At 33.0% G+C, this 267,669-nt stretch overlaps 1 protein-coding gene and 2 long non-coding RNA genes across 5 annotated transcripts; all 3 read left to right on the top strand.

Moving 5' to 3' along the window:
• The first annotated feature begins 64,081 nt into the window (after window positions 1–64,081).
• Window positions 64,082–68,186, top strand: LOC126892210 (uncharacterized). Of its 2 annotated transcripts, XR_007700724.1 has the most exons (4): window positions 64,205–64,550; window positions 64,609–64,890; window positions 65,262–65,462; window positions 67,251–68,186. It is a non-coding gene; the product is annotated as an uncharacterized LOC126892210 (long non-coding RNA). The 2 variants fall into 2 exon arrangements; XR_007700723.1 differs by having other exon boundaries at window positions 64,082–64,550; window positions 64,609–65,462.
• A 2,978-nt stretch (window positions 68,187–71,164) lies between these two features.
• On the top strand, window positions 71,165–203,012 carry LOC114339275 (poly(A) polymerase type 3). 2 transcript variants are annotated; one of them, XM_050661711.1, is made up of 9 exons: window positions 71,165–71,821; window positions 96,137–96,259; window positions 111,766–112,021; window positions 116,422–116,633; window positions 131,056–131,353; window positions 158,822–159,050; window positions 168,663–168,867; window positions 174,516–174,731; window positions 201,761–203,012. In XM_050661711.1, the coding sequence occupies exons 1-8, from the start codon at window positions 71,483–71,485 to the stop codon at window positions 174,672–174,674; spliced, it is 1,821 nt and encodes a 606-aa protein (XP_050517668.1). In that variant the 5' UTR covers window positions 71,165–71,482; the 3' UTR covers window positions 174,675–174,731; window positions 201,761–203,012. The 2 variants fall into 2 exon arrangements, with proteins under 2 accessions (XP_050517668.1, XP_050517666.1); XM_050661709.1 differs by having other exon boundaries at window positions 201,750–203,012.
• A 40,333-nt stretch (window positions 203,013–243,345) lies between these two features.
• Window positions 243,346–244,347, top strand: LOC126892211 (uncharacterized). The gene is made up of 2 exons (XR_007700725.1): window positions 243,346–243,702; window positions 243,759–244,347. It is a non-coding gene; the product is annotated as an uncharacterized LOC126892211 (long non-coding RNA).
• Window positions 244,348–267,669: the final 23,322 nt, after the last annotated feature.

Genomic DNA, 267,669 nt, shown 5'->3' with positions numbered 1-267,669 from the left:
TGAGAAAGGCACTTCGCCGAAACAGCTGTAGTCACTTAGTTATAATAAATTTTGTGGAAGTATAGAAAACAAACGTTTTCAGTGTTTTATTGTTAGATAAAATGAACTTCCATCAAGTAACGGTCGAATCCATCAATTATTTAAAAGTAAATCCCATTTAAAATACATTGTTACTTCACGCACACTTTAAACCCTTCACGTACTGCTATCTATAATGACAGTTTTCACAAACTAAAAACTTATACATAATATGACATAGAGTAGATAAAAGATTTTATTGTGAATTTTTGCACACTCATTTGAAAGATGAGAATACGAAGCCCAAATTTTGAAAAATAAAAGATAGTGTTTAGAAAATAAATAAATACGAAACAAAACGGAGTTTGTAGAGACACGTATCAGTATACCAGAAACATTTTTCCAACTTATTATAATAGAAACATACTTATTAGGTATTATAATAAATAATAATAATAATAAATAATTTATTTACCTTTTTTGTTAGGTATACATTTATGAAGGAAAGGCAATATATAGCATTACATAATAAGTATAAAAGTTACACAAAATCACGTTGCACACTTGAAGTACAAGAAAAAAACACAGTAATAATATAATATTCTCTTAGAGAATATGTATAGAAACTGTATAATGTGCATTTCACGTTAAGAATAGAACATTGCGGAGATAGCCTCCTGCATTTCTTGAGCCATAGAAGCGCACCGATGCCTCGCTGTACTGACTAGAATGAATCGTATATCGGAGTCGAGTATTCACCAGTGCGCGAGAGGTTTGGCAATACTGATCTCCGCAAGCGTAATGTTCTATTCTTAACGTGAAATAAACCATAGAAACATTTTCTAACTAAAGTTTTTGAAGTGAATACTTCTTATCGTTCGGTATGAAATTTTGGCGGGTGTAAAGTCGTATTGAGCGTCATTCAACATGGTAACGTGAGAGCGTCATTAAAAAAAATCGTGACGTTATAATAGAGGTTAGCTTGCGGCACAGTATGTAGCAGATGGATTTCTACTACAATATTTTATAAAAAATATCCATTAATTTTAATCCTATCCCAAGAAAAATATTAATTTTTCTAATATATTTTGCGAGTTTATATATCTTTAAAATTTCCTAAGCCGCTCCTGTTCGCATTGTAAAGGTTAGGAAATTTCCTATTTATTTGTGTAGCAATAACCAACTACGTAGATTGTTATTGAAAACATCCATTATTCGAGAATGAATCCTCTAAAAGGTTCAGTGTTTTTCCTTTAAGTTTTGAGCGCTAAAAATCCCATGTTATTATTGGTCTGCATTTTGAAAGATCCTTGAGTTGTAGTTGAGGATTGGTCAATAGTTTTGGCGGAACGATCGAGAAGAAATGCATCGTTTGGACGCGAGAGAGACGTGACGATGTAAAGCCAGTTCTAAAAGTACATCACTTCAGTAAACATCTTTTTGTTAGAACTCAACCAACAGACTCGTAGAAAGTCGCACTTTGCCGGCAAAATGGTTTTCTTCTCATAGTAAAAGAACTAATGGATTTCTAACATGTCAAGGAATATAATGACAATAGTTTCACGGCATTTTAATGGATATATTATTGTGAAATAGTTCTATTGTTATGCAGTTTGATTTGCCGGTAAAAGAAGTGCGTGGTTCCTGGTTCCTGTCCTTTATGTAGCTGTTGCTATTTTTATGATGTTTTGGATTTGTTCATGTTCCAGTAAGAAATGCCCGGATGATATTATTTGGTATCAATTTTATCCTGTTTTGTAATGATTTGGATTTGAATGTCTTCCCTCCCCCCAATCTCGAATGGAAAATTTTGAAGTTCCAAGTGTGACATGTGACAAGGATTTTATTTTAACGAGGTATGGATAATGTTTATTTTAAATAATTCACAAGTGGATATTAATGGTAAAGGTTTTACATAATTAAATATTTGTTTTCAACATGGATTCTCGGAAATTTTATTGTAAAGTAAATATAAAATGGCAGTGACTTTTGACAGCCATGTCAAAATTTTTGTTTTGGTACACTGCTAAAAATAAGGTTAAAAATTGTAAAATCATGTATTTTGTTATTATTATTCATTTCTGGTTTGAGAATGTGTTTATTCTCAAAATAAAAATAAAAAGGTATAAGGGTTTAAATAAAGATTATGAAATGTACACAATTTTTTTTTGTAACCTCTTTAATTTAAGAAAATTATTAACAGATAATCAGCTATCGCATTATTGAACAAAATCCTATGGGACCAAAGTATCTCCAAAGAAAATAAACGTAACATCTATAACAGCATTGTTAAGAGCATTATAACATACAGCAGCGAAGTTTGGCCACTTAAAGAAAAATCCGAAAATATGCTCAGAACAACTGAAATGGACTTCTGGAGAAGATCTGCTGGTATATCAAGAATACAAAAAATCAGAAATACAAGAATATTGGAGATAATGGATGTAAAGCATACAATAATGGACGATATAAAAACAAAGCAACTAAGATGGTTTGGCCACGTACAACGTATGGAAGAAGACAGATTACCCAAGCAAGTGCTACGATGGGCACCAAAAGGACGGCGGAAGAGAGGAAGACCTAGGAAAAGCTGGATAGAAGGAATCCATAGGGAAATCGGAGAAAGAGGCTTGAACGAAGACATGTGCTACGATCGAGAGCAATGGCGATTGGGAATCGGAAGACGTCGTAGAACGTTATAAACCGATTATATATATATATATTAACAGATATCTAATACAAGTGAATAAGTTTTAGAACAGAAGAAAATATTATGGCAAAGAAGCCAATAAAGATAAATGATAGCCCAGTTTAACCCCAACGAGGAATCTACGAGGAATGTCCCCCAGTTGATTTCCAGTAAGTACTCGATATGAGAATTTGAGGATTTTTCAAACGGCGTCCCAATTTGTTTAAATAGTAGGAAAGTCCTCAAGTCTGTGTAAGTATCCTTTGCTTATTTGGTTATGTAGTTAGTCTTCTTTTAAACCCTCCTACCCCTCCCAACGAATCTACGACCTGCCACCGCACAAAAAATGAGCTGCCGTTCGCATGAAGGTTTGCGTGTCTGTTCCTTCTACTAGCCCCATTTCGACCCCCCAGTATCTTAGTAGATAGTCTTTCCTTGTCCCCATAGAGCAGACAGGTAAAACGCTTCAAATGGCGCCCAACGTGGGGCTTAAAACGCTTCAAATGTCGCCCAACGTGTGAGGCCGATTCATTTTTCTGCCTCCTTCAGTATCCAGTTGTTGTCTTGTCCAGTTGAACGCTTCAACTGGCACCCAACGTGTGAGGCCGACTCATTTTTAGCCTTCTTCCGGCTCCAGTTGTACGCAAAACGCTTCAACTGGCACCCAACATGTCGAGCCCATATCTTTTTTTGCCTCCCTTAGACCCCATTTGCATGTTCCCACTACCATGTCCATTTAGCCTCCTTTCAGTCTCATTTGTACTACAACTGTTAGGCAGTGCCCGTCCCCTTGGGCAGCCGATCTCAGTTTGTGGTGCAAGTGTTTCCGATAACATGGAAGCTCGACTCTTTTTCTATTTTGTTTACCCACTGTTACAGGTCTAGCTTGTAGACATGTTCAACTAGTAGTTAGCCTATCTACTAGTCCCCAATATCTTTAGCCACCCCCCACTTAGTGTTACATTTGTAACGTACACCCTGAAGTTTGACCTGAGTAAATATCGCCCCAGTCTTCCCATGTAGTTTAGCCCAGATTCCTCTTGTCTTGCCCCCAGAAACTGTTTCATGTCTTTTAGTGCCCCCGAAACTGTTTCAGTCTTTTAGTTCCCCATAAAAGAGCCCATTTTTATAATTTTTGTTTACGAATGTTAATAATTTTTCCAAAGAGGTGTAAGTAAGTACACATTGTATTGTGGTGTTGATTTGGTCATACTGTTGTTTGTATAAGTATGTACCATTTCATACATCATAGTGTATTTACATTGTAACCCCATATTATGTAAACTGTAGTATACTGGTATTGTATTTTATGTATCATACAACAGAATAGTATGTTAAATATTGTGACGTACTTACTATATTGTATTGATATTGTACCCATGATGAAAGCATTGGTTAATATATAGACAAACAGATGAGTAAAAAGTAAAGTAAAATTTTTTTAAAAAATTTTTGGTAAAAAGTAACGTTAAAATTTTTTTGAAAATTTTGGTAAAAGTTACAATTAAAATGTTTTTAATATTGAATCCACTTATAGAGTATAACAATATGTTATATTTTTTTGCATGTATTCTTATAGATCAACAGTTTTTTACAGAATAAACGTTTTTTGTGATTATTGATTTGGTCGTTTGAGTAGATGTGTGATAATAGTTGGTATGGTCCGTGTATGAGCTAATTCGGTATGATCTGTGTGTGTAAGTCCCGTGATTTTCCAGTGAAGCCTATCTATATTTGGGTATATTATTGCCACAGGTTAGTTGGAGAAGTCATCCTTGAAGAAGTAACCCCATGAAGAAGTGAAGAGGGAAACTGAGGCGAGGCCCCTCCACTTATAAATGAAGAAGTAGACCCCTTGTTTTTTCAAGCAGCCAGGAGAAAAGCTATCACTTTTTGATTTGAAGATAGCGTACTCTGTCGACACTGTTTTGAAAATAACCCTTGATATATGGATTTGTTCATGTTAGAAGTGAAGAAAAGTAGCCCCATGAAAAAGTGAAGAGGGAAACTGTGGCGAGGCCCCTCCACTTATTAAAAAAATGATGTATGTTTTCTTGTATCTGGCATATCACAAGTGTAATACTCGTGATGAGGAAGTGTTGTTCAGTTGTCTGGGAACACTCCCATTAATAGTCAGAGCAAGAACAGTTTTATTTGTGTAAGCTCATATAAGAACCAAGTTTCAATATTTGTTTGTGTTTGTAAGCCCATGCATATGGAGTATATATAAGAACCAAGTTTCAATATTATTTGTGTTTGTAAGCCCATGTATATGAAGAATGTATAAATGCCCTATGAGTCTTTTGTTCCCTGTTTGTTTGTCTATCCCTTTTTTGTCTGGAAATTTTAGAGTCTGTTATCCCGTAATGTCTGTTAGCCCATGTCCGTGATGGAGTTTGATTTTTTTTGGCGAATAGTTCGTTGACCTCTCTTGTGTTTGTTCATTGAAAGTAGGCTAAGAGCAGAAGCTGTGACAAGGTTGGTGAGCTTAGGATCTGGCCGCGTTGAGTACAGGTGAAGCTTGCTTTCGGTGGATAAATGGAAGTGGTCGTTCGTCGGAACTGTCATTCTTTCCAATGTCCCTTAGGTCTTCCCCTTGTGTTTGCTTTCATCCCTGTTTTGAAAAAGTAGTCTAACCCCAGTTTGGAAGAGTGAAGTCTACTCATGTTTTGGAAAAATAAAGTCTACCCATTGTTTTGGAAAAGTAAGATCTACTCATGTTTTGGAAAAGTAAGATCATATCCCCGGTTTTGAAAAATAAAGAATATCCCAGTTAGTGATTTGAAAATGAGAAAGTTGTCTGGTGAACTTTCATGAAAGGTTCTTATGTCCTAGGTAGGACTGTTGATTGAAAACGTAATGATGTAGTATTTCCTATGTCATGTGTTACGTTAATTTTTTTTTGGTCTTGATTAAATATTTTGGTATTGTTGTCCTGTCACACCCAAGATGTCAATGTTGGATTTTTGTAGTTATCGAAAACTGAATTGGTAATCCAGTTTCCTCTCTTCCGAGGAGGCTATTGTAGCAGATGGATTTCTACTACAATATTTTATAAAAAATATCCATTAATTTTAATCCTATCCCAAGAAAAATATTAATTTTTCTAATATATTTTGCGAGTTTATATATCTTTAAAATTTCCTAAGCCGCTCCTCTTCGCATTGTAAAGGTTAGGAAATTTCCTATTTATTTGTGTAGCAATAACCAACTACGTAGATTGTTATTGAAAACATCCATTATTCGAGAATGAATCCTCTAAAAGGTTCAGTGTTTTTCCTTTAAGTTTTGAGCGCTAAAAATCCCATGTTATTATTGGTCTGCATTTTGAAAGATCCTTGAGTTGTAGTTGAGGATTGGTCAATAGTTTTGGCGGAACGATCGAGAAGAAATGCATCGTTTGGACGCGAGAGAGACGTGACGATGTAAAGCCAGTTCTAAAAGTACATCACTTCAGTAAACATCTTTTTGTTAGAACTCAACCAACAGACTCGTAGAAAGTCGCACTTTGCCGGCAAAATGGTTTTCTTCTCATAGTAAAAGAACTAATGGATTTCTAACATGTCAAGGAATATAATGACAATAGTTTCACGGCATTTTAATGGATATATTATTGTGAAATAGTTCTATTGTTATGCAGTTTGATTTGCCGGTAAAAGAAGTGCGTGGTTCCTGGTTCCTGTCCTTTATGTAGCTGTTGCTATTTTTATGATGTTTTGGATTTGTTCATGTTCCAGTAAGAAATGCCCGGATGATATTATTTGGTATCAATTTTATCCTGTTTTGTAATGATTTGGATTTGAATGTCTTCCCTCCCCCCAATCTCGAATGGAAAATTTTGAAGTTCCAAGTGTGACATGTGACAAGGATTTTATTTTAACGAGGTATGGATAATGTTTATTTTAAATAATTCACAAGTGGATATTAATGGTAAAGGTTTTACATAATTAAATATTTGTTTTCAACATGGATTCTCGGAAATTTTATTGTAAAGTAAATATAAAATGGCAGTGACTTTTGACAGCCATGTCAAAATTTTTGTTTTGGTACACTGCTAAAAATAAGGTTAAAAATTGTAAAATCATGTATTTTGTTATTATTATTCATTTCTGGTTTGAGAATGTGTTTATTCTCAAAATAAAAATAAAAAGGTATAAGGGTTTAAATAAACATTATGAAATGTACACAATTTTTTTTTGTAACCTCTTTAATTTAAGAAAATTATTAACAGATATCTAATACAAGTGAATAAGTTTTAGAACAGAAGAAAATATTATGGCAAAGAAGCCAATAAAGATAAATGATAGCCCAGTTTAACCCCAACGAGGAATCTACGAGGAATGTCCCCCAGTTGATTTCCAGTAAGTACTCGATATGAGAATTTGAGGATTTTTCAAACGGCGTCCCAATTTGTTTAAATAGTAGGAAAGTCCTCAAGTCTGTGTAAGTATCCTTTGCTTATTTGGTTATGTAGTTAGTCTTCTTTTAAACCCTCCTACCCCTCCCAACGAATCTACGACCTGCCACCGCACAAAAAATGAGCTGCCGTTCGCATGAAGGTTTGCGTGTCTGTTCCTTCTACTAGCCCCATTTCGACCCCCCAGTATCTTAGTAGATAGTCTTTCCTTGTCCCCATAGAGCAGACAGGTAAAACGCTTCAGGGACAGGGTAAAGAGGGACAGTAGAACCACTCTCCGAAAAATTGGAAGTAAAATCTTCAGTCGCGCATGGCGATCGCGCAAGGTTCGCAGTCGCTTTTGCCCCACTCTCGCATTGCTAGTCACATAGAAACGTACGGGTTTTAACAGGGAAAACCCGCATCCACCACTGGTGAATTACCAATTGCGTACTGCCGGTATTACTTCTTGAGATCAAAGTGCCGACGTGGAAACGGTTTTACTGTCCCTCCTTATACTGTGCTTGCGGTATATGATAATATAGGTACGTATCCATATACTTATTTAAATTGAATAAAGGAATTATATTATTTATTTATTATTTGGATTTAAACAAATTTTGTTATACAATTTATATACAATTTATAAGTGGAAGATAAACTAACTGACCCAATTGAAGCCGGCAATGGGATAAGACAGGGGGACTCCATGAGTCCTTTATTGTTCAACCTGATCATGGACGAAATAATCAGGGCCGCGCCGTCCATAAGGGCGGAGAGGGGCGGTGCCCCCCGGCGTCGGACCAAAAAGGCGCCAGTAGGTGCCGAAAAAAAAATTTGACAATACCGAAATAAAAATTACCAGAAATATTAATAATATTTTATTATCTTGTAAAATTGAAAATTTACCAATCGTAGCAGGTAGATATAAAAAGAGCAGTTATTATTACTTTGATCCCCTTAAGTGTACGAACTGTTATTTCTCTCATTAAACTGAACTATTACTCCCCTCACTCACGGTAAAATATTGCAAAACCTCTGAATTTTAAAGAACAGCTTGGATTTTGGCATGAAATTTGGCATACACATAGCCAACATGTCAAAGAAGAAAATGATTATAGTGCTTTTCATTCACAGTCATTTGTTTCGAGCTTCTGTCATGTGTCAAATAATATTAAGACATCCACGTCATACGTCTTTGGTTTGCATCATTGGTATATATCAATAACGTATAACGTAGATATATTAATATTAGACGGCACATGACAGAAGCTTGAAACAAATGACAACCGATGAAAAGCCCTATTGTGTCGACGTGTGCTTTTGCCCACAGATCACTTACCTCCTCTAGATGTTCCACGATAACGCTTTGGTTAAATATGAAAAACAGCGCTCCATGCCGCTTGTATCGGAACTAATCCAAGCAGGAATTTCAAAATGTAATTTTGGTGGGAAGAAAATTTTAGGTTAAAATATTTGTATAGTTGAAAAAAAATAATTTGTTTTAAAATATGCAAATTATTTTTAATTTCAAATATACAAAATACCATTTGGGAAAAAATAAGACATGACAACGTATTTTTATTTATTTATTTAATACCAGCAAAACCTGATTGCTAACAATCAGATAAACATTTACTGACAAACAAAGAAAGGCATACTGACAATGATGACAATTGACAAATTATAATGACACTCAGACTCAGTGATATAGAAGAAATCTTCACTCTAGGTGCATGGCGACATCTCAAAAAACGTATCATTACTAAAAATGACATTTAGTTTAGGATGACCTTGAGATACCTGCGTGAAACATCTAAAGAGAGTTAAGTGATCTGTGTTTTTGCCCTAAGGAGTACCACGTGCCCAAGTCAATATCTACTTTTCGAGTTATTTGCGAGTGAATAATGTTTATTTTTCAACAAAAAAAAAACACGTTTTTAGACGGTTTTTCGCAAATAACTCATAAAGTAAGTATTTTATCGAAAATAAACTGCGCGTCATAGAAAACGGGCACCCTAAGAAATGAGTAATTTTTGAGGTTCCGTATCTCCTAAACCTGTTGTCCGATTTAAGTGATTTTTTGAATATCTTATAGCCTTATTCTTTGTCAATATCCCTGTAATAATATTTTCGCTAAAAAGGTAAACTTTCATTGTATACCGGGTGTACGAATCAAACTGTGTTTTTTTCTCAAAGTTCGCAACACCCTGTGCATTATCCTAGCATTTATAAAATACTGAAATTAAAACCCAACTATAGCCTCAGGTTTTCTCAACATTCTGTTATTTGATTTATTCGCTTATGTTGGATACTACAAAAGTTAGGTACTTTAACAATAATTAGCCATGTTATTTTTCAGTACAGGGTGTTTCTAAACAAGTGCGACAAACTTTAAAGGGTAATTCTGCATTAAAAATAATGACAGTTTGCTTTATAATCGTATGTCCGCAAATGCTTTGTTTGCGAGATACGGGATGTTGAATTTTTTCTTACAAACTAACGATTTATTTATTGCTGTAAAACCGGTTGATATATGCAAATGAAATTTGGTGGGTTTTAACACGTGGTTATTGCACATTTTTTGACATACAATTAAGAATTTTATATTCACCCGTATGCACGCCAATAGTAAATATAAAATTCTTGATTGCAAGAGAAAAAATTCTCAATAACTGTCTCTTAGAACCTACCAAATTTCATTTGCATATCTCAACCGGTTTTAGGGCAATAAAATAAATCGTCAGTTTGTAAAAAAAATTCAACATCCCGTATCTTGTAAACGAAGCATTTGAGGACATAAGTTTATAAAGCAAACGGTCATTATTTTTTCATGCAAAATTGCCCCTTAAAGTTTGTCGCACTTATTTACAAACAACCTATACTGATGAAGAACATGACTAGTTATTAAAGTACATAACTTTTGTATTATCCACCATAAGAGAATGAATCAAAAAACAGAATATTCAGAAAACCTGAGGCTATAGTCGGGATTTAATTTCAGTATCTGATAAAGGCTAGAATATTCCACAGGGTGTTGCGAACTTTGAGAAAAAAACACAGTTTTATTCGTACACCCGGTATACAATGAAAATTTACCGGTTTAGCAAAAATGTTATTACAGTGATATTGACAAAGAATAAGGCTATACCATATTCAAAAAATCACTTAAATCGGACAACAGGTTAAGAAGATACGTGACATCAAATATGATCCATTTTTTAGGGTGCCCGTTTTCTATGACGCGCAGTGTATATTTTTGGGAAAAATTTTGAAAAAAGGCATTTCCTTCAAAATTTCAAGTTATTTTTTTTTAATTTAAAATCAATTTTTTTTTTTTCAAAAATAAGCACTTTGAAATGGTGAAACTTCCAGATCAATATAAATATACATAAGTGAAGTAAATTTTAAAGCTGTTACGATTAATTTCATTGGGGATGCTAAATAAGCGGAGATTTTTACGATGTTTTTTACCAAAAAAAAAAAGACCAACTTTATTTTCAGCGTTACTGGCTTACTTTTGCTGCTAGAAACTTTTTTAAAAAACAAAAATAAAGCTTTTTCTAAAGACTTTAAAAAAATTATAACGAGTTTTGCCCGAAAAGTGCTTCAGTTTTTGGGTATTTCACGTTGAAATGTTAGATTTGGAATTTGACGAATAAGAACCCACTTTTCTCGAGCTACAACTCTTCCTCTACTAGATCTACTGAGTTCATGCGTGCATAAGTTTTTTTAAATTTTTTTATAACCTATATTTTGCTAAGAACATTTTTTCAATAAAATATATGTACACTTTTTGTGTTATTTGCGAAAAACCGTCTAAAACCGTGGTTTTTATGTTGAAAAATGAGCATATTCACTCGCAAATAACTCGAAAAATATTGATTTAGTGAAAAAACTGTATATGGAACAAAAGTTGCTTAGAACTGGTCAGTTTATCCACTTCCGGAATTAATTTTAACGTATATTTTTTCATCCCCGACCAGGCACGTAGCCAGGAAATGTTCTTGAGGGGGGTCCAAATACAACTCAAATTTTTTGTTAGGTTAGACGGTAAGGTATTGAAAAAAATATTCGGAATAAATTTTAGATCCATATGCAAAATTTGAAAAAACTATTTTAATAATTTAAAAATTGCAATATGACGACAATCTCACCCAAGTAAAGTAAGTTGTTTTTAATAGCTAATTTCACCATTGTATCTTTAATCTCATTTTAGCTTCCCTGATGATGTTAGTGACTACTAACGAAATATAGAATTCCGTAGAAAAGAGTACACTTGGTTGTCTATTCAGCTGTCTACTCAATAATTTTGGTTATTTGATATATCATCATCATCCAGCCTTTTTATCAAAGTTGAACATAGGCCTCCCCCAATTTCTTTCAGTTCTGTCGATTTTGGGCTTCCAGCAACAAATTCCCAGCAACCCTTTTGACGTTGTCTGTCCATCTTGTAGGTCTACTTCTTCTGTCCGTTCGTGGTCTCCACACTGTAATTTTTTGGGTCCACCACCGTTCTCCATTCTGGTTACATGACCCGGCCAATTCCACCTCAGCTATGCTATTCGATCTATGACATCTGTGATGATGATTTGATATCTATATATCTGGCTTTCGACGTTAAAATGAACGGAACAAAGAGCCAATAAACTGAGTCTTTCGTTTCCCATCTTGTTTCTGGGTAAAGTTTTTACTCGCTTCATTGTTGAGAACGAAGGTTCTACACTGGCCGTTGTGACAGGTATAGTTGCCAAAATTGTAAGGAATTTGTAAATGTTTAGAGAACAAATCTTTATTACAATGTTTCATTACATGGAGAACTTCGGTATTTCGTTCCAAAGATGATATTGTATTACAGTTACACCGTAACATATATACATATTCAGCTTTTATTGCTGCAAGGGAAGTGTCACGAGAGTAACAGGCAACCAAATTTTCTAGCAATTTTGCTTTTCCTGTAGAGGCAAATGCAGGTAAAAAGAATTTGAAAAGCTGATAGAATATTTTAGTTTTTGCTAAATCTGATTTTTAAATTGGATGTAAGTTGATCCGTACACGGAATAAAAACAGAAATAATCCTAATAAAAAATAATAATAATAGTTACGTCCAATTTTTCAAAAATGTTAATGATAACTTGGGGATAAACTTGCTGCCTTGGTACAAAAGCCGATGTAGTTTTGGGAGGGGTCCGGACCCCATGGACCCCTCCCTTGGCTACGTGCCTGTCCCCGACGATGCAATATCAATTGTTTTCTTTGTTATAAATTAGCTATGCCAATCCAAGCGGTTCTATAATATACAGAGCAAAAACCATGAGCAAGTGAACTATAGTAATAATAATTATATATTTATTTGTTCTCTGATAATATATTCGTTGTTTTTTGTAAATATTTATAGTATTCATAATAACTTATTAGTATAATATTACTTTATGACAGAAATATATGCATAACATAGACATAAACGCAATTATACTTATTATTATATTCATAAATAATTATAATAATAATTATAATTGCTTTTATTACAACGCAAGAGGCCCTATGAGGTACTTTTCTGTCCCGATTAAACCCCGGTTAGCTAACCGAGGTTTAACCGGGACATAAAGTACCGGCCCTAAGAATCACAAGAAGACAGAATACCAAATAATATCAAGCAAAGGACAAATCAGTGGCGTAGCGTAGTGGGGGCGGAAGGGGCGGCCCGCCCCGGGCGGCACTTTTTAGGGGACGGCAAAATTTAACAATCAATAACAAAAATATTTTGTAAATATACCTAACAAACAAATAATGAGAACAACAAAGATAAAAGCTCTAAGATCCATAAGAGGTATCACACTCAGAGATAGAATATGAAACGAAGACACATTGAGAGAGCTAGGCGTTCAAGAGCACGACGACGCATGTGGAGAGACCACGTAGATCGGATGGACCCTGAACGTATGGCGCAATAGGCGAAGACACATAAGCCCTACACCAAGCGACCCATAGGAAGAGCCAAAAAACGATGGTACGAGAGCTGGAGCTCCAGATCGCAGCAGAGACTGTAACAGAAGAAACAGGACATAATCCTATTTCAAGAAGAAGAAGATTTTGTAAATATTTGAACCATTTTATATTTTTATCGCAACTACAAATTCGGACCGATTGAAAGGAGCACGGAATTTTGCATTACAGTAAAACCTCGATATAACGGACCTCTATTTAACGGACTTCGGATATAACGGACAAAAAATCCGATCAAATGTAAAAAAAATGAATGCAAAAAATACGAAAAATTGGATTCTGGAAGAAAAATCAGCAAGGACAGGATCTCGGTACTGCTTTGTGCTAACGCCGATGGATTGCATCGATTGACTGGTATAATTGTTGGCAAATCTCGTAAAGCTACAGTTGTTAAAGATATGTATAATGCATCATCTGCTCTTTTCATATTATAGCTCTAATAAGGCATGGCTCACCATAGATATTTTCAAAAATTGGTTTTTTAAAGAATTTGGACCCGCAGTGAGAAAACTCCAAGAGAAGAAACAGGAAATACCGCCGAAAGAGGTGAAATGTTTATTGACTTTAGACAACGCTCCTGCTTATCTTCCTGAAAATATTCGACATTCAGAAGATGGCAACTTTGATTATTTGTTTTTACCAAAAAATACATAGCTTATTCAACCCATGGATCAGTGAATAATTTTGGCAACCAAACGAGAATATTTTAGAAAGTTTTTAGATGAAGTAGAAAAGTAAAAAAGTAGCAAATAAAACTTGATACCTTTTTTAATTTACAGATGTGTGCACTGTATCTAAATACAGTGGGTACATATTATCAAAATAAAAATTTTTATTGATTTGAAACTTATTTTTATATAACGGACTTTCGGCTTTAACGGACATTCCGTTCCCCCAATTAGTCCGTTATATCGAGGTTTTACTGTACTTATTTTGTGACGAATTCCTTTTCTTTGAATGATAATATTTTGTAGCGACTGGCAACAATGTCTATACTGACTTGTAGGAATAAGGGAACAATTTACAAACAAGGGGACTTGACATAAGATTGTGCGCTCAGAAAGTAAATGCTTTGCATATGATATTGACAGAGAAAAGATAGGAATGGGCAAATGGAGCTATAGGTTATGCAAAAAAATATGTGTGAAGAACTTGGAATTTCCATAAAAACACGGAGGGGCATAACAAGAAAGCATATTTTTGATGACGAAACTAGAAATGCTAACTTGTCTTGTGAAAATGAGTTGAGACGAAAGCTGTTTTCTTCGTTAGATAGGGTTATTGTAGAAATTCGTGAGCATTTTCAACAGCTACAGAATTTAACAGATATGTAAGTTTGCTTATCTAACGCCGGCTATATTATTAGGTCCAGACAACACTGAATGTAATCTAGACTACGCATCTGATGAAATTGACGAGCAGGATTTCAAGCTGGAAAGACTTCGACTGCTGACTTTCGTTGCTGCTACATGCAACGAAAATAAATTGATTAATGCAGATTAACTTAAATTATTAAAATGTATTGTTAAATCCAAGCTGGAAGATACTCTGCCCAATATTTTAATATTATTCCGAATATTTCTCACAGTTGTTATAAGCAATATCAGCTGTTAGAGAAGTTTTTTAAAATTGAAATTTATTAAAAATTATTTAAGATGGCCACCTGAGGACAGGTGGCAACAACGCATTGTGCGAAATAAAAGTGTTAAACATTTTCACCAGAGTTTATTCCGATTTTTGAGGTAATAGTGCGAAATAAAATATTAACTATATGCGAACATTTGTATAAGGTCATAAACTATCTAAAGTGCAAAAAATAGTGGCAAAAATCGGCCTATAAGTAACTTATAGAACATTTTATGTTAATCAAAACAAACGACATTTTATAAATTCCAGTTCTTTTGACAACAGATAAGAGAACAAGTCTTGATCAAATTAAAAGCGACGTTGCCGGTTTTCCAAAAAGTTTTAAAAATCCAAGAAAGGAAATCAATCAATTAATAATAAACTAAGTAAACAAGATTTCGAAGTAAAAAGAATTTTAATATATTTAAAGTCATACTCAATTATTGCTTGAGAAGTTCTAGAGCCTTCGCCGGGTCGACTGGGGAACTAGAGCTTATCGCTTGCTTTAATATAGAGTACAAATACATAAAAAATGGTGGATAGTGATAATGATTACACCTCAGAAGACAGTAAAAAGAGAAGTCTAGAGATAGATGCAGACAATATTTTTAACAAGAGCAAGAAACTATCCAGAACACCAACCAAACAACAGAAAGATGAAAACAAAATTGATCAGCTTTTAAAAATGATGCAAAATTTAACAGATCAAACACAAAGTTTAACATCGGAGGTAAAAGGAATAAAAGAAGAACAACGAGAATATAGAAATGACCTCCGAGAATTAAGAAAAGAAATAAATGAATTCAAACAAAGTAACCAACAACTACAAAAAGAAAATGATGAAATGAAACAGGAACTAAAGATAGTGAAAATGAAGGTAGAAAAGTTCGAGAAAGAGAGAAAAGCTAACAATGTTATTGTCCAGGGTCTACCGATGGATACAAATAACCCAAATGTAGTCAATGAGGTTATGGCAGATTTCGTGGAAAGAGAATTAGGTATTAAAGTAGAAATAGAAGAAGCTTATAAAATAGGGGACAAAACATGTCTTGTAAAACTAAAAAACAAAAATGAAAAAATAAAAATTATGAAGAACAAAAACAAACTAAGGAATTCAAAGCCGGAAATATATATCAATAACGATCTAACGCAAGAAGAGATGAAAATACAACAAGAAATACGGAGAATTGCAAAATTTCAAAAAGAAAACGGTAAGAACACTAGAGTAGGTTATCAAAAATTAATTATTGACGGGACTGAATGGAAATGGAACAAAGAGAAGAATGAACTGGAAAGGGCAAAGCAGGACACGCCAAAAAACTGATAAAAAAACAAATATTGGATACAACACAAAAAACGGACACGAAAATGGCAAAGGAAAAGGACCTGAACAGATTAGATAAAATAAAACATACGAACACAAAAAAATATAATAAAAAACCGAAAAAATGTGATCAACTAAAAATAAGTACGTGGAACATCAGAACAATGCTTGAACCAGGAAAAATGCAGGATATCGTCTCAGAACTAGAAAGATACCAAATTGATATTGCAGTGATTCAAGAAATCAGATGGGCAGGTCAAGGAGAAATAAATAGAAAAAACTACACACTACAGTACTCGGGACATGAAAAACAAGGTCAATATGGAGTTGCTTTCATAATTATGGGAAAAATAAAAAATAACATTATGCAATTTAAACCAATAAATGAACGTATGGCTTACCTGAGAATTAACGCCAAACCATTTAATATATCAATCATAAACGTATATGCCCCAACTGAAAGTGCTACTGCGGAGGAAAAAGACAAATTGTATGAGGAACTCGAACGAGAAATGGAGAAGTTACCTAGAGAAGACACAATACTGGTAATGGGAGATTTTAATGCCCAAATAGGTAAGGAAGACTACATTAACCAAGTAGCAGGTAAGCACACAATACACGAAAAAACTAACGACAATGGCCAACGATTATGTAATCTAGCATCTAGTACCAATATGATTATCGTTAGTACAAAATTCGAACATCCCAAATACCATAAAGTGACGTGGATTTCCCCAGACCAAAAAACATGGTCACAAATAGACCATATTCTGATTACAAGAAGGAAGCAAACATCGGTAACAGACGTGAGGTCCTACAGAGGTGCACATGCAGACACAGACCATTTTATGGTGACTGCAAAAGTAAGACAAAAAGTCAAAAGAACACTAAAAAACACGACAACAAAAAATAAATGGCACGTAGAAAAACTGAATACTCCAGACATAAGGATTAAATATGCTGATGACATGAACAAAAAACTGAAGGAACAATCTAAACCTACAAAGGATATAGAAACAGAATGGAGAAATATAAAAAAATGTATAAATGAAACAGCGGAAGTACACGTAGGGATAAAAAGAAACAAAAAAAGACAAGAATGGTATAATGAAGAATGCCATAAAATGTTAAAAAAGAAGGTAGAAATGAGACAAATGTGGATAAGAACAAATAGACAGGATTATAGGGAAGAATACAATATAATAAGGCATGCATGTAAGAAAAAAATAAGGAAAATTAGACGTGAGTGGTTGGATGATAAGATAAAAGAAATAGAAAAAGAGAGTAAGAACAGAAACACAAAAGAATTCTATAAGAAAATTAGTGAGCAGAACAAAACGTTTAAAGGAAAGATAAAAAGCATAAAAGATAAAAATGGAAAAGTATCAGAAAACGATGAAGAGTATAAAGAAATTTGGACTAACTATTTTAAAGAATTATTAACAGAACAACAAGATCAAGACCTAAATGAAAACAGAGGAGAAGAGACAATGATGTTAGGAAACCAGCTACAAATACCAACAAAAGAGGAAGTTGAGGAAATTATTAATAGCAGCCGTAATGGTAAAGCCTCAGGATCGGACTGTATCAATATGGAGCTTATAAAATATGGTGGTGAAGAATTAAAAGATAGATTATACAATTTAATAAAAGACATATGGGACGAAGAAAAAATGCCGGAAGAATGGTACAAAGGACAAATTATCACGATTCATAAAAAAGGAGATCAACAGATGTGTAAAAACTACAGAGGACTGACGCTATTAAACACAGCATATAAAATCATGTCCGCCTTAATACAACGAAGACTGACCGAAGCTACCACGAATATCATAGGACACTATCAATGCGGATTTGTTAAGGGAAAGTCTACAACAGATGCCATACATACAGTTAAACAAATTATGGAAAAAGCTCATGGATATAAAATAGAAATTGAACTGCTTTTTATAGATTTTCGACAAGCATTTGATACAATAAATAGATCAAAACTAATGGTAGCTCTGAAAGAAATGGGAATACAACATAAATTAAGAAGATTAATACAAATGACAATGAGTAGAACTGTAGTTAGTATAAAAACTCAAGTAGGCCACACAGAAGAATTTGTCATCAATAAAGGGGTGAGACAAGGAGATTCATTATCAGCAACTCTGTTTAATCTTGCCCTAGAATACGTCGTCAGGAAGATCAACAAAGGCACCCTCCGAACGAGAGAAGGACAAATAATAGCATACGCTGATGATATTGTGCTAATAACAAAAAATAGAAAAACAATGGAACGAATGTTAAACGAAATGGTAACAGAAGGAAAAGTAATGGGATTAAAAATAAACCAAGAGAAAACCAAAATAATGAGATTTGACAAAAACTTTGAAAACAGAAAGGTTAGAGTAGGAGAATACACTTTTGAAGAAGTCGAAAAATTTAAATATTTAGGAATATTAATAACAAACAATGGAGAAAGAGAAACCGAAATCAAAGAAAGGATTATTACAGCAAATAAGAGCTTCCATGCAAATAAAAAATTACTTAAAAATAAGTTATTGAGTAAGAAATCAAAAATGAAAGTATACAAAACAATAATTCGACCGACGATGATGTATGCAGCCGAAACTCTTAGCATGACAAAAAAACAAGAGGAAAACCTTAGAATACAAGAAAGAAAAATACTAAGAGCAATATTAGGACCAATAAAAATAAATGACAATGAATTTAGACAAAGAACGAACCTTGAGTTACTGGAAGAAATTGAGGAGGATATAGTATGTAAAATAAAACAGCAAAGAGCAAAATGGCTAGGACACATATGGAGATCCGGATCAACTACGACGATATACTCAATATTGGAATGGACACCAGCTGGCAAAAGAAGACGTGGAAGACCAAGATCTACATGGTTACAAGAAGTAGTAAGTGATCTCAACAATGCGGGCATACGACATTGGAAAGGGAAAACCAGAGACAGGAAAGAGTGGAGAAAAATAACAGAGAAAATTAAATAACGAACATGAGGACTGATCTACCTCAAAACATAGATCTAGAGAGCGTAAGCGGCGTAACCCCTAAAGGGGTGTTTAGCCACTATATATATATATATATAATGGGTACTCTAAGACTAACTAATTTGGCTATTCTGTCTATTGAGCAAGAGGTATGTGATGCGATAAACATTGACGGTGCAATAAAAGACTTTTGCTCTTAAAAAAAGTAGACCTATAAATTTTGAGTTGAAGACGGAAGTTTTGTTTTTAATTCTAACAAATACGCATATTCCTTTTTAATAAAAATATAACATTATAGTATCGTTCTAGTTCTAATTAAAAATTGATTTTATTTAATGTTGTCGATCGTCAGGGTGTACCTAATCTTAAGTAATAGGTATCTAAGTTATATCAATGTATCTAATTGGTGAAAGTAAAAGAATTTTTGTATTAATAAACGTGATTGTAAAACTTAGATAAAATTTTTTATTTAAAAGTTAACCATAATGATGACTGTGCTCGCCGAAAAGTTCTCTATAATTTAATGTATTTAATGTATGCTAGGTATACATTAAATTAAAATACCTAAATAAGAGGGCGGCAAAATTGTCTTCCGCCCCGGGCAGCCGACACTCACGCTACGCCGCTGGGACAAATATCAAATACATAGTAGAAAATGTATCAAAGACGAAATGGAGATGTGCAGGTCATGTGGCAAGAACACCAAACAACAGCTAGACTAGAAGATTATTGGAATAGCGACCGCCGGCGGACAATCGGATAAACGAAGCAAAGATCGAACACCAACGCGCTGGAGTGACGATGTAAAGAGAACTGCCGGGAACTGGATTGCTGGTAGCTCAAAATTGGGAGACATGGAGAAACTTAGAGGAGGCCTATGTTCAGCAGTGGACGATAACGGTTAGATTATGATGATGATACTTTCCTAACACATAAAAAATAGTTTGTAGGTATACCGTATAACGATTCACTAAGCTACAAAAAACTACCTACAAAGGAAGGAGGAAAGGGGTGCCTAAAATTATTGACCCAGGGCGCTTGAAAGCCTTGGCGCGGCCCTGGAAATAATAAAAAAGTAAGAACTAAGAAAGGATACCAAATGGGAGAAAAACAACTTAAAATAATGTGCTATGCGGACGATGCAATACTAATCTCTCAAAGTGAAGATGATTTACAACGTATGCTGCACCAATTCAACATAATCGCCAGAAAATTTAACATGTTAATTTCCTCAAAAAAGACAAAATGCATGGTTATAACAGCAGACCCAATAAGATGTAAATTGGAGCTGGAAGGTCAGATAATAGAACAAGTGATGGAGTTTAAATATCTACCATCACACTATCTAGCTACGGAAGGCGCGAAACAGAAGTGGAAGATCAAGTGAATAGAGCAAACAGAGCCGCAGGTTGCCTGAATGACACAATATGGAGAAATAAAAATATCGGAAAAGAAATGAAAGGCAGAATTTACAAAAGAGTCATCAGACCAATAATGACATACGCGGCAGAAATACGACCCGACACAGAGAGGACAAAAAGATTGCTCGAAACAGCGGAGATGAAAACCCTTCGAAAAATCGATGGCAAGACTCTATGGGACAGAGCTAGAAGTACAGATATACGACGGAGATGCAAGGTGGATAACATTAATAACTGGGTACGAAACAGAAGAATAGAATGGAATGACCACATAAGCCGAATGACAACAAATAGGGTAGTCAGGACAGCGAGAGACGGTTCCCCAATAGGAAGACGATCAGTGGGAAGGTCACGAAAACGATGGAACGACAACTTAATAGAGGCACATTGAAAAAACAGACAGAGTCATGTCTATACAAAAAGAAGAAGAAGAAGAAGAAGAATTTATAAGACAACAGACGACAAATAAAGAAAGCGAAACGGACTCTACAATATGCAGTCATATTCCGCTTTCATTCGTCTAGGAAAAAATGGTCCGAAAAAAAGTTCCGAGTACTCAAATCTGAGTAAAGATAGAAGTGAAAAAGACAGTTTATGTCGAAAACGAAACCAAACTGTCTATTTATGTGGAATTTTAAAGATCGTTTAAAATCCACTTTTGGGACGCTGCAGCGACATCTTTTAAATAAAAGGGAAAAGTTACAGATACAGAATAAACCATTATAATAAAAGTTAAAATGGTAAATAATTATTTTATTATTTTTCATGCTTTACTCGGTTTTAGAGTACAAAATGACCAAGTGTTGTAAAGTATTCTGAGACGCATTGTTGGAGAAGCTCCTCCTAGCGGCACGGCTTGATACTATCGTATCTCGGTTAACAGAATCCTGACTCTTGGTCGAAATTTATTTTATTTATTTCGTCATTCCCCGTTAGAGGACAGTCTAACCACAATATACTGCAGATATTTTAATAGATGCAGTTCTTCTTCGTCTCGAGTTGATTCAATTCAGTCTACTTGCAATAGCCTCTTTGAAAAAGGGTAGAGACCCAGAAACACTGTGTCAGAGGATGGCAAGAGACTCGAATTGAATCAAAACGAAAACGATTATTTTCTTTTTCATGCTTTACTCGGTTTTAGAGTACAAAATGACCAAGTGTTGTAAAGTATTCTGAGACGCATTGTTGGAGAAGCTCCTCCTAGCGGCGCCGCTTGATACTATCGTATCTCGGTTAAAAAAATCCTGACTCTTGGTCGAAATTTATTTTATTTATTTAAATAATTATTTACTTATTTATTTAGTCCTAAGCCTTTCTACGTTTAGGTGTAAGGCTGGTAGAGTTGAGTTTGGCACTGTAGTCTCCATGCTTTCCGATCTTGCGTTAGGTTTCTTGCACTTTCCAATGTCAATCTCTTCTTCTCGACGTCTTTCCTGATTTCATCTACCCACATAACTCTTGGTCTTCCTCTTTTGATTTTCCCCTGCACTCTCGTTTCGAACACTCGTTGTGTTAGCCTCTCGTTCGACATTCTGCACACGTGCGCGAACCATCTAAGTTGTACCTCCACTATTTTTTCATTAATTGGTTCTAGTTTTAGGTTTTGTCTAATTGTTTCGTGTACTCAACCGGCTATAGTGTTATAATGTCCTACTAAGAAAATAAGAAAACAGTCATTACCTTATGGCTACGGCTTGCGAAGTCTCAGTAAGTACACGCATCGATTGAAGTCCCCTGCGGAGGCACCACCTCTAGCATCCGTCACTTATTGTATTCTACACTCTAGATTAGACTATTTTTTTTTATATGTTTATTAGGCAATCTGTTATAACATATAACAATAGGCACATTTTATCTGAGAAATAATGACATGAAAAGAGATTGTGACCAGCGCCACACATCTCTATAGAGATATTATTAAATTACTGTATTACATAAATATATTAACTTAGCTACTGTAACAATGTTAATGTCTGTGCGGTATATCTAATGGTGTCTGTCTCTTTAACCGTTTTGTTTCCTGACTGTTGTCTAACAAATTAATTGCAAGCACATTCGCGTGGCTTTCAAGACGTACGATGTATTTTGCACTTAACTCCACTATCACTTCACTGACGGTTTTCGTTTCCAGATCATTGTAAATATCTCTGTTAGTAACAAACCACGGAACATCGATTATTGAACGTAACACCTTGGACTGGAATCTCTCAATTATGGATACATTCGACTTGGATGCTGTTCCCCAGAGCTGCAGACCATATGCCCATACTGATTTGAATATTGTGTTGTAAACTAGCAGTTTATTTCTTGTCGTGAGCTTAGACTTACACCCTAGAAGCCAATAATGCTTACTAAATTTTATGCCCAGTTGTTTCCGTTTGTTCCATATATGGGTTCTCCAGGTTAATCGCCTGTCCAAGTGCATAGCCAGATATCTTACAGAGGTAACTGAGGGAATTACCTTATTATTTATTATAGTAGGGGAGCAAAGTATGCTAAATGTGCAGTCACTCGAGCGCTTTGGGGACCTATTGGTTTGTGAAGAGTAGGTCTTAAAATCAAAAAAAGTTAAGTAAAGTTTTCCATTTTAGTGGGCGCTTGCAATTTTTTTATTTAATTTTCCATTTCCAACAATCGTTTTTTCCGATTATAACGCCATCTATTCATAATTCGAAAAAATGTTTCGAATAAAAGTTACTTATTTTTACGTAAGGAATCCAAATCTGCAATAAAAAATAAGGGCTCCTATTTAGGATTTTAAAATAACCCCCCTCCCCATCTCCGTGGGGGGTCGTATTTGGTGCCATTCGATAGATTTTTCAAAAATATTGAATAAGTGTATTTTACAGTTTTTCGATCTGATGTTCATTTCACGAAATATCGCGGGTTTCGTATTAAAAATATTTAATTTTTCCCCCACCCCTCTCCTTGGGAAGTCGTGTTTGGTATCATTCGATAGATTTTAAAAAAATATTGAGCACATATTTTTTAGTTTTTCGATATGTCATTCATTTCGCGAAATATTCGCTTTTTTCTCGTGAAATTTTGGGACTCACCCATTTCCTTATGCCCGGTTCAAATAGTCAGATTTTTGAAATATATACTCTTTTGCATGCACTTAACTTACCTTATCTTAATCTGACAATTTCGAGTTTTTTTAAGGATAGATTTTTTTTTCGGGCCCCCCTTAACGAACTCCCCTGTGTTAAGAGCCAATATATGGTAGAGGTACATCTGCAGGGTACCAGGTTTCTCCCCATATGCTAATCTGACGCGCTCGAGTAACTGCAAAAATCCCCGCTTGGGCTCCCCTACCATTATTACTGTAGGTGATTCACCGTGACATTTTGTAAAAACAATATGGTTTGATTTTTGTTCATTCAATTTAATTCTCCAATTTTGTGCCCAAGGCCCAAGTATTTATTTGATTTAATACTCTCTGGAGTTTTGCAGCAGCTTCGACGGGATTTTTGTGTACTGCTAGGATTGCAGTATCGTCTGCAAAGGTGGTGGTAGATTAGACTATTGGTTTTAAAGTTTTTACGCACTACCGACAACTTCGGAAATTGTTAGTTAGTACGGTACTGCGCGACCCCGTATTTTCTCCCTTTTTCACTATTGAAAAATTCGCACTTTTTCCGCAAAAAATTAACCAGTTTACCTGTAACTTAAAAATTGCTCCTCGTTCGCTTGTCGATCACACTATCACGCACACGTCAAGAAAAAATTTTCAAATCGTCATTCCTCGACGGTAGTACAGCACAGACTCCCCGAAAACCAAAAAACGTTAAAATAAAATCCTCGAACCTGTTTCTATCGTCTATTAAAAGTTTCAACACCCAACAAAAAAGAAGTCATTAATCTTTTTCACTATCCTCCAAAATTTACCGAAGTGGTCCACCCTTATCGCGCCTCATAAAAATTTGATTACCAGCCCCAGACGAAAACATATCGGATTACGCGTAAAGAATTTGGGACTCCGATGAATAACATAGTAACTTCGTTGACGGCCATAAAACCATAGACGTTACATTTCGTTTCGTATTTTGTCTGTCCTCTTTCTGTTTTCTATTTTCCTCAGGAACCTCATTCCCACAGCATTAACTCTGGATTTTTGTCTCCCCGTCAATGTCCATGTCTCGCTGCTATACATGATTGTTGGTCTAACTACTGATTTAACGACTGCCGTTTTTACTTTCTCCGGTATCTCTTTTTCCCCAAAAATGTTGTTTTCATAGCGTTAAATAAGCTTCCTGTTCGGCCCATTATCTCGTTTATTTCCATGTCTTGTTCACCATTTAATTCGATTATTACTCCTAGGTATTTAAAATATTCCACTTGCTCTAGTTGATTCCCGTCTAATTCTATTGCGTGTGTCTTCCTCGTATTTGAAATTATCATTGTTTTGTTTTCTCTGTATTAATTTTCATATTTATGTTTGACAGTTCTTCTTCTAGGATTTCAAGATTGTTCTGTAAGTCTTCTCTGTTTTCTGCTATCAATACCATGTCGTCTGTAAATAGTAGCTCAGATAGTTGAGTCCGTTTCATTTGCCAGTATCCTAATGTTAGTTTTCTCATTCTTCTCTTGGCTTTCTTTATCGCTTCATCCAGTACCACTGAGAATAGCAGTGGACTCAGCACGCATCCCTGTTTGACGCCTTAAATAATGATTTAAATCTGAAAACTTTTCTTGTTGGAACTTCTTTCTGGTATATCCTTCTGTGACTTTTAAAATTTATAAGACAACAGACGACGAATAAAGAAAACGAAAAGGACTTTACAATATGCAGTCACATTCCGCTTTCATTCGTCTAGAAAAAACGGCCCGAAAGTAACTTCCTAATACTCAAATCTGAGTAAAGATAAAAGTGAAAAAGACAGTTTATATTTCCTTTCGATTCAGAGGTGATGCACTATCTCCACACAGCTGTTTCTGTCTTACGACGTCATCGGTGGAGCTGCATGCACCATGTCCATCCATTCACATTATAATGGTGAATTCTGCATCTGAGACTTTTCGCTTTTATTTAAGAGATGTCGCTGACACGTCCCTAAGGTGAATTTTAAACGATCTTTAAAATTCCACATAAATAGACAGTTTGGTTTCGTTTTGCTTCAGAGGCGTGTATGCAGCTCCACCGATGACGTCGTAAGACAGAAACAGCTCTCTGGAGATAGTGCATCGATCTGAAACGAGAGAAAACACAAACTGTATTTTTCACTTCTATCCATCAGATTTGAGTATTAGGAACCTTCTTTCGGACCGTTTTTTTATAGACAAATGAAAGCGGAATGTGACTGCATATTGTAGAGTCCTTTTCGCTTTCTTTATTCGTCGTCTGTTCTCTTATAAATTGTAAAAGTTACAGAAAGATGTACCAGAAAGAAGTTTCAACAAGAAAAGTTTTCAGATTTAAATAATTATTTACAATTTTAATTGTTACGGTAATAAAAAATTGCTGTTACGAAAGAAGAAATTTACTAGTCAAAACTGGACAATTTAAAAGTTTCGGCTATAAAACTGAAAGTTTACTGAGTACTCTTACATCTCCAAGGAGAGTATACTCTTAGGGATTGCTTCTTCCTCAAGAGGTTCAAAACAATCCATTCACCAATAAATATTCTTCAAGGGCGCCAGGTATTCAATTATTAAAAAAGATTGTACCCCGAGAATACCATCAAGGTACTTAAAATTGACTAAAGGCGGCTGCACAATTGCCCGGGAACGGGAACGAGAACGGAAACGGGAACGGGAAAAAAGTTAACCTCTACGTAAATTAATGTTGTAGATGCACAATAACCAAGAACGAGAAGCTGTCTGGTAACGGGAACGGGAAAGTTGACCATGTTTTAACTTTCTCATTCCCGTTGTATTCCCGGAACCAATCAGGAGGCAGTATTAAAAATACTGTCAAATGCCCAATAAAAATTTGTTATTAGAAGTGTGTGACCAAGTTTTAGTGACAATTTTTATACATTTTGCATTAAAATAAATGACGAACGATTGATTTCTTTATTGGAAAAATGTCCTCATCCGTATGATTGATGTAGATCATAGTACGTACTTATATGGTAATTAGATACAATAATAATATAAATATTTGAATGATATGCTTTTTATCTTTATGCTGACAAACCTTTGCGATTGCACACATATTGTGTAAATTAGTTCCAACATCATAAAAAACGAAAATATTAAAAGCTCGTCATCAAATAAATCCATATTTTTAGAGTTAACAGACATGTTCTTTTAATAAAATTAGAAAAAGATCGTTCCACAAAATTTATTTTGAGAAGAAAAATAATTAATAGCACAAGTGACAGTGACACAAAACAGCTGTTTACCATTTAATTGTGAATCTGCTGATGCTTTCAGTTTCCGTTCTCGTTCCCGTTTCCGTTCTCGTTCCCGTTCCCGGTCAATTGTGCAGCCGCCTTAAATGTCTACTCTACACCAAAACTCAAAAAGAATATTTATGGTTCCTGGATCCCTATTGAACAAATACGTCCAAGGCTAGATAAAAAAAAACAAATACCTTCATAGACAATTAACACTATATTTATTGAGAAATAAAAATATCCTTTTGACTATAAGTATATAAATTCTTGAATGGAAAACGAATGTATAAAAAGTGTTAAATAATTTAATATGAAATTGACAAAACCAATGGCAAATACTCTAACCAAAAACGTAAAAATCTTTCAATATATTAACAAGGTAATTACAAGGTTGATTGGTACAAATCTATATTGAACCTTTGAAGTGCTTATAACAACCTGGGCATTCGATAAAAATTACCTCAATAAAAAGTTACCATATGTTAACGCATACAGAATAGCTATACATAAGTATATTTAAAAAACTTATAATTAGAAACTCAGATTAAGTCCCAACATGCTCGAAAAATTAACACACTATGTTGTACTTAACTTGGATATACCTGCCATAATCCACGACACGTGAACCCAACCAAACATAAAAAAAAAATCGGGCTCAAAGCCGGGTAGAAGTCATAAAATCCATCTCCCAAACAAAACTCCTACCAAATATCCTGAAACGAAAAAGCGATGGACTACCCCAGCTAACTGAAACAATATTCGAAAATATTACCCCAATCAACTAAGATAGCCATCGTCACACCCTTAGCTTAGCTCAGTCACTCAGGTGTGTGTTCGTCTTGTCCTAACCTCAGATATGAGCTATGAAAATTGGAATGGAAGCAAACAAAACAATAATTTTAACTAATCATGTTTATTGTTCATAAAGATATAATAAATAAAATGACTTAGTAAATTGCATTAACAAATGTATTCAACTTCTTGCCAAAAACTAACAATTCTGGATTATACTTATGGCTTTTGGTAGCTGATGGTATCTTCTTGATGTCGTATGGTACTGATGTAGACTTCTTATAGGCCTGGGCGGATCTTCGGCCCTAGGCCCCTGCAGCTAGAGATGGTGGTCGTTGTAGTCTGGATGTCATTGTCTTCGCCTTCAAGTGTGCATCACCGGTGATGTGAGGCTTAGGTTCCCGAAGAGGGAAAGGTTGATCTCTTTCCAAAAACTATAAAATAGAGACACATATCAATCATCAAGAAGAAAAACCAACGTGTGCCATCTGCCGTTCTAATCGTCAGAAAGAGTAGCAGATGACAAGAATAAATCAAATGATTTTAGATGAGAATAGTTAAAATTCTGATTACTAAACGTGCATACATGTAAATTAAAAGATAATTGTATTTGAAACTAAAATATCAGAACACATGGTCTGACATTGGAAGTTAGGTTAGATAAAAAGACAATATAAAAACTGTTAGATAGAGAAATATAATTACAATATAATGTTATCCTTACCCCAAGAGGAAGATTTGTTGAAATGAAAATGATTTAATTTTGGAATTACATGCCTTTTTAGGGATTAATTTTTCCCTTCCAGTGTATGTCAGGGAGTAGGGGGTCAAGTCGATGAAGTGACACTGTCATTGAAAACGACATTTAAAATGACAACCAAGTACTATGAAGTAGCGGCATGTTCCGTATTGAAAATACAGATATTTGGAGAGTATGAATATACGAGGTATGTTCAGTATGATGATTTAAATGAAAGAGATATATTAAATAGAAGATAATAAAAGAGGGTAATAAAAGAGAGCGCCAACCGATTTTTAAAGGGGAAAATGGGTAAACCAATTAGAAGAAGATAATTATTAATGAAATATTAAAGAAAATAAGGCAAAATAATTATTTAAAAATAAAATATCAAAGATGTGACGTTTGTAACGTTAAGGCCGCGTCTCACCATCAAATAATTTGATCAAACAATCCTCAATACGGGAAGAAACCATACAAAATATCTTCAATACGGGAAGAAACCAGAAATAATATGGAGGCACTCGTCACTCCATCCAAAATATAATTCTATTACCGGTAGCAGGTAATCCTCAAAATATATGCAGAGACTGGATTAGGCTACTTAACATACTGTGACTTAACGGCCTTAACGAATATAGGGCTCACCCCCTAACCTGATTGGTGTTTTTTCTACGGGAAAAAACAAAACTCATTAGAGCAAAGAAACAAATCTAAATTTAGCATACTTACAGACACCAGGAATTGATAGAACACAACTAAATTCTTAGCAGAAGCGACCGCAGCGCCACGCGTTTAAAAAGCCAAAATCGGAACAAGTTGACAGAAAGTGGTACTGTCTACAATTAACTACAACGGATAGCAATTAATTCGAAATATTGAAAATCATTTTAAAAAATTTGAAATTAAATTTAAACAAAATTAACATGTTACATTAATTGTAATATAATTTTTATTATAATGGTGAATTTTGTATCTGAGACTTTTCGCTTTTATTTAAGAGATGTCGCTGACACGTTCCAAAAGTGGATTTTAAACGATTTTTAAAATTTCACAAAAATAGACAGTTTGGTTTCGTTTTGCTTCAGAGGCGTGCATATTAGTTAGTCAAAGCTGTGGTGTATAATTTTACCTTAAATATACTTACGTTTTAAATACTGAATTTAAGTTTTTTTAATATTTCGTAATATGTAATTAGAAATTAATCTAAGCGCCATCTACACGATAATTGTGAAAGTATCGGAAGTAAGAAAATAATATTTCATTAATAGAACGTTAAAATGATTAGCAAAATCTTTAAAAAATCGATTACGATTTAATTACTTTTTTGCGTTGTAAATATTAAGCGACATCAATTAAATAATAAATTTAAAAATTACCGGTGAAAGTCGCATTAGTAACCCGCTATAGGAGCGACACCACGGAGCGACACCAGCGAAGCTCAGAGCGTATACGACGTTTGAGTTGGACAGATACAATTTGCAAAAGTCTGTGTGTTATTGCGTTGCCGCTACTGCAATACTTAGAGCAGATGTATCGATGGATTCTTATGTAGTTTTGTCTTCTGAATCCAAATCTGAAAACGGCATTTCGATATCTCTAACCGTCTTCGAGATAATCGACCTCAAAATCTAAAATGTGACGTCACAATCCGGTTATTTCCTACCAGGCACTAAACGTCGTCAGCTGAAATCTTTGATTAAGAAGTAGGCTACTTTTCATCGAAAACTTTTCGTTTATAAATTTGCAAAAGTCTGTGTGTTATTGCGTTGCCGCTCCTGCAATACTTAGAGCAAGTGTATCGATGGATTCTTATGTAGTTTTGCCTTCTGAATCCAAATCTGAAAACGGCATTTCGATACCTCTAACCGTCTTCGAGATAATCGACCTCAAACTCTAAAATGTGACGTCACAATCCGGTTATCTCCTACCGACGCACTAAACGTCAGCTCAAATGGTTGATTAGGAAGTAGGCTACTTTTTTAAATCTCGATTTGTTAAACATAACATAGGTTATTTGTTATTTACATTTGAGTTTGACACTTCGTGAATGTCAAACTAAATTTTAAATTAAGTATTTAATAAAACATCAATGACATTTGATAGTGAATTTAATTATTATATAAAATAAATAAGATGTTCAAAAATACAATTTGAGTAAGTATAATATTTTAAAAGCAATAATTTATTAACATTAAAAAGGTTTATACCAGTATACGCCCTCCCCTTTATGATAAATGGACTGTTCCATTTGCTACGAAATATGAAATTAAAATATACCTAGTCGGTTCGCTAAACTCGACACAACTGGTTAGTGATTTTAGTAGGTAATTTTTTTGTTTTTTGAGAATTTTGCCGAAATTGGCAAAATTACTAAATATTTAGTAATTATTAACTATTTAGAAATTATTTTTTGTCGAATTGGCAAAATTATTGACTAAAATCACTAGCCAATTGTGTCTGAGTTTAGCTAACCGACAGTACCTATATGAAATAATATTGTTTGGTATAAAAAATTATGGTCTGATATGTGCAATTACATCCTTCTGATGGAAAAAAATATTTGAAGATTTTTCTCAAATTACGGATACTAACAACATTTTCATTTATAACTCTTTTATTTTTAATTTGACGAAGAAAAGTTATTCTTCATAAAAAGCTCTTCATGTTCTAAGATTTATGATGCAACCATCATATATAAAATTTTATTAATTTTATACGAGGTATATAAAAAATATGAAATTCGATCAAGAGTAAACTACCTTTATAGTTCATAACATTTAAATTATAATGATATAATTGCACATTAAAACATAATTATTAATTCTAACCTACTTTTCATAATAGCAATTTTCCATATCATGAATTAAAATACGTAAATATACAAAGTTTTCGTTATGATAATGCTCGCATTTTCAACTTTTTTTAATCTGAATTTGTTAAGCAAAGCAAATATTATTATTTACATTTGAGTTTGACACTTCGTGAATGTCAAACTAAATTTTAAATTATTTAGCTATTAATAAAATATAAATGACATTTTAAAGTGAATTTAATTATTATATAAAATAATATGTGTAATAAATGTATAAAAATACAACTTGAGTATATTTTGAAAGCAATAATACATATTATACTATATTAATAATGAATCAGTAGAAACTTGGTAGAAACGATATTATTTAAATTTGGTAAATTATAATTACACTCGACCAGCGCACGACCACACAACTCAAAATACAAGTACGCAAATACGGTTGCGTGAAGCGTGGCGCAAAGCCGTGGAATTTACGAGACTCGCTCGGTCTGTAGATCCAAGTAAAGTTCATCAGTAAAAAGTATCTTTATCATGTATGTACATATTATTTATTTTACAATATTGGAAAATTGTTATTTAAAATGTGGTTTGGAATAAAAAAGTATGTTCTGATATATGAAATTACATCCTTCTAATGGAAAAAATATTTGACGAATTTTCTCAAATTATGGATACCAACATCATTTTCATTTAAAACTCTTGTATTTTTAATTTGACGAAGAAAAGTTATTCTTCATAAAAATCTCTTCTTGGTCTAAGATTTATGATGAATCAAATTTTATTAATTTTATACGAGGTATGTAAAAAAATATGAATTTCGAGTAAAGCATCTTTATAGTTCACAACATTTAAATTAGAATGATGTACTTGCACATTAAAACATAATTTTTAATTCTAAACAGCTTTTCGTAATAACAATTTTCTATATTATGAATTTAAATACGTATATAAACAAAGTTTTCGTTATGATAATGCTCGCATTTTCAGCTTGTTGATAATGAATTTAATTATTATAAAAATAAATAATATATATAAAAATACAATTTGAGTTTGAGTATAGTTTGAAAGGAATTTATTAACTTAGGTACGTTAAAAAGGTTATTTTTATAACGGCTTCCCCTTTTAACGGGAGTAATAGACTCATCCTTGTACCTAAATACGTGTCGTTTTCATAGACATAATAAGTCATTAACAACCAAGAATCTATGTTGTTTTCACCCAATTAAAAAAATGTGAAAACTTTGAATTATCCACGTCCGTCTGTCCGTCTGTCTGTAATCACAACTCCTCCGTTAATATACCAGGTAGAATGACAAATGAGGTGTCAAATGAAAGCTTATAATCCAAGGATGCTACTAAAGGTGATAAATTTGACCTAGGCTGTCTGTCCGTCGGTCTTTCCGACCGCGAATATGACTCTTCCGTCATTATACCAGGTTGAATGACAAATGAGGTGTCAAATAAAAGCTTATAATGCAAGGATGGTACTAAAGGTGAGATATTTGACCTAGGCTGTCTGTCCGTCGGTCCGTCCGATCGCGAATATAACTCCTCCGTTATTATACCAGGAAGAATGACAAATGAGGTGTCAATTGAAAGCTTATAATGCAAGGATGGTACTAAATGTGAGAAATTTGACCTAGGCTGTCAGAAAGACTGTTTTAAAGTCGCCGGAATAGTACACGTGATATATTATTCGACGCTACTTCGCAAGAGGAGAACAAATATATACTTCCGGTTTCATGACTGTCTGTTCATCTGTCTGTCCGTCCGCGAATACAACTCCTCCATTATTAATACAGATAGAATGACAAATGAGGTGTCGAATGAAAGCTTATAACCCAAGAATGGTATTAGAGATGAGAAATTTGACATCGGACTTCCGGTTTTAGAGTTGCAACTGTATGAACTCTTCTAAAATCACCGAAATAGTATAAGCGATATATCATTCGACGTGCCTTAGCAAGATGAGGAAAAATTTTGGCTTGGGTTTTTATATCATTTCCGCTTAAAAAGTTCTAACCAGAAGTGCCGTTATAGTCGCAGAAATAGTACATGTAACACATCAATCGAAGCGTATTGAAAAGTTGAGTTTTAATCTTTAGTTCCTGTTTTGAAGTCATTTCTGTTTAAACAATGATGACCCAAAGTTTAGTCAAAATGACTCAAAATTAGTAAAATCGTATATTGATCGACGCAAAGTTACACGAAGCGTTTAAATATCGACTTCCAGTTCTACTTTGGATTACTTTAGGTGGAAGTCTAGAACTTACGAAGTCCAATTACTTGTTTTAAAATGAAATAAGCCCAAATTATTTTATTTATACTTTGTGTAATATACTTTACTTGTGTTTTTGAGCTTTGAAAATCGTCGTTCTTCGTTGAACTGTTTTGTTCCCAATGATCCAAAGAACCTAAAATAGTATAATAAACAAATTACAAAAATTAATTTTTATTTTTTGTTTTGTATTTTTTCATAAATAAATGTAGTAATATCTCCTAAATTCGGCACTTAGGTATAGGGAATATTACATGAAAAATAATCAGTATTTCTTAAGGATTTCAAAACGCAAAAAATATACAGGGTGTTATGTTTGAAATAAGAAAGTTTATTAGATTTTAAGAAAAACTTAAGATCTGATAACAATGTAAATACCATTGTAATATCGGTTGCATGAGAAGACCGAGATAATTGAGGCGTTCCATACATAAAACTCACTCTGTATATCGATGCCTCAGAAGCCAATCGGTGTAAGTCAATAAATATTTAAAATGAGATAAGAAGATGTTTGTCAAAGTAGTGGCAGAAAAATAAGGAGCCATTACAAATAAATAAATAAACCGTCTTTATTTATCATAATATAAGTATTATATTCATAAATACAAACAAGGAAATTATAATATTATTATTGTATAGTGCCTCAGATTCGTGCAAATATTATAAGAATTGTGCATTTAATGATAGAAGCATATAATTTGGACCACAATATACTACACATATAAAGGTTCAAAATTAGATATGAGGCCATCTCAGATTTTGCCTTTTACAAAAATGGCGGGGATTCAAAATGGCGACTGTACATGTGTGACTAATAGCACGATAACTTTTGAACGAGACTTCAGATTTTAACCAAATTTGGTAAATAGGTTCTTTTTTGATGAGTTATATCGAGGTCTTGAACCGGAAGAATCGGTTTACCAGAATTTGTGTTTTTACTCTTTTTTTATGTAAAAATATGTTGTTTTTTTTTTCAATTATTTCACCGTGTATGTATTAATTTTTCAAATAGTTAATACGGCCATTAAAAAGAGCGTAAAAATATTTTTTTAGAAATATTTTTAACTTTTTAGTTATGTTAATTACCATTTATTAAGTGCAAAACCTATCTTCACATGGACCTATATGCGGCAGATTCGTGCAAATATTATAAGAATCATTGTGCATTTAATGGTAGAAGCAAATAATTTGGACCACATATACTACACATATAGAGGTTCAAATTTAGATACGAGGCCATCTCAGTTTTGGTTCCTTTTACAAAAATGGCGGGCATTCAAAATCGCGACTATACATATACCTCGTCCAATTTACTTACCGTTGCACGTCATCCGCGCCATAGCCTGTGACACGATACCAACACGAAATACTTAGGCGGTGGGTGTGTTCTTTTTTGGAATCAAAGTGATTCTAAAGGGGAACGCACCTACCGCCTAGATATTTCGTGTTGGTATCGTGTCACAGGCTATGGCGCTGATGACGTGCAACGGTAAGTAAATTGGACGAGGTATATGTGACTAATAGCACGATAACTTTGAACGAGATGTCAGATTTCAACCAAATTTGGTATATAGGTTCTTTTTTTGATGAGTAATATCGAGGTCTTGAACCGGAAGAATCGGTTTACCAGAATTTGTGTTTTTACTGTTTTTTTTTTGTGTAAAAATATGTTGTTTCTTTTTCAATTCTTTCGTGATACGAGCGTTGAAAAGAGCGTAGACATATTTTTTAGGAAATATTTTGAACTCTTTAGTTATATTAATTACCATTTAATACATGCATAACCTATCTTCACATGCAGGTACCTATGTGCGGCAGATTCGTGCAAATAATAATATAAGAATTATTGTGCATTTAATGGTAGAAGCATATAATCTGGACCACACATACTACACATACAAAGATTCAAATTTAGATATGAGGCCATCTCATATTTAGTCTTTTACAAAATGGCGGGCATTCAAAATGAATCTGCCGCCCATAGGTAAATACATGTGAACATACGTTATGCATGTATTAAATGGTAATTAAAACAACTGAAAAGTTTAAAATATTTCCTAAAAAATATATTTACACTCGTTTTAATGGCGTTATTATCTTTTTGAAAAATTTATATATACAGGGTGAAAGAATTGAAACAGAGACAACATATGATTACATAAAAAACAGCAAAAACACAAATTCTGGTAAACCGATTCTTCCGGTTCAAGACCTCGATATTAATCATCAAAAAAAGAACCTATATACCAAATTTGGTTGAAATCTGACATTTCGTTCAAAAGTTATCGTGCTATACGCTCTGAGCTTCGCTGGTGGCGCTCCTAGCGGATTATTAATTCAACTTTCACCGGTAATTTTTAAATTTATTATTTAATTGTTATCGCTTAATATTTACAACGCAAAAAAGTATTTAAATTGTAATCAATTTTTTTTTAAATTTTGCTAATCATTTTGACGTTCTATTGATAAAATATGAATTTCTTACTTCGGATACTTTCACAATTATCGTGTAGATGCCGCTAAGATTAATATATTAAGTTATAATTACATATTACGGAACATTAAAAAAACTTAAATTCAGTATTTAAAACGTAAGTATATTTTAGGTAAAAATATATACCACAGCTTTGACCAACTAATATTTTTTATAATTAATGTTTTTAATTTTAATTTTAAATTAATCACTTTGACATTTATGTCAAATTTTCGGTAAACGTTTACAGACTTGCCACTACTGGCGCTCGCGAATTTGTAAATATCCCCTCTACGTACGAGCTCACAGCGTATTAGTCACATATGTATAGTCGCCATTTTGAATGCCCGCCATTTTTGTAAAAGAAACAAAAACTGAGATGGCCTCGTACCTAGATTTGGACCTTTATATGTGTAGTATATGTGTCTAACTTATATGCTTCTACCACTAAATGCACAATAACTCTTATAATATTTGCACGAGTCTGCCGCATCTAGGTATACATGTAAAGATACGTTTTGCATTTATTAAAGGGTAATTAACATACCTAAAAAGTTAAAAATATTTGCTAAAAATTATTTTTACGCTCTTTTCAATGGTGTTATTAACTTTTTGAAAAATTAATACATACAGGGTGAAAGAATTGAAAAAAAAACAGCATATTTTTACATAAAAACCAGGAAAAACACAACTTTTGGTGAATCGATTCTTTCGGTTTAATACCTCGATCTTATGCATCAAAAAAAGAACATATATACCAAATTTGGTTGAAATCTGAAGTCTCGTTCAAAAGTTATCGTGCTATCCCACATAACAATGATGTTCGCATCATGTTCAAAGCATATACTACCAACATTCGTCGGAGTACCTATAATTATTTTTAGTATATGCGTAGTACATGCATAGCATGTACCTTAAAAAACATTCTAAATTTCATGTTCTTTGCAGATACTTCAAAGAATATTCTCGTACCGAATATACTGAGCACATTCGTGTACGTAGTATCTCAGAATATTCGTAAAAGTTTATTCTTAGAATATACCTTTATCGAATATTCTTTAAAAGTATATTTGAGAATATTCTTAACACATACTTATAAGTACATACATACTTTTAAAATATCTTAAAAATATTATATATCTAATGTTAGCTTTATGGATAATTAACTTCTTTATTTATAGAATAATTAATAAACTTTATGTATGTAGTTAGTATTGGGCGAATTAATTTCTTAAAATTGTTTTAAGAGGAAACAGTAGCGATCAACAGGTAGCAAAAACGCGTTCCAAGATTGCGGCTGTAATTTTGAATATTTTTTCGAGATATTTGGCACACGTATTTGTATTATAATAAAGAATGGCGGTACAGAGCCCAATTTGAAAAATATATTAATATGTGGAAATTACTCTGTAATTAAATACAATATTAAAAAACGAGCCTGTACCGCCATTACAAAAAAATACACTTTCTTCAAATAAACTTTTTTATCCGATGCCTAGATTTTGTGTCATTTGGGAACTACTAAAATTTTTTATTTTATTAGTAGTTCCAAAATGACACAAAATCTAGGCATCGGATAAAAAAGTTTATTTGAAGAAAGTGTATTTTTTTGTTCTTCTTAATGGCGGTACAGGCTCGTTTTTTTAATATTGTATTTAATTACAGAGTAATTTCTACATATTAATATATTTTTCAAATTGGGCTCTGTACCGCCATCTTTATTATATTACGAATACGTGTCCCAAATATCACGAAAAAATATTGAAAATTACTGCCGCAATCTTGGAACGCGTTTTCGCTACCTGTTGATCGCTACTGTTTCCTCTTAATTGTATGGTAAAAAAGTTTAAACATTAATTGTATTAACGAAACAAAAATGTTCGTTTTCATAATTGAAATGAATTTACCATTTCGAGTTTACCATGAGTATTTTTACATCATTGGATTAGGTATATTCAGTTACAAAGAACTGAAAGAATACATCATCCTATCATCCACCATTTTTATCACCAGATCGTAAAAGCAAGTATTTATAATAGATCGGATCGGAATTATATCGACGTGATATGGGCCATTCCATTCCGCGGTGTGCAAGTACTTGGAAAGGGAAACGAGAAACGACCGTGCGCGAGTCGCGGAGAAATATTGCAATTATCTTAAATAATTTATATTGTCAATTGAAATTGTCAAATTGACGTATATTTCATACCTTCTGTCATTGACGCAGAAAAATTATATATTGCTCCACAATATTGATATGATATGCAATTATTATTAAAGCTAAATTTAATTAATTGTATTTTGCTTGCAGTACTGCATTTTAATAACTGATTTTATTTACTGCATACAATTGTTTACGTTTGCTAAACATAACCTGCATCTTATTTTTTCTTCTTATTATTTTTTTGGACTATGGTCTTGACAATTATCCAGCAACCAGGACTAATATAATTGGCCAATATAATTAAAAGTGCGAATAAAAGTACAGAGCGTAGAAATAGAGGTCGCTTTGCCGAACTTGCACGGTCCCAAAAATATGAAAACGAAAAAAGACATTTGTGTTGTGTCTAATTATGCAGTGTTAAGGATGAAGGCGAACGATAGAGTACTAAAAGGAGTAGGACTATTAGGAATATACATAATCTCTTTATTTTGTTTGCGGTGCTTCAAAATATGATTCATTTTGGTAACTCAATATTACTTAAATAGTAGGTAAGTACATATACTTATATATAAATTTTAGTTACTTATAGGTTAGTTTAGATAAATATTATATAATATTTATAATAAATAACTAAAATTTATACATACTTACTATTTAAGTAATATTGTAAAATGTACTAACTACATTCTCATATGCAATTAGAATATGTTAACTAGGTACTTGGTAGAACCAGTAGAACCTAAGATGAGATTAGGTGATGCTGAAAACATACTTCTGAGCAATATAGCACTTCCTTGGGATATTCTAAAAGTATATTCTTCCCAGATACTAAAAAGATGTACGGTAGTACGTTCTAAGTATATAAATAGAAGGTTTATAGCAGGTCCTTGGAATATCCTAAAAAGTATATTCTTAGTATATACTGAAAAGAAGTTCGGTAGTACATTCTAAGTATATACATAGAACGTTTAAGTACTGTAATATAGTATATACTCAGTATGTGCTCTGCACATTCCCAATGGTAATTACGCATATTCTCAGTATATACTTTTTCTGAAAAATATATTCTATGAATCTACTAAGAACATCAAATTGTTATGTGGGACTAGTCACAATGTATAGTCGCCATTTTGAATCCCCGCCATTTTTCTAAAAGGCAAAATCTGAGATGGTCTCATATCTAAATTTGAACCTTTGTATGTGCAGTATATCTATGTGGTCCAAATTATATACTTCTATCATGAAATGCACAATTGTTTCACGTATCATCGGCTGCACTAATACATAATAATATGTTTTACAAATCATGTCATTTTTAGGGAGAATGTGACACCGTTTGACTTCTGAGCATCCATTGTATAATATTATATATTAAATAAAATAAATCAAACCGGATCGAATCGATTGAAATCGAATTGAAGCGAATCGAATATAATAGAAGTACCTAAGTATTCACTTCTGTCGGCACTCCGCAAGAGCCACGCTCTTTTTTTATATGAAACATTTTTGTGAAAATGTGAAAAACCAAATAATAACAAATCGAGCACGACTTGCCTACCTACATACCAGATATCTTCTGGCACGATTCGAAATGTATGTTGCAGCAGTTGGGTTACAATTCGAACATCTAATGTAAATAATACCGCATCCGAAGTTATAAAAAAATGTACAGGGTGCTATTAAAAAATTTAAAGTTAGATATTGTACCAAGGGATAAATATGGGGGGTGATTTCTTGTAAATTTCTGACTCTACATATGTAGGAAAGCTTTGATCATAAAATTGTAAAATTTTCATTGACAATAAAACATATTTCTTTTCTATTTTATTTTTTACGGCTATCTTGATTAATTTAACATAAATAAAAAAATAAACTGGTATTTTCTTGCTTACTTGCGAACCCATTTTATTTTTAAAAAATCTGTTGAATGGACGATAGATGACTACACCCAAAACTATAAAAAAATGTACAGCGTGCTATTATAGTTATTAAGGTACCAAGGGTATTGTATGGATAATAACGCTTGAGGTATATACGTTGACCGAAAGTGTTATTATTATAATACCCGTGGTGCCTTCAACGTTTAATGTCCAACTAAATTATTCTTTATATGCAAAAATTTTAATGAATTTTTAATTAATTAGTTTTCAAATAAGTACATTTACCAGAAATAGTCGTAACGTAATTGTGGTAACCATAGTTTTACTTAGAGTTTTATTTGTCAACTTGACAGTATTTAACTCGTTCATCATCATCATCTTGGTGCTACAGCCCTTAGAGGGCATCGACCTTCTCAAGCTTTCTACGCCATTCTGTTCTGTCCCTTGCTTGCATTTTCCAGTTGCCGACTCCGATCTTCTCGGCATCTTGTGTTACCCCGTCCATCCACCTCAGCTTTGGTCTACCCCGTCTTCTCATTGCCACGGGTTGCGCTGTTAGAATATTTTTTATCATGTTCGATTCAGGGGCCCGGGCTACATGTCCTGCCCACTGCAGGCGGTTTCGCTTAATTATAGTGATAATATCTTTTCCACCAAACGTATGCTTGTAGATATTCTGCAGTTCAAAGTTATATCTACGCCTCCATATTCCGTTCTCACAGACCGCCCTGAATATCTTACGTAGCACCTTTCTTTCAAAAATCTATAGAGCGGATTCATCTGTTTTAGTTAGCGTCCATGCCTCTGATCCCTATGTGAGAACGGGGACTATCAATGTTCTATACAGCCTTATACGAGTTTTTTGAGACAGACGTTTGTTAGCTAAGTACTATACTTTGATAGACTATGATAACACCGGTTTTCAATTATTATTCGTCTTTTTATTTCCCCTGATGTGTTATTATTGGTGTCAACCGATGTCCCTAGATATATGAACTTTTTGACCGCCTCGAAGTTTTGGTCATTGATGATTAGATCTGCGTCAACATTTCCAGCTCTTGTGTTTGTGTTAGTCGCCATGAATTTGGTTTTATTTCGATTTATATGTAACCCCATTCGTTCTGCTGCTGCTACTAGCTCGGTTAGGATTTCCGCAGTTCTCGCTCTGGTTATTGCCCAAGTAGCAATTTGTCGACGCGACAACGTTGTCTACCGCGTGGCAACGTTTTGTTACAACGTTGTTATTGCCTAGAAGACGACCCAATTCTGCACTAATTTGGTGGACGATTTTTGAGTTGTCTTGACGTTGCCTAGGCAACCTTAAGCGTTGCATAAGACAACTGAAGCGACTATAAAAAGTGCCTGCGTGCAATGGTTGCTCAAAGAGTCGGACTGGTTATGTTTTTTTACCTATATAAAAAGTAAACTATTTTGACGTCATATCAGGTATTTAAATTTATATAATTACATAAATAAGGACTTATACCTGATGTGAAATTTATAAACGCATCTCAGATTACCGTCAAATATGGATATTCCACCTTTAAAAAACACACGCGCTCATTTTTTACCACCTTTTTAACAAAAAATATGTAAATTTAAAAAATCTAATTTTAATATAAAAGCCAGAATTTATGTTAAAGATGTTTTGTATAAATTTAATGTATTGATGGTGCTTTTAAAGGTATTAGAAAATGCCTGCATTTTTTATATTTTGTGTTTTTATTTTCTTTACATCCCAAAAAAACTAAAATGGTGCATTAAACAACATTACCAATATTACTTAAAATATACCTTATTACCAACCATAGACGGATGAGACAACCGAGAAGTCCAATCGCCGACCAAACACGGCCTGGACCGACTATCCCAACCACTTTAGAACGCACTCTCTTATTGGGTGACAGAGGTCATGTGACCAGTGCAATGAAGTGCATCATTCTCCTTAACAGCGTTGCCACATTTAGTAGATATCTACTGTTTTGGTATATTTTTGATATTATCTAAAAAATTCTAGTAGGCAATGTTTTTTATTAGATGTTTGGTATATTTCAATATTTTGTTATCACTAAAATAAAATTTGCTTTTTAATAGTATTCACCCCATTTCTAAATTAATTTTCAGACATTTTGTTACAATTTCCCAATGTCATTACCGAAAATAAGATTCAGGACGTAGATGATGATAATAGATAGACAGAGAATAGACAAGGCGGAAACGGCGGGTTCGTTGGGAAAATATTCCCATGAGATATTTTTGCATAATCACATTCGTGAGACATCCCAGAATAAGGTTCAAGAAGTCGCCCACGAGAAAAGTGGGCCAATTTTTTTTTAACAATTTTTTTTTAATCAAATTGAAAAAATAAATATTTTGGCCCGGGCTAATTTTTTTTAGATTTTTTGGACCATTCTGGACAAAAAAGGTCTCTTATAATTTTTCTCTAAAGTTGATCTTTTTCGAGTTAGAAGCAAGTTAAAATTTGAAAAACGCGAAAATGGCCATTTTTAAGGCTTAATAAGTCGATCAAAAATTATTATTTTGAAAGTCAGAAAGTGACTAAATCAAAGTTTAAAGTCACCGTTACATGATCCCGAAGAAATCTGTTTCATTAATTTACTACTAAGCTGTTATTTTTAATTAATAACAATGAGTGGTTGTATCGTATTGACGCTGCTGTAAATGTGAGTGCGAGGACTGCTGATAGCTTCTCTCTCGCACTCAGCATTTACAGCCCCGCACACGTGAATGGCGCTTATTATTATTACTTAAAAATAACAGCTTAGTAATAAAATAATGACGAAAATTTCTTCAGGATCTTGTAGGGGGGGCTTCAAACTTTGATTTAGTCATATATTGACTTTCATAATAATAACGTTTAACCGAGTTATTAAGCCTTGAAAATCGCCATTTTTCGTTTTTTTCAATTTTAAATTGCTTATAAGTCGAAAACGATCAACTTTAGAGAAAAATTATTAGAGACCTTTTTTGTCCAGAATGGTCCAAAAAATTAAAGAAAAAATTGTTCGGGCCAAAATATTGATTCTTGCAATTTGATTAAAAAAAAATTGTTAAAAAAAAATTGGCCCACTTTTCACTTGGGCGACTTCTTGAACCTTATTCTGGGATGTCTCACGAATGTGATCATGCAAAAAAATTTCATGGGAATATTTTTCCCTTCGAACCCGCCGTTTTCGCCTTGTCTAGAAATGAAACTGATAAATACCAGATCTAAATAGGGAAATCTTCATATAATTGGTTTGGAGAATTTTCAAAATTATTGTAACGCTCGGTTTCATAATCAGTTTTTTAAATTTTAAGTAAGTTGGTACCTCTACCTTTATCACAATTCATATATGGGTAAATGTCAACTTTAAAGTGAACTTTACTTTAAGTTGATTATGAAATCGGGCGATTTTGACAGGTAACCGTTAACACAGATTTTACTGTATTTACAGGGCCTAAAAAGAATCTACTGATTTCTATTGATTTTGTACAAAAAGTACATATTTTGTCGGAGTTTCAGCCAAATTATCTTGCAACGGATATAGTACTGAAAGAGTAAGAACTGGCCTGGCAACCCTGTCTAGCAAAGCTGATACAAAGATTAGAGCTTATCAAATCTACTGATAAAACAATGGACAATGGAGAAACCAGCTAATAAAAAACAAATAAACAGGTTGTTAAATAAATCGAAAATTTCCAGCAAAATAAAATATAAAATAATAAGAAAAAAGTAAGGTTATAAAGTAAATTCTTTTTTTGCTCCTGAAGTTGCCGTAAACGTGTCACATATCTATAGAACTACACGTAAAGGCCCTGTGGTCGTGAGAGACAACTACCTAGTCGGCCAGAAAACCCATGGGCGTAAATTAGTTTAGCATTATAACGTTTTTAAGTAGTTGCGATTGTTGAAAAAACTTGACTGTGATATGTAGTTGTCACAATAGTAATAACTTAGTTGCCCATATAACTAAAGATATTACTTAACGTTGTAACATTGTAATGTCAGTCGGGTTAGGGGTCGTTGGCCGAAACAACTGAAAATGCTCTCGGGCAACGTTATATACAGTGCATTTGTTTGTACTGACAACCAATGCGTCGAAAAATTGCTACTTGGGTGTTATAATGTCCACGTCGTCTGCATATGCTAGAATTTGGACAGATCTATTGAATATTGTTCCCCTGCTATCTATATTAGCGTCTCGTACGATGTTTTCTAATGCTACATTAAAAAGTTGATATGCCAGCGCATCTCCCTGCCTTAACCCCCTATGTATTTCAAATGGGGTTGACGAGTCGTTTTGAATTTTTACTGCTGATATCATCTCCGCCATTGTCACTTTTATCATACATATGAGTTTTTTTGGAATTCCTAACTCACTCATAGCGTTGTAGAGACTTGGTCTTAAGACACTGTCATATGCAGCTTTAAAATCGACAAAAATATGATACATATCTATGTTAAACCCTTGCGCTTTTTCCAGAATCTGTCGTAGTGTAAAGATCTGGTTAATGGTTGAACGTCCACGCCTGAATCCTGTCTGATATTCTCCTAGAAACGTTTCGGTATAAGGCTTCAATCTCTCGTGCAAAATGTTTGACAATATCTTGTATGCTGTATTTAGGATAGTTATTCCGCGATCATTATTGCATTTCAGGTGGTTTCCCTTTTTTGTAACGGGCATATTAAGCCTAAGCTCCATTCTTCAGGCATTTGCTCCTCAGACCAAATTGTACAAACAATTTCTCGCATCACCTTGGTGAGATGCTCTCCACCGTGCTTAAATAACTCTGCTGGGATGCCATCGCTGCCTGGGGATTTGTGGTTTCTTAGTTTTTCTATAGATATTTTCACTTTCTATACCCAGGGGGGTTCCACGAGTTCCTCATTTCGGTATTCCAGCTCGATATTGTTAGTAGGTTCCCCTTCCAGTAACTCTCGAAAGTGCTCTACCCATCGTAACAGGATATCATCTTTGTTGGTAAGTAAGTTACCTTATCCTTATCATTACAATAGTTGATTCTCAGTTTGAATTCTTTTCTAATAATATTTATTTGATGATAGCACTTTCTTGTTTCTCCGTGACTCATATGGCTTTCGAGCCGTTCTAATATATCATTTTCCGAGTCTCGTTTCTTTTTTCGGTGTATGCGTTTTTCCTCTCTCCTTAAGTTTTTGTATCTATCTATTGTTGTTCTAGTTTTCCATTGTTGCATGGTCCAAAATGCCTCGTTTTTCTCATCTGTTAATATTTTTGCAGTCTTGGTCGAACCATGCAGTCGTTTCTTTCTTTGGTTCGGGATATTCCTAATGTGCTTTCGGCTGCTAATTTCAGAGCCTCCTTGCAGTTGTTCCACATTTCCGTGCTTGACTGGTCGACTGCCCAGGTGTGTTCTAGGGTTTCTTTTATATGTGACTGGAACTGTTTCTCTATGTTTTAATTTTTTAGCATATGTAAATTATATTTTACTTGTCTAGTGCCCCTTTCTTTCTTGGCATTGGAAATTCTTTGTCGCAACTTGGCCCCTACCATGAAATGGTCTGAGTCAATATTTGCGCCTCTGTAACTTCTGACGTCCATTAGGTTTGTAAAGTGCCTTCTGTCAATTATAACATGGTCAATTTGATTTGTGGTGTGTCCATTTGGTGATATCCAAGTTGCTTTATGGATATTCTTGTGATTAAAACATGTACTTCCCACAATTAAGTCTTTGGAAGCTACCATACTAATAAGTCTTAAGCCATTGTCATTAGTAACGTCGTGAAGGCTGTGTTTACCAATATAATCTTGGTACCATATCTCCTTTCCTATTTGGCGTTCATGTCTCCAATGATTATTTTAATGTCGTTTTTGGCACAGTTATCATATGCTCTTTCGAGGTCTTCATAGAATAAATCTTTAATTTCTTCGTCTTTTTCCTCGGTTGGCGCGTGCACGTTGATCAGGCATATGTCACTTATTCCCCGTTAGAGGGCGTTCTAACCTTACTCCGGTATAAATAGTTTTATTGTATACCGAGAACTACGGAAGTTTTGATTTAAATTTGTCTTCTTGCATAGCCTCCTTGACAAAAGGTAGACCTAGAAATAGCGCTATCGGGGGATGGCAGGAGACAGATTTAAATCAAAACTAAACCGTCTATTTTTGTATTTTTATATGTTGAAAAATTTGCCTTTTATTCGAGGGATGCATAACCGATCATTTATGGCTTTAAAACCAATAATAATTTTTTTTATTTTCTTTGATTCGGTTCGGGTTGCAGCTGTAACAGATATCATGTTCTTTTTTTTTGCATAATGCCGGTTCCTGTCCATCTCATTTCTTGAATAGCTGCAATGTCTATTCTATATTTTAGGAGTTGATCTTGGAGCAGCTTCAGTCCCGCTGTCCTATACAGCGTTCTTACATTCCAAGTACTAATCTTTAAATCATTGTCCTTAGTTCGGTGCCTGGGTCGTCGTCTTGAATTCAGTCCGGCTTTTCTATCTCGAGATTTGGTAACAATAGGTTTTTACCGGATGAGGGTTTTATTATCCTCATGCCCAACCCCTTTTTCGGAGGACCATTTCTCCCTTCCTCGTCAGCCCTGACCCTACCTTCCACTGGGGTTGGTTACCCAGTCTCCAGTAGGGTTGCTCAGGTTTACCGGGGTTCACCCGTGTGATCAGGATCACACTTCTCGGAGATGAGGATAGGAATTGAGTAGGAGAGGCTAGAGGTGTTATCTGGAAGCAACACCTTATGATGCGCATCACTACCCCATTTAAACTCCGTTATTTAAATTTAATAAGCCCTAGGCCCTAAGGGCGTTATTTTTAAATAACACGCCCTTGGACGTTATGTCGTACTAATACTTCGAAATAATGTCATTATTTGTCAAATAATAAACCAGTCGGACATTAAAAATATTAAAGTTATGGGTTGTAACTAAGGGATGAATATTTAGGGGATTATTTCATTCATAGGAGATTCTGACCAATAGAAATAAAAATTAAACTGATTATTTTTTAATGATTTTAACTTCCAATCGTATAGTGAGATATTTGATCACGTGTTTAATTCTGTCCAATCAGATTAAAATTATACTGAGAATTATCTACTGTAGAAAATTACCGATAGAATTTTTTTAAGTAGATTGTTTCCACGGTTCTTAGACATTACTACAGTTGCCTAAATCGACTAACCAATGAACATTAAGGGTGAGATTACATCACGAGAGTTTACTGTCATTTGAATCGTAATATGATTTTTTTCGAATCCTGGGAAAACCAAGTATTTTAGAAAAATTTAAACGCAGGATGCAAGATTACATTATTACCCAGGGCGGAAAGCCCCTTAGAATAAACAAGCAGATTCTATTGAATGAAATATTTGAAATTAAATATCACACTTCTCTTTTATTTTCAGCCCTGTAATTTATTAAAATAAACATTATAGAAGTTTTCAGGGACTTTCAGCCCTCGGTAATAATGTAGTCTTTCATTCTGAGTTTAAATTTTTCAAAAATATTTATTAGTTTTCTCAGGATTCGAAAAAAATGAATACAATTAAAACACATTGAGAATTTTGACATGCGTCAAAGTTTTGCATTAACTCAATGTAAAATTCTGAACTGTTGAATTCCAGCTTCCCTAATAATTATTTTACATCAAAAGACATTAGAAACTATTTGAAGTGAATTGAAATCTGTATTGGACTGTTAAAATTGGTCTACGTAATTAAACATATTCCAAAATTTTGTAAAAATGTAATACATTTTAGCGTTGATTGATAAATACGGAAAGATACGAAAGCCTATGCATTATTTTGTTGTCTTTAAAACCGGCCCGTATAGTGGCGCGCCTAGCTTTTTTTAAAGTTGGAACTAGCCTTAGAGCGAAGTGTAAAATTCTCCCTACTCAAGGAACTAGCCAAGAACACGCGGTTATTTTACATGGCCCGTATTCAAAATTTTAACGCAGCAGTCACTATATATTAATCTGTATTAATTTTTTTTTTGTTTTTGTTTCTGCAAAAATGTTGGAATTATAAATTGACTATAGAGTTTTTTTCACTAGTCTTGACCTCACAAGTAAATACTTTTCGAGTTATTTGCGAGTGAATATATTCATTTCTCAAAAAATAGTACGTTTTTAGACGGATTTTCGCAAATAACTAAAAAAGGAAGTATTTCACCAAAAAAACATTCATAGCAAAATTACAGCTTATCAAAAAGTGAAAAAAATGTTTTATATAAATATGATATATTATCAAGTCGAAGACCCAGTAAAAGCAGAGTTGTAGCTAATGAAAAGTAGGTTCTTATTATTTGTCAAATTCAAAATTGAATATTTCTACATGAAATAACCAAAAAAATAAGAACATTTCGGGGAAAACTTATAACTTTTTTAAAAAGTTTAAAAACAGCTTTATTTTTTTTTAGTTTCTAGTATCAGAAGTAAACAAGTTGCGCACAAAATGAAGTTGATCCCTTTTTTGTAAAAAAATCTAAAAATCACCTCTTAATTAGCATCTCAAATGAAATTAATCAGTAGCGCTTCATAAGTTACTTTACGTATGTATGCTTATTATAGAGGATCTGTAAGTTTCATCGGTTCAAAGTGCTTATTTTTGAAAGGCTGTAGTTGAAAGGGCTTCAATGAGTCACTAATCACGAGTATATGCAAATTCGGAACAGCCATACCTTAACCAATTTTTGTATTACAGAAAAACAAAATATTCAGAAAACCAAAACCTTTACACTTTGGGATATTTCGTATCACTGATAATTAAAAAATTATTTAAAAAAAGGCATTTTTTTCAAAATAAAAAAAAATACTGTAAAACTAAATTTACGATGAAACTTACAGATCATATGTATTATAAACAATACATAAGTAAAGTCACTTGTGAAGCGGTAACAATAATTTGATTTTATTCGTCTTGAGGGGCCAAACGAAAAACACAAACTCCTTTTTTTCTATTTAAATCGTGTTCTGTTGTGATTTATAGCAAATTTATAGCATCTCTTTCGAAATAAAAATTTTATGCAAGTTCCCATTTAGAGGGTGATTTTCACGCTTTTTTAAAACTATTTTTACAAAAAAGGACCAACTTTATTTTCAGCGTAACGTGCTTACTTTAATGCTAGAAACTTTTTTAAAAACAAAAACAAAGCTTTTTTAAACACTTTAAAAAATTTGCGATGGGTTTTCCCAGAAATGTGCTTTATTTTTTGGTTATTTCACGTTGAAATATTCGATTTGGAATTTGACGAATAAGAACTTACTTTTTTAGCTACAACTCTGCTTCTACTGAGTATAAAGACTTTATACAGACATTTTTTTTAAATTTTTTATAAGGTAGGTAGCTATATTTTTATTGAATACTCTTTTCGATAAAATACTTACTTATTGTGTTATTTGCGTAAAACCGTCTAAAAACGTGTTTTTTTTTGTTAAAAAACGAACATATTCACTCTCAAATAACTCGAAAAGTATTAGCTTAGTGAAAAAACTCAATGGAACAAAACTTGCTACAATTAATCAGTTTATCCACTTGATAGATACTAGATAGTATTAGACTTATTGATATTATAGCTACCTAGCCTTATACAAAGTGGATTTAGAAAGTCCACATCTACATTAGACAACCTAGTGGATATTGAATCTGTAATTCATGGGTCATTTGGATGTGATAAAGTATGTTTGGCTTATGGCTATCTTTTATTATATTTTATAACGCGTGCCATTTTGGGATTAGATATAAGAATTCTATTAAGTTGGTCAATTCCAGGAAATATAAAATTTATTAATAATTTCCTATATAGACGAAACTTATTCGAATAAATAACGTTCTTTTAGACTCAAAAATCCAATTAAGCGACATTCCTCAATGGTCTACTCGTTGCACTTTTCCTTATTGCCATCAATGACATCGCTAAATCACTTAACCCACTAGTCATTTAGAAATTAGAGAATTGGTCAAACACTACTGGCCTAGAATTGTCTTCCACTAAAACGAAAACAATAATCTTCAGTAAAACTCCAAAGAAGCACATTATACTACCAAAAATCTACCTAAAGAATTTCTTCTTCTACTTTTTCTTTTATATAGGCAGTACTGCCTGTTTTTCTTCAACGGTGCCTTTCATTCTGTCCCTAAATTGTCATTCCATCTTTTCCTTGGGCGTCCTGTACTTCTTCGGCCTAACGGTGACTTGTCCCTAGCTATTCTTACTATCCTTGATTCAGACATCCTGCTTATGTGTTGATTCCACTCTTCTTTTCTATTCTTTACCCAGGTATTTATATTGTCTACCCCACATATGCATCTGATTTCCTCACTTCTTACCCTGTCCCGTAGTCCTTTTCCAGCAATCCTTCTTAAGATCTTCATTTTGTTGGTATCCAGACGTCTTTGTATTTTGCTTGCATCTGATCTTGTTTAGGCAGTGTAAGTCATAACTGGTCTAATAACTTCAGTCAAATGGCTTATACAGGGTGTCCCGAAAAGATTGGTCATAAATTATACCACACATTCCGGGGTCAAAAATAGTTCGATTGAACCTAACTTACCTTAGTACAAATGTGCTCATAAAAAAAGTTACAGCCCTTTGAAGTTACAAAATGAAAATCGATTTTTTTCAATATATCGAAAACTATTAGAGATTTATTATTGAAAATGGACATGTATCATTCTTATGGTAGGAACATCTTAAAACAAAATTATAGTGAAATTTGTCCACCCCATAAAAATTTTATGGGGGTTTGGTTCCCTTAAACCCCCCAAACTTTTGTGTACGTTCCAATTAATTCATTATTGTGGTACCATGCATTAGTTAATCACAACGTTTTTAAAACTTTTTTGCCTCTCAGTATTTTTTCGATAAGCTAGTTTTTATCGAGATGCGGCTTATTTTTTAATATATTTACATAAAAATTTTATGGGGGTTTTGTTCCTTTAAACCCCCCAAATGTTTGTGTACGTTCCAATTAACCTATTATATTGGCACCACTAGTTAAACACAGTGTTTTTAAAACTTTTTTGCCTCTTAGTGTTTCTTTGATAAGTTACCTTTCATCGAGATTTGGCTTCTTTTTCAAAATATACCTAAAAATTTAAATTATAAACAAATTTTCAGATTATTAACAGGTCTCTAGAATCGTACTTAACCATATACAAATATGTGGTGGATTCGAAAAATATTCAAAATATCTCGATAAACAATGGCTTATCGAAAAAGTACTAGGAGGTAAAAAAGTTTTAAAAACAATGTGTTTCGCTAATAGTGCCACAATAATAATTTAATTGGAACGTACACAAAAGTTTGGGGGTTTAAGGGAACAAAACCCCATAAAATTTTTATAGGGTGCACAAATTTCACTTGAATTTTTATTTAAGATGTTGCTGTCATAAGAATACCACATGTCTATTTTTAATAAAAAATCTCTAAGAGTTTTCGATATATGAAAAAAAATCGATTTTCATTTTGTAACTTCAAAGAGCTGTAACTTCTTTTGTGTGCACTATTGTATATAGGTAAGTGAGGTTCAATCAACCTATTTTTGACCCCAGAATCTGTGGTATAATTTATGACCAATCTTTTCGGGACACCCTGTATGTATATTCGGTCCTTTGTTTCCACTCTAAGGAATTTGTTTTTCCAAATTGTGTCGTTTAGGCATCCGGCCGTTCTACTGGCTTTAATTATTAGTCTTTAACCTCTTCTTCGATATTATTGTCGGCTGATAGATTAATTCCCAGGTATTTACTTTTATTGTCTAAGTCCAATTTGCATCTTATTGGTTCTTTGGATATTACTAAGCTTTTTGTTTTTTGGGCTGATATTTCTTTTGCGTTAATGTTGAATTCGTGCAGTAATCTTTGTAGGTCGTCTTCGCACTCTGCTACTAACACGGTGTCATCAGCGTAACAGAGTATTTTTATCTCTTTATCGCCCATTTTTACCCTCTTAGAGGGCTTAGTGAATCTCGTTGCTTGATTCCTGTGTTTGCTTCTATATGGGTTCTGTTATTATTCCATTGACTTTCATTTCTATTTTATTTCGTACATAAATGTTTTCTATCAGTTTTATAATATCCAGTGGTAAATTTTTGTCATAGAGTAGGTGTATCACGTCTTTTAAAATTATATTCTATCAAACGCTTTCTCTAGGTATATAAAACAGAAAAACCCTCGCTTGTTATACTCTATTGATTTCTCCGCTATTTGACTTATCACAAAAACTGTCACGCCATTATTTTCTTCATCAGTACTTTTGTTGGGAGTTTCAGTATAGTGCTCCGTAAATTTATCCCTCTATAATTACTGGGGTATGCCCTATCACTTTTCTTAATAACGCTATCATCTGAGTGGTACTCCATTCTTCTGGAATTCTTCCTGTATTTATTATTTTACTTATCAGGATATTCAGTTCTTTGTGTGACGTCTCTCTCCTCCGTATTTTAAAAGTTCATTAGCTATTCCATCTTTCCCTGGTGCTTTTCGATTTTTCATCTGTTTTAAGGCGTTCGTTATATCTTCCTCTTTAATTTCTGTTTACTCATCCGATTCTAATCCTGGTTTTCCAGTTCTTCATGATTAGCTGTTTGATACAGGTTTTCTAGGTAAGTTGTCCATGTATTTGTATCAATATGTTTTACTTCTATCAATTCCTTCATATCTGCTGTTTGACCTCTTATCATTTTCCACATTTCCTTTTGCATCCCGTATAAGTCGTGATCCATCTCTTTTGAAAATGCTTACCAATGTTCTGTTTTCTTCCTTCTTACTATTGAGTTTAACTCATTTCAAACTCTTTTAGATTCTTCACATATGTTTGTCTCGTTCTTTTGAATTTGTATTCTAGCTAGATTTTCTTTTTTCTTGGCATTTTATTTTTATTTCATCACAGATCCATGGGGTGTTCTCCTTTTCTTTCGTATATGTTTACTTATCTTAAGTTCTCCAAGTGCGTCCGTTGCTGCCATTTTGATATTATCTCTAATCTTCCTCCAAATTTCTTCTATGTCTTCATCTGGTGTTATGTAGTTTTCGTTCAGTACTTTTTGCAGTCTCTTGTCTGGTATAGATCTCGTGTTGACAAGTCTTGTAGCTGTTCTACTTTTATTCTTGTCTCACATTCAATAAGGTCTTTTTTCCTGTTTTTTTGTAGATGTGTTCTGATTTTTCCAAGTACTAGATTGTGATCACTTCCGATATTAGCTGCAATTAAACATCTTATGTCTAGTACTTGAGAATGATGGATGTTTCTGTTTGTCAATATACATATAATCAATATCGGATATGTGTGTTCTTGTATTTTTGAATGTATATTTTTCTTGATCTTTGTGTCTGAAGAACGTATTGTTTATTCGAAATTCGTTCTGAGAGCAAAAGTTAATAAGTAGTTCCTAAAGAGTTTACAATAAATTATTCAGAATTGATTAACTTCTTGGGAATAAAACTGGATAATCGTCTATCTTGGTAAGACAATATACACTCACTCCGACTGTCAGCTCAAACGGGCTTAACTTAATGAAAAATATCCTTCATAAACAATGGGATGTCGACGTCCAGACTCTTATGACTGTTCACTGAAATTTTGGTTTCAACCTGAGATACAGTCGGAAAATCAAAGAATACCCATGAACGAACATATCGCCTAGTGAGAACAATAGTGTAGGGATGCGCAAAAATGTCAAAACATCGATATTTACATCGAATGATGTATCAAACGACTAACATCGATTTTACTGAATTATCGGATTGAAAACATCGATGTTTTAATATCGAAACATCGCCCATTACCACAGCAGCCACCTACAGGTTCTTTTAATAAAGTACAAATACAGATGACATGTGACATATCGAATCTTCTATTTTGACAAATAACATTAAATATGTTTGTGCTTGTATTTGTAAAATATAAATAAAACAAATGTACGATTCTATGTTGTTACCTATTTACCTATAAATAAGATCAAACATTAAAATAAGATCAGTGAAAATGTACAAAATTTTTCCAAAAACATCGCTAAAAACATCGACATAAATATGGATGTTCGCCGATATTATCGAAACAAAAAAAATCGATGTAAAAATCGATTATCGAAAGCAGAATATCGATGTTTTTAAATCATCGATATATCGTGCGCATCCCTACAATAGTGGCGAAACTCGAAAATCAACGTTTTTGAGTTAAGTCCATCAATCGACATCTAAATATGCCCTCTTTTATGTGCAATATCGGCTAACAATTATTTAATTTCCTTATTACTAGAGGGCGCCTACAAGTCTTTATGGTATTGCGAATTTGTCAAATATTTTGATGCATTAACGACGAAAGCACACCAAACTTTATATCAACACTGGCGAATCTGTAATTACGCCGTGCCTGCATGTATTTGAAATATTAGATGATATTTTATTAAAGATAGCAGTACAATGTGCAATAGTGGCGAATGAACACTTTTGTCTGTGTGGTCGTTTTTGCTTTTCTGTTTTTTCTTTTATAAAACTTCTTACAGAGAAACTCAGTTTCAATCGTTCTTAGGTACTTAGAAATAGCAAATCAAGAAAGCGTCTATCCACTTTGGATCAGTATTGTTTAATTCCACACTATCGAGAACCAACATTCATTTCTAAAAAGAAGTCTTACAAAATAAATCAATTCCTTCTACCCACAATCAGTTCTTTATTAGTTTGAAATACGAAGTTAGTAAAATGATGAATTTAATTTTACTACATAGTTCTTTTGCTTACTTTTTATCTTTTATCATGTTTATCGTTTTCATAATTATTACTTATATTATTTTGTTATTTTTCTATTGTACTTTAGTTTCATTTTGCGAATAACTGGTGTGTACAATAAAATATTTTATTTGATGAGTTTAAATTATCTTTAAAAGTAAATTTTTTAATTATTTAAAACAGAAACCAAACTGTTGTAGTATAGTAGTAGTAAAGTATAGTGGCGAAACGTCAAATTAAACATCCTCGATAATGCAATAATGGCGTAACATAGAAAAAAAATCAAAAATAAATACAGTATCCATCTTTTTTTCAAATAAAATTACTTCTACTAATTGGTTTACACATCTAGAAAGCATATTATTAGAAAAATTCTGCAAAATGATTACCTATTAGTCAGTTATACTGTTTAGCAGTTTCATCAAAACTTCAAATACGATTATCTCTAAATGTTAATTTTGAAGTTTCGTCACTATTGTTCTCACCAGGCGATATAAAACACGCTGTATTTTCCTGTCAACATGTCGCAAAGAAAATTGCCCAGCGCAAGTACATCCCATATAGCACACAACGTCCGATGTAAGTCCATATAACGTACATTTAAAGTCCAAACGTCCATGAACCAAAACTGGACGTACTATGTACGTACATTACGGGACGTCCATTGGACGTTTGATTTCAACGTACATTGGACATCCATTTGTGGTCCATGGATATTTTACACAAAACGCGACTATTACATTAAGTCCCAATACAAACTAAATGAGAATCTTCTTGACAACGTTGTCGCTCTTCGCGCTATCGGTCGTGAAAGGTGGTATTAGGCAGGTACTTTTAGGGGATTATCGCTGTTAATTGTTGTGGAATACTGAAGGAGGGTTTATTTATGATAATTCACAGAATGGCAAACCTGCTTGTAATATACAACAACGGTACTGACTCTAAAAATAGTTTGGAACAGAAACAGAACAGAGATTAAACCTCTTTTAATGTGCATGCTTCATGCTTCCTAAGGCCGATGCCACATTATGCGTTTTGACCGGATGCGTTTCCGCCGCATCCGATGAAAACGCATAGTGTGACAGATCGGTCCGGTTGCGTTGGAAACGGATGCGTTTTGAGTCATCGGTACGCGCTTACAAACTGCACCAGACTAAACGCATAGTGTGACAGGTCGGTCCGGTTGCGTTGGAAACGGATGCGTTTTCACCGCATCCGGTCAAAACGCATAATGTGGCATCGGCCTAAGGCGTCATTATCTGAATCTCGTCTTTATGAAAATATATCCTGTGATATATTTGTGTTTTCTGTTTATCGTGCAAGTGCAGTCGTGCATTAATGAAGTTCCTATAATAAAGTATATGTTAGGTTTGTTCCAACATGAACTTTTGGACGGTCCAGAAACCGTCACGAAACTACTTGTACCGTTTGTTGTGCGCATGTTCGTAATTGTATCGCCCAGTTATCGTCCCATGACGGTAATCATATATTTGTCATTTTTGTTGGTGACAGCTTGTGTGCTTTTAGTCGATCAAAGGCTCAAAAACTTTAAAGAATTAAATCCTAGTGCACAAGTCAGTCCAACCAGCACATTATGCATTTGCCCGATTACTGAAATGATCATCACGAAACCGTCACCGAAAGATCACAATTCTTGTTGGAACAGTGGCAAGGACGATCCGATGACGATCATATTTTTGTTGGAACGGAATTTGTTTGCTGCGCAGAAGCGTTACCGTTTCGTGACGGTTCTCGGTCGTGTTGGAACAAACCTGTTATAATGAAGTTATAGTAAAGAGAAATAAAAAAGGTCTTTTGTGTAATATTTTTAAGTATACGTTTAGTATTATAAGGAACTATTTCCTATAAAGGCTTTTTGCTATGTATTCACAAAATTATGGATACTAGATTGATTTCTGAAAAGTGCCCTACAAATGTCCATAAGACGTACATTGAATGTACATAAGGTGTACACTGAAAGCTCCAATACAACGTACAATGTACGTTTGTAGCGGACGTTCTATGGACGTCCAATTTTGTGAACTCTGGACGTTCGTTGGACGTCCATCGGATGTCCATTGTACCTTAGCGGGACGTCCATTGGACGTTCCAATGTACACAGATGTACGTCCATTGGATGTCCATAAAACGTACTTGTGCTATCTGGGATGTAATAATAATTATTACATGTACCTGTGCTGGCCAATTTTTTGTGTGACACGGTGACAGGAAAATACAGCATGTTTTATAAGTTCGTTCATGGGTATTCTTTCATTTTTTCTACTGTACAATACGCTAAAGTGTTACGTTTGGCTTGTTCTCTTGTATGTAATGAAAGCATGGATAATAAAGACCAGCTCCACTAACAAACTTGAAGTCTTTGAAATAAGGTGCCTGCAACGAATGCTTAAAATATCATGGACATACTTAGGGACATATTGCGAGGAGAACGATATAGTTGTCGGCAACTGGAACTCGAAGGAAATATAAAGAGGAGGAGAGGTCTAGAAAAAGATGTCATGGCTGGGTAATATTCGCCAAATGATATTAATGAAATTACTCGTAATAGAATAATGTAATCGTGACTATCTAATATCTCACCTGACAATACAATGCACAGTGGACGCCTACGCAGAAATACACGGCACCTTTAAGAAGTAAAGTTAATAATAAATAATTCAATACTTAGTCACTATTTTCCCCCTAACACGGAAAATATCGACGGCACGAAAAAACTTGGAAGAAATTGTTGGAAATCGCGATTGCAACAATTCATGAGTCCTTACCATTTTTCTCTCGAAGAGTTTAAAGTGGCCGAGCGGGTTACTAAGTCAATTTCATTTAAGTAAATACGTTTGCAATATCTCCAAACAAAATATACAATTATCAGAAGAGACTGTAATTAACGAAAATAACTACCTATTTTTTTATCGAGATTATGAGGCAAATAAGAAATGCACAATATCTAAAATCACCCAGTGAGTATTTTTCTCGTTAAATAAATTTTTTATTAAATAAATTATATTATTATATATATTATATAAAATTATTAAATAAACTTTATAATATTTAATTATTTGTTTCAAGAATTCAAATTAGAAGACAAATTACAACTACAAAATTATTCTTGCTAATTTAAAAACGAGTTTAGAAAGTAATACATAGGTACACTCCAATAATTATTTTAAAGATTGCCATTGTTATCGTTGAATGAGAACTCAAATTTAAATATGCATCAAAAGAATTAAATAATTTTTATTATAATCCGATTGACCCTACCGACCCCAAATTCCGATAACCAAAGCTACCTGAATACGTCTCATCGTTGTCTCAGGTAAATTCAATCTCGCACCTAGAAAGCTGCTAACGCCATCTATTTCTAAAACCACTGGTGTCGTACATAAACGCTCATTTAGTTTCGTATCTTCCAGTATATTTATCAGTCAACCAGTATATACCAGATAAATATACCAGTATTCAGTATATTTATCAGTCAACGATTTTAGTTTTCAGCCCAAACTTAGGCCACACACAATGCAATAATGTTCACATTTTTGAACTGTCAATATTTTTATTTTATCATCTATAGGGCTTTTCATCGATTGTCATTTGTTTCGAGCTTCTGTCATGTGTCACATAATAATATATCTACGTCATACGTCTCTGGTTTGTATCATTTAAGGCCCCGTCTCACCATCAAATAATTGACAGTTATTTGATCAAACTTGACAGTCAAACTTGACTAGTGACACAAACTATACATACTAACTGTCACTTTGTGTCACTAACTGTCAAGTTTGATCAAATAACTGTCAATTATTTGATGGTGAGACGGGGCCTTTATATTCCAATAACGTATGACGTAGATATATTAATATTATGTGACACATGACAGAAGCTCGAAACAAATGACTGTGAATGAAAAGCTCTATTGTTTAAAAACAATACAGTTGATAAGATACCCTCAGTTGCGGAGAAAGGATTAATAATAAAGATTTTTTTATTCAGTCAATGGTGTGAGCACTGTCAGTTAAATAGTAACGTGTGGCCTTACTTTTACACGCATACCTATTGTGGCAAATGTATCATATTTTTCAAAATTTTGGAATGCATTTAAATCGTAGAACAATTTTAACTTTTGATTTTAATACAGATTTTAATTCTCTACAAGTATTCTCTCATGACTTTTGATGTAGAATAATTAGGGAAGCAGGAATTCAACAATTCAGAATTTTACATTGAGTTTCCTATGGCCCTTTTTACGATTCACCACCCGGTATAAGATAAAATGTGTACTATTTGTTTTATTATTTCATAATAACACAAATAATACACATATATACACAATAACACACATTCAATGATCGAAAATAATTTAAAAATATGGGAATGTAAACTCTTATGACGTAAAGTCAAAAATATAAGTCTCCCCCCCAAGTAGCAATTTTTCGACGCATTGGTTGTCAGTACAAACAAATGCACTGTCTACAACGTTGCCCGAGAGCATTTTCAGTTGTTTCGGCCAACGTCCCCTACCCCGACTGACATTACGATGTTACAACCTTTAGTTATACGGGCAACTAATTTATTACCATTGTGACAACTACATATCACACTTCAGTTTTTTCAACAATCGCAATGACTGAAAAATGTTATAATGCTAAACTAATTTACGTCCTGGCCGACTCTGTAGTTGTCTGTTACGTCACGACCCTGTGTTGTTCTAGAGGTATGACACGTTTGCGGCAACTTCCAGAGGAGAAAAAGAATTTACTTTATAACCTTATTTTTTATTATTATTATATATTTTATTTTGATGGAAATTTTCGATTTATTTAACAACCTGTTTATTTGTTTTTTTAATAGCTGGTTTCCATTCCATTGTTTTATCAGTAGATTTGAGTTGAGATTTGATAACCTTAATCTTTGTATCTGCTTTGGTAGACAGGGTTGCCAGGTCAGTTTTAACTCTTTCAGTAGTTTTGTTTTCACAAAATCAGTAGATTCTTTTTAGGCCATGTAAATATATAGTAATACAGTGATATGCACACCCGTCCTAAATGACCCAAGAGGAATTCCACAAAATTGGAAACCTAATTATTCCAAACCACCAACTGGTAATTACCATTTTTTAGCTAAAATCTACTAAATCAAAAACTAAAATATACTTAAGGATTTTTGGGATTTTTTATAATAAAAACCACAGCTAACTTAAGGGGATAGGCGCAAAATGTCGTCTGGTAAAATGTTCAATGTATTTTAAATGTTTTCATTTTTTGCGAATCCTTAGAAAACTAACAAGTATTTTTGAAAAATTTAAACGCACAAAGAAAGATTACGTTATTACCGAGGACCGAAAGTCCCTGAAAACTTCTATAATGTTTATTTTAATACGTTACAGGGGTGAAAAAAAGAAAAAATTTAGTGTGACTTTTAATTCCAAACATCTCGTTCAAAAGAAACGTTTTGGTTTTTCTAAATAATGCAGTCTTTCATTCTGCGTTTAAATTTTTCAAAAATACTTATTATAGTTTCCTCATGATTCGAAAAAAATGGATCAAATTCTGTTGAAATATACCAAAAATCTACTAAAAAATATTGCCTACTAGAATTTTTTAAAAAATATCAAAAATCTACCAAAAAAAGTAGAAATCTACTAAATGTGGCAACGCTGTTAATGAGAATGATACACTTTTGACACTGGTCACATGACCTCTGTCACCCAATAAGAGGGTGCGTTCTAAAATGGTTTTGATAGTCGGCGCAGCCGGGTTTGGTTGGCGATTGGACTTCTAAGTTGTCTTATCCGTCTAAGGTTGGTAATAAGGTATTTTTTTAGTAATATTGGTAATATTGTTTAATGCGCCATTTTGGTTTTACTTGAGATTTTTGGGATGTAAAGAAAATGAAAACACAGAATATAAAAAATGCAGGCATTTTCTGATACCTTTAAAAGCACCATCAATACATTACATTTATACAGAACATCTTTAACATAAATTTTGACTTTTATATTAAAATTTGATTTTTTAAATTTGCATATTTTTTGTCAAAAATATCATTAAAAAAAGGAGCGCGTGTGTTTTTTAAAGGTGAAATATCCATATTTGACAGTAATCTGAGATGCGTTTATAAATTTCACATCAGGTAATAAGTCCTTTATGTATTTATATCATATAAATTTAAATACCCAATACGATGTCAAAACAGTTTACTACTTTTTGGTTTTCGCATTCACCATACAGGTGTTAAAAATATAGGTAAAAAAACATAACTAGTCTGATTCCTTGAGCAACCATTGCACACTCAGGTGCTTTTTATAGTCGCTTAAGTTGTCTTATGCAACGGTTACGAAACGATGTTGCTTAAACAGGAGGTTGCCTAGGCAACGTCAAGACAATTCAAAAATCGTCCACCAAATCAGTGCAGAATAGGGTGGTCTTTTAGGCAATAACAACGTTGTAAGAAAACGTTGCCACGCGGTAGACAACGTTGTCGCGTCGACAAATTGCTACTTGGGCCACCACCGTCGGACAAGACAACCGTAATAAAGTCTAATAACCGTGGATTGTTTCTGTTTAATGGCAACCAGTTTCCTAGTTTTGACAACTGTCACATTTAATAAAATATCCATATACGTATTAAAAAATAATCTTACGAATATCACACGACAGTAAGAATAAATAAGAAAATAATGCTTCATTTTTACTCAACGTCCAAATTTTCGAAAAACTGTCGCATTATTTTCAATTTATTCTCACTCTCTTGTGATATTATACCCCGATAGTTTTTGATAATATCCCGTCGTCAAGTATATTTACGTCAGATGCCCTTCGTTGCTACGAAAAAATACATTCAGTGACATTATGTGGCTTATGACACTGTTTGAGCGGAAGTGCGATATACCGTTGCTACTAATGAACTAATCACAGATCACTTAACTCTCTTTAGATGTTTCACGCAGGTATCTCAAGGTCATACTAAACTAAATGTCATTTTTAGTAATGATACGTTTTTTGAGATGTCGCCATGCACCTGGAGTGAAGATTTCTTCTATATCACTGAGTCTGAGTGTCATTATAATTTGTCAATTGTCATCATTGTCAGTGTCAGTATGCCTTTATCTTTTATCTTTATGTCAGTAAAAATGTTTATCTGATTGTTAGCAATAATAAAAAATCCTGATTTAGATAAAATGGATTCAAATACAGTTTTTGAAACAAAACGAATGTGATTTGAAGATCCCTAGGAAGATCAAATTCCTAGCTTACATTTGCATGGTGAGTTGTTATTAGAGAACAAGTAACACAGTTAGTGGTGTAGGGAAGCAAACGAATGTAACACCAAGACCAAGTAAGTAACCCCTACAGAAAATATATAATTAATACAAATTATTTTACGTGAAATGAATATGGTTATTATCAAATCAATTATATTAATTTTTTGTTTTAGTTGAAAGTCCTCAACAAGTAGAGATGCACACATGTTTCAATCATTTGAGATACCCTTTTGTAGAAGTATTTGGAAGATAACTATTAATAATTTCATTTGTAAAGATACGATTTGTAAAAAAGTATATACAAAGTGGTTTTGCTGGTATGAAATAAATAAATAAAAATACGTTGTCATGTCTTATTTTTTCCCAAATGGTATTTTGTATATTTGAAATTAAAAATAATTTGCATATTTTAAAACCAAATTATTTTTTTTTTCAACTATACAAATATTTTAACCTAACATTTTCTTTCCACCAAAATTACATTTTGAAATTCCCGCTTGAAATTAGTTCCGATACAAGCGGCATGGAGCGCTGTTTTTCATATTTAACCAAAGCGTTAAGGTGGATTTTCACAGATCCGATGTCCGACGGTACGATGATACGATAGAAATTTCAGAGAATTTCATTGGCTGAAAAGTGACAGTTGGGTTTTCGTACGAAATTAAAAAGTCATCGGAAGAAGTTAAAATTATTTTAACTTTTGCACGAAAATCGGATGAATTTTGACATGACATTCTATCTTGAACGTCTTGATAACCTTACTTTTGTGAAGTGTTTATGTTTTTGATATATTGAAATGGAACAACAAAATCGTAATTATAAATGGATGTTGTTCTGAAACTATTTTCTTGTGGCATTTTTGTAATTAACTATTCTTAATGAGAAATAAGCCACAATTTTAATAAAAAAAATGATTTTATTTTTTAGTAAAATTGTATTTCCCATTAAAAACAGTTAATTATAAATGGATTACTTCTAACAATAACTCACATTTTTATCCTCTTCAAACAGATAATTTGACGAATCCATGATGATCCAAACAATAATAAGAATAAAATCGAAATAAAACTATCTGTTCCTGTTCAATATCCAACAGCAAACATTTGTATCAAATATCAATCCATGGAATAATCTGACATATTACACAAATGTCAAAAAATTTCGGATACGACAATCAAATATAATCGTACGAAAAAATTTCGTATTTCGTGTCTTCGGATATCGGATCTGTGAAAATTAGCCTGAAAATTATCGTGAAACATCTAGAGGAGGTAGGTGATCTGTGGAACTAATGAGTTTCTAAAAGTCACAAATTCTCAAATAAAAGGGAGTTTTTGTTGCTACGTAACGTAACGCATCTCCGTATACGTAAAGCCACTAACGTGTCGTAGAGGATGAACGTTAAAATAGGTAGTTTTTGTGACTGCCTTAACGTAACGTAAAGAAAATCGTAAAGTAATTTTTAAATTCCGTTGACATTAAAAAAATAAAACAATGTTCACACAATATACAATTAATATACAAATGTAAAAAAAGATAAATTAATGATGAAATTGTATGGTTTTTATTGCTTCTATTTAAATATAAAAATATTATTTTTCCTTAGGTTAAAATTTTTTTATTTTTGTTTATACCTACTTTTTAGTTGTAAATTATTGTACCTACATCAGAATTCCAGTATAATGTAAATAGTTTGTTCATATTTATTTGAAAATTTTACATAAATTAGGTCATTTATTTATCAAGTTATTAATTGTGGTGATCACTGTATTTCTTAAATTAATACAAGATTTGTTTGTTTTGCTTTATTAATAGACAACTTGAAAACAATAAAATTTTAAATCTATTATGAAGTTCCAATTTCCAATTACAAACACAGAATAATTTTACTCAAATAGAACCAATAACCAATATAACCTTAAATATTTATAAACGGGTACTACGCTGATGAAATGTTCATTTGGTAGTGGTAGCCATTGGTAGGTAATCGCCAATCGGGCAAGATCCTCGTGTGCATTCGGTGACTTTCGTCTCGATAGGGATGCGTTCTCACGACAAGAATCTACAGGTCGAGCAAGTCTCGTAAATTTCACGATTGGGAGCCACGCTTCACGCAACCGTGTTTGCGTACTTGTGTTTCGAGTTGCGTGGTCGTGGGGAGTTATATTTACCAAATTTAAATCCGTTCCAACGTTCCAACCTGCTGTCAAAATTAAATCAATATTGTCAATATGGCTACTGGGTGTAAAAGATAAATCTTATTCTATCTGTTCTTATTCTTAATGAGTTTTAGATCATTTTAGTTGTATTTCTTTGTAATTTTGTGTTGTACAAAGATTAATTTAACATTTTCTCTGGAAGTATTAATCTAGAAAGATAATATGCTTCATTGGTGTTGTGTTTTGAAGTGTGAAATGCAAAGTAATTGTGATAAAGTTCACTTTTAAACTGAACTAAATAAGGTATCTGAGAGACAACAATGGTTAAATGCAATACAATGTACAGGTTTTACTAGCGAAATGAAAATTTTCCTGTCCTGTCTGCTGTAATCATTTTATATCTGGTAAGTTACAATTACAACAGTAACGATTTTTGAAGATGTTAACATTTTAATCTTATAGGAAAACCAGCCGACTTAATCGATAATAACAATCTCCAGATTGGGTTCCTTCAATAAATATGGGCTATAAACACAATGAAATAAGTTCCCCGACTAATAAGCCGACTTAATCGATAATAACAATCTCCAGATTGGGTTCCTTCAATAAATATGGGCTATAAACACAATGAAATAAGTTCCCCAAAATCTAAAATGGAGTGGTATCAAAGGAGAATTAAAGGAAAAAATGAATGTGTGTGTACTATGTACGCACGTAAGAAGATATTCTTCTATTATATAATAGGTAATTTAAACGAAGTAAATATACTTAAAAGGTTATTTGTATTTTATTTAAAAATCAAACTAACTTTCTTATCTACCACTTTCAAAAAATTTTTATTAAAACAACCAAAAATAAAAAAAAATATGAATCACCCGGGAATTGAACCCGCAACCTTCCAATCTCAGTGCTAACGCATTTCTAATTACTCCATCGAGGCACTAGAAATAAATATGTAAGTTTCGGATATAATTACACAACACGGCGACATATAGTGTAAAAATGTTATGCTTACATAATATTTTATTAATCCAAAAGCACAAGAATTATAATAAATAATACATTTCCTAAAACCACTAATATATTCTTTTAATGACTTATTTGCACGGTTACAGATACATACATACCTATCTTGAAAGATTAGTAATGAACTACAATACTGTCAGAACTACATACTGTCAGTGTGCGCAGGCGCGCGGTAAATGTACAATTTTACCCTCAATCGATTCGTCGCTAAAGAAGAATATCTTCAAAAATATTCATATTGAAATTATTTATAAGGCACTGGACTGTCTTAAATTCTACAATAATACTAGGTGGGTAAATGATTTTAGACATTTTTCATTAAGAGTAGATTAAGATTAAGTAGATTTTCATTCAGTAGATTTAAGACTTGTTTACACAGGTAGAGTAATGATGCAAGTACTTGATAGAGTAGAGTAACTCTACCTGTAAAAATGCTCAGCACAGTAGAATAGCTGGTAGAGTGTATAGTTGGAGTTAAAGTAGAGTGACTAGCAACCTATGGCAAAGTAACTACTCTATGACCACCACTACTGCCAAAATGTCTACTTAGCTGCACACTCTACCCATGGAACACGCTCAATTATGGCAGAATAGAGTAGGTAGGAGAGTACATGGGGGCGCTGTCATTCTGGCTGGAATTGTGTTTTGTGTAAATAGTGAAAATGAAGTTCACCGAAGATGAAACTTTAAAACTTGTAGAGCTATAATACGGCGAATACCAGTGTTTATGGAATTTAGGTAGTGTATACTACAGAAATAAAAGTTTGCAGCAAGCTGCGGAGGATGAAATCGTCGAAAGAATGGCAAAGGGGGCTTTGGAGTAAACGAGCTTAAGCAAAAAATTAAGAATTTAAGGTGCACTTATAATCAAGAGTGTTTAAAAATACAAAAATCGGTTTCACTATACTAGCATCAGTACTATACTTGTACTCTCCTCATGTGAATGGTATCAAGCCATTTTTGGTAGAGTACTACCGCTACTCTACTCTCCTCAAAACTTTACCCATGTAAACAAGTCTTTAGAAACAGTGGAAAATGAGGTAGCTAGTAGAGTAGTAGTAGAGTAAAATATACTGGTTTAGCAAATTACAATGTTTTAAGGTAATACAGTAGCGATAAACAGGTAGCCAAAACGTGTTCCAAGATTGTCACTGTAATTTTGAATATTTTTTCGAGGCATTTGGCACACGTATTCGTAAAATAATAAAGAATGGCGGTACAGAGCCCAATTTGAAAAATATATTAATATGTGGAAATTACTCTGTAATTATACAATATTTAAAAAACGAGCCTGTACCGCCATTAAGAAGAACAAAAAAATACACTTTCTTCAAATAAACTTTTTTATCCGATGCCTAGATTTTGTGTAATTTTGGAACTACTAATGAAATAAAAAATTTTAGTAGTTCCAAAATAACACAAAATCGGATAAAAAAGTTGTATTTGAAGAAAGTGTATTTTTTTGTTCTTCTTAATGGCGGTACAAGCTCGTTTTTTTTTTATATTGTATTTAATTACAGAGTAATTTCCACATAATAATATATTTTTCAAATTGGGCTCTGTACCGCCATTCTTTATTATATTACGAATATGTGTGCCAAATATCTTGAAAAATATTCAAAATTACAGCTGCAATCTTGGAACACATTTTCGCTACCTGTTGATCGATACTGTTTCCTCTTAAGATAGTTTTAATAGTTATTTATGATATAAGTATTAAAAGTACAATTTTAAGACGCGCATGTGAAAGTTAACTTGAAAAAATAATTTTATTAATGTTTTGACTTCCACATCAGATGTCATTGTCAAAATACAAAGTATTTATTATTATTAGGTTTGTTCTAGCAAACAGTCAAACCAGTCAAAAACCATCAGCAAACAGTTGGTCAGTAAAAGAACATAATACAGTCACCAGTGCGATCCCCTCTACTCGCGCTGGTCCACTATTCGCTGATGGTTTCAAACTGATGCTAGAACAAACCTATTAATATTATGCATATCATTATCTGTAAATAATATTTCTTCTGATTGTTAATTGTAAAGGATAGAAAAATTACCATTTATTTCATTTTTTTTAGAATCAGCTGAGAGAAGTGGTCTACAAAAAACCAGGAAGGAAACGGAATATGTGGCTATGAAAGGCAAAAGAAAGGTTTACAAAGCAAATGGGACACATTTTTTTGAAATATTTAGGAATATCAGTAAATTGCATTAAAAAAATGTATGAAAAGATTTTGTTCAATAAAAATGTTTATATTTATCAAGGATGTATTATTTGGTATGGCCACATATCGTCAGTGATGTAATAATACATCCTATCTGTTTTTTCATGAGTTTTGTAAGAGAGACTAAAAACTTGTCTTAGAGTCACCTCCTGTTTTCATATGATATTTTTTGACTTGTTTTGTAGTAAATTAAACTATCTATGAACTACAAAACAAGTCAAAACTTACATATGAACACAGGAGGTGACCTTAAAACATGTTTTTCCATCTCTCATACAAAACTCATGAAAAAACAGATAGGAGGTATTGTCACATCAGCAAGGATGTACAGTGATAAGTGCCCTAATAACTGGCAAAATATGGGCAACATATTTAGTTGTGAGATAAAAAGAAATGAAACTAGTCGAGCTGGGAAATTTATCGAAATTAACCTTTAAATTTACGTTATATTGATCCCACCTTTACACATATCAGAGGAGTATGTCAACTAAAACTGTCACTGTGACAGTGGTAGTTTCCAAACTCGTCTGATACGTCTGAAGGTGGTACACAATCAATACAATCTAAATGTATAAGTTAATATCGCTAAATTTCCCAGCTCAACTAGTTTCATGTCTTTTTATCTCACTACTTAATACATCTTTTGTGCTTTTGCCGGTTATTAGAGCGCTCATCACTGTATTTCTGGTATATCCAGGGAATGTCTACAAAATATATTTTGAATGTCCAGAGAACATTCGTGGACATTCATGGAATGTTCCAATAAGACATTCAGGTAATGTTTAAAATGCTGACACAGGATTTTCCTGGGATGTTCAGGGAACATGTTTTCGGGGATATTCCAGGAATTTTTCAATGTCTGTGTACCTTCTATGGACCTATATGGAATATTTTGGTGTTATTACCGCCGCACTCCACTTGCGATTTGTAATCAGGAAGATTGAACACATTGTTTCAAATACAAGTCAATCCATTTGTGACTAAATAATCATGGATTGACTTCTATTTGAAAGAATGTGTTCAATCTTCACAACTACAAATCGCAAGTGGAGTCCGGCGCTTAGGGCTACTTCCTCTTCGGTATTATGTATTATACTACAGAAATCAGGAACTTTCCTTCTAAATATATGTATGCATCTTGGCCATCAAACATATTCTTCCAAACATTTTTTTAAGGGGTTACATAGGTCTTGTGGGTAAAAAAGTGACTTTTTAAAAAAATTATATCTCGAAAACTAAAATTTATTTTTATTTATAATTGGAACATGTAAAAGTATAGTACTTAAGGTAGTCTCAAAAAAAGTTTCAGCCAAAAATATTCATTTTTGTAGAGTTTAAGTTTTTTTGCGTTGGCAGCATAACTAAGTCCAGTCTCATCTGAAATCAAAAAGTTTCTTGTAGTTTATACTTCTGGCTAGAATACGAACGAAGGAATTAAAAAAAATGAAATTTGAAGATTTTATATAAGTTTAAACACATTTTTGACCCCAATTTTTCTCATTTTTAAAGTAGTTTTTTTTATAAAACAAAAATGACCTCATCTAATAAAAAATCCTTTGTTCATTCACTAGCCAGAGGTATAAACTACAAGAAACTTTGATTTCAGATGAGACTGGACTTGTTATGCTGCTCACTGCAAAAAAGGGCTGTCGTCGAAAAATTGCAGTCAACTCTACAAAAATGAATATTTTTGGCTGAAATTTTTTTGAGAGTACTATACTTTTACATGTTTCAATTATAAATAAAAATAATTTTTAGTTTCCAAGATATAATTTTTTTAAAAAGTCACTTTTTTACCTGCAAGACAACAACAAATTGTTGATTTCAAATTGTAACAATTGTTTTGCAAAGTATGCTGCCCTCTTGTATTTTCTGTGTTATCTTCATCATACAATTACTTCATCTAAAAACTTTCTGCGATATATTCGCAACAACAAAAACAAACAAAACAAAAAAAAATAAAACAAAAGTTTAACCACCTTCACACCACAGAATCAAGCAATCAAGTTACACAAATTTTCAAACTAAAACTAAACACAAACACCTCACCTGACACAGCGTCTCAAGTACGATTGCGCGAATTGGTAAATATAACTCCGCACGACCACGCAACTCGAAACACAAGTACGCAAACACGGTTGCGTGAAACGTGGCTCGCAATCGTGAAATTTACAAGACTTGCTCGACCTGTAGATTCTTGTGTTCTCACGTACGTATCAGAGCGCTACTTTAGGTAATACGCATCGAGATACGGGAGTTCAACCATTAATGCGCAAGCGTATATGTCAAAAAGATGGGTTACGTTTACGTATTTGTGTGCACAAAAACTCCCTAATAATAACATTTTGAAATTCGCTGTGTCTAGGTACACGCTAACGTGTACACAAATAAAAAAGTTAGGTACACGCTTAAACGTCATCAAGTCAGTGACGTCATTATTTAGCGTGTACTATGACTGGGTTTTTTGATACACGCTAATTTGAGCCGCGTGTTTGCTGTGGTATTAAGTATCTGTAAGTATCGCGAGTGTTAAGGCCCCGTCTCACCATCAAATAATTGACAGTTATTTGATCAAACTTGACAGTTAGTGACACAAAGTGACAGTTAGTATGTATAGTTTGTGTCACTAGTCAAGTTTGACTGTCAAGTTTGATCAAATAACTGTCAATTATTTGATGGTGAGACGGGGCCTTTAGAGTGTGGTTAGAATTTGTCTAATCGCTTTATGTTTACACTTTAGTATTGATTTGTAAAGAGTTTCCTTATTTTTTTCTTGTTTAGTGTTTTTTTTAAATTAACTATGGAGCGTGGACAATTATTTAGTTCTTTTAATGAGTTTAACAACATTCTAAAACAGTATGAAAAAGATAGAGACAAAAATTCGTGATTAGGTAGCAGAAGTAATAAGGGTAGCAGAAGTAATAAGATAAAATATACGGGGCGATTGATTAGTGTGATAAAGCTCAGTAGATCCGCTATAGTACTAGATAGCAATAAAAGTTAGTAACAAAAATTTTAGCAAACTTTGAACTTCATATTACAAAATTACTAAAATTAGTTAGAATGTTACAGGGCGTTCGATAAGTGGCAGACCAAACTTATGTTTTTTAAATGGAACAGCCTATATTTTATTTTATGTTCAAAATTTTCTTAACTTCCACATCACAAAAATATAAAGGTTTACTATGTTATACAGGGTATTTACAAAGTTATAACCAATTTTCTATAAAAATCGTAACAACTTCAACTCCCTGTATAAATAAAAATAAACACCGCAGCAAAAATTAACACCAATATAAACTGGTATAATTAATTTACGTATAAAAATTATTTTAGCAGTATTTTGTATATATCATGTTAACTAATATTTATTTTGCTAACCTGAATATATACTTTTATACTTTATATACATATTGTTTTATTACAATTAAGTTTGCTTCCCTTCCCCTTCCCTTAATAAAAATATGTTCTATCAAACAAACAACAAACACTAAACATATCAAATCAAAATAGCGTGTACCAAAATATAAAGTCACTGCGCAAGCTAAATAATGACGTCACTGGCTTGATGAAGGTTAAGTCGCGTGTACCTAACTTTTTTATTTGCGTACACGTTAGCGTGTACCTAGACACATTCAAATTCTGTATACAAATTGCCTACATTTGACAGTAGAGCATGTAAGTTTGGTGTACTGTGATCATAGATTGTGAGACAGGATATGATATGTCAATAACGTCACGCAATCGTTTGAGAACAAGGAAATGTCATTTCAGTCAGTCAATTTTGTCATAACTGTGGTTTTGTTAGACTTTATTAATCTACTTTAAAAAAATGTTCTATAAAAAATACAACTTCTAGCAGCACACTTTTTAAAAGAACTTAATGTATTCGGGATGTATATAATCGTATTTTAAACAAACCTACTGTGTAGGTTCCTTTGTTTTTGTTAATGAGAACAAGTGGTGTTGTATTGAGTGAACAAGTGAAAAATATTGAGTATAATTAATTATTCACATACAACTGGTTTTTGTTTTCACAACTGGAATACATATCTTATTCTTTAAGTTAATAATCAAGTTCAACAATGTGGCAAACGCAGGCAGTCCATATTACCACAAACAATAAGGAGAACCACTTTCAAAAAAGTGAAGATAAGTTAACTCTTGGAATGACTTCTGCTATATCAACAGCAGAACCAAAACCAGTTGATTTGGTAAAAACAAGGGAATTAATAGAGGCTCTGAAACCTTTTGATGTATTCGAAAGTGAACAAGAATTAAACAAGAGGATGCACATTTTAGGGAAACTGTTTAGTCTAGTTAAACAATGGATAAAGGAGGTTTCACTTTCAAAAAATATGCCAGAGAGTGTTGCTGAGCAAGTTGGCGGTAAAGTTTATACATTCGGAAGTTACAGATTAGGGGTAAGTTGTCTTTTTAATTATGTAATTTAACGAATGTTGTGTTTGAATCAATGTGGGAATGAATGTTTTACTTTCCTTATGAAATTTAACATACCATAAGTAATCCCTGATATACAGTGATGCTAATAACTGGCACAATAACGGAAAAGATGTAGAACATAATACATTGTGAAATAAAAAGAGATAAAACTAGCAGAGGTGGAAAATTATCGATATAAACGTATAAATTAACATTACATTATATAGTTTCTCACCTTTAGACATCTGTGACAGGAGTATATATATAGTTCAGCTCAACAGGCCTTAGGGGCCCAAGGCTTCAATTGTTTTCTTCCATTTCTTTCTGTCTTGTGCTAGGTTTTTCCAATCTTGTACCCTCAGCGACTTCAGATCTTCTTTTGCAGACTCCAACCATCTTCTTCGGGGGCGTCCTCTTTTTCTTTTTGTACCAGCCTCCGTGTTTATTAGTTGATTGGGAACTCTTCCTTCTTCCATTCTTGCTATATGCCCAAGCCATCTTAATCTTTGAATTTTGGCGAGTGTTGTTATTTTTGGTTGTCCATATATTTGCATTATTTCTTCATTCGTTCTTCTTCGCCAGATATTCCCCTCTTTTAAACCTCCATATATCCTTCTGAGGATCTTTCGTTCCCATCTATCTAATTTTACTTCCATATCTTTATTTAATGTCCAGGTCTCGCTAGCATAGAGTACCGTAGGTTGGATAACTGTTGTATATATTCGTTTTTTTGTTTTTCTGGATATTATCTTCGACCTCAGTATCTTATTTAGACTTCCAGCACTCTTACTACCTTTCGCCATTCTTTTTGCTATTTCTTGGTTCTCTTCGTTCCTATTTGTTAGTGTTACTCCCAAGTAATCGAATTGGCCGACAATTTCGAAGTTATATTCTTTACTTCGGCTTTGTATCTTAAAGGACTGTCCCAGATGATTTTCATTTCCCTTCATCACCATATATTTCGTTTTCTCTTCGTTTATTTCTAAACCATATTCCTTGGCTGTTCTTTCTAGTCTATTGAAGATTTCTCTTAATTCTGCAGGTCTCCTTGTTATTAAGGTAATATCATCTGCGTATGCTACACATTGATGCCTGTGATGATAAACTGTGCCTTTAGTATAGATATTGCATTCTCGTATAATCTTCTCTAAAATTAAATTGAAGAAATCTGTTGATAACGGGTCACCTTGTCGCAGGCCTCTATTGGTGATAAAGCTATCCGAAACCCGTCCTTCTATCATAACTTTACTTTTAGTGTCACTAAGTATGCATTTAGTCAATCTTACTATTTTTGGTGGAAATTCAAAATATTCTAGCGTTTCATATACTTTACTTCTTTTTATGGTATCGTATGCCTGTTTAAAATCAATAAATAACATATTTAATACTAGGTTGAATTCATATGAGCTAGATAAAATTTGTTTCATTGCAAAAATTTGGTCTATTACCGATCTTTGTGCTCTAAAACCCGCTTGATATTCACCTAGACAATTTTCCACTTTTGTTTTAATTTTATTTCTAATTAATATGGCCAGAATCTTATATACTGTATCTTGTAGAGCTATTCCCCTGTAATTTCTACAATCTGTAACGTCTCCTTTTTTATGTACAGGACATAGGATAGCTTCTTTCCACTGATTGGGTATATTTTCTTTGATCCACACTTCGCATATTAACTCGGTGATTTCTTTTTGAAGCCCTTCGCCACCATCTTTTAAAAACTCTGCAATGATACCGTTTTCTCCCGGTGCTTTGTTGTTTTTTAAGTTTTCTATGATATCTATAATTTCTTCCTTGGTAGGTACTTCTTCATTCACATTTGGGTCTCTTTCTTCTTCATGTGGTAGTTGCATTTGCTCTATTTCGTGTTGATCGTCTGTGCATAATATATTCTGGAAATAATTGGCCCATCTTCTTAATTTTTCATCTATTCCACCTATCAGATTTCCCTCTTCATCTTTATAATATCTTGATGCGGTTTTGTACTGGGTTCGGTCGCGTTTTATTTCTTGGTAGAAATTCCTGACTTGTTTATTTAAAAAATCTTCTTCAATTCGGTCTAATTTGAAGTGAGAACTGAAAGTCCGTGGTGTACAGACGTGTTTACAATTGCTCTCTAAAATATATAGTTTCGTGCCATTGATTGTTTTTAATTAATCAAACAGTAAGTCTTTTTTGGATCTACTACATACATTAGTTTAATTAACAACTTCAAAAAAACATAAACCTGCACCTCATTAGAAGAATGTCTTTAAAATCTCTGTGCTTATATTGCAATAATTTGTTAATGGAGATCGATAGCCAGGTCTCTTGTCTAAGTTGCAACAAATTATGCCATAAAAGATGTGCTCGATCAGAATTAAATGGTTGCAATGAAACATCCGTATCATTTGAGAACTGGCATTGTAATACCTGTAGAGCCTCTCCGAATAACATTACTCTTCAGAATGAGCCATCTATGTCTTCAGCCTCGCTACTCAGCAACCATCAGTTTGATTTACTTATGGACAAATTATCCATTCTCACAAATTCTGTGACAGAATTAAATAACAAGTTTTCTACACAATCACAAATGCTTGAAAACTGCATGAAGGATGTATCCGCTCTTCGTGATGAAAATAATCTTCTTCGTGAAAAAGTTAGTTCCTTGGAAAAACTAGTGAACTCTACAACTCCGTCACAAGATAATATATATTACGAAACTACTCAGCGTTTGAAGCGGGAAAAGAACGTCCTACTCCTAGGAATTCCTGAAAGATCACCCGAAGATGACGCTCGCATAATTAAAGAAGTAATTACGCACTTATCTCCGAATTCTGCGAATTGTATCCAGTCCGGCTATCGTCTTGGAAAAAATACTAATAATAACAAACCTCGTCTTTATCGTGTTATTTTTGGGACTCCTAAGGCTGCATTGGACGTTTTGAGAAACAAGAAGAATATTTCTCGTAATTTATATCCTTCAGTTAAGATAATCTCTGATATGACACCTAAACAGCGTCAACATCTAAATGATTTACGTGCAGAACTAGAGTTACGATTAAAAACTGAAACAAATCTCACTATTAAATATGTTTATGGAGTTCCGCAAATCGTTCAAATACTATCCAACAAAAGAGTTCGCGAGGAAGAGTCTTCACCTAATCGAGAGTCTGGCCTAAAAGTTGTAAAACCTGCCTCCTCGAAATCTGAATAGCAATCAGTACACATTGTTTTTTGGAACTCACAAGGAATTAATAGTGTTAATGACTTTTTAAGTGATTTCAATGATATACCCATTCTTTGTTTATCGGAAACATGGGTTATTACCGAAAATATAAAATTTTCAAATTATTTATCTACTTACTCATGTGCCAGTTCAGTTGCCATAAAAGAAAAATCCTTGGGTAGGGCTAGCGGTGGTCTATCAATTTTTTGTAATCCCAACCTTTCTTCTGTTTGTATTGATAAATCACCTTGGTGGATCTTTTGTTTAATATCTAGCAATAATTATAAATTTGTAGTCTGTAACGTTTATTTTAAACCTAGTCTAAGTATTGAATATTTATTGTCACTATTTCAGGAGGTGTTATCTAATATTTTAGAGAAATTTAATGATACACCTATAATTATTGGAGGAGACTTTAACTCCCGTGTTTCAGACAATGACGTATCCCCTCCTGAAATATTTGAAAACACAAATTTTTTTGACGAGAGACAAAGTTTAGATACTGTAATTAATGCAAAAGGTAGATGCCTTCTTGATTTCATGAATTTTAACGGGTTCTGTCTGTTAAATGGTAGGTGTATTTCTGATCGGCCTGCAAAATTTACTTTCGTCGGCCCTATGGGCAAGAGTACAATAGATTTAGTCTGGGTAAATAACTCACATTTGCACTTTGTTAATGATGTTTACGTAAATACAACGTGTACTTTATCAGACCACTTTCCTGTTTCATGCTTTATAACTCAAACGTATCTTTCACCTATGAAAGAAACTATAATAAAAAATAAAACTATTTTTAAGTTAAATGAATCTTTAGTTTTGTCTTATAAACTAAACATTCAAAATTCGGCGGGGGTGCACATAATTCATGATGTCGAAATGGCAAACAAAAACCTGTTGGATAATATTTATAAAACAGCTGATAATCTTGGGCTGTCAAAAAGTATAATCGCTCCTAACAGACCTAATAAACACAAACCGTGGTATGATTGTCAATGTAGAGATCTAAAGAAATCAGTTAAAAGTAAACTCAAAATTTGTCAACAAAACAATTTCTCAAATCAAACTAAAAACGAATACTTAATTATTAAAGCAGAGTATAAAAAATTATTAAAAGTAAAAAAAACTGAATTTCAACAAAATATTATTGGTAATATTTCCAACTCTACTGATTCAAAAACTTTTTGGTTTCATATTAAAAGAGCTCGAAATATTTCAAATAGTTACATATCTTTACCTGCTGCAACATGGGAAACATTCTACTCTGAAATTATGGGAGCCGGGATAGTGGACACAACCCTCTATTTCGATGCGAGGAATCCGTATTTTGATAATCCTATTACCACCAATGAAATTTACTTAGCTTTAAATTCCTGTCAAAACAACAAAGCTCCAGGATCTGATAATATTCCCTATGAGTTTTACAAATACTTACCAAATAACTGGATCTTATACCTTAACTCATTTTTCAATACTATCTTCAACACTTCCACTTTTCCTAATAGTTGGTCGAAAATTACTCTAAAAATGCTCCACAAAAAAGGTCCCTCTAACGATCCTTCCAATTACAGGGGAATTGCTTTAGTAAACTGCATTACTAAAGTATTCATGCAAATTATTTTGAACCGTTTAGTCAATTGGGTAGAATCGTTTAATATACTTCCCGAATCCCAATCTGGTTTTCGTAAAGAACGTGGTTGTTACGATAATGTCTATACTCTTACATCCATCATTCAATTTCGTCTCCGATTTAAAAAGCGCAAGCTATTTGTATTGTTTGTTGACTTTAAGCGGGCTTTTGATTGCATTAACCACGCGTTGCTCTGGTCTAAACTTTTTGCTTTAGGTATTAGCTCTAAAATTGTACTTCTACTTAAATCTTTCTATTCTAATGCTACCTTTAGGGTTAATGCTGACGAGCAATATACTAAATCGTTTAACATTTGTGAGGGCGTGTTACAGGGAGAAGTCCTCAGTCCCTTGTTATTTGCGTTATTTCTTGCAGACATCGAAGATTTTTTTAAAAGCCGCGGAGCAGAAGGCATCAATGTTAATAACGTAAATGAAATTCTTATGCTTTTATACGCTGACGATTTGGTAATATTAGGTCACTCGGAGATCGATATATCAAAAAAATTAAAAATGTTGGAGGATTACTGCAGACAAAACAAACTTACTGTCAATACTGCTAAAACTAAAATTATGTGTTTCTCTAGGGGTCCTTATAACTTAAAAAATAATATTAAATTCACTTTCAATCAATATCCCATTCTATTAACTAACACCTATAATTACCTTGGAGTGACTTTTGCCTCTTCGTCTCTATTCCGTGAAATGGCAGATGTGAGTAATGCGAAAGCTAAACAAGCAACTGGAGCACTTATACCTGTTCTAGCTAAACTTAAAATTGACTGCATGCAAACGAGGCTACAACTTTTTGATGCATTAGTAACAAGTACAATCTCCAATTGTATTTCTGTATGGGCACTCCGTTATGTAGATGTTCTCGAACAAGTTCAAGTACAATTCCTAAAACGAATTCTTATGCTTCCCATATCCACACCCGGTTACATAGTCAGAGTAGAATGCGGCAGAGTCAAACTCTTGTATAATATATTCAAGTGGACACTAAACTGGTTAAAGAAAATTTATATGATGGACGATTCCCGTTACCCCAAAATGTGCTTTTTTCGTCAACTACAACTGATGGAGACCGATAGCAGGTATAACTGGGCAGCGCAGGTAAAATCACTTTTTACTTTTATTGATGCTGAACCTATTTGGAATAATCTCTCCCTTCATTCCCTACAACTGAATAGAAAAGCCTTGTTAATCAAATTTAAAAATAAGCTCTCAGAATTAGATATTTCTCTTTGTCAGCAATCCAATTTTCTCCCCTTATATAAACACCTAGCTCTTTCCGAATTAAGTCAAAAATACTTATGCCTAAAAATGCCCATCCAGATTACAAGAACTATTGCACAGCTTCGATTATGTAATTCATTCTGCTTAACGTTCACTTATAAGGATTCTACATATAAAATTAATCCTAATGAAATCTGTACTATTTGTAACAATAAGGAGTTAGAAACAATTGAACATATACTTTTTGATTGTCCAATATATTCTTGTATGAAACAATCATCCATTAATTATATAGCCGATATTGATACTGTAACTCATACCTTAAATAACATTACAGTATATTCAGCTAAAATAATAGCTAGCTATATCTGGAATGTTCTAAAACTTAGGTCTTTCATCATAAATGAATAGTTAAATACGTAAATTATACTTTGTATCTTTAATTAATTCTTATATAACTCGTTGTTTTTTTTTTTTTTTTTTTTATTTATTTCTTTCTTTTGTTTATCCCTAAAATAAACATATTGTGTGTTTCTTGGGATGAAAAAAAGGAACGAAATATTTGTTCTCACCCTTTCCATAAAATTGTAAAATTTTAAAAGGAAATAAATGTATCTATCTATCTATCTATCTTATAATATCTTGATGCGGTTTTGTACTGGGTTCGGTCGCGTTTTATTTCTTGGTAGAAATTCCTGACTTGTTTATTTAAAAAATCTTCTTCAATTCGGTCTAATTTCTGCTCTAGATTTAACCGTTTCTTTCTTCTACAGATCTTCTTTGCTTCCTGTCTTTTTTCAGCATAGGCTTGTTTACTTTCTTTATTATTTCTCATTATGCTGTTTATTCTGGCTTTATTTCGGTCCCTAATTGCTTTCTTACAATCTTCATCGTACCAGTCTGTTTGTTTACTTTGACTTTTTCTTAGTAATACTAAGTCGGCTGCCTCTTGAATGTTTCCCCTTAGCTGTACCCATCTGCTTTCTATATCATCTACTGTTGTCTGGCTTTCTATTTTCTGTTCAATTTTATGCTTGAATTTTTTCTTAACCTCTTCATTCTGAAGTAGTGCACCGTTATATCTTTTCATTTTTGTGCAACTGGTCTTAGGGATTGTGGGAATTATTTGCTCCATTTTGACTTTGACCAAAAAGTGATCAGAATTTGCATCTGCACCTCTATAACTTCGGCTATCTTGTATGGCTCTTGCATGTTTGGCTTCTATTAGCAAATGATCTATTTGATTTACTGTTTGTCCATCTGGTGATACCCAGGTACCTTTATGGATTTCTTTGTGGTCGAAATAAGTGCTCATAATTCGCATATTGTGTTCGAAAGCAAATTCTATTACTCTTTTTCATTCAGGTTACTCTCCCTGTGTTTACTTTTCCCCCCTGTTATTTGTTTGTATACATCCTCTCTGCCAATCTTGGCATTGAAATCTCCTACAATTATTTTTGTGTCGTATGATGGTATTTGGTAGAACAGATGCTCTAACTGTTCATAAAAGCTATCTTTAACATCTTCTTCTGTATTTTCCGTTGGTGCATGTACATTTATAAGGGATATTTTTCTGTATTTTCCCCTCATTCTTATTTTGCATAATCTGCTTGTGACTGCCTCAAAATCTATCACCAGACTGGCAAATTTTTTCTTTATAAGGAATCCAACTCCAAATATATGTTCATTGTCTCCACTGTTGAAGAATACATAGCTTCCCACATCTATGCAGAAATTTTCTTTTTGTTTAGTTTCTTGTATAGCAGCAATATCTATCTCATATTTCTCCAATGTATCTGATAAATTTTTTAGTGCCCCTACTTCAAAAGTCCCTCTAACATTCCATTGTCCTATCATAATCATATTTCGTGCCTTATTCGTTTCCGTATTTATCTGTCCACTGTGTTTGTTTAGACTTAGTTTTTTTCCATTTTCTCTAATTTTTCGGTACTATGGTTCCATTTCCACCATTCATCGTTTATACATATTTTCTGATAGCCGACTTTCGTTTCATTACCTTTTCCTTTTTCTTCTCTCGCCATATCTCTTAACTCTTTCTGTAGTCTGGCTTCGGTTTGTGTTAGATCACTTTCAATGAAGTACCGCGTTCCTCTTAATTTACTCTTGTTCTTCATAATAAGTTCTTTATCCTTCATTGTATCCACTTTTACTATCGCCACTGGCAGTTTCCCTTGAGAGGTTCTTATTTTCTGCACATCTTTTATTTTAACGTTCACATTCAATTGATTTGCTATGAAGTTGGTGGCATCTTCAATTTCCTCATTTTCTTTGAAATCATGTCCTTTAATCACAATGTTTTGTTTTCGAAATTGTTTATCCATCTTTTCAATCCTGCTTTCTAGGAAATTTACCTTTCCCTTCAACTCACAATTTTCTTTTTTTAGATTGCAAATTTCCTCTTGAAAGCTCTGCTGGTCTTTTCGTATTCCCTTAACTTCGTTCATAAGAGCGATCATCATTTCTTTCAGTTCTGTATTATCACAATCTTTCTTAGCTGGAGACCTAAATAATTTTCTGCTTTTTGTGAAAGGGTTTTCATCTTGGTCGTCTTTTTTTCCATCCCTCTTTCTCTTACTATCATCAGATTCTTCACCATCCATCTGAGTCAGTTCTTTACACGTGGCCATATCGTTAAATATAATAATAAATAAAATATAATAAATCTATTACCTTTTTCCGAGCAGTGTTTTGAAGGTATAAACTCTCACTTACACGCCACTGTATTGTTTTGTAAATAAACACTAATAATTATCCTTATCGTAATGGTCCCCGCGCACCCCACTCTACTTGCCTCTTCAACCGAGCGGAGCAAATAGAACAGGTTTATTGTTTAGGTTATCCGTATGCAATCTCTAAAAATTCAATTTTATTCACAATTTTCTAAATACACTCGATTCGCACAGCCACTATTTCGTCGGAGAAGCACTTTGTTGTTAAAAGAACTCGATATTATCCGAAATTTACAAATTAAATATCGGAGCAGTTTTAAACACGTCTTTCTCGATAGCTTAACCAAAGAATCTACCTAGTATTTTATAAAATTCTCCTGTCACAGAACAGTTGTTAAACCCTACGATACGTCTAAAGGTGGTAAACTATGTAACCTAATGTTAATGTATACATTTATAAAGGGTTTGTTCTAGCAAACAGTCAAACTAGTCACAAACCGTCAGCAAACATTTGGTCAGTGAGAGAACATAATACAGTCACCACTGCTATCCCCTCTACTCGCACTGGTCGACTATTCGCTGATGGTTTCAAACCATTTGAAACTGATGCTAGAACAAACCTATTGATAATTTATCACCTCTACTAGCACGCTCATCACTGAAGATGAACACATATCCGAACATCAGTTTGAATGTACACATGTTTAACTTGTTCACTGCTACAGTCTTTTGTATGGTTGTTTACATTCAGGCCACATAGTACCTATATTCCAGATGGAAAAACTTTCATTCTTTGGATCAAGTTGCACACAGGTAGATATCCATGGATAATGAAGTCTTATGAAAGAAATTTTAAAATATAATTCATCCATATTAAGAAATTCGTGGAAATGTCTAGGTCATATTAACCCAGAGTCCCATCTATGTATTGAGTGTTTCAACAAAAAACATCTCTATAGTGTGGAGTGATATCTTACTTTAGGATTTTTATTCTTTTTTATAATTGTTCATGTTTTTCCATAATAAAAACTGCGACTTATGTATACTCCATCTAATTTACTTACTGTTGCACGTCATCTGCGCCATAGCCCGTGACATCACATGATAACAACACGAAATATTTAGGCAGTAGGTGTGTTCTTTTTTAGAATCACTTTGCTGAGTACACTGGGATTACAGCCACTAGACATATTTTATTATATACACGTAGAAATAATATTTAAAGATTTCTATTAATGTTAACTTAAAGAAATACACAATACTTAATATGTTTCATTTAATTTGTATAAATGGATTATAAAGCGTTTGTATGAAGCACATTTGTTTATATTCTTTACTATAAGTATTTGTTTCATTCTATTTACTGTTTTTATTATGTATGTTAATGTAAGATTATAACTTAATTCTTATTGTCTATTTCTAAAGTTTTTATTTATTTACATTGAATATTAATTTGTTTTGCTGTATAATCCACTTCCGCAAAAATTGTGTGACATATTTGATTTAAAATGAATTCAAGAATTTTTTGTAATTGGGCAACAATGTCAACTTAGATCTCTAACGTAGATAATGACATGCAACGGTACGTAAATTAGACAGACTGTAATATATTATAATTGTACTCTTTTATGTGATATTTCTTAGTCATTAAGTTATTCCTCAAGAAACTGGCCATGTGCAACATTTCTTCCAATCCTGCTCCAAAAACTGACTCTGTCATATTTATTGACCAAGCGTGGAAATGAAAGACAATTCGTTGGTGATGTGACAATACCTCTTATCTGCTTTTTCATGTGTTTTGTAGGAGAGACGAAAAACTCTTTTTAGGGTCACCTCTCACCTCCTGTTTTTATTTATTTATTTATTTATTATTTATTTACCGACCGAAGTCCATTAGTACATGATACAATTAAAATGTCACACAAATTAGAAAAATAAGATCTAGTAGGTACAAAATTGGTAAATACATAACAAATAATAATAAAGAATAAAATTACTTGCTCTCATTTAACAATTGAGAGCTAGAACATTTTGAAATTGACAAATACAACTTATCCTAGAACAAAGACAATAACAGTAGTTGACAAATGTCTTGAAATTAGAACATTAAGTTAAGTATAAATGTAATTGTGTGGAAAACGCAGTAAAGTCGTTCACAAAGAAATCAATTTGCGGAGATAATGTGTTTGCTAATTTAATAGTTTTAGAGAGATAGGAATATTTTCCATAATTTGTGCGGTTAATGACCTCGTGGAAGGTGGTCACAGAACGGGTGGTTCTTGAAGGTACATGTAGACCAATTTTATTTAAAAGTGGGATACAGAATTTATGACCATGAATTAAGTTATATAAGAAGCAAAGATCTTTATGTTGACGACGACTCTGTAATGAGTCAAGTCGAATAATTTGCAGTAAAGACTCATAACTTTGACCAGTGAGATGCATCTTATAAGCATAATAACGTAAGAATTTACGCTGAACTTGTTCGATTTTATTAATATGACAGTTATATTGAGGTGACCAAACACATGATGCATAATCTAAATGTGGTCTAACCAAAGAACAATAAAGAAATTTTAAAGAATGACCAGTCGTAAAGTCATAGCTGCATCTTTTAACAAAGCCAAGCATCTTTAATGACTTAGAAACCATGCTATTAATGTGTAGGTTGAAATTCAAGTTAGTATCAAGAATAACACCCAGATCTATAACTGAGTCAACTAATTGTAACCTAGTGTCCTGTATAAAGTAAGAATTATTCTCAAAGTGTCTTAGTCGAGTAAAAGTTATAGCATGGCATTTGTTTGCATTTAAGTCCATACCATTAAGTGAGCACCATTTCACAAGACCATTAAGATCTGATTGCAAATTGTAGTGATCCAAATCAGAGGTAATTATGTGAAATAATTTAAGGTCATCAGCAAATAGAAGAAATTGAGCAAAATTGAAGCTTTTATTTATGTCATTTATAAATAAATTAAAAAGGATAGGTCCTAAGTGGGAGCCTTGAGGTACACCCGATGTAACTATAATTTCATTAGAGAAATAATTCTTAATACGAACTATCTGCCTTCTATCTAATAGATAATTTCGAATCCAACTAAGCAGAGGATCAGAGAAACCCAACTGTTCGATCTTATGTAACAATAACGTATGGTTGACTCTATCGAATGCCTTGGAAAAATCTGTATAAATCGCATCTACCTGTTGTTTACTTTCCAATGGTTCATTTAAGAAGGAGGTATAATTTAACAAGTTCATTTCAGTTGATCTCCCCATAACAAAACCATACTGTTGTTCAATGATTACATTTTGTATAGTAGGCTTAATTTTGTCACATATTAAACTCTCGAATAGTTTAGGTATAGTATTAAGGATACTAATAGGTCTGTAGCTCTGTACCCCGCTTCTATCTCCATTCTTGAATATCGGTGATATAAAACTAACTTTCCAAACGGGAGGGGATTCACTCGTTTGTAATGATTTTTGAAAAATAAAGAATAAGGGACGAGCAAGATTAAAACTACAGTATTTCATTAACTTGGGTGGGATTCCATCAGGCCCTGGACCCTTATGTATGTTTAGCTGGGATAATTTGGTATATACCTCTGAAATAGATAAGTCACAACCAGTAATGTTGAAACTAGTGTTAGCCCTTGCACTATTTGGAATAGGACATTCGTCCTCACTATACTGCAGCAAAGTACTGAGCAAACATCTTGGCTATGGTAGGACCATCGGAACTGGTTTGGCCATTATGGTTTAAAGTGTTCGGAATGCTATTATTGTTCCTTTTAGAATTTACGAACCTCCAGAAGCTTTTAATGTTACTAGGAAGTGTATGTTCAACGTTTGCTACAAACTGATTGTATGCTTGACCTGATAAGGACTTGCATATCGACCTCAATCTAGAAAATTCATTATAGTCTTGAGGTAACCTGGTCACTTTAAATTTCTTATGAGCTTTCTTTTTAGCAATGATGCAGTTTCTTAACTCTCGGGTATACCATTTAGGAAAATTGCCGGTATAAAACTTTTTCATTGGTACATAAACATCAATAGCGCCATATAAGACATCATAAAGTATATTGACCATATCATCTAAACTTTTGTCTCTGAAAATTTCATCCCAGTATGTTGTGTCTAAGTAATCAGAAATACCTTGAAAATTTGCTGATTTAAAGTCGTAGAAAAAGCCTTCAGCTTTCATTTCATCAGTTAAAACATCTCCGCGGTTTAAATTAAAGCATAAAGGAGGGTGGAATTTATCGGGGTCAACTAATCCCTCATCAGCTTCTGCGACAATGCAATTTTCATCATGAACCAAAACTAGATCAAGTAATGATAAGTAATAAGAGATATATTTTTCTAAAGCAGACTTAGGAGGAAAATAAAGCGCTCCCACAATAAGCGGAAAATTAGTACTGCCAACAGCCACATATATTTGTTCTATACCTGGAAAAGATTCCAGCAGTCTACTAGAGATAGATGAGCGTACTGCAATTAGAACTCCCCCCCCCCCCTCTGCTCGCAGTACTAGTGAGGTGAGAACAATCCTTTCTATATTATATTACATAATCAGTAAGATCAACTTCTGAGTCAAATATTTGGTCATTTAACCAAGTTTCAGTAAATATAATTATATCATAACAAACTCCCTGCGAATTGTTTCTAATAACACGAAGTTTAGTGCGCAATCCACGACAATTTTGATAAAAGATAGAAAAAGGAGACTTATGAAGATGGTTAAAACTTAGTTTTTTGTAACAATTTGAGGTACACCACAAATATACTTAATTATTAAATTTTGTTCGCCCTTGGAAGTCCGGTCTTGTAGTTGCGTCTTCATATTTTTCTCATAAGCTTGCTGTTTTTGGAGTTAGATCAGGAGTTATGAATACATGCGAACCTTTTAATGCTGAACGGCCCTTTAATATAGTTTGGAAATCATAATTACTGGGTAAGACAACTTTAAGGCTTCTGTTACCAGACTTATTCTTCTTTCCTACTCTAACAACCTTTTGAATAGGTATGGGCTCATTGGTAATTTTCATAAAAACTGACTTTACTGCTTCCATATCGTTGTTGGATTCAGGCATATTAAAGATCATCAAATTATTTGAGCATTGTTGACGTTCATAAATTTCTGCAAGAGTATTTTCATCCGACGAACTATTCCCTTTTAAATTGCTTTTTAATATTTCAAGTTTATTTTTTAGTTCCTTGGTTTCCTTACCTTTTTCTTTCCTCAACTGCTTAATATCATTTTTGATGGTATTCACTTCTATGTTTAGTTTATCAATCTGTTGCAATAAAACAGGTATTTTCTTAAATGCCGATCGACATTCAAGACAAAAATATACTAGAGTCTTTTTCTGGATAACTACAGCTCTCAATTCTGATGCACATAGACCAGTGCAATTATCGGTGGCATGCATTGTTAAATGACAGCTATCGCAAGTAGCGGTTTTGTCTTCATCCTCCAAAGAATTTTTACAAGTTTATACGTAAGTTTTGTCTTATTTTGTAGTAAATAAATAGTTGAATTTACTACAAAATAAGTCAAAAAATATCATAGGAAAATAGGGGGTGACCCTAAAAAAAGTTTTTAGTCTCTCTTACAAAACTCATGAAAAAAAAAACAGATATAGTCAGTTTGCTAAACTCAGACACAACTGGCTAGTGATTTTAGTAGGTAATTTTTTTGTTTTTTGGCCAATTTTCCCAAAATTGGCAAAATTACTAATTATTTAGTAATTATTAACTATTTAGTAATTATTTTTTTTTGCCAGTTGTAAGAAATTGTCAAAATTACTTACTAAAATCACTAGACAGTTGTGTCCGAGTTTAGCGAACCGACTATAGAAGGTATTGTCAGATCACCAACGAGTTCTTGGTCGTACTGACCATGCTGGCTTGTGTGAATGCTACTTTCTCAGTCACATTGACGGAAGCAGCAGTGGACGACTAAACAATGATATGCTTCTTTTCATGAGCATTTTTCATAGCGTCACAAATGATAGAAAAAAACTAAGTCCGTGATAATGACATTTTAGTTAAATCTGACAGTTGTCACATTTTATTTGCAATTTGGCATAAAAACAAATCAATTGAGTTTATTGCATTTATAATATGGTATTTTCTTTGATTTGTATAGTCTTATAAATTGTACAGATTATATTCGTATATATATTATATAATTAGTAAATAATTTTTTTTCGAATATAGCGCCATCTATTGACAACTAGAATAAATGTTATAAATGTCACTGACGAAATGTAATCACTGATGTGCATTTTTTTCTGTCACATACAATTTAATGCCTTAGAAAGAAATCGAAAAACTGTGACACACTGAAAGATCCTCATGAAAAAAAGCATACACTTAATTACTGACATTTTGTCAGTGTTCCAAATGGAATAAAATAAAAAATAAAATCAGTAATATTCTTTCAAAAATTTGGTAAATTGTGGAGACAAATCAGTAATATTTTCAAAATATCAGTCTGAAATTCATTATGTTTTGAAATTCGTTCCTTTAATAAAAAATAAATATCACACCTTTGGTGAAATAAAGGATTTTTTTAGCATTTGTCTTTAACATCTCCTCTTAAAGCCACCTGAAAGGTGAGAAAATTAGTATATATGTCATTGTTTCTCCAAAAATTAGCAAATAGGTCACGGTTTCTCCAAAAATTTCATAATTTTATCATTGCATACTAATGTTGTATCACAGACAACTGGCAATCTGACTTTGTTGTACCAAGAGAGCAGGTAAAAACAGAAACTCAACAACGACATATATGTCATCTAGCGGAATAGGGATGAGTTAGGTACAATTCTGATTTTGTTTCCTCAGGCAAATACGAGTATTCGGAATATTGTAGTGTTGATAGCTCAATTTGTAAAAAATTAACACTTATGTCAGTCTTACCCCAAAGGTGCAATATATTCAATTAAATCTAATAAAATAAAAAATGGAGTATAGTAACATTCTGATAATGAGAACTGAGATACTGATACTAGTGATACTGAAAACGAGAAGTTGGCACTGCTGGCACAACTACAAGACTTCTTTCTGTTGCCAGATTTGCATTTAGTACCTACACATTTATTTAAGGTCTGGATTCTGGAAGTAGAAGTAGAGGACAGAACAGAAAAAATGACTTAAAAACTATGTCATGTTTATTCCACGCTAGTAAAAATTGTTAGTCTCTTATTTCTTCAGATTTAGGAAGAAGTAAAAAATTTCTACCTGAACATAAAGTTCGGTAGAATGTAAGTCTATTTCGGTAGATTCATACAAAAGCATGGGAATTGGTAGAGAGAGAGAGAGAGAGAGACATACTTTATTGATACAATGTACCAAAAGGCCATCGACTGAAGTCTTTCAGCCAATTTACACAATTAATATACATTATTACAATATATGTTTTTTGTTAATATTAATACAATACAATAATTAAAAAAAAATATTTGTATGTGGCGGTAATTACAATATCACTGACAATTAGTTACAATACAGATGATGATTTAAATAGAGTTGTTTATTGTCTTGATGTGTAGCAGATTTCTTCAAAAAGAGTTCTTCCTGGATATCTACGGGCACTGTCCTCTGGTATCTTCACAATGTGGAGCTCAATCAAATTTTTGTTATTGTCATTAATAAAGAGATATTTAAACAGCTTATTGAGTCTCTCATTAATAGGTTCAATTCCAGTTTTCTCGTACAGCATTCTGTTGGATGGATTATGAAATGGATTATCAGGATGACGCATTCTAGTAATTTGTCTAAGGCTAGTTGTTTCAGCCACTTCTATATTATTTTTGGCAGGACCTTTAGAATTATAGAAAATTGTAGAACCATACTCCAGCATGGGCCTGCAAATCATTTTATAAATATTGGCTGCTGTTTCAATCGTAATTTCCTCATTCGTGTATGTTAAACTTCTGAAGTGTTGTGCTCTAGTTATAATTTTCCTTTTTATAACTGCTGTGTGGTGGTTGAACTTCAATTTGTTATCTATTTCTATTCCCAAATACTTAACAGTTTGGGAGGGTTTAATAATATTGTCGCATATGTTTATAGTTGGTGAGTGATCTTGGATTCTATGGTTAAATATTATTAGTTTTGTTTTAGAAGGATTTATTGTTAATCTCCATTTATTCATCCAAGATATTGTGTCATCCACCTGCCTCTGCAATAACTCCATTGTCTTTATTAAATTTTTTCCATATGATATCACTGCAGTGTCATCAGCAAATTGTAGCAAATTAGTACTGGTTAGTCTATTGTCGCATATGTCACTGCAGTAGAGATTATACAATAGAGGGGAGAGTGGTGAACCTTGTGGAACTCCTTGTTGCACTGAAAATGAATGGGAATATGTTTCATTGATCCTAACTATACATCTGCGTCTTCTAAGAAATTCGTCAATAATCCATATTAGAGAAGGGGAGCATTTCATTCTGTGAAGTTTATATAACAATCCTCTATGCCAAACGGAGTCAAAAGCCTTCTTGATGTCCAAGAAAACTCCAGCGGCCTTTAGTCCTTGCAATCTTGCTGCCTGTATATTGGATGTTACTATTGAAAGAGGAAGGATTGTAGATGATTTTTCTCTAAATCCAAACTGGTGTGCTGGAATATGTTGGTTTAATTCATTATATAATCTTCCTTGGATAATTTTCTCAAAATTTTTCCAATTACTGGGAGAAGGGTGATTGGACGGTAATTTTGGGGTAGTTGATGGTTAGTATAAGATTTAGGGATAACTATTACAATGCCTGTCTTCCACTCATCAGGGAAGAAATGATTCATGATACAATAGTTATATATGCTCATTATCTCCTTATGAATATATGGATCTAGTTGTCTAAGGATTTTACGATTGATGGAATCTTTGCCTGGAGCTGTATTTTTTCCTTTATATAGAGCCGCGTCATAGTCATCTTCTGTGATGTCCTGAAGAGCATTCAGATTACGACTATTTTCATAAAAACTTCAAAACCAACTATCCACCTCCTCCAAGGCATCTCTATCAAAATTGTCATCCTCATCAAATTTGTAGGTTTCTTCAAAGTATCTAGCAAAAGCACTACATTTTTCTTCATCTGTACTATATGTCTGGCCATCATATATCAGTTCTGAAATCTGTTGTCTAAACGATTTATATTTAGACAGTTTTTTTATTTCATTCCAGTATGTTTTTCCTTTCATGGAGTTTATACTTTTACATGCTAGGATCCATTTATGTTGTTTAAATTGTGATATAAGTTTGTGAATATCTTTGTTTAGTTCATTAAATTATGATTTTAATGCATGTGTCTCATTTTTTTGGATCTGCCTGAGTAACTGTCTCTTCAATTTAATCAGAGACAAAATGAAGGGTGGAAGATTGTAATTAAAGGGTGATTTCTTCTGTTTGGGCGAATTTTCTATTATTAATTTAGACAACATAGTGTTGAAATTTTTAATGTAATTTGGGCAAATGTCATGCCTTATATTCAAAAATTCTTTCATTCTACTATTTACATTTTGTACATTACATTTTGCTATATTGGGAAGATTAATTTCATTAATGTGGTCAGGATCATGATGTAGATTAAAATAAAATTGCAAAGCCAAGTGATCACTTCCCAGATCTGGAGTTACAAGTATGTTTGTTATATTATTTATAATATTTTTAGAACAAAATAATATATTTGGAGTTGTGCTTGGGTTACCTGGAATTGGTAGATCTACTGATTTTATGTAGGTTTGGGAACACTGAATTTTGTACATAAGTTGTTCATTCATTCAGCCAGACAACCAATGGCGTCAGACACCAGATACTTCCAGACTCACAAACAATCCATGGGAGACAGTATCTTTCGACTTCAGGACCATACCATAAAAAAACTCGGTTAAATGAGTGTTACATTCATAAAGTGATTTTCAATGACAATAATTTATTGTACACAATAAACAATAAGTTTGTGTATAAAAGAACAATTCGTAATTTCAGTTATTAGTTGAATATCAATTTGTAATAACAACTTTTAATAATACAGTATTCCAATAAAGTGTTTTCCTGTAAGGTGTTTAAATTTAAATAAATACAGTGGACACTCGGAGCACCAAGAGGTACCAGGAGATGACCTACACACAACACAAAAGTCTAGGGATATTTTTATAAATAGACGTATTTTGTTTATCTGTATTAAAAAAAGTAATACAAAATTTGTAGTTTAAATTGTTGTTTAATATGTCAAAAACCAGAAATTGCAAAAAAAAAACAGAAAATTGGAGCAAAAAAAAATAACTTGCAAATCAACCATGTTTCACATACCACCATGAAATGTCAAAAACACGAAATATAAACTTAAAATAAAGTATGGCCACCACGTTAGTTTATCACAGCTCTACATCTACTGTTCATGCTCCGAATCACATTGATAATGTATGTTTGAGGTAGTTGTGTCCATTAATCTCTCAGAAGCTATTTTAATAGAAATTTATTGTAGATATTGCCCATATGTGGAGTAATTCTTCCTTGGAGCATGTCCCATACATGCTCAATGGGATTCAAGTCCGGTGATTGTGCTGGCCACGGCAATACATCAATACCCTCGTTATCCAACCAGTTTGTTACAATATGCGCAACATGTGGTCGAGCGTTATCATGCATAAAGTAAAAATTTTCTCCAACAGCAGCAACAAACGGGCTCACAACAGGTTCAAGAATAGTGTCCAAATATTGCTGTCTTCTCAGAAAGCCACGTTGGAAAATGAGGTCAGTTCTTCCGTCAATCATGATTCCGCCCCATACCATAATTGTAACACCTCTGTATGCATACACTTCTTGAAGATATCGTAATCGTTCTCCATTTCCGGGTCATCTACAAACTCTTGTCCGACGAGAATCTGGATGAAATGCATATCTAGACTCGTCATTAAACAAAACTGTGGCCCAGTCATTGTCAGTCCAATTCTGAAACTCTTGACACTAGGTTAATCTTGCAGCGCGATTGCCTCTAGATAGAGGTGGACATCTCAGTGGTCGCCGACTACGAAGATTGGCTTCATGGAGACGATTCCTCACAGTACTGCGGCTAATTGTTACATTATGTGCAAGCTGTAGTTTATTAACCAACTCGGGTGCTGTGATTGTTGGCTGCCTTCTGGCATTTAAAATTAAATATCGGTCTTGAGCGACGGTTGTAGAGCGACCACGTCCTGGATGTTGCTCGGCTGGACTCCCAGTGCCTCTAAACCGACGCTACAAACGACTTACGACGCTTTGGGAGACACCCAGCTGGTCAGCAACTTGAGTTTGTCGCATACCAGCTTGAAGGAGGCTCACGGCTCTATTCATCTCGTACAACGTTAAATGTTGTCGTTGCATGGTAAAAAGACAATATCTTTAAGAGGATCGGTACGTATTTTCGGCTGCAATCCTATTCAGATGGGGATTCATTTTTTTCGAATCCTGAGAAAACTAATAAGTATTTTTGAAAAATTTAAACGCAGAATGAAAGATTACGTTATTAGCGAGGGCCGAAAGTCCCTGAGAACTTCTATAATGTTTATTTTAATAAGTTACAGGGGTGAAAAACTAAGAGAAAATTTAGTGTGATTTTTAATTTCAAATATATAATTCAAAATAAACTTTTTATTCATTCTAAGGGACTTTTGGCCCTCGGTAATAATTTAGTCTTTCATTCTGCGTTTAAATTTTTCAAAAATATTTATTGGCTTTTTCAGGATTCGAAAAAAATTAACACAATGCCGTGGTAATATGTTCCAAATCTATCTTTGTCTTACAACGCACTCAGCCGAATATAATATTGTCAGCATATATTGTCAGTCAGACACTGACAATCAGTGACAATTTTAAATATTTGACATTGCATCGGGAATATGTTGAGTTATTGATTAAATATTATTGATATATAGTGTATTTGATAAATAATTGATTTAAGACGTGAACTTAATAAAAAGTTATTTATTGTGTATTATTTGTGGAAGATCCAAGCAGAGAATATATCAGGATAATATATTCTGTGATCCAAGTATTTTGTTGTTAAAGATGTTCAAAATTGTAAGCGTTCCATAACAATATATTATTAAAAAATCACTTTAACACTTTTCCTCTTTTCTCGATTGAATATTAGTCTTTGTTGTACAAATAAATTATTACAATCACTGAATACATAGTTAGTGAAAAAATTATCACATTTATTAACTGAATTAATAATTTGCAATTATAAAAATAACAGTTATCCAAGAACGTTCAAAACCCATCTCTTTAAATTAATGATGACATTTTCAAGTAGAATGACATTCTAGTAATGTTTACATATCCATACCAGTGTGAATTTTACTACACGTAATTTGCCGTGTAAAGACAGAAAAAGTAGGGATACACGTAAAATATTTGCCAATTATGTACCCATAGTAGGCTATTGATTATGTACTATAGAAAGAAACTATTCTTTTTCTCATGATCATCTTTCAGTGCGTCACAGTTTTTCGATTTCTCTCTAACGCATTAAATTGTATGTGACAGAAAAAAAGGCACGTCTGTGAATACTTTGGTAATTATTCTAGTTTGGTGATTATTCTAGTTGTCGATAGATGGCGCCATAATCAAAAAAGAATTATTTATTAAATAAAATAATACTATTATCAATATAATCTGTACAAATGAAAGAAAATATCATTTTATAAATGCAATAGACACAATTGATTTGGTTTTATTCCAAATTGAAAATAAAATTTGACAACTGTCAGATTTAACTAAAATGTCACGTTAGAATAAATGTCATAAATGTGTATTATCACGGACTTACCTTTTTTTCTATAATTTGTGACGCACTGAAAAATGTTCATGAAAAGGAGAATACAACGTTAACGGGGTTTTATTATTTCATATGGTCAATGAATCTCTAAATATGAAAAAACCGCGGAGTGCTACCATTTAAAAAGGTGCGTTTTTGAGAAATAGGTGAATTAGTCCCTGGGCACAGGTTACATTAGGGTGAGTTCTATGCACTTTTGGTACAAACACGTCTACATAAAAATTGTTCCTGGTTAAATTTCCTATCTAAATATAACTTTTTAAAGTCAAAGATACTTTTTTTTACAAAAATATATTCAAACGAAAAAGCACAAAGAAACCCAAAAGAAAGAAATTTTGTTTTTTATCCCATAACTTTTGTCCACGGGGATATAGGTATAGACATTGCTTCACAGAAAAAAACTTACATATTTTGTCTTTAAAATGATGTTTGGTAGAGGTCATTAGAATTTACAGTTTTCGAAATATGATTTTTCAAAGTTCTCCACTCACAGCAATTTTGGGCAATTTTCCTTGTTATTTCGCAAATATTGTACTGTAACTTTTTTCTACTTTTAAAGACTTTATACTTTTAAGGAGTTTTTATATTTTATTCAATTTTTTTTAAATTTCCCATTATAACTTTTTTTTTCTACATTTATTTATTTATTATATAATAAAAAAGAAAGCTCATTCTGTTTACTTTAAAATGGTGTATTATAAAAAATTCTAGGATTATTTTTGAATAAGATATGTTTTTCAAAATGTAATAAGTACTTGCAAGGATTTTTGATTTTAGGATTATTTTTTAAATTCCTCATTATAACTTTTTTATGTGATTGTGTTTTATGATTGAGTCTTATTTTTTATAGGTAATACTTTGGATTCACTTAACTCGGCCGGGCAAACTTCAAAATATGGATTAATTCCAATATTTACTGTCAAAGCTCCTGCACCACAAGCTTTGCTTGAAAAAATATCATGTAAATGTACCAAAGGATGTACAAAAAACTGCGGTTGTAGGAAGATAGGAATTAGTTGTTCAATATTCTGCAAAGGGTGCATGTGCATGGGCACTAATTGTGGGAACTCTAAGATAACTGGCGTGTCAGAGGAAGATATTGAAGCTAATGCTAACGAAGAGATGGACTTTGATTTTGAAAATTTTTTAAATGTCAACGTTTAAAAATTTTTAGCTAAGTGATGTTTTCACTTAGTGATGTTTTCTAAGACTAATGTTTACGTAATTGTTGTAAAAGAAATAATTCTAAATAATACAGGTAAAAAATATCAAAGAATCACTCGGTTTCCATTAGATATTTAAATATAGATGATACACCATTTTAAAGAACAGAAAGTAAGCCCTCTTTATTGAGCAATAATATAGTATATTCATGTACAAGAAAAAAAAGTTATAATGAGAATTTTCAAAAATAATCGCAAAATATGTAAGAAATAATATTTTTTTTATATTAGGTATTATATAATATATAATATAATAATATATTATACATATATATACTATATATAATATAGTATTATATAATATATTATATTATAATATTCTTTTATTTTTATATTATATTAAAAAAAATCGTTAAAAGTATAAAACCTTGAAAAACCATAATCTCTTTAAAAAAAGTCGTACAACGTTATACAGTAGACCATTTTAAAGGTAATTGATTTCTATTCTTATTACGTGTACCATTGTATATACCTAAAGTTACGTAGAAAAAAGTTACAGAACAATATTTGCGAAATAACAAGGAAAATTGCCCAAAATTGCTGTGAGTGGCGAAATTTGAAAAATCATATTTCGAAAACTATAAATCCTAATTACCTCTACTGAACAACGTTTTAAAGAAGAAATATGTAGGTTTTTTTTTCTGTAAAGCAATGTCTATACCTATATCCTCGTGGACAAAAGTTATGGGACAAAAAACAAAGTTTCTTCCTTTTGGGTTTCTTTCTGCTTTTTCTTTTGAATATATTTTTGTAAAAAAAAGTATCATTGACTTTAAAAAGTGATATTTAGATAGGAAATTTAACCAGGAACAATTTTTATGTAGATATATTTGTACCAAAAGTGCATAGAACTCACCCTAATGTAACCTGTGCCCAGGGACAATTCACCCATTTCTCAAAAACGCACCCCTTTAAATGGTAGCACTCCGCGGTTTTTTCATATATAGATGTCCATTGACGATATAAAATAATAAAACCCCGTTAACGTTGTAGTTCCTTTTTGCTATCTTATTTTGAATATAATCAATAGCCTATAGCCTTAACTCACCTATTAAGCAAGAATGGTATAAAGTGACTAAAATTAAAAATAAACAAAACATAAAAATGTCGATTTTTTTGTCCCTTATAAAATCATTTTAAAACACGTATTGCTATCAGTTTTACAATTCTTTTTTGATAAGAAGTGAGTGTCTGTATCAACAATTATAGTAGAAGCAAATTTATATGGTCATGAAATTTCTGTCATCGGTATTGTCCAATTATTAAAATATCTTTAGACTTTTGCGTTGTGTGTATATGAACCATCCTTATTGGACAACTCATCTGGACAGGATTCTAGTGGCTCCAACCACTAAGAATCGAACCAACAGTATAGAGTCCAACAACATTCTATGAATTGAACATCCATTATATATTTTTACCTTTATGGAATCATTAAATTGTTTTTAATTTATTTTGTAACTAATTTTAGGTTCATAATAAGGGGGCTGATATTGATGCACTCTGTGTAGCTCCAAGGCATATTCATAGGTCCGATTTCTTTTCCTCCTTTTATGACCTTCTTAAGCAACAGCCAGAAGTTACTGATCTCAGGGTAAGCATTTATGTACATCATTTCAAGTTGAAAGTTTAGATTTTAGAAGATGGTAGATACGACAAATCCCTCCATAGTGTTTTGTATTGTAGTCTGCTGCAGCAATAGGTAACAGTGTAAATTTTTATATATTTGACAATAAGTCATTTTCCTAACTAGTGCGGAAAGTGATACTTTCCCATATGCGACTGCCGTTGACCTGAACTCCGCTATCAGCCATAAGACATTTCCACATGAGTTGGGAATAATATTATCTCTACGGCCATACGCTTGGAAAAAAGACACAACAAATAGAGTTATATCAATTTTTATTTATGAGTATACAGGGTGGTGAATTGGAAAACGGGCCATAGGAAACTCAATGTAAAATTCTAAACTGTTGAATTCCTGCTTCCCTAATTATTCTACATCAAAAGACATTAGAATCTATTTGTAGAGGATTGAAAATCTTTATTGAAAACAATTGTTAAAATTGTTCTACGAATTATACACATTCCAAAATTTTGTAAAATATAATAAATTTTATCAAAGTATTTGCCAAATTTAGGCCACACACAGTGCAAGAATGTGTATACGGTTGCCTTCGGTCACAATGAAATTATTATATTAACAATATTTTGAACTGTCAGTATTTTTATTTTATTGTTTTTATTGTTTAAAAAACAATAAAGTCGAAAAGATGTCAGTTGAGGAGAAAGAAGTAATAATAAAGATGTTTTATTCAGTCAATAGTTAGCGTACTGTCAAAAATAGTAACGTGTGGCCTTACTTTTACGCACTTACTTAGGTATGGCAAATGTATTCTATTTTTCAAAATTTTGGACTCTGTTTAAATCGTAGAACAATTTTAACTTTTGTTTTTAATACAGATTTTAATCCTCTACAAATAGTTTCTCATGACTTTTGGTGTAAAATAATTAGGGAAGTAGGAATTCAACAATTTAGAATTTTACATTGAGTTTCCTATGGCCCGTTTTCCAATTCACCACCCGGTATACAGTATGTCCCTGTAAGTTGTATCCATATGGAAAACTTTTTTATTATTAATTTTACGAAAAAAAGTTATTCTTTATAAAAAGTTCTGCATGGTCCAAAACCCTAGATTCAACCAAAAGATATCAAATTTTATGAATGTTATACGAGGTAAGTCAAAAAGTTTCAATTTCACTCAAGAGTAAAGTAGCTTTATTTTTCACAATATACTCTGGGCTAATTAGCAAAATTCATGGAAAAGTTATTTACCAGCAATTTTATTGCTGGAATTGACTTATAAGATCCTATATATTAATAATATAGGTATGTATGCAAAGTCCGCAGATAGTGTGCTACTTTTTTTATAAACAAAATGGCGCCGACAAATCGTATTTTTTTCAATTATTGCTCTATAACTCCGAAGATTTTAACTTTACAACAAAAACACCCAAATAAAAATTCACCACAATTAAATTCTGGATAAAGATATGTTGATATGTTTTTCCCGATTTGCTCCGACGAAAAGTTTCCTCGGAAAATGCGGGTTTTCCCAACAAAAACTCTAATTTTCAAATAAAGTTTTAGGTAAGTAATTATTAATCAATAATTAAATAACTTAGTGACATCAAAGCTTTCTTGGTATATATTGTAATTCCAGAAGCCGGTGAAAATTAAACGAATATTTTAGCAACAATTCAATTGTTAATTAACAATTTACGATCGCAATAATAACCAAAATATTCATGATAGATTAATCAAACTTATAAAGATGAGATGCTTATTTAATATTTTATCGACAAAATATAAATTTTTCGTTTTTTTCCATAATTATTAAATTTTGAAAAAAAAATAGTTATAATACGCTGGTCTAATTAGTAAAGTACAAAGAAAGGTTATTTACCAGCAATTTTAGTGCTGGAATCGAATATTATGATCCTATATATTAATAATATAGGTACGAAAAGTCTGCAGATAGTGTGCTACTTTTTTTATTAACAAATTGGCGCCCTCAAATCGTGTTTTTTTTTCAATTATTGGTCTATAACTCCAAAGATTTTAACTTTACACCAAAAACACTCAATTAAAACTTCACCAAAATTTAATTCTACATAGAGGCATGTTTTCCCGATTTGCTCCGACGAAAATTTTCCTCGGAAAATGTGCGTCTTCCCAACAAAATCTCGAATTTTCAAATAAATTTTTTGGGCAAGCCATTATTTATCAATAATTAAACTTAGTGAAATAAAAGCTTTCTTGGTATATATTATAACTGCAGAAGCCGGTGAAAATTAAACGAATATTTTAGCAACAATTCAATTGTTAATTAACAATTTACAGTCGCAATAACAACCAAAATAATCATGAGACATTGATCAAACTTAGAAAGATTATAAAGATGTGATGCCTATTTAATATTTTGTCGACAGAATATAAATTTTTAATTTTTTTGCATAATCTTTAAATGTTTAAAAAAAATAGTTATAAACAAATTAACATTTCTCAGAAATTGTTTATTATATTCTAATTTTAAAAAATACTTAAAATGCGTATTTCAAACGTCTTGAAAATGAATGCTTTAAAAAAAATTTCCAACCATTTGCAAAAAGCTATGAAACAGCAAAGTAAATATACGATTGCTCCGTTGTTTATAATTTGTTTTAATTGTTTCAAAGCTTAAAAGTGAGTCTGTGGTACAATCTAATTACCCACAAAGAATATAAAATATTAGTTCAATGGTTATATTTTAATCAAAGATTAAAAATACTTTTTTTTTGTCATTTTTAGCGCGAAAGTAGGCTTGATACAGAGCCGGAGCTAAAATATTCACTCGAAGCGACTGACACGCAGCATACAGATTAATACTATAATTTTATTTATTAAGTGTACGTCGCGCGGCGGCTGTGGCTTCGAGTGAAAATTTTAGCTACAGTACTGTATTAGTCTACTTTCACGCGCTTAAATTACAAAAAAATATATTTATAATCTTTAATTAAAATATAACCATTAAACTAATAATCGATATTTTTTGTAAATAATTAGCTTGTACTTTAAACTCACTTTTACGCTTTGAAAGAATTAAAAAAAAAATTATAAACAACGTAGAAATCGTATGCTTACTTTGCTGTTTCATAACTTTTTTGCAAATGGTTGCAAAAAAGTTTTAAAGCATTCATTTTCAAGATATTTGAAATACGCATTTTAACTATTTTTTTAAAGTAGAATATAATAAAAACTTTTTGAGAAACGTTAATTTGTTTATAACTATTTTTCTTTAACTATTTAAAGATTATGCAAAAAAATAAAAAATTAATATTTTGTCGACAAAATGTTAAATAGGCATCTCATCTTTATAAGATTTCAAAGTTTGATCAGTGTATCATAATTATTTTGGTTATTATTGCGACCGTAAATTATTAATTAACAATTGAATTGTTGCTAAAATATTCGTTCAATTTTCACCAGCTTCTGGAACTATAATCTAAACCAAGAATGCTTTTAAGTCACCAAATTATTTCATTATTGGCAGATAATTACCTATCAAAAACTTTATTTGAAAATTAAAGATTTTGTTGGGAATACCCGCATTTTCCGAGGAAAATTTTCGTCGGAGCAGATCGAGAAAAACATATCTCTATGCAGAATTTAATTGCGGTGAATTTTTATTTGAATGTTTTTGTTGTAAAGTTAAAATCTTCTGAGTTATAGAGCAATAATTGAAAAAAACACGATTTTCGGGCGCCATTTTGTTTATAAAAAAAGTAGCACACTATCTGCGGACTTTGCATACCTATATTATTAATATATATAATCATAAGATTCGATTCCAGCAATAAAATTGCTGGTAAATAACTTTTCCCAAAAATGGCCTATTCTCCGATAATCAGCCCAGACTAATATTGAAAATTGCTATTATGAAAAGTTGTTTGGAATTAAAAACTATATTCTAATATGCAATTAAATCCTTCTAATTGAAAAAATTTTTTTTTTGAAAAATTATGGATAACCTAACATTATTTTCAGTTATTTCAATTCTGATAACTCTTTTATTATTAATTTTACGGAAAAAATTGATTCTTAATAAAAAGTTCTGGATGGTCTAAAACATAAAATACAACCATCTTATATAAAATTTTGTCAATCTTATACGAGCTATGTCAAAAAAGATAAATTTAGATCAAAAGTAAAGTACCTTTATAGTTTAGAATATTTCAATTAGAAGGATGTAATTACATACTAAAACATAGTTTTTAATTCTAAATAACTTTTCATAATAACAATTTTCGATATTGTGAAAAATAAACGTATTTACTCTTGAGCGAAATTCATATTTTTTGACATACCTCGTATAAAATTGATACAATTTGACATAAGATGGTTTTAAACCATGCAGAACTTTTTATTAAGAATAACTTTTTTTCGTAAAATTAATAATAAAAGAGTTATCTGAATTGAAATAACTGAAAATAAGGGTAGTTATCCGTAATTTTTCAAAAAAAAATTTTTTAATTAGAAGTATGTAATTGCATACTAGAATATAGTTTTTAATTCCAAACAACTTTTCATAATAGCAATTTTCAATATTGTGAAAAATAAAGCTACTTTACTCTTGAGTCAAATTCAAACTTTTGACATACCTCGTATAATATTAAAAAAATTTGATATTTGATGGTTAGACCATGGTTTTGGACCACGCAGAGCTTTTTATGAAGAATAACTTTTTCTCGTAAAATTAATAATAAAAAAGTTTTCCATATGGATACAACTTACAGGGAGATACTGTATAACATACAACAATACTTTATACAAAAATGTATGTAAATTTCAGGGTTGTTTCGTTTTAAACATTTTGTTTTAATCAAATATTTTAAACATTTGTTTATGTTTAAAACAGTTTTTTTTAAACATGTTTAAAACACTTAAATTAAACAAGTGTCTTTTTTTTCATTTTCCTTATTAATATAACATCAAAAAAATTCTCAAATACATTATATAAACTTTTTAACATACATATTATTTATTTATTAATAATCGGAACACAAAAAAAATTGGAAAACTTAAAACATTTTGCATACAAGAGTTAATCAATTTCTCAAACTGTTTCAGACTCATAGTAGGTAATCTTGTAATTTAAATCGTCAATATGATCGGTCACGTCATCACTGATGGAACTAAGTTAATTAAAAATTGAAACCAACTTAGAAGCTTTGACATAGCCTAGCCGTTTACGTAGTTTGGAATGGTAAACCGTATGATGAGAAGAGTCTTTCTATGTTGGCTGACGATGCAATAGCTGTGTGAAGCAAGTTTCAATGCTGTAGTACATATTTATATTTTTCTTAGAACGCCACCATGCCAATGGTTTCACATTCTCAATTAGATGTTTAGAAAACGTAATATGGTTTAAAGGGCACACACTTTGCCTGGTAATAATAATATTCGAAAATGCTTCTGGATGATAATTTATAATGGATAGATGATAAGTTTATTTTCACTAAAGCGATGATCAAGCAAATTTGCCAAAAAATGAGCTGGGGTCACCAAATCATTTGCATGTTTAAAAAACACTAAGCACCACAAGAAACACCACAAAATAACTGACAATAGACGTTATTGCAATAGCCAACTTGTAATGCGGATTTATAAATAGTAAATAGTCTGGGGTTCCCCAGGCAATAGCTCCTAATTTTGCAATTGGTTTTCTTATCTATTATTTAGTAGAATAATAGATCCAACACTTTCAATTAATATTATGTTAAGAAAATATGATTTAAAGAATGTTTTCTTCTTTGAATTTTTCTTTGTTTAAAATATAAAATTTAAAAACAAAATAAAACATCTTTAAAGCAAAAAAACGTTTAAAACAAAAAAAAACATGTGTTTTAAACAAGTTTTATTTGTTTAAAACATATGATTTGAAAACAAAAAAAAAACACGTTTAAAACAAAAAAAAAACGTGTGTTTTTAAAATTAAAAAAACATGTTTTTTTGCAACCCTGGTGAATTTAATCATTTGGAAAAACAAGAATGTCTTTACTTATTGCTTGGTAATATTAAATGTAAATAAGCAATTCGTGGCATTTTGCAAATGTATCACTGATGCAAGCTGATCCTTTAATCGTTCAATACATTCTCTGACAAGGTTGTCAAAACCAGATTTTCAATAAAATAAAATTGATTTCCATGATGACGATTCAAAACCATTGTTATTGTCTACTGATTTGATTTTTGAATATTATGTCTAAATAATTCTATTTCAATGAATTATCAGTAGTAATTGCACAAGAGCTCTGAAATTATTGAATTTTTCCCGAGTGACACTTTGACAGTTTTAATTTCATGAGCCGAAGGCGAGTGAAATTATGTCAAAGTGTCACGAGAGCAAAAATTCTATATTAATTTCAGAGTTCGAGTGCGATTTGTTGCGATTATTTCATGAATAAAACTGTTCAAAACCAAAATTTTATTGTAATGTATTTATGTAAGTACCATTAAACACACAGTTTTTATAAATATTTGACGATTGAAAGTCATCTCTTTTATAATTTTTAAAACATTAATTGTCATTAATGTCACTGAATGTATTTTTTCGTAGCAACGAAGGGCATCTGACGTAATATACTTAACGACGGGAGATTATCAAAAATTATCGATTTAATTCAGATTTCTGTAGCTTTCTATTGGTCAGAATCTCCTATGAATGAAATAATCGAGTTAATTTCGTACACAATAAGATAAATTTGAAATAAATTAATAAATAATATCTAAATATAAAATCAATGGAAAAATCCCAATAGTTGGCTGTATACCATAGTTTAAAAACCTATACAGAAGTAAAAACTTCAAATTGTATTTTGGTATAAAATAGTTTATTAAAACTTCTAAAAGTCATCCACATGGATTGCAAAACGTTTTCGTTCTGAACAGAACATCTTCAGTGCATTCCGCAAAGTAGTTGTAACTAGCACACTAATGAAGGTGGTAACTTCAAAATATATGGCTTACATTATACCTTATGATAAAATATTATGACTACAAGTCGATGTTACTAGATTAAAATATGTATGTGCCTAAAGAGCAACATGCTTCCCTGCTCGAAAAAACTAGGTACTTGCCATTTGAATTAGCACAGACCAACAAGTTGGTATAAACAACAAGTTGGTCTGTGCTAATTCAAATGGCAAGTACCTAGTTTTTTCGAGCAGGGAAGCATGTTGCTCTTTAGGCACATACATATTTTAATCTAGTAACATCGACTTGTAGTCATAATATTTTATCATAAGGTATAATGTAAGCCATATATTTTGAAGTTACCACCTTCATTGGTGTGCTAGTTACAACTACTTTGCGGAATGCACTGAAGATGTTCTGTTCAGAACGAAAACGTTTTGCAATCCATGTGGATGACTTTTAGAAGTTTTAATAAACTATTTTATACCAAAATACAATTTGAAGTTTTTACTTCTGTATAGGTATCTAAATATAAGTTTATTGCATGTATTATAATACACACAACAAAATAATCTAGGGGACAACTGTACTAACAGCTGTAATTCAATGTTAGCTGCAATTACAAAAATAAATTTATGATTTTAATATTTTTTGTTGTTTTTTGGATTATTGTACCAACTTGAACGGTAATGCTGCCAAGAACGGCTATAAAAAATTTAACAAACCTTCAATATGCGTTTTTGTCTATAAGATAAAGAAGTAATATTTCTTTATTGGTACCTACTTGATTTTCGATGTCTATGTGGATTTTTATTTAGTTTTGCAATAATTGCCAATAATGAAGAGCATCATTTAAATCGCAAAATGCAGTGGAGTGCTATCAGAATGCTGGCAGAAGTCAAAGAGACGTTGCTGAGGTCCTCCACACAAACACAAATGTCATTAACTGTTTGTGGTTAAGGTTTCATGAAACTAATGACGTTGCTGAAAGTCATACAGACCATACAAGGCTAACCAACCATATTGAAGACTGTTTTCTTAAGTTGAGGTTCCAAGAGACCATCAGGAGTTTGTAAGTTGCCAAACCATTAGAAATGAACTGCATAAAGTAGGTTTAAATGCTCGTAGACTTGTGAGAGTGCCTGTGGTATCCAGAAAAAATCGCGCTCATCGGCTTTAGTGGGCACAAGATCACGCAAATTTGGATATAAGTGAGTGGGCCTCTACTTTGTGCATAGATAAGTCCCGATTTAGATTTGCACCAGATACGAGACGGACAAGAATTTGGAGACGATCTGGCAGTGCTGAACGTTTGTCTGACACGGTCTCTAAATACCACAGACTACCGTGATATTATTCCCAAATCTATTGTCGTACCTTTTGCATAACAAGCTGGTTCCCAATTTCAATTAATGCATGACAATACGCGTCCACATACTGCCAGTGTATTGCAAATATTCCTTGAAGATAACGAAATTGGGGTTTTATAATGGGCTGCACAATCGACAGATTTAAACCCAATTGAATATGTATGGTTCAATACAAGACAGCAACTGTTTAAGGGCCTTCCAATGAAGTGGAGCAGAATACTGCAGCAAAACACTACCATCTGATCATGAGTTAGCGTAACAGATGTAGGGCAGTAATCAACAACCATGGACGTCATACACTATGCTAACTTAACCTAAAGACTACTTTGTTGGGAGTTGTGGAGCAACAAATTAGTTTTTATATTTTTATTTGTTACCATTTTTTTGACTTATGGAGTTCTCTCTTACTTTTCTTACGAGCTATTGCAATAGTTCTAAAAAAATGTTTATTTCATATTCGGGACACTTGTGTATAACTTCTTTTTAAAATATTTTAAATATATTATTTTAAATCCTTCTGCAATCTTGCATTTTGTTTTTGTCCCCTAGATCAGAGGTCGGCAACGCGGCGACCGCGGGAGCCACTGCGCCCTTCAATAAATTGTAATGCGCCCTTAAACTATGTTAATTTAGACGAGAAATTCAAAACGTATATTTTTATACGTTTATATTTATATATTTGTTACGTCAAAAAATAGTTGGCGCCCGCCATGAATTTTTAATTTGGTATTTCACTCTTTACATTAAAAACGTTGCCGACCGCTGCCCTAGATTATTTTGATGTGTGTATATCAAAAAGCCAGATTACAAGGTATTCTACTTGTATTATGTCATGCCTTTTGTTCCAATTATTGGAGATAATTTCGTTCCTATGCAGACAATGCTCGCCTGCATGTAGCAAGAATAACAATGCAATATCTTCAAGAGGTTGGTATTAAGGTTCTCGATTTGAGACTACCTAGATAGGCACATAACAGCCTGTATCGTCGCTTCAGATATACTTGATGAACGAAATGCTTTAAAGGAAGAATGGGAAAATTTGGATTTGGAGTACATACAGTCTCTGTTAAGAAGCCTTCCACAGATAATAGGGGAACTTGTACATTTTATTTATTGCATAATAATGTTCAGTTTTGTTTAAAAATGAGATTTCCAAAATTTCACGCTTGAAAAACTCATAATAACTTAGAAATACAAATCTAAAGTCTTCTGCGGTATAAAATAGTTCAAACGACCCGTAACGCCACATAGTTTTATTATATAGTTATGATTATGGTTATATTTAGGTATATTCTTCTTCTCCTTCTTTAGTTTATTGGCCTCCACCTACTTGGGTATTTGGCCAGCTCATCGTCGCGGAATAAGTGAAAATATTTATATTCTAATGACATTTATCGTATGTCATTGTAATAATATATACCAGTTTGTTGAGATTGGAGTTTGATACAGTTTTTGAAGGAAAGGAAAGAAGGTTTACTATGGAAAATAAAACCATTTTGTAAAAGTACAAGTTTTCTATGAATAGTTCAAATGATCAAAATTCTAATGACATTTATCGTATGTCATTGTAATAATATATACCAATTTGTTGAGATTGGAGTTTGATACAGTTTTTGAAGGAAAGGAAAGAAGGTTTACTATGGAAAATAAAACCATTTTGTAAAAGTACAAGTTTTCTATGAATAGTTCAAATGATCAAAAACACTTTTAAAGCCACATAACTGTATTTTCTAGTGACGTCTATAATGTCTAATTTAAAATTATATACAATTTTGTTTACTTTGTTGGTGCAGAACGTAAACATATAACCGGATGACGTCATGACGCGTTTTGGGCTGGCTGGTATAATTTGAATTTTGAATCGTCTTTAGGGGCCAAACGAAAGACAAACAAAACGTTTTTATCTTTGATACATGTTTTAAATTATGTTCTGTTGTGATTTATAACATTTTTTTCAAATTTAAAATTTTATGCAAGTTCCCTATTGTTATTTTAATCTTTTTTTCCTGTTAGTCTTTGATATTTCAGTTTACTGGAATAAACTACTGTTACATATTCCTACGTTTCATTCTCAGGCATTTCTAAAAAAATTAGGAGATACTAATCAAAACTTCTAGACTTAATACATTTATGTGATACATTTTGCGACGAGTGTACAAAGTTTAAAGTACTTTCAAAAATATGTATAATTAAGATTATTTTGAAACAATGAAATTTGAAATTTCGAATTGAAGACACAAGTGCACGAATGGTCTATGTGACAAATTTTTCAAAACATGTTTTTATGTTAAAAGTAAGTTGTTCGAACCTAAAAATATTTCAAACAAGCCAAACACGTTTTAAAATTAATATTTTCTAAGTTACTAGAGTGTGAAGGATCTATGGACACTTTTTATATATAAAAAATATATACAGGGTGAGTCATGAGGAACTGTACATACTCCTACCTCGTATAGAGGCCCCTATGGGGAATAACAAATGACCATTAAAAAGTGTCTGCTCCATTGTTTAATAATATACAGGGCGAGTTTCGCATTTTCACAGAAATTTTTATTCGTCATAATTTTTGAACGGTCAGATCGATGTGTCTCTTATTTTGGTCAATCGTTACACTATTGCCACCTAATCAACTGATTTATTCAAACTAGAAAAAAATCAGGTCCGGCTTTAAAAAAATTAGTTCGTTTTGGTCTTAGAAAAAATTTCACCCTGTATAAGCTTTTTGAAAACTCTAATATGAATTTTACAAATAAGACAAATAGGCAATTAAAATAACATATTTATTTTTTTCCGCACACGATTGCTTAATTTTTTATAAAAAAATCAAATTTGATTATGAATTAAAAGTTTGGTAAAGTGAACCATAGATTTAACAAAATTAACTTTTATTACCAAAATTAATTTTTTTTGAACAAATATTTAATTTATGTTACCACCAATCAACTGATTTATTCAAACAAGAAAAAAATCAGGCCCGGATTTAAAAAATAAGTTCGTTTTGTCTTAGAAAAAATTTCACCCTGTATACGCTTTTTGAAAACTCTAATATGATTTTTACAAATTAGACAAATAGGCAATTAAAATGGCATATTTATTTTTTTCCCTACACGATTACTTAATTTTTTATAAAAAAAAATCAAATTTGACTATGAATAATTAAAAGTTTGGTAAAGTGAACCATAGATTAAAATAAAAATAACTTTTATTACAAAAATGAATTTTTTTTGAACAAATATTTAATTTATGTTAATCACCCAATCAACTGATTTATTCAAACTAGAAAAAAATCAGGCCCGGATTTAAAAAATTAGTTTGTTTGGGCCTTAGGAAAAATTTCACCTTGTATACGTTTTTTGAAAACTCTAATATGAATTTTACAAATAAGACAAATAGGCAATTAAAATGGCATATTTATTTTTTCCCCACACGATTACTTATTTTTTTATTAAAAAATCAAATTTGACTATGCATAAAAAGTTTGGCAAAGTTTTTGCATAGATTTAAAAAAATTAACTTTTTTTACAAAAATTAATTTACAAAAATTAATTTACAAAAACAACGTTTTTCTTAAAATTAAAAGTTTTACCATTTTTTTTTCTATAACACGTCTACATCTAAAACTTCCCATAACACTTTTTTTGGACTCTATAGTTTAACATAGACGTGATCAAATTGATAAATTTTAAATTTTTCCACCTAATTTTTGCGATTTACAAGTTTGCAACTTTTACAAGAAGAAGACTGAAAGTCTACAACAATTTTCATAGTCTTCACAATGGTAAGAGGTATGTGCTGTAAAAATTTCAGAAAAAAAATAATAAAATGGAACAGAGTTGTAGCGAGTTAAACCGTGAGTTCATTTTTTTTTTTCATTTTTATTTTAAAATTCCGATTTTGACAAATTTGATTTTTAAATAAAAAATTAAGTAATCGTGTGGGGAAAAAAATAAATATGCCATTTTAATTGCCTATTTGTCTTATTTGTAAAATTCATATTAGAGTTTTCAAAAAGCGTATACAGGGTGAAATTTTTTCTAAGACCAAAACGAACTAATTTTTTAAATCCGGACCTGATTTTTCTCTAGTTTGAATAAATCAGTTGATTGGATGGTAACATAAATTACTTATTTGTGCAAAAAAAATTAATTTTTGTAATAAAAGTTATTTTTTTTTAAATACATGGTTCACTTTACCAAACTTTTAATTCATAGTGAAATTTGATTTTTTTATAAAAAATTAAGTAATCGTGTGCGGAAAAAAATAAATATGCCATTTTAATTGCCTATTTGTCTAATTTGTAAAATTCATATTAGAGTTTTCAAAAAGCGTATACAGGGTGAAATTTTTTCTAAGACCCAAACGAACTAATTTTTTTAAAGCCGGACCTGATTTTTTCTAGTTTGAATAAATTAGTTGATTAGGTGGTAATAGTGTAACGATTGGCCAAAATAAGAGACACATCGATCTGGCCGTTCAAAAATTATGACGAATACAAATTTCTGTCTAAATGCGAAACTCGCCCTGTATATTATTAAACAATGGGAGCAGACACTTTTTAATGGTCATTTTTTATTTCCCATAGGAACCTCTACACGAGGTAGGAGTATGTACAGTTCCTCATGACTCACCCTGTATAAATATTTTTAAGTTTTTTTTTTAATAGTGTTAATAAATATATTAGTTTTAGGACTACCTACCCTATAAAGGACCAGGCAACACTCCTTATGGAAAAGTGGTCCCGGTCAAATTTGATGAAAGTTTGGTCAATTATACTTCTTGATGTGTAGATTAAAAAAGTCCATGGCACCTGGGTCTGAATAACTACTATTCTCGAGTTATAGCCTTCTGAAGTTATTGGATTCGAGTGCTCGGTTTACGTTAACTGCACTAATTTACGGTCAAGTGAACGAAAATATTTATTATTAGAAGAAGAGAAACTCATCTTCTTCATACATACTGGCGTGTTGTATATGAATTCGTGGTCAAAAATAGTTGGATCGTATTTTAGTCTTCAGAAACCCTCCGAAAAGTCTTCAGAAAACTAAAGAAGTGCGGTATAAAAGGTGCTGCTAGATCGATATAAGCATTATCATGTTTTCATGAATGCTTCTCAGTTATGGAATACCAGCAAAACTACAGTTATGCCTTTATCTTTAGAAAACTACTGAACAGTGGCGGATCTAGGGGGGATGGGGGTAATTCCACTCGTAACATGTTCCAGAATAATTAAAGAAAAAATTGTTGAAACATAAAAAAATACATTAGTTGACATGAAACTTGTCCCGGATATCAGATATAAGACAGGTAGAGAACATGGACTTGATTTCAACACAAAAAAAAACAAAGTAAATGGTAGTTTGTAAATGTTAAATATTAATTACAATTGTCTATGGAAAAATCGAGTTTAAATCATCTTCGACTATTCGTATGTTAACATTTTGCTGATTTCGGTTAGATGCATCATACGTCGTGTTAACTAACGACCGATCAGGATACTTAACATTGGGTTGATGTCTTGCAAAGCCTAAAAACCATAACACACTGGTGATATGAGCACAAGTACCTACAGTTCTCTCACCAGATTGACAGGTACAGTAGTACCCGTTAATCGGTTCTTCTACAGGCTCATCTTCATCATTATCTTCATCAATCGTATAGGAAATGAATACTTAGTGTTTTGTAGCTTGCCGAAACCTAGAAAATATTCGAACTCTTATGAATCCCGGTTTATTCATATTCTCATCAATTTGAAACTCTTCGTTATTTTCTCTTATTATTTTATCTTGTATGTAAGATGGTGCCAGTTTAATTTGATATATCGTAAGGTCTTTTAGGTAGTCTAAGTCGAAAACAGGAAAGTTATCAAAATCATGATTATGAAGCCTTCTCCATTGACCATTTCTTCTATATGATTATACCTAAGTATGAATATTATAGTTATTATAAAAATAACCCTACAGAATTATTCTCCGTAATATTTTGTATTAAAAAGCTCATCATCACTGGTTGTAGAACCCCTGGCGGATCTCGGTCTGTTCGAGAATCAGTTTCCATTCCATTCTATCCTCGGCCTTGGTTTTCCAATTTCGTACTCTTAACACCCGTAGCTCATCTTCTCTGGTCCTTAAATCGTACTTTGGGCCATGGGCGCCCAAACCCATGGGCAGGGGGGGGGGGCGTGACCCCCCCTGGCTTTTCGGGTGCTTTGAATTATATGTGGCTATTCAAAGTATACAAAATATAATGTGCAACATCTTCACGTTTGCCACCCCCCTAAAAATTTTTATATGGGCGCCCGTGCTCTGGGTTTACGTCTTTTTGTCACACTATCCGCTCTTTGGTTATAAATGTGTTTTGATGGCTCCATCTCGTTCATTTTCGTTAAATAAAGTTATTTCATTAATTCTGGAACATGTTACCGGTGGAATTACCCCTATTCCCCCCTAGATCCGCCACTGTTCAGTAGTTTTCTAAAGATAAAGCCGAACTGCAGTTTTGCTGGTATTGCATAATTGAGAAGCATTCATGAAAACAGGATAATGCTTATATCGATCTAGCAGCACATTTTATACCGCACTTCTTCAGTTTTCTGAAGACTTTTCGGAGGTTTTCTGAAGACTAAAATACGATCCAACTATTTTTGACCACAAATTCATATACAACACGCAAGTATGTACGACGAACATGAGTTTCTCTTCTTCTAATAATAAATATTTTCGTTCACTTGACCGTGAATTAGTGCACTTAACGTAAACCGAGCACCCGAATCCAATAACTTCAGAAGACTGTAACTCGAGAATAGTAGTTATTCAGACCCAGGTGCCATGGACTTTTTTAATCTACACATCAAGAAGTATCATTGACCAAACTTTCATCAAATTTGACCGTGACCACTTTTCCATAAGGAGTGTTGCCTGGTCCTTTAGTCTATTTAGATCTTATAGTAAAAAAGTTCTAGTATAAAAACTTTAACTTCATTTTTCTCAATAACTTGCAAATGTCACATAATATAGACCCTTCATGCACTTGTGTCTTCAATTATTTTGTAATTAGGGGGGGAAAGGCTCTTTTCGTCGTCTTCCTCGTTTTATTTTGTATTTATTTTTATATAAAAAATGTTTCCTTTTTGACAGATGTTGTGTACTAGCAAAAAACTAGCTTATGGCAATTGCATTATTCATATTGTGTTTTCTTTTTGTCTCATTGTATATCTAGGCAGTAGAAGAAGCATATGTGCCTGTTATAAAAATGGACTTCGATGGTATAGAAATTGATATGCTCTTTGCACAGTTATTACTTAAAGAAATTCCAGAATCAATGGATTTGAGAGATGATATGCTTCTTAAACATTTAGAACCTAAATGCGTGCGGAGTCTGAATGGTTGTCGAGTGACAGACGAGATTTTAAGACTGGTACCAAATATTGAAAACTTCAGAATGGCTCTTCGAGCTATTAAGCTTTGGGCAAAACGTAAGTCATATGTTGTTATTTTTATACAATTATTACATAGGTCTGCGACCAAAAAGCTGTTTGAATAATTTCAGCTAATTCTTATTCACTAAAAGGGATAGTTCCCTGGGTTGGCTTTATACCTTATAGTTAAACAAACGGGAACATGAAGTAAAACCACTTCTATGTAAAAGGTATATTTACTAAAAATTTTAAAAATCCCAATGGATTGAATAAAATGTATTCATCAGAACGTTTTCGAACCTATCGGTCCATCATCAGTGAATCTAAAATCAAATAAGTAATCCCACTATTAAAATTGAAAAGATGGTTGAAATTTTGAAAGTTAAAAAGTGTGGTTATGATTACTTACTTGAATACTTGCAAAATAGCCCCAGAACCAAACAATGCTTGTGATTATAAATCAATCTACATTATGTTACAATAGTATTGTAAAGGCTAAACGCCGATGTTCATGGATATAACCTCTGGGAACATGGTGATACTCTACCCGAGGACCCAATCAACCATCTTAGGTCAACGATGACTACCAAGTGTCAAAGGTTTGTAAGGAAATGCTTGATGTGACATTGACAGTTCAGGAAGAAGGTAGTCGATTTTCAAAAGAATTTAAAACAAAAGTCATGATCTAAAACGATGATATGGGAAAGATTTTAATATCTGAAAATGTCTGGTATTTAAATCTATTGTTTTTAAAAAATGTGTTTTACAAAATAAAAATTATTTTTAACTGTAACTACAAATTGACTGTATAAAATAAAATTAAACTGATCAAATTAATCAAGATGACGAAAGTGAGCTGATTAGTAGTAATGATAGAAATAAAAATAAATAAGAAGGTGGTGAGATAGAAGAAAATTTTAAATTTTGAATTGGGATATTATTATACAAAGAAATTACTATGTCAGCAACATGTATATTAATATTGTATTGGTGGTTGTATATGTAGAAGGGAAATTTTTATTTGAATGTAGGTGAAAAAGTTAAAAAATAAAAAAATTGGAGTTAAGATATAGTCAATCTGATAGTAGGAAATGTATGATTAAAGGAATGCAATTATTATGAAACATTTTTTAATAAAATTGAGAAAATTCTTGCGACACAATGGTGAATGTGTAAAATTGAAGATAATTATCTTCACCATTGTGTCACAAGAATTTTCTCAATTTTATAACAAAAAAATGTTTCATAACAATTGCATTCCTTTAATCATACATTTCCTACTATCAGATTGACTATATCTTAACTCCAATTTATTTATTTTTTAACTTTTTCACCTACATTCAAATAAAAATTTCCCTTCTACATATACAACCACCAATACAATATTAATATACATGTTGCTGACATAGTAATTTCTTTGTATAATGATATCCCAATTCAAAATTTAAAATTTTCTTCTATCTCACCACCTTCTTATTTTTTTTATTTCTATCATTACTACTTCAGCTCACATTCTTCATCTTGATTCATTTGATCAGTTTTATTTTATTTTATACAGTCAATTTGTAGTTACAGTTAAAAATAATTGTTATTTTGTAAAACACATGTTTTAAAAACAATAGATTTAAATAACAGACATTTTCAGATATTAAAATCTTTACCATATCATCGTTTTGGATCATGACTTTTGTTTTAAATTCTTTTGAAAATCGACTACCTTCTTCCTCAACTGTCAATGTCACATGAAGCATTTCCTTACAAACCTTTGACACTTGGTAGTCATCGTTGACCTAAGATGGTTGATTGGGTCCTCGGGTAGAGTATCACCATGTTCCCAGAGGTTATATCCATGAACATCGGCGTTTAGCCTTTACAATATTATTTTAACATAATGTAGATTGATTTATAATCACAACCATTGTTTGGTTCTGGGCTTATTTTGCAAGTATTCAAGTAAGTAATCATAACCACACTTTTTAACTTGTAAAATTTCAACCGTCTTTTCAATTTTAATAGTGTGATTACTTATTTGATTTTAGATTCACTGATAATGGACCGATAGGTTCGAAAACGTTCTGATGAACACATTTTATTCAATCCATTGGGATTTTAAAAAAATTTTGTAAATATACCTTTTACATAGAAGTGGTTTTACTTCATGTTCCAGTTTGTCTAATTCTTATTAGTGCAGTGATTGAAGGTTTTCGCCTCCAATTTCGTTGAACCTCCATCGATCTTTATGAAAATTGGTGAGCAATTAGAAGATACCCCAAGAAAAAAGATGGCATGGTGACAATTTGCGCTTTAACCCTGAGGGGGGATGCCCCCTTGCCAGAGGTGGAAATTGTGTTATTAAAAATACCCCCAGAAATCGATATAGGGTCCAATTTTAAGTAAAATTGGTTATATAAAGTTATTCAAATAAATCAACAGTTTTTAAGTTATTAAAGATCAAAGATTTTGATTTTTCGTGAAAAAATGTAATTTTTAACACGGTTTTTCGTAAATCACTAAAAAACAATAAGTTTTTTCAGAAAAGTTGTCATTACCAAAATTGAAGCTAATGAAAAATCAAATAAAGACGTTATTATAAAAACTTTTTATTATATACACAAAGTCAGTTATAGGTAATTGAATGTATATTTTTTTCGGCGAGTACTCAAATTTAACTATTCAAGCTTAAATACCGGCAAAATGATGCATTTTATAACATAAACTTATTAAACATTTGTCAAAGTTCATAGAAATATCTATCAAATAAGCCCTCGAAAAAGTTGATAGTATTAAAATTTATGCACCAAAAATGTTTCAAAATGTATCTTTTAAAAAATTTTCCAAAAAATGTTATTGTTTTTTTGTAACTAACTCCGTTAATTTTTAAGATACCAGGTTCACCTAAAAACTAATTAAAAGTTAATTCCAAAAGCTATTAAAAAATGTCGAAATTAGTCTTTTAAACCTCTAAATTTTTTAACAATAAAAGGTTAAATAGCCCCGGTTACATATGGTTCTCGCAGCAAAATTGAAATTTTAAACGTTTCTAGCTCGGTTATTTTTTACTCTACGGAAATAGTAAAATTGGTAAAGTATTTGGAACATAAAAAACTAAAATTTAGTTATATATCAGTTTTTACGTATATTAAGTATTTTTGGAGTTATTATCAAAAGAAAATGAAAAGTACGATAATTTTAAAAATTCTGATTTTTTAAATTGTATCTTTTTTTCGAAAATATGCATTCTAAACCGGTGAAAATTGTTGAAACCATTAACTATGTTAACCTAAAGAAATTATTGTGAGGATTACTACAAATTTTAATTTTTGTGGAAATGGCGTATGTTTTATTTTTCACTTTTTCCTAAAAAAATCGAAAGGGTTCTGTTATTTTCATCATAACTTGCTTAATTTTGATGCTATTAACTTCTACTGAAGCTCATTTGATAGGTACTCCGAAGTTCTTTGACAAGTGCTTAACAAGTATATTCCATAAAATGCATCGTTTTCATGCATTTTTTTAAGAAAAAATAAAATTTTTGATGTTTAATAACTCGAAAAGTATTGATTTATGTTAATAACTTTATATAACAAATTTTGCTAAGTTGCCCCTCTATCGATTTCTGGTATTTTTTTTATTAAAAAAAATTTCACCCCTCAGAAGGGGTGGCATCCACCCCCAGGGTAAAAGCGCAAGTTGGCATCATGTCACCTTTGTTCCTTGAAGTATCTTCTAACTACTCACCAATTTCCATGAAAATCGATGAAGGGTCAAAGAAATTGGAGGTGAAAACCTTCACTGACTCCACTATATATGAATTTCGTACTTTTACACTAGGATAACAGGAAAATGATGCATCTTATTAAATATAGCCACTAAACATATTTTAAAGTACTTAGAAATACCTATCAAAAAAGCTGTAGAAAAAGTGGATAGCATTAAAATTAAGTAAGTTATGATGAAAATAAGCGGACCCTTTCGAATTTTTTAGGAAAAAATAAAAAATAAAACATACGCCATTTCCACAAAAATTAAAATTTATAGTAATCGCTATAATACTTTCTTTATTTTAACGTGTGTATTGCATTTCTTGTATTGCATCTTTTTATGTATTGCATTTTAAAAATATTTACATGTGATGTAAAAAAGAGTTACAATGTAGCTAATGATCGTTTTGGCTCCACGAATCCTGGGAGTTAGATACACATACGTGCTAATATCAATATCTATGGGTATACCTATAGTTTGGTTATTTTGAGATAATTTAATAAAGATGTTAAATTTGAGGTCAGTACATTTGTTAAATTGTCACTAAGGGCACACTCGATCCTTTCGTTTTGCTATAAATCAGTTAAAATTATCAAAACAGCTTTTAAAATTTTTGTTTGCAGATCTGTCTATTATTCGTAGTCGATTTTTGCGATGTTTTTGTGTGTAAGTAGTAAACTCAAAATATTTTTTAGGACATGGTATATACAGTAACGTATTGGGTTACTTGGGTGGTGTATCCTGGGCGATGCTAGTTGCAAGAACATGCCAGTTGTATCCAAACGCAACATCATCTACACTTGTTAATAAATTCTTCCTTATATTTTCGAAATGGCAATGGCCTCAACCAGTTCTACTAAAACAACCATCTAACGTCAACTTAGGATTTGTGGTGTGGGATCCGAGGGTATGTATAACTATTTTCCTACTAAAGCCCTAACAACTATATGTTGGGACAAACTAAAATATATGCGTAATTGAAGTGCTTATTGTATAAAATAAGTCCGCAATACTTAGTTTTGAGACAAATAAAAGAAAACTAACTACACTTGCGTGCAAAAAAATCGACTCACATCATGCTGTCGTCTTTGACTTAAAACGACTAATGCAAAAAAATATTGTCTATTATACAGTGATGAGTGCGGTAATAACCGGCAAAATAGCGCAAAAGATGGAAAACACTAAATTGTGAGATAAAAATAGATGAAACTAGTAGAGGTGGGATATTACGCAATAGAAACATATAAATTTACATTATATTGATTGTTTCTCACCTTTAGACGTATCGGACAAGTTTGGCAACTAACACTGTGACAGTGACAGTTTTAGTTGACATTTGAACTATTTTGCCGTATAGTGAAGTTATCTAGAAAAGCCAAATTCCGCCTTACTACAGTGAAATGACAAAAACATTATTTTCTAACAAGGTTAAAACGTGTTATTTAAACTCACATTTATCGCCAAACATGTTTGATATACTTATTAGAAAAAAAATAACCAATCGGTTTTACCGATGGGTCAAAAGACGCAAATGGAACGGGCTGTGCACTGCAGTGTTCCACGAAAATAAAAATTACCATCATCCATATAGCCTATCCACTGCATGCTCAATATACACAGCAGAAATGATAGCAGTAATGTTTGCTCTTCAATATGTACTACTGAATCCAACTAGTAATTATGTTATATTTACTGACAGTAAAAGCGTGGTGAACAGATTTAGTAACATTCAAACAGTCAAACACATAAACCACATTGAACTGAATATTCTTAAAACTCTGTTTGAAACTAGATATACATTTAGGAGTAAATGTAACAATTACTTGGATTAAGGGCCATTCCGGAATAAAAGGCAATTAAATAGTTGACAATTTTGCTAAATCAGTATACATGATCGGAGAAAAAATAAACAAAGATTTAATTTAACAATAAAAAACTGAAAACGTTTGTTTTCTAGATTCAATTCCAGCTTCAGATATTGATACTTTTAGCAGACAAAAACTTGGCAATTACATTACACAGGATGTAATACTGGCTCAAATTAGACCATTAATCGGATGTTATTAATATGCTCTTATTAGCTTAGAAATAAAAATAATAGAAAAAGCAAATTAAGAATGTCAAATAAAAAGAAATAAAATATTGGGCGCCGCTGGTTACCTTATGGGAACAAAAATATACAAAAATAGAAACTTAAAAGAAAAGATAGATAACTCAAAAAATTAAACAAAAACATAGTCGATATACAATATGAAGACCACACGGAAGAAAGGCGAAATGTCACAACGAGGTTAATTCGAGAAAATTGAATTTTTAACTTTCAAACCCTAACTATCATCATACAATTAAATATTTTGCGTACTTCTTCATTTAAGTACTCTTCATAGTTATTTTGTAATGTATTATTTAATCAACGGAATTTAAAACGCAAAACTTAGAAACATTGCTTTATGTAAACACAAGTCACTACAAACACGGGAAAAAAGCGAAATGTATGACAACAATTTTTTTTCTGTTCTTCATTTGTCTAGCTTTTATTATTTTCTCCTCATTTTATTTACGTTTTTGTTCTAAGGTAAGCCTCTATAGAACCATCTAGCCCTTTCAGATGTGCAAAACTGACTCAAGTGAACCAGATCGTTGAATTTTTCGATGTTTCGTAAGACCTGTGTCTTATCGGATTTGTACATAGTGTACATTTTCTTAATATTTAAGTCATCCGGAAGGTACATTTTCTTAGTTTTATTTTTACTATAATGGCTTTCTCTTCCTTTAAAACGCTTTATGTGTTCAATGTTCAATAACTTCATCTAGCTGTTGTTTTGGTAATGCGTGTTTTTTTGGATTTTTTCCGCGTTTGTCAATTGGTGCACTACCAGTAGCTTATAAACTTTTTTGAATATTTTCAAGCCTCTTCCGACCAATTCAATGAAGGCTTAGAAAAGCTTTAAAACAAACTGGGACGTCAGTAGTTTTATCGTCAGTCACGTTGCAATCTTGATGTAGCTTCACCTCGGGCTCTTCTTTGCTTTACGGGCATTAACGTTATTAGGCCTGCCAAATAAATATTTTGTTTATCACGCACCATACGGTTAAAATTGTTTCTAATGTTTGATCGGTTTTGCTGGTCTACTGTTTTAAAACACTTAAGTCTCTCTACATTGACAATCGTCACCTGTTTCATGGCTCTGTTGTCTTAACCGCTTCATTTCTTCATTTATTCGACCTGTAATTTTCCTTTTTCTAGTGTTTTTTTCGCGACCCGTATCATCTTTTTCACTATCCGTCATTTTCGATCACAATAATACGCACTTTATTTAACGTTTTTAGTAAACAAAATGTGGCGTGTACTCCCCCGACGCCGACGCGACGTCCCGACAAGCACTGACATTCCACCTTTCTCGAATTTACGCGAGGACCATTCGCCTTTCTTCCCTGTACGAAGAATTTTATAACGTGTTTTAAGCTATGAGGATTCGTCTGTTTCCCATGTTTGAATGACTCACATAAAACTACTACTAAAAACCTACATATTGCTGCTTTGACCCGAAAATAATAAAAAATTGAGATTTCGCCTTTCTTCCGTGTGGTCTTCATATATAAAATACTTATGGTGTGAAAGCAAATATAGCGTGACTTACCTTATATATGTCTTTATTCAGCTAAATCTTTGTTGTACTTACGATACAAGAGAGAAGGAAAAGACAAATAATTAAATTGTATTTTGCAAATCAAACAATATTTATCGAAACAAAAAGAAATTAAATCTGTGATCTCTTACGGTGTTACAAATAGAGATCATTTTTATCAAAAAGAAAATAAAAAGTTTTAACATAAAAAAAATAATACCTTGTTTATTAGTCCTGAATCTTCTTGGTTGGTTTTAAGTCCAAGGCACAATTCGCTTCCCTTTACAAATGAAAGTACATCAGTTAACTCCCATAGTTTATAGAAAAATTCGGCATCAATTTTTTTTTAACAAATCGGCAATACTCGCACAAAAATTTGAAGAACTCAATAGTTCTTTCGTATATTAAACGGGATCAAAAAATACTAAAATAAAAGCAACTCCGTGCTTTAATTGTGGTGTTAAAACTATTAACATAGAAGAAAACTCCTAACTCCTGCTTGCATGTAAGAAGAATTTATTATACCGATATTGGTATAAGATATCGCGTTCGCCTAAAAACAGCAGAACGCGGTGGCCTGCGGCTTGTTTAGACCATACTGGAACAAACACTTTAACACCAACACAAAGACTTGTGCAATAAAATTGCACAATAACTTCACTTAAAAAACTCAAACTAAAATTTCAACTCAACTCTTCAGAAACCGCTATAAGCGGTCTCTGCCCGAGGCTACAACTACAACTTGAGTTCTTGACGGCTCCTACGTACCTTCTTTTTTCGTCTCAATTTTAGACAACGTTGCTTCTCTCAAAAACATAATTTACCTCCCATTCTAGCAATCATCAGATAGTTTATCCAATAAAAAGCCAGGGTATGTTCCTAAAAACATCCCACTAGAAGTTGTAAATCTTCTTAACCAATAAGAAAATACTCATTATCCGTAAACAAGTTTTTCGGTTCTCATCAAAAATGTCAAGTCAGCTCTATCAACGATTGTCGACTCAAAACTACTTGAAAAACCTTATCGCTACTATGATATGCACTATGTAAACAAACCAACTCAAATACATCATATTTTGGTCGCCAGAAACACTTATAGAAGAATTTACGACTCCAATTCTTTTGACGGTATAAGATAATATAAACATAACAAGGTTCCTTAGATGAAAATAGATATGATATCCACGCTAAAACCCCCTGAGAATGTACTATCGACAAAATACACAATATTTAACAATGTATAAACATTCTCAATTTCTTTGCAAAACGAAAATGCAGCAGCTGCATAATACTCTGGTTAAAGCGGAGAGTGCAGGAAGAGTCTATACCGGTTTCGGAGATCTTTTTCCCCTCATCAGTAAACCCATATCCTCTTCTCTCCGCTTTAACCATTTACCATAGCTTAGGGCCTTCCCGAATTGCAAAGAAAGAAATGTCACGGATGAACTAGGGCCATCTACCGGAAAACAAACTAACAAACCAAAGAAAGTATTCCACCTGTTGACAATATTTAACATCGTGAGAACGGAAAGAATCACAGAAGATCCAATTCCACGCGATACACGGTACGATTCTTGAAACGGATTTTGCATATAGGGTGGAACAAGAATAATACTAGGGTTTCGAAAACGTTAATGATCTTCGCACCCGTTACAGTACTTATGGCAAAATCGGAGATCTAACACATGTCATATTATAATGTCATTTACACATAAATAACATAAACGACCTTTATAAGGAATTAAGAAATTTAAAATGTTGTTTCCCAATAAACCTTAATATGTACTTTAATATTTACAAATTATATGGAAATTCTTCATCTCATTTATAAACATGTTAAATTATGTAAATAGAAGTTGTAAACGTAATATGTACTAACTAGGCATAATTTGTTAATGTGGTTTGAAAAAATTAAAAAGAAAAAAATATAAACAAAAAAGAAAAAAAAATACCAAAAAAAAAAACAGTAAAAAAAAGTGTTTAAAACAAATTAAAATATATAATAAAACAAGCTGAAAATGCGAGCATTATCATAACGAATACTTTGTTTATTTACGTATTTTAATTCATAATATGGAAAATTGCTATTATGAAAAGTAGTTTGGAATTAATAATTATGTTTTAATGTGCAATTATATCATTCTAATTTAAATGTTATGAACTATAAAGGTAGTTTACTTTTGATCGAAATTCATATTTTTTATATACCTCGTATAAAATTAATAAAATTTTACATATGATGGTTGCACCATAAATCTTAGAACATGAAGAGGTTTTTATAAAGAATAACTTTTCTTCGTCAAATTAAAAATAAAAGAGTTATAAATGAAAATGTTGGTATCCATAATTTGAGAAAAATCTTCAAATATTTTTTTCCATTAGAAGGATGTAATTGCACATATCAGACCATAATTTTTTATACCAAACAATATTATTTCATATACTGTCGGTTCGCTAAACTCAGACACAACTGGTTAGTGATTTTAGTCAATCATTTTGCCAATTTGGCAAAAAAATAATTACTAATTAGTTAATAATTACTAAATAATTAGTCATTTTGTCAATTTTGGCAAAATTCGCAAAAACAAAAAAATTATTTACTAAAATTACTAGCCAGTTGTGTCGATTTTAGCGAACCGACTATATTTTAATTTCATAGCAAATGGAACAGTCCATTTATCATAAAGGGGAGGCCGTATACCCGTATAAACCTTTTTAGGGTCGATTTCTCATACCTGCGGTAATCTATGGTTCAGTTGAACCAGGTTCTCCCCGTGTGGAGGCGGGCCTCTCAAGTAGAATACCTCCACAGCTTCTCCTGCTCATCGTAAAAGGCGACAAATTGGAGCAGCTGACCGCTGTCCTTCAACCCAGCTCCTAACCTGTCCCTGTGTGATAGTTATTACCCCCCAACTATCATATGACACCCACCCCTACCATCAAACACGTCCTGATACCCAAACCTATACCCGAGGAGAAAACCTCCACGAATTTAAAAACCAGTGGAGGAAACCACTGAAAACAAACGGATATGCATAGGGATTGCGGCTATGCACCATCCTAGTATACCGCCACCCCAACCTCAAGGTGTAACACCATCGTGCCGAAGGGGTGCATGGCCCAGGGGTAACGTAGTGGGCTACAAGCGATGCCTAAGGGAGATGGCGACCCGAGGGGAAAACAGCCTTGGCGGGGCAAGGGCGCACTGCCCCACTGGACATATCAACACGACCCAACTCGTGGGAAGGAAGATGGGACAAAAAAAAAACAAAAAAGGCGGAAGAGAGAGCAGCGGGGGCGAAAACGAAAACAGAAGAGGCGGGGAAAAAGAAAGGGACGAGAATCAAGGGGAGAAAAGATGGAGAAGAGAAGTGGAAGAAAAGGAAGACCCCGGATCTAGAACCAGCGCAAACAGAAGCAAGGGAAAAGAAAGAGAAGGTAAGAGGGAAACAAGGGAAGTAAGAGAGGAACTGCAAACCAAGAGAGAAGAAGAAAGAAAGAGAATAGGAAGAGAAAAAGAGGGAGAAGAGAACAGACAGAAGGACGAAAAAAATAAAGCGAAGAGTCAAAGGAAAGAAAACGCAAGGGAAGAAGGGGAATCGAGCAGCTCTGACAGCAGTTCCGATGATGAATCGGAGGAAGAGGAGCAAACACCCAACTGTAATGCAAGAACAAAGTTGGAACGCCTCCAGGATAGTGTAGCGGCCCTTGAAAAAATACATGGTTGAGGTGCCAAATACAAGGGTTGCCATAAAGCAGGAGGTCGACAACCTGAGAAACCGGTTGTTCGATTATACCGAGGAACTGGAGGAAAGCAAGAAGAAAGAAGAGGTTCCAAGGAAGTCTGTTTGCACGACATCCAGAGGTGTGCAGACGAACATGGAGCCCTTGAAAGTCAAGAAAATGGCGACAATGGGTGTTCAAGTGGACCTAGAGAACCCAGAAGCCATTAAAAGGAGGGTGGACGCCATCACGGAAAAAATGGCAATATGCGAGTACGAGGAAATAACAGAGTTCTTAAATGAGGACTGGCCGGAGGAAGTCTTCCAAAGAACTAAAGTGAAAGAGGGGGACATCTCTGATATAGCAGCAGACGTGGCAGTATTTGTTACCAACAACGACGAGGACAAAAAAGCCATGGAAACGGTGAAAGGTATGTTTCCTGACCTACCAGGTGTTCCAGCGGAGGTAGATGAGGATGGAGGCCTGGGAACTGTGAGAGTCACGATGTCTGCCCATGTAGATGGAGCGTGGATTGACAAGGAGAAATATGGATTCAAACTTCTCCCAAACAAGAAGGAAGAACTCGAGTCGGTGAAGTTCCTCAAGACTTGCAGGAAACTGGTACAGAAGATGGAGGAGCTAGGAAGAGAAAGAGTGGGAATCCACACGCCAACATCACTAGGAGTTGAGACATCGAGGAGAATCCTGGAGTGGGCAGCAAGAGGAAGGGGTGTGACGATCACGCTCCTAGGCAAAAAATCCAGAAGAGGGTGGGCAAACATTAACACCAAGCCCAGAGAACAATGTGGAGTAGTACTTATCAGCAAAAACAAGGAAAAATCATTTGCGGACCTTATGACAGAAGTGAAAAGTAACCTCACAGGAAGAAAATCCATCGACATAAAAAGGATCAGACAGACCAGAAATCAAGGAATATCACTGGAACTGGGAGGAGGAAGGGAAATGGCGGAGGAAGTGAAGAAACTCCTCTCTGGTAGCACATGTGTGTCGAGAGCAGTGGCAAAAGGGGGCGTCGTAAAGAGAAGAATCTTGATGCAAGAAATCCCACCCAACACAACGGAGGATGTGATCCAAAAGGCCACAGAGGAAGCAGCAGGTAAAGAGCGGGCATGTGACATAGTAAAAACCTGGACCGAGACACGGGGTGGAGAAAGAGGGATGATGAGTGCAGTGATGGATGTCGACGAAGACGCGGCCGAAAAGATCCTAAGAATGAGAAGAATTAGGGTAGAGTATACCTCCTGTCGGGTCATAGAAGCAAGGACAGAAATACCAAGATGCTTGAGATGCCTAGCCTTTGGACACAAGCAATGGAACTGTAAAGGGCAGAACAGAAGAGGATGTTGCTTCCGATGCGGCAAAGAGGGTCACATAGCGTCGGAATGCAAGACAGAAACAATCAGATGTCTCAACTGCGATGTGACCGGGCATGTGGCGAATTCAAGAAGATGTCCAAAGTTCAACCGACTGGTTGAAAGTAGGGACCACTAAGGACTAGTCCCAGGAAGAGCGCGCGAGTGGAAACAGTATGAAAGAGAGCGTGAAAGAAGTCCGAGTCTAAGAAATGGCGAACACAGGAAATAAGATCCGAGAGCTGAGAGTACTACAAACGAACGTGGGAACGGCGAGATTAGCACATGATCTCGCCGAGGCTGCCGCCGTAGAAAAGAATATCGACGTGCTGGTGACGGCGGAGCCAAACCCAACAGCGGCTAAGAAAAGAGGATGGTTTGTGGATACGACTGGAAGGGCCGCTGTACGAATCTACAATAGAAAGCTGCGAGTGTATGAAATTAAACCGAAGGAAGGATACGTGATCGTCCGGATGGAGAAGATGCAGCTGGTCTGCTGTTATGTTTCTCCGAACATAACAGTGGGTGAGTATGAGAGGAAGATGGACGAGATCATGCAGGAAGTGGGGAACACAGGAGGAGAATGCGTAGTGCTGGGAGACTTTAATGCAAAAGCAGCGGAGTGGGGATCTCCTATCACCGACACTCGCGGCAGGATACTGACCGACTGGGTGGGTACTCTGGATCTAGTAGTACTGAACACAGGTCTGGCGCCTACGTTTGTTAGGAGAGGTACAGGTACGTACATCGACGTGACTATGGCGACACAAGGAATAGCGGCGAAAGCAAGAGGCTGGAAGGTTTTACCAGACTACACCGGAACGGAGCATCAGTACATCGAATTCTCGATAGTCGGGGCGGGAACTACTAACGCAGTCCGCGCGTCTGGTACGTCGGGAGGCGGATGCGGCGATGGAAATGACTGGAAAGTATACGAGGAGCTGATCAAATGGAGAGTTAGCATGATGCAGGGTCAATCACCGACAGTCGAAAACCTGGAGAGGGTAATTAAAGAAGCGATGGAGGGAAGCAGGAGGGGTCGCCGAGATATAAACAAGATGCCCTACTGGTGGAACGCGGACATCGAGACACAAAGAAATGAATGTATAGTCATGAGAAGAAGGCTAACGAGAGCAAGGGGCAGAGCAGGAGTCGATCCTGATGTCATCGAGGAGATCGAGGAGGAGTACCGCCTACGGAAGAGGGAACTCTACAGGAAAATTCGTGCAGAAAAGAGAAGGCACTGGAGAGAACTGTGTGAAAAACTGTATGAGGACGTCTGGGGTCAAGGATACAGGATCGCCATGAAAAAGTTCCATGCGTACCCCTCGTATGAAATGCCTATGGATAAGAAGCTCGAGGTAACACGAGAGCTCTTTCCCGCGGGCAGGTGGCATGGTGTACGGAGAGACGGGGAAGCTGAGCGGGCTGTACCCTTTACCATGGATGAACTTGTCGAGGCATTGGGCGCACTTAAGACGCGCAGGTCCCCCGGTTTGGATCAGATATCATCTGAAGCGGTGAGGTGTCTAGGACGGGCGGAGCCCGCGTGGCTTCTGGAGCATATGAATGCACTGCTGGAAGCACAGACCTTTCCTGAGCCTTGGAGGACATCGAAGTTGGTACTGCTTCCCAAAGCTGGGGAAAAGTATCGACCCATCTGCCTTCTTCCGTGCGTCGGTAAGCTGTATGAAAGAATGCTGCGGGGACGTATCGATGGCATGATTGAGAGGTCGGGAGGCTTGTCCCCGAGGCAGTTTGGTTTCTGTAAAGGGAGAAGCACGATTGATGCAATCGTGAGTGTATTCGACGCATTGCGCAATAGAGGGGATGAACACCGTTGGGCGGCCCTATTGTTGTTCGATGTTAGGAATGCATTCAATACGCTGCAGTGGAACGAGGTAATGAAGGCAATGGAGAAGAGAGAGTGTCCTGGATACCTGATGAACGTGGTAGCGGAATATCTGTCTGAAAGAAGAATTATGGTGGAGAAAGGCACGATCGTGGATGTGACGGCAGGTGTTCCCCAGGGATCTGTCTTGGGCCCGACGCTATGGAATCTAGCATATGACGGGATTCTGAACTGTGAATATGGAGAGGGTTCGTCTCCCTTCGCGTTTGCAGACGATCTCGCTGTGCTGGTAGTGGCGCGGGACGAGCCAGATCTTAAATACCGGGTACGGAAAGCAGGCGGCGTCGTGAAGAAATGGATGACAGCATGGACTGAAACTCGCGGCAGAGAAGACCGAGTCCATCATTCTGAAGGGGAAAAGGAACAGGCAAAGTGTGGAGCTACAATGTGCAAGAGCGTGTCTAACACCCAAGAAACACGTAAAGTACCTAGGAGTGACGATGCACCAGAATGGAAAATGGGGGGAGCACGTGCAGGTGGTGACCCGGAAGGCTGCAAACAGTGCGGCTGCGTTGGGGAGGGTGATGCCCAACATTGGAGGACCCAAATCCGAAAGGAGGAGGGCCTTGCACGGTGTTGTTCAGTCGATCGTCCTCTATGCAGCCCCAGTCTGGAGTGAGGCGGTAGGGATACGGGCCTACAGGGGGCTCATTACACGAGTGGACAGAACAAGTCTGCTGCGAGTGGCATGCGCCTACAGGACTGTGTCTGCCGCAGCCTTGTGGGCCATCACTGGATGTGTTCCGCTGCATGTGTTGGTAGTAGAAAGAAAAGAACTGTATGAGAGAAGAGACCTTGAGCTTACTGTGGCCGAGAGAAGACAGGAAAGAGAAAGGTCAATTGAAAGATGGCAGCAAGAATGGAACAACATGGAGCATGTGGCACAGTGGACAAAGATGCTGCTTCCTAACTTAAAGGATTGGATGGACTGTGGTCACAGGCGACTGGACTATTTCCTGACGCAGGTGCTCACAGGACACGGGTGTTTTAGAGCCTACCTCTCTAGGTTTGGAAAGGCTGACACTGACGAATGTCTATACTGCAGACACCCGGACACTGTTACACATACCATGCTAGAGTGCAACAGATGGATAGTAGAAAGAAATAGAATGGAAAGAGAGACAGGTGTGAATTTTTTGACAGTGCGAGAAATGATTGAGAGAATGATTGAAAATAAAACTGGTTGGACTAGCATACACAACTATATCCGTGTAGTGATCAAGAAGAAAGAAGAGGAGGAAAAACAGCTGTACCAACGATAGGGGTGAAATATATGGCGAGTAGAAGGCAGAGGGAATAAGTTTTGACGAGAGGCGAATAAGTGAGATATATTGTATGAGACAGACTGTGGGAAAGAAGCTAAAAAAAAAAACCAATCTTGGGACCAAAAAAAAGGAGGAACGGGGAAAATGAAGGGCCTCCTTGCTCACAGTCTGTGGATAAATGAAGGTAAAGTGCTTCGGAAGCGATGTCGACCTTGCAGCGGCCATTCCGTTTTCGGAGCGCTGGATGACAGAGGAGGGTCTGGTTTAGCAGGTAGGCATTCGTCGTAGCCTCGGCGACGAGAGAGCGTTTTAAAGCACCTCGGGAACTTTCGCTGGTACTACGAAGAATGAATCCTGCACTAAGGTCAGTCAGGCGGCGTTCTGGACTGAGGTGTCTTTTGAAGATTCCAGACCCCCCCTCTTTAAAGACGAAAAAAAAAAAGTTGAACCAGGTTCACCGGTGATCTTAGGTTTTGTTTGTAATGCATTTCTCATTGCACGTTCATGTCAGTGCTCGTTCTACAGCTTTCGAGAAATGCCAATAGATGGCAAAAGGTAAAAAACTATCGCCATTTTGAGCAACCTTTTTATGCTGTTTTTGAATAAAGTTAAATTTAAGTATTTATAGTCAAATAGTCATTTTAATAATTATAAATAAATAATATAAAAACAAAAATAATGTTATCGTTTATCGTTAGGCTTAATATAATAAAATAGGATATATTTATGACAGCGTTTCATGTTAATACAACGCATGCGTAGTCCATGAAATCATCTGAACTGAGTTCTGAAATCTTTTTAACGGCCGAATTCCACCGTTCAAGTTTAAACTGCCATCGATTGAACGTGAATTGAGAAAGACGATTTTGACTTTAAACTGACGTTTACTAGAAGTTCAGGTTAAACTGGAGTTGAACTCGATATGAGAAATTGGCCCTTAAAGCTGTTAATAAATAATTATTGCTTTTAAAATATACTCAAATTGTATTTTTGAACATCTTATTTATTTTATATAATAATGAAATTCACTATCAAATGTCATTGATGTTTTATTAATACTTAATTTAAAATTTAGTTTGACATTCACGAAGTGTCAAACTCAAATGTAAATAACCTATGCTTTGCTTAAAAAATTGAGATTAAAAAACTAGCCTACTTAATAGCAACGATTTCAGCTGGACGTGTAATGTCTCGGCAGAAAATAAAACTATTGTGACGTCACATTTTAGACTTTGAAGTCGATTATCTCGAAGACGGTTAAAAATATCGAAATGCCGTTTTTAGATTTGGATTCAGAATAAAACACTACATAAGAATCCATTGATAAATCTGATCTGAGTATTGCAGGAGCGGCAACGCAATAACACACACACTTTTGCGAATTTATAAACGAAATATTTTCGTTGAAAAAACACAATGTATACTGAATTCGCTCTACCGAGATTCACTTTGACACATTTGGAATAGGAAACATACAACACAAAAATTCTTACCTCACACTATTAACTGCTAAAATCAACTTAATCTTTCATTAAAAAAAGAAGAATTATTAAAAATAGTGGGAGTGTCTACTAATCTCATAAAATTTTGTGGAGTTTATTTCTACAAAATATTTTTATTTTGTACAATAAATAATTTTCTTATACATTATAATGGTGTAAATAAATAATTATTGATTGGCGTAAGGTTTATGTTATTTTTATGTCTGTTTACTAATAATAATATTGGCTATGAGCAGGTGCGTTGGTTGTGTAGTAATTTCCAATCACTTCTGACAACTGAACTTCCCAAAAAAGAAATTACTAACGTCAGTGTCAAAGTGAATCTCGATAGAGCGAATTCAGTATACCTATGTATCTATAAAAATAATATTGTAGTATGTACTTATGTTATGAAATAAAACATTTATGACTATGAATCTGCAACCAATCACAAACAAAACTGGCTAATTGGCTCTGCCAAAGCCATTTTTCAAAAAAAACTATTTGCCGGTTATTAGCGTGCTGATCACTGTATATACAATTTGGCAGTTTAAGTTATCTACTGTACAAATAAAACACCTCGTTTATTGAATTCTGCTAATTAGTGTGGAAATTCAGTTCGAAGGTCATTTGTCAACTGGTACCGGATTGGCGCCAACGTCGTGGTGGGGCACACGTCGATCGCGCTTGAAGAGATGTATTCGCGTCTATGGTTAAAGAGTTCTTTGAACATGAACAATTATGACTGCCATATTGTGGTATTGTAGTAAATCTTCTTCTTCAGGTGCCATCTCCGCTACGGAGGTTGGCAATCATCATAGCTATTTTAATTTTTCATTGTAGTAAATAGAGGGATTTAAAACTATTGTAAAAGTTACTATTAAAAAAAAGCTAAAATGTATTTGACTTTTAAGATATGACATGACATATTAATTATAAAATAAGATGATATTATGTTAGAAAGGAATCTTAAGTATTACATAATTAAACAGGATTATATGTTAAATATTAAGAATAATAAAGCAAAATATTTAATCAAATACTTCATACTTTCCCAAACAATCTAAGATACTTCCCATTTTCCCATATGCTAGCAATAGTTATATTCCTCACTGTAGTTTTAGGAATATTAAGTTTATGTTATTCTGAAGCTATTTCCTTGTGGCATTTTTATGATTAATTATTTATATGGGAAATAAGCCACAATTAAAATGAAAAAAATAATTTTATTAACGTTTATTTTATTTTTATTTTTTATTTTTATTTATTTTTTGAGAGTAAATTAATGTAAGACCAAATACTTACGATGTCGGGATAGTATCACAGGGTTTTTCCTGGTTTTCCCTTGTGATTTACTATGAAATCTCTAACTCGAGAATTTTACTGTCGTTGCATTTGGTTGTCTTTTTAAAGACATATCACATGCTATAATTTTTTGTGACGGATATTCTTGAGTTGGGGTTAATTTCATGTAATCGAATGAACTATCTTTCAGTAAGTCGTCCCAGGAACGCAACTCATAAATATTGGCAATATCATTTTAAAGTCTTCTACTCTAAAATGTATAATATATGTCTGAATTGCCAATATAAATGAGTGAGATTAAATAAATTATTAGAAGAATTTTTTTGCTTAGCAACAACACTTTTGTTTATTTTAGTAATATTTTGTATTTTGACAACGGCACCCGATTTGGGCGTCGAAACGTTAATAAAATTATTTTTTTCATTTTAATTGTGGCTTATTTCCCATATAAATAATTAATTATTAAGTTTATCTTCTACTTCACGGATTGTTTTATTGCGGCAATAATTTTTAATCACCAACTCACGAATTTTTGATTCATTCAAATCATCTCAAACATCTGTATTGGTATATCTTGCATACGAAGAATATGGCTTCTTTAAGACCGAAAATACATATTCAATCTTCAATTTGTTTTACAGGTAAATGTTCAAGATAGATACCATCTCATGCCAATCATTACGCCAGCTTATCCACAACAGAATTCCACATTCAACGTTTCACAATCGACCAGAACGATTATGGTTGAAGAATTCAAACAAGGTCTGCTTATTACCGACGACATAATAGTAGGCAAGTACGGATGGGATAAGCTGTTCGAACAACCGCCATTTTTCACTAAATATAAACATTTCATTTTACTTCTGGTTATGGCAGATAATTCCGATGATCATTTGGAATGGTGTGGACTTGTGGAGAGTAAGGCGAGGTTACTAGTAGGTAAGTTCAGCTAACTGTTATACTTTTTATTCTCTTCATAAATTTATTGGTGGACCATTACAGTGTACCATATGAATAAAATCGGGCCAGCTCAAACTTCTATTGCCGATAGTGAAACACCAAATTAAAAATGAAAGAACTTTATTTACGAACGACACTTAAAACCCGGGAGCTAGACAAATTACTAATCTACGTGCTCTTACTGTCTTACATGGATGAATGATAAACTGATAATCGTGATGAGACTACATTTTGTCTCTGCGAAGTTATTCGAAGGAATGAATATTAATGTATGGTTTTCTTGTGGCAGTATTTTTCTGGGTCAGGCCCACGCGTATTATTTTACAAATATCTTATTACCCAATATTAGAGAACAAAGAGTTTATATTACCTCATCAACTTTTATGTGCAATTGTCCAAATTATTGTTTATCATTCGCAATAGTTAACTAAATTAGCAGGCCACATATGGTTTAATATAATAACAAATTGCTTTAATATGATATACAGGATGATATAAATAATAGGTTTGTTCTAGCAAACAGTCAAACTAGTCAGAAACCGTCAGCAACAGTTGGTCAGTGAGAGAACATAATACAGTCACCAGTGCTATCCCCTCTACTCGCGCTGGTCGACTATTCGCTGATCGTTTCAAACCGTTTGAAACTGATGCTAGAACAAACCTATTGTTTAATATCCCATATGAAAATTGAATATTTGAGATTAAACACCATAACTGGTGAAAAGGATCAGCAAGATGAGCCTCGAATCATTGTAGTAACGGGACGGATGTAATGAAAGTCTGACCCCAAATATACAGCGTTTATTCCACAAACCATACATACTGTAGACTCTAGACGGCCCACGGCCATGTTAATCTTTTGGATCGAATTAACGCCATCTCTTGATTGGAAAGGTAACTAAATTGACAAATTATAGTTACGTGGGTATTGGGACCGTGCAAGTTCGGCAAAGCGACCCCTATTTCTACGCTCTATACTAAAATTCGCACTTTTAATTATATTGGCCAATTATATTAGTCCTGGTTACTGGATAATTGTCAAGGCCATAGTCCAAAAAATAATAAGAAGAAAAAATAAGATTCAGGTTATGGTATGAAAACGTCAACAATTGTATGTAGTAAATAAAATTAGTTATTAAAATGCAGTACTGCAAGCAAAATAAAATTAATTAAATTTACCTTTATATAATAATTGCATATCATATCAATATTGTGGAGCAATATATAATTTTTCTGCTTCATTGACAGAAGGTATGAAATATACGTCAATTTGACAATTTCAATTGACAATATGAATTATTTAAGATAGTTGTAATATTTCTCCGCGACTCGCGCAGGGTCGTTTCTCGTTCCCCCTTCCAAGTACTTGCACACCGCGAATTTCAAACTATAAGTTTTGCGGGATTTTTGAGGAAATTTCTTAGGATATTAAACAATTAAATGTTTTATTCAATAATTATACTATAACTTAAAATTACCTTAAAAGTTCCATCTACATAAAAAATACTAAAAGTTCCGTCTAAAGTTATGGTAGTAGGTAATCGGGGCTGAAATACCAATATAAACAAAAATCATAGTTTTACTGAAAACTTAAAAAATATTCCAATTTGTTTTCAAAATGTGTCATGTGAAAGCACTGGTTTTATAATCGAATCATGTTTAATATTTAGTTGAATGAAAATTTTTGAAAGAATGATTGTTTAGATAAATACTTTTACAAACTTCCGAAAAATATATAAGCCCGAAATGTTGATGACACACTCGTCTATTGGAATAAACTATTTCAGGATCCATTATAATGTTTTTTAAATGTCGAGAAACACAGCACCGGACGATCCAACGTTTAGTTTAAACTAAAAATCCTACTCATAAAAACGGAGAGGAGGTTAATAAAATTGATTAAAATTGTGATTAAATCTGATTAAAAACGTAACACCACTATAATAATTAAACCACAAATTGCAAAGTAAAAAGTAAATACAATAAGCCATTAATTTAATTGTCAACTGTCAATTGTTAAATGTGATAAGAAAATAGACTGAAGGCGACATCTCTGGATTGGAAAGGGGAACTAATTTGCTGTCTTGACCTTGATCATTTACTTGAAAGATCTAAAGTACAGTTGAGTCCCTGAATCTTTACCCGTACGTCATCATTTAAAGCATATGAAATAAGTCGATTAAAAGTCGGAAATTGAAATTTACTAAACGCAACAGCAAGTGACAGTAAGTGACTTGCTGTTGCGTTTAGTAAATTTCAATTTCCGACTTATTTCGTATTCTTTAAATGATGACGCACGGGTAAAGATTCATGGACCCAACTGTATGTATGGTTTGTGGGTTATTCTCTTTGCTAGGCCCGGGAAAGCAATGTACGTGGATAACGTTTCCTTTCACACAAATTTATTGGTAATTTTCTGTCCTTTATTCTGTAACGTTGTTTTATTCGCGGTGTGCAAGTACTTGGAGGGGATACGAGAAACGATCGTGCGCGAATAGCGGAGAAATATTGCAACTTTCTTAAATAATTCATATTGTCAATTGAAATTGCCAAATTGACGTATATTTCATACCTACTGTCATTAAAGAAGAAAAATTATATAATGCTCCACAATATTGATATGATAAATATGCAATTATTATATAAAGGTAGTAAATTTAATTAATTGTATTTTGCTTGCAGTACTGCATTTTAATAACTAATTTTATTTACTACATACAATTGTTTACCTTTTAATAACATAACCTGAATCTTATTTTTTCTTCTTATTGTTTTTTTGGAGTATGCGAAAAATGTTGCTGAGCGTAGAAACCAGGTGTCGCTTTGAAAAACTTGCACGGTCCCAATAGAAAAGGTTTTTGGGTCAATTCTTAAACGCAAAAATTTATTATTACTCGATAATAAAGAACAAACGATGTTTTAAATTATCATCAGAATTAACATGCCATAACCAAATTTTTATTTACGACTTGCAAGAACCAAACAAATTGTCTGCATAATAGTTCGTTAATACACTATATATGCACATACAGGGCGATAAATATATTGTTTAATTACGGAAACACGAATTCTCAATATTTGAGATTAAACACCTAGTGAAGTGTGAAAATTCTCGGCGAGCATTTTTTATATATGTTACAGTTCAAGTTGATTCTCAGTTAGAGTTGACTTTTCCTAGTTCGAGTCAATTCCAACTGAAACGAGCAATAAAAGTTGATTTGAAAAATTACATCAACTTTTACTAGTTGAAGTTGACTCTTCCTAACTCTTGTTAGTAAAAGTAGATTATACAATTTATACGAGTATAATCTCACGTGCATTTTTGATGAGTGTGCGTCTCTTGGTTTTAACCGTTTCAACTACTTATTAGTCCAGGCTGTAACGTCGCCCCCGTTAGGTAAATTATTCTGATTAGATTTTTTTGCAAAAACTTACTCAAACAAAAATACATCCTTATAACAAATACACAGTGTCAGGCGGTACCGCGGTCGAAAAATTGTTTAACCAATTTTTGTTAATCAAATTCACAAAAATAATTCTTATCTACTCTGCCTCATATTATGTATAAGTTTTTATTGTGTGAACATTGTAAATATAGATAGCCATGAAGTACATGTACATTATAGTACATGAAGGGTTTAAAGTGTGCCTGAAGTAATAATGTATTTTAAATGGGATTTACTTTTTCGCACTGTTTTTAGCACACTTTCATATAATCAAATATCCCTAATTTTCGCCTTGTCATGGTGATGACAAGTGAGCAATAAATTGAAAACATAAGTGGATAAAGGTCATATGTCACAAAATAATGTTTTTGAGTAATGAGCATTTTAGTGTCTTTTGTTCCAAGTTAGCTATTTATTTTATAAATTTGCATTGATACACTTTTTTAAACAGGTATTTGAAGGTACTTTTTTCGCACTTTAAATTGAATTTAAAAAAAGTTACTTTAAGCCTAATATTTTAAATTTATAATTTACCTTTATCCACATAGTAAAAATAATTAAAATTTTTTAGGGTTAAGTGGATAAAAGAGTTAAGTTTCAAAAATGGGCATTTATCGTCAAAAAAAATTGCAATACAAACTGTAAAATTAATAAAAACATATTTTTAGTAGGTTCTTCTTTTCTTTTTGGGATTTTTTTTTATTTTGCTCTATCGCGTTTTCATAAAACCATATCTATACTCTTCGGGAACAAATTTTATTCGGTCTCTTAAATTTCCCAGTTTTTCCAAACTCAAACTACCAGTTTTATTTTCCAGTCTTCTTGGTCTATATTCAGTTGTGGTCAGATGTGCTGTCCTTTTTTTTTCTTAAATCTACTTGCTGACTAGTCATTAAGGTATAAATACCTTTTCTATGTCTTATAGAGATACAAGCCAAATTCGTCCACTCTTATCCATTTTACGTAACACGAAAATTAACCTTTTGATTTGACGTGTTTGTTTGCTTTTTACATAGAGGTTCGTCAGCAGATCTTCAAAGTAGTATAAAAAATTCTCCATATTTACACATTTCACATGGATAAAGGTATTATGTCCAAATGCGATCTTGGACATAGTACCTTTATCCACTAGAATTCGAAAATCTAGTGGGACATATTGCTTTAATACCTTCCTGTTATTTTTATTTAGCTAAAAATAGGTTATTTTAAAATTTTACAAGGTAAAACAACATATTAGAAGAACAAAAACCCCATAAAACAATTTTCTTAAAAAATGTGACATATGACCTTTATCCACTTATGTCTTCAATTACAAAAAAAGTTTTGACAGTTTTGTGGTTTGACAGAAGTTTGAATTTTTAAATGTCAAAGTTCTAAAAAATTGTAAAATAGGAATGTATTCCAGTGACGAAGAGTTGCAGTTTTTTATCTGTTTTTTGGTAGATAAAATATTGGTATGAAACTGTTGAAGTACTTTTTGAGCACTTAGGCGATGTATAGCACTCGGCCCGCTCGTGCTCTAAACATCGCGTTCGTGCGCAAAAAGCATACTTCACGAACTGTTTTATAAATAACTAAGTATTTCACTCCGGACAAATTTTTTTAGATTGTTTCGGTCATTCGGAGCGAAAAAGGTCTCTTGTGATTTTTCTCTAAAATTGATAGTTTTCGAGTTATACGCGATTTAAATTTTGAAAAATGCGAAATGATCATTTTTAAGGCTTAATAACTCGATTAAAAACTATTATTATGAAAGTCAGAAAGTCACCTAATCAAAGTTTAAAGCCCCCTCCCCCCCCCGGTACAAGATCCTGAAGAAATTTTTGTCATTATGTTATTACTATTTAAGCTGTTATTTTTAATTATCAACAATGAGCGCTAAAAGCGTATTGAGGCGGCCGTCAATGTGAGTGCGAGTAAGATCCTCCATTCCGACCGTCCAATGGTGCATCTCAGTCGCACTCACATTGACAGCCGCCTCAATACGCTCCTAGCGCTCATTGTTAATAATTAAAAATATCAGCTTAGTAATACAATAATGACAGATATTTCTTCAGTACCTTGTAGGGGGGTCGTTAAAATTTGATTTGGTGACTTTTTGACTTTCATAATAATAATTTTTAACTGATTTATTAAGCCTTGAAAATGGTCATTTTCGCATTTTTCAAATTTTAAATCGCGTATAACTCGAGAACAATAAATTTTACAGAAAAATCACAAAAGACCTCTTTTGCTCCGAATGACCCAAATTAATGATAAAAAAAATGTCCGAAGTGAATTTTTTTGTGAATTTGTTTAAAAAAATTGTTTAAACAATTTTTCGATTACGGTAGCACCTGACACCCTGTGGATTCGTTATAAGGACCTCTTTTTGAGTAAGATTGTGCAAAAAAATCAAACTGGAATAATTTACCTAACGGGGGCGACGATACAGCCTGGACTATAAATATCACGATTTGAACATAATATACAGTAACATATAATTTCTAGAATCTGTTGTGTGTGTGAATCAACTTTTACTAAATGGCATTGGGAAGAGTATACTTTAACTAGTTTTAGTCTACTTTTACTAGTATGTAAATGTTGAATAAAAATCTTCATTTTATATTTATAATCAACTTTTACTAAAACCAGCCGTTTGAGTCGACTCGAACTAGGAAAAGTCAACTCCAACTGGATAATCAACTTGAACTGTAACATATACAAAAACCGAAATAAAAATAAAAACTAGATAGATATGGGTCAAATTATTATAATTTAAAAAATATGATATTTTTGCATCCCAAAACATTATTATTCTTGAAGCCCAAACATCTAATTACTTGCCGCCCCGCTCATGAAATGCTTTTTCGCTTTGGTCGGCCGGGGAATCACGCAATGTTAGATAAAATCCCCGAAAATCGAAGTAGCCGGGGCTGGGGAACGCCATGGACCACTAGCTAGGGTGTTTACAGTGTCAGTATTTATTGTTTTGGTGCTATATTAACGTGCAAATATTTAGAATGGTGTTCATTTAAGCAGATAAGTTGAGTGAACTGAGTTTATAGATAATTTAGCAACTTTAAAATATGGTGATGACTCGGCTGAAATAATGGCACATTTGTCACTTTATCGGTTTAAGGAGGGATTTTTGCAAAACCATACGTTATAAAATCAATTATTGAAAAACTAGACCCACTTATATGGCAGAAAGGTACAGGGTTATTCACTATATTTTGACCCCCCTGTAAACTGCTTTATTTACAGAATTAGAAAAAAATATAAAATACAAATGTTATTCGATTTTTAAATTATGATTTGTTGACATATATATCATACTAGTGACGTCATCCATCTGGCCGTGATGACGTAATCGACTAGTTTTTTAAATGAGAATAGGGGTCGTGTGATACCTCATTCGAAAGGTTATTGAATTCTCTATTCAGTAATATAAACATTAAGATAATTACTTATACAGGGTGCCCAAAAAAATTTTTTTGAATTAAATTAATTGACACAAAAAGAAGAATGTATGTAATTTATTTATTTCAAAATATCTTCTACTGCTGTTACAAAACAGAAATAAAAGTTTATTGCACAAATTAACATTGCTTTTTGCTTAAATTCAATGTTCAAACTGCTAAGAGGCAGATGGGTGGCAGCTTGAACATTGAATTTAAGTGAAAAGTAATGTTTACTTGTTCAATAAACATTTATTTCTGTTTTCTGACAGCAGTAGAATGTATTTTAAATTAAATAAATTACATACATTCTTCTTTTTGTGTAAATTAATTTAATTTAAAAAAATTTTTTTGGACACCCTGTATAAATAATTATCTTAATGTTTATATTACTAAATAGAGAATTGATTAACCTTTCAAATGAACTAGCACACGACCTCTATCTCATTTAAAAAAATAGTCAATACGTCATCGCGCTCAGATGGATGACGTCACTAGTATGATATATATGTTTAAAAATCGAATAACTTTTGTATTTAACATTTTTTTCTAATTCTGTAAATGAAGCAGTTTGCAGGGGGGTCAAAATATAATGAATAACCCTGTACATTGTTCGGAACAAAATTAACTAAAATAGCAGTTGCTATATTAAGCATGCCTTCATCCAGTGCAGCGACTGAAAGAAGTTTCAGTACTTATGGTTTTTTTATCCACTCCTCTAAAAGAAACAGGCTTACTGCTTAACGGGCTGGTAAGGTAACTTTTATTACTCACAATTTAAAATTGTTAACCGTAGACCAATCCATGACTGAGCTGGCGACTCGTGAAAAACAAAATATGCTTCTTTTCATGAGCATTTTTCAGTGCGTCACAAATGATAGAAAAAAATGTAAGTCCATGATAATATACATTTTAGTGACATGACATTTTAGTTAAATCTGACAGTTGTCACATTTTATTTGCAATTTTTCATAAAAACAAATCAATTGTGTTTATTGCATTTATAAAATGGTATTTTCTTTGATTTGTGTAGTCTTATAAATTGTACAGATTATAGTCGTAGATATATTATATAATTCGTAAATATTTTTTTTTATTATAGCGCCATCTTTTGACAACTAGAATAAATGTTATAAATGTCACCGACGAAATGTAATCACCGACGTGCGTTTTTTTCTGTCACATCCAATTTAATGCGTTAGAAAGAAATCGAAAAACTGTGACGCACTGAAAGATCCGCAAGAGAAAAAACATTCCACAACTCATCATCAATACATTGACATGCAGAATGTAGATGACCAGGATGAGCTAATAATAGAAATATATTCTGAATCTGAGGCCTCATCTTTTTCAGATTAGATCACCACATACATTATTTGCTGTTAAGAAGAAAATTTCATTTTTTATCAAATCAATTTTGTGTTCTCTGTTGTGTTTGTATTTTTTACATATAAAGAACACTGTTGTTTCGTCTCATAATTTTGTAGATAATTTCACGATTTTTAATGCCCTATTTCATCTTTAACAGTAGTATCCCTAAGCGCGCCATATGGTTCATTTTCAGAAAATTCTCCATATCGAGAATATTCGCCGATTTTTTACTCTAAGTTTCGTTGCTCAGGCCTAGTAGATTTTGGGCGGGGTCGTTCATAGAGGCGAGAAACAAGAAAGAATAGATATGAAACAAAAAAGAAACGGACAATAGAACAATTCTTCAAAGGAAAAGGGCGCCACTGTTTTTAAATGTTGAAATCACAAAAGAAAAAGAAGAAATGTGATATTTACAAAACAAAGAGAAAAACAAATATTAAACAAAAGATGGTAAAATTTACTAAATCAACATATATTCAAAAATATCAAATATTATCACATCTTCCACAAAATAATCTAACAAAATAAAGAAAATAGATATCATATCAAATAAAGTAGTTAAATATCATATCAAATATATCTTAACTATACAAAATAATCAAACTCATTAATCAGATAAAATTTTCAAATGCACTTGCGAACAAAAAAATTGACTCACTCGATGAATTGTAGTTTATGTTTGTTAATTTTATGTTGTGTTACTTTGAATTAAAACAACTATAGTTTATTTTTTAACCAAGAGGAGTAAACTAAAAACACAGATTCACACCCAAGAAAGTCACTAGAATAATAACCAAATACATCTTCTTTTTTGGTTGATCTAGTCGGCCCTCAACGGTAATCCATAAATATTATATTAAATTAATATGTCGCTAAAGAGTTCCAAAAACAACTGCTTTTTATATAAAATCAGACTAACAATCTAAAAATTAAAGGAATAACACTGAAAACACAAAAATCGCCGATATAACTTAATTAACCTATGAAATGTCACTAGTGTCAAAATTTGATAAATGTCATTAGTGTCAAAATTTTATAACAGTTGAGTAAACTTGCCTGCGGTTGGACCAATTACAAACAAGCAATATAGCGCGGTAAATTTGAATCACTCCTCTTGGTTAAAAAACAAACCATAGTAAGTGGCAAGAATAGATTAAATGGAATTATTAGTAATAATTACTAGTTAAATTATGTATGAATAGTAGGTACATGCATATTAATAAAGAGAATATAAAATCGAACCCACGTGGCTAGAGATTTGAGTTTAAATATGAAAACATGGTGATAGAACTATGAATATTATCGTACAGTAAAGTATTAAGCTATTATCGGCTACATCTCTTTTAAGAAGTGTGCCTAAAGAAGTGCCAGATACAGTAATTGAAAATAAACATTTTCAATAATACTTATTAGGAGGAAGACAAATCCACAGACATAAAAATTATAATAAATATATTTACTAAAAACACTAATAATATATTCTTTTCACGCACACCTTATTTGCGCTACATAACTTATATAGCGACTAATACCATACTGTCGGTGTGCGCATGCGCCAGGGAATGTAAAAATTCACCCTCGTGCCTAAAGAAATTTAGAAATCTAAAAGAATTTAGATGTGATTCTATTCACTGTAAAGGGTTATTACCCTATATCTGTGGCTTTTGCCCAGTATTCATGTTTTTTGTTGTGTTGTTGAGCAATTGCTCTTCTATGAAGATATTTTAAGAGGACGTAAGTTTTTCACTCATTTTTTATATGAAAAAATTTTTATCTTAATATGTCCTTTTAGGAAGCTCTGATGATGGCACGTTATGTGTTGAAAGTACTTACTTACTTTACTTTACTCCTCTTGATTCCATTTGGAACATAGGGCCTCTACAGTCCCCCTCCATTCATCTCTGTTTCTGGCCAGGGCTTTCACTTCTTTCCATGTTAACCCATTGTCTTCTAGCTCTCTGGTAATATTTCTTTTCCAGGATGTCATTGGTCTGCCTTGTTTTCTTTTTCCAGTTGGTTGGTAATCCAGGGCTTGTTTGGTTATATCATCTTCATTTTTCCTTAATGTGTGTCCAATAAACTTCCATTTGCGTCTGTTTATCGTTTTGGCTATCGGCTCTTGATTAGTTTTTCTCCAAAGTTCCTTGTTACTTATCCGATTTGGCCAATATATTTGCAATATTCGTCTAAGGCATCTATTTACAAATGTTTGAACCTTTTGTATAATCTTTTTCTCTATTTTCCAAGTTTCTGCTGCATATAGCAAAATGCTCTTTACATTTGTATTAAATATCCTGATTTTGGTTTTGGTTGTTAATTTATTGGACTCCCATGTTTTCTTCAGCATATAGAACGCATTTTGGGCTTTAGTTATCCTTCCATTAATTTCCTCTTCTATTCCACCGCTAGCGTCAATTATGCTTCCCAGATAGCAAAACTTCTGTACATTTTCTACTTCTTCTCCTTCAATAAATATACCCATTTCTCTTTCTGTATTTATCTTCATAAGTTTGGTTTTTCTTGTGTTAATCTCTAGTCCTATTTTTCTTGCTTCTTTTGTCACCTTTTCTGTTTTTTTCTGCATATGTTGTCTTTTTTCGGACACCAGACATATATCATCTGCAAAGTCTAGATCTTCAAGCTGACCGAAAGCATTCCATCTAATTCCTGTTTTATTTTTCGTTGCCTTCTTCATGACCCAGTCAATTAAGATCAAAAATATGGTTGGAGATAGAATACACCCCTGTCTGACTCCACTGTCTATGTTGATTGGTTCTGTGAGTTTCCCATTGTGCATGATTTGTGCGGTATAGTTTTCATAGAACATTTTGATAATTCTTATATATTTTAATGGAATTCCATATCTCTTTAGTATTTCCCACATTTTTTCTCTGTTAATCCGGTCAAAGGCTTGTCTAAAGTCAATGAAATTTATATAGATTTTGCTCTGCCATTCTATTGTTTGTTCTACAATGTTTCTTAATGTGTTAATATGATCTGTGCATGCTTTATTACTCCTGAAGCCCGCTTGGTTTGGTCTTAACAACTGGTCTATAGTTTCTTTCATTCTTTCTAGTATCATCCTTGTCATGACTTTACTCACTGTAGAAAGTAGTGTTATTGCTCTCCAATTGTTGCAATTCGTTTGATCTCCCTTCTTGGGTATCTTTACAATTATACCTTTTTTCCAATCATCAGGTATTCTCTCCTCCTGCCATATTCTGTTTATTAGTACATACAGGATTTCTTCCGATGTTTCTCTATCTGCTTTCAGTAGTTCTGTGGTAATGTTATCTATTCCAGCTGCTTTCCCTCTTTTCAGCTGTTGTATTGCTTTACTTACTTCTTTTTTTGTGAATTCCGATTCGGTGCAGCTTAGTTCTTCCTTTATTTCTTCATTTTCTATTTCGTGTTCTATTATTCTGTTGGCATATACTTCTCTAAAATGTTCGATCCATCTCTCAACTATTTCCTTTTCATTCTTCAACATTTTCCCGTTCTTGTCTTTTATATGCTCAACATTCATTTTTCCGCGCGAGCTTAGTTTTTTCGTCGTTTTATATAGAGTTCCCATGTCGTTGTTTTTTGCTGCTGTTTCTGCTTCTATTAACAGTTCTTCGTTATATTGTCTTTTGTCGTTTCTCGCACTTTTTTTAACTTCTTTATCTTTCTCTCTATATTCTCTCTTCATTTGTTCCCTATCTCTTAGATCATTTTGTAGCATTTTACATTTAAGTAGTTTTCTTTCGTTTATTTTTTCCCACGTGCTTCTCGATAGCCATGGTTTATTACTTATTTTTTGTATTCCTATCGTTTCTTTTGCTGCTTGTGTATATACATACTTGCATTTATCCCACAGCTCTTCTATCGTGGCATTTTCTGTGTTGTAAGTTTTATTATATAATTCTCTTAACTTGGTCTTATATTCTTCAGTACTTTCATTTCCGTCTTTGAGCCACTGAACGTTATATCTTTCTCGTTGTTCCATTGGCGTTTTCTTGCTTCTGGCTAGTTTGAGTTTGATTTTGGCTCTAATCAACATGTGGTCGGACCCTATGTCTGCCCCTCTCATTGCTCTAACATCTAAGAGTGAGTGCCTCCATGTCTTATCTATGGTTATGTGGTCAATCTGATTGTGTGTTTGTCCATCGGGGGATGTCCATGTTACTTTATGTATGCGTTTGTGTTGAAAGTACTTAGCTGATATAAAATATATTTTTTACACACTATCAAAAGTTTTTTGAAAACATACACCTGTTTGCCGTTTTGACCTATTCAGAAGTGTGTACAAGTCTTGCAGTCTTTTCCAATTAATTAAAGAAGTATAACTTCAAAAAAAACTTTTCGCACCCAGGGGTCGTTCAGGGTGACTAACTACAGACTAAGTAGGGATACGGGGTATTATTACCAGGGAGATAAGGCAAAGGTAGCAAAGCTAGACTTAATCTAAAGTTTCAATTTACACGACTTAACATAATCTAGAAGAATCCTAAAGATTGACGGTTTGTTCAAAGCTAGTAAGTTCATCAGATTATATGGGGGATAAACATTTTCCTCATTTCTGTAACAAAAGGGTCAATATAACGATAATTTTATAAGCTGTTATAATTAACAAGCTGTACACCATAGTCTTCAAATATGACACGTTAAATTTTCAACTTCCCGTGGAACTGTCACTTCTGTCGTGTCATCGTTCAGGAGTCCCCATCAGAGACATGTCAAGAATAGACTTGGCTAGGGATATGCCACTCAATGCATCGGGGTGTAACGTCAACATAGGATGAGTGGTCTAGCCATCTTTGTCAGTCACATGCGCGGGATCGCTTGGTTAAAAGAGATAGATAGACCACCGATCGACTGTTTCCATGCTGTTTCCGCGTTACGCTTTTTTGGTGAGTATGCCGAGTCTAGGCTTAATATGTCAATGGTCCCCATCCATTTCATCGTCACTTGCCACCATACTGTTAGTACATTATTTGACGGTTTTTGCTGTAAATTTTAAAGACCCATTTAGATTGACATGAAATTTGGCATACGCATAGCCAACATGTCAAAGAAAAAAAGTGATATTGTGCCGATGTGTGCTTTTGTCCTGGGGGTGAGTTTCACCCCTTCTCGGGGGTGAAAAAAATACGTTCAAAATAACCCGAAATTCGATAAAATGACTAATTCTAAGCAACTTTTATTCTATAGAGTTTTTTCACTAAGTCAATACTTTTCGAGTTATTTGCGAGTGAATATGTTCATTTTTCAGCAAAACAAACACGTTTTTAGACAATTTTTCGCAAATAATTCAAAAAGTAAGTATTTTATCGAAAAAGCCATTGTTAGCAAAAGTATAGCTTGTAAAAAAGTGAAAGAAATGGTGTATACATGAAGTCTCCAGACCTAGTAGAAGCAGAGTTATAGCTAAAGAAAAATAGGTTCATATTCGCCAAACTTCAAATAAATATATTTCAACGTAAAATAACCAAAAAATTAAGCACTTTTTGGAATAAACTAATTACAACTGTTTTAAAGAGTTTAAAAAGCTTAATGTCTATTTTTATAAAAAAAATATTCTAGCAACAAATGTGAGCAAGTTACGCTCAAAATACAGTTGCTCCGTTTTGATTTGTCATAAAAAATCCGGAAAATCACCCCCTAATTAAAAACTTAAATATAATTAATCCTTACCGCTTCACATGTTGCTTTATTTATGTTGTGTCTATATGGTCTGTAAGTTTCATCGATTCAACGTGCTTATTTTGAAAAAAAATGGTTTTAAAATAAAAATTTTTAATTTTGAAAAAATGCTCTTTTTTAAAATAACTTAAAAATTATTAGTAATACCAAAAATCTCAAGAAGTAATAAAATGTACGTTTTGCTTTTCTGAATATTTTGGACTTTTTGTTTTCCTGTTAGACAAAAATCGGTTATGCTATGGCTGTTCAAAATTTGCATACACTCGGGATAAGTGACCCGTTCAAGCCATTTTAACTACAGCCTTTTCAAAAATAAGCACTTTGAACCGCCGAGACTTACAGATCGTATAAAGAATAAATAAGCAAAGTAACCTGTGGAGCGGTTACGATTAATTTTATTTGATATGCTAATTAGGGGGTGCTTTTCGGGATTCTTTTTACCAAAAAATAAAATGTACCAACAATATTTTGAGCATAACTCACTTTCTTTTAAGGTTAGAAGTTTTTTTTAAACAAAAATAAACCTTTTCTTAAACACTTTAAAAAAGTTGAAATGAGTGTTTACGCACATTTATACTGATATCTGACAATACGAACCAGTACGCCAATGCGGCTAATATTAATACATATATGGTTCATTTTTTACTACCCCACGCTCTCAAGCAGAGGGGATTGAAGTTCACCAAAGGCAGATTCCAGAACCCCATTCGAGTCAAAACATTCAGAGAAGCAACACACATATTAACCTTTTATTTTTTAATACTGTTATATATCTAGTTTACTCAATATACGTTTAAATTCAAAAATATTAACAAGTGCGAAGTGATTTACGACCACCCATCAACCTTTTTCTTCAGCTTCGTATAAACAAACATTTTGGTTCTTCGAGCAAATATATAATTAATTACCAGTGTCCTAGTGATCGCAGACAGGCAGACAGACACGCCCAGTTTAAAAAAGGTCAGTGTTCACATTTTCATATACCTACCCTTAAAATATCTTGATTTATAAGTACTGAAATCTGATAACAGAAACGTGGTATTTTATTTACGATAAGACATTTTTGAGTTTATGTTAAAAGATTTAATTGCTTCACGGGCAAACTGCATTTTTATCTTTTTTATGTCATAGACGGGGTGTCATTTTTATCTTTGACATTTTAAATATTTATAGTTTCGAATTTTGAACATTTTTAAGGGTTATTTAAACATTTATTTCACAAACTTTACAGACATTTTTTAAGGGTTATTTAAACATTTATTTTACAAATACGTTGGGCTCGAATCATTACACAATAATACATTTAATTACATTTATATTTTTCTTTAGACGCTTCTTCTTCTTTTATCAATTATTATAGGTAGTAGGTATTTTTACATTTTATAATTGTTGCATTTTACAATTTTTACATTTTTTGACATTATCTACATTAGGTACATACTATAATTTATTTTACATTTTATTTTACACCTTTCTTCTTCTTTAACAAATATTATAGTAGGTATTTTTGCATTTTACATTTCCTTTTACATTTATCTTCTTATTTGAATATTTATCACAATGTCAAAACAAAACAAAAAGGAAACAGAGCGTTTACAAACAGAACAGAACAAACGAACAACTATCAAAAATCACCTTACGAGATTTAGCGCATACTTTAACACCATTAAAACACAAGATCAGCCTGATTTAATGGAGTTAAATGCTAGACTTGTAAGGGCTGAAAAATTGATTGACCAATTTGAAGAAGCTCAACAAATCATCGAAAATTTGGACAGTAAGTGTGATGAGAATTATAGAACTGTTCATGAGCCAGAACGATGTAGTTTTGAGAACATGTTTCATGCGCTAATGGCCGAGGTAACACACTTTTTAAACACTAAAGCTCCTGATAACCCTGTCGACTATCAAGACAGTGCTAGCACATCAGGTTCTCGGGCGGGCAACCTTCTAAATTCGGTAAAGCTGCCTATCCTGAATTTGCCTTCGTATGACGGGAGCCTGGAAACCTGGATGTTTTTCCGTGACAGTTTTTCGTCCATAATACATGAAAACGATGCTCTAGCAAATGTCCAAAAATTCCATTACCTACAGCTCTCCTTGAAAGGGGAGGCTGCAGAAACAATCAGCTCGTTGCAAATATGTGATGCAAATTATGAAGTAGCATGGTCGCTTATTAAAGAACGGTTTGAAAACAAGCAACTTCTAATAAATTTTCACATCAAATCGTTATTTGACCTACCGGCATTACAACAAGAGTCACACACTGGACTTAGGCAACTTCTAAACGGGTTACAAAACATTTAAATGCTTTGGAAGTTTTGGAACGTCCCACCAAACACTGGGACGATATTTTAATATACTTATTGACCAGCAAATTCGATAACGCTACCAGACGCTCTTGGGAGAACAAAATTAATGCTAGCGAAATTCGCACACTCTCTCAGTTGACTGAATTCTTAAAAGATAAATGTCGAATGCTACAAACGTTGGAAACCGAAACCAAACAGTCAAGTAATAAATCTAATAGTAACTTTAAACAAAGGGAAAAAACAAAGACCTTTCTTACTAACACAACAAAACAATGCGTTTTTTGTAACAATGACCATAACATTTATCATTGTGAATCATTTCTAAACTTAACACCTTCTGAACGTTTAAACAAAGCTAAAGGTTTACGATTGTGCATTAATTGTTTAAACAACAATCATTCGACAAAACAATGTCGCTCTTCCGGTTGCAAGAAATGTGGTAAGGTCCACAACACTCTGTTGCATTTTCCAAAGCAGCCAGTTCAACAAACTTCTGTAGAGGCTGACATTCCTATTGACATTCCACAGGCCAACGAGACTTCTTCTAACTATTCTTCTTTAACATGTCATTCACCTGCCAAATCACAAATTTTACTCTCTACTGCCATGGTTAAAGTAGCTGATAAAAATGGCAATCTACACGATTGTAGAGTTTTACTTGACAGCGCTAGCCAATCTAACTTTATTAGTCAACGTTTACACAACATTTTACAATTGCCTAAAACAAAGACTAACACATCTATATTTGGTATCGCTCAAATGCACAAAAACATTAACTATTGTGTGTCTGTTGAAATGAAATCGACAATAAATGATTTTAACAAGAAACTGACTTGCTTAATACTGCCTAACATCACAGGATGCACGCCACAATTTTCATGTGACCCTGCCACTCTGAATATCCCAAATCATATTACTCTTGCAGACAAACTTTTTTACAAACCCGCCAATATTGACCTACTTATTGGTGCGGACACGTTTTGGGACTTACTGTGCATTGGTCAAATTAAATTGGGAACCAACTATGGTCCCATGTTACACAAAACTAAACTGGGTTGGATTATTTCAGGCCCTATTTCTGCTACTAAGTCTTCTAATGATGCACAGAATTGCTACGTTTCGACTGAAACTGACTTCAACGAAACACATACACACTACGGCAAATTCTGTGAAACTTATTTCAAGGAGACGACTTCACAAAACAATGACGGTATATTTACTTTATCAATTTCTTACAAACATCCCCTTTCCTCTTGGGGGGACTCTACCAAACAACATATTAACTTACACCGCTTTTCCTCTTGGGTGGACTTTACAAAACAATTTCTCAACTTACTACTATTAATATTACTATTATTATTTACTATTTTTACCACTACTTCTAAAATTATACTTCAAAAACTTTGGAGATTAAAGATTTCATGGGATGAGTCTTTGCCCCATGACCTACACAGTTTGTGGTCAAACTACAGCTCACAGTTGTTGTCCATACTTAACGATCTTAAAATACACACACCTTTCTTTACCAAAATCATATCTCCATTCAACTGCATAGATTTTGTGATGCATTGGAGTATGCGTTTGGCCTACGATATACTGACACAACTTGAGAAAATTAATCTTATTATTTTGCTCCTAAATAAAGGTAGCTTCAATTAAGAGCGTCACCGTATACGAACTTCAACTATCCGGTGTTCTTTTTCTTTAATACTACTACTTAGAGTGTATATAGTACTCTGTATTACTTTTACTTTCTGTAATACTTTTACTACTTCATTACTTCCTTTACTACTTTACAATTTACACTTTACAATTTACGCTTTACAACTTACACTTTACAATTTACAATTAGACTCAATTTAGAGAACACGTACAATGGGTACGACTCTACAACAATTGTACTTGCTTGGATATAATACTTATCCTCACTTATCAATTGAATCTAAGAGACAAATCTCCTCTCATGGAAATCAATTTTCACGCTTAACTTCTTCTGGGTATTTTCTACATCCGGCATTGACTATGCTGGAACATTTCCTTTATCGTGACAGGACGGGAAGAAACTTCAAAACTACCAAAGCATATATTTTATTATTCGTTTGCTTTGCAACTAAGGCCATCCATTTGGAAGTTGTAAGCGACTTAACGACTGATTGTTTCTTAGCAGCCTTACCTACGTCGGTTTATGTCTAGACGAGGTAAATGCACAACAATATATTCAGACAATGGAAGCACATTTGTTGGAGCAAATAACGAGATAAAAAAACTTCTTAAATTCTAACACCCTTGATGTCTAAAATCACAAATATTTTACCGCTTTTCTGTGTCAGGTGGAAACACGTTTAAATTCAAGGTCCATTTGTCCTCTTTCCTCCGATCATAGTGATCCTACTGCCTTGATACCTACACATTTCCTTATTGGAGACACCCTTATGTTAATCCCTCACCTAATTAGCTACAACATCAAGGAAAATAGACTTTCTCGTTATGCACACATACAATCTACTACACCTACATTTTTGGACCAGGTGGTCCAAGGAGTACATTTCCACTTTGCAACAACGAGTAAAGTGGAAGCAGAACTGTCAACAACACTTACATATCGGAACATTGGTTCTGATCAAAGAAGATGGTCTACCACCTTTGAGATGGAAGCTCGGACGCATCCTCGAAACTCATCCCGGTAAGGACGGCGTTATCCGCTCCGTGACGGTGAAGACCGCATCCAGCATCTTCAAGAGACCTGTGGTGAAGCTGTGCGTGTTACCGTCTCAAGGTGAATCGCAGTGAGACATTTATTTTAAACAATCTTAATTTTTTTATTTTATTTTGCACAATTTTAACTTTACTGACTCTACGTTTTGTTACTATTTAGCTCGGACAGTGAAGCGTAGTGAGCAATTATTTGAACAATTTTAATTTTACTGTTCGTCGAACAATTTTGATTTTACTTTACTTTGAACAATTTAAATTTACTTTATTTTAAATACCTTTAATTTGCTATTTTACTTTCGTTTTTGTATATATCCTACTTTATTACTATTTTACTTACATTTACATGCTTTATTACTAGTACAAAGAATGTAAAGGATCTGACTGTTTTTGGTGACTTTACTGTAAGTAACCAATTGAAACCCGATGGTTTCAAGGGGGGACTTATGTTTACGCACATTTATACTGATATCTGACAATACGAACCAGTACGCCAATGCGGCTAATATTAATACATATATGGTTCATTTTTTACTACCCCACGCTCTCAAGCAGAGGGGATTGAAGTTCACCAAAGGCAGATTCCAGAACCCCATTCGAGTCAAAACATTCAGAGAAGCAACACACATATTAACCTTTTATTTTTTAATACTGTTATATATCTAGTTTACTCAATATACGTTTAAATTCAAAAATATTAACAAGTGCGAAGTGATTTACGACCACCCATCAACCTTTTTCTTCAGCTTCGTATAAACAAACAATGAGTGTTCCCCGAAAAGTGTTCCGTTTTTTGGTTATTTCTCGATGACATATTCGATTTGGAATTTGACGAATAAGAACCTACTTTTCATTAGCTACAAGTTTGCTTGTACTGTGTCTACAGACTTAGTAAATGCACCATTTTTTTATAAACTATATTTTTATTAAGAATATTTTTTTCGGCAAAATACTTACTTTTTGAGTTATGTGCGAAAAACCGTCTAAAAACGTGGTTATTTTGTTTAAAAATGAACAAGTTCACTCGCAAATAACTCGAAAAGTATTGACTTGGTGAAAAAACTCTATAGAACAAATAGGTCTAGATCCCGCGTATGAAAAAAAAGTTGATTAATAGCAAGCTGAAAATTTGTTAATAGTTAAGGGTGTCTAGACGGACAAACTTTGATATATAGGAACAACTGGAACAGGGGAAGTTTTAATTGTGGAACAGGTTAAAAATTTGGAACGGTCAGACCACGAAAACGTCACATGTATTTTGTCCGACAGAACTTCCAATTGATTTGTTACCCTTTCATTAAACTCTCATGCAAAAATCAGGCTGCTTTTGATCACCAAATGGGAATTATAATGAGTGGAACACGTAGAATATGTCAAGTGACAGGAATTATGACAGGTGAAAAATAGCAGTCTGATTTTTGCATGAGAGTTTAATGAAAGGGAAACAAGTCAATTTGAAGTTCTGTCGGACAAAATACATGTGACGTTTTCGCGGTTTGACCGTTCCAAATTTTTAACCTGTTCCACAGTTAAACTTCCCCTGTTCCAGTGTTCCCATATATCAAAGTTTGTCCGACTAGACACCCTTAAGCCATTAACAAATTTTCAGCTTACTATTAATCAACTTTTTTTTCATACGCGGGATCTAGACCTAAAAAGTTGCTTAGAATTAGTCAGTTTATCGAATGCCGAACTTATTTTGGACATATATCTTTTCACCCCCGAGAAGGGGTGAAACTCACCCCCAGGGCAAAAGCACACAAGGCACAATATCACTTTTTTTCTTTGACTTATTATATGCCAAATTTCATGTCAATCCAAGTGGTTATATAAAATTTAGAGGTTTTGCAATATTTTACCGTTAAAGAACGTACTAGAGCGTATTACATGGATTATTTCATTCATAGGAGATTCTGACCAATAGAAAGCTACAGAAATCTAAATTAAATTGATAATTTTTGATAATTTCCCGTCGTCAAGTATATTACGTCAGATGCCCTTCGTTGCTATGAAAAAATACATTCAGTGACATTAATGACAATTAATGTTTTAAAAATTATAAAAGTGGTGACTTTCAACCGTAAAATATTTATAACAACTGTGTGTTTAATTGTACTAATAGGGAACTTGCATAAATTTTTAAATTCGGAAAAAATGTTATAAATCACAACACAACATAATTTAAAACATGTATCAAAGATAAAAAAGTTTTGTTTGTCTTTCGTTTGGCCCCTAAAGACGATTAAAAATTCAAATTAAAACAGGTGGTCCAAAACGCATCGTGACGTCACTTGGTTTTACATTTACATTTTTCCAATAAAGTAAACAGAATTTTAAATTAGACGTTATAAACGTCAGTAGAAAATACATTTATGTGACGTTACAAGTGTTTTTGATCGTTTGAACTATTCATAGAAAAATTCGTACTTTTACAAAATGGTTTTATTTTCAATAGTAAACCTTCGTTCCTTTCCTTCAAAAACAGTATAAAACTACAATTTTAACAAACTGGTATATATTATTACAATGACATACGATAAATGTCATTAGAATATAAATATTTTTGACTTATTCCACGACGATGAGCTTGCCCAAATACCCAAGTAGGTGGAGGCCAATAAACTAAAGAAGGAGAAGAAGAATATACCTAAATATAAGATTGTGTCTAGGTATACGTTACCGTGTACGCAAATAAAAAAGTTAGAGTGTCAGTGATTTCTTATTTTTTATTTGTTTAGTGTTTGTTTTTAAATTAACTACGGAGTGTGGACAATTATTTAGTTCTTTTAAGGTGATACAGTAGCGATCAACAGGTAGCCAAAATGCGTTCCAAGATTGCGGCTGTAATTTTGAATATTTTTTCGAGATATTTGGCACACGTATTCGTAATATAATAAAGAATGGCGGTACAGAGCCCAATTTGAAAAATTTATTAATATGTGGAAATTACTCTGTAATTAAATACAATATTAAAAAAACGAGCCTGTACCGCCATTAAGAAGAACAAAAAAATACACTTTCTTCAAATAAACTTTTTTATCCGATGCCTAGATTTTGTGTCATTTTGGAACTACTAAATTTTTTTATTTAATTAGTAGTTCCAAAATGACACAAAATCTAGGCATCGGATAAAAAAGTTTATTTGAAGAAAGTGTATTTTTTTGTTCTTCTTAATGGCGGTACAGGCTCGTTTTTTTAATATTGTATTTAATTACAGAGTAATTTCCACACATTAATATATTTTTCAAATTGGGCTCTGTACCGCCATTCTTTATTATATTACGAATACGTGTGCCAAATATCTCGAAAAAATATTCAAAATTACAGCCGCAATCTTGGAACGCGTTTTCGCTACCTGTTGATCGCTACTGTTTCCTCTTAATGAGTTTAAGAACATTTTAAAACAGTACGAAAAAGATAAGAGACTATAAAATAATATATATTTTTTTTAGTTATAAATGAAATAGTATGTATTACCGTAAAAGATTAAAATAAAAAGAAGACCTAAAGCTTTCACAATAATAATTAACTTGTTCTGAAGCTATTATCCTTGTGGCATTTTTGTAATCAACTATTTTAAATGGGAACTAAGCCACAATTTAACCAAAAAATGATTCTATTAACGTTTCGACGTCTAAATCGGACGTCATTGTCAAAATACAAAATATTATTAAATTAACCAAAAATGGTGTTGCTTAGTAAAACATTTTTCTAATAATTTATTTAATCTGACAAATTTTTGTATTTTGACAATGACATCCGATTTGGACGTCGAAACGTTAATAAAATCATTTTTTTACTTAAATTGTGGCTTATTTCCCATTTAGAATAGTTGATTATAATAATTAACTTACGTATAAAAATTATTGTAACAATATTTTTTACGTGTTATGTCAACTAAATACATATACAGTGGAACCTGCTTAGTTCGAACATCCATAATTCGAATTTTTATTCTGGTCCCTAGCATTTCCTATATAATTAATGGTAAAAAGTCGTGAATAATTCGAATTATATTTTGGATGATTCGAACTTTTCTGCTATCTTTTCTGAATATCTTAGAATCTTGTCATTACTGAGAAGATCATATCTTGTCATTACTGAGAAGATAAATTCTAAAAAGCAGTTAAAAATTTCGGATCTCTTTGGAAAAAATAAAGTCGGTCTTTTTTATAGCTTGTAAATGTTTTAATTGGTATTTTTGGCCGAATTTTGTTAGCCCATTTTTTTAGGATGACAAAACTCTGGCAAGAATAGGAACAAAAACATCTGGAAGCGATAAAAATGATCAACTACATACTGTTTTTTTGATGATCAACTCCTGATGTTTATCATTTGCAGGTTTTTGTAGGTAATCCTTGTTTTTGTAGATTTATTTTTTAATTCGAATTTTTGGATAATTCGAATTTTTTTAACGGTCCCCTGAGATTCGAATTATCCAAGTTTCACTGTATTTATTTTGCTAACCTAAATATATACTTTAATATATACATTGATTTATTACAATTAAGTTTGAAACATCTGAATAGTTCTGCTTCCCTTCCTTTAACAAATATTTTTCTATCAAACACACGCTAAACATATCAAAATAGCATGTACCAAAATATACAGTCACTGCGCACGCTAAATAATAACGTCACTGGCTTGATGAAGTTTAATTCGCTTGTACATACCTAACTTTTTTATTTGCGTACACGTTAGCGTGTACCTAGACACAGTGAAATATAACCATAATAATAACTAATGTAAAACTATGTGACGTCACGGGTCGTTTGAACTATTTTATACCGCTGAATACTTTAAATACGTATTTTTAAGTTATTACGAGTTTTTGAAGCGTGAAATTTTGGAAATCTCATTTTTAAACAAAACTGAACATTATTATGTAATAAAAAAAATTGTGCAAGTTCCCTATTTGTACTTACATAAATAAATTACAATAAAATTTTGGTTTTTAACAGTTTTATTCATGAAATAATCGGAACAAATTGCACTCGATCTCTAAAATTAATATAGAATTTTAGAGCTCTTGTGCAATTACTACTGAATATTTTAAACATCCATGCTTAAGTTTGATTTAACCGGCTGTTGATACTGCGGTGCAGAAGGCAAGACGAAACCACTGCACTATTCCTTCCTAAGAGAATTCCCTGTGTATATGAGTGATAGATGGAATAGATGTGTGCAGTCAGGCGATCCGATTGACAATCGGCGTTATCCCACGTCCGGGGTGGGAGATGTGAAATGTGCTACCGGGCACAATGCGATAGGGGACCAGGTCGCAAGTGCGAAATATGCTACTGGAACATCCAATTATAACAAGATGTTTTTCCGAAAAACCCACGAAATAGGAACCTGGATCATACAAGGTTTAGTACAGCATCCTGGAAAACTACATATAGTCGAGAAAGAAATGAAAGATCGTGGCGTTTTGATTCTTGGTATAAGTGAAACCCACTGGAAGGGGACAGGTCACTTTCGTAGCATTTCCGGAAACATCGTATATTTCTCGGGTAATGAAAATGAAAGCAAAAATGGTGTCGCAATAATAGTTTCCTCAAAACTCCAAAACTCTGTTTGTGGATACGATACAATTAATGATAGTATCATTCACCTTAGGATTCTAGGCTCAACTTGTGTCTTACACATTATACAAGTATATGCCCCTACATCAACAGCAGACGACATAACTGTGAAAAATTTTTACACAACTTTGGAGACAACACTCGAAAATATAAAAAAAAACATTGTAATGATAATAGGCGACTTCAATGCCAAAACTGGTAGAACTCTGCTTGATCATCATATGAGATTCACCTTGGGTCCTTTTGGTCTTGGGGAACGAAATGAACGAGGCGATAGATTAATAGAGTTCTGTGGCCAAATAAAATTGTCTGTAATGAATACCTACTTCCAACATCTTGGAAATCCCCGGGCGAAAGAACAAGAAATCAGATAGATTTCATAATGATCAATTCAAGGTGGAAGTTCTCAGTTACTAACGCAAAAACTTATCCAGGTGCAGATTGTGGAAGCGACCACCAACTCCTTGTAGCTGTATTCCGAATACGTTTTAGAAACAAGCACAAGCCCACTCCTAGAACTTCCGTGTTTACAGAGACTGAACTTTTAACTTTCAAAGAAAGAATAAACCCAGTGTTAACTGGGACAAGTACTAACCCCCATAGATGATATCGAGACTTTCTGGGGAGGTTTTAAAAGAGATATATTAGATACAGCTAAGCAAAGTCGCCAACCCATAAAAAACAACAGTCGTAAACCATGGATCAGTGACCAAACATGGAAAATTATAGAACAAAGAAGGCAACTTAAAGTTGGAAGTTTTGATTTAAACGAATATCGAAGCTTATCAAGAGAAATCCAAAGAAATTGCCGGAAAGATAAAGACAAATATGTGTCTAACATTTGCCACGAAGTAGAAATCCACTTACATCGAAATGAAACAAGAGATCTCTTTCAGAAAGTAAAGTTACTATCAAACCCAGAAATTACGCTATAGAGGATAAGACAGGTAATATGGTAAGCGATATGGATGCGGTTCTGGAGACTTGGAAGAAATACTGCACAGAACTCTATAAAGCTGAAACCTCTAACATTAATCATATAACAGCACTGCAAGTCTCAACAACAACCCTAGAACCAAATATTCTAAGGTCTGAAGTCGATGAAGCCATAAAACACCTTAAAAGAAATAAATCACCTGATTGCGATGACATCACATGTATGGAGAATCGGCAAACGGCCCAGTGATTGTTGTACCGCACTATTTACTCCCATTCATAAAAAAGGCGTAACCACAAAATGTAGTAACTACCGAACCGTCTCACTAATTTCACACCCAAGTAAAATTCTGTTGAGAATCATCAAGTGTCGCATGCAGGCATACCTGGATAGACAAATACCACAAGAACAGGCAGGCTTCGTGAAGGGTAAAGGCACAAGGGAGCAAATTCTTCATATGCGACAACTCATTGAGAAAACACGAGAATTCAAAATTCCGATGATCGTCTGCTTTCTGGATTATCAGAAGGCATTTGACTGTGTGGACTGGACAGTTTTGTGGAAAGTTCTACATGAGATGGGGGTTCCTGATCATCTGCCACCTCTGATGAAAAGCCTATATGAGAACAGTGAAACCAAAATAAGAATTGAAAACCATAAGTCAGATCCTTTTAAAATAGGTAGAGGAGTCCGACAAGGATGTACTCTATCTCCAAGTCTTTTTAATTTATATGGGGAATATATAATGAGAAAAGCACTCGACAAATGGAATGGCGGTATTTCTATCGCAGGAAAGAAGATCTCAAATCTCAGATATGCAGATGATACAACATTAATAACTGCATCCGAAGAAGAAATATCCAGCCTGCTGCAGCTAGTGGAAGCCGAAAGCAATAGATGTGGTCTCAAAATCAATAAACAAAAAACAAAAATTATGATAGATTATTCAAATTCACTTCAGACAACAGGATTCTTAGATCAGTTTGAAGTGGTTAACGAGTTCAATTATCTAGGATTCTAAATCAGTAATACAGGATCTTGTGAAACAGAAATACGTAGGAGAACAGGCATGGCCAAAAACACTATGAGTCTATTATCGAAAATCTGGAAATTTCGCTCCTTGTCGAAGAACACCAAAATAAGATTAGTACGTGCCTTAATTTGTTCCCATATTTAATTACGGATCCGAAACATGGGCAATGAAATCGGACGACAGAAAAAGGATTGACGCCTTTGAAATGTGGTGTTGGAGAAGAATGCTTCGGATCTCATGGACGGAACACAGAACAAATCACTCAATCCTCCAAGAGCTTAATATTCAGACTCCACTTTCCTCTATTTGCCTCTCCACCGTCTTAAAATTTTTCGGCCATATTGCAAGAAGTGACGATAATCTTGAGAGACTTATAATTTCGGGAAACGTTGAAGGGCGCAGAAGTAGAGGTCGCTCACCTACTCGATGGACGGATCAAGTACAGAAAGCCAGTGGAAAAACATTCTCTGAATCCATGAGGGAAGCTCAGGACAGAAGCCGATGGAAAGAGATAGTTGCTCATATTATAGGGAATCACGACACTCAGCAATGAGGAAACGACTGAGGAGGAGCTTAAGTTTGCATTTTTCATCGATGCGCGATGTTTACTTGACGGATTACTTTTAAAGGGTTTTTACCCACATATTTTTGTAATATTATATTTTGGTGGTTAGCATGTTAGATCACGTGAGTATAACCTACAACTTTTCTTAACCGTTGTCAAAATTTTAAAACCTTTGCATTATTTTATTAGGTTATATTCATTTTAGGTAAGCACTGATGATGATTGGTCAACCAATCGAAAACTAGTTCTGTGATGTAGCCCTTTTTAGGGATTTTAAATATATACCTTTTATAAAGGATTTTATTGGTACATGGTAGTGTCATCCATGAATTACTTTTATTTATTGGTTTTAAATTTGTAGGTCAGCTGGAAAGAAACCAATACATAACCCTAGCACACATAAATCCCGAGAGCTATGCCATGCTTGAATCCGCCATGGAACCCCATACATTATGTTCCATGTGGTTCATAGGACTTGAGTTTGCCAAAACTGAAGGTATCAGCGTCGATCTAACAAGAGACATTCAGACATTTACGGAACAAGTCAATAACCATGCTATCAATATCAAGATGCTGAAGGATGGAATGAGGTGAGATACCGTTTTTCTATGTTTTTTTTCTAAAAAATAAAAAGTTTACAAAGTTTTAAATTCAGAGAATTACAAATAGAATAAAAAAGAAGAATTTTAGGACTACAGATTTTATGAAGCAGACTCGTTAACATAGGGATGTTTTTTTTTTTTTTCGTTCACTAATTTGAATATCTCGATATGTATCTCATCTGCGCCACATGCTTTTTTCGTTCTATTGTTTTTAATGGTTCTATAGTCTGTTTTTAAACTAGGAGTAATTCAAATTTACCGCGCTGTAATGCTTGTTTTACAATTGGTCGAACCGCAGGCAATTTTAATCCACTCTTACGAAATTGTGACACTAATGACATTTATGAAATTTTGACACTATTGGCATTTCATAGGTTAACTAAGTTTTATTGGCGTTTTTTTGTGTTTTCTGCGTTATTTCTTTAATTTTTAGACTTTTAGTCTTCTTTTATATAAAAATAACAGTTGTTTTAGGACTCTTTAGCGACGTATTAGTGATGAGCGCGCTAATAACCGGCAAAATAACGCAAAAGATGGAAAACATAATACATTATGAAGTAAAAAGAGATGAAACTAGTAGATGTGGAAATTATCGATATAAACGTATAAATTAACATTACATTACATAGTTTCCCACCTTCAGCCGTATCGGAGGAGTATGACAACTGTCACTGTGACAGGAGAATTTTAAAAAATACTCCTGTCACAAACGTCTAAAAATGGGAAAATATGTAATGTAATGTTAATTTATACTTTTATATCGATAATTTCCACCTCTAGCAGTTTTATCTCTTTTTATTTCACAATGTCTTATTGTTGTTCTGAAGCTATTTCCTTGTGGCATTTTTATAATCAACTATTTTCAATGGGAAGTAAGCCACAATTTTACCAAAAAAATGATTTTATTAACATTTCGACGCCCAAGTCGGGTGGCGTCAAAATACAAAATAATACTAAATTAAACAAAAATATTGTTGCTTAGTAAAAAATTATTCTAATAATTTATTTAATCTGACTCATTTATATCGGCAATTCAGACATGTATTATACATTTTAAAGTAGAAGACTTTAAAATAATATTGCCAATATTGATGAGTTGCGTTCCTGGGACGACTTTACTAAAAGACAGTTCATTTGATTACATGACATCAACCCAACTCAAGAATATCTGCCACAAAAAATCATAGCATGTGATCTGTCTTTAAAAAGACAACCAAATGCAACGGTAGCAGTAAAATTCTCGCGTTAGAGACTCCATAGTAAATCATGAGGGAAAACCAGGAAAAACCTCGTGATACTATCCCGACATCGTAAGTATTTGTGCTTACATTTAGTTTACTCTCAAATCTAATACCAAATTCCGACTTTAATATGTATATGCTATTTTAAATTATAAATAATATTAATAATACATAGATATCATATACATAATACTAAAATATAAAATATGTACTAACTCGATATGTTACTGACTTACTAATGGTGGTATTTTCTTTCTATTCACTTCTTTTAGTATTTGGTAACCACATCCTACTGCATTCTACCGAGGAATTTGCAACACAATTATTTTCATTTAGCATAATTGGAGCCGCTTCTTCGATTTTTCTCTTTTTACTATCTGTTTCTTTCAGGACTATACTTGAATCTCTCCACTGAACTCTATGTTCATTATCTATCCCATTATCTATCCCATGCGTGTTGACATATTTGAGATCTATCAAATTCTCTATTTTTAATATAAGACTGATGTTCACTTATTCTAACGTTTAATGGTCTTGATGTTTCACCTAAATAAAATTGTTCGCATTCACAAGGTATTTTATAAATACAATTCTTTGTCCTTTCTTGTTCATTGTTAGGTTTAGTTTTAGATGGAATAGACCTGAATGTGTTTGTTGTTTTGAATGTTGTTGAAATGTTGAATTTATTTCCTATTGTTTTAAGTTTCTCGGATAGTCCATTTATATATGGTATTGATATTTTCCTCGTATTATTTCTTGTGGATGTTATAGGATCCCGTTCTACGTTGTTCTGTTCTATTCTATCCAGTCTTGACAATTCCTTATTTATGGACGATAAAGGATAATCATTTTTTAATAAAGCAGATGTTAACAATTGTTTTTCTTCTAACAATGAATTTTCGTTAGAACAGGTAATTTTGGCTCTATCATATAAAGATTTAATGATTCCCCTTTTAACGTTGATGTTGTGATTTGATTTGTAATTGAGCTATCTGTTGGTGTGTGTTGGTTTTCTATACACTTGAGTCTCATATCCATATCCAGTATCCTTCTTTGAGACTAAAACATCGAGGAAAGGCAGTGTTATTATATTCCTTTTCCATTGTAAATTTTATTGTCTCTTCTTGATCGTTTATAATATTTAGGAATGTATCCAACAATTCTGATCTATGAGGCCATATTGAAAACACATCATCTACATATCTCCACCATACTGTTGGTTTTAAATTTTGTTCAGATTAGCCAATAATGGAGATAAAGAAGAGCCCATTGCTAGACCAAAATTTTGTTTATAGAATTCATTATTTAGTTGAAAATAGGTATTATTAGTACATATTGTCAATAACTCCATTATAGCTGATACATTTAGTCTTGTCCTAGTTGTCAATGTATTATCATTTTCTAATTTCGTTTTGATTATGTTTAAAGTTTTATAAAGTTTTTAAAGGCGATAAGGCAGGACATGTCGGTAAAGGGGATTAACATTGATATGACCCAAGATAGAATTGTGTGGAGAAATGCAATTAGGGAAGCCGACCCCGCATAGGGATAAGGCAAAGAGAATGATGATGATATGTTTAAAGTTTTATTCAATGGCACACTGTTTATGTCAAAACTTACTAAAATATTATTTGGATTAAATTCAATATTTGATAAGTTGTTTAAAAAATATGTTTTTTTTTATAAATGTGTCATTATTATTTGCAAATGGTTTTATAATATTTAATAAAAATTTTTGATAGTTCACTACAAGGAGAATTGATGGTACTACAAATGGGTCTAAGTGGAATATTCGCTTTATGAATTTTCGGTACTCCATAAAAATGTGGTCTCTTACTGTAATGAGGTGTCATTAATTTTCTTTGATAGTACGTTAGATCATTTTTAAATTTGAATAAAGTTCTATAGATTTTGTTTTCCAGTGTCTTCATTGGATCTTTCGTTAATTTGGTATAAGGTCCATTTGTAATTAGATCTGTAATTTTGTCCTCATATTGTATTTTATCCATTATTACAGTTGCATTTCCTTTATCCGCTGGTAGGATTGTTATGGAGTCATCAATTTTTGAAAGTTTTTAAAGCTTTCATTTCCTCTTTGCTGATGTTCTGTTCAATTTTATTAGATTTTTCCAATTCAAGTTTACATAGTACCCTATATTGTTCTTTTTCATGAGTTGGTAAACACTGGGATATTTTTTCCACTGAGCTAATTATGTCTAATTTTGGAATAGATGGATGAGTAACAGCATAGTTTAAACCTTTTGACAATACCAAATTTTTCGTTGCATTTAAATGTCTATTTGATAGATTGACAACTGTCGCTAATATGTCATTATTTCTATTTAGGTTATCAAAAGTATGTATACTATTGTGTTCTAAAAGAATATTAAATTTATTTAAATGTATATTTCTTTGTTTTTGATATGAATTTTGATAAATTATTTGTAAACTAAAAATAATTCGATCAAAATCAGAATTTGATATCATTTCAATATGTAAATCTTCAATACTTACGATATCTTGTTCAATAAAAAATAAATTTGATCTATGAAATTGTAACCTTTCCCGGATCATCGAAAAATTGGCTAGATGTAGAATATTTTGTGACAACGACACCCGACTTGGGCGTCGAAACGTTAATAAAATCATTTTTTTGGTAAAATTGTGGCTTACTTCCCATTGAAAATAGTTATGAAATCTTATGTTTTCCATCTTTTGCGTTATTTTGCCGGTTATTAGCGCGCTCATTCAGGTAATATCCCAGAGGATATTGTCAACGTTTGTAACAATACCAAAAAAACGATCTGCGAAAACCTGCGAAGATTTCCGGACTATCAGCCTTATGAACCATGCACCAAAGATTTTTCTTAAAATCATACATACCAGAATGTACAAGAAATGCGAGGAAAATGTCGGTGAAATGCAATTTGGATTCCGCGATTCCATGGGTACACGTGAGGCACTTTTCACCTTGCAAGTTCTGCTTCAGAGATGCCGCGATGTTAGTTGTGATGTCTATGCTTGTTTTATTGACTACGCCAAGCATTTGACCGTTGCCAGCACCAGAAGATGGTCACCGCCCTACAAAGAGTAGGATTAGATGAGAAGGACATTCGGATCATCATGAATTTATACTGGAACCAGCGTGCTCAAGTCAAGGTCGAAGACCAGTTGACCGACCAAGTGAAGATCATGCGAGGAGTAAGGCAGGGCTGTGTGCTCTCGCCGACTCTTTTCAATATATACTCTGAGGAAATTTTTACTGAAGCCCTCACAAACCTAGAGATGGGAATCCGAGTGAACGGTGAATACATCAATAATATCCGCTACGCAGATGACACTGTATTACTAGCAACCAGCCTAAATGATCTACAGGCCTTACTAGACCGTGTGAGAACTGTGAGCGTAACATACGGACTGAACCTTAATATTAAGAAAACTAAATTCATGGTTGTCAGCCGTGTAAATTTAGATCCCGGGGCACTAATGGCAGATAGCGAAGAGATCCAGAGAGTCGACAGATTCACTTACCTTGGAACTACCCTCAACTCACAATGGGACCACGCTCAAGAGATTAGGTCCAGAATTGAAATGGCACGGTCTACATTTATCAAGCTGAGATCCTTGCTGTGCTGCAGTGATCTCAGTTTGGGAACAAAGATGCGGATAGTGAGGTGCTACGTTCTTTCGGTGCTACTGTATGGAGTTGAAGCCTGGATACTGACGCAAGCCACTGAAAAACGGATTGAAGCCTTCGAGATGTGGATCTACAGGAGGATACTAAAAATATCTTATGTGGACCATGTCACCAACATTGAGGTCCTACAGCGCATGACAAAAGAAAAAGAAGTGCTTAATTTAGTAAAACAACGTAAGCTTGCGTACCTTGGCCACGTGATGCGGAACGAAGAAAAATATCGAGTTCTTCAACTCGTCATGCAGGGCAAAGTATTTGGCAGGAGAGGACCGGGACGCCGTCGTATCTCGTGGTTGAAAAACCTCCGACAATGGTTTGGGATAACCTCCGCGGAGCTGTTTCGCAGAGCAGTCAACAAAACAATGATAGCCTTGATGATCGCCAACATCCGGACTGGATAAGGCACTGAAGAAGAAGAAGATTAGCGCGCTCATCACTGTCTAATATTTATGGATTACCGTCGAAGGCCGAGATGAACAATCAAAAAAGAAGATGTATTAGGTGATTTTTCTAGTGGCCTTATTGGGTTGAATTTGTCTTTTGAGTTTACTCCTCCTTATTTAAAAACAGGGTATAGTGACTTCTGACGTTAGCATATCACGTGCTTCTTCGAGATTGTTCTTGTTGATATATTAAGGAATTTGAGGTCCATTGTCTTCTCGATGTTGTCAACTCTTGGGCTTTTTTATACAAAGCAAAATAATCGTTCTTATGTGTTTGTTCTTTTTTCCTGATTTATTCTATCCAAATCTTCAAATTCAAATCTCATTTTTATCTCCAAACGTAGCGGATAATGTAGCCCCGAACAATTATTTAAGTCTGTTTGTCCTTTGTTCAGCAACAAGATTAACAGTTATCAAAAAAGAAACCCCCATGGTTTCGAGAGGAAGTGAAGATAAAATGTGAAGAAAAGAAAAAAGCCTTTTTATAATACAGAAAACAAACACAACAGGCATAAAACCACTATAAACGAATTAGAAACGAAACGAACACTTAGTCAGACAAACAAAAAGGGAACACTGGGAGAGCTTCTCAAAACAGATGGAACATGATTTATACGGAACACAAAAGGAAATATGGAGAATGATCAGAGGACAAAGAAAAGAAATGAATGAACTAATAAAAAGGAAACACACTCAGAAGGAAACTTGGGCAGACTATTTTTGATCTTTGTTTGCTAAAAGTGATGATAACGAACCACCAACACCTAAAGATAGAAAATCACCAGGAGAGGATAGAATATCGACTGAACTCCTAAAGTACGGAGGATAAGATCTGACCAAACAACTATTAAACTTAATGCAAAAAATAATAGAACAAAACAGAATATCACAAGAATGGAGATCAAGCACCCTAATACCTCTCTTCAAAAAGGGAGAAAAATCGGACCCGGAGAATTACAGAGGAATTAATTTATTAAACACAACACTAAAATGAACGACCAAAGTGATAACAAATAAACGGAATAAAATTATAACGTTAGCAGAAGAACAACAAGGTTTTAGGTTGGGAAGATCATGCACCGACGCTATATTTATAATGGGGCCGTGAGAGAAATCGTTAGAATACAAAAAACCGCCATACTTATGTTTCGTGGACCTTAAGAAGGCATTTGACATGGTCAAATTAAAGGACGTTATCTATTTATTGTACGCAAGAGAGGTGCCTTTAGGAATAGTTAAAACTATCGAAAATATCTACCAGAACAACACAATAAAAGTAAAAGTAGATGAAGAACTAACTGACCCAATTGAAGCTGGCAATGGGATAAGACTAGTGATGTAAGAAGAGAATGTTCTCAAGGAGAATATTCTCTTGGTAGTTGTTGCGTCCTTAATCGTGCTAAGACGATACATAAAAAAGAAAAATAGTAAATGTGGATACGGCTTTTCTAAATACCTAAACTCGAAACAATGAGTAATAATTATGGAAATAATGCTAGACAATTATTTGTTTAAGAATTTTACAAGAATGTCAAAAAGTGATTTCGAACTATTAATAAATATGATAGGACCAAGAATGGAGAAGAAAGATCAAACTCAGCGCCGTAACTACCATTGGGGCAACCGGGGCAGTGCCCCGGTGCCCCCGTTTGGTTGGCCGTGTATAGATTTTAACGCGAAAAAAATATGTATTTTAAATGCCGATCCCAACGAAATATTTTCAAATGACACAATTCTAAAAAGGCTTTACATACAGGGGAACCCTAGACCGCAATATAAAGTTTTAATTTGTCACTGAGGAAATTAGTCTTTTCGACTAAAATGCAAATGGAACAGAACAGGGGCCCCTGAGGCCTGAGCTAAGCTGGGGCCCCCGAGACCTTAACATAAAAATTTAAATTATTACTTAGGAAATTAGTTATTTCGGCGTAATAAAACCGTTCAGTTTCTTCTTTCATTGCTTGTATTTGACTTGTTTTGTCTCTGTAAAGCATTTTCTCGTCTTTCTGTTATATTGATGATACTTGCAAAATTATTTAGCTCTTAAATAAGTCATGGAGTGCATTAAAATGCGTTTTCAATGGGTTAAATACCAAACATTTTTCCGGACCCCTACCGCTGGGGGGTAAACCATGTAGGTGCCCCGGTAGGGGGCAACTTGATCACGTTTGCCCCGGGGCCCCCAACATCGTACATACGGGCCTGGATCAAACATGAGAAACGCAATACCAATCCGAACAAGATTAGTAATTGTTATTTATATATACTAAAAGTTTTAGTTTATTGTATTTATTCAGGGTGCACTGCTCTTCCATTTGTCTCATAGTTCCAGAAGTATGCCAAGTTCCACAACTCTGGATGTACTGCATTAATAAACCTTATTGTGATTTCATTTGACCACGTATTCATCTTTTCTTTGTATGTCTTGACAAAACCAAATTACCACAGCAGTTCGACTTTATCGACAATGCATCAGGCACTGCAATAGTGTTCAAATATCAGTAAGATTTCGGCCACGTATTCATCTTTTCTTTGTATGTTTTGACAAAACCAAATTACCACAGCAGTTCGACTTTATCGACAACGCATCAGGCACTGCAATAGTGTTCAAATATCAGTAAGATTTCGGCCACGTGGCTCAGCCAAACGGCGATATTTTCATTAGATGGCTGTAATGTTGCCAGAAACATACCAAATATATATTTTCGGCAACATATTGCTTCAAAAACTAGCCCGTCTAAATGCCCCTTTAGATGTAGACCAATCCATGACTGAGCTGACGACTCGTGAAAAATAAAATCCAACAACTTTTCATCAGTACATTGAAATGCAGAATGTAGATGACCAGGATGAGCTAATGATAGAAATAGACTCTGAACCTGAGGCCTCATGTTTTTTTGATCCAATACTTGCATTATTTGTTGTTAAGAAGGAACTTTCATTTTTTTATCAAATAAATTTTGTGTTCTCTGTTGTTTTCGTATTTTGTTTATATATAACACTGTTGTTTAGTCTCATAATATTTTATGTAATTTCATGAATTTTTAATACCCTATTTCATCTTCAACAATATCCCGTGCGTCATAGGGTCATAAGTGCGTCATGGGGTTCATTCTCAGAAAATTCTCCATATCGAGATTATTCTCTGATTTTTCATTCGAGAATTTTCAAACACTAGATAAGACAGAGAATGAGTCATCTATTGTTCAACCTGATCATGAATGAAGTAATAAAAAAGTAAGAACAAAAAAAGGATACCAAATGGGAGAAAAACAACTTAAAATAATCTGCTATGCAAACGACGCAATACTAATATCTCAAAGTGAAAATGATTTACAACGTATGCTGCACTAATTTAATATAACCTCTAGAAAATTTAACATGTTAATTTCCCCAAAAAAGACTAAATGCATGGTTATAACAGCAAATCTAATAAGGTGTAAATTGCTGGAGGGTTAGATAATAGAACAAGTCATGGTGTTTAAATATCTAGGCATCACACTATTGCAGAAAGGCAGAATTTACAAAACAGTCATCAGACCAATAATGACATACGCGGCAGAAACCTGATACAGAAAGGACAAAAAGAATGAAGTAAATGTCTACGACATTCCGGGATGTGCTGGATAGCTTACTTTTTTTTTGACGAATGATGATGACTTTTGACTGATGATGTTCTGAGAGCGAAAGTTCTTAGGCAAGATTTAATAAATAACTGTGCTCGATATAGTTCGTCCGCTATAACTTTTCCCATGCGTCACGATTCATTTTCAAACAAATTAAGTCAAAACATAAAGTGAAACGAACGTGGATGTGTATATACATTTTGTATACTGTATACTACACACTTCACACATCCGCGTACGTTTCACTTTATGTTTTTACTTAATTTGTTTGAAAATGAATCGTGACGCATGGAAAAAGTTGTAGCGGATGAACAATATCTGCCTTTTATGTGTAAAATACATATATTCGAGCATTCAACCGTATCTTATTGCATTGTTTCTTTTATCTGTTTTGGCGACGTGATAACTTATATGTCTGTGTTGTTGTATAGCTTTTTGTTTTTATATCTATTGTTGTTGCGTATGTACCAATAATTACATTCAATTATACATTTTTGACTATTTTAAACATTTCCATATAAATACATCTCATGTATAAAATTAATTATGTTTTTCGCATTTTGTCTTATAATTATCTAAACTTTAAATAACAGGTTAGACGCCAGGCATGTCAAAAGGAAACAGCTGTCACAATATCTTGCTCCGGGAGTGCTTAAAAGAGAAAGGAAATTGAGTATCAGTAAGAACGGGGTTACACCGGAACAAAATAGAAAGAGGCAGTCTTCGGAAGCTACTCAAGAACACAACGATGCTCCAAGTAAAAAGACGAGGTTGTCAGAGGATATCGCGTCACAAGAGGTAAGTAACAAAATTTGTACTTAAATTAATTCGGGGAGAAGAATATTTTTATCTAAAAATGTCAGGAAAGAGTCAGAGTTCAAAGTGAAATATCGTAACCTAAGATCAACTTAACACTGCATGCAAACACCACATTGTAATATAATACAGGGTGGACGGACGAAACCTAAACCGACATTATCATGAGCACATTTTTGAAAAACCCCGTGACAGGTATTTTAGATTATTTTACTTTCACCCTTAAGCCAGGGTAAGAATCACTCAACATTTTTGATAGAGATGGGGTCAAATAAGATATCGCTTGAAAGCCATTGCAATTCCCTATGTGCACATTAATCTTTAAAGTTTTAAATTTAGTCAAATACTTAATATTATTTATTTAAAAGGACTTTTAAACTTTAAATTTTATTTACCTACGTAATTAGTTGGTACGCCAATGGTTTAGATTTTAATTTCTTTCTGCGAGAAATTTCTTTCTTTTTTTTGTCACACTAAGTAAATAATATGATATAAACACATATGTAATACAGACAATGAAATGTTTGATTCTCTTGTGAATATCATTTGTAAGCATTAATTTATTAGTCTTTAAAAAGTTATTACCACAGTCTAAACAAGGGTCGGAAACCTGCGGCTCGAGAGCCGCATGCGGCTCTTTGTATGTGAAGCTGCGACACTTTAGTTCCACACGCAAATATTATTTATTTTCACAAAAAAAAACATTTAAAAAGCTTTCTGAATCCGAAGTTCCATATTATGTAACTAGACCCAATCTACAAGTAATGTCAATCTGGCAAGCTTCGCGGTATCGCTAGAAATTACAAAAAAGGGCAAACCATTCACATATGGTGAGTATGTCAAAGACTGCTTCATAAGTGCATCTAAAGAACTGTTTCGTGATTTCAAAAACAAACCAGAAATCTTGAAAAAAAATCAAAGATTTGCCAGTATCCGCTAAAACAATTCAAGATAGAATAGCTAAAATGTCTTCAAATGTAACATATTTGCAGGTGGAAGATATTCAATTTTCTTCCGCCTTATCACTTGCTATAGATGAGTCTTGAGACGTAAAAGATTGTTAATAGCATTTTGTCAAAAGCACTCTACCATCGTCAGTTTAAAGAATTCTTAAACGAAATGGAGGCTCAGTATTCCGACCTCCTTCTTCATAGTAAAGTGCGATGGCTTTCCAAAGATAAGGTGATGAAACGTTTTGCTTTGTGCTTGAATGAAATAAATACATTCCTAAATGAAAAAGGCTTTAATCAACCTGAATTAGGGAACAACAAATGGTTGCAAAATTGTTACTTTATGGTGGATATCACAGCGAAATTAAATGAGCTGAATCTAAAACTGCAAGGAAAGAGAAACGCAGCCTATGTTTTGGTAGAAGAATTGGTTTGTTTTTGAAAAATTAATTCTTTTTGCAGAAGATATTCAGAGCGGTCTAAAGCAATATCACGATAAAACCAGTGCGACTGTTGACACGAATTACTTCAGCACAGTTACAAAAAAAATTAAAGGTGAATTCGCTGGTTGATTTGAACAATTCAAAACCACTCTAGCATTCATAGTAAATCCTCTCAACACAAATAGTAACGAAATCCACGTTGAGCCATTTGGAAATCATACTGGATCTTTAGAAATGCATTTGATCGATTTAGAAAGTAAAGCTTTGTGGAGTGGAAAATTTACAGAATTGAAAAGCAAGCTGGAAGAGTCGGAGGTCCAGAAATGTATGTACGTAACGCAACAAAAGTGGGCAGCTTTGAAAGAAATGCCGCGAATTGAGGGCCTTATATTCGACGCATTGAATAGTTTTCCAGATTGCTACAGTGAGGTGAAGAAGTTACGAGCAAGCCAACTAACAAATGAAAATTTAGAGTCGTGTTTGAAACTTAAAACAACAAGTTATGAGCCAGATTTATTCAAACTTTCTAAAACAGTGCAAAGCCAATTCTCCCATTGAGATTATTTGCTCAATTTTTTGTCATTGAAGTACAAGTTAGTGTAGTAAGTGAATATTTAGGTAGTTGTTTTAATTTTTTACTTGAATAAATGAAATGTTGTTCTGAAGCTATTTTCTTGTGGCATTTTTATAATCAAGTATATTCAAATGGGAAATAAGCCACAATTTTACCTAAAAATGATTTTATTAACGTTTCGACGCCCAAGTCGGGTGTCGTTGTCAAAATACAAAATAATACTAAATAAATAAAAATGTTGTTGCTTAGTAAAAAATTCTTCTAATAATTTATTTAATCTGACTCATTTATATCGGCAATTCAGACACGTATTATACATTTTAAAGTAGACGACTTTAAAATGATATTGCCAATATTGATGAGTTGCGTTCCTGGGACGACTTTACTAAAAGATAGTTCATTCGATTACATGAAATCAATCCCAACTCAAGAATATCCGCCACAAAAACTAAACCTAACAGTGAACAAGAAAGAACAAAGAATTGTATTTATAAAATACCTTGTGAATGCGAACAATTTTATATAGGTGAAACGTCAAGACCAATAGACGTTAGAGTAAATGAACATCAGTCTTATATAAAAAATAGAGAATTTGATAGATCTCAAATATGTCAACACGCATGGGATAATGAACATAGAGTTCAGTGGAGAGATTTAAGTATAGTCCTAAAAGAAGCAGATAGTAAAAAGAGAAAAATCAAAGAAGCGGCTCTAATTATGCTAAATGAAACCAATTGTGTCGCAAATTCCTCGGTAGAATGCAGTAGGATGTGGTTACCCATATTAAAGGAGGAAGTCAATAGAAAGAAAATACCACAATTAGTAAATCAGTAACATATCGAGTTAGTACATATTTAGTATTTTAGTATTATTTAAAATTTAAAATATCAAGTCAGAATTTGGTATTAGTTTTGAGAGTAAACTAAATGTAAACCCAAATACTTACGATGTCGGGATAGTATCACGAGGTTTTTCCTGGTTTTCCCTCGTGATCTACTATGGAATCTCTAACGCGAGAATTTCAGTGCCACCGTTGCATTTGGTTGTCTTTTTAAAGACAGATTACACGCTATGATTTTTTGTGGCGGATATTCTTGAGTTGGGATTGATTTCATGTAATCGAATGAACTATCTTTTAGTAAAGTCGTCCCAGGAACGCAACTCATCAATATTGGCAATATCATTTTAAAGTCGTCTACTTTAAAATGTATAATACGTGTCTGAATTGCCGATATAAATGAGTCAGATTAAATAAATTATTAGAAGAATTTTTTACTAAGCAACAACATTTTTATTTATTTAGTATTATTTTGTATTTTGACAACGACACCCGACTTGGGCGTCGAAACGTTAATAAAATTATTTTTAGGTAAAATTGTGGCTTATTTCCCATTTGAATATACTTAATAAATGAAATGTATGAAAATATATATATATATATATATATATATATATATATATATATATATATATATATATATATATATATATATATGTGAAAAACACTATATACATTTATGAATAAATAGATTAATTTTTTTTATCAAAGAACTTTATTTATGTAAGTACATACTACTAATTTTGACTAAACAAATTGTGGCTCTTTAAAAACTTTGAAATTTTGTAAATTGTTATATTTGACTCTTCCGACTCAAAAGGTTGCCAACTCCTACCATAGTCTATACTATACCATTCCTGAAAGGGTAAATATCGTTTCGTTGTATTTTATCAGCAATAAATGCGCCAATACGAAAGCTCGGCAATTTAATGTACGTCATAAAGATAAACACGTCAGTAGGTAAATTTTTTTTGGGGTTTCGAGAGTAAAAAATCTAGGAATCTAAGTAAGGAAAAAAGGAGAAACTGAAGGGACTGTAGTTAATAAACCTAGTGAAGTTGCAGTATTAGAACATTTTCACCTAGATTCTATGTTAAGTATGACATAAGGCAAGTAGCAGCTATATCTGGAATCAACTAACGTCCAAGCCATTTTGAAGAAAAAATTATATCCATATAAAATACAATTAGTGCAGGAATTTAATGAGGATGATTATGACCGCCGTTTACAGATTTTTTGGAAGTTATTTACCAGCAATTTCATTGCTGGAATCGAATCTTATGATTCTATGTAATAATAATATAGGTATGCAATACTTGTTCAATTAGTTCGTTGTTAATTACTAATTTGCATCTTATGGGTTCCCTTGACACTACCAGGGATGTTGTCTTGGCTGTTGATATTTTCATGTTGTAGTTCTTCGCCAATGTATTGAAAGTTTGTGATATTCGCTGTTGGTTATCCTCGTTATCGGAGATTAAGATTGCGTCGTCAGCCTAACAGAGGATTTTTATTTGTTTTTCTGCCATATTATATCCTTTTCCAGTACTTTTAATGTTTTCTATGATTTTATCTTCTTTTTCTATGATTTTTCTCCTTTAGCAATCTTAGCACATCTTCCAATCTTACACAATCGAAGGCCCCAGTCAGATCTAAAAAACACATAAATGCAGGTTTATTATATTCCAGTGCTTTCTCAGCAATTTGTCTGGCTATGAATTTGGCGTCTATTGTCGACCTATTTTTCCGAAAACCTTGTTGTTCCTCACTAATTGTGTATTCTTCATTTATTTTATTGGCAAGTATTTTTGTTAAAAGTTTAAGAGTTGTGCTCAGCAAGGTGATGGTACGGTAGTTGCTAGGGTCTTTGCTGTTTCCTCTCTTGTGTATAGGTATTGTTATACTCGTCCTCCACTGGTCTGGTACACACTGGCTACATATTATTTCCTGAAAGAGGATTTCTTCGATTAAGGTTTCTCCTCCGAATTTTAGGAGTTGATTTGGTATCTCATCGGGTCCTGGGTCCTGGGGTGATTTTTTAATAAAAAATTAAGTAATCGTGTGGGGAAAAAATAAATATACCATTTTAATTGCCTATTTGTCCAATTTGTAAAATTCATATTAGAGTTTTCAAAAAGCGTATACAGGGTGAAATTTTTTCTAAGACCCAAACGAACTAATTTGTTAAAGCCGGACCTGATTTTTTTTTAGTTTGGTTTGAATAAATCAGTTGATTACGTGGTAATAGTGTAACGATTGACCAAAATAAGAGACACATCGATCTGACCGTTCAAAAATTATGACTAATACAATTTTTTGTCAAAATGCGAAACTAGCTCTGTATATTATTAAACAATGGGAGGAGACACTTTTTAATGGTCATTTGTTATTCCCCATAGGAGCCTCTATACGAGGTAGGAGTATGTACAGTTTCTCATGACTCACCCTGTATAGTTCTTCTATATAGGCGGTCCATTGTTCTGCTTCTATTTTATTTAAACTTCTATATTCGTTAATGGGGTTTTTCTACTTTTTAGAATGTTCCTAACTTTTCTTTGCGTCCCATACAAATCGTGTTCCATTTCTTTGGTAAAGCGTGTCCAATATTCTCTTTTTATAGTTCTTATCTTACCTCGACACCGTAAGGTACAAGAGGACGGCTTAAGTAAGTAAGTTCTTATCTTAGAATTGATGTAATTTCTTTGAGAAAATTACAGTTTTTAAATGATTGTCAAAATTCATAAAAAATTGATTTTGCTTTATTATTTACACATATCTTATTGGTGTTTTATATTGTAATTTACCATAAACCTTCTCAATTTCAGTTCGATGAATGCTCCAACACGTCAATACACATAGATTCCAGCAGTAATTTAAGTCTAGAATCAGAGAGTAACATTAGTTGTACATCCCCGGCCTCAACTCCCTCCCATATAAATACAAATTCCACCACCACAAACGTACCAGAAACGGTGTGTACGTGACAAGCTACAACTGATGTATATGTGAGTCGTCCATTCGTTGCTGTCAAATAAAATAATGTAAGTATTATTTCTTATAACGTTAGAGTTCGAACATAAAAGTATTTATATGCCTTAAGGCACATATCCACTATGTTCTCGAACCTCTTGTGGTCTGTGCTCCCTACAGCTGCTCCAATGGATACGGCACGCGCTCCTCTACATTATTAACTGCCACCGATTGGAGCGCTAAGGCGGAGCGAGAACATAGTGGATACGTGCCTTTATAGTCTCTATACACTTCTTAACCACTTCCATTTAGGGATGGCGGTTGTTGACAAAACACCGGTTTCCAGTTAACCGTTTTTGAAGTTATACTTCTTTAGGCGCGATTGGGAGTGAATTTTTATTATTCTGCGCGCATGCGCACACAGACAGTATGGCGTTAGTTGCTAAATGTTAATTATGTATGTATTAGTCCAAAAAAGATGTGGACAGAATGTATTAGTGTTTTTAGTAAATTACTTTATTATAATTTTTGTAGCTTTGGATTTGTCTACCTCGGGAATAAGATAATAAAAGTAATATTTACAGTATTTTTATACTTCACTTGGTCTATTTGACACATTGTCTGAGAAATCTTGTAGTCCGCACCCGCACAAACAAAAGGAGTATAGCTAAGTGGTAGAGCGTTTGACTGGAGATCAAGAGGTCCCCGGTTCGAATCCGGGTGTTTTCTAATTTTTCTTAATTTTTGGCATTGTTTTAACCCGGGAGTAGTCGCGCTCACTTCTGTAACGTGAATAGTCGCGTGTTAGATTCTATCTCAAAATGCGAATTTAAATACGAATTTACAACAAATTTTTATTTTATATATATATAGTCTTTTAAGTCCCTTTTACTTTTCAGTGTCGGGACTAATGCCTATTAACGTGTGCACAAACTTTGACCATTGTTTTCTATCCTGCGCCAGTCTGCTTGCTTCTGCTACGGTTTTCCCTTTCCTTTGGATAATCTTCGCAATAGTTGTATCCCAGTTTTCTATTGGTCTTCCTCTGTTTCTTTTTTTCTGTATTCTTGCTTCCCATACTTTTCTTACTGGTATGTTTCTTCTCATTCTTTTCATGTGGCCCCACCAACTCAGCTGTTTTTCTTCGATGTATTCTAGAAGTGGTTTAGTTTTGAGCTCCGCTCGTATATCTATATTTCTTATTCTGTCTCTTTTTGTTACCCCTTTTACTCGTCTTAGGTATTTCATTTCCAGTGCCTGAATCTTACTCTTCATTCTTCTTGTTAATACCCAAGACTCGCACCCGTATGTAAGTACTGGTCTGTATATCGTGTTGAAGACAGTTGTTTTGGTTTTTCTGGATATTTCTTTTTTATTTAAAAATTTGTTGTTAATTGCGTGGAATATCTTAGACGTTTTGTTAATCCTTTCTTCTATATCTTTGTGTTGTTTTCCGTTATTTTCCACTGTTACTCCCAGGTATTGGAAGTGGTTTACCTGTTTTATTGTTTCTCCATTGATTTGTATGTTTAATACGGGTTGTTCTTGTGCTACTACCATAATCTTTGTTTTGCGTGTGTTTATTTTCATCCCATGCCTATTTAATACCTCATTCCATGTTTGCAGATTATTTCTTAGATCTTCCTCTTTATCTGCCATGACAAATACATCATCAGCAAATGCACATTCTGATATTCCTACTCTTTCTAGGTTTCGGTAACCTACATGTAGCTTTTTTAATTGTGGTATACATTCTTTCATTATTTCGTCCATGAAGAAGTTAAAGAGTGTAGGGCTCATGACTCCTCCTTGTCTTAAGCCTTCAGATGTTTTAAATTGTTGCGATTTCATATTTTTATGCATTATGTAATTCGTGTTCCTTTTATATAGACTTTTGATGACTTCTATTAGTTTTCTATCTACTCCTCTTCTAATTAGACTGTTCCATATTGTTTCTCTTTTCGCTCTGTCGAATGCTTTTTCTAGGCCGATGAAGGCAATATACGCTTTGGTTTTAGTCAGTAGTGTTTTTTCTGTTATTTGCTTCACTGTGAATATGTGGTCTTGCACCCCTCGTCCTTTCCGGAAACCACTCTGGGCTTCTTCTAGTGTCGTTTCTATTATATTCTTCAGCTTTTGTTCTAATACTGTTTCGTATACTTTCAGTGCCGTACATAGTAGTGTAATTCCTCTATAATTGTTACATTCTTTGGTATCTCCTTTCTTATGTATGGGCAGTATTACTCCCATCTCCCAGTCCGACGGTATTTCTTCTTTCTTCCATGCCTCATTGCATATTTCTCTGAGCAATTTCCTACCTTCCAGTCCCATATACTTCAGCATTTCTGGTGTTATTCTATCATGTCCAGGAGATTTCCCATTTTTAAGTTTCTTTATTGCTGTTTCTATTTCGTCGTTTGTTATTTCTTCTGTGTTTTCTTCCTGTTCTGTTCTTTCTTCATTTTCTTCGTTGTTTGTTTCTCTGTTTACTTCATTACTAGTTAGTAGTTCTTGAAAGTGTTGCTTCCATCGTTTCATTATTTCTTGATCGTCTGTTATTATTGTTCCATCTGTGTTTTTTATTCTTGTATCTCTTGTTGGTTTGTCTATTCTTATATTTTTCATTGTTCGATAGAAAAGTTTCTGATTTTCTTTACTATTGTATTCCATCTGTTGTCCGAATTATATCCAGGTCTTTTCTTTTTCTATTTTTATCATGTCTCTTACTTTCTTTCTTTCTTCTTTGTATATATCGTAATTTTCCTCGGTTTTGTTCCCTAAATACTTTTCCCACATTTTCTTCTTCGTTTTTACATGGTTTTTGATTTCATCATTCCACCAGCTCGTTTGTTTAGTTTTGCTGTTTTTCCTGTAAACCCCACATTTTTATTTTATAGTATTTTTATTTACTTGTTATGTTAGAAATATTATTTCTAACAATTATTAAAGCTAATTGGCTCTCCCCAAAGCCATAAATTCCACAAAAAGAAGAAGAAGAAGAAAAAATTCCTACGCATTACTACACCCTTCCTCGAGGCACTTACGAAATTTTTCAAAATTGCAAAATTTTTCATTAAGTTATCGCGAAAAAGGATAAAATGTGAGTTTCTATCTAACGGCACGACTACTCGCGGGTTAATAAAAATTTTTGGAAAGTACTTAGTGAAAATTAGTTTAATCTTTAAATAAAATATAAATAAACTGTTCGAAAGTATGTTTATTTCGTTTAAATCATATAATAGAAGTACAACTTCTTACGTACGTACAAAGTACACACACACATTCTTTTTTTTTTACTTACGGTTTAGTCTGGCTGTTATGACCGGGTATTCCAAAAACCAGTGGTTGGTTATGATCAACTCCACAAATGATTACTTCCAGGAAATTAAAATTAGAATAGAAAAGGCTAGAATGAACTTTAAAAAATGAGAAAAGTACTCTGCACAGGAGATCTGAAGTTAGAGCTAAGAGTAATGTTGGTTAGGTGCTACGTCTTCTCGACTTTGTTTTATGGAATGAAAGTTTGGACCTTAAATACGACATCAATGAAAAAACTGGAACCATTCGAATTGTGGGTGTATAGAATAATTCTGAAAATATCATGGACAGAACACGTCACAAACAAAGACGTTCTGAGAAAGATGAGTAAAGAAATGGAAGTCTTAAATACAATCAAAACAAGAAAATTAAAATATCTCTGACATATTACACGTGGAGAGAGCTACAACTTGCTCCAACTCATTATAGACGGAGAGGCACCGCTGAAAAATCTTTCTGAATTTACTAAAGCTAGTCATTTCACAGTTAATTACTGTGATTGTGTAGAGAAACATACTGCGGTCGGTTAAGCGAAACGTAGAACAGGTGGTACTGACAGCTTGTCAAAGTTGCTTACCTGCGGAGGTAATTAAATCCATTTACTAAGGCTGAAAATCAGTACACACATTCTAAATTGAATATAAATAAAAGTTATTATAGTCGGTCAGCTGTATGACGAGACAGAGCCGGTCGGTCGGCCCCAATAAATGTACAGGGTTATTCACTATATCTTGACCCCCTCTAAACTGCTTTATTTACAGAATTAAAAATTATCAAATTTACAGAAATTATTTAAAACTTATTAAATTTTTAATCGACTATTTTTTTAATGAGAATAGGGGTCGTGTGCTAGCTCATTTGAAAGGTTATTCAATTCTCTATCCAGTAATATAAACATTAAGGGTCTAAGGACGTTTCATCGCCGCCGTTTCGATGCCGCCAGTTCGATGCCGATGCCGGTCGATTCATCGCCAGTCAATTAATCGCTAGCTGATATATTTCCGAATTTTCGACAGTTACAATTATTAGTTATTTTTAGTATTAATTAGGAATTCTAGGAAATGCGAGATATGACGGCGATGAAATGGACTGGCGATGAACCGGCGGCATCGAAACGGCCGGCGATGAACCGACGGCATCGAAACGTCCCATTCCGAAACATTAAGGTCATTATTTATACAGGGTGTACAAAAAAAACTGAATTATTAATTAAACAATTAATTTAATTAAAAAAATTTTTTTAGACACCCTGTATAAACAATCATGTTAATGTTTATATTACTGAATAGGGAATTGAATAACCTTTCAAATGAGCTAGCACACGACCCCTATTCTCATTTAAAAAATAGTTGATTACGTCATCACGCCCAGATGGATGACGTCACTAGTACGTCACTTAGAGATTGGTCAAAATATAGTGAATAACCCTGTACATCCATTGGGGCGGACCGACCGGCTCTGTTCCGTCATACAGCTGACCGACTATAATAACTTTTATTTATATTCAATTTAGAATGTGTGTACTGATTTTCAGCCTTAGTAAATGGATTTAATTACCTCCGCAGGTAAGCAACTTTGACAAGCTGTCAGTACCACCTGTTCTACGTTTCGCTTGACCGACCGCAGTATGTTTCTCTACACAATCACAGTAATTAACTGTGAAATAACTAGCTTTAGTAAATTCAAAGAAATTTTTCATAACTCTTGGACTATTATGCAGGGATAGATTCAAGGAAAAAGAAGCATAGGGAGACGCAGAATATCGTTGCTGCGCAACCTGAGAGAATGGTAGGGATGTGCATCAAATGAACTTTTCCGAGCAGCCGTCGCAGCAACCTCCGTCGCGGAGATGGCACTTGAAGATTATTCATATTCATATAATTACAGTACACAGATTCTAAATGTGCCGGTGGGGGATGGCGTCTACGCGCAGTATTATAGTCGGTGTATGAGAGAGAAAGTATTCGAAATAATGAAATAACAAATTTTATATTATTGGAGTCACCATCGCTAATACAGTAGTGATGTTGAAAACGTAACCATTCGTTACAAAGTACTCGTTACTTACGAATACCGAAAGTAACGATTACTATACAGAGAGGTAAATCGTTACTTTGATTACTTTGATTACTCTGATTACTTCTTACCAATCGTATCAGAGCGAGTACCTATTTTGATTTTGAGTATTGTATCTACTCTGTTGATATCGGAGTCGGACCGGTATTCCACGAGTGTTCGGTATCAGTACAGTTAACTAAAATTTTATCTATGAAGGGCGAAGGCTATGAAGAGTTTTACAGGATTACAGGGCGCTGAGAAGTAGCTGAAACAGAGGGAGGTATATCATTTAACAAAGCATGCACCCAGAAACAGATGTCTATACGATTTGCCGAGGTAATAGATAATTCACAGAATTTCACAGATGTTAGTTCTTTTGAAAATAAAAATGCAACGCATTCGATTTTAATAATAAATACACACTATTCTCATCAGGCCTAGAAAAAAATAGCTTAGATTGACTGGAAAATATGTAGAAATGATAATATTTCTAGACTATGATCATCAACTTCAATTTTACATGTAGGTATGGCATTGTTTTTATTAGACCAGGGCATTTAACACTAAAAACACAGGAATAAATCTATTTTTAAATATACATAGTAGGTACATAGAGACTTGCAACTTCTTGCATTGTATTTAGGATTAGGATGACGTCTGGAAAAAAGTCTACAATACAAAAATAGGTTTTTTTTCCCATAATCATCACTACGATGATGATTATTACAATTACAATCTGGTCATACTTGACCAATGAGCAATTTTAATCTAACCTAAATTATTACTGTTCCTTAAAATTAAGAGCTTGCCCCATAGCGTCTCTTATCTAACCTAACAAGATAGTGCACTATTCTAGCATACACACTAACGCGCACAAGCACTATGCTCTGCTTTTCACTATCACCTATCACTTAAACTAGTTCATAAGGTTTTGTCCTCTTCAGTCTTCTAACTTGCCCAGTAGTATCGAGGAGCTGGATTGCCTCAATATTCTCGTGCATGTGAAGTCGTTGCTCGTGACTTCCTGCCATCTTCGTGATGATTATTTCCACAGTTTCCATTCCTAGGTCCTTATGGAGATCACTGTTTGTAACATACCAAGGAGCATCTACAATATTTCTTAGTATTTTGTTCTGGAATCTTTGTATTACTGTTATATTACTTGGTCTAGTACACCCCCATAGTGGGTATCCATAAGTCCATACAGGTCTCAATATTTGTTTGTAAATTAGTAACTTATTATGCATCGACAGTGTGGAGTTTCTTCCAATTAGCCAATACATTTTTTTATATCTTATATTTAGTTCTTCCCTTTTTTTCTTAACGTGCACCTTCCAGCGTAGTTTTGCATCTAATGTTATACCCAAATACTTAGCAGTATCTGCATATGGTACTTGGATATTGCTGATTATAACTGGTATATATTGTATTTTTTTGTTGGTGAAATTAACGTGGACAGATTTAGCTTCATTTAGCCTGATTCTCCATTTTTGTGTCCACTTATAGATTTGGTTAACTGCTATTTGGACCTTGTTGGTCGCCTCTTCACTTGTCGTCCCTACTGCTTGAATAGCTGTATCATCAGCAAAGGTGGCAACTGTGTTGTTTTCCAGTACAGGTATATCACACGTGTATAGTAGGTATAGGACCGGACCCAACACACTGCCTTGTGGAACACCTGCTCTAATTTCTTTTAAGTCTGAAAAACAGTCTTCTTGCTTAATTCTAAAATGTCGTCCTTTTATGTATGACTGTAAAAGTTTTGAGTACTGTATAGGTAAAAAACATTTTAGTTTGTATGTTAAACCTTCATGCCAGACTTTATCAAAAGCCTGTGCAGCATCAAGAAATACAGTTGAACAGACTTTCTTTTCTTCTAGGGATCTTTCGATAACATTTGTGATTCTGTGCACCTGGTCAATTGTTGAATGCTTATTTCTAAATCCGAATTGATGTGTCGGTATCAAATTCCTTGCTTCAATAATTGGTTTTATTCGCTTAAGGAGCAGTTTCTCAAACAGCTTCGATATTACAGGAAGCAGAGATATCGGTCTGTATGACGAAACCTCATGTGCTGGTTTTCCTGGTTTAGGAATCATAATGACTTCCGCCATCTTTCATATCATTGGTACATATTTTAATCTGAATGCACCGTTAAAAAGGTTTGTTAATTTTACGATAGCTCTTCGGGGAAGATTTTTCAACAGCTCACCCGTAATTAGATCATAGCCCGGAGCTTTCTTCGGATTAATATTTTCCCTTATTTCTTCAAGTACTTCTTTTGGTGTAGTTAGCCTAATTTCTTCCTCTAATTGAACAGGTTCCTCCCATCTTTCTTCATCCCCTTGAGGTTCATTTGGTTTGAATGTATTTTCAAGATGTATGACAAAAATAGGTGAAAATGCATTATTACATTTTAACGTGTATAAAACGCATCGATAACTGCATAAACATGTTAAAATCAGTATATTAAGGGCCCGATTTTCCTATTTCGGGGTATTTGGGGTCACTGAACACGAATTTACAATCAGAACCGACCTCCGAAGCACCTCGGTGCCCAGGGTTACTGCTAAGGTACGTCATCTAGAGCAGGGGTCACCAATTAGCGGACCGCGGTCCGCATCCGGACCGTGAGCTACTTTTGTGCGGACCGTCATTCAATTCAGAATATAGCGTTTGGCAATTTTGAAAATGTTTGCCCATGAAATTGTATATTATGTTTGACTCAACTTATGTGTGCGAAGCCGCTTTATCTAGAATGAACTTTATTAAAAATCGGTACAGGTCTCACCTAACAGATGATAATAACTCCCCAATGAGAATCAGTTGCACCAAACTCACCCCAAACTTCAGAGAGGTTGTACATAATAAAAAATGTCATTCTTTTCACTGATAATTTAATTTTGTAAAGAATGACAAATTTTCTGATTCGGTTTTTTTTGTGGATTCCTGTTCAAAAATGTCACCTTCGGGGACAAATCAGAAGGGGCCCGGGATGCCGGACAAAACAATCTTTTTATACAAATTCAAAATTACCTCTTAGCCCCGAAAATTGTATTTAAAATAAGATCTCTTGTCTCTTTTTTTCAAAAGTTGATGGTTTTCGAGTTATAAGCGATTTAAAATCTGAAAAATGTGAAAATACCTACGCATTTTCGAGGTTTGAAAACTCATATGTAAATTATTAGTTTTCAAGTTGCCAAGTGCCTAAATTGAAGTTTATAAATTCAATGTCAAGATTCTAACAAGTAATCGGGACTTACCTACTTCAATATAGACCGTTGTTTTTTAATTGTTAATTATGCGAGTGCGTCTCTGTCGCACTTATTATACATATTATACGTACTTATGCAAAAAATGCCCAACAAATACTTCACATTTATTAAAATTTTATAATTTATTATTAACATATTTTTTTCTTGATTTATTTATTTATTCATTTAATTATTGCCAATGTGCTAATTAAATACGCCAGTAAAAACAAACGATCGAAATTGAAATAAACCCCGATAACTCATCAGAATCTTGAAATTGAATGTTTAAACTTCAATTTAGGCACTTGACAACCGCAAAAATAATAATGTACACGTGAATTTTCAAGCTTCGAAAATGCTTATTTTCGCATTTTTTCAGTTTATAAATCGCTTAAAACTTGAAATCTATCAAGTTTTGAAAAAAATTACAGAAAATTATTTTTTTGTTTAAGATGACCCAAAAATGCTAAAAACATATTTTCGGGAGCAAAAAAGGTGATGTTTTGGATTTATTAAAAACTGTTAAAAACAACTTTTGCCTAAAAATTTCGCGCTGCACCCTTCTGATTTGTTTATCGAATTACCGAATACAACCAGACAGGTAGTGTTAACTCCGGACCCCGGAAGTGTCATAGGTTTTCAAAACGGACCCTCAAGAAATATAATTGGTGATCCCTGATCTAGAGTTTCGAGTGTTTGTTGTTGGCACTTAATTGATGCAAACAGATTTCTCGAGATTACTGATATTGTGGAGCAGTAATGACAGAACAAATACATATCATTTAATTTCTATCCATTAAATAGATCGGTGAAGGTCATTATATCGGATCTTATACTTATACGAAATACTAATAAATGCGATTCTCGATATGATTACCGGTACTCAAATGGAAGAGTAATCATAGTAATCAAAGTATCCTACTAATACTAATACAAAATATGTACATACTGATAAATGCGATTCTCGATATGATTACCGGTACTCAAATATAAAAGTAACAAAAGTAATCAAAGTAACGAATACTTTAAATGATTACTTTATGCAAAAGTAACGATTTGTAACGAATACTCGAAAGTAACTATAATCAACATCACTATAACACAGTGCTAAGTGTCCCCCCCTTATTAATTTATTTATTTTTAGCAAGTAAGCAAAACGCTTGAACAGGTCGATTTTTAAAATAATCATAGTATATTATAGCATCAATATTTCGAACTTTACACGATTCCTCTTCAGGTGATATAGGCATAACTTTGATTTTTTTAAATGTGAAAGTACATCATGTGACACCTCATTTAAAAGCTTTTGTAATACTGATTACAAAAATGTATATTACTTTAATCCTATTTAAGAGCGTAGGCGCAAAATGTCGGTCGAATTAATTTTAAATGCATTCATTTTTTTTCAAATCCTGAGAAAACTAATAAGTATTTTTTTAAAAATTTAAACGCAGAATGAAATATTACAGAATTTTCGATGGTCAAGAGTACCTGAGAACTTCTATAATGTTTATTTTAATAAGTCACAGGGCTGAAAAAAAGAGAAAATTTAGTCTGATTTTTAATTTCAAATATATCATTCAAAAGAAACTTTTTGTTTATTCTAAGAGGCTTTCTGCCCTCGGTAATAATACAATCTTTCATTCTGCGGTTAAATTTTTCAAAAATACTTATTAGTTTTCACAGAATTCGAAGAAAATAAATGCGTTTAAAAATAATTCGACCAAAATTTTGCGCCTACCCTCTCAAAAAGGATTAAAGCATTATACATTTTTATAATCTGTATTTCAATGAGATGTCACATGATGTACTTTCCCATTTAAAAAAATCAAAGTTATGCCTGTCACCTGAAGAGAGATCGCGTAAAGTTCGAAACATTGATGCTATAATATACTATGATTATTGTAAAAATCGACCTGTCCGAGCGTTTTGATTATGTGCTAAAAATAAACGAATTAATAAGGGGGGGGGGGGGTAACACTTATTCCAGCGCACTGTATAATGAGTGTTCTTGGCCTTATGAAGATTCATAAGATTTTTAAACATCTCTATAATTCCCTGAACCTACACACCTCCGGAGCTACCTTCATATTTTGAGGAACAATTTTCACGATGTACTGGATGTACACTGTCAAACCATATTTCAAATTGAACGTGATTTATTTTCACTAACATTAGTTCACATGTACAGGTTTTGAATGACATAAAATAATCTAAAGTTTTATTCGAATATTTTTCAATTACTGTTGAAACACCAATAATAAAATTAAAGAGTAATTAACCACGTTTCGAAGTCCAATCTCCAAAAACCATGCAGTTTTGTTTTTCTCTTCCTCGCCTTTTAAGGTACTAGTACACTTTAGAAGACCAAAAATAAGCATTTTTTCAAGATTTTTTTTCTCAGAACCTTTATTAGAAATGAACATAAAACTTTTTACATATTAATATCTAACTCTTATAGAATACAAAAAATCTTTTTTCATTTATGCATGTACACTAATACCGGGTGTCCATTTATATTTTCCCCCATTTTAACTGCCTATAATTTCTAAACGGCTCAAGATAGAAATATGCGGTTTTCGCTGAAATGTTTTATTTTAGTAAAAGTTTTGTCTGAATGGATTAAATTTTTTATATCGCTTTCAAATACGAAAAAAAATGGCGGATTTTTGAAAAAAAACTTTGTTGACTTTTTTTTAATGGAACACCCAGTATATTTTTTTGTAAATTGAAAGAAAGGTCATTTACCTATCCAACGATATAAAGTTTTTCAAAATCGGTTGTCAAATGACTGAGTAATTAATTTTTAAAATGAGAGGTGCAACTCTCTAACTAAGCAAATTGATATTATGTTATGTGATTTCCACATTGCATCTCTCATTTTAAAAATTAATTGCTCAGTCATTTGACAACCGATTTTGAAAATTTTTATATCGCTAGATAGGTAAATGATCGTTTTTTCAATTTTTTAGGTAAATGGCCATTTTTCATATCGCTTTTAAATAAAAAATGGCGGATTTTTGAAAAAAAAAACGTTGTTGACTTTTTTTATTAAAACAGCCAGTATATTTTTTTGTAACTTGAAAAAATGGTCATTTACCTATCCAGCGATATAATTTTTTTTAAAATCGGTTGTGAAATGACTGAGAAATTAATTTTTAAAATGAGAGATGCAATGTGAAAATCACAACATAATATCATTTTGCTTAGTTACATGTTATTTAGGTATGTGATATCCACGCTGCACCTCTCATTTTAAAAATTAATTACTCAGTGATTTGACAACCGATTTTAAAAAACTTTATATCGCTGGATAGGTGAATGATCGTTCTTTCAATTTACAAAAAAATATACTGGGTGTTCCATTAAAAAAAAGTCAACAAAGTTTTTTTCAAAAATCCGCCCTTTTATTTTCGTAATTGAAAGCGATATAAAAAACTCAATCGATTCATACAAAACTTTTAGTAAAATAAAACATTTCAGCGAAAACCGCATGTTTCTATCTTGAGCCGTTTAGAAGTTATAGGTAGTAAAATGGGGGAAAATATAAATGGACACCCGGTATTGTAGAGGGCGCCAAAGTCGAGGCCTCGAAAAAAAGTAGTTTCGATGGCGGACAGTTAATATCAGGATTGGGATCTCTGAAACAAAAAAATCGTACGGCATTTGAAAACGAAAGCTTTTTACGTGACAATTTACCACCGTTAGTGAAAACTTCCGCAAAAAAAAAAGATTTTACGGAAATTTGAAAAAAAATTTGTGAAAAAATCGCCCGTTTTTCTTGAGTTTTTCATGGTTAAAATATATTTATTTTTTGGTCAAATTGTGGTAAATTGTCACGTAAGAAACCTTCCTTTTTCAAATGCAGTACGATTTTTTTGTTTCAGATATCCAAATCCTGAGATTAACTGCCCGCCATCATTTTTCGCGGCCTCGACTTTTGCGCCCTCTACTATATTAGTCTACGTGCATAAATGAAAAAAGATATATTTTTTGTACTCTCTAAGAGTTAGATATTAATATGTAAAAAAGTTTAATGTTCATTTCAAATAGAGGTTCTGAGAACAAAATTCTTGAAAAAAATGATTATTTTTGGTCTTCTAAAGTACTAGTACCTTAAACAAATATCGACGACAGTATTTGAAGCTATTTTTACATTTTCCAAAAGAGCACAATAAGTACTAACTAAACAAGCACTGAGAATATGTAAGAAAGCCAAAAGTATAAATATGTACAAAAATACCGGTATTTTAAGAGAGGGACAGAATATACAGGGACTCTGCGCACAGATGGCTGCAGTAAATACAGAGGTGTAAGTAATTTGCCACAATTTTTTTTAAATTTTTTCTAATCTGTACTAGTACCTTAAGGGCATTAACACGTTAATCGCCCAAATGAAAGGAAAAATATCCCATTTCCAGGACCACCTTAGATTTTCTAGTAAATCATTAGGTTTTTACACTTAGAGAGCAAACAGTAGCGATCAACAGGTAGCAACAAACGCGTTCCAAGATTGCGGCTCTGATTTTGAATATTTTGTCGAGATATTTGGCACACATATTCGTAATATAATAAAGAATGGCGGTACAGAGCCCAATTTCAGAAATATGTTAGTATGTGGAATTTACTCTATAACTAAATAAAATATTGAAAAAATGAGCCTGTACCGCCATTAAGAAAGACAAAAAAATACACTTTCTTCAAATAAACTTTTTTATTCCGTGCCTAGATTTTGTGTCACATTGGAACTACTAAAAATCGATTTTTTTATAAAAAGAAATCGAACGTCACTGACTTTGCAACATTTCGCGCCTATGTATATAAAAATTATTGTTTTTGATTACGGTTCTTAGACATTACTACGGTTGCCTAGATCGACTAACCAATGAACATTAAGGGTGCGATTACGTCACGAGAGTGTACTGTCATTTGAATCCTGAGAATGATTTTTTTCGAATCCTGAGAAAACTAAGTATTTTAGAAAAATTTAAACGCAGGATGAAAGATTACATTATTACCGAGGGCGAAAAGCCCCTTAGAATATACAAGCAGTTTCTATTGAATGAAATATTTTAAATTAAATAGCACACTTCTCTTTTATTTTCAGCCCTGTAACTTATTAAAATAAACATTATAGAAGTTTTCAGGGACTTTCGGTCCTTGGCAATAATGTAGTCTTTCATTCTGAGTTTAAATTTTTCAAAAATATTTATTAGTTTTGACCATGTATAATGTATAATCCCTCTGGGGCTCAGTGGAGAACGTTGTTCAGATGGAAACACCAATAGCGATAAAGGTATTTATTTATAGAACCGACACTAGGGTATTTTTACCCCGGGAGAACTTTTGAACACTGACTTGTTACTGGTACGCGTTTAGTTGAAGACTGATGAAGACTCTATTTGAAGTTACATCTTGACAGCTTGAGTTGATTCTTGAGAATGCTTCTAAATGTGTATTCTTTCTCAGCGGTGGCACTTAGTATTGGTGTCAAGCCACGCGCTGAGTATATTTATAAATATTGAGAACAAAGAAATATATTTGATCATCAAATTAAATAATGCAATTGCCCGAATTATTGTTTACAGTTTACAATTCGTGAACTAAATTAGAGACCCGTACATGTAATTATATAATAACAAATTGATTAATATGATGTACGGGGTGATAAAAAAATACTGTCCAATTTCGGGTATGAGTAATGAATGTTTGATATTGGACATGCTGCGGACGGCCAAGTAAGTACTGCCCGACGAAATAAGTAATAACGAATGTAGTCAGTGCTCAAAGTTTACAATAATCATGATACATTAGGTTACCAAGATAGGTTAATAAAATGTGTGATGTAAAGACACTAGTCTTTGAACAAATAATACTTTTCCAACTGCAACACCTTAGGTAATAAATCAAAGTTTAGTTTAGGAAATGAAATGAAAGTAAATGCAAGGTATTGAGTGGGATATGTTTCCATATGTTAGTTAAGAATAATATTATTATTGTATTATTTTATTATTATCGAATCGTACTATTCGTTATTTTATTATTAATGTTATATAATTGTACTACGAGCTCTCTGTCTATAATTATATGCAGATAATTTTAATTGTAGTTTCTTTCATCCAAACAAACCTGAATGGAATTTGCTGTTTGTGCAGAATGATATGTTTTCTGTTACTCGTTTTATATTACATCATATTACATGTGTAATGAAAATAAAGTCGTGTTTCCTACCGCCAAATATTTTGAAATACGTAAAGTTCTTAGATTTTATTATTAGAGTATTTAATATTCTTCTTATTATAGCATTGTATGTGTGTGTTTAAGTATTAATTATATTGGTCACCTTTTCGTCTTAATTTCTTCTATGACCATAATCGAATTATTAGTTTATCAAATTAGTTTATCAACCCTTTAGTTGTGTACAAGAGGTATAAGTTTTGTAGAATAGAGTAAAGTAAAGTGTAAATAAAACCTACTGTAAGTAGGTTTCTTGGAGCGGGACAAAAAAATCTCTCCATTTGCAGCGTTATAATTAATTTCCAAAAAAAATTATCCTAATTCCATAATTCCAAGTTCCGTTTGCTTATTTCCATCATGTAAACAATCTATTTTCGTGTTAAATATGCAGGTCCTCAAACCGAGTGGGATTCGAATTACCACCCTAAGTCTACCTCTTTAGCATCATTACACACGACTTAGTTTGCAACCCTTAAGTCAATCTCTATCTAGTTTTCATACATTCCCGAAAATTTTGCATCAGTCACCGAATTCTCTTGTTGCTCACGGTGGTTGTAAGTCACCTGAGTCCATTGTTTCTTTCCTCTGCTTTGCTCACGGTGGTTGTAAATCACCTGAGTCCATTGTTTATTTCTTCTTCCTTGCTGAGCTTGCTGTGCTCCTCTGTTTCTCTGTTTTCCATTTTTATTATGATAAGTCCTTCTTTCATATGTTTCATGTTTCTTCGTATTTGTATCCTTTCTATATTGATACCTCTCGTATAATTTTCTCTTTCGTAATTATTTGTATTCTTGTAATTTTTCTTCTTGTTTTTCACTTGTTTTCCTATAAGTTTGATCTAGGTACGTCCTTGTATCACGAAGTCTTTCTTCTTTTGTTTTCCTGTAATGTTTATCACGGTACATCTTCGACCCGTGTGGCTCGTTTTGTTTTGAATTTCTGTAATGTTTATCACGGTACATCTGCGGCTCCTGTGACTCGTATTGTTTTGTATGTGTATTTAGGTACAGTGGAACCTCGATTATCCGTCAGGGCACCGGACCAAGGGTATGACGGATAATCGAAAAGACGGTTAACAGAACATTAAAAAAAATAAAAATTTATAGTACAACTCTAAAATTTTATTTGTATGCTTTGTTTGACAATATAAGAGGGGTTTGTGTTTATACAGTCAAATCAATTTGGATAAAATCCAATGGAAATTTTCTATTGTGTTACTGTTGCTTCACATTTTGCAACGGCTGACTTTCTTAATCGGCGTAAGATCATACAATCTATTTTATTGGCTTCTTTATCTCGAGTAGTCGAGAATGCCACTCGATGAATTGTTGCATGTGTGACGCAGCTTTTCTAGCTTATTTACGCAAATTTGACAATGGCATAGTCGATATCGCCACCGTCAAATTCTAAGTCTGTGTCAGCTTCTCAATCTGTTTCATCCGCCTCTGTTGCCATTTCATTGATCATCTGTCAGAAATCGATAGCCGTTTGCCTCCTCATCAGAAATTAACGATTCGTTTGACTTATCGCAATGCTCAAACAAAATGAATTGACTCAATTTTTGCTTATGTAGTCAATACAACTTATGTACGGACCCTGACGGTTAACAGAGGTGACGGTTAATGGAGAGACGGATAATCGAGGTTCCACTGTACTTGTGTCCGTTTGGTACACTTTTTCTTCTCCCTCTATACATACTGTTTCTTCGGTTTTTGGAGTTTTCTACGTTTTTTGTTCGGACAAGTGTTTCTTGATCCTTAACGTATATAGTTGCCCCTGATAAGGAGCTGAAATTTCCTGCCTTTACAATTGTCATAGTGTTATGACTTGTTTCCTGAGTACTGGATTCTTTTCTTTGTGTCGTTCCTGACACTATCCATCCCAGTCTCGTGTTTTGGCTAAGTAGGCCGTTACTTATTCGGTCTACACCCTCCATCAATATGTGGCTATATTCTTTGACCCCTAAAAGTAAGTCTATCTTCCCTACCTGGTAGTATCTTGGGTCTGCCAGTAGTGCATTTTTCTCGTTATAGTCCTGTAGGATTATGTCCTGTTCCGGTAAATCCCTTGTTATTTTCGGTAATACCAGTGCCTCTATTTCCATCTCGAAGTCACTTTGGTAATGAGTTCCGATCAAAAGTTTCATACTCCAGTTGGCTGTCTTTTCCCCTGACGAGCCTATTCCGGATATGGTCGCCTGTATTGGCTGCCTTTTTGTTCCTAGCGCCGTCGCCGCTTGTTCTGTTTTGCCCATTGTTCTCTTGCGTGTTTTCTCGTCTTCCGTTATTTTGTTCTCTGGCGTTGTTGGAATAATTATTTCCTCCTCTGTACCTGTCCGATTGGTATCCGTTTCTTCTATTGTTCGATTCTCTTCCATTTCTTTCTTGTGTTTGTTCTCCTTTTGTTTCATTTGAGCTTCTTCTATTGCCCGTGTTTCCTCTTTCATAATGCAACGTGGTGTGGTGCTCTCCGCCACAATGTCTGCACCTCCTCTGCGTAAAACATTGATTTTCTTTCTTATGAGCTAGGCAAATCGCACACCATTCTTTTTCTCGTATTATCCTGTTCCGGTCTCTTACATTGAGTTCCTGAAATTCTCTGCAGTATGGTACTCCGTGATCTCCGTTGCATATCACGCAACTCATTCTTGTTTTCTTACCTGATCATCTTTGCTTCTCTTGTCTCTTTTCTGATTCCAGCAGTTCCAGTGTTTGGAATCGTCGCTGTAAGAATGTTTGTGTTGATTTGTACGTCGGTATCTCTCTACTGTCTCCGATGTGGTTTTCGTATAGCCTCCTTGTTTCATAGCCCCATTTTGTTATGCTAATTCGAGCTATCAATGGGCTCCACGCTTCCGTGTCTGTTCCTAATCCTCTTATGGCTTCCAGACACTCATGGAAGGTGTCATGTAGTGATTTCAGTGCTCTAGCAGAAGATTCCTTTACTTCCTGCGCTAGTAGAATCCTGTCTATTAGTTTAAACAATATCATCCTCGGGTTTTCATATCTTTCCTTTAAAATGTTCCATGCCACTTCGTAGTTGGCCTCGGATATGTGTAAGTGTTGTATCATTCTGTTGGCTTCCCCTCTTACTTGAATTTTTAGGTACTGCATTTTTTCTGGGTTCGACAATTGGTCGTTTTCATGTATTACTTTAGTAAACAGATCGTGGAAAGTTCTCCACGTTTCATATCTTCCTTCATACACAGGGATTTTTACCTGCGGTAATGTCACACCATCTCTTCTCTCTGTGCTGTCTGGCCGTTGCATCCCAGGCCGTATTTTCTTTAAAGTTTCCCTGACTTTCCTCCTTAGCTGATTTATTCTCTCTACTTCTTCACTGCCTAAAACGTCTAGCTCCTCATTTACTGTTGCTTCGATGACGAGTGTATTTATTTTCTCCATGTGTTCTTTTAACTCTGCTTGCAGTTCTTCATCGTACTGCAAGTCTTGTTCATATTCTTGTAATAATTCCTCGATTTTTTGTTTTCTTATCTGTATCTACTTTACTTTTGTTGTCTTTCCTCTTTTCAAGTTTCTTCCATATTCTTCCAATAGGGTTTTTCCCTCAATATATGTCTTAAAGACCTGATCGTAGTATTTTGTTTCGAAGTATTTGTCTTTCGTTACTCCACTCTCTAGTAATTTCTCGTGGTTATGCACAAATCTTGTCCAATAATCCTCCAACCTATCCTGACGCTCTTTAATATATTGTTGATTCTTGCGAGATCCAGGGTCCCTCTTAAGAGACGATACTTGTTTACAAATCTCTGATCCGATCTCCGCCTGCTTGCTGTGTACAGCTTCCATGTTAAAATTCACCTACTTTTATCCAGTAGTAAGTGTTTTTATTGTATTTTTAAAATGTTGTTTATATTTTCAATTACTATGATTCACGTTTAAATGATGAGGGAATGTTATTCTGTTTGACCTTGCTGACACTCAGTTTTTCTGTAGGTCAGTTATAAATGTAGGTGAATGTTATATAATATTATGTTACACAAATATAAATTGAAACCTCTTGGCTACGATGTTTAATTAAATTATGCAATATGAATGAACTACAAAAGCAATATGTACCTATTAAAGTATACGTTTTTTCTTTATCAAATTTTTACATAAAATAAATATGTAGTAAATATTTTTAGGGATAAATACCGTTTATTATTATTATATAAGCAAAAAATATATTGTATATATGTATAAGTTAAATAGTTTGGGTTTAAATGAAAAGTATTTCGGTATACGATACGTAAAAGTTGGAAAAATATTAAATCATTCAAAAACTTACGGTTTTTTAATTTTTCTTTGAGCGTTGAGTCGCTCTTCTGGTTGTATATTCTGCTCTGGATGCTCTCTGGCTCTCCTGATTCTGGTTTCTGATCTGGAAGCTGTCCGGCTCTCCCGATTCTGGTTTCTGATCTGGAAGCTGTCCGGCTCTCCTGCTTCTGGTTTCTGATCTGAAAGCTGTCCGGCTCTCCTGCTTCTGTTCTCCCGGGCCTAGCGTCGTCTATCTGTTACTGGGTTCGTTTAGTGTGGACTGTAGTTGTAGGTTTGTCGAGTCTCGTTTCTACCTCGATATCTCCTTTTTTCTCGATAAGGACCATGTATAATGTATAATCCCTCTGGGGCTCAGTGGAGAACGTTGTTCAGATGGAAACACCAATAGCGATAAAGGTATTTATTTATAAATTTTAGTAGGGGAGAAAAATTTTAATTTTAGAATAGGGAGAACTTTTGAACACTGACTTGTTACTGGTACGCGTTTAGTTGAAGACTGATGAAGACTCTATTTGAAGTTACATCTTGACAGCTTGAGTTGATTCTTGAGAATGCTTCTAAATGTGTATTCTTTCTCAGCGGTGGCACTTAGTATTGGTGTCAAGCCACGCGCTGAGTATATTTACAAATATTGAGAACAAAGAAATATATTTGATCATCAAATTAAATAATGCAATTGCCCGAATTATTGTTTACAGTTTACAATTCGTGAACTAAATTAGAGACCCGTACATGTAATTATATAATAACAAATTGGTTAATATGATGTACGGGGTGATAAAAATATACTGTCCAATTTCGGGTATGAGTAATGAATGTTTGATATTGGACACTCAGGATTCGAAAAAAATGAATACAATTAAAACACATTGAGAATTTTGACATGCGTCAAAATTTTGCATTAACTCAATGTAAAATTCTAAACTGTTGAATTCCAGCTTCAATTATTTTACATCAAAAGACATTAGAAACTATTTGTAGAGGATTGAAATCTGTAAAAAAACTGTTAAAGTTGGTCTACGAATTAAACATACCTATTCCAAAATTTTGTAAAAATGTAATACATTTCAGTTTTTCAGCCCAAAATTAGGCCGCACAAAATGCAATAATGTTCACATTTTTGAACTGTCAATATTTTTATTTTATCATTTATTGTTTAAAAACAATACAGATGATAAGATACCCTCAGTTGCGGAGAAAGTATTAATAATAAAGATTTTTTATTCAGTCAATGCTGTGAGCACTGTCAGTTAAATAGTAACGTGTGGCCTAACTTTTACACGCATACCTATTGTGGCAAATGTATCATATTTTTCAAAATTTTGGAATGCATTTAAATCGTAGAACAATTTTAACTTTTGATTTTAATACAGATTTTAATTCTCTACAAGTATTCTCTCATGATTTTGATGTAAAATAATTAGGGAAGCAGGAATTCAACAATTTAGAATTTTACAGTAAGTTTCCTATGGCCCGTTTTACGATTCACCACCCGGTATACGATAAGATGTGTATTATTTGTCTTATTGTTTAATAATAACACAAATAATACACATATATACACAATAACACACATTCAATGATCGAAAATCATTTAAAAATATGGGATTGTGTACTCTTGTGACGTAAAGTCAAAAATATAAGTCTCCCCACCACCGTCGGTCAAGGCAACCGTAGTAAAGTCTAATAACCGTGGTTTTTGATAGTATAAACGTCACTGTCAGTGTCGAATTACCGACGCACTGTTGCCTCACTTTTTAAAGTTCGCAGAACTTTCGCAATCTTGGACCTCGTTTGTTGCTATAGTCGGTTCGCTAAACTCAGACGCAACTGGCTAGATATTTTAGTCGATAATTTTTTTGTTTTTTGCCAATTTTACAAAAATTGGCAAAATTACTAACTATTTAGTGATTGTTAACTATTTAGTAATTATTTTTTGCCAATTTTACTAAAATTGGCAAAATTACCGACTAAAATATCTAGAAAGTTGCGTCTGAGTTTAGCGAACAGACTATACCTGTTGATCGCTACTGTGTGCTCTTAATATGATGTACTGGCTGTTATAAAGTGCTAGGTTAAAAAAATTCTCTAAAAATGTATTTTGAAAATGACACCCTACTTATGGGTTTCAGATCCTCTGACGACCGAGCGCTGCGAAACCCGAATATCGGTTGTCTTTTTTTTAGTTCTAGCAAGTATGTGTGTGCTAAAATTGTTTAGTCTACAATCCATTCGTTGAAACTTGTCGGTACATTAAGGAAAAGTAGAAAAAACAATCCAAAGAATGTAGAGGCCCAAAAATTAAATAAAGAACACATTTACACAAAGGAAAGTAATACAGGGGTAGGTGTTTTAAAATGGGAGGATAAACGTGATATTCTTTGTCTAAGCACTATTAATACTGACGCAACCAATACAAAAAGAGGAACAGACCTAGAAAATCTATCTCTTATAGTTGACTATAATTATTCATCTAAGTCATTCATAGATCTATCCGATCAGTTGAAATCATATTCTTCCCCTTTGCGTAAAGGAATTAAGTGGTATTGTCCTTTTCATGAGCATTTTTCAGTGCGTAACAAATGATAGGAAAAAGGGTAAGTCCACAAACCATACATACTCATAGACGTTTCACGACCATGTTAATCTTTCGGATCGAATTAACGCCATCTCTTGATTGGAATGGGAACTAAATTGACAAATTTTAGTTACGTGGTAATTTCAAATTATAAATTTTGCGGGATTCTTGATGAAATCTCGCAGGAAATTAAAACAACAGAAAGACAATTCAATGTTTTATTCAATGTTTTACTGAAAATTCAAATATTCCAATTTGTTTTCAAAATGCTAAACACTACTGCCATGTGGCACGTGAAAGCACTGATGTGTAATATCATGTAATATTGAGTTGAATGAAAATTTTTGAAAGAATCTTGTAGAATGATTGTTTAGATAAATACCTTATAATCTTTTACACACTTCCAAAAATATATAGGCCCGAAATGTTGATGACACACTTGTCTATTGGAATAAACTGTTTCAGGATCTATTATATTGTTTTTTAAATGTGGAGAAACACAACACGGGATGATCAATGTAAGCTAAAAATTCTACTCATAAAAACGGAGAGGAGGTTAATACAAGTGATTAAAATTGTGATTAAATCTAATTAAAAACGTAACACCACTATAATAAAATAATTAAGCCACAAACTGTAAAATAAAAAGTAAATAACAAATTAATTTAATTGTCAACTGTCAGTTGTTAAATATGACAAGAGAATTGACTGACAGCGACATCTCTGGATTGGAATGGTAACTAATTTGCTGTCTTGACCACAAACCATACATACTCATAGACGTTTCACGACCATGTTAATCTTTCGGATCGAATTAACGCCATCTCTTGATTGGAATGGGAATTAAATTGACAAATTTTAGTTAGGTTGAAATTTCAAATTATAAATTTTGAGGGATTTTTGATGAAATTTCGCAGGAAATTAAAACAGAAAGACAATTCAATGTTTTATTCAATATTTTACTGAAAACTTCAAATATTCCAATTTGTTTTCAAATTGCTAAACACTACTGCCATGTGTCACGTGAAAGCACTGATGTGTAATATTGAGTTGAATGAAAATTTTTGAAAGAATCTTGTAGGATGATTGTTTAGATAAATATTACCTTATAATCTTTTACAAACTTCCAAAAATATATAGGCCCGAAATGTTGACGACACACTTTGTCTATTGGAATAAACTGTTTCAGGATCTATTATATTGTTTTTTTAATGTGGAGAAACACAACACGGGATGATCAATGTAAAGTAAAAATTCTACTCATAAAAACGGAGAAGAGGTTAATACAATTGATTAAAATTGTGATTAAATCGAATATAAAACGTAACACCAATATAATAAAATAATTAAGCCACAAACTGTAAAATAAAAAGTCAATAACAAATTAATTTAATTGTCAACTGTCAGTTGTTAAATATGACAAGAGGATTGACTGACAGCGACATCTCTGGATTGGAATGGTAACTAATTTGCTGTCTTGACCTTGACAATTTACGTGAAACGTCTATGAGTATGTATGGTTTGTGGTCTTGACCTTGACAATTTACGTGAAACGTCTATGAGTATGTATGGTTTGTGGGTAAGTCCGTGATAATACACATTTATGACATTTATTCTAACATGACATTTTAGTTAAATCTGACAGTTGTCACATTTTATTTTCAATTTGGAATAAAAACAAATCAAATGTGTTTCTTGCATTTATAAAATGGTATTTTCTTTGATTTGTATAGTCTTATAAATATTATATTCTTATAATATTATTATCTAATTAAAAAAAATTATTTTTTTATTATGGCGCCATCTATCGACAACTAGAATAATCACCGAACTAGAATAATTACCAAAGTAATCACCGACGTGCCTTTTTTTCTGTCATATACAATTTAATACGTTAGAAAGAAATCGAAAAACTGTGACGCACTGAAAGATGATCATGAGAAAAAAAAATATTCGCGGTGTGCAAGTACTTGGAGAGGATACGAGAAACGATCGTGCGCGAATAGCGGAGAAATATTGCAAATTTCTTAAATAATTCATATTGTCAATTGAAATTGTCAAATTGACGTACATTTCATACCTACTGTCGTTGAAAAAGTAAACTTATATATTGCTCCACAATATTGATATGATATGCAATTATTATATAAAGTTAAATTTAATCAATTGTATTTTGCTTGCAGTACTGCATTTTAATAACTAATTTTATTTACTACATACAATTATTTACGTTTTAATAACATAATCTGAATCTTATTTTTTCTTCTTATTACATATTTTTTTGGACTATGGCCTTGACAATTATCCAGTAACCAGGACTAATATAATTGGCCAATATTATTAAAAGTGCGAAAAATGTTGCTGAGCGTAGAAACCAGGTGTCGCTTTGCCGAACTTGCACGGTCCCAATAGAAAACATGCACAGTAAAACCTCGATATAACGGACTAATTGGGGGGACGGGATGTCCGTTGAAGCCGAAAGTCCGTTATATAAAAATATGTTTAAAATCCATCAATTTTTTTTTGTAAATACATATATACTGTATTTACACAGTGTACAAATCTGTAAGTTAAAAAAAGGAATCAAGTTTGGTTTGCTACTTTTTTACTTTTCTACTTCATCTAAAAGTTTTCTGCAATATACTCGTTTGGTTATCTAAATTATTCAGTGATCCATGGGTTAAATAAGCGATGAACTTTTTGGCAAAAACATACAATTAAAGTTGTCGTCTTCCAAATGTCGAATATTTTCAAGAGGCTAAGCGGGAGTGTTGTCTAAAATCAATATACATTTCACCTTTTTAGGCGGTATTTCCAGTTTCTTCTCTTGAAATTTTCTCACTGCAGGTACAAATTCTTTAAAAAACCAATTTTTAAAAATATCTGTGGTGAACCATGCCTTATTAGAGCTATAACAATATGAAACAGGCAGATGATGCATTATATCTTTGACAACTCTAGGTTTACGAGATTTGCCAACAATTATAGCAGTCAATCCATGCGATCCATCGGCATTAGCATTAAATAAATCAGTGCCGAGATCCTGTCCTTGCCGATTTTTCTTCCAGAATTCGATTTTTCATTTTTGTTATTCAATTTTTTTTACATATGATATAATTTTTTGTCCGTTATATCCGAAGTCCGTTAAATAGAGGTCCGTTCTATCGAGGTTTTACTGCATTTGAAATATTATAATATACAAAACGGTGACAAATGTCAATAAATGATTTTAGACAGAGCATTGCTCTAAGTATGTTATAAATAGATGAAGTAGATGTCCGGAAAATGATAACAGAAAGCATATTTCACAAAAAGTTGCTCCAAAAGATCGTCGAAAATGTGTAGAATGTTACGCGAAAATAAGCGCTGAAGAAGGCAGAAAAACAGCTCAGAAGAAGGGACCAAAATTAAAATTTTCATGTAATGCATGTAATAAGTTTTATTGTTTGTTATGTTTTTTTGATGTTCACCATTATTCTGTATAATTAATAAAAACTGTTTGTATTATTTAATTAAAATAAAAATATTTTTTCGTAAATCCTTAAACCTTTTTTGAAAAATTTTTAATCATAGTGAACACATAAAAAGTGCCGAGCTCATTCACTATAGTTGATTTTTTAACCAGGAGGAGCAAACTAAAAAGACAGATTCACACCCAAGAAAGTCACTAGAATAATAACCAAATACATCTTCTTTTTTGGTTGATCTAGTCGACCCTCAACGGTAATTCATAAATATTATATTAAATAAATACTTCGCTAAAGAGTTCCAAAAACAACTGCTTTTTATATAAAAGCAGACTAACAATCTAAAAATTAAAGGAATAACACAGAAAACACAAAAATCGCCGATATAACTTAATTAACCTATGAAACGTCACTAGTGTCAAAATTTGATAAATGCTATTAGTGTCAAAATTTTATAACAGTGGAGTAAACTTGCCTGCAGTTGGACCAATTACAAACAAGCAATACAGCGCGGTAAATTTGAATCACTCCTCTTGGTTAAAAAACAAACCATAGTATGTATTGCCTGCCAGGCCCTTCTAGTCCTGTCGCCAGTGGGGGTACAACGGACTCCTTGCTTCAGATGGACTTACCCAAGTTTTTTTTGTGTATTTTGGCCCGTAGAACACGAATTTTTTGGGTAACAGTTGATCCGGATGTCGATAAGATTGTTATAGACAAAGAACTTGAGGAATTACATAACAGCAATTTCTCGCAAAGCAAAACAATTTTTTGTATTTTTTGGGCCATTCTAACCAAAAAATGTTCCTACAAGTTTTTTCGTAGGATGCATAGTTTTCGAGATAAACGAAGTTGAAATTTCAAAAAATTGAAAAATTGCAGTTTTTGAACCCGAATAACTTTTGATTAAAAAATAAAATAGCAATTCTGCTTACCGCATTTGAAAGTTCAGGTCAAATTATATCGGTTTTAATTATTTGCATTGCTAAAAATTTATTATTTTATTGTTAAACAAAGCTATAATCACCTAGTGCTTGAGTGATGTTTTCAATGATTTCTCATTTAAAATCGAACGAGTAGGTGGAGTAGGTAAAAGTGCAAGCGAGGCTATTTCTACGTAGCATGCATTAAAACGCATGTATTAGGCACGGGAAACACTATGTGTTTGTAGCTTTTTTTAACAATAAAAAATAAAGTTTTAGCAATGCAAATATTCAAAACCGATATAATTTGACTTAAACTTTCGGATGCGGTAAGCAGAATTGCTATTTTATTTTTTATTCAAAAGTTCTTCGGGTTAAAAAATTGCAATTTTTCGATTTTTTTAAAGTTTAACCGCGTTTATCTCGAAAACTATGCATCCTACGAAAAAACTTGTAGGAACATTTTTTGGTTAGAATGGCCCAAAAAATACAAAAAATTGTTTTGCTTTGCGAGAAATTGCTGTTATGTAATTCCTCAACTTCTTTGTTTATAACAATCTTATCGACATCCGGATCAACTGTTACCCAAAAAATTCGTGTTCTACGGGCAAAAATACATAAAAAAAACTTGAGTAAGTCCATCTGAATTAAGAAGGCCGTTATACTCCCCCTGGCGACAGGACTATTCTGTAAAAACTTTCATATAGATAAATGTGTTTCGAAGCACTGTAGTTGGGTTACAGGCTTTGATGTTAACGCTAGTAGTGAAGGTTGCCCTATGGGTATCGGGGCGTATACGACCACAGGATCTGAAACTCAAATGTCGGGTGTCATGGCGATTAACGTGTTAAACGCATTAACATTCCAATAAATATCAATTAAAAATTACAATTTTTTCATTAAGCTTTTGTTCGAACTCTACCCTTTAACTCTACCCTTTAACTCTACACAATACATCTAATGTTTTCTTACAGTTTTATTGTAGGTTTCTTCCAAGAAACAACAGTTTATGTGGTGTTCACGTATGTATTAAATTACTTTTCCAAAAACAGACAGAAAAACTTTTTTGAGGTAAAATATTATCGCAAAGAGTGCAATGTTCTTATTTTAAGGCTTAATGTGTTTATTGTGAGTGTGCGTTAAAAATTATCCTGTATATACACCAAAAGGATTCCTCCGTCGTCAAGGAAAGATAATTTGTAGGCAGATAGACCGACTGCACATGAAAGCGGATGATCTAAAATCCAACGAAAATACACAGGATGTATCACTTGTAAAATGTTCGTTTATTTGTTTATCAGTTTAAGGATTCTTTAATGGTTTAGATGGATCTAGCGATTTAGTTAACCTATGGAGTAATTTATAATTGAAAACATAAGTTTATGAGGAGTTTAAAGGTATTGTCTCATTTTCTTCTATTTTTAGTTGTATACCATGGAGTCTGATATTTTTTCGGTTTCTCGTCCAATAACTAAATTGTCGTTCTATATTTCCCTTTAGTTTCGTCAACACTCATAACAGTCTGCCCTCTTGTGTTTAATTTACGCGTTGATTCCATTCGTTAATCAAGTTTTGCCAGTATGATGTGATTGTTGTTGTGTTGATATATTGTTTGCACCAAAGCTTAAGGATTTTTGCTCTCTTAAGCCTTTATATAAGTTTCTAATTTGGCCAACAATATACTGGAGTTTTCAGTTAAATAAAGCAACAAGATCATATTCTATTGTCATATATGGGTGGCTGTCCCACTACTCTTTTCACTCTACTAAACTTATGTTTAATTTTGCTTCACTAAATCACTGGATTTGTCTCGGCCAGGCTATGCAGACATCTTAATTATTGTCTTTTAATTTTTTTCATCGAGTTAATACTGGCAGTTAAACTAGGTGATTCGCTTCTTTGACTCAGCCAATTTTGTGTTTAAACGCAGAAGTTGTGAATATAGTCCGTTCGCTTAACTCAGACACAACTGGCTAGTGATTTTAGTAAGTAATTTTGCCAATTTGGTGAAATTGGCAAAAAAATAATTACTAAATACTTAATTACTAAATAGTTAGTAATTTTGACAATTTTGGCAAAATTGGCAAAAAACAAAAAAACTACCTACTAAAATCACTAGCCAGTTGTGTCTGAGTTTAGCGAACCGACTGTATTACTGTATTTCAGATTTTCGTGCAACAGAAATGATCCATGTAAAAACAGGAATTACATTCAATAAAAGTTTTTTCTAAATACAATTTCAATTTATTTCTATAAAATTAAGTGAAAAATTGATCTATGGCTTTCAACAGGCATACAATATTTGAATAAAAGTTTTTTTTTCTTATTTTCACTTTTGTTATTCTTAGCGTCCAGAAAATTTTTAGTTATGTTTGTAAGTTTTCTAAGAAATACATTTCAAGATTATAGCTATATCAGCCCCCTTAACTTTTTTCCTCAATATTACCTTTATTTGAAATTTAATTCATGTCATGTTCAAATGGTTTATTCCAATTTTCGGGACATACTTCTTCCTGGTAGCAAATAGAGATTTTATTAGCGACCTTTTTTAATTATTACACTACTGGATTCAGTGTACAGTTGTCCCTTGATAATCCGACAGGTATGGGACCAAAGGGGTGTCGGATTACCAAAAGTGTCCGGATTACCGAAAGTGATTATATATTTGGCATTGTTTTGCTAGCAGTAGCCTTCACTATTCTTAAATTTTATGAGTAAAATGATACCCAGATTAATAGGCAAATGAAACATCCATTTCGGCTAACTAAAACATGTTTATATTAAAAGAAATATGGAAGCTAATACATTTAATTCATGTCGCGACAGGTTTCAGTATAAGCAGACACGGCGGCGACCTTGACGGGAGGTGCGTCGGACTACCGAGAGTGTCGGATTGCAAAACGTCGGAGTATCAAGTGTGTACTGTACTTCCAAATAGCTCTTTTTCTTCGTCTGTTTTTCTATATGCCTCCGGTAAGTTGTCGTTCCATCGTTTTCGTGATCACTGACCATCTTCTCTATTTTCAACTACGAAAAAGTATCATATCTGAAAATTTGAATTGACATTTAAGTTTTGTCCGGAAATACATATTTTATTATTTAATATTTAAATAAAAAATGGTTGAAATAATTGGTCTTAATCTAAATTGTTTGTTTAACCGATACAAAAGATGAATGTTACGTATAATATGAAATTAATATCAAAATTTCGTTATGCCCCTTACTAAATTCGTCGAATTTGGCACTATAGCTCCTTTGACTCGCCTTTTGTGGTAATCTACTGGACTTGATCGTATTCCCACTCATCTGCTTTCCCAGTTCTTACCATAAGCCTAACGGGTATTGAGTAAGTTTGATATTAATTTTTACAATAATATTAAATCTTCTGTTAAAGGCACAACAATTGCTTGTACTATTAATGTAAAATTTGGCATCTGTCAGCAAATCCATCCACAGGAAAACATATATTATGTATTCCCCTCGGTTCATTGTTTACTACAGTACGCCGCAAAATAAACAGTAGATACTGAAATGAATATTGAAATGTTTATGATTATTTATACACTATGTCCCTGTAAGTTGTATCCATATGGAAAACTTTTCAACTAAAACTTTTCGTTTATAAATTTGCAAAAGTCTGTGTGTTATTGCGTTGCCGCTCCTGCAATACTTAGAGCAGATGTATCGATGGATTCTTATGTAGTTTTGTCTTCTGAATCCAAATCTGAAAACGGCATTTCGATATCTCTAACCGTCTTCGAAATAATCGACCTCAAAATCTAAAATGTGACGTCACAATCCGGTTATTTCCTACCAGGCACTAAACGTCAGCTGAAATCTTTGATTAGGAAGTAGGCCACGGTTCTTAGACATTACTACGGTTGCCTAAATCGACTAACCAATGAACATTAAGGGTGAGATTACGTCACGAGAGTTTACTGTCATTTGAATCGTAATATGATTTTTTTCGAATCCTGAGAAAACCAAGTATTTTAGAAAAATTTAAACGCAGGATGCAAGATTACATTATTACCGAGGGCGGAAAGCCACTTAGAATAAACAAGCAGATTCTATTGAATGAAATATTTGAAATTAAATATCACACTTCTCTTTTATTTTCAGCCCTGTAACTTATTAAAATAAACATTATAGAAGTTTTCAGGGTCTTTCAGCCCTCGGTAATAATGTAGTCTTTCATTCTGAGTTTAAATTTTTCAAAAATATTTATTAGTTTTCTCAGGATTCGAAAAAAAAATGAATACAATTAAAACACATTGAGAATTTTGACATGCGTCAAAATTTTTGCATTAACTCAATGTAAAATTCTGAACTGTTGAATTCCAGCTTCCCTAATAATTATTTTACATCAAAAGACAGAAACTATTTGTAGAGGATTGAAATCTGTATTGGAAATAACTGTTAAAATTGGTCTACGTAATTAAACATATTATTCCAAAATTTTGTAAAAATGTAATACATTTTAGTTTTCAGCCCAAACTTAGGCCACACACAATGCAATATTGTTCACATTTTTGAACTGTCAATATTTTTATTTTATCATCTATTGTTTAAAAACAATACAGTTGTTAAGATACCCTCAGTTGCGGAGAAAGGATTAATAATAAAGGTTTTTTATTCAGTCAATGGTGTGAGCACTGTCAGTTAAATAGTAACGTGTGGCCTTACTTTTACACGCATACCTGTTGTGGCAAATGTATCATATTTTTCAAAATTTTGGAATGCATTTAAATCGTAGAACAATTTTAACTTTTGATTTTAATACAGATTTTAGTTCTCTACAAGTATTCTCTCATGACTTTTGATGTAAAATAATTAGGTAAGCAGGAAATCAACAATTTAGAATTTTACATTGAGTTTCCTATGGCCCTTTTTACGATTCACCACCCGGTATAAGATAAAATGTGTACTATTTGTCTTATTATTTCATAATAACACAAATAATACACATATATACACAATAACGCACATTCAATGATCGAAAATCATTTAAAAATATGGGAATGTAAACTCTTGTGACGTAAAGTCAAAAATATAAGTCTCCCCACCACCGTCGGACAAGACAACCGCAATAAAGTCTAATAACCGTGGAAGTAGGCTACTTTTTTAATCTGAATTTGTTACGCAAAGCAAATGTTATTTTTTATATTTGAGTTTGACACTTCGTGAATGTCAAACTAAATTTTAAATTATTTAGCTATTAATAAAATATAAATGACATTTTATAGTGAATTGAATTATTATATAAAATAATATGTGTAATAAATGTATAAAAATTCAATTTGAGTATATTTTGAAAGCAATAATACATATTATACTATATTAATAATGAATCAGTAGAAACGATTATATTATTTAAATTTGGTAAATTATAACTCCACTCGACCAGCGACCAGCGCACACAACTCAAAACACAAGTACGCAAATACGGTTGCGTGAAGCGTGGCGCAAAGCTGTGGAATTTACGAGACTCGCTCGGTCTGTAGATCCAAGTAAAGTTCATCAGTAAAAAGTATCTTTATCATGTATGTATTATTTATTTTACAATATTGGAAAATTGTTATTTAAAATGTGGTTTGGAATAAAAAAGTATGTTCTGATATATGAAATTACATCCTTCTAATGGAAAAAAATATTTGACGAATTTTCTCAAATTATGGATACCAACATCATTTTCATTTATAACTCTTGTATTTTTAATTTGACGAAGAAAAGTTATTCTTCATAAAAATCTCTTCTTGGTCTAAGATTTATGATTCAACCATCATGAATCAAATTTTATTAATTTTATACGAGGTATGTAAAAAAATATGAATTTCGAGTAAAGTATCTTATAGTTCACAACATTTAAATTAGAATGATGTACTTGCACGTTAAAACATAATTTTAATTCTAAACAGCTTTTCGTAATACCAATTTTCTATATTATGAATTTAAATACGTATACAGGGTGGTGAATCGAAAAACGGGCCATAGGAAACTCAATGTAAAATTTTAAACTGTTGAATTCCTGCTTCCCTAATTATGTTACATCAAAAGTCATGAGAAGTTATTTGTAGAGGATTGAAATCTGTATTAAAAACAGAAGTTACAATTGTTCTACGATTTAAACACATTCCAAAATTTTGAAAAATATACTTAATGTATTTACCGCAGTAGGTATGTGTGGGCATGTTAGGCCACACGTTACTATTTAACTGACAGTGAGCACACTATTGACTGAAGAAAATATCTTTATTATTAATACTTTCTCCTTAACTGAGGGTATCTGATCAACTTTATTGTGTTTTAAACAATAAATGATAAAATAAATAAAGAAATTGACAGTTCAAATTGTTAATATAATAAACTTATTGTCACCGAATGCAATCTTATACACATTATTGCACTGTGTGTGGCGTAACTTTGGCGTATTTCTCTGAAAATTGTATTATATTTTTACAAAATTTTGAATAATTATTGTTCGTAGAACAATATTAACAGTTGTTTTCAATACAGATTTCAATTCTCTACAAATAGTTTCTTATGACTTTCGATGTAAAATAATTAGGGAAGCAGGAATTCAACAGTTTAGAATTTTACATTGAGTTTCCTATGGCCCGTGTTCCAATTCACCACCCGGTATAAACAAAGTTTTCGTTATGATAATGCTCGCATTTTCAACTTGTTTATTATTAATTTTACGAAAAAAAGTGATTCTTCATAAAAAGCTCTGCATGGTCCAAAACCTAAGATTTAGCCATAAAATATCAAATTTTTTGAATATTATACGAGGTATGTCAAAAAGTTTGAATTTCACTCAAAAGTAAAGTAGCTTTATTTTTCACAATATTGAAAGTTGCTATTATGAAAAGTTGTTTGGAATTAAAAACTGTATTCTAATATGCAATTACATCCTTCTAATTGAATTTTTTTTTTTTGAAAAATTATGGATAAATAACATTATTTTCAGTTATTTTAATTCAGAAAACTCTTATTATTAATTTTACGAAATTTTATACGAGGTATGTCAAAAAATATCAATTTCGCTCAAGAGTAAAATAGTTTATTTTTCACAATATCGAAAATTGTTATTATGAAAAGTTATTTAGAATTAAACACTATGTTTCAGTATGTAATGTCATCCTTATAATTGAAATATGTATTCTGAACTATAAAGGTACAGCTGGTTCATAAAAAAACTTATACGACTCTTAGTAAGATTTGATTATTTTGAGCAGTGTATTTGATTGGTCTGACATTATATTATATTTATTATGACAGACTGTCAAAGTCAGTTAAAATAAATAAACAAACAACTGATTACATATTTATGTTAATAAATTGTAATAATTATTAAGGTCTAAATTTTTGTATTATTTTGAAAATCTGATAGTTTTAGAATATAAATGATAGTTTTTACATAAAATATGGTTGTTGTTATCATTTTTATTATTATTAAGGAATAAAACAATGACTTACCTCAACAATATATTAAAGCAAGAATTGTAACCAAATTAAAAGATAACTGGGCACTATCAGAGGCAACAAAACATTTTAACATAAGCAGAACCACAGTTTTTCTATTAATAAAAAATGGAGGGAACAAGAAACTCTCGAAAGAAAGCGAGTGTCTGGAAGACCAAAACTATACTAAATTTAGGTACAGTAGAACGTCAATAATCCGGATTAATTGGGACCGGACCCCATTCGGATTATCAAATTATCCGGATTATCAAAATTACCTCAAAAAAGGCCAGTATACACATTAAAGTACAACAAACGTTTTAAAATTTAATGTTTTATCTTGTACAGTAAAGTGTCTAGAGGTGAAATTAATCAAAACATTTTTTTATGTTTAAACACTGTATTGTAATTAATTTATAATAGCACCATGTGTACAGTAAAGACATCAGACACTATTTGGGATTTAAAAAAATTGTGTAAAATATTTTTGAACTGCGGTAGAGGTTCGTTTTTCGCAGAGAAGTTCTTAATTTATTTTAAAAGAATCAGATATTTTTGCTGGATACAAATCCGGATTATTGACGGTCCGGATTTTTGACGTCCGGATTATCGACGTTCTACTGTATGTAAAAATAAAATTAATATTTTGTAATAACTCCATCAGCAGTGATAACAGCTTGTAGTCTTCGGTTCATCTGCGTGAAAGGAACTATGAAATTGTCTTCTTCAGAGAGTTCTTCCCAAACCTTGCTTTCTTTCGCGAGTTTCTTGTTCTTTCCATCTTTTATTAGTATTAAAAACGGTTGTTCTGCTTACGTTAAAATGGTTCGCTACGGCAGATAGTGACCAACCATCTTCTAATTTCGTTACAATTCTTGATTTTAGTTCTTTGCCAGCATGTGGAGCCATATTTTGAGGTTGAACAGAATAAGTTATCTGACAAATTTAAGATTTGGCAGTGACATTGACAGTATGTAAATAATAAGTATTTATCCTTCAAAATACACTGCTCAATTTTCTATAAAATAAGCTTTAAGAGTCGTATCAGTTTTTTTTGGAACCAGCTGTACTTTACTTTGGATCTAAATTTATCTTTTTGACATACCTCGTATAAAATTTATAAAATTTGATATAAGATTTTAGGTTTTAGACCATCCACAACTTTTTATTAAGAATCACTTTTTTTCGTAAAATTAATAATAAAAGAGTTATCAGAATTGAAATAACTGAAAATAATGTTAGTTATCCATAAAATGTTTCAAAAAAAAAAATTTTTTTCAATTAGAAGAATGTAATTTCATATTAGATTTTAGTTTTTAATTCCAAACAACTTTTCATAATAGCAATTTTCAATATTGTGAAAAATAAAGCTGCTTTATTCTTGAGTGAAATTCAAACTTGTTGACATACCTCGTATAACATTCATAAAATTTGATATTTGATGGTTAAATCTTTGGTTAAATTTGATGGTTTTGGTCCATGCAGAGCTTTTTATGAAGAATAACTTTTTTTCGTAAAATTAATAATAAAAAAGTTTTCCATATGGATACAACTTACAGGGACATATTTAGTATACATGATATAACCTAAAGTTCATAGACGGATGCTGAAGATACCCTGGACAGCAAGAAAAACTAATGAAGAAGTACTAAGGAGGGTAAACAAAGATAGAGAACTGCTATAGACCGTTAAATACTGCTATAGACTCTGACATATAGTCAGAGGAAGTCGATATATAATATTACAACTGATCTTTAAAGGCAAAATAGAGCGCCGTAGAGGTGTAGGAAGAAAACAGGTTTCTTGGTTAAAAAACATTCGTGAATGGACTCGGAAATCAAATGCAGAACAATTATTCCATACTGCACAAGATCGAGAAGCCTTCGCAATGGTGATCGCCAACGTCGGATAATTCTGGTACGGCACGTGAAGAAGAAGATGTAGCCTACAAACATCGGAATGGGACGTTTCATCGCCGCCGTTTCGATGCCGCCGGTTCATCGCCAGTCCATTTCATCGCCGTCCGTTTCATCGCCAGTTAGTCAGCTGATTTTGTATTATGGGAGATGACACGACAAGACGTTAAATTCAGTTCAAAACTTATGACAAATAAAAAGATAAATTTTTTTATTAATTTACTGTTCTATTTCTACTTCCCCTAAATTTGATACTAAATACAGGGTGTAACAAAAATACAGGTCATAAATTTAATCACATATTCTGGGACCAAAAATAATTCGATTGAACCTAACTTACCTTAGTACAAAAGTGCACATAAAAAAAATTACAGCCCTTTTAAGTTACAAAATGAAAATCGATTTTTTCGAGTGTATCGAAAACTATTGCAGATTTTTTATTTAAAATGGATATGTGGCATTCTTATGGCAGTATCATCTTAAGAAAAAATTATAGTGAAATTTGGACACCCCATAAAAAATGTATGGGGGTTTTGTTCCTTTAAACCCCCCCAAACTTTTGTGTACGTTCCAATTAAATTATTATTGTAATACCATTATTTAAACACAATGTTTTTAAAACTTTTTTGCCTCTTAGTACTTTTTCGAGAAGTCAGTTTTTATCGAGATATTTCGAATATTTGTCAAATCCACCACATATTTGTATATGGTTAAGTACGATTATGGAGACTTGGTAATAATATGAACATATATTTATGATTTACATTTTTAGGGATATTTTGAACCATATTAAAAAAGAAGTCACATCTCGATAAAAGGTGCCTTTTCGAAAAAATACAAAGAGGCAAAAAAGTTTTAAAAACACTGTGTTTAACTAATGGTACCGCAGTAATATTTTAATTGGAACGTACACAAACATTTGGGGGGTTTAAAAGAACAAAACCTCCTTAAATTTTTTATGTAAACATATTGAAAAATAAGCCTCAACTCGATAAAAACTGCCTTATCGAAAAAACAATAAGAGGCAAAAAAGTTTTAATAATATTGAATTTAACTAATGGTACCACAATAATAATTTAATTTAGACGTACACAAAAGTTTGGGGGGGTTTAAGGGAACAAAATCCCCATAAAATTTTTATGGGGTGCACAAATTTCACTATAATTTTTGTTTAAAATGTTCCTGCCATAAGAATGCCACATGTCCATTTTCAATAAAAAATCTCCAATAGTTTTCGATATATTAGAAAAAATCAATTTTCATTTTGTAAATTCAAAGGGTTGTAACTTTTTTTATGTGCATATTTGTACTAAGGTAAGTTAGGTTCATTCGAACTAATTTTGGTCCCAGAATATGTGATTCAATTTATGACCTGTATTTTTGTTACACCCTGTAATATAAAATTCGTAGTGTTAAATTATATTTTATATTATAAAAGTTTATTATGTATTATAAAATAGACCGGGAAAGGATCTGCGAAAAAACGTCTATTTTTGGATGTGAGAGGTTGCATTCGGATTTTTGCAGATAAAGTTAGGTGACACCTTCAGTAATAATAATTGACTTATGCTCCTTCTCAAATATGCCCGGAACATTAATAAAAAAATTAAAGTATTTAAAAATTTCGAAAAACATCGATTTTTTTCTGCTTTCTTTGCTTATAACTTTAAAACGATTCGTAAAAAATGTCTTAAGGTATTACCTTTTCTGCAATATAGCAATAAATACAAAATAAGGGAGCAAAATAATTCTGTTGTTATTCAATATTTTTTAACCACTTTGGTGTCACTTAGAACCTTTGTAATTCGCTTAGGAAATTCTTTGTAACATACTTAAATCGTGTACCAAATTTCATTAAAATCGACCTAATAAATTTTGCATAATAAATTTGCAATCTAAATGTTTTTAAAAAAGTTCAAATTTTTTAAAATCTTGAACGAAAAGTAGATCATTTAGAAGTTGGCTAATTTTTTAACATATAAAGCGGTGCTCTACCTATCTAATACACTTTACAGAATTAAAATCGGATTTTTTTAAGGGGCCTCAGCAATGTTTTAAATTTATAAACAATTTTTTGGCTTATAAACAAATAGCTTTGTTTAATAATAAAAATATTAATTTTTAGCAATGCAAATAATTAAAACCGGTATAATTTGACGTAAACTTTCTCGATTTTTTGAAAGTTCCACCGCGTTTATCTCGAAAACTATGCATCCTACGAAAAAACTTGTAAGAACATTTTTTGCTTAGAATTACCCAAGAAATACAAAAAATGTTTAATTTTGCAAAAAATCGATGTTATGTAATTCCTCAAGTTCTTTGTTTATAACAATCTTATCGACATCCGGATCAACTGTTACCAAAAAAATTCGTGTTCTACGGGTCAAAATACATAAAAAAACTTGGATAAGTCCATCTATCTAAATAAAGGAGCCCGTATCACCCCCTCCTGGCCACAGCACTAATTTGTTTATAAGCCAAAAAATTGTTTATAACTTTAAAACATTGCTGAGGCTGCTTAAATAATCCGATGTCAATTCTGTAAAGTGCATTAGATAGGTGGAGTACTTCTTTATATGTAAAAAATTGACAAATATTTGTATGTTCTAGTTTTTGTTGTGCAAGATTTTAAAAAATTTAAATTTTTTAAAAAAAGTTTATATTGCAAAATTATTATGCAAAATCTAGTAAATCAATTTTAATGAAATTTGGTGTGTACGGTTTTAGCACATTACAAAAATTTTCTAAGCGAATTAGGAAGGTTCCAAGTGTAACCTAAGTGATGGAAAATCATTGAATAAGGACAAGCTTGTTTTGCCCCCTTATTTTATATTTATTGCTATTTTGAAGCAAGGGTGATAAATTAAAACATTTTTAACCAATCGCATCTGATAGAAAATTTAATTCTTTGTTTTATTCCTTTACGACTTTGTTCTAAAATGAATAGTTTTTAAGTTATAAGCAAAAAAAGTAGAAATAAAAACGAAATTTTTAAATATTTTATTTTTTTTTATTAATGTTCCGGGCATATTTGAGAAGGAGCATAATTCAATTGTTATTAACGAAGTTATCACCTAACTTTATCCGCAAAAATCTGAATGCCACCTCTCACATCCACCTAAAAACAGATCTTTACTAGTCTAAAAGTCTATTAAAAGATTAAGTATGGCAACGGGAATGGTCATATCTCGCATTTCCTAGAATTCCTAATACTAAAAATAAATAATAAATGTAACTGTCGAAAATTTAATGTTGTTCTGAAGCTATTTTCTTGTGGCATTTTTACAATTTTAGCTATTTATAATGGGAAATAAGCCACAATATTATTAAAAAATGATTTTTATTAACGTTTCGACGCCCAAATCGGGTGCCGTTGTCAAAATCAGTAGTATTTTGTATTTTGACAACGGCACCCGATTTGGGCGTCGAAACGTTAATAAAAATCATTTTTTTAATAATATTGTGGCTTATTTCCCATTATAAATAGCTAAAAATGTCGAGAATTTGTCGAAAATTCGGAAATATATCAGTTAGCGATTAACTGACTGGCGATGAATGGCGGCATCGAAACGGCGACGATGAAACGTCCTAGACCCTACAAACATTACTCACGACGACGTTCCCGATAAAACAGATGTTAAAAATGCCTTCTGGCACGAAAAAAATCTTTAATTCTAATTCGCAATTCCGGAATGTCAGACGGTGGATCGGTCTGCCCCCTTCAGCATTCCCTATATGTATATTATCCATGTTAACCATCCTGCTGAAACCATTGTTAATTTTAGACCAGTAAGGATCTGTTTTAGGTGGATGTGAGAGGTGGCATTCAGATTTTTGCGGATAAAGTTAGGTGATAACTTCGTTAATAATAATTGATTTATGCTCCTTCTCAAATATGCCCGGAACATTAATAAAAAAAAATAAAATATTTAAAAATTTCAAAAAATTTCGTTTTTTTCTACTTTTTTTGCTTATAACTTAAAAACTATTCATTTTAGAACAAAGTCCTATAGGAATAAAACAAAGATAATTAAATTTTCTATCAGATGCGATTGGTTAAAAATGTCTTAATTTATCACCCTTGCTTCAAAATAGCAATAAATATAAAATAAGGGGGCAAAACAAGCCTGTCCTTATTCAATTACTTTCCATCACTTAGGTTACACTTGGAACCTTCCTAATTCGCTTAGAAAATTTTTGTAATGTGCTAAAACCGTACACCAAATTTCATTAAAATTGACTTACTAGATTTTGCATAATAATTTTGCAATCTAAACTTTTTTTAAAAAATTAAAATTTTTTAAAATCTTTCACAACAAAAACTAGAAGATACAAAGATTTGTCAATTTTTTTACATATAAAGAAGTACTCCACCTATCTAATGCACTTTACAGAATTGAAATCGGATTATTTAAGCAGCCTCAGCAATGTTTTAAAGTTATAAACAATTTTTTGGCTTATAAACAAATTAGTGCTGTGGCCAGGAGGGGGTGCTACGGGCTCCTTTATTTAGATGGACTTACCCAAGTTTTTTTTATGTACTTTAACCCGTAGAACACGAATATTTTGGGTAACAGTTGATCCGGATGTCGATAAGATTGTTATAAACAAAGAACTTGAGGAATTACATAAAATCGATTTTTCGCAAAATAAAACATTTTTTGTATTTCTTGGGTAATTCTAAGCAAAAAATGTTTTTTTTTTTCGTAGGATGCATAGTTTTCGAGATAAACGCGGTGGAACTTTCAAAAAATCGAGAAATTGCAATTTTTGAACGCGAATAACGTTTGATTAAAAAATAAAATAGCAATTCTGCTGATAGCATTTGAAAGTTTAAGTCAAATTATACCGGTTTTAATTATTTGCATTGCTAAAAATTAATTTTTTTATTATTAAACAAAGCTATTTGTTTAGAAGCCAAAAAATTGTTTATAAATTTAAAACATTGCTGGGGCCCCTTAAATAATCCGTTTTTAATTCTGTAAAGTGTATTAGATAGGTAGAGCACCTCTTTATATGTAAAAAAATTAGCCAACTTCTAAATGGTTTACTTTTTGTTGAGAAAGATTTTAAAAAATTTGAACTTTTTTAAAAACATTTAGATTGCAAATTTATTATGCAAAATTTATTAGGCCGATTTTAATGAAATTTGGTACACGATTTAAGTATGTTACAAAGAATTCCCTAAGCGAATTACTAAGGTTCTAAGTGCCACCAAAGTGGTTAAAAAATATTGAATAACAGACTTATTTTGCCCCCTTATTTTGTATTTATTGCTATATTGTAGAAAAGGTAATACCTTAAGACATTTTTGACCAGTCGTATATCATACAAAATTCAATTATCTTTATTTTATTTGTTTGTTCCAAAACGAATCGTTTTAAAATTATAAGCAAAGAAAGCAGAAAAAATCGATGTTTTTCGAAATTTTTAAATATTGTAATTTTTTTATTAATGTTCCGGGCATATTTAAGATGGAGCATAAGTCAATTATTATTACTGAAGATGTCACCTAACTTTATCTGCAAAAATCCGAATGCCACCTTTCATATCCAAAAATAGACGTTTTTCGCAGATCCTTACTGGTCTATTAAGCTTAAGACCGTTTTCGCGACATTTTCCGTATGACCGAAAATAGTACTGCACGATAAAATTTTTTGCAAAACTGAGGACCATCTTGAATCACCTAACATTAACAACACATTCACATACGTTGTAACGACATTCGGAAACCACTCAGTATGTTTCGGCGCATGACCCATACAAATTTGAGACATACGCATTTCAGTACTGTTTATTTTGCCGCATACCGTATTTCATGTATGAACATCATTGTCAATGGTATGCAAAAAATAACAGCCCAGGACCTCGATTTTTGACCCTTCGCTTCGTTATCGAACGTATTTGCTTCGTATCTGTTTAGTGTACAGATAGCGAATGATGGATAACGAAGCGAACGGTCAAAAATAGAGGTCCAGGGGCCTGATTCTAATTCATTTCGAGGTCGCAATTTAATTTTGACTCCGCCAGGACAGTCCCAATGTATTCGCGGTGTGCAAGTACTTGCAAGGGAATTGAGAAACGATTGTGCGCGAATAGCGGAGAAATATTGCAACTTTCTTAAATAATTCATATTGTCAATTAAAATTGTCAAATTGACGTACATTTCATATCTACTGTCATTGAAGAAGGAAAATTATATGTTGCTCCACAATATTGATATAATATGCAATTATTATACAAAGGTAAATTTAATTAATTGTATTTTGCTTGCAGTACTGCATTTTAATAACTAATTTTATTTACTACATACAATTGTCTACGTTTTAATAACATAACCTAATTCTTATTTTTTCTTTTATTATTTTTTTGTACTATGGCCTTGACAATTATCCAGTAACCAGGACTAATATAATTGGACAAAATAATTAAAAGTGCGAATAAAGTTGCAGAGCGTAGAAATAGGTGTCGCTTTGCCGAACTTGCACGGTCCCAATAGCGATTATTATTCATTTCGATATTAGTTCCAACTGGGGATATTACCGTTATCATTTTGACACTGCTCAGAATTTGGGTTGGTCCTCCTATTTATTGGATTGATTGGCTACGCAACCACCGCAACATTTGTTGATAGTCTGGAAAAATTATCGAAAAAATTCCATTTTTGGGAAAAGTTATTTACCAGCTATTTTATTGCTAAAATCGAATCTTAAGATTGCATATATTAGTAATATGGGGTATGACAAGTCCGCAGAAAGTGTGTTATTTTATTTATAAACAAATTAGTACTCCTAAATCTTCTATTTTTTCTATTAGTGCTCTGTAACTCCTAAGATTTTTCCTTTAAACCAAAAACACTCCAAGAAAAATTCACCGTAATTTAGTTCTGCACAAAGTTTTTTTTTCGATTTCCTTCAACAAAAATTTTACTGGGAAAATTCGAGTTTTCTCAAAAAAATCTGCAATTTTCAATTAAAATTTTAGGGAAGTAATTATTTATCAGTGGATTCAGGAAAGGACACAACACACAAGACCATATATTCACCATGCAACAAGTAATAGAAAAAGCTTTAAAGAAAAATAAAGAAATATATCTGAGCTTTATAGACATGGAAAAAGCATTCGACTCAGTCAAAAGAAAAGATATATGGGAAAGCCTAAAGAAGAAGGAAGTAAGTGAAGAATTTATAGAAGCAACAAAGAGTATATACATGAAAACAACAAATACAGTAAGAATGTTAAATATGGCAGAACCATTTGAAACAACTCAAGGAGTTAGACAAGGGGGAAGTCTAAGCCCAGTGCTATTCATAAATGTAATAGATGAGATAGTGAAAGAATGTAAGAAAACTTACAAGAAATACTGCATCGGTTGGAACAGAATGCAAATGATAAACGCTGAGATGTGTATATTTGCAGACGACATAGTACTAATTGCGGAAACAGCAGAAAAACTGAAATACAACTTAGAGAAATGGAACCTAGAAGCAAGCAAATACAACTTAAACGTAAACAAAGAGAAGACTCAGATAATGAAAATATCAAGGAAACAAGGGACGGAAGATCAAATAGAAGTAATGATAGACCAACATCAAATAATACAGACAAATTCATACAAATACTTAGGAACAGTAATCAACAACAAAGGAGACATAGAGGACGATCTAAACAACAGAATGGAAATCACAGGAAAACTATTCCAAGCACTAAATAGAGGATTCGTTAATAACAAAGAAATATCAACAAAGACCAAGATGACAATATACAAAACAATATATAGACCTACGGTGACATATGGAGCAGAAAATTGGATATTAAACAAAAGACATCAGAGCAGAATACAGCTAGCAGAGATGAAATACCTCAGAAGAACGATCGGAGTAAAAAGGTAGAATCAGAAATGAAGAAATAAGAGAATGATTCAAAATCAAACCGATACTCGACTCAATCAAGGAAAAAAATTGGCATGGTTCGGACATCTAACCCGGATGGACAATAATGGACAAGTGAAAAGAGTGTGGGACGCCAAACCAATAGGTAAGAATAGAAGAGGAAGACCCATTAAAGAATGGAACAGTGACATTTCGCAGATACTGCAGAGTAAGGGTAAGACTTGGCAGGAAGCAACACAGATAGCATCCAATAGGAAGGAATGGAGAAAGTTTATTAAGAACTAGGGCAATAATTCAGAAGATTGTAAAATATTGTAATTTAATGAATTGTATTATAAATGGCCCAACACCGAAATGTACAAAATGGGTCTACTGATTAAGTAAAGTAAGTAAATTATTTATCAATATTTAAATAAATTGATGACACAAAAGATTTTTTTATAGTAGATTATATATCAGGAGGCCGGCGACAATCTAACCAATAGTTTAGTAAGAATTAAAATGTTAATTAAAAAATTTCGGTCGAAATAATAACCAGAAAGATTATGATACACTAAAATAACTGCGATTTTCGTATAAAAAAGCAGTATACTTATTCAACGTACTTTACATAATGGAAATTGGACTATTTGAGCGGTCTCAGGAATGTTATAAAGAAACAATTTTTTGGCTTATAAACAAATAGAATCTCTCAGAAAATATTAGATTAAATTAAATTTAGTCAAAGTTAACGCTTTTGAAAAGGGCACGGCTTCTGTGCCCTTTTCGAAGAAAAAAAAATTGAATTGCGAGGAGTGGTTCCAGGTATAACCGGTCAAATTTGACCGGCATGGGAGAGAGTTATAAACAACAGGATTTCAATCTTTGAACCATTACCTTTTTATTCTGGTCGTCTTTGTACATACAAATTTTCATATCTTCAAGACACTCATAACAAAAAAGATTTATGTCACCAAGTTATTTAATTATTGATAAATAGTTACTTCCCTAAAATTTTAGTTAAAAATTAAATATTTTGTTTGGAAACCCGAATTTTCCGAGGAAAATTTCTGCCGAAGGAAATCGGAAAAAATATCTATGTGCAGAATTAAATTACAGTTAATTTTTGTGTGAGTGTTTTTAGTTTAACGTTAAAGTCTTTTGAGTTACAGAGCAATAATTGAAAAAAAATTTCGGAGCGCTAATTTGTTTATAAACCAAATAGCACACTTTCTGCGGACTTTGCATAGCTATATTACTAATAAGATTTGATTCCAGCATGTTCAGCAATAAAATAGCTGGTACATAATTTTCCTTATTTTACACTAATTTTCCCAGATTATTACCTTACATCTTTCATTGAGTTGATAATTCACATTGTGGAAATTCTCAATTATTATATTTCTAATTTAATACTATTTTATCTAATTCCTCCAAAACTAGCAAATTTCCATAAAACCCAGCCATATTAATACCTTTTGCTTTAGTTTTCCTTGCAAGAAACAAACAAAACACATCTAAACTAAACCTAACCTCGCTTTCGGCCATTCATTCATGTCCGTGTCACAATAATTTCGACTCGAAATTATCAACCACTTTTTTGGAGTCGCAATTAATTTCGTTAAGTCGCTATTTAATTTCGTTAGTTCAACTAAAATTCACAAGGCTCGCACAATCGCATTTCAACGTGGCCATATTGATTGCGATTAGTTTTGAGTCGAAATTTGAATTAGAATCGGGGCCCAGTCGGGATCTTGATCACAAGTGGACTATAGAATTTTTTCCAGCCGTGGACTATAATATTTCCAAAAAGAAAAGAAAAATCAAATTGAGAATTTGTTTATACTGTTGTAATAAAGTTGTAGTTTAATGTTCGGCAGAATCCTGTAGTCATGTGTCAGTCTGGATAGGTAGCAGCATTGTAAAGAACTCTCTATCTGATATTACTAATATAGTTTTGCGGTAATATTTTACTTTTTGTAAATAATTTAATAATAAGTACTTATTTACTTAGCAACATTCGCAACATATAATGCAACTATAGTAGCGTGAGCCTGGAGTTATTGTTCACTTTAGTGTTACCTGACCAGCTTAATTTGGTACTTGTATTGGTAGATGCATGCAAAGTGACGAAATAATACGTAAAAAGTTAATACGTTTATGGACACGGATCTGTGGGATATTTCAAAGTTATTTAACATGTTGAGCACGACGTGGCATGGCCCCTCTTTCCTGAAATTTTCCTCCGTTCTTCTGACACGGAATTCGCTGATTAACGACCTGAGAGGCCTTGACTTTTCCTCCCCTGTCGGATCTTGGCTGTCCAGGGCGACGATCAGTAACGCCGTTGTTGGTTTCGCACACCATGATGATTGTACTAGGTATATTCTTAGGGAACTTTGATATAGTAGTTTCCCATTGCTTTCTACATCCTTAGCAGTTGACCATGCTTTTGGTTCATCCACCTTCGGGATCAATTTCTCAACCCGATGACAAAAGGGTATCTTACCAGTTTCCAACTCTTCCTCCCAAAGCCATTGGCCAGCAAGTGGGGGATTGCTTATACCGGTAATGATTCGGTGAATTACCTGTTGGTTTACGAGAGGTATTTTATTTCCCTCCTACCTACAAGTAAACCGGGTCGGACATTCCCCTATCCTCCACATGGGGTCGCGGTCTCTAGGGGTTACCTAAGAGCTATTAGCCATGGACTACTAATATTTTGCATTGGTAACATTTTATGACACAAGGAGTTAACGGAGACAGTAACAGGAATGGTTACCAGAATAACAAACGAGGAAGTGGCTCAAGCGCTTCAAAAAATAAAGAAAGGAAAAGCAGTCGGACCAGATGATATTCCTGAGGAAGTATGTAGAGCAGTGGGAGAGACAGGAATAAGTTGGCTAGCAGGTCTATTTAATAGAATTATGGAAGTTGGACAAATGCCAGACGAATGGAGAAGCAGTATATTAGTACCTGTCTACAAAAACAAGGGAGACATACAGCAATGCACAAACTACAGGGCTATAAAACTACTTAGCCACACCATGAAAATATGGGAGAGAGTAATTGATAGACGGATACGTGAAGAAACCGAAATATCCGATAATCAATTTGGCTTTATGCAGGGCAGATCAACAACAGATGCAATTTTCATTGTAAGGCAACTGATGGAAAAATACAGGAATAAAGAGACCGACGCTCATATGGTATTAATCGATCTTGAGAAAGCATATGATAGAGTTCCTCGAGAGATTCTGTGGTGGGCACTCAATAAGAAAGGAGTCCCTGGCGAATATGTAAAGATTGTGAGAGATATGTATGAGGGAGTAACGACTAGTGTTAGGACAGGTGTGGGAGAGACTGATAAATTTCAGGTGAAAGTAGGATTGCACCAAGGATCGGTGCTTAGTCCTTATTTATTCTCATTAGTTTTGGACCAGATAACAGCTAAACTACAGGGTAGTATTCCATGGTGCCTAATGTATGCTGATGATGTAGTGTTAATAGGAAATAGTGAAAGAGACTTAGAACAAAAACTGGAACAGTGGAGACAAGCTCTGGAGGAAAAAGGTTTAAAACTTAGTAGGACAAAAACAGAGTATTTGGAATGTTCATTTAAAGATGGAGTCACTACAAATAAAATGGTATATTTGGATGGTGAAATGATTGTGAAAAGCAATAGTTTTAAGTACCTAGGATCGGTATTACAGAGTAATGGAGAAATAGATGGAGATGCATGCAGTAGAATTAGGGCTGGATGGATGAAGTGGAAAGAAGCGAGTGGTGTGTTGTGTGACAGAAAAATTCCAATGAAACTGAAGGGAAAATTCTATAAAACAGCCATAAGACCGGCTATGATGCACGGAACTGAATGTTGGGCAGTGAAAAAGAAAGAGGAACAACGAATGCATGTGGCGGAAATGAGAATGTTTAGATGGATGAGTGAAGTGACAAAGAAGGATAAAATTAGAAATGAGTATATTAGGGGGAAGTCTAGGTGTGGCACCAATTGATGCCAAAATTAGAGAGCATAGGTTAAGACGGTTTGGTCATGTTCAACGTCGAGACGTTAATCACCCAATACGAAGAATAGCTGAAGTGCAGATTCCTGGAAGGAGTAGGAGAGGAAGACCAAAGAAGACCTGGGGGAGACGATAAGGCAGGGCATGTTGGTAAAGGGGATTAACATTGATATGACCCAAGATAGATTTGTGTGGAGAAATGCAATCAGGGAAGCCGACCCCGCATAGGGATAAGGTAAAGAGAATGATGATGAACATTTTATGACACAAATGGCGCCAAATTCAAATCTTGCTTGAATTTTGGCACGCTCTTCAATTGTCTGTGTCCTAGAATAATGTCAGTTACTGAGCATCTGCACTTCAAGTATCAAAGTACGTTTGTCAAGGTACCCTACTCAAGGAATTTAAATAGTACTACCAAAATAAAAACCGTTTTTTGGGTTTATTTGCTACAAAAATAACGGCGTACGGACAAATAATCCGTGGACAAATAATCCCCAAATATATGATCCCGGACAAAAAAATTCCTATCAAATAATTCCCACAAATCTTTTTGGACAAAATATCTCCACAAAAAAATCCCCAAAAAATATTTTCTGTCGAATAGTTCTCAAAAGTTTTCCCGTGAACGCAATCGACGAAAATGTTTTTCAGCCTCAGTGCATGAGCGTATACCAATTGCCATGAAACCGCTTTTCGGCACGAAAATACTGATTAGCAATTAAGATTAAGCATGAATTGTAATTTCGAATTCCAATTTCCCATTCCAACTGGTTTTCCCCAGTGCGGATTCATGCCGAAAACTTTTTCATGGAAAGAGAGTATGAGTTTTTTTCAAAAATCGTGGAAAGAATGTGGAATTAGCTAAAACTGTCGGAATCATGTTGTAATTATTCGCTTAAATCTTTTTTCGTGCTCTGCTGTGAATAACTCTGTTGAAAACATTAACTTTTCGTGATGATAGCTGCTGGTGCTGGAATCGATAATTTTTATTGTAATGCAAAAAACTTGTTGCTTTATTGTAAATTTTACTTCAAAAATATTTGGTCTTCAGTTTTAATTCCATGCAAGCAACATTTCAAAAACCTGCTTAAAAAGCTATGTCAAAAACCCGTGGTATGCGTTTTCATAAAAAAGCTAAACATTCGTAATAGCTAATGTGACCAACTCCCAATACTGTCGAATTCGGGACAAGGCTGAAAAAATGCCTGAAATCCGTGAATTTTCAATGAAAATCGGGCCATTTTTTTAAATATAGAACTTTAATACCATATAATTACATTTTTGTTAGTGTGTGACGTTTCGACTTCCAATCCGGAAATCATTCTCAAAAACGGAAAAATTAGAAAATCAACTGATGTTGGATTTCCATGTAAATATAACCGGAGATTAAAATAAAAATGTAATTGAATCGGTCATTGTGAAAACAATCTAAGTCCAATTTTGGGTAAAATGACGACGCTTTTCGACGCCATGAAATTTACATTTAAACATATAAACATTTAAACTTGTTTTGTCTTTCAGAAAGATTCATTTATAACCCATAATACTTATATAAAATATAGTATTATCTCGGAATATCCAACTATTATTGAAAAGATTTTTACGTTTCCTGAAAAATTTACACATTGTAACATGTATTGTTTTCGCAATGGCCGATTCAATTATTATTACAACAAATTGTGGCTTAATCCCATCAAAATATAGTTGTCAAACATGCCACAAGAAAACACGTTCAGAACCTTTTAAGGTTGATTACTTCTTACTACCATATTTGTCAAACGATTGAATTTGCTTAAAAAATAATTTTTGTTTATCTTGAATGATTGTCTTTCCAGAAGACGATAATTAAAAAACAGAAACCAAAAAAGTTCACAGTTTGAGTTTTCATAGAACTATAATACCACGATATAAAATGCATACGTTTTGGATGTGGTATTAGTATTACACTCTAGAAATTGTCATTTTTTTGTCCCGATTCAATTTGATGTGAATTTTTAGAAGAATAATGTATTCAAAATTTAAAAATAGAATTTTACCAAAACATTGAAAATTCGGATGGTCCGGAAGCCTTGTCCGGGACGCCGGGACACGACTTCGTAATTCGGCCCATGTCCCAGATTTTTCGGACTAGTGGGTCATACTAGAATAGCGCAAAAAATCTCATGAATGTACACAGCTCCTCAATTACGTTTTTTAAAAACTGGACATCGAATACAAATGCCCTTAATTACATTCCCCATATTTTCCTCAGTCTTTTGTCATGTAAAATTTGAAGTTTTCGGCATGAATCCGGACTGAGGAAAATCAGTTGGAATAGGAAATTGGAATTCGAAATTTGGTAATCGAAAATACAATTTACGCTTAATCTTAATAATTGCTAATCATTATTTTCGTGCCGAAAAGCTGTTTCATGGCGATTGCTATACTCTCATGCACTGAGGCTGAAACACATTTCGGAATTTTTTTGTGGGGATATTTTGTCCAAAACAATTTTTTGGGATTATTTTACCGGAATTTTTTGTGGGAATTTTTTGTTCGGGGATTATTTGTGGCGATTTTGTATCCGGTATAATTTGTCCAGGGATTATTTATCCTAGGTTCAAAATAACGCCATCATGCAAAGTTATTTTTATATTTTATTTCCCCTTTTGATCATTTCCTGTAACAATTTTTTATGTCTCAAGCCTTGCAGGAAACTCGATCATATCTTCCATTATTTCTTTTATGTTGTTTTCATGTTCAGCTCGTAATGTAAGAAATAAATGAATTTAAATATAAACAATTCTTTTGTCTCTATTCTTTATCTTTATTTATTATTGGTTGATAAAACCACGAAGTTTTTAAAGGTTGAGTATGACTGTCTAATGTTTAAAAATATCTAATGGTAACTGTTCAAGTGATGCGGAGTACTTCATTTTTTAACTGTCATATTCTTATTTATTTATAGTGCAGTCACTGAGGGTGGATATTACCTATTACCTCCGATTTCGTTAAACTCACATCGATTTTCATGAAAATTGGTGAGTGGTTAGAGGATACCTCGAGGAACAAAAGTGACATGGTGCCAACTTGCACTTTTACCCTGAGGGTGGATGCCACCTTTTCTCGTGGGTGAAAATTATTTTATTAAAATACACCATAAATCGATGAGGGACAAATTTTAAGTAAAATCTGTTAATAAATTAATACGTATGAGTTACGTATTTTAGTTTTCGTGAAAAAAATGCATGTTTTAAAGCGGTTTTTTCATAAATATCTTAAAAGCTATACCTAATTTTTTACAAAATAGTTATTATTACCAAAATTGAGGCTAATAAAAATCGAATAAATTCCTGGCGTAAAAAAAAGATTTTAACATTAATTCAAATTGAGTTATAGGTAATTGAATGTAATTTTTTTCGGCGAGTATTCAAATCTAATTATTCAAGCTTAAATAATAGGAAAACAACGCGTTTCATAAAAGGTAGTGGATAGGTTCATAAAATATACTTACCAAAAACTTATCAAAGTATGTATTCAGAATACCTATTAAATTAACTCCAGAAGAATTTGATAGCATCAAAATTTATGCTCCAAAAATTTAATTTAAAAAAAATGTTACATGTCATTTTGCATTTACCATCACACCTATTAAATGAACTCCAGAAGAAGTTGATAGCATCAACATTTTATGCTTCAAAAATTTAATTTTTCCAAAAAAATGTTAAATGTTTTTTTAGAATAATTACGTTAATTTTTATGATATCAGGTTCTTCCAAAAACCTTTTGAAAGGTAATTTTAATGGCTATAAAATCATTAAATTTAATCTTTTAAATTCCTTATTTTTTAAGGTAAGAGGTTAAAGGGTCCCGGTTACTTGGTTCTTGCAGTTAAATTTAGGCCTTAAACATTTCTATCCCGGATATTTTTTATCCTACAAAAATAATAAAAAAAGTAAAATTTTTCTTAAAATAACAAATTTCATTCTCTATAATTTTTTACGTTTATCAAGTATTTTTGGAGTTATTATCAAAAGAAAATGAAATTTACGAAAGATTTTAAAAATTCTGATTTTTTAAATCATATTTTTTTTTTTTTTCAAAAATATGTATTCTAAACTGGTCAATATTTTTAAGGTCATTACTTATGCTAAACTAAAGAAAGTCTTATAGGGATTGCTATAAATATTAATTTTTTTGTGGAAAAGGTGTATGTTTTCTTTTCACCTTTTCCTAAAAAATTCGAACGGGTCCTCTTATTTTCATCACACCTTGCTTAATTTTGATGGTATCAACTTTTTCTAGAACTATTTTTATTGGTATTTCCGAGTACATACTTTAAAAATGTTTTGTAAGTATGTATATTTAATAAAATGCATCGTTTTACTGTTATTTATGCTTGACTTATGTACTTAGATTTAAATACTCGCCGAAAAAAAATATCCATTCAGTTACCTATAGCTCACTTTGAATTAATATTAAGAAGTTTTTCAAGTAAGGAATTTATTTGATTTTGTTTTGTTAATCGAGTTATTTATGAAAAGCCGCTTTAAAACATCCTTTTTGGCCCCCTGTGTGGCTCAGTGGTAAGAGAGCCTACCTTTAGATTTAGGGTAGTGAGTTCGAATCTAAGGAGGGATAGGAAATTTTCCATTTATTTAAAATAATAAGTGAAAATAGTTTCTATCATTGTGGGATTGGTACTCACCGGAGGACCGCAGACATTCAGATACAATTATCGTCTCTTTGCAAAGACAATGAAGTCGACTTTTTAAAGTAACAAGACATTTACTCAACACACACACTACATTAGGTATCTGATTGCAAAATCATATTTTTTTATTCGCGCTCTTTAGCCATCAAAACACAAATAAGGTTCTATAAGCTAATTTGTTGACTGCGATCAAAATCTTTGATCTTTAATAACTCGAGAACTGTTGATTTATTTGAATAACTATATAACAAATTTTACTCAGGATTGGTCTTAATGTTGTTCTGAAGCTATTTCCTTGTGGCATTTTTATGATTAACTATTTAGATGGGAAATAAGCCACAATTAAATTGAAAAAATAATTTTATTAATATTAATTCTATTTTAATTTTATTAATATTAGTATTAATACTATTTTGTATTTTGACAACGACACCTGATTTGGGCGTCGAAACGTTAATAAAATTATTTTTTCAATTTAATTGTGGCTTATTTCCCATCTAAATAGTTAATCAGGATTGGTCTCTCTCAGGAGCGTCATTTGAAATTTTTATTGGGGGGCAAGCATTATATATAGAATACATTATATATGATGTAATGATGGAAATTGATGTATTTTTTGTAAATTTCAGTCATTTTCAGGGCCAGGGCCAGGGGGGGCGAAATGCCCCCTGCCCCTATCAAATGACGCCCCTGAGTCTCTATATCGATTTCTGGGGTTATTTTTAATCAAATATGTTTCCACCTCCAGGGCAAAAGCGCAAGTTGGCACACGCCACTTTTGTTTCTTCTTCTATCTTCTGATTACCCACCAATTTTCATGAAAATCGATGGAGGCTCAACGAAATCGGAGGTGAAACCCTTCAGTGACTGCACTATTAGTATTATCTAATAGCCTATAAATCCTAGAAATCATAGGAACCCAGTATCATTGTAAATTTTGTATATAGATGGAATACGTAATGAATGATAGGTAAATCTACTATACATAGTAGGACGGTTTTTGCGCCATTTTGATCCTATTGTTAAAATCATAAAAAACTTATGTTTCATATATCTTTCCTATTCCGTGACATTATAACTAAGAGACAGAGTGATCAAGTTGCTTTTTATGTATTCTTAGTAACAATGTACAAATATTTATTAGTGTATACAGTGCTAGTCAAAAGTCCGTACCCCCTTCGTATCTTTTGAACGGTTATACCTATAATAGTGAAATTTGGAGGGAGGAAATAAACGGACGTAAGCTTCTTAACTAGTCTTGACAGGTGACGTAATACTGACAGATGACTTTACAGCGCCACTGTGACAGATAATTTTAAATGGGACCTTATGGCAAGTGATACCTCGTTTGAAAGGTATGAAAAATACCTATTCAGTCATACTAATTTTGTTTGGGTTTAAGCTAATTTTGATGAATAAATGAAATAAATATAAAATTGTAGTTTCGCATTTAATTAATAAAAATTCAAAATTCCGCCTATGATTACTTGTCAAAAAGGTTGACGTTAACGTAAAAACTACTAGAGAATTGAAAAACGTCAACTCTTTTGACAAAAAAACCATAGGCGGACATTTGAATTTTTATTAATTAAATGCGAAACTACAATATTTTATTTATTTCATTTATTCACGAAAATCAAAATCAACTTAAACCCAAAAAAAATTAGTATGACTGAATAGGTATTTCGAATACCTTTCAAACGAGGTATCACTTGCCATAAGGTCTATTTAAAATTATCGGTCACAGTGGCTCTGTAACGTCATCTGTCACTGTTACGTCACCTGTCATGACTAGTTAAGAAGCTTACGTAGGTCTATTTCCTCCCTCCAAATTTCACTATTATATCTATAACCGTTCAAAAGATACGAGGGGGGCACGGACTTTTGACTAGCACTGTATAATAAATATGTTAGGTTAGGTGTAGGATAAATATAAGTGTATATCGTAAAAATGTAATTAACTTAACGTGAAGTAAAAAACTCCCTGGTATAGTTGGTATAAACTTAATGAAGAATTAAAATTCTAAAAAATCCAAAAGAATTACATTCATTGTTCAGAACGTTTTCTGACTTATCAGTCCATCATCAGTGAACTCCGTGCCCTTGATTGGCAGACTTAACGTGGTCCGAAGCAGACGTAATAAAAAAAACTATGTAAAACTAGAGCATTCACATATTCCTGGAGGCAATCCATTGCCGTCGACTATAAGTCACATTATTTTATTGTATTTATCATGTAGTTCGAACATTTAACCGAACCAGTGTTTGGCATTGTGGCTATTTTGCAAGGACACGGAGTTCACTGATGATGGACTGATAAGTCCAAAACGTTCTGAACAATTACATTCATTGATTACATTCATTGTTCCGAATGTTTTCGGACTTATCAGTCCATCATCCGTGAACTCCGTGTCCTTGCATAATAGCCACAATGCCAAACACTGGTTGGGTTAAATGTTAAATGTTCGAACTACATAATAAATACAATAAAATAATATGACTTATAGTCCATGGCAATGGATTGCCTCCAGGAAAAGGTGAATGCTCTACTTTTACATAGTTTTTTATTACTTCTGCTTTGGACCACGTTAAGTCTACCAATCAAGGACACGGAGTCACTGATGATGGTTTAATAAGTCCGAAAACGTTCTGAACAATAAATGTAATTCTTTTAGATTTTTTGGAATTTTAATTCTTAATTAAATTTTATACCAACTACACCAGGGAGTTTTTAACTTCACGTTAAGTTATTTAACTAGATGGTATACAGTCAACTTTCGGGAACCATCCCGTTTTATTTAAAAATAATTGATAGTATTCTGTTTTTGCAGTATCTTAGCGGATATGTGAGCACCTTAACTCTTGAATAAATTTTTCATTCATTTTTAAATTTTGTACTAACGTATTTTTACTAATATCATTGTGTCATCGGCATCTCCCATGTATAGTTTCTTCATTTTTTTTTTGTCAAAATGTTTACTGTTGTGTGTGTACTAACAAACCCGTCTGTTAGAATTGAATGTAATAACCAAGCAATCCTCTATTCTATTAGATTTTTGAACATTAGACATTCTACAAGTACAATATTGTTCTGAAGCTATTTCTTTGTGGCATTTATGTAATTTACTATTATGATTGGAAAATAAGCCACAATTTAACTTGAAAATGATTATATTGACGTTTCGGATTTCCACTTTGGACGTCGTTATCAAAATACAAAATATTAGTAAATTAAACAAAAATGTTGTTGCTTAGTAAAAAAATTCTTCTAATAATTTAATTTAATCTGACTCATTCATATCGGCAATTCAGACATACATTATACATTTTAAAGTCTAAGACTTTAAAATGAGGTTTGTTCCAACACAACGAAGAACCGTCATGTAACGATCACGTTACTATAAAATAATACGTTCCATGCGTTCTGTGTCTGTATATCGTGCGTTCCATGGGTTATTTTGTTTACTGTGCAGGACGGTGATCGTTACATGGACGGTTTTCGTTGTGTTGGAACAAACCTATGATATTGCCAATATTTATGAGTTTACACGTACAAGTAATCTTAAAAAGCACTTAATGAGTGTTACAGTTTCACATTTTTGTAAAATGAAATTCATGTGATGAAAAAGTTTATTTGTAGTGTTACAGAAAACATCTCTCGTAATATTGACGCAATTGACACTACTTTTGTAATCGTCATAATTTATTGCAGTTATTCATTTCTGGATTGCTTTTATATTTAGTTTCCTATATTTTTATTGTACTTCGAGCTCTAGTAAATATTTTACAAATGTTTTTATGATTAAATGAAAATGGGGAATATAAAAATTTGTATATCGAAACCTATTATATATTTTTTTCGGGTACCTAATTGGCTAGGGTATTATCTTTTGTTTAAATTAGTGATGTTATAAATTGTCGTGAAGTAAATTATCGAAAATAAATATTTTCCCCTTCATGGATTTGTTTTATTTTGCCTTTTTCCATCTTCTTTTCAGACATCAACGCCCTTTACAACACAAAAAACCATCATCAAATATGTTACAGTACTGAACCGCTTCTCAACCGGTAGCGATCACAGACTTGTCAGAGCCAAACTCAGCATTAATAACCAATTTGAAACAAAAAAAGAAAATGGAAAATAGATCGAAAGTAGATATAGAAAAACTTAAGAAGCCAAAAGAGAAATATGTATGAACAAAAAATAAGAAAAAGTATACCAGTCACTAGAGATTTGGAAAACACACATATCTCTCTCTCTTGGACCTTCACTCCCAGTGGAGTATTGGGCGCATCTGCGTTTCTTGGCCGATGGTGTAAGGCTGGTGGCCAGCTCAGCGCATGGTGGAAAACACACATATCGATGAAATAAATCAACTATTACCCGATACATAAGCAAAGGCGGAAAAAGAGGTAGCACAAACAAGAATAAAAAAGGAAACTGTATCCTGGGAAATAAAAAATCTCACGAGTAAAAGAAAATCACTAATGGAACAAGAGAAACACAGTAGATTACAAAGAGGTAATATCGAGGAATTTGATTATTAGAAGGAATATAAAGGAATCACCTATTAGAAGGAATGTAAAAGGTGAGAACAGCAAGAAAAAAATAGACAAAAACAATTAAACAAAATAAAAATATGAAGTGCTTAAAACCACAGCCTGAAAGCATACTTATTAATAGCAGAGCTGGGTAGTATCCGGATACTTCTGTATCCGGATACAATATCCGGATACTTTTTATGTATCCGAAAGCTGTATCCGGATGCTTTTTAAATTTTGTATCCGGTATCCGTATCCGTGATCAAATTTTAAAATATCCGGCATCCGGATACTTTTTTTGATATTCGGATACTTTTAAGTATCAGAAATAAAAAATTGTGGGGACAGTAACAGATAACGGTAGCAATTTCGTAAAAGCATTTAAAGTATTCGGCGAGAAAAATGAAGAGGGCGACGATGAGGAAACTGGTGAAGAAGAAGAAGATGAATTGCTAATTTTACATTTGGACGTTGATCAAGCCGATGCATGAAGGAAAAGAGTTAGAAGATCAGGATATACAGTTACCCAAACATATGCGATGTGCCACACATACTTTAAATTTAATAGCCACAACCGATTATAAAAATACTGTAACAAAAATTCCAGCGATACGAGCAAGAGAAAAGAATGCATTTAGTAAATGTGTTCAATTATGGAAAAAATCAAATAAACCAAAAAGTAATGAAATTATAATTAAACTTTTAGGGAATACTTTAAGTTCTCCAGGGGCCACTGGATATGGAACTCCACTTTTGATGCCGTTTCGCAGATTCTTAAAGCAAAAGAAAAACTTCCAATTGTGCAACAAAAAGGAAACTGAACTGTTATACCTAGAGGAATACTGTTTAGTTATGAAACCTTTGGCCTCAACGTTAGATTTGTTACAAGGTGAAGACAATGTATCTTTTGGATATTTGTTACCCAGTTTAATTTCATTAATTAATAAATATGAGAAACTTCTTGCCCAAACGAAATTAAAATATGGAGGAGAACATCTAGCAAAAATGTGCATTAAAAGCTTAAATACTCGTTTTGCAAACATTTTAAATTTGGAATGGGAAGATCCAATTATAGCTGCAGTTCTTCTTCCTAAATTTAAGCTTAAGTGGTACAATGCCGTAAAAAATCTCAAAAACTATAGAAGATATAAAAAAATGCATTATAACTGTCGCCAAAACAAAAATGGAATTGGAAAGTTGCAATGAATCAGATGAAAGTGGAGATCAAAATTTGGATGACTTTTTTGATTTTAGCAATTTTCGAGACCAGCAAGTGGACAACAGCTGTACATTAATTATATACAGAATGAACAGGGTTCCAGCATCAATAATAAAACTTCAAAAGTACAGTTGGAGTTGCTAAGATATTTGGGGAACAAAAGAACCAATTTGAACATCTTAAATGAATACCCAATCTTAAAAAGGGTGTCAATAAAGTACAGCACATGCTTACCTTCGTCAGCACCAGTTGAAACACTTTTCTCTTTTGCAACTATGATTGATACGCCTAAAAGAAAAGCTTTAAGCGATGAACACTTTGAGGTATTGGTACTTACAAAGGCAAATTCAAAGGCACTTCACTTCTGACTTTGTCAGCAATTGGAATGCTTTCTGTATTAGTACGTTTTTATTTTAATTTAATGTTACCTTATAAGTTTATGTTCTAGTTTTATTGTTCTTAAGCAATAAACAAATTTTTGAGTACTTTATGATTTCTTTCTCCATAATTTAATGTATTCTTATTATTATATATTACATTAAAAATACATGCACATCACATAGTTCTAATACTAATAATTTATATCCTTCTTAAAAAAAGTATCCTTCAAAGTATCCTAGGAAGTATCCGAAAAAAATATCCGGATACTTGTATCCGAATACATTTTTAAATGAAAGTATTCGTACTTTTTAAAAAAGTATCCGGATACATTTTGAGTATCCGTATCCGGTATCCGGATACTTTTTTTGAGTATCCGACCCAACTCTGATTAATAGTATAAAGAACCAAAAAGGTACAGAGACACATAATATAGAAGAAATTATACAGGTAACACAAGAATATAATAAAAACCTTGAAAATACAAAACAGAAACCAACCCAAGAAATTCTTGTGGAAACAACTACAGTGGAACTCCGATAAGTCGGCATCCGATAACATTTTCATCAGACAAAACAAACATTTTTTCACTTTGACTGAGTTTTTTACCAAGAAATAAAAAATAAACAATACTGTATACAACTGTATATAATTTAGATGTACTGTGCATATGTATTTCATGTTTTTGCAACTATAATGGAATTATCTGTAAGTATACAGTATTTTATTAATTTTTCTCATATTCTCCGGCTAACCCGGATCTGCCGCGGTCCCGATTAATCCGACTTATCGAGGTTCCACTGTACAAATAAAAATAAAAAATGCCAATTTCGACTTACATTACAACCAGAAATCGGCAAAACTCAAGGATATGAAGAATAATAAATCGCCTGGAAAGACGGGATAACTAGAAATGCTAAAAAATGGTAAGAAAACAACTAGATAAGTTTTGTGCATACTTATGACAAAACAAATACCCAACACTTGCAACGAAGCAATTACTGGTGTTATTTAAAGGCCGGTTTTCACGCTACGTCTTACTGTACGTTTTGTTGGATAGGACAAATCCTATTCGTTGTGTGCAAGTACTTGGAGGGGATACGAGAAACGATCGTGCGCGAATAGCGGAGAAATCTTGCAACTTTCTTAAATAATTCATATTGTCAAATTGACGTATATTTCATACCTACTGTTATTGAAGAAGAAAAATTATATGTTGCTCACAATATTGATATAATATGCAATTATTATATAAAATTATATTTAATTATTTGTATTTTGCTTGCAGTACTGCATTTTAATAACTAATTTTATTTACTACATGCAATTGTTTTCGTTTTAATAACATAACCTAAATCTTACTTTTTCTTATAATTTTTTGGGCCACGGCCTTGACAATTATCCAGCAACCAGGACCAATATGATTGACCAATATAATTAAAAGTGCGAAAAAAGTTGCCGAGCTATGAAACCTGAAGGTCGATTACGAACACTCGATACGAATCGTATCCGCCATGTTTTACCATAGCGCCTTACGGTAAAACATGGCAAATACGATTCGTATCGAGTGTTCGTAATCCCGGCCCAGGGGTCGCTTTTCCGAACTTGCAATAAAACGTGGCGTATAGACAGCAAAAATAGCATAATTTAATAATAATAACGTGTAACAATAAGACGTAGCGTGAAAACCGGCCTTAAAAAAGGAGATAAAAAATGTTAGACCCATAACTTTACTAAATGTGATGTACTACAAACTATTAACCAAAGTATTAACAGATACCAGGTAAGAGAACAAGCCAGACTTAGAAAGAGCTTCAATACAAGTGACCACCTTTTAACGATGAAGATGTTAATCAAAAAAGTAAAACCAAGTTACCATGAAAACAGTAATATTAGCTCTAACATCTTAAGAACATTCTTAGATAATTGGCCAGATTCTATAAATATATAGACAGATGCATCTAAGACGTTAGTTGGCACTGGATGTGCCTTTTTCATACCTGCTACTAAAACAGAAAAAATATTTAAGTTAGGCCATGATTTTTCTATCTTCAGTGCTGAAGCCATAGCAATTTATGAGGCCCTGCAATATTTTAAAGAATCAGAAGATATATCTGCAACAATTATTTCCGATTCACTCTCTGTTCTTCTTGCTATTCAAACTATAGATTTTCCCAATAACAATTCAAATATTTATATCCTACTAATTAAGAAAATCCTTTTTGAAATTCATAAAAATAAAAGAAGAGTGAACTTTTTATGGGTTAAGGCTCATATAGGACTAACGCATAATGAATATGTTGATAGTTTGGCTAAAAAAGCTATTGAATATGGTACTTCACATAATCGTAAGTTTTGCATATCTGACTTAGTTAACACTATTAAGCATCGAGTTAAAAATCAGTGGAGTCAATCATGGCGAGATCTTTGTAAACATTCCAAATCTCAGTATTCACTGCATGATTCAACCTTCTGTTCCAAATATATATTGGTTTAAAAATTATGTAGTACCTCGAAGATATATAACAACGATGAAAAAGATCAAGGCGGGGTTTTTTATATTCGATTCAGAGTTGGACCACCATCTCCATATAGCCATTTCAGCATCCTTATGCGTCATCAGTGAAGTTTATGCAGTCACAACTCTGAATGGAACATAAATAATCCATCTCAATGCAATGAACCCACCTTTTGAGACGCAATACAGCGACATCTCTCGTATTACGAGGAAAACGAAAAGCCCCAGATGCAAAGTTTACTACCTTTTAAACAACTAAATAATTGAAGTAAAAATGTAATAAACAATATTTTAATTCTAAGACTTTTCGTTAATAAACTGCTCTCTGGTTGCATCCCATATCTCCGGATTCTACAATATACAATCGCAAGAGACGACGAAAATAGGAGAAAGCAAATAGAGGACACTTAGGCCACGCATTTACCTTCTCTTCGTCTAGGAAAAGGACCGAAAGACAGTTTCTAAATACTCAAAAACTGAGTAAAAATGAAAAAGATCAAGGCGGGTTTTGTTTATATTCGATTCAGAGTTGGACCACCATCTCCATATAGCCATTTCAGCATCCTTATGCGTCATCAGTGAAGTTTATGCAGTCACAACTCTGAATGGAACATAAACAATCTGCCCTATTTAAGGCAATCCATCGCAATGCAATGAATCCACCTTTTGAGACGCAATACAGCGACATCTCTCGTATTACGAGGAAAACGAAAAGCCCCAGATGCAAAGTTTACTACCTTTTAAGGCCGCGTCCCACCATCAAATAATTTGATCAAACTTGACAGTTAGTGACACAAAGTGACAGTTAGTGACGTCACATCCTGAGTGTTCATTGTGGATAATAATGAAAAACTTTAATTTTAAATAAAGTACAAACAAGTTAGACAACACAATACAAAAAATTTGATCAAACTAGACTGATAGTGAGAGCACAGATTTTTAGAATTTCATAAAAACTGCAATTGTGACGTCACTTTGACGTACTTCCGGAATTTGCTCAAACTGTTTGATCAAATTATTTGATGGTGAGACGCGGCCTTTAAACAACTAAATAATTGAAGTAAAAATGTAATAAACAATATTTTAAATCTAAGACTTTTCGTTAATAAACTGCTCTCTGGTTGCATCCCATATCTCCGGATTCTACAATATACAATCACAAGAGACGACGAAAATAGGAGAAAGCAAATAGAGGACACTTTAGGCCACGCATTTACCTTCTCTACGTCTAGGAAAAGGACCGAAAGACAGTTTCTAAATACTCAAAAACTGAGTAAAAATGAAAAAGATGAAAAAGATCAAGGCGGGTTTTGTTTAAATTCGATTCACAGTTGGACCACCATCTCCATATAGCCATTTCAGCATCCTTATGCGTCATCAGTGAAGTTTATGCAGTCACAACTCTGAATGGAACATAAACAATCTGCCCTATTCTGTCTTTCGGTCCTTTTCCTAGACGAAGAGAAGGTAAATGCGTGGCCTAAGTGTCCTCTATTTGCTTTCTCCTATTTTCGTCGTATTGTGATTGTATATTGTAGAATCCGGAGATATGGGATGCAACCAGAGAGCAGTTTATTAACGAAAAGTCTTAGATTTAAAATATTGTTTATTACATTTTTACTTCAATTATTTAGTTGTTTAAAAGGTAGTAAACTTTGCATCTGGGGCTTTTCGTTTTCCTCGTAATACGAGAGATGTCGCTGTATTGCGTCTCAAAAGGTGGGTTCATTGCATTGCGATGGATTGCCTTAAATACGGCAGATTGTTTATGTTCCATTCAGAGTTGTGACTGCATAAACTTCACTGATGACGCATAAGGATGCTGAAATGGCTATATGGAGATGGTGGTCCAACTCTGAATCGAATATAAACAAAACCCGCCTTGATCTTTTTCATCTTTTTCATTTTTACTCAGTTTTTGAGTATTTAGAAACTGTCTTTCGGTCCTTTTCCTAGACGAAGAGAAGGTATAAATGCGTGGCCTAAGTGTCCTCTATTTGCTTTCTCCTATTTTCGTCGTCTCTTGTGATTGTATATTGTAGAATCCGGAGATATGGGATGCAACCAGAGAGCAGTTTATTAACGAAAAGTCTTAGATTTAAAATATTGTTTATTACATTTTTACTTCAATTATTTAGTTGTTTAAAAGGTAGTAAACTTTGCATCTGGGGCTTTTCGTTTTCCTCGTAATACGAGAGATGTCGCTGTATTGCGTCTCAAAAGGTGGGTTCATTGCATTGCGATGGATTGCCTTAAATAGGGCAGATTGTTTATGTTCCATTCAGAGTTGTGACTGCATAAACTTCACTGATGACGCATAAGGATGCTGAAATGGCTATATGGAGATGGTGGTCCAACTCTGAATCGAATATAAACAAAACCCGCCTTGATCTTTTTCATCTTTTTCATTTTTACTCAGTTTTTGAGTATTTAGAAACTGTCTTTCGGTCCTTTTCCTAGACGTAGAGAAGGTAAATGCGTGGCCTAAAGTGTCCTCTATTTGCTTTCTCCTATTTTCTTCGTCTCTTGTGATTGTATATTGTAGAATCCGGAGATATGGGATGCAACCAGAGAGCAGTTTATTAACGAAAAGTCTTAGATTTAAAATATTGTTTATTACATTTTTACTTCAATTATTTAGTTGTTTAAAAGGTAGTAAACTTTGCATCTGGGGCTTTTCGTTTTCCTCGTAATATATAACAACATTAATTAGAATGAAGTTTGGACATGCATGTTTCCCTCTACATCTAGCAAGAATTAAAGTTTTTGATTCAAATCTTTGTACAGAATGTCGGAAGGTTGGTGACTTAAATCATACTTTCTTTGAGTGCGCAAAATATATTCCATGCACATATAATTTAATCCAAGATTTAATAAAATGTAATGTTTTTCCACCTTTCAATGTATCCTATCTATTGTCTCTGAACAGCAAGAACATATCGCCTAGTGAGAACAATAGTGGCGAAACACGAAAATCAACGTTTTTGAGTTAAGTCCATCAATCAGCATCTAAATATGCCCTCTTTTATGTGCAATGTCGGCTAACAATTATTTAATTTCCTTATTACTAGAGGGCGCCTACAAGTCTTTATGGTATTGTGAATTTGTCAAATATTTTGATGCATTAACGACGAAAGCACACCAAACTTTATATCAATACTGGCGAATCTGTAATTACGCCGTGCCTGCATGTATTTGAAATATTAGATATTTTATTAAAGATAGTAGTACAATGTGCAATAGTGGCGAATGAGCACTTTTGTCTGTGTGGTGGTTTTTGCTTTTGTGTTTTTTTTTTTATAAAACTTCTTACAGAGAAACTCAGTTTCAATCGTTCTTAGGTACTTAGATATAGCAAATCAAGAAAGCGTCTATCCACTTTGGATCAGTATTATTTAATTCCACACTATCGAGAACCCATATATTCATTTCTAAAAAGAAGTCTTACAAAATAAATCAATTCCTTCTACCCACAATCACTTCTTTAGTAGTTTGAAATACGAAGTGAGTGAAATGATGAATTTAATTTTACTATTCATAGTTCTTTTGCTTACTTTTTATCTTTTATCATGTTTTTCGTTTTCATAATTATTACCTACTTAAGATCTTTTTTTTTTTTTTTATTTATTTACGCTGTAACCGCAGGGGTTATTAGCGATCTAAAAAATATAACAAAAGTAAAGTTAATAAAAATTACAATAGGTGATACAGTCCAGAGTCTTTAAGATAATTTATTGTGTTTTTAACATTCATGTTTACTCCTAAGACTTCCTTTATATTCATTGGGATGGTATACTTCTTTCTTATTGTTTCATATGTTTTGCACTCAGTTAATATATGTTTCACTGAGAGTGTTGTTTCACAGTTTTCACACATAGGCGGCACAGTTCGCGTAAAGAGATGTTTGTGTGTTAGGTTGCTGTGTCCCAGCCGTAAACGTGTTATTTTCACTTGGTCGGGTCTGTTCGCTATTATTTGCGGCCACGGTTTCACTGATTGTTTGATTTCCTTGAGTTTATTTTGCGACGCACTCCATTTATTTTGCCACGCACTAAACACTTTATATTTTATTTCTGACTTCAGGTCATCGGAAGAAACCTCGTTAATAAGGATGGAGTCCTGGCTGAGGGATGCTGAACGGGCTAGTAGATCTACTTCCTCATTTCCTTGTATACCTGAGTGTGATGGGACAAACATAAAGTCGACAGTGATCTTATTTTTATTTAGGATCGCTATTTCTGATTGGATATGTAAGGCAATTGGATTATTGGTGTAAAGACGTTTGATAATGTTAAGTGAGCTGAGTGAATCGGTTATTATGAGAGACGGGGATTGTTTCGACTCTTTTATGTGGATCAGTGCTTGTAATATTGCATACAACTCTGCAGTGAATGACGACGTAATAGGCTTGAATTTAAATTTAAATGATGTATTGGGTGTGAGGATGGCTGCACCAACACCGTCTGATGATTTGGATGCGTCAGTGTATATCTTGTAGTGATTTTTAAAGGTTTCCATTTCTTTTAAGAATGATTGTTTGATTAGGTCTGTTATGGTCTCACTTTTTTTGTATATACTAAGGTTAGTATTAATTTTGGGAATTGGTATTAACCAGGGTGGAGAAGTTGGGAAATGTGTTGGGATAATTTCAGGAAATTGAAGATGTAGGTCATGAAGGTTTCTCCTAATTCTTTCGTAAAATGGTGGATCTAATCTTGTTGCAGAGAAAGTGCCTTGAAATCGATCTGTGAATGTATTGGTATAAGTAGGGTGTTCTTTATTACTGGCTATTTTAGAAGCATATGAGAGAGAAAGATATTTGCATCGTAAACTTAGGGGTGGTTCTCCTGTTAAGCATTGTAAACTTTCAACTGGTGTCGTTCGAAACGCACCTGTAGCTATTCGTAGAGCCGCGTTTTGAACAGTTTCTAAGGTTTTCAATACTGACATTTTGCTTGATGAATAAACTATCGTACTATAGTCGAGTTTGGATCTGACTAAAGATTTATATACGTGTAATAGTGTATTTTGATCTGCTCCCCAGTTTTTGCTGGAAATAGTTTTCATAACATTTAATCCTGCTTGGCATGATTTTTTAAGTTCTTCTGTATGTTTTTTCCATGATAACTTTTGATCGAAAACCATACCTAAAAATCGGACATTATTTGTGAAACTAAGGGTTTGGTTATATAGCTTCAGATGCGGAGTTCGAGTGTTATGTTTTCTTGTGAATAGAATACATTTAGTTTTTGTCGGTGAGAATTGTAATCCGATAGACCTAGACCATGTTTCTAACTGATTGATTGTTTGTTGTAAATGTTTTTGTATAGATGTAGAGTTTTTTCCTTTGGCAAATAAAACTAAGTCATCAGCGTATAGTCTTCCTTTGACAATTGGTGAGCATTGTTGAAGTATATCGTTTATGGCTATTAGGAAAAGGGTTGAGCTTATAACTGATCCTTGTGGTACTCCGTTCTTTTGAACTTTTTTATCTGAGTTAACGTTGTCTGATCGAACTATGAAGCTGCGAGATTGAAGAAAATTTGATATAAATTTTAACATATTTCCTCTGATATTCCAATTATGCAATTTCGTTATGATATTGAATCGCCACACAGTATCGTAAGCTTTATTAATATCAAAGAAGACTGCGATACAATCTTGCTTATTTGCAAATGCTTCATGTATGCCTGACTCTAAGTCAATTAAGTTGTCTACAGTGGATCGATTTTGCCTAAATCCGCTTTGCTGTGGGATAAGAAGTTTTTGTTGTTCTAAATACCATCTCAGTCTTTTATTTATCATTTTCTCTAGCACTTTACATATAATATTGGTTAAAGATATTGGTCGATATGATTCTGGTGATGTCCGGGATTTATCAGGTTTGAGAAGAGGTAGTATTATTGCTTCGGACCAGGTTGAAGGGAAAACCTGGTTACTCCAGATTGAATTATAAAGGTCTAATAATAAATTGTTCCCATTGTCTGGAAGATGTAGTAGAAATGCTAGGGGAATACCGTCTGGTCCCGGGCTTGCATCTTTCGAAGAGTTTAAGGCTTCGGCAAGTTCTATTAAGGAAAAAGGAACGTTAAGGTTGTGAATCTCATGTTCGTCAAATCCCAGTATGTTTTTTTCTACGTTGTTTTTATGCATTTTGAAATCGTCAGTATAATTTTCATCACTGGAATTTAACTCGTATTGGTCTGCTAACATATCTACGATTTCTTTTCTATCTCTAATTATTTTGTTATTTTTTGCTAGAAAAGGAATTTTATATGGTTGGCTTTTACCAGAGATTTTTCTTAAGTTTCTCCAAACTGTACTTATTGTTGAAGAGGTATTTAGAGATGAGATGAATTTTTTCCAGGATTCTTTTCTATTCTTTTTTAGAATGTATCTTGCCTCAGCTCGTCGTTTTTTGTATTCCGTTGTGTTTTCGTCTGTTTTGTGACGCTTTAGTTTATTGAAAGCTTTCTTATACTCTCTCGTAGCTTGGCTGCATTCAGGTGTCCACCATGGAAGAGGCTTATGTTTCTTTAATATTTTTGTTTTTCCTACATATGTCATGGCGGCATTAGTGATCATTTGTAAAAATGTACTTAAAAATTTGTCTATGTCGTTTGATGATGTGAAGTTGGTTTGGTTAATGTCCTGTTCAATTTGTTTGGTAAAGTTAGTCCAATCAGCGTTTTTAATATTCCACTTTATGATAGATGACTCAATATTTATTGTGCTCTGATGTGTTAAAGAAATTATAATGGGGTAGTGGTCACTACCGTATAAATAGGGTAGTACGTCCCATGTTAATGTGGTGGACAAAATTGGGTCACACAGAGAAATATCAATTGCCGATGTTGTGCCATTTTGGATGTTGAATCTGGTTGGTCTTCCGTCGTTAAGTAGATTCAGATTTTGGGATGTTATTATGTCTTCTATAATACGACCTTTCGAGTTGAGTTTTATGGAGCCCCACATCGGATTGTGGCCGTTAAGATCTCCGACGATAATTCTAGGTGAAGGAATTTGTTCCATAATAGCTATTAAACCTTCTTGGGATATGGATTGATTTGGTGGGATATACATATTACATATATAAATCTTTTGAGGTATATTTATTGAGATAGCTATTAATTCAATATTATTTGAAGTCACTGTTAACTGTGTGCTCATGAATTTTTCATCTACGTAAATTGCTACTCCTCCACTGGCAATATTTTGGTTTAATCTGTTTTTGTAGAAACATGAATAATTACGAAAGTTATATACGTGGCTTGAATTTTTGAAATTTGTTTCCTGTAGGCAAATAATAGATGGGTGGGTTTCAGAGATAATTGTTCACTTTAAGTTGATTATAGGTTTGTTCCAACATGAACTTTTGGACGGCCCAAAAACCGTCACGAAACTGCTTGTACCGTTTGTTGTGCGCATGTTCGTAATTGTATCGCCCAGTTATCGTCCCATGACGGTAATCATATATTTGTCATTTTTGTTGGTGACAGCTTGTGTGCTTTTAGTCGATCAAAGGCTCAAAAAATTTAAAGAATTAAATCCTAGTGCTCAGGTCAGTCCAACCAGCACATTATGCATTTGCCCGATTACTGAAATGATCATCACGAAACCGTCACCGAAAGATCACAATTCTTGTTGGAACAGTGGGAAGGACGATCCGATGACGATCATATTTTTGTTGGAACGGATTTTCTTTACTGCGCAGGATCGTTACCGTTTCCTGACGGTTCTCGGTCGTGTTGGAACAAACCTTATGAAACCGGGCGTAAATCTGATAATTATGTACAAATCGGCAACACTGTCGATTTTCTACCTTGTCTGGTACTACGCACAAAATGGCCGACGATCTGCGCAGTAATAGTGCGCGAACTTTTCCCGCCTACTAGTGTGTCACTGCTGTTGCGTTTTCTATGCTGTGGTGCAATCCGATTAATTTGCGCTGAAACGCTGACAGTTTTTTTACTAGTGAACGACTGACGTTTGACATTCGATTGAGAGTGTTCTGTGTTCCATTTGTTTATGTTTTTATTCTTTGTTTATATAATTTATAACCTAAACCTAGACAGTTTTGTTTTTATTTTAAATAAAACTGAAACTGTCTAAACTAAAATGGATAATATTCTTGAAGAACTTTTGTTTGGGGACGAAATTAGCAAATGCCGTTATACATTTAGCAGATGTACCTACCTCAAATTATTCCAGAAGGATGAGATGAAATTAAATATATATAAACCATAATTCAATATCCAATTTAGAGAACATTTTCGTATGTCCAGAACTACTTTCCAGGTAAAATTGTATAACAAATTAGTAACATCATGTATATTATATTGTTATATTTCCAGGAACTATTCAATTGTATTGATCATATCCACCAATTTGAAAACAGAATAATTCTATTGGAAAAAATTAATGTTTATGATTTGGATGCTAAGTAAACCAGAGAATTTGTTGCTGGGGATACGTTTGGTTTGCCAAAGAGCTCTGGACATAAGATTTTCACCCAAATAATATAGAATTACAAAAAATTGGAAATAACTAATCTTGAATATCAATGTGTATATTGAGTTTAATTTTATTGTAAATATTCTATAATATCATTTTATTGTAAATATTGTATTAACACATTTGTGGACACATCTTTATATGCAGACAGTAATTTCCCTTTGTAAGTACATGCATATATAGTCGTATCTGCGAATGGGTTATTTGTAAATCGTAATCAATAAAAAATTTTTGTGAATCAATAAAAAACTGGTTTGTTTGAAAATAAATGTAGTACAAATGTGTTAATATTTATTTTCATGCTTAGATAAAAACTAAATGTATTGTAACACATCCTTTCATATATCTTCCTCCTCCATTGTTAAGCAGAATTTGTTAACAAGAATTGTCCCTCCATTCTTTTTTTAATAAGAGGAATTTCTTAGTTAGTGTTCCTAGTATTTGGTTGTGGCTCTAAAATTGCATTTGTTTCACTGAGAGCATCTAAAAGGTCTCTCAATCCTTATTTCGTTTGACATAGCCATACTCGTAGAAATAATTCTATCTGTATTGATGGTATTATCAGAGAACAACAAACACATGGTGGTCTTCAGAGTGCTCCCAACCAACAGTACCTTATGCTGCTGCGTTTTCTTTTACTGTTTTAACCCTTATCCGGGCAAGTGGGGCTCAATAGGCCCGAAACGCCATGTCTTTTATATGGAAGTAAAATGTCTTGCCCGGATAAGTATTAAAGTGAGCTTTCTCGTTTCAGAATTTTTTATCGAATACAGCTTCAAGATAACGTAACCATGCAAAATAATTATTTTTTCCCTTTATAGGATGCCAGCAACAACTTTGTAATGTAAGACTGCTTGGAAATGTGCTTCTGTATGAGCATCATAAAGGGATGTCTACTGCATTCCCAGTTTATCTCAAGAGTTAGTTGGTTGTGATCAAAGAATCTTATTAAAAAATAGATTATATCTCCCTCTAGTTCTTTTTTCATAGTACTTATATTAAATTTGGAGTATGCCTAATTCCATGAAATGACAACAAATAATATGATTGTAAATAGTTTTGAAAAAGCTGTTTAAACTGTATAATTAAATTTTTTTTAAAACGTCTACTTTTAAAAATTTCGTACCTAGGCCTGGATCCCGCATACCAAAAAAAAGTTGATTAATAGCAAGCTGAAAATTTGTTAATAGCTTAACGGTGTCTAGTTGGACACACTTTGATGTATAGAAACACTGGAACAGGGGAAGCCTTAATTGTGGAACGTGCCATCCTGACAAGTTTATGATTGTGAAAACTAGCAGGTTGTTTTTAAGTTTATTCAATAGCAAACTTTGTGTATTTTAATATATGAAAAAATTTTTGTCCGAAAAATATGTTGGGCAGTTGGCTGAAAGACTTTGGTCGATGGCCTTTTGGTACATTGTATCAATAAAGTATGTCTCTCTCTATGTTGGGCATTTTAATAATTCCGACACATAGAACATGTCAGAGGATAGGAATTATATTGGTGATAAATAGCAGTCTGATTTTGCATGCTAATGAAAGAGTAGCAAATCAGTTGGAAGTTCTGTCCGACACAATACATGAGACGTTTTTGTAGTCTGATCCTGTAGTCGAAACCTTTTCAACAATTAAAACTTCCCGTTCCAGTGTTTGTTTTAAATTAAAACATCACAGTTTCTCCGACTAGACACCGTTAAGCTAATATCAAATTTTCAGCTTGCTATTAATAAACTTTCTTTTGGTATGCAGGATCCAGGCCTATTAACTATTTAACTCGAGCAGATTCCATTTTACCAGCGAATATAAATCTCATTCAAAATTCGGCATATCTAGATACTCCCTCATTAACTTAATGAAATCTTACCAGAATAATAAACGTTTACTACAAGAACAAGAAAATTTTGATAATAAATTAAAGATTCGGTCAGCTGTAGAAAGGTTTGAACTAATAAAATGCAAATTTAGAGGATTAAAATTTGATACAGAAAATATTCGATTAACGAACATTGTGTTTTACACAATTTTATAATATAGAAGGTAATGATGTTCTGGATAAATGCAATATTGAGTAGGTATGCTAAATAAAGAAATTAATAAAATAACGGTGGGTGAAGAAGAATAAAAAATTGGAAATATTATTGAAAATAACTAATATTGAGTATTATTGTATAGGTACCTACCTACCTATATTAAATTTAATTTTATTGTAGGTAAATATTAATTACAAATAGTTGGTATGCAATCAATAGCAATTTTTATAAGATTTGTGAATCAATCAAAAACTGGATTGTTGGAAAATAAATGAGGTAGGTACCTACTATACAGATATTGTGTTATTTCTAGTACTATATAAATAAAAAAACACAAATATTTCTAACTTAATTTAGATAATAACTATATATAGGATACATATTAATAATACTAAAATAAGAACTACAAATATTTACAACAAATTACATACAATAATTATTGTATTTATATTCAATTTTAATTAAATTGTCCATTTTACTTTGAACTTAATTTTAAAGTTGGCGGGATTCAGCTATCACAGCACAATAACAAATTTAAGGCTGAATAAAATGGCGAGCGCTTCCAATCCGATTAATTCAGCGCACCGTTCACTAGTAAAAGAGCTTCCAATCCGATTGCAATCCGATTCCAAGCTCTCTGTTTGATGAACGCAACCAATATTTCAAAATGTCACGATTTGGTTGTAATACTGACGAAGAACATCATAATAAAATTATTAACAGCATGCGTAGTGGAAATACATCTTCATCAGTTATAGAAACTAACATGTCTGGATCTTCATTAAATTTTTCTAATTGTTCCTTTGTTAATTGCACATTTAAATAAATTGTTTCTGCTCTGTATTTTTTTTTCATAACGAGCAAAAAATTTTCTATCCGAATAACCCTCGAACATTGATAAATGCTCAAAAATTTTTTAACAACTTTCTCAAGCTTGTTGCTTACAGGCAACAGACCTCCGCCTACGGCGTCGGTCTGTTTCCAAGCAACAAGCTTTCGAAATCTGTTATAAAATTTTTTCGAACAATTATCAATGTCCTTGGGTTATTACTACTGATAACATATCTATACCTTTTTATCCTATATATGTAAATCATATTAATCGATTTTAATTACTTGTCGAAATATATTAATTAACAACAACATTATTATATGACACATAATAATATTGATTATACATACGGTGACCATATGTACTTATTTAAGTAGGACAGTACTTATTTTTAAATATTGTCCTAATGTACTTTAAAACCTTTCTAAGGACACGCGAATGTACTTATTTTTTCTAAAAAATGAATATTTTTATCGTTTACTACTTTTAAACAAATTTCTTTGTATACTGTTCCAGGTATTGCAGCTTTTGGGCCTTGATGGTTTCCAATATTTACATTCTTTTGTTGACTCTTCTCCTGACTTCGTTGTTTGTTACAGGCTCGGTCTATGCTATCTTCAGGTACCTTCACCCACAGTTCAAATGCTTCCAACTTTTTAGTAGTCGACGTGTTAATTGACCATGCTTCTATCCCGTAAAGTAGAGTCGAGAAAATATAACACCTTGCCAGCCTAACTCTCAAGTCTTAATTATTTCAGTTCTCTTGCACAAACTACCTTTCTTATTTTATTGAAGTTGGTTCTTGCCTTCTCTATTCGAACTTTGATTTCTTTGGAGTAATCGTTTGTGTGATTAATTATTGTGCCAAGATAGTTGTAGACTTCAACTTGTTCTAAAGTTTTACCTTTAATTGTCAGGCTTTTATCATTATTTTGGGTTTTTGATAGCCTCATAAATGTAGTTTTCTTGATGTTTACTGATAATCCATATTGTTCTCCATACTCAACTATCTTGCTCATTAGCTTTTGGAGGTCTTGGAGGTTGTCCGCTATTATGATAGTGTCGTCCGCATATCTAATGTTGTTAATTGGCGTTCCATTTAGGTACCTTTATTCCTGCTGTTTCTCCCTCAAGAACTTTTTTCATAATTTCTTCAGAGTATGCATTTATAATAGTAGTGACAATACACACCCCTGTCGCACTTCTCTTTTAATTTCGAACTGTTCTGATGTGTGTTCGTTAATGCGTATGTGTGCCTGCTGTTTATAATATAGATTTGTTATAATTCAAAGGTCATGGTATTGTAATTGTTTTGCTTTGAGGACGTCCATTAGCTCTTTGTGGCGGACTTTATCGAAAGCCTTGTTGTAATCTATGAAACGGACGTACATATCCTTGTTCACATCCAAGCATCTCTGGATTAGTAGTGTAAATTCAAAGTGGGTTTCTTCGATATCCATATCAAGTGTTTTGGTAAATGCGTTTATGAATGATCTTTAAAAACATTTTAAGTGTGTGAAACATCAGGATTATGGTGGTCGCACACAAAACTTCACTGCGCAAGTGAAACATTTTTACACAAAATGTGTAACCTACCTAGAAAACTGGAGTACAAATTTTCATGAATTTAAACTATTCAAAAGCATAGATCTAAAGCGGGCTCCACATTCTCGGCGAAGTTACTTCGCCAAAGTTGACCGAAGTTCGAGGAAGTGCGATACCGACAAAGAGCGGTGCGATACCGACAAACATCCCTTTGACCAGACCAACAGAGAATGGAAGTAGAACGAAGTGAGGCAAAGTTACACAAGTTGGCCGTCTACACTCTCGTACTTGTTGAACCTCGATCGACTTCGGCGAGAGTGTGGAGCTCGCATAAGAAGTGAAATAACATGAAACGATGTTTGTTATTCTCTCGAAGGTTTTAAATTGTATATCAAGGCAACCATGTTAAACGAAGATCAACTCTTTGACGAACTGGGAATTTTGAAAGACGTGGCTACAAGTGAAAAAATTGCTGAGTGGAACAGAGAAGAAAAAAATAGTCAGGATCGATGGCTTAAAGTTTTTAAGTGTGTCGATCAATTCAAACTGAAAAACTTACAAATATTATGCGAATTTATTTTTTGTCTTCCGGGTACTAGTGCGGCTATCGAACATTTATTTTCTGTAATAAATAATTATTATTGGACGTCGCAAAAGTCACAAATGTCCATATCCACTCTCAAGGCAGCGATGCTGGTGTACGCAAATTTTGATGAGACTTGTATGAAATGTTTCATTTACTTCAGTCGAAGCCGGACCTTCTTAAATTAATTTTAAGTTCATAAAAATATGAATGATGCAAAAAACCGGAAGAAGATGAGGCTATTCCAGGTCCCTCATCTAAAAACTCTTAATTACAGGCTTGTAACTTTTTCAAAGTTAATGTAATGTGTTATGTTTAGTTTAATTGACATAATTTTTTATGTCTAGCTACATGGTTTATTTATTTTTAATGCCAAAAAGTTATATTTGTCCAATAACAAGATACATTTTGCGTTCTTAATACATTTTTTTTGTACTTATTTTTCTTTAAAATTATATGGTCACCGTATATACAGTATATTATAGTGTATATAATTAAGGTGACCAACTATTTTATGTTCAAAAAGAGTACACTTTGCAAGTACAGTGGACTCTCTCTATAACGAACACGGATATTACGAGGTTTCGCTTATAACGAGGTACATTAGGTGTCCAATGAAATTCCTATTGAACTATAACCCTCTATAACGAGGAACATTTGGTTATAACGAGGAAAAATGAAACCGAAGAATATGTTTTTTACCTGATTTTAGGGCAGTAATGGCTATAAATAAACAACCCAACTGGCTGTATATAGAAATTCCTAACATCTGTGTTATTATTTTATCGAGGCAAGTGCTGTAATATGCTTCGCCGCCTGCAATAAACTTCTTCCTGTGTATATCGACCGATATTGATTATTGTAGGAAATTTACAATTTACGATGGCGACGTCTCATTGTTCACCATCGACCCCTAATAAACTACGTAAGAGATATCAAAATATTTCAATATTACTGTTCTCTGATATAACGAGATCCTCTTATAACGAGGTAATTAGGCCGCCATTTCATTTCTCGTTATAGAGGGAGTCTACTGTATTTCATAGGCGAAACAAAAAAAAAGAAGAAAAAAGGATAAAAACTTTATTTTCTTTTTAAAACATATTTTTCTTTGTAGTGCATTTTTTTGCTAAATGAGGATGTTCCTATAATAATGTAGCCACATCGGAACAACTTTTATTTTGCATATTAAATTTGACTGTTAAGACGGCAGATAATGTTTTTACAGAAAGTTGCGACTTCTCATTGCTCCAATAATCATTCCCTAGTGAAAATATCCTTTCAACAGCAGCATTAATTAGGGTCTGGACAACCTAAGCAAATTTCTATTAAAACTTTTAAATTTTCATGTGGGATATGTTCTACTCTAAAATGCAGAAAGGTTTCTGCCCATCTTTTTTCAAGTTCTATTTTCTCATTGTTCCATTTCTTCAATTTTTCTTCATTTAAATATAAATTTACTCTTCGAATTTCTTCAAAGAGAAAATGGTCATTAATAACAATATCTTTTACTTCCTTCATTACAAATTCGACTGCTGAAGAAAGCTCTTTCCATTCAATTTTACTGTTTAGAAGGGTCCATTTGAAACAATTTAATGCTCTAAAGTTCACTATCCATTCTATCCGTTCACAATAATGAGTATAAAATTATACAAATGAGTACTTTCAGAGTACAGGATTTGAAAAGAGTACGGTTTGCGAAAAAAGAGTAAAAAACTCAGTAAATGAGTACAATTGGTCACCTTAATATAATCAATAAAATAAAAATTATTTAATATTTTAGGCTAAAAATGACAAATGAATGTACTGATTAGTATACTAATTATACAATTTGGATTTTTTAACAAAGTTTAAAGGTGATATATAATACATATTTTACCTAAAAACAACAAATATGTTTTTAGTTTGTAGATACTTTATATAATTTCTTAAATTTTTAATTTTTTAATTTTATTTCTGTATTTCATCTATTTTAATAATAGACCTGGATCGCGCGTACCAAAAAAAAGTTGATTAATAGCAAGCTGAAAATTCACGGTGTCTAGTCGGACAAACTTTGATGTATGGGAACACTGTATATATAAAAATATTTATAAAATACATTATATATATATATATATATATATATATATATATATATATATAAATAAAATTTTGGTATTTTTTCGGGTTCTGTCGGTCAGGAATTAAAACAATTCTATTTTTTTGTCACTTAATATTTCGTCAACTGATTGTTGACTTCATCAAAAGTGCACTACAAATTTACAAGAAACAAAGGTATAAGCAACATAAGAAAAATTATATAAAACACTACTTACAATGTGGAATTGTTGACAAATAAACAAACAAACATTGGTCACACACTCTTACAATTAGACTAACATTTTTAAAATGAAACAAATTAAATATAGGTAAAATGATAAAAACGATAAAAAATGTACATTAATGACTAGTTTATGTGTATAGATAAAATAAGTATAATTGGTAAATGTTGTATCAATAATTTTAATTAAATAGATTGCAGAATATTGCAGTATATATTGCTGAGTTGGTTGGTGTCAGCCTTATAATTAATTACATTTTTTGTTTTTGTGATGTAACACATTTCGAGAAATAGCCTGTTTTTATAGTGTTGTACTGTTTGTAGTATTTCAACATTGGTATAGTCAAACTGATGACCTGTGTTGATGCAGTGATCGACTACAGCGCATGTATTTTTATATTTCTGGCAGTCACTTTTGTGTTGAGTAATACGTTGTTTCAGCCATTGGCTTGTTTGTCCAATATAGCAACCGTCGCAACCTAAACACGGTAGTTTATAGATCGTGTTGGTTGTGTACATAGTTGGTGTATGATCTTTTACACGAGAGAATAAACTTTTGTTATTAATACAGCTGTACTTACCAATTCTGATGTTGGAATGTGGTTTAAAAAGAGCCGTAATTTTGTTCGTGAGGTTTTCAATAAAGGGTAATCTTCTGTATTTAAAATCTTGTGGAGCATCTCTATCCAATTGTCCATCATAATATTCCGAGTTGTAAATCAGTTGTAGTATAGACCTCGGGTAACCGTTGTTGATAAATATGTCAAGTAGTTTGCGTTTATTTTTACTTAGGAACTGGTCATCACATATATGTAGTATTCTATTTATCATAGCAAGAACTGTACTATATTTCTGGTTTTTGGGGTGGTTGGATGAAAAATTTAAAAATCTTCCTGATGCAGTAGGTTTTTGATACCAATCTAGGATGACGTGATTGTCTTCCGTACGAATTACTTTTGTGTCCAAGAAGGGTACGCTGTTATTAGTTTCTCTTTCAGCAGTGAATTGTATCTTACTATTGAAAGAATTGAAAGTGTTTAAGATGGTGTCGACCTGATTAATTGGTACGGAACAGATGATGTCATCGACATATTTATATAGGAAAGGCAGTGTGAATGGAAGGTTGATTATGGTGTTTCCTATTGTCTATTTGATGTATATGTCTATTTAATAGAAAACACCATAATCAACCTTCCATTCACACTGCCTTTCCTATATAAATATGTCGATGACATCTTCTGTTCCGTACCAATTAATCAGGTCGACACCATCTTAAACACTTTCAATTCTTTCAATAGTAAGATACAATTCACTGCTGAAAGAGAAACTAATAACAGCGTACCCTTCTTGGACACAAAAGTAATTCGTACGGAAGACAATCACGTCATCCTAGATTGGTATCAAAAACCTACTGCATCAGGAAGATTTTTAAATTTTTCATCCAACCACCCCAAAAACCAGAAATATAGTACAGTTCTTGCTATGATAAATAGAATACTACATATATGTGATGACCAGTTCCTAAGTAAAAATAAACGCAAACTACTTGACATATTTATCAACAACGGTTACCCTAGGTCTATACTAAAACAACTGATTTACAACTCGGAATATTATGATGGACAATTGGATAGAGATGCTCCACAAGATTTTAAATACAGAAGATTACCCTTTATTGAAAACCTCACGAACAAAATTACGGCTCTTTTTAAACCACATTCCAACATCAGAATTGGTAAGTACAGCTGTATTAATAACAAAAGTTTATTCTCTCGTGTAAAAGATCATACACCAACTATGTACACAACCAACACGATCTATAAACTACCGCGTTTAGGCTGCGACGGTTGCTATATTGGACAAACAAGCCAATGGCTGAAACAACGTATTACTCAACACAAAAGTGACTGCCAGAAATATAAAAATACATGCGCTGTAGTCGATCACTGCATCAACACAGGTCATCAGTTTGACTATACCAATGTTGAAATACTACAAACAGTACAACACTATAAAAACAGGCTATTTCTCGAAATGTGTTACATCACAAAAACAAAAAATGTAATTAATTATAAGGCTGACACCAACCAACTCAGCAATATATACTGCAATATTCTGCAATCTATTTAATTAAAATTATTGATACAACATTTACCAATTATACTTATTTTATCTATACACATAAACTAGTCATTAATGTACATTTTTTATCGTTTTTATCATTTTACCTATATTTAATTTGTTTCATTTTAAAAATGTTAGTCTAATTGTAAGAGTGTGTGACCAATGTTTGTTTGTTTATTTGTCAACAATTCCACATTGTAAGTAGTGTTTTATATAATTTTTCTTATGTTGCTTATACCTTTGTTTCTTGTAAATTTGTAGTGCACTTCTGATGAAGTCAACAATCAGTTGACGAAATATTAAGTGACAAAAAAATAGTATTGTTTTAATTCCTGACCGACAGAACCCGAAAAAAATACCAAAATTTTATTTAAACAATATACGGTCGATAATAAATCAAATATTTTATATATATATATATATATATATATATATATATATATACATATATATATATATATATATATATATATATATATATATATATATATATATATCTGGTTTTGGTAACACTTTAGAAAAAGTCACGCGTCGCCACTGAGAGTATTCCTTGTGGAAGTTGTAATAAACAATACATCGGCCAATCGTCTAGACACCTAAAAAGCCGTATAACTTCACACAAAAGTGACAGTAGATTATACCCTGATAGATGTTCCCTTGCAAAACACGTACATGATGAACAACATATAATGAACTACAACGAAACAAAAATACTTGCAATAGAAAATAATCTTAACAAAAGACTATTCCTCGAGATGGCATTTATCAGTCAAACAAATAACTTAATAAATAAGAAATCAGACGTCGAACATCTAAGTGAAATTTATGCTTATTTATTACAATTAGAAAAATAACATCAAATTTATAACACATTTTTAATAAACTGCGCGTCATAGAAAACGGGCACCCTAAAAAATGGCTAATTTTTGAGGTCGCGTATCTCCTAAACCTGTTGTCCGATTTAAGTGATTTTTTGAATATGTTATAGCCTTATTCTTTGTCAATATCCCTGTAGTAATATTTTTGCTTAACACTTAAATTTTTATTGTATACCGGGTGTACGAATCAAACTGTGTTTTTTTTTTCAAAGTTCGCAACACCCTGTGGAATATCCTAGCATTTATAAAATACTGAAATTAAAACCCAATTATAGCCTCTGGTTTTCTTAACATTCTGTTTTTTTATTCATTCGCTTACGTTGAACAATACAAAAGTTAGGTACTTTAACAACTAGCCGTGTTCTTTTTAAGTACAGGGTGTTCCTAAACAAGTGCGACAAACTTTAATGGGTAGTTCTGCATTTAAAAATAATGACAGTTTGCTTTATAATCGTATAGGCGCAGTCTCTCTTATGCGATTGTCGCATGCGTTTGACGCAAGCAGCAGTCGCAAGCGATGTTCTGTGCACTACTCAAATGTAAACTTTATACGGCCGGTCTGTCTTGTGCGTCCGACGCGAGGAATCGCATGCGCCTGCTGCATCGACTGGTGATGATAGCAGTGCTTTGCAGTGACTGCATGCGTCCATTTCATAAAACAACAAAAAATTTGACATAGAATTTAAAAGTTTGTTGTTTACCAACTTATGATAACGAGGTTCGAGGTTAAGAAGCTTTATTAATTAATATTTTAATAATATGTAATTTCCAGATATAAATAAGCAATGCTGTTGTTTTCATAATTGCACAGAGAATAAACATTTTGTACTAACCATTAATGTGACACCAAGTTTTTCTTCTGGTGTTATCACTCTCTTTTTACCATTCTTGTAGGAGATTTCGTTATGTCTTCCTTGATAACACATAACAAGAACTGGAACTGGTTCTTCGTCACGCGAAAGAAACTATGAAACTTGGTCTCATTATCAACCATATATTTACTTATTAAATTGGTTTGGTATCCTTCTTTAACCCTATTCACATATATGTCATCAGTTTTACTCTTTTTTGGTTTACCTTCATCTGAGAGCATCATTTTTAAAATGTTCTCCTCCAATTCTTGCTCTTTTAATATGTGAAGATAAACCTGTCTCTGTAGATGCTCCATTATTATTATCACTGTGAGCGGCAGTGGGTAACGGTATAAACGCTGGCCTCATACGCCAGTAGACGTGGGTTCGATCCCTGCCAAAGACAAACCATTTTCATTTCCAATAATGACACGAGCCGTCTCACCGTGCCTCGGAGAGTACGTTAAGCCGTCGGTCCCCCTGGGCTAGTGTACATCGACACTAGTTACTTGAAACAGGGTTAACGATGTAATTGGCGCTGGAACTATCCGAAAGGATCTCCCCGGCAAAAATGCCATACGATATTATTATTATCACTAAATTAATTACTACTTACTACTAATTACTACTACCTACTAATTATAAATTACTAAATATTACTATTATTATAAATGACTAATGAATATTATTAATTACTAAGTATTACTATTATTATAAATTACTAAATATTCCTATTATTATTAATTACTAAGTATTACTATAATTATAAATTATTATGTATCAATATTATTATAAATTACTATGAAGCAATGTTACTGTTATCGGTGCTATTAGATAATATATAACCTAACCTATTATTTTTTTTAAATTCCCGCTTTTCATCAGCTGTTTTAACTGATGCGTCTAAACGCACAAGAGAGACCACCCCAACCACTGCGTTAATTGCTTGCGACTGCTGCTTGCGTCGAACGCATGCGACAATCGCATAAGAGAGACTGCGCCTTATGTCCACAAATGCTTCGTTTCCGAGATACGGAATGTTGAATTTTTTCTTACAAACTGACGAATTATTTATTGCTTTAAAACCGGTTGAGATATGCAAATGAAATTTAGTGGGTTTTAAGACGTAGTTATTGCGCATTTTTTGACATACAACTAAGAATTTTATATTCACCATTGGCGTGCATACGGGTAATATGATCGGTCATATTACCCGTATGCATGCCAATAGTCAATATAAAATTCTTAATTGTAAGTCAAAAAATTTGTAATAACTGTCTCTTAAAACCTACCAAATTTCATTTGCATATCTTAACCGGTTTTTGGACAATAAAATAAATCGTCAGTTTGTAAAAGAAATTCAACATCCCGTATCTCGTAAACAAAGCATTTGCGGACATAAGTTTATAAAGAAAACGGTCATTATTTTTTCATGCAGAATTGCCCCTTAAAGTTTGTGAACCTATTTACAAACAACCTATACTGATGAAGAACATGACTAGTTGTTAAAGTACATAACTTTTGTATTATCCAACATAAGCGAATGAATCAAAAAACAGAATGTTAAGAAAACCTGAGGCTATAATTGGGTTTTAATTTTAGTATTTTATAAATGCTAGAATATTCCACAGGGTGTTGCGAACTTTGAGAAAAAAACACAGTTTGATTCGTACACCCGGTATACAATGAAAATTTACCTGTTTGGCAAAAATATTATTACCGTGATATTGACAAAGAATAAGGCTATAACATATTCAAAAAATCACTTAAATCGGACAACAGGTTTAGGAGATACGCGACATCAAAAATGACCCATTTTTTAGGGTGCCCGTTTTCTATGACGCGCAGTTTATATAATTAGCATAATAAAAAATAATATTAAATTTTTAAACTAAAAGACAACCGATATGTTAAATTTCAATTAAATAAACCTTTATGATATTAGCGATATATAACTAAACTATTTTCCCACATAAAACACTTAATAACATTCATTATTTAATATGTCTAGTACTTCACCTGATTGACATTAATCAACTTCAAATAAAATTTTCATTCTTGTCAATTTAAAACTAATTTCAATTAATCCTATTACATAATTAACTAAATTTAACAAACATTTTATCAAAATTGCAGTATCTCGATGTCATCTAAATATCTTACTACCATCAACCTCAATTAGGTAAGATAAAAATAGTAAAAAACCATACTCTAAAATTGTACCATTTTTTTAAATATTGTAGCTTTCGTCTGATGATGCTGATGAAAATCAGCGAAATATAACGTTTTGTTAAACAGAGTACCACTTGGTTTTATTCAGCTGGATACCCAATAAACTTCAACCCCAATTTTATATATATTGTTATATTTCTATTTGATCTGAAAATTAAATTGTGATAATTATAAGCAGAATTCAATTTAATATAAAATATTTTCAATTTTCTCAACCACGGGCATAATAAATTTAGAACAACCTGTATACAACAAATTGTTATATTTAATTTTAAGAAGTGATTAGAGGAAGCTTACGGGACTCGGGACAATGCGCCGAGAATAAACAAAGTGAATGTCGCGTACCATTATCGTTGTTCGCGGAAGGTTCGATCATTAGCCTATGCTAAATAAGACTCAGTTGAAATAGAGAATAGGTCATTATCGTTGTTCGCGGAAGGTTCGATCATTAGCCTATGCTAAATAAGACTCAGTTGAAGTAGATAATAGGTCATTAAATTTTGTAAATAGTAGAAAGTAATTTTAGAATGGGAATTAACTATTTTTTTTTGAAATCCATTAAGCATATTTAGAAAGATTAAAAATTGGTTTTGAGGAATACTGCGAATGAGAGTTGGTGGTGGAAGGTTGATTTGTGAATCTGGAAGGGATATTTAGAAAGTATGGGAGTGAATGAAAAAGATAGATCAGAATGTTTTGAGCTGTCGATAGGTGAAGTCCAGTAGTAGACGGTAGTGTACGGAGAGTGAGAAAGCCGGTATAGTTCCGTGAGTGTGGAGTATCTATCGTGGAACGAGAGGTAGGCCAGGTCGAGAGTAAAGAACCTCCTTGAGCCAAGAGTGTCCCGGTAGCTGATTGAAGTTTCGAAAAAGGTAGAAACACGGCATCACGACAGAAGCAGGAACGGGAGCTATACGAGCTAGTTTTCAAAGGAGAACATTACTGGAAGCCAGGACGAGGTTTTGATCGCAGCCAAGGATAGCAGGAAACGGGTCTTGTGTGAAGACATTCTCAGTTCACCAGAAAAAGGTCAGTCTCATTTGTTTGGACATGAATGTATGGGTTTTTCGTATTAAATACCACATTTAAAGTAGAAGAACATAATAAATAATATCAGAAAAGCTTCATCAAACTTAAATAGAATTGTTGCTAATAAATCCTAATAGTTAAATGTTAATAAAAACTTTCAATTGGAAACCAAAAGGAAATAAGATTCCCATTTGTAAATGTTATGTTTAAGAATAATAAGATCTAGCAAATATTAAGCAGTGATTGCCATTTAAGTAAAATAAACAATATTTTGATTATAATTGTAACCCATATGTGTGTATTATTTTACTCTTTTATTTCCTATCCCGATTAGGAACCATTGAGAAATACTTAGAAGCCACGTAAGTAAGTAATTAATTTTATAAAAAGCCCTGAGATTGAAAACATATTGATATGTGATCTGGTAAATTAATTAGATTATTATTAATGCATTGATTAAATTAAATGACATATAAGAATATTATCTCATATCAATAATCAAGATCACATCAACTGTCGTCCAACGTGGAAAGCATTGAAAAGTATTTCTAGTGGCAAATTTGAAGGATAGAAAGAGTAAAGCCGGTATTTGAAAATTTATATGCCTGTGGTAAAAAGTGAGATACTTGCATTTGATAACATAAAATTTTAGATCTCTTTAGGTACAAATTTTACATAACTGATTTAATATTTTATTTTTACGATATTTACATTTCATATATTTATTGACAATTTATAATATTTGGGTGAGAAAAAGTCGTCTTGGTAACATACTAGTAAAATTTCATATTTGGCGGGGACAGTATTTCTTGAAAACAAATGTCTGTGACAAGAAGCCAAAGCAAAGACAATAAAAAACAAAAAGAACATTCAGACCAAGAAGATATTTTAGACACGACAATCATGGCATCAGAACAGCAAGAATTATCAGGAATAGATAAATTATTACAAATGATGCAACTCCAGTCACAAAGAATGGAACAGAAAATGGATGAAACACAACAAAAACTGGATGACAATCAAAGAGAAACACATCAAAAAATGGATGAAACACAACAAAAAATGGATGAAACACAACAAAAATTGGATCAAAAAATGGATGAAACACAACAAAAAATGAAACAAGCGATAGAAGAGAACAACAAGAAAATGGAGGAACGCATAGGAAAGTATGAAAAGGAAGTAAAAGGATGTTTGACAACAATGAAAAACGAGATGAAAGAACAAGAAATGAAAATTCAAAATAAAATAAAGGAGATAACGAATTGCCAGAAAAAGGAAATAGAAAATTTCGAAAACAAGTTTGAAAACGCTATTCAAGCAATCAGAGAAGAAATGGAAAGAAAGATTGCAGAAATCAATATTCAACAAAATGTAGGAGAAAGAAGAGAAATGGTTATACATAGCACAGATGACGTGAAGATAAGGTTTGGCGGGGATGTAAGAAGATTACACCCAGTGCCGTTCATAAATAGCCTGAAAAAGAAAATACAGCACATCGGAAATTTCGAAACAGCAAAAGAAACTATCAGAAACCATCTAAAATATGAAGCAAGCCTATGGTTCGATTGCAAAGAAGAAGAATTTGACAGTTGGCAACAATTTGAACAAAAATTTTTGAATTATTTCTGGGGAAAAGTCCAACAATTGGAAATTAACAAGGAATTGCAAAATGGGAAATACAATGATAGGATGGGTATATCAGAAAGGACATATGCATTACAAATTTACTATAACGCAAAACATTTACAATATAATTACTCATCGGAACAATTAGTCGAACTGATTGCAAGACATTTCGAAGAAACGCTGGAAGACCATATCACATTGCAAAACTACAAAGACATAGATAGTTTATGCCAATTCCTACAAATAAGAGAATCACGTTTAAGAGAAAGAAAATCAAGAAGGTCGCGAGAAGATTACAGGCCCCGAGAAACACAGGATTACAGAGATAGAAATCAAAATAGGAGGGACTATACAAGACGAGATTTTAATCCCAGAAGGGAAAACGAAAATAGAGACAACGGAAGAGGAAATTATGAACAAAGAAATAGGCAATGGAATGAGGACAGAAATCGAGAATACCAGAATAGAAACACCACACGCGCAAATCAAGAAAACAGAAATAATGGTAGACAAAATGAACAGGGATATCGAGAAAACCGAAACAGATCCGACAGACCAAGAGAAAATAGAAGAGAGGTAAATAATACCCAGACAGAAGAATATGACGGAGAGAGACATTATGACGAAAATATAAACAACGATGAGCAACCGGCGTCTTTTCACGACGGCGCTCACTAAAAACCAAAAATCAAACAGGAATCTTTTGTAACCCCAAGGAGTTTATTAAATTGGCAGGAAACAACGAAAAGAAAAATGGAGTTAATTTAAAATTTGTGGATGGATTTATCAACGAGAAACCAATTAAAATTATGATAGACACTGGATCTGAAATAACATTGGTCAACAGAAAACTAATAGAAGAAGTTAACTTAACAAATTTAATTTACAAAATACCTAGGGTAAATTTAGTGGGCGCAAACAAACGGACATTGGCAACTATAAATGAAGGCATACGAGTAATGGTACGACTGGGTAAGAAGATGTATGCACTACAATGTGTAATAATGCCAAACATGTCACATGACATGATAGTAGGAGTTGACGAATTGGCAGAAAAACATGTAGTGATAGATTTTAAAAATAATACGATGAATCTAACAGAAGAAAAAGAAGAAGAACAGGACAAGGAACAGGAGAAACAAAATACGGACGAATCAGGTAAAGAACAAACAGTGGAAATGAATTTGGCAACGAAGCAAGGACAAAGAAGAAAAGGGAGAAAAAGTCAGAAAAAGACAAAAGAAAATGAAACCTGTGGCTCCTCAAAAGAAGAGTTGAGCCCAGAAGAAGAAAAATTGAGAGTATCAAAAGCAAAAGAAAACTGGGATTCCTCAAAAGAAGAGATGAGCTCAGGAGAAGAAGAAATAAAGCTAACAAATGAAAGCGAAAAAGATATGATCGAAACAGTGGCATTTAAAGAGGAGGCATATGAAAATGAGGATGCAGAATACACGGTAAAAGTATGTGAAAAATCTGAGGAAAAAGACAGAAGATTGATATGGGAAAAAGGGAAAGACAACATAATAGCCGACACTCTAACACAGGATGAGGACACTGAAAATAAGGAAACAATTACTCTACAGGTGGGACTAATTAGAGTAATACAAGAAGAAGGGGTATAAGACGTAGATTAAAGTAAGGAAATATACAGGGAGTTGGTTTTGCCTCGAGAAAATTTATTTAAAAATGCAGATAAATTTTATCGAATACAAGGCGGGGATTTGTTATATTTCTATTTGATCTGAAAATTAAATTGTGATAATTATAAGCAGAATTCAATTTAATATAAAATATTTTCAATTTTCTCAACCACGGGCATAATAAATTTAGAACAACCTGTATACAACAAGTTGTTATATTTAATTTTAAGAAGTGATTAGAGGAAGCTTACGGGACTCGGGACAATGCGCCGAGAATAAACAAAGTGAATGTCGCGTACCATTATCGTTGTTCGCGGAAGGTTCGATCATTAGCCTATGCTAAATAAGACTCAGTTGAAATAGAGAATAGGTCATTATCGTTGTTCGCGGAAGGTTCGATCATTAGCCTATGCTAAATAAGACTCAGTTGAAGTAGATAATAGGTCATTAAATTTTGTAAATAGTAGAAAGTAATTTTAGAATGGGAATTACCTATTTTTTTTTTGAAATCCATTAAGCATATTTAGAAAGATTAAAAATTGGTTTTGAGGAATACTGCGAATGAGAGTTGGTGGTGGAAGGTTGATTTGTGAATCTGGAAGGGATATTTAGAAAGTATGGGAGTGAATGAAAAAGATAGATCAGAATGTTTTGAGCTGTCGATAGGTGAAGTCCAGTAGTAGACGGTAGTGTACGGAGAGTGAGAAAGCCGGTATAGTTCCGTGAGTGTGGAGTATCTATCGTGGAACGAGAGGTAGGCCAGGTCGAGAGTAAATAACGTCCTTGAGCCAAGAGTGTCCCGGTAGCTGATTGAAGTTTCGAAAAAGGTAGAAACACGGCATCACGACAGAAGCAGGAACGGGAGCTATACGAGCTAGTTTTCAAAGGAGAACATTACTGGAAGCCAGGACGAGGTTTTGATCGCAGCCAAGGATAGCAGGAAACGGGTCTTGTGTGAAGACATTCTCAGTTCACCAGAAAAAGGTCAGTCTCATTTGTTTGGACATGAATGTATGGGTTTTTCGTATTAAATACCACATTTAAAGTAGAAGAACATAATAAATAATATCAGAAAAGCTTCATCAAACTTAAATAGAATTGTTGCTAATAAATCCTAATAGTTAAATGTTAATAAAAACTTTCAATTGGAAACCAAAAGGAAATAAGATTCCCATTTGTAAATGTTATGTTTAAGAATAATAAGATCTAGCAAATATTAAGCAGTGATTGCAATTTAAATAAAATAAACAATATTTTGATTATAATTGTAACCCATATGTGTGTATTATTTTACTCTTTTATTTCCTATCCCGATTAGGAACCATTGAGAAATACTTAGAAGCCACGTAAGTAAGTAATTAATTTTATAAAAAGCCCTGAGATTGAAAACATATTGATATGTGATCTGGTAAATTAATTAGATTATTATTAATGCATTGATTAAATTAAATGACATATAAGAATATTATCTCATATCAATAATCAAGATCACATCAATATATATATATATATATATATATATATATATATATATATATATAATGATGTTGGATAATCGAGTACAAATATAAAAATAAATAAGCAAAATCATTGGCTAATACTCGTAAAGTGAATGTGAATTTTGTTGGAAATATATAAAATGATGAAGGGTCATCACTCCATACATTTCTGTGCAACTATATACACCGGTGTTTCGGCCTATTTGGGCTTCGTCAGTATAGTGTAGCAAGTTAAAAAAGTTGTTTGTTAACTTGTAGAAGGATTACGCCGAAACACCGGTGTATATAGTTGCACAGAAATGTATGGAGTGATGACCCTTCATCATTTTATATATTTCCAACAAAATTCACATTCACTTTACGAGTATTAGCCAATGATTTTGCTTATTTATTTTTATATTTGTACTCGATTATCCAACATCATTTTATTTAATAATGTTATGGCTTTTCATTTCCTCAGGTAGCTTTACCTCCTTGGCAATGTTAGTTGTAGCCTTGCGACTGCGGGTCTTCTAACAACCTGACCAAAATTGGTAACCTTGCTCCTCCCACATAACAATGATGTTCGCATCATGTTCAAAGCATATACTACCAACATTCGTTGGAGTATATTCTTTTTAGTATATGCGTAGTACAAGCGTAGCATGTACCATAAAAAACATTCTAAATTTCATGTTCTTTGCATATACTTTAAGGAATATTCTCGTACCGAATATACTGAGTACATTCGTGTAAGTAGCATCTCGGAATATTCAAAAAAGTTTATTCTTAGAATATACCTTTATCGAATATTCCATAAAAGTATATACTTGACACATACTTATAAGTACTTTTAAAATATCTTAAAAGGAATATGTGTATGCATAAGAAGAATAATGTTAGCCTATAGATTATAAACTTCGTTATGAATAATTAATAAAATTTAAAAATTTATGTAGGCAGTACTATTGAACTACCGAATTCATTATTTAAAATTGTTTTTAATTGTATGGTAAAAATGTTTAAAAATTAGTTGTATTAACGAAAAAGGAGAAATTCTCGTTTCGCTTTCATCATTGAAATGCATTTACTATTTTGATTGAATAAGTTTATCATGAGTATTCTTAGAATTTTATTTTTACATGGAATTGACAAAGCTGAGCCAAATCCCACAAACAATGAGGAAACGACCGCTGCATACCTGCATAAGGGGTAAGGGGTTGGGAACAAAGGCAAAATACAAAATATGAAAAACAGTTAGGCATTTGGCATTTGTATCTACAGTCAAGACTATCACTGTCTATGCGGGACTCGGGACTGTGGGATGTGTATTTTGGTCTGTGCTGTGTTATGAGGAAGACACGAGTATTTCTACAAGGAATAGGAACATGCATAATTAACCTTTTTATTTTGTTTGCGGTCAACCTACAAATAAAGAATTCATTTTGGTACTTCATTATTACTTAAATAGTAAGTATGTATATAGATACATATAAACAAAACATAAATTTTAGTTATTTACATACATATTTTACATAATATATATTTGGGTATTAGGTATAGGTATTTATATATTCAGCATTTTTATTTTTATATACAAATAAACTAAATATATATATAGGTACCTACTTACCTATATAATATTTATATAACTAACTAAAATTTATATATTTCATATTTACTTTTGAAGTAATATTGTAGAATGTAAGTAGAAGATAAGCCACTTCAGGACACTTTGACCTTTGAACCCTAGCGATACAACGTAGCGCGTGACTGTCGATGCACCGCGTGACTCCGGCGTGGGTGACGTCAGTGGGGTAACTTGTCGGGTGACGTCAGGGGGGTAACTTGTCGGGACTTGTCGGGTGACGTTAGTGGGCCACAGTCCGATTAATTATTTTAATTATTTTTAATCATATTTTAAGTCATTATAATAGTCTAAGTATGTCAATAACCATTAATATTAAACAAAAAAATTTTCCTTAGGAGGGAATTGAACCAAGTACTAACACGACAGTAACTAGATACACATTCCGCTAACCCACGCAAACGCTTGCTAGACACTGGTAATATAAGATATAAAAAAAAAGCAAATAGATAGGTAAAAATTGTAAAGAAAATTACTACATACTTAAATGTATTATAAATTAATATATTCCTAAATTTTAGAAGAAACATTCGTAAATAGGTACATTTATACAAAACACAAAAGCATGTAGGTACCTACACATAAGTATTACTGTATATGAAGAAGCTTCTATAACAGGACAAAGGGATATTAATCTTCTAAGCAGCTCAATGTACATGCAAGATATCGCTTGAAAACCTATTGCGAATAGATGAAAAATCAAACACATCATACCGCAGGTCATCCTCACATTATGACCAAACCACCGAACGTGTCTAAGTATAGGTACCTACACGGCTCTCGTCTCTCACACAGATACACACAGATGACCTACAATATTCCTATATAATTATGGGTATTAACCAGCGAATTCTTACAGTATGACCAAACCAACAAACATCCTTTATAATCTTAAAAGTCAATATACAATATTCTTTTTTGTGATTTAATCAATGAGCATGATCCAGTCTTACAGTATAGCCAAACAATAAAAACCTATCTTACTCGATAAAGATATCAGCTGAACGATCACTGCTCAACATGGACCTTATATGAACGATCACTACTATACATAGGTCTCCATTGAACGCGCACAGCTATTATTCTGTATATGCCTATCATATGTATGAAACTTACTAAATCGAGAGGGTATTGTGAGCTGCATACTTTATTTTATCTACGACAATTCAGGTAATACTCTCCAATGAACGTACATTACTATACGCCGCTATTATTCTGTATATGCCTATCATTTTAGTGAATATTACTGAAATATTGTGATTTGCGTACTATATTTTATCTACGGCCAGCGTGTAATATTATGTTTTTACAGGTTGATATTGAACATCTTCGATAAGAAAGATATGTTGGTCATAGACGGTTCTTCGATAGCCATCAGGCAACAATTTCCCCTGATCATGTTTATAAAACATACGGAATGCACTGTATATACTAACCCAAGCTGACAACATACTTTGCAGATATGGATCACGATCAGCTTATAGGTTTATGTACGATTCCCTTCGTAAAGGTACATAGGCGTGCATCCGCGTGGGATAAAAGTCGACCGTCCTTTTTATACTCCGAATAAGAGGACCATCAAATATTCAAAGTTAAAATGTGTCATGGCGAGAAAATAAAATTATATACAGTTTATGTGCGTAAAATATAAGCGGTAATACAGGGTAATAACGAAAAAAAATATGTTAATGTACAAAAACGATATCCAACAGTATTGTCGTAAAGAAAAGGGATGTCGTAAAGGTCTTAACGTTAAATCATCTAAATAGCTTAATTTAGCGAGACAAATGATACATCGATGTTAGCATATACATGACAGTCGACTGTCATGTAAATGACACGTACTGTGCTACACGACAATTTTAAAACATTGATTTGACAGACCAATACTTGACGGCTACGGCAAAGAAGTTGACATGACAAACAAAAAGAAAAAGAATTTACAGCAACATGACAAACGAAAAGGAGAAGAAGAAGTGACAAACGAAAAGAAGAAGTGACAAATCGAAAAGAAGATGAAGAAGAATTGACAAACCGTAAAAAAGAAGAAGAATTGGCAGTTAATATTGAACGTTGACAGACCGCAAAGAAGAAGAAGTAAACGTGACAAACGAAAAAAAGAAGAAATTACAATGGCTCAGCACAATGAAGAAGTGACAAATCGAAAAAAGAAGAAGAAGAATTGACAGAAACATGACAAACGAAAAGAAGAAGAAGGATTGACAAACGAAAAGAAGAAGAAGGCTCAACACAATGAAGAATAATTTAAAAATCGAAAAGAAGAAGAATTGACAACATGATAAACGAAAAGAAGAAAAAGAATTGACGGCAACATGACAAACGTAAAGAAGAAGAAGTGACAATAGCTCAGCACAATGAAGAATAATTGACAAATCGAAAAGAAGAAGAAGAATTGATAACAACATAACAAACGAAAAGAAGAAGAAGAAGAAGAACTGACAGACCGAAAAGAAGAAGAAGTGACAATGGCTCGACACAAAAAAAGAAGAAGAAATTAAATACGATTTAATTAATTATAAAAAGTTACATTTCACATCTAATACTAGTATTAAATAGAATTTCATTAGTCACACAAAACGAATGTGTCAGCGGTCGTAAGGCACATTCCTCATCTCATATTACACCTGTAACATTATATTGCAATAGTAAGAATGTAGGGCAATGACCGCAAAAAGCAACGATTATATTTTTTGCAACATCGCCAGAAACACCTTGCAAATTTCAATAGCGGAAATTAAAACTGCAAATTCTAGAAATAATATTCACATGTCGTTTAATTTATGTCGCATTTAATCTGATGGTGCAAAATTAGCAAGAATGTATAATATGACAATGATGCATTAAAACCGCAAGTTCGAACAAAAAAGCATCGATTATATTTTTAGTATACGATTTTCATCATTAT

This window comes from Diabrotica virgifera, chromosome 9, assembly GCF_917563875.1.
Source record: "Diabrotica virgifera virgifera chromosome 9, PGI_DIABVI_V3a".
Lineage (NCBI taxonomy): Eukaryota > Metazoa > Arthropoda > Insecta > Coleoptera > Chrysomelidae > Diabrotica > Diabrotica virgifera.
The sequence above is the reverse complement of the archived record's forward strand: the minus strand, read 5'-3'. Positions and strand labels throughout refer to the sequence as shown.

What these genes read in the sequence shown, in the direction of transcription:
- LOC114339275 (XM_050661711.1), top strand. Translation starts at nt 71,483, where the DNA reads ATGTGGCAAACGCAGGCAGTCCATATTACCACAAACAATAAGGAGAAC. An exon ending in CAGAAGTTACTGATCTCAGG is followed by an intron (nt 96,260 to 111,765) that starts GTAAGCATTTAT and finishes TTGTATATCTAG; the next exon opens with GCAGTAGAAGAAGCATATGT. An exon ending in TTGTGGTGTGGGATCCGAGG is followed by an intron (nt 116,634 to 131,055) that starts GTATGTATAACT and finishes TTTGTTTTACAG; the next exon opens with GTAAATGTTCAAGATAGATA.